Below are 288,358 nucleotides of genomic sequence, written 5' to 3'. Positions count from 1 at the left end.
CTGAGCAGGAATTTGTGCAGGCACAAGGTCTTGTTCACCCACTGATGTTGAGCAGTGTGTGGCTCCACCTGTCTAATTTTCAGTCTGAGGGATTGATTCGAAGGGGCTGACAGAGGCAGATAAGTCAGAAGGATTTCCAGCAGCTTGGATGAGGCAGGACTCTTGTCCATAACGGTTTTGCGTATGCGAGTTATGTGGTGTTAAAGTCCTTTTCTCCCTGAGAGCCATAGGATGATATCTAACATATGGGAATCATTGAGGAAATGTAAATTTAGCTTAAAATATTAAATATTGAAGAGAAAGGGCAGAAAACAAAGAACGAGTCATCATAAATAGATGGGCAGTACTGTGAGAAAGAGTGAAAAATGAGAGGGAATGCAGTTGTTCTCCCAACTCCTGAATTATTGAAAGGCTCATACACCACAAAGACAGTTCACAGCAAAAAAGTGCCAAAATGTACTATATCCAGATTATATAAAATAAAAGGCCCAAGTGAGCCATGGCTGGGGAAACGAGTAACTACATGAAGAAATAGCTGAGCAGGAAGATGGAGATGTTGGGTCCAGGAGTGCCCAGCGCTGATGGGGAGTCATGGAGCTGCAGCAGAGTCAGGGAGCTGGTGCCAGAGCCAGGGACAAGCATCTGTCTGGGTCTTATGGCAAATTTGCTTATTAGTGCATGATGGAGAGTCAGTTGGTATAAAAATATTAGGAGGAGAAACCAGAAATACTTTTTCCTCCCCGAAGGAAGGAGAGAGGTAGAAATAAGAGCATCCACAGGGTGAAAGTACTTCCATTACCTTTGGCTGAGGATGGAGGTTACTATTGGGGCTGCACAACCCAAACAAGACTGTAACCCCAGTAGATTTTTGTCACTGATTCTGCAGAGATCACTGGGAACTTCATGTGAGAATAGGTTGATCCAGTTGGGCATCCTGGGCTAAAAATCACAGTTTTCAGTGGCTTTTCTGTGGACCTACTCTTGCATTATGTAGTGATCTTTCCCCAAGCAGTAGTGTGAGTTATGACTCAGTTTGTGACCAAGCAATACAGGTGTTTAAAAATATATGTTCATTACAAATGAATAATAAAAATTCAGAGACAAAAATTAATTCAAAGACGTGCAACGGAAATTAGGTGGACATTGAATACTAATAGACTGAATAAACCACTTAGAAATTAGTGACTAAACAACTACACAGTTGAACACAGTTAACAGTAATCATCAAGAATAACTTCATTTGTAGTGTACCATATCTAGAGGCTTCTTAAACTCCTCCTGTCCTACTCCAGAGGTATTATTCCTCATCTATTCCTGCTGTAAGAAAAATTGATTACCATCAAAGGAGTGGATTTATGGCAGGTGGTGGGATCCAAGGTGTGTTTAGAGGGAAAGTCATAAGGTAGAAATAATTCAGACTGCAGGGAAGAATTACCAGAGTGAAATACTGAGACGTGTATGAAATAATCTCCTTAGGGAGAGATGGCAGCAGCATCTCCTGGAGCATTTGCAAGTGACCTGGCAAAACATGAGAGGATGTGTTATTCTGGTAGGGAGGAGGAGGTTCTGCCTCCTGGCTGGAGTGAACCTGGTGTTCAAAAACTTGTTTCTGTCAGGATTGGGCCTTTGGGGCTATTAAAGAAATTTATTTTTTTTTGCTGTAACTGCGCACTCTGCTCTTTCTTCTTCCTGTAAAGCACTGATAAGCCCACGTGTGTGATGGACCATGCTGAGCCCTGTTCCTCTTTCCACAGCCTGGAGAAGCACATGCTGTCACACAGCGAGGAGAGGGAGTACAAGTGTGACCAGTGTCCCAAAGCCTTTAACTGGAAGTCCAACTTGATACGTCACCAAATGTCTCACGACAGCGGGAAGCACTACGAGTGTGAGAACTGTGCCAAGGTACAGTGAATTTGTAGGCTGCCTGGCACTTCTTGTGCTGCTGGATACACGGGAGACCTTGGGCTGGGATGTAGGAGGGTGTAGGGTTTCTGCCATGCTCCAGGTGGTTTTTCAAGGGTTTACGCTTCTACTTTATAAATATGTTATTTTTCTACCCCTTTTGATTTGGTTATGGCTGTGGAGTCTGAAGTGAGCACTGATGCAGGATGCTGAGCAACCTCAAGCTCAGGGCTTGGTAGCCTCAGAGGATTGGTGGGGTGTAAGAACGTCACTGAGGGGCAAGAAACCCCAGTGAAACGCAAGGTGGAGAGTTCCCCAGGCTGTGTGCCAGCTGTTGGGACCAGAAACTTCAGGACACTACTGCAATATAAAAGAAAATAAGAAATAGCAATAGACCCCAGCTGCACTAAGAGAGCACAGCTCATCTCTAGAGCATCTCCCGTCACTTCCCTGTGCTGGGCTTGCTGTGTGGATTATTTGTATAGGATGTGGTGCTCTGCATTGCTTTTCATCAGATCCCCAAAGCTTGGGCCTTCTGCATGAGAACCTAGTCGGTTTTAGGTGGATTTGCTGCAATAAAAGGAATTGCTATTGACATTACAAGCCCTGGTTTCTGGGACTGTATTGTGTACAGGATTTCTTGCTGTCACACTCTCCATTGTTGTATAAAGTATTTTTATTTCAGTAATGCTTAGAGGTTTCAAGCAACCACATTTTGACACATTTTCCACAAAGTCCCTGACCTCAAATGTGTGATTCCTAATGACCAGGTCAAATGCATTTGCTGCAAAGGGGTTAATAGATCCACCCAATACTTGGCTGATCCTGGGAAACTGAGGCCCCATCCTGCAGGCACAGCTCCCACTGATGCCCATTAGTGAGGTTTATAATCTTAGGCACTCCCAAAAATAGCTCCAAGGTTTGAATTTTAAAAGACTCTTGTAATAACTGGCTTCTTCCACAGTCAAGTTTCTTGGTTAATCAGTACTCATTTCCTAGCAGGTTTTCACGGACCCCAGCAACCTTCAGAGGCACATTCGTTCCCAGCATGTTGGGGCTCGTGCTCACGCTTGTCCAGAGTGTGGCAAAACCTTTGCCACTTCTTCAGGCCTCAAACAGCATAAACACATCCACAGCAGTGTCAAACCTTTTATATGTAAGTCTTCAACTAAATGTGTTTGTTTAAGTGTTTCTTTTGCTGTAAAGCAGGGCGAGCTGGAAGCAGGAGGTTGTGTTCTGCTCCCTCTGAACTGCCCACCGGTGTCGTGTGGGTTGTGAGTAGTTAAATGAGTTCTGGGTAATTTGTGATCCAATGCAAAGAGTTATTTTCATTTGATTTTCCTTTTCAGACAGACCCTGTGTGTTGTATAAATGTACCTGTTGTCCCTGGGATGTTTTTCCATGCACAGATGCAAAGCGAGGAGTGGGATTTAGCAGGGAGGAGCCATGCCAGCCTCGTGCAGCCTCACTGCTTTGCACCGTGCTGAGCTGGCTGCTCTCCTTCCTGCTCTAGGGGTTAATTTTGCACCACAGTCTCCACAGCAGATGCCATGACTTTTGCTGGAGTTGGGAAACAAACCTCAGAGGCAGTGAGTTTGAGTCAGAGCAGTTTGCTGCCCTCCTTGAGGCTCCTTTGCATGCCCCGAGTTTTAAGTACTGAATGAGCTATTAGATCTTTCCCAGCAATAAAACTTGCCTTGGACGTGAGCCTGACTCTGTACTGGGCTTAAATCAGATCCTTAATGTCTCATGGGTTGTGTTTGCTGCTGAGCCAGACCCTGCTTGATAAGGGTGCAGGTTGCTATCTCTCCCTTTCACCAGGGAAGCACAGGCAGAAAATATTTTTAAAAATTGTTCTTAGTACTGCTACTTTCCACCACAGCCTTTTCAGGCACCTGCTGTGGCTTGAAAGGTACCTTATGACCACTTCCCCTACTTGTCCACTAGACCTCTTAGTCTTTTGCTGCTCTCAGCAATAATTTACCTAAATATTGGCACCACAGCTGGAAAAACCATTGGCCACAAGCTTATATAATTCCTCTAGAGAAGGAGTATTGTCTTAAAAAACTTTGTGCAAGATCTGTAACCTGCCATTGGGTTAATAATACTTTTGATTTGGATTCCTTCAGTGAGAAAAATACATAAATAGATCCAATGTTAAATATCACTAATAACTTTTAAAGCTGATTGCAGGTTAAGTAGTTACCCTCAGTTAGAAAACACCACCTTCTGGTTGAGTGGGGAGTCTTCAGATAGTCCTATTGCAACATCTTACATAAAAGTCTCTTAAGTGGCACCTCTCATACATGAAGTAATCTCTCAGATGCTCTTTGTTGCTATTTATTCTGATAAATCCAAACAGCAACTGGTATTCTTCACGTGTACAATGTGAGGGATGAAACCCCATTGAGCGACCTACAAGTAAGAGCAGAACAAAAGGGTTTTGGAGACCACATGTTTGGTCAGCTTTGCTGAGCAATGAGAGGGAGGTAGGGTCACCTAGAGCAGATATCTGTTTTCCACCAGAAGGCCACACACCATGATTTACTCGTACCAGTCTGTTTATGGCAACTGTCTCTTATTACAGTGCACCGCCCAAGCTTGAGTGAAAACTCACCAACACTAAGGTAATTACTCACTGCCTTAGCAAAATCTCCAGCCTCCCCAAATAGAAACCACATGCCATAATAGACTGAACATATTCAAAATAGTACTTACAGTAATTTTTTTTTAATAAGCAGAAAATATGCAAACTTAACTGCTGGCTAATTTGGGGTCCAGAGACAATGGTGGTACAGAGCGTACTTCGGCATGAGATTAGTTTTTGCAATTTGGGATCCAGATTGGGAGTTTGTGTTAAACCTGGGGTCTCTAGAGCAATAAAAGCTGCAAGAAGGGAAGCTTCCTTTACAAGTTAGTTGCTTAAAAGTATGGCACTGAGATTTAAAGAGTGTAGTAAGGTGTAATAGGTGAAATCAAACCTGGCTTATGTTGCTTTGCTACATGGAAGCAATTAAAGTTGATCCATGGAGGTGGAGGTGGCACAGTCTGTTTAGACAGAGTCTCCTCCAAAATCCATGGGCCATTGAGTGTGCCTATCACTGTGATCACCCAGGCTTCAGGTGGCAGTGCCCAGGAGTAAAACTACTCCAGGGGGCAAGGGCTTCAAGCTGGGCCCAAAATTTCTTTTCCAGCCTTTTGAGCCCATGGATTAAACAGAGTGCCTGTTAAATACAAAAGGCACCTTGAGCAAGCAGCACCTCATTAAATAGTTTCAAATAACTTCAATGCTCAGAAATGTGAAATCCTGGGTACAGTTGTTAATTGTTTGATTGAGATTGTAATGATAAATATTTACATATTTTCATGGTATTGCCATTATTGATTGAATTTAGCTTTGAAACTGATAAAATACATTTAGTCAAATGATGAATTTCATCTCCCTTAACAGTCTGTAAGGATATCTCTCAATTCTAAATGTATATTTTTGCTTTTCTCCAGAACTGAGTATTTCTTGATTCTGTTGACTTTGGAATATATTAATGGAGAATAATAATTTAATACTGTACCACTTCTCTCTAAGGTAGAACTTCCTAGACTTTAGGAAGACTAAATCTGTGCCAATACTTCCCTTTTCACCCCCTTGCCACTCCAGCCTACCTGAGCAAAGCCTTGTCTTTAATAAAGCCATGTCAATAAGAAGCAGGCCCTCAACGCAATCTGGTAGAAGATCAAAAGTTCATAAAACATTATTTATTTTTAATTCTACCTTATCCTAGGCTTAGAAATGCATGCATTTGAGATATTTTTGTCTGGAGAAATATATATGGTCTGTTCTGCTTTACACATGGAGAGGAGTTGCTCCATAATATTCAAGATGAAGCTTGTGCAAAATTATGGATGCGACACTCATGTCACCATTTGGGTCAGTTTAATTTTGGTTTCTGTGAGCAACGTGATGGGAGCAGGGGGAGCTCACTGTGTAAAACCTCAGCAGTGAAGGTAAGGGACCTGGTTCTGTACCTGAAGTTTGGAGGCGGGAGCAGAAATTTTGTGCCTGCAATTAGGCTAAAAATAGGAGAAAATAGCAGAAAAATCAGAGCTTCATACTGCAAAAAGTAAGCCATAAATAGTTCTATATTAAATAAAAAATATTTCTATGTTAAATAGGCAAATAAAAAATTAAAATATTTTTAAAAAGGGGCAGAAAGTACTTAAGAGGAAAACAGGCATTTTCAAGGAACTAGAATAATCTCTCCTCATCTTTCATGTCTCTCTTTTTTTGTTTTTGTTTCCCTTCCATATTTTTTCTTCTATATTTTTCATTATACTTTTAATTTTCTCTCTTTTCTCTCTTGTCTCTCCTTGTGAATGAAGATTTCCAGCAGGAACAGTTACTGATACACAGCACCAAACATTCTTCCTGAATTACCGCATTGCGAATTTCCTGTGTTTGGGCCCAATTCTGCACTCTCTCTGCCCCACGAATTGTCCCGGGGATGTCAGTGGGATGTGAGCAGGGAAAACGGGTGGATGGGGCAGGATCGGGCCGTGGAACAATAGGAACATTGTTGCTGAGATATGGAGCAGCCTCCTGAAGAGGTAAACAGTTAAGGGATGACAACAAGTGGTCAGGTTTCTCAAGGGCAGAGATTCGGAGGAGCAGGAAGGCTAGTGCGGCCCCGGTGAGAGTGGAAGTTAGAGGACGTGATTGCAGTTCATGGGAACCAAGAGTGCAGGATGGGATACATTCAATTCAGTTTCCTCTGCGGGCTTAAAATAGAGCCATTGTAAATTATGTCAGACTGTCTCAAATCATGAAAATGATTGTTAAAAAGCCCTGAGAATACACAATGTGTATTGTTGCACGGCTTTGATGTGTGAAAGATGAGAGTTTATGATATAACACAAATTAAATAAAAATAAAACGGCCACATGCTTTTTCCTGGCTGGGAAAAAAAAAAAAAAAAGATTTATTGCAGAGGGATAACACTGCTTGCTGATAATGCTGCTGCCTTGTTTTTAAACAACTGTTAGAAGCAAGGTAGTGCAGAGGTACAGACAAATTTTAGCATAATGAAGAGCGCAGGACTCAGACTTGCCCAATGCTCCTGCTTATCCAAAGGATGCCAAAAGGGGACATAAAAAGGCACTGGGGAGCTGAGCATCACCCTCTTCCAAACCCCACTTATAACTTAGTTGTTGCCCCAGTTTGCTCCCTAAGCTTTGTAGCAGCCAGAAAATCAGGAATGTGCAGAATCCTGTTTGGATCAGTGATGTGATGGTGATGGGCTCTTTGTAGTGTCTCACTCTGTACCACCAGGAGCACTTCCAGCCTCCTGCTACTGCTAATGGTCACTGGAAGCTGTGCTGAGTGTCACAGGCTAGATCAGGTCTGTGTTCCAAGGTAGATCTGCTCCTCTCTGTGGTCCCAAGGCTCTCTCCAAGTGCTGCTTTTGTGAGGCTGAAACTATTTCTCATCCCAAAGGAGTTTGAAAGGAAATCCACTGGGCTCTTACTGAGCATCAGACGTGCAAATAAATACAGCTTCATTCTTAAATTAAATTTTTTTCAAAATGCAGTGTATTTTGTCATGTGCAAGAGGCAAATAAGCAATGTTATGACTAGTAAAGTTATTAAGATGTGGGATTTAGAGTTACAGCATCACAGGCACCTGTAAGGACTACGCTTTACACAAATAGAAATGCTTTGGACATATCAGAGTACTAGGCTGAGGTTACTCAGGCTCTAGCCTGGACTTCCATGAGATTAAATTTTTAATTGTAAGTGGAAAAAAGTGTTGTTTATTATCAAGATTATACTTGGAAATACCTTGTTGTCTCCTCCTTCACCTCTTTCCTATCCTTGTGGTCTTACAGACTGAAAGCTCTGTGAGGCAGCTCCATCTCTGTCTGGTCCTGCAAATATTTATTTTAATGACTAATTTCCACATGGGAATAGTGACATGAATGGATGTCATTTGAAGACACCTGTGCTCTCACACAGGAGTGCTGTGGGTTCATACAGGGTCACAGCACCGTGGCTCTTGGTGGGGCTCTGGGGGCTGATGCAACATGGAATAACAGTACTGACTATGCAACACTGTGCAATGCAAAGAGCAAATGAGGAGAGTGTGTCTTTTAGTGATTCCAGACCTTTTCTGGTTTGTTGGAGTGGGTTTTGATTCTGTCTTTAGACGTTTATCTGCCTTGCTTTGGAGAGTAAAATAGCTTTTGTACATTTGTGCACCCAAACTTCTCCCTGCGGCTTCCTCGTTGACATTTGGTGGGTAAAAAAATGGTGTTATTTGCACAATTTTGGGGGTGGGGGCAATTACCATAAAGCCTGAGATGTGTTGTTGTTGTTGTTTACATACAGGTGAGGTCTGCCATAAATCCTATACTCAGTTTTCAAACCTTTGTCGTCATAAGCGCATGCATGCTGATTGCAGAACCCAAATCAAGTGCAAAGACTGTGGACAAATGTTCAGCACTACGTCTTCCTTAAATAAACACAGGAGATTTTGTGAGGGCAAGAACCATTTTGCAGCAGGAGGATTTTTTGGCCAAGGCATTTCTCTTCCTGGAACCCCAGCTATGGATAAAACGTCCATGGTTAATATGAATCATGCAAATCCGGGCCTTGCTGACTATTTTGGAGCCAATAGGCATCCTGCTGGTCTTACCTTTCCAACAGCTCCTGGATTTTCTTTTAGCTTCCCCGGTCTGTTTCCTTCAGGCTTGTACCACAGGCCACCTTTGCTACCTACTAGTTCTCCTGTTAAAGGACTTCCAAGCGCAGATCAGACAAACAAAAGCCAAAGTCCCCTCATGACAAATCCTCAGATACTGCCAGCCACCCAGGATATTTTGAAGGCACTAAATAAACAACCACCAGTAGGGGAGAATAAGCCAGTGGAGCTTCAACCAGAAGGGTCCTCTGAAGAGAGGCCGCATGAGAAACTCAGTGACCAGTCAGAGAGTAGTGACCTTGACCTTGACGATGTCAGTACCCCCAGTGGCAGTGACCTGGAAACCACCTCGGGCTCTGATCTGGAAAGTGACATTGAAAGTGAGAAAGAGAAATTTAAAGAAAATGGTAAAATGTTCAAAGACAAAGTAAGCTCTCTGCAGAGCCTGGCGTCAATAAATAATAAGAAAGACCACAGCAATCATTCCATTTTCTCACCATCCTTAGAGGAGCAGACTGCGGTGTCAGGAGCGGTGAATGATTCTATAAAGGCTATTGCTTCTATTGCTGAAAAGTACTTTGGTTCAACAGGACTTGTGGGGCTGCAAGACAAAAAAGTCGGAGCCTTACCTTACCCTTCCATGTTTCCCCTCCCGTTTTTTCCAGCATTCTCTCAATCAATGTATCCATTTCCTGATAGAGACTTGAGACCGTTACCCTTGAAAGTGGAGCCCCAATCACCCAGTGAAATAAAGAAGATCCCAAAGGGAAGCTCTGAGTCTCCCTTTGACCTCACCATAAAGCGTAAGGAGGAGAAGCCACTTACTCCCATACCCTCAAAGGCAGCAGCCCCCTGTGCAGCCAGCCAGGACCAGCCGCTGGATCTCAGCATGGGCAGCCGAAGTCGAGCCAGCAGCACAAAACAAGCCGAGCCTCGGAAGAACCACGTCTTTGGAGAGAAGAAGGGGGGAGACCTCGAGCAAAGGAAAGCTTCAGAGTCCTCTTTGCAGCACGCCAGGCCCACCCCATTCTTTATGGATCCCATTTACAGGTAACAGACTGTCTGCTGCCTTTCAGCATCCTTTGGGACAGGCAGCCAGGGCCACAACCCTGTCCCCCTCCCAGTGTCCCTGGAGGCACCATCCCACTGTGGGGGCATGGGGGGGGGTGGTCCAGGCTGCATTTTGACCTGCACATCCCACCTCACATCCCAGCTGTTCCCACCCAGCCCCAGGGCTGGTAATGCTGCAATTAACAAGTCTTTGTGACTGCCCTCATTGCCATGAGTCATTAGTTTAGCCTGCATAGCTTGATATGCAGAAGCTGAATATATTCTCTTACCCATAAATGAATTGGCATCAGTGTTGAATATTTGTATATTTGCTGTGTATTTGACATAACTGGTTTGCCTGAAATTCTTTTTTTCCCAAAATGCTACCCACTCTGGCTTCCCCTGGATTTGACAGTGCATCTCCCCAGGGTGCCTGTTGTACTCCACCTTGCCAGTTCCTCTTGAATTCAGTGGGAGTATCTCATAAGTACAACATTGGTCCTAAGGAATATTAAAAACATGGAAATTGAGAGTGATTTCTGCCCTTTTTTACCATTATTTGAGTAGTGGGTTGATTTCTTCAGGCATTTCATTCATGGAATTGAAGGCACAGTGTCCTTGTGTGTATAAAACCTCTCCAGTGGGCTACTTAATCACAGAGTTATCACAGAAAGGCTTGGGTTGGAAGGGACCTTAAAGATCATCTCCTTCCAACCCCCTGCCATGGGCAAGGACACCTTCCACTAGACCAGGTTGCTCAGAGCCCCATCCATGATCTACCTGGAATGATCTGCCATAGATCTACCTGAAGTCAGTGGGAGCCTCAGTGTTGGCTTTGACACGTGAACAAGCAGACACTGTCAGTGAGCTGAGGTTTTAAAAACCAGTGGTAAAATCCAGACCTCCTGGTGTTTCCCAGTAGAGCTAAGATGGATCTCACTGGAATCTGAATTTCACCTGCATCCTCTGTACGTCAGCCCCCTTGCCCTTTCTGTAACCAGCCAAAGTCATGCATCTAAATTAGTTTAGAGAAATATTAGCCATAAAAATATTTGTAATATAAATGACTGATTTTACAGCCTATTGTTAAAAAAAGAAGGTTATTGCCGTGTAAATTACATTAATTTATTACTTTATCTGATAAAGGAATGCTGTGGGCAAAGTTTTTGCAGAATGCTTGTGCATAAGACAGCAAGTCTGCATTATGAAGAAACAGGATATGATGCTATTTAGTGAGATGGTTTTATTTCATGCCAGATTGATATCTGTATTAGACCATAGGTTTTCTTTGCGTCATATTCATTTAAAATGCCTGAAGCAGCGGAAATAATGATCCGTCCTTTATGGCCCTGCATTACAAACTAATTAAATTGCATTACAAACTCCCCTGCCCACAGCAGGGGGGTTGGAACTAGATGATCCTTAAGGTGCCTTCCAACCCAAACCATTCAGTGATTCTAATGAAATCTGTACAAGTTCTGGCAGCGTAGCACGAGGCCAGTTGTTACTGAGCCTTCCTTTTCCGTGAGTTACATCTGCATGTGGACAAGAGGATCTGTCCCTTAAACCATACACATCAATAACAGAAAAAGCAAAAGCCCCGAATTCCCACACTGTTTCTGAATTGTTCATGCTGTGTTTTGCTGCCTGAATGCCCATGAGTGGATTGCAGTCTTTGCTGCTGGCACCTCAGATTTGGTGTGTTTCCTACAAGCCCACCTTTCTCCCTCATGCACACGAGAGGGTTCCAGGGTGATGGCTGTGATGTCCTGCATGGGCAGGCGAGAATGGCCCCATTGCTCAAGGCTCTGTTGCCTTGGTCTCCTCTGAGTTGAGACCACACTCTGTTGTCTTATTTCTTTATAAAAGTACTCAGTAACTGCTCATTGGTTCCTGTTATAATTATTACCAATCTTTTGTTCCCTGTTTATATAGGTTTATTCTGTATATAAGTGGTATCATCTCCCTTTAATGAAGATTCACAGCCCCCCACCTCAGTAATGAGCTGTACCTGGGTATTGAGACTTGACTGTCCTCCCTTATCTGGTACCATTATCTCTAAGAAAAGAATTACTTGATGCATAATTGCCTATTTTAAACATGAGTAGCTGTATGATTACTATTATCTGAGACTGATTCATCACAAGCAAATCTAATTTTAACATTTACAGAGTAGAAAAAAGAAAGTTAACTGACCCACTGGAAGCTTTAAAAGAGAAATACTTGAGACCTTCCCCGGGATTCTTGTTTCATCCACAAGTAAGTATTTTGGGAATTTTAATGTTGTAAACAAGCCTGTTGATGCTTCAAAGCAGGTGCAGAGAAATGAATGCAGTCTTAGTCATTTTTGGATTTCCTAAAACACACAGTTTTTACTGGGCCATTGTGGTGGAAAAGCGTAAGCATTGTTCTGAGCTTCTTGATGTTTTGCAGATGAAACAACATGTTTTGATTATAGAGGAAGCCAGATCCGAACTACATGTATCTTTTAGAACCGTGTTCCTCCAAAACCACAGCGTAGCTACCAACACTGGCAGCTACTCGTGTCTTCTTCAGCACTCCCGTGCTCTGGGCGAGTAGAGCCAGTATTGAGTACGAGGACTCAGTGCAGGTTCAAAGTAGGGCCAGCAAAACTGAGCATCCCAGTTGTCAAGCGATTTTATTATATTTAAGGACTCCCATAAAAGAGATAAAAACTTCCACCCAATATTTTTCCAGTTTCATAATGCAAATGCTCCATCTTTTTTAGGCAGCTGTTGTGGGCTATAGTGTGTGCGGTCACTGTGTAGGATCCCTGCTCCTCCATACCTGAAGATGTGCTACGTGAGGGCTGCTTTCTTGTTCCTAGGCCACACTCCTGAATAACAAACACGTAGGAGGGTGTCTCTAAAATGGTGTAACAAGTGCAGTGTGTATGTAGTATAGGAAGAGGATCTGTGTGCAAATTACGTTGCTTTTCTCCACCAGCACCACAACCTCATTTTGTCTTCCTCCTCCTTGCTTAAGGAGATTTTGCTAAAAATTTGGGTTAAATCTTATACCTGAAATAAAATGCTCTGTGGTATCTGCAAATTTGAACCCCTTGCTGACGGTGGGCTCTTTCATTTTAGTAATGGCAGCCTATTAACACATCTTGTATTTTAAGCACACAACCACGAGCTCCTGTCTCTGGTTCAGGTTCCTCTGAATTCTTGGGCAAAACACCCCATTAATCTGCCACCACTTGCTTTCTTTTTCCAATGAAGTCCTAAGTTGTTATGTCTTAAGTTATATGGAATATATTCTGAAGTATGGGACTTCTGGAGAACTGGGAAGAGCAGCTGATGGCATATATGGTTGCAGATGCACAAACATAATACTACTGCATGGCTGGAGAGTGCAGAAAAGCACCCTGTTCTAATTTCAGTTTCCAAAGGAAGTGTCGGATCTAAGTATTGAAGTATTTAGTAGTATTTATGTGCTATAAATATTTACAGCACTATATAAGTATTTTTAAGCATTAAATAAGTATTTAAGGTGTATTAAAATTACTGAGAATTTATGTGCAAGATTTAATAGTAGCTCAACACTTCTTGCTGAGATTACCCTAAATAAGTTAAGTTTGCTTAAGTAGGAAAACAGCAAGTGAAAATTCCCATTTCATAGCAGATAGCACTAATGGACAAACAGGAGCTCAGTCCTCTTTGTGTCCCTGGTGTAAAACCAGACTGGTTCTTCTCCTTTGAGTGACTTATTCTGTTAGAGCAGATAAGGGGCTGTAAATTATTTAAATGAGGGCATTTTAGGTACTGTGTTGATGAAAAACCCGGTATTATTTTGCTTATGCTCTCTAACTGTTCAGAAGGTGTAACTCAGTGTGGTTCAGTGAAGTTGGATTCAGGGGGCTCTGAAGGTGTCACGGGTCTGATGCCAGTGTTAGGTTGGGTGGTCAATGGGTAGGACAGAGGCTCTTGGGGGAGAGTTCACTGTTAGGAGTTTGGCTGTGGTGGACAGGGAAGGAGCTGGATACTCTTCTGTGTAGTGATGGCCAACTGAGTTCCCTGGGGAACTGGGAGTCAGGCCAGGATGCTGTGGATGTGCAGGTGAAATGGAGACTTTGGGCATTTTCCCATTAATGGGCAGGATGTCTGGATTTCACCCTTCCTGTTTTTTCACAGAGGGTTGGTTAAACCTCTTGTTGGTGCCAGAGGAAGGTGCCAGTGCTGCCACCAAGTCCCTCAGTGTGAGGAGGAGGTGTCAGATGCCACCTCCTCATGGCAGGGCCAGCCCAGGTGGGGCAGAGCCAGCACCCTGTGGCAGGAGGGAGGGCTGGCTGTGCACCTGCCTTGCTGAACCCCCTCCTCCCCATTTCCCATTGTGCAGTTGAATAAAAAAAACCCACGGCAAAGCCTGGCTTCTATTTTATCACTTACCTGAGTGAGTGGGATAACGTCTTAAACATGGTGCGAGAGGGATCCATGCAAAGGTCAGCAGTGTAACAGGCACTCTTAGTACATTGTAAAAGAAAACTAAACCACCAGCACATGTCCTGTCAAAAAAGTAAATGCCAAAAGGTGCTCTCTTGCAAACTTTAATAGAAAGGAGCCTCCTGTTTGCAAAGGCAGAATCTGGCTTGGTATTTATAGAGGACTGGGGAACGGCAGAAAAGCTGTTTTTCCTTTATAGTCCTGTTCGCCCCTATAAAAGTACAGGTGGGGAGTGCTCCAGAAGTTTTCATTTTCTGCTGGCAGGACTTATCCATGTAAAATATCTCCGGAATTACTGTTTGTGTCCTACAAGCTTGTGTTTCTGTAGGTGAATTTATTTCTGAAAATTGCCATCTCATGAAGAAGGAATTTCTTTTTTTTTAACTGGGTAATATGACAGCAAACAGATGCATCTTTTGAGTAGGTTTCTGAAGGAGAGCTTAAAGACTTAAACCCTGTAGTCCTTATCCTGTCCCTGCCTGGACAAAATGAAAATTAGAAAATTTAATGACATTTCACGATAATTTTTCATTACAAGGATTGAATTTTTAGGAAGAGGACACCCCCCTGCAACAAATAATGCAGGATAACATTTTAATTAGTGTCTTTAAATAAAGTCTTAGTAGGTAGATTGATTGCAATGAGGGTTCCAACGCAGGAATAATATGTTGTTTTTGTTTCAATTTTGCTCCCAGTTCCAATTGCCTGATCAAAGAATTTGGGTAAGTTCACTGCTTATATTTTTGATTTAATCACTGTGAGATAAATTGCATAAGAAAAATATAATATGAAAGATAACTTACCACTCAATTATGGACCATGCCACACTTTCCTACAGGGTGTTGTAGCTATAGCAGATAAATATCCTCTTATGTCAAATTGGCTTTATTTTTACATACCTGATCCTGCTGGTTTTATTTGGCAAAGGCAGTAGGAGCTTTACCTGGGTTTCAGAATGCAGTCTTTGTTTATATGTAACTGAAATTGTTCCCAGCCATTTCCTTCAGAGATTGCAGTGAAATTTTTTAGGCTGAAATCTTGTTGGATTGCAATAGTTAATAAATATTTAATCTGCATTAAAATACAGACCCTCAGAGGACTTCATGTTTCTCTCTCCTTGACTTCAGTGGGAGTTAGTCACTTTAATAGTCACTTTAATAGCTTTGAAATTTGGAGCTTAATTGCTCATTGCGGTGCTTAAAGCAGAAATAAAACACCCGTTTATTTGCGGTGTTTAGGTCAAATTTGTCCTGTGTGTATACTTACATTGGCCCCCTTACACGAACAGGAATCGTGCTTTTAGTACTGTGGGATAAATTTGAGATCGCTCTTCTATTTTTATAAAACGTTATTTTTAATAGGTCTAAATTGTTCATGAAAAAAAAAAAAGAGAGAGAGAGCTACAGCAACTGCTTTTGCAGATGCAACTCAAATAACACCGTGTTCTGCTCTTGCGTTGCTGGCTCCTCAGCTGCAGCGCTGAACCCATAAATACTCGTCCCAGATTTTTCCCAACCTTTGGGCTCGGGAGGGGAGAGCTGGAGCCAGGCGGCTGCGGGTCCTGACTCACTCGCTCATCGCTCGCAGAGCGACGTGGACTCATTTCACAAGGCAAAGCCAGAATTTTGCAAAGTGAGCTCTGGGATCTTCGCGTGCTCCTCCCCACGTGCACGGGGCTGGTGTGGGAGCCCCCAGAGGTGCTGCCCCTGCAGATGAGCACTTAGCCCCGCTCTCCATTCCATGCCATCCATGGCACACTTGAAAAGCAGTGATGGACCTTGCTTTGTGTACATGTGGCTTTTAATCCCACTGTCTTCCTGTGCAGCCATGGTTTATGCAGCTGCAAGAGATGCACTGGGACCCTGAGCTGAAAGGAGCTGAGGCACTGAAGGACTCCTGTGAGCACCCATGGGTGCTGATGGAGCTCAGCAGGCGGGAGGTAGCATTAGATGCCAGACTGGGAGAGCACAAGAGCTGGTTTCCAAACATTGTCTTTGCTGTAGAGGCAATTCAATGTAGGACATGAAGGGGCCATGGTAGAATTTGTGATTTGTCCCAGGCACCCTTAATGCTCTGCTCTCAGAATAGTGGCTCATTTTGGGGATATTTGGGAATTTGAAAAACCAAGCGCAGTCTGTTTCCTTCTGTCTGCTTTCCTTGACCTTGGCTTGGTCCTCAAATTTCCATCATCCTACTTCTTTTGTGAGTGTACAACTCCTGGCCGTGCTCGTGCTTTGAGCAGCTCCAGCAGAAATAGGTATTTAAAACATAAAGTGACTGAGCAGGATGCTGATTCATGGATGAATCTCCATCTTGGGAGATTTGAATATGTCACACAAGCCTTTCTATCTCAATTCCCAGTTGCATGTGCCATATATTTCAAGATTATTTGAGATTGTTTTTCATTATTTGGCAGGAACCCTGTAGTACAAATCTATGGCCTACACCCTCTCTTGAATGGATCAGGATTTATTTGATCTGTGGACTCTTTCATCCCCTCCTGGTCCCGTCAGGAGAAGGTTGCTATAAAGAGGTTCTGTAATGACAGGCACCCATTATCTGCAATAGCTTTATGGAAAGTCATTTAAAACAATTTTACAAATAAATGAAAAAGAATTTGGTGAGTGCATTTACAAAGTTTTTATTTTGCTGCGCTTATTTTTAGGACTTGATCCATTCTGTTAGCTCAGCTAAATCCCCACCAATTGTATTCATACAAATAAAGTTATTCTGGAACCATACTGCAGATCAGCAGGAGTTTCTCGCTACTGCATCATAAAGTTCAGCCACGTGTGATGAGTCTCTTGAACGTGAATATAGCTCAGCCAAGTTCCAGGACGGGATGTCCAAATACACCCAGTTCCAAGACAACAAATTCACAAGTTGTAGTTTTTAGAGGCAGCATTAAAATTTGAGCTGGGGAGGGAGAAATCCTGAGCTTTAGTAGCTGGATTTTGAAGATTTCTCCAAATAACAGTAGTAAAAATAGAAAGCAAACACTTGATCAGTTTTTTTTCCCATGAGTTGCAGCCATAAAGTCAGTTGTTTTTGTGATAGTAGCAATGAAGGAGTCGCGTTTGTGAAACATGAGGTCATGTAATTCATGACATTGTCTGCGAGATTATTCCATATCATCAGGTTATTCTTAAAAAGCAGCAACAGCGAACCTCTGCTTAATTTATGCCACTTTTTCTTTGGTTGGTTAATAAATTTTAAGACAAATGCTCCAGGCCCCTGCTGATGATATCTTGCCCATTGAAATGTTTATAAATACTTGTTTTAGCCGATTATGGTAATGTCTGCATTTTTGAGTCGGAGCTGGGGAATTGTGACTGCACATTAGTTTGCGTCAGTCGGAGGTTAATAGCCTCTCAGGGAGCAGGAGGGAGGTGGGGGAAAGCTGCTTCCTTTTCCAGACATCTGGACACAGATAGAATCAACAACTCTTATATATGTAAATCAAAAGTTACTGTTCTATATAAAATACTGTCATTCACTGATCTCAGATTAGGAGCAGGCACGACTTGTCCATAAGGCAAGAGCTGTATGTAAAATATGTAACAGGATCTTCTCGCTCTCTGCCTCCTCAGAGAGCTTTCTCCATGGACATGGCAATTACACTAATCCCATCCTCGGGGTCAAGCAGTGCCTCCCTCCCCATGCCCCGCTCAGGGATCGCCGCAGCCCTTGGGCACTTGGCTGGGGTGCAGACCCCCCAAAAGTGCTGACTGGTGTCTTGAGCCACATGTCTGCCTCCCTGGTGGTCCCCAGGGGCCATGCCTGGAGAGGTGAGGTGACCATGAACACCCACCTAGCCTCCCAGGACATATACTGTCGCTAACAACTCGCTGCAGGGGTTTGGAGGATTGATGACCAGAAGCATCTCCATGGCCAACACAACCCCTACGGGGGCACGTCTTGCTTTGCCATCAGCAGTAATGGTGTTTTGAAGGAGGAAGAGGTACTTCAGTTGTGTTTCAGCTGAAAGAGGGAGTTCCAATGCAGAAGCAGGAAAGTCGTCTCCTGGGTTAATATTTAGTCATTAAAAAAAAGAAGGCGAGGAAAAAGGGCAAGCATAAAGTAGTGATTTTTACAGTCATTGAAAATGATCAGTGAGTCCACCTTGGGTTGTCTTTGGGCTCTGAACTATGGCCTATGTCTGTAAATGCCATAGGAAGAAGGATGATCAGGAAAAGAGCAGAGTTTGTGACTGTTTACTGAGAATAGCCAAATCCAAAGCTGTCTGTGAAGATTTTGCAGAACAGTCAGAGAAAGCTGAGTCACCAGGATTAAAACAGCAATAAAACTCAATGTCAGTAAATACCCAGTAATACCGAGGGGAAAGTGTGACTCTTAACTCATGTCATTCAGGAAAAAGATCTTGAAGTTGATAGTTTTATGAAAATATCTTCTGAGTGCTTAGCAGAAAGAAATTGAAAACATTGTTATGTTATAATGCCTTCAGGTCTTAAATACAGCCAAAGTCCCCCTCAAAAAGGACATAGAATTAGAAAAGACACAGAAAAGTGCAACAATAGTGATCAGAGGTAGGGAACAGCTTCCATACAAAAAGAGACTAAATAGATTTTGATTTTTTCAGCTTGGAAAAAGATGCCTGAGGGAGCTGTGCCCCAGCTCCGTAGCCCATGAATGGTGAGCAGAACCTGAATGAGGAGTGGTTATTCATTAGTGTTAACAATAGCAAAAAAAAAAAAAAAGAGGTGCACACAGCTGCATTATCAGGAAAAAGCCTTGGTAGGAACAAAAACCAGTATCTTTTCATATGCACCTAATTAAATTGGTGAACTCTCTCCGACAAAAATATAAATGGGTTTGAAAAGGGCTTAGTCAAGTGAATGGGAGCAGCAGCAGCCGATGGCCATTTAACACCATAAGTGAGATGCAGCCTCCAGTTAGTGCTCATGCACCTCTTGGTGCTGGGGCATGACAGGAGACACTGGGAAGAAGGTCTGTCCCTCCTGCACATCCCCTGGGGGCACTGCTTGGAACTGGGATACTGCCTTCCAAACGTCTGTGTCACAGGTTTAGAACTCCTGCTTGGTTTTGGTGCCTGAGCTGGTCCTTGATGAGACCAACCCCCAGATTTCATACTGCTTGGTTGGTATTTTGCAAGTAGACTGATGAGCAGAGGCTGTCTGCTTGCACGTGAAGTGATGGAGAGCATGTTGTGGGTCTGTGCTGGCAAGATTTTCTGGGCTGGAAGACACCCCCACAGCCCAGGTGCTCATCTCATGATATGTATTTACAACCTGAAGGCTCTGAGCATGAACACACTCCAGGACTTGTTAAGAAAAATGCCTCAGTTTTAGTTCTAGTGAGCCCTACCTCCAGCAGATAGTACCAGTTCTGATTATCTGACAGTGCCTCGTATCAGCAAAGCTGTGAGGCCAAACTCTTCCTGTTGGTGCTGGTCCAGTTCTTCAAAAACATAAATCATTCCAGGTAACTGCACAGATCAGGCTTTAGAAAAAAACAGACCAAAACACAATAGTCATTCCTATGGTGAGAAACGTATTTTTAGAAAGCGGTAATACTTTAAAATAATTGGAAGTGCTTGTGTTTCCTCTGGATGAGGGATTTAAGATTAGGTGCAGATTTCATACGTATTTTGGGACTGATGTAATCCTGGAGGCGGTGTTGGAGGTAGCACTGGTCTGCATCGCTGTACATTAAAGGAGAATCAGTCTCAATTTCTCCTCTGCAAAATCCTGGAAATAAGAACTAAAAAAAAAAAAATCAGCATGACTAAACCATTTTAAATGTAAGGGGGAAAATAGTTGCTCTCATATATTACGGGGGGGGACCATGTGCATGAGAAATGGTGATCCAAAAATGATTTAAACCCACTAGCTAATGAAACGGACTTGAATATTAAATATACATAAATAAAACATTTATTATACTTCTCAATACCCTTATTATTCTTCACCATAAATATGTGCTTTCATAACCCATGCACTGTCTTGTCACTGCTAATCAGCCCAAAGGCCAAAGGGCATTTTTCATTCAAACCATTTCTTTTCAGCAACTGTAAAATAGACGAGTGAATTTGTGGGAGGGAACAATTAGAAGGAATTAAAGGCAGTGGAATGACTATTGTAAAAGCTTTAAGAATCAATTCTGACTAAAGGAAAAGATGGAGCCATATAAAAAGAAATATATGGTAATGTTGGGTTGTATGGGTTGATAATGACATCTCTGTGCCGAGATAGAATTACCTCCTCTCCCAGCAGCATCATCATTACATATCTCACGCCTGTGATCAGTACATGTCAAAATCCTTCATATTGACAAATGTGCTGTCCACTTGCATCTGTGGAGAATGTTTTAGCAGCTGAGTGATTATGAATCAAACCCCAGAGCTTGCAGCCCCTACTGCCTCGCAATGCTTTCACATTTGTTGCCTGACAAGTAAATGTATCTTGACTTCCCTCTGAGATCTTTTATTTTTTTCACCGTGTTTGATGAAAGACATTTGGCAAATTGGCAGTGGTACCCTGTACGTTGCAATTTGTACTCAGCATTAGGAATCTGAGCATGAAATGAGAGGGCAGGCTACAGGCTAAAGGGAAAAAAGCAACCCAGGCCAAAGGCAGAGCTAACCAGCCTGGAAATAGTCATTCCAGGAGATAAAGGTGTAATTCCACCAATTAAAATAAAATTAAATAAACCCCAACAAATGTGCAATTCTTCCAATTAAAATTTCGATTTTCCAGCAGTCAGAGCAGTCTGTTATGGATTTTAAAGAATGGTTTGTGGAGGTGTTCCAGCTGAGAAGTGTTCAGCATCTTGTCTTTCATAAAATTTCCTTCTTCTTTTCAAGCCAGATATTGTACAGGCTCATGCTGTGGTTTTTGTGCTCTGTAGGTGAGATCTTGGCATGCTTTCTTTTTGTTTGTTTGTGGTGTTATAAAGGGGTGGATGGTTACTCTCACCTGTCAGTAGGCTCAGCAGCATTCTTGAACTCTTCAAGTGGCAATATTTGAGGTTTTGGATGAATTTTTTGTGGGCTGTTCCAGACACCTTAAAGGAAATTATTCTCCAGAAATTATTTAATCCCCACTCCCTGCAAATTACAGACAGCTAATCAAGGGTGGAGACATTCCAAAGCACAGAGGATTTACAAGCAACTAAAGACAGAGCAGGAATATTAAGAGGTAGTAGAAAAATAGGGTAGACATCTAACAGGTAATGTAAATACAGAGCACCAAACTCACCAAAACTTCATTTCTTATGAGTTTATCTCTTGGTCTTTGATTGTGATGGGCAAAAAATTGGCCTGAATGGTTGGTTGGATGTGGCTGAGATATTGATGGAGCCTCTCTGGATCTGGCTTGTTACAGCCCTTGGTTGAGCTACAGTGTTCATGAAGTTTCCTTTGCAGTATTGTCTTCTGCAAGTCCTTAAAGAAAACAGATGTAGGAATTCAATTATTGTTTCTGTTGATTTGGTCAAAATGGCCAGTGCTTTCAGTAGATGGGATGCAGAGACTCATGGGCACACACCCACAGAACACGACTGCAAAAACTGGAATTTTATAGAAGCTGGGACTTAAGAAGGAATGAACACTGGCCGATTCAGATGTTGTGTGGAAGCAGCTTTCCATTATAACAATTAGGACAGCACCCACTGTAGGTGGCAGTATTCCAAGTGGGACAACATCTTGGCCACAACCTCACTTAAAGTAATTTTTGAGACTTCAGCTCTCCATTGGCTTTTTTTCCCCTGTTTCTTTTCACTTGTCAGTGTCTGCTCTCCGTATTTCAGGTTCCTGGTGAGAGCAGAAAGCCGCGGTGGTATTTGCCCTGACGGGTTCTGTGCTCCCTTCTCTTGCAGATGTCGGCTATAGAGAACATGGCCGAAAAGCTGGAGAGCTTTAGTGCCCTGAAGCCCGAGGCCAGCGAGCTGATCCAGTCGGTGCCATCCATGTTCAACTTCCGCGCGCCGCCGAGCGCCCTTCCCGAGACCCTGCTGCGCAAGGGCAAGGAGCGCTACACCTGCAGGTAAATCTGCTCCCCAAACCCCCCCGCCCAGGGGGTCTCTGACAGGGACAACGTTGAGACTTTCGGCGCTCTCTGTGCCCAACAAAACACGAAAAGCCTTTTCCTTTGCGGTTCTTATTTATTAAATTATGGGTGTTACGAAACAAAGAGTTTTCCCTGTATCATACCGGTTTGATAAATGAGGTGGAAACTATTATATAAACAATCCTTTTTTTCCAGATTTTCTCATCGCTTTCATATATGAAAGTGCGCTTTCATTATTGATTTTTTTGATCATAAACTACAGACGTGTTTTCTCTCAGGCTTCTGGTTTTAATATCCAAAGGGATCGGTGATAAAATACATGACTTATTAGGACTCATGTGTACAGACTTAAAAAAAAAAAACAACCCACAATGAAGATAGTCATTGAACGTGCACCCAAAATGAATGGGAGCTTTGTCAAGGAGAGTGGAATTGGGCTGTGTGGGTATTTTGAAGGCTTATACATCACGTTGTGGAAAAATAAATGGGATGGTAAAAGTGAGGGGATGCAATCTTCAAAGTCATCACGTGGAGCAACCACCACCCTCATTCACCTAAGAGTGTGCTGTGTGTGCTCTGTCCCCATGAAAAAATGGGCTCAATGTCCTTAACAGAATGGGCCAATTATAAACTGAATATTAATATTTTACTTGAACAAAGGGGGAGAACTCCAGGATAATTATTTTTTTTGGCCATTATTTTTCCTGTGACATATTATTGAGTTTGGAGAATGGTTTTTAAATTGCGTTATTTAGGTCTCTATATCATCTCCAGAATGTGCAGGTGTTTGACACTGGCATATCGGTTTATCTGATCTTTTTGAAAACATGTCACCTTCTTTCAAGACATGTTGTTATAGAAACATACCTTGATGGATTAGGTCTTTGAGTCTTGTCTGCTCTGATCCTATTCAATGCACAGAATGGTGTCACGTTTGCTGACACGTAGAATTGGTTGAAAGGTTTGAAATTTGCTTACATGGAGGCAGAAATCCGAGGCTTTAATAACAGATTCTCTTGATTCCAAATCTGAATGAGGCTGATAATCACCTAGTGAGCTTAGAAACTTGGGGTGATCTTTAAAATCAGTGTGTTTTCATATATCCCTCCCTTATGCACAAGCAAAGCTGGTTGGTACCAGCAGTTCCAGTCCCATTGTCATGTGTGTGTGTCAATCCCTTACTTTTGCTGAATGCTTTTATTTAGGATGTTGTTGCACCAAAGCAGCGCCAATGGTACCATATATTAATGATTCCATTTGGGCTGTGCAGCCAGTGCAGCTCAAACTGGGACAAAGCCATTGAGGGTTGTGTTCTCTTATCAAACCTTCTCTTATCACAGATACTGTGGCAAGATTTTCCCGAGATCTGCAAACCTGACACGTCACCTGAGGACGCACACTGGAGAGCAGCCCTATAGGTACCACGACCCCTCACCCCTGTCTGTGCTGTTGTCAAGTGATCTTTAAGGTCCCTTCCAACCCAAAGTATTCCAGGATTCTCTGAATAAAGCCAAGGAACGGGTGTTCAACATCCTTTCTTGGCCAACTCCAGCCATTCCTTCTTAGCATTGATGACCCACCGCTGCGTTTTGGTCTCTTTGTGCATTCTATGCTGATACTCAGTGTTGGAGCTGCATGAAGGGGGAGTTTTTTGGTCCTAGTTAGTGAAATTCTTTTGGCTGAGGCAGCTCCCCAGCACTGTCCACAAGTTCTGCCTTTGCTGGAGGGATGGCTGGCACTGCTGAAGCAGTGTGATTGAAATGATGTCCAATAGGGCTCATGGGCATATTTTCTCTTGCAAAAATGTTTTTTCTTAGAGTTCTGCGGTGTTATTTGCAGCCTGAAGTTGGGTGATTTGTCAATCATCTGATTTCTGAAAAGTCCCGGTTGCAAAGGCGTTACTGTATTTATTTGTTTCCTGCCTAATCTGGATCCTTTCTGAGGTCTGCTTAACCAAAAACCCGTGTGGGTGTACTCTCCTGTTGATAAGAATATGTGTGTGATACTGAATCCAGGACAGTCAGATGCAGAAATGTGTATAGAAGCTTCACCTTATTGAAAATGAAAGACTAATTTAAACTGGAAAGAAGCCAGTTCATGTTCCAGTAAAACAAATGCACAGATTTCTGCATTTTATGAGCTGTAAAGAGCAGAGTAAGCTCATTGTTTGTGAGGAAACAATATGTTTTTTTGCCTCTAGTCTCTTTGGGAAATGAGATTCACATCTGATTTTATTGAAGGAAAGTCTTGATGCATGTTAAACCCGTCCACTGCATAAAAGCCACAAGCAATTAGTAGCATAATGGACGATTTCAGCACTAAAAAAAATTTGACATCATTGACAAGCGTAAGAGAGGCACGGGAGAAGTAAAAGATTGAAAAAGTAAAGTGGTGAAGACTGTTGGCTACTTGCCAGCCAGAGAATTTGGAATAGTTATAGTATGACTTAGTAATGGCTTAAAGAGCAATACAGTAAAGGCTTTAGGGACTCCAAATCGCTACAGAGTATGAAAATTGATGCCTCTGGTACCAGAGTGATAGACTAAACTACTCACATTGGCACGGTATTAAAGGTTGGGATTGTTTATTGCTGGTTTTTGCAAGATAACCAAATTTCCTCTGGGATTAGCAATCGAGCAAGCTAATTCCTCAAGAAAAGATTTAATCACACAGCATAATTTAAAATAGGAAAAGAAATAGCCCTTTTTACCTTATTTGAGCATTAGAAGAGATCTGTTTCATGTTTTTTCCAAAAGTGTTTAATTGTATTGTATTGGCAGCACATGAAACAATAGAGTTATTGCTCTACTGTTTTCTAACTTCCCAACTTTGCGTGCAACAGTTTTAAAAACATGGGACTCAATTACCATAGCTAATTTGATACCATTAACTCTGAAATATTATGCTTATTCCTAAAGGCGGTATTTAAAATATGAAGTCTAATGTGAATTAAAGCTGAAAAACCAACCACAGAAATGAAGTGTCCATTCCAAGAGCACAACTCTCCAGTTATACAGCCAAAATTTGTCTTTATTTCAGGGAGGATTGTGCCTCAGTAGGGACCAAGGAACTGCTGTTGGCTACTGAGACTGAGCCCAGGAGGTGCTTCATGTCTCTTAGGACAAATTTTACATTTCCAGCTACTAACAAACCCTCTTCTACCGACTTGTTTTGTTTTGGTTTTTTTTTGCAGATGCAAATACTGTGACAGATCCTTCAGCATATCCTCTAACCTGCAGAGACATGTGCGTAACATCCACAATAAAGAGAAGCCATTCAAGTGTCACTTGTGTGACAGGTGTTTTGGTCAACAAACCAATCTTGACAGACATCTAAAGAAGCACGAGAACGGGAACATGTCTGGTATGTGTGTCTCTTCCCTCCCCAGCTTGCCCTGTGTGCCATGTCCAGGGGCTGCACGTTCACTGTCAGTGCTGCCGGGTGTCAGTAGGCACACGCGGCTCCGCGCTGCCTGCTCTGATTGAGGGGGGGGGTTGTTGGAAAATATGTAAGTGCCTAAGCTCTGCTGACATTTAAAGTGCTTTGAAAATCCCAGCATAAACTCTCCCCTTGTATAACTTAAGACCACTGGATGATGTCTTTTCTTTTGGTTTTAATTAAGCCGACCATAGCGTTTTGAGAACAGACTGGGAAAATTGGTTTAATCCCGTCGCCGCAATCACTTGGCTCTCCATGGGAGTCCTAGATTTAGAGTCTCAAGGGGCACTCTAAAAGATTTTCTTGGCACCTTCTAAAATATTCCCACTGTCAGGAGCTGAAAAGTGCTGGCTATTATGGAGGTAATGGTGCCTCTCAAGGCCCAGAGCAGGTCGGTCACCACACAGCAGCAGCAAAGGCAGCGGCAGGGAGGGGATGTCATTGCTCTGGTTTGGGTATCTGCAGAGTTTAATGAAAACCTCTCTGCAGTCCTTCCAGTCTGCATTTCCCCTCACTGGAAACAACCAGGTGCAGGCAATGAATCCAGAGCTGTCCCTTCCCCAATGCTCAGAGAAAGACGTCTGTCACTGCTCTCTCGGTGCTAATGAACCTGGGTGATTATGTCAGTGGCTGCTCCATATTATAAGCAAATCTGCATAATTAGTAGCTTAAATGATGGTCTGTTTGCTCAATTCAGCCATTGGTCTAACAAAGACAGTTACTGACAGTCCTTGAATCACAAGGGACAGGAGGGAGATGTTGAAATAGATACTTGGCAAAAGCGATTATAAACCATGGAAATGGCACCCAGAATGCAACCAGTCATTTTGGCTGGAAACCACCTCTGCCCTTGGGTAATATACTTCCCTTCTAATTGCTGGTTTTATGGCCAAAAGCTGATAGATCACTATGACCAACTCTTTCTGGCTCTCACCCATTTTAACCATAGTTTCAATTTCATTTTGATTTAAATAGTTAAATACAGAAAATATAAAAGACCAGCAACAGAAGTCATGTGTTTTGTTTTAAGGTACTGCAACATCTTCACCTCACTCAGAACTGGAAAGCACAGGGGCAATCCTTGACGACAAGGAAGACTCCTACTTCACAGAAATTAGGAATTTTATTGGAAACAGCAACCACAGCAACCAGTCCCCTCGAAACTCAGAGGAGAGGTGAGTTGTGTCTGATCTGCATTCAAAAGGTGCCACTGCTCCTTTTCCAATTTTGCATACTAAGCCTGATTTCTCACTTTTGATGATGTCTGGAGCCAGAGTTATTTTAGAATCTGGTTGCTTCAGTGGTCATATTGGTGTCTTATGGAAAGAAATGTGTCGGTTCTCTCCCCATCATGCATGAAAATATTCCAGGTGGCAGATGCTGGACGGAAGGTTCTGTCTGTGAACACATTTCTCCTTGTATCAGGAGCTCTCCGTTTCAGGTTCCCATCATTCACTTGAGTCTGTTGGAAAATTCCTTCACTTTACAATCGTGGCAGAACAGGTGAATTCTACATCCTGTGGCTAAATGTATGGAGCCTCAGGATTTAAGTGCAATATAAATGTGTAATTAATAAAGTAGACTAAGCTAAATTCTTGGGTCAAATGAAAGGTTGTTACTGAAAGTCCTTTCCCGTAAGTAACTCAATCCCAAGAAAGATGCTGACTAGCCAAAAGCCCGTGAGGCTGTGGGTAGGCGTTGGTAGTCCACAGTGCTCCAGCATGTGAGAGAATTTTTTTCTACCAAGATTTATTAAGTATATGGGTGTTTGAATTCTTCTGAACTAACAGAAGAGAGACCACCTCTAAATATTTTCAGCTAATAAAAGTACAGCTAAGCAGAAAAGGCTGTGGGATGGATACGCACATGAGCCCCACATATTTCTTTGGGATTGGTGTTGCATTATGCATTATTTGCCCTCTTGAATTGGCATTTCATTATCAACATCAAAAAATTCTTACTGTTGGTGACAAACTTCGCTGTCTCCTCAATTTCCACATGCCTTTGTGAAGGGATAAAAATGGTGGACATAACACAATTTCCACAAAAGTATTGGATTAAGTGATTACATGCATATTCAAATTTCATTCCATCTTGATTGGCAATGAGGGTTTGGGATTTTTTTCCTCGCACATCTGGTCTCAACATGTCCTCCGACAGGAAGTCAGCAAAGTGGAAAGGTTGCTGGGTTGTGCAGTGTTTCCTTTCTAAATTTGGCACTTCAGACTGCTCTTGACGGATATTTTATCCCTGGCAAATTGCTGCATTTGAAAGCATAATTAGAGAATCTGTTTTCTTAATCACATGGCTTTTGTTACTTTGGTTGTAGTCCATCTCCCTTTCATTTCTAGCAGCCTCAATTGAGCATAACAAGCAAGTTGGCAGCCCAAACTGTGCTCAACAATTTCTTATTTCTGCCTGTTTAAATAAAAGATGATAAAGAGATATTGCTCTGATGATCTTAGAGGGGGGTGGCTGCTTCAGCTCTCCCTGCTCTGCACAACCTCAGATTTTTTGATAGTGCTATAAAGACAGACCATTCCCTAGAGCCCTTTTTTAAGTGCAGTACTAAACTCATGACAATCAGTTGGAATTTGCTCGGAAAACAGATAAAACTCTGTTATGTTTAGGAAGGCGATGCTGTTGTGTAAGAAACCAACTTTGCTTGCGTACACTCCTCAGAAAGTCCGTATGTTGGAGCAGCAAGTCACACATTAAAACCCAACCAGGCTGGAAGGGCTCATCTTATCTTGCTCCAGCTTTTCGTGTATCCTATATTGTTCCACACAGTTTGAAGCACACGGAATCTGAAGCAAACTTCGTGCCGACAATAACGTTTCCATTTTTGTAACTGTATTCCTGGAAGAGTTAAGGACCTTTTGCACAATGAGAACAATAGATGAATCAAGGCCTCTGTGCTACATAATGTGGCAGAGCAGATAGACTGGTAGCATGAATTTGGGGGGCTCCACCGAGTGCAGCCTGTTCACACCACGAGTACCTCTGGATGGGCGTTTGTTGACGTGGTGGTGCCGAGTTTCTTTAGCTCCCATTTAATGTGGTGAATGCAATGCAGCTCCGGATGCTCCAGACCCTACAGGATTGTGACCATTACCAAACGAGCCCCTACTTCAGCATGGGTATTATGTCCTTGATAAAAATCCCATAGGAAGTAGTTAAGACAAGTCATTGTCTGAAAGCAAAGGACAACGTAATTACAGCGCGTAGGCCAAATGGTTTTCCGTGTGTGTATTGCTGCAATTACTCATTTAGTAAGAATAAATGCACTTAAAATGCTATATGACCTTTCTTTTCATTACTTCTTGCCCTTCAAATCAGTTCATAATCTGGTTCAGCATGGAGGAATATTGCAGACCACTCTTCAGGTCTTCAGCTCAAGTCCCTTAGGTTCCCATGTGTGAAATCCATACATTCAGTGAAACAGTATGGCTTCCAAATGGGTGGTAGCGTGCAAAATTAATTATGCATGTAATTTTGACTTTAAAACTCTGAATGTGGTATTGGATGTCATTTTTTTTAAAAATGCCGGATCTGATTTTCAGCGTTTCTTGGCCCCTACAGCTCCTGTTAAAAGGCAGTGAGTTGTTTTGTCCAGACTACATGTATGATTGGAAACATGAGATGAAATAATGCGTGAGAAAATTTGGAATGGATATCTGAACATACCTCTGCTTGAACAGTAGTTTTAGCAGGGTAACAGGAAAATCCCATGCTGATGGTGCTGTAATGTCCCACTGATTTTTGAGTGGAATTTTCTCCAATGCTGCCTGAATGTCTGAAGCCAAGCAAGATAAAAAATACAGAAATCACTTTATTCTGCTGGGACAGATCCTTTTCAGATCTGCCTCCAAGTGTCTGCTGGTGAGGAGCTTTCATATCTGATTTGTGTTGATAGCTCGGCTTTGTTTTGGTACTTTCAGAATGAATGGCAGCCACTTTAAGGATGAAAAAGCCATGGTAGCCAGCCAGAACTCAGATCTGTTGGATGATGAAGAGGCAGAAGATGAAGTAATGATGGATGAAGAGGATGAAGAGAGCGAAATGGGAGGGAAGGCAGTCAAAGAGCCCGTTACGAGTGACATGCACGAGGGGACTCCGGAGGAGGATTACGAGGAAACAAGTACTTTGGACATGAACTGCAAAGCTTCCCCTGGCAGGTTGGTTCCTTCCGAGTATTGGTGTGCCCGATACGTGGGATAAAAACAATAAACCATACAAGGATGCCAACCCCAAACTGCGCCGTGGGAACCGGTCTGGAGTAGCCGACTTCCCAGTTACAATAGCAACGTGCGTCTGTGTTTGGGTCAATACCAGCCCTGCTTCCAGCCTCTCCATGCAATCTGTAGCCCTTGTTAGGAAAATTAACTGTGCTTGGGGAGCTATTGTCAGGTTCTGGGTGAGACAGGAAACAGGGTGAGACAGTTTCATGGGAGAGACGTTATCTGCTCCATGAACCGTCCTGGATCCCTTGTAATGGTCTTGTGAAAGGCTGTGGAGACACCAGGAGAGAAACAAACTCTCCCTTCCCACTCCCACTTCCCACCCTTTCTTTAGAACAGAAAAGGGAATTCCTTTTATTTCAGGATCACCGTTCCATGAGCCAAGGGGGTTTATGAATGTGAAAAAGGGGGAAAATGCCCAGATATGTAAATCTGAGAGGACAAGGGAACACAGAGAGAGGATCATTGAATTGACATTAAAATCTCTGTGGTGTTTCTGTAGGTATAAAGAAGAGGAGTATAATAAGACTGGACTTTCGGCTTTGGACCACATAAGGCACTTCACAGATAGCCTCAAAATGAGGAAAATGGAAGAAAATCAATACAGTGAAGCTGAATTGGCAGCTTTCAATGCTTCCCAGCTGCCAGAGGACCTCAAGCAACCGTTGTACAGGAAATCCAAATCCCAGGTAAAAGCTTAACTCAGTTAAAGTGTTATTGTCACCAGATACCCACAGGATTAAGTTGTTAGTGTGTGGCAGGCAGGGTTGTTCCAGCTTAGTCAAATGGGACTGTGCTCCATGTCCACAAACCTCAGGCTGCCCCGACTCCTCCTTTGCTCCCACTGCACCCCAGAGACATGACAGGGTCCTTGGGTCCCTGAGAATGGAGGATTTCCGTACTTTTTTCTTACTTTTTTTGCTGTTTTTGTTCCTGTCTGCCACCCACTGAAATGCCATGGTAAGAACTAGCCCCACCCTGCTCTCAGACAGCCGGCGTGGTCATGCTGATGCTGTGGAGTTTAGCTGCTGCCTCCCAGGGATGTGACTTGATCTTCTGGCTGGCTTAGCTTTTTGGTATTTTTTTTGATAACCTGTTGGATGTTACCACCTTAAGGTCCTCAGTGTGTTTTACAAACAGCAATAACTAAAATTATATCCTAGTGCTATTTCTTACAATTTTTAAAAATATTTTTAAACATTTTTTTAAAATATTTTAGAGGGTCTTTTTACCCCCTCTAAAAGATTCCTGTTTTAAAAACTGCAGAATATGCATGTAGGAAAGGTCAGCAAAGGAGACCCTGGTGAAGTACAGGACCAGCCAAGGGATAATGTGATTCCTCATGCTCTTGAAAAGAGGCTCCTGTGCCAAGAATCTGAAGGCAAAGGAGACTTTGGGACCTTGTCTACTATCAAAGGTTTCTCAGAGCTTTGTGAAACCAGATGAAAGAAGAAATTATTATTACTATTAGTGAGTCGAAAGTGTCGGTGAAAGGCTTGACAGTGGTTTTACCTAATGCATTTTCATTTTGTTTTAAAATAAGTTGAGAACAGTGGCTGTAGCCTGACGGGGTGGGGGTGGCACCGGTCCAAGCTCAGATCGGCGCCGCGGGATCGTGACCTCTTTGTCCTTCTTCTGTCCCCATCCAGGCGTATGCCATGATGCTCTCTCTCTCCGACAAGGACTCCCTTCATTCTGCATCCCACAGTTCTCCCAACATGTGGCACAGTATGGCGAGAGCCGCCGCGGAATCCAGCGCCATTCAGTCCATCAGTCACGTATGACAGTGTGAAGTCTTACCGAGAATGGGACCAAGTCCAAACCAGTAGCATGGCTCTTTCATATATGACTATTTAAAAAGACTGCTGAGCAGAATGCCTTATAAATCTGCAGGGTCACTCATTTAAAGTCCGGTGACCTTAAACTGAATAATTTTAAAAAGAAAAGAAACTATTTATTCTCAATATTTTGTTTTGCACAGCAAAGGCAGCTGCTGACTTCTGGAGGATCAATGCGACTTAAAAATAAAAAAAAAGTTTCAGTGGATTATGTAAACGGGGCCGGGAAAAAGTGTCTTCCAGTTCACCCGGCTTTGAGGGGCAGGGGCAGAAGGGTTAAGACTGCATTGATACACACATGGGCACTCCTTTAAAGTAGGAACTGAATTGATTTTCTTTTTGTATAAGATAGTTTGACACAGAATTGGGAACAGTTGCTTTTATGTACAAATCTCTTCATTAAAGCTTTATGCATTTTAGCCCTTCAAAGAAAGAAAATAGTTCTATCAAATGCACACTATCCATCGTAATTGTAGAAAGAAGTAACAGGGAATATTTTGTTCTCTCCGTAATTCTTTTGCCTTCTCAACTGCATTGTTAAAAAAAAAAAGGAAAAACGAGGAGAAAAAAAAAAAAGACAGAAAAAGAAAGAACTCTGAGAAACAATACATAAGAGGCTTGTGTATATTGTAAACTATGAATGTTCACTACTCCAAGAAGCTAAATCATCCAGATAATTCCGTGAAAGCACCGCGTTCATCGACAGCACCACTAGTTCGAATCATTGTAAGGAGATTTTAATTTTCGACAATCATGTCACTATTTTGTTGTATTGTTTCCTTTCCCCCCTACCCTCTTAATTTCTTCTTTGTGTTGTGTGTACCATGTATTTATTTGTTGGCAAACGATTGTTTGTTGATTACAATAGCACTGTTCCTGTAACAAACAGCACTGCTCCAGTCCCCCACTGCGTTACGATGTAAGGCACCCATGTACTTCCAAAAAAGTGAGGTGAACTGATCTGTGTATATGGGAGTGCAAAACAGTGTTGGAAATTTTCTTACATTCCTCTTTTATTTTATTTTTTTGCCTTTTAATGAACTAAATAACTAATAGATGCGACTTAGTTTGTTTTTTTTTTTGTAATACAGTAAATTGATTCGATTGTATAAACAGTTATAATTTCTTCATGAAAGCATGATTCTTCTGATTAAAAAAACTGTACCCAATATTTTATGCTGGTTGTCTGCGAGCTTGTGTGATGTTATGTTCATGTTAATCCTATTTGTAAGATGAAGTGTTCCAAATTTATGTTTTAAAAAAAAAAAATAAATAAATAACGGAAGGTATTCAGTTATTTTTTGGGGGTTTTTTTGACCTTTAGTGAGGGACCAGATTTATTTTTCCTTTTGTTTATAATCTCATTTTGAAATAATCGGCAAGTTGAGGTACTTTCTTTAAATGCTTTGTACAATGTAACTGTTACGCATTTCAGTACATTACTATGGGAGGATCAACTTAAAAAAAATAATAAAGGACTACAAAACTGAAGGGATCTATTTCCTTATTGTCTTGGTTTTCTCTGGGTTGGGGCAGTATTGGCACTTTTTTTTTCTGCATTCTGGGCAGCAAAGATGGGTCTGTGGGGTGATGAGGATAAGGGTAATGAGAGGATGGGGCACTCTGAGGTGTCTTGGACTTGGCTGTGCAATGTAGGACCCAAGCCAGAGCCTCTCAACAGGCTGTTGAAGGGATTTAGATCTATCCTCTAAGTTTCAAAACACTACTTTGGAAAAGAAGAATATTTTAAGTGGTTTTTCAGGAGGGATTGGTGCAATGTCACCTTCAAAGACAGTTGTGGAGCCTTGAGCTTGGGTTGATGTTGCACCCACCTGCTGCTCGTGGGAACAGGGTTGGGATGCAGTGTCTTGGATGGTGTATAGTGAAATACTGACTCACCAGAATGATCAAAACCCATAGCTGAGAAGCTAAACAAGCCTCCAAGTGCATGAAGTGAGCCTTTAGAGTCTAAAAGGGGAAAAAAAAGTAATTTTTTTTGTGTTCCCTTTGAGATCAGGTCTAAACCCCTGCTTCTGGGCAGCCTGTGGAGCAGGGGAGGCAGGATGTCAGGAAAGGCAGTATTGGCCCAGGAACTGCCCATCTTAGTGCTCTGCTCATCAGAAGGACTGAGATGCTCCTCTTCCAGCCTCTGTCAGTGCACAAAGACCTCTCATAGCTCACCAGATTCCTAAGTTACATTTCAGAATGACCTGTATGTGTCCCTCTTGCCTTCTGCCCAGATGTGTAACCATCCTGTAGCAACAAGGGCATTGGCAAGGCTGAGCCCAAACCCAACAAGCACAGGTGTGGGCTGCCTTTGGTTTGCTGTCTCGGCTCCAGAGCCTCCTGCACAGGCTGATGGCAAGCTGAGACCTACAAGCTGATGGTTTCCATGCAGGAAGCCTAAACTAGAACTGAAAAAAAAATAAAATTAAAGCCTGTATGCATATTCTTGTACTCACTTCACTGGCCTGAGGCAATGGCCAGGTACATGCAGATAATTGCATAAATAGGCTATTATTTTTAGTGCAGTTAAAGTCACCGTGAAACTTGGTTTTAGGTTTCTGCCAAATAAAGAGAACAAATAGATTAATCAAGTCACTTTTTATCTGCAAACAACTTTCCAGATCATTTTCCCCTTTAATTTGATGGAATGACAGTTCTTTTCAGCTCTACCCTCACCTGCCCTAGATGAAAGGGGGTTTGGGAGGTGGAGAAAGGGTGGGACAGTCTCCCCTGGGTTTAATGTTCTGGGTTACAGTAGCACACGCATCATATACCTGTCAGGGAAAGTACTCCTTGAGCTGAGCTGCAGGGTTAGTTTAACCTGCCCATAACCAGGTCTGTTGACTATTAAGGAGCAAATGTTGCCACTCATCCAATCCCTGAGTTGTTTTTCCCATTGGGTGCCTGGAATTTGGTATTTTCTTATCAAAGTATCCCACCCAGCAGCCCTGCCGATGGGATATGATGAGCTGAGGGAATGAAATATATTTCTGTAATATCACAAAGAGTCCTCCAACTCTCTGCAGGTCCCTTACCATGACCTTGATGTTCATTGCCTTTTCTCAGTGCTAGAGTTATTCACCCAGAGGAATAGCTGAAGAGCAAACCGAGATTTAATTAGTCATCTAATCCCCCAGTAAACAAAGAAAACTGGGTAATTTTTGTGTCATACCCTTCCTGATGGACCACACATGCACTTGTCCAGTTGCAGACATTGTTGAGTGAGGACTAAGGTTTCTGTCTTTCTGCTACAGTGATTTTATTTTTTTAAGAGGGGAAAAAAAAAAAGGCCAATTTCTAAAAACCTTTCAGCTTATTTCAGCATCATCCTACTGTTCACCCCACTGTAGTAGTTCTCTGTAACTCAGCAAATCATTCCCATGTGATCCAGCAGCCTTACTACATGGAGGAGCTGCACATTACCCCCTCAATTCCTATCTGCAGAACCTAACAAAGCCCCAGCATGACAAGATGATTAATCAATATTTCACCCTGGCCCAGCTCCTCGATACCACTGTGGGTCCCAGTCGCTGTTCCCGTGTCAGCTGCTGTTTTTAATAGGTACATTTGTGGAGTAATGGGAGGGGAAGTTATTATAAAAGCATTTGTGAAGCTGCTTTTGCTCAGTGATTCAATTTGGCCCGTTGCTCCATGCGTGTCTTGAACTTTAAAACTTTCTGTCAGGTCTCTGTTACTCAGACGGAGAATCGCTGTGAGCTCCTGGATGGTTCCGCTGCATTCTCCGCCTTCAGCTATATTTAGTCTCAGTTGTGGTTTTGTTGGTCAGTCATAGACTGGTGTGGAAAAGTTAAAGATGCTTCCAGTAATGATTTAAACAAAACAAAGGTATCCGGCAGCAAACAGAACCCCCTTTCTCCATGTCAAAGCCCGTGTACCTTGCCAGGACTCCAGTTAGGGGAAAAATGTATCCTGCAGCCTGGCCAAAACCATCTTGTCTCCCATCCCATTGAATGGCTCTGTAGGTTTGTGAGTGCACCTAGTCTGAGGCTTCCAAGAGCCTGATTAATTCAACTTTTGTTTCTATAGAGTAAATGGTGCCAGCTTTAGGAAAAGCTCAGCTCTACAGTTCAGTGTCATGTAATGAAGCCTGGGGAGATGGTGAACATCAAGTAAAAAGTAAAAAATAAATACTGTATTCCTCTTCTGTTACTTATTTTTTCCCCAACTCAGACTCATTTGCTGCTAGAGGAAAACAATTTTCAGCAAAATTGTCCCAGAATTTAGATTTTAATCAGACTAACAGTTAAGTAATCCCTGGAAAGAGGCCCCACTGCCAGGATTCAGGAACTTGTGGTACATCCTGCAAGACTGAAGCCTTTATCCTGAAACTACTGCCTAGATTTTGGGACTGGTTGCCCACCTGGATGTGAACATAAACCAGACTGAACACAGATCCTTTTGCGTGTTGGAAGCAGAGCCTCTTTTTTTTTTTAACCAAGAGTGTCCACATTTTAATGACAGTTGAAGCTATTTATATCTATAAATCCATTTGGGGAAGTCTGGGGAACCTTTTATTGCAATAGGTGCTGTGAAAATATAAAAGTATTCTGACATAAGGAGCTTTAGCAGTATCTGCTCTGGCTGTCTGAGCAGGGGGTCTGAGAGAAGGCACCTCCAGGAGGCTCCCGCCTTTTCCCTGCTTTATTTTAATACTAATTAATTCCAGAAGGGCTAAAGATATTTGATGAAATGTTACACTTCTAAGAGAAAGTTTTGCCCGAGAGTCTTAGAGCAGGCCTCCCAGCTTGGGAGGGTCTGGTGGGAAAAGAGGGTTAGTGGTGATTTTGATGCTTAAATTATCAGTAATTAAGAAGTTGATTTTTGGGGATTGAAGAAAATTTTAAACAGCTGCTTCTTTGGGGCCTTTTACTCCTCATTTTCATTAGCATGTGCTAAGGCAATCTGGAAAATATATTTAGGTCTATATTATGCCGTGTCAAGACCTCAGCATCTGTACCTTGGGGCAGATACATGTGAGATAGCCGAGGGTAGATGTGCCAGCTCGCACATGTGGAAGCGTTCAATTTGTAATATGATTATAGCCCCAACACAAAGCCTGCTTGATACCTGTGGCAGATTTGTTTCATGGTAAGTGCAGAAAATTCTCAAAAAATCATGTCATGTTTCACATCACCAGCCAACTCAAACTAGAGAAGTAGCGCTTTAATTCCTGGGGAATCTCTTTCAGCAGGCGCGTGTCAGGCCCAATTAAGGCCCAGGCAGCCTTGCACTAATTGGGTTGAGTTATGCAGTGGTGTAACATGGTCCTTTTGCAAAGCAGCCCCTCTGTCCAGGCCACACCAGCCGGTCTGTCTTCCCGAAGGTGGACAGCAGAGTAACTCCTGCTAGAAAATCACCTGGAAAAAGTTAACAACTGGAGTGAGAGTTTTTAGTAGCAGTGGATAGGACAGCTCATGGTGCTCAGTTAGCTCAGCATGGGACCTACCTCCTGCATTATAGGTACCACCACAGGAAATAAAGGTGGTGAGCTGTAGCCTCCACACACGAAGTGTAAGCCTGACATCAGCATCCTCCAAGGATGCTCCCTCATCCCATCCACAAGTCTTTCTCCACTCCCAAAATAAAGAGGGCTTTTTCTGAAATCTGAAGTGTTAACACACTAGAGTAGAGAAAGAAAAATTAAGGTATGAGCTGAGATATGGAAATTAATTTAAGCTTTTAACCTCTCTTGAATCTCAGAGGCATTTGCGTGAAAATCCCCACAACAGACTCAGCTTCAGATTGTCTGTAATCCAAATGAAAGTGAAACACTGGAGGGCAGAGTCTAATGGTCTTTGATCAAGACAGATCCCTACAAGACTCTATATCTACTCTAAGTTACTCTCTTTTAGTTTAAAACCATCATCCCTTGTCCAGTTGCAACTGTCCAATTGCAACAGACTGCTACAGTCTGTCCTCTTTCTCCTGTGGCTGCAGGGTCTGTTGGGCACCAGTCTGGTGTGTCTTCTCTTGAATTCATCTCGTGTCTGAGCCTGGCCAGGGATCTTTTCTAGCACCCAGTCTCTGGCTCATGTCTTAAAGGAGGATAATCTTTGCCACCCTTGGACCAATATGAAGTCCTGGCTCGCTGACACAAGACTACCCTTCCTCAGGAGGGGACTCATAGATGTGAAGTCCAGTCAGCTGCAATCACACCATGTAATAAAGATTTAGTTCAGAAGGATCCACAGACTCTCTGCTCTGTGTAACCACAAGCCACAAAACACTTTGCAATCCACTGTAACGAAGGAAAGACCTTTATTACATTTAGACTTGATTCCCTGGTACTCTCTGGAAGCAGTTCTGCTGTTTTTATTACTTAAGAGCTATTAAAACCTTAACCACTGCATGGAGTAACTTGCTCCAGCTTTACACTTGTCCATAAAATATTTGACTGGGAAATCAAGAACTACCTTTTGGACCTAACACCCCATCAGCTGAGGAATGTCAGAGTCAGGTCTGAATTTGTCCCTGCCCTGGCTGAGTGTACAGGCCAGGCTGAGAGATGCTGAAGGGCAGGAGCATGGCTTGTAACTGGCTTTTCCCCATGGTTTTCTTTGCTGCCTGTAAGGAAGGACAGGGAGTGGGAAGCCACAGTGACCTCTCCTTCCCCCTTGTGTCGGCCATAAGCCAAGCTCTGCACATGCCAGCCTCTGTTAGCTTAGGAAGGAACAAAATTGGAAGGAAAGTCACTGCATGGAGAATGAAGGAGAGCAGGAATAGGGACCGGGTTAATCCCACCCCAAAAAAACCCAAAAGAAATCTTGAATCACCCTAAATTTGACACGGTGCTGGGGGAAAAGAAGCAGACGTGGGTAATCAGCAGGATGGCACAGAAACATCAGTCACCCCTCTGAAAAAACCTTCTGAAGCACAAGTACAAAACCAAAACAACCTGACATGGTGTAAGGGAAAAAGCACCAGCCAAAAACTTCTATAAGGCACCTCCCTATGTTGCTCTTTATGTTGCCCAGATACTGGTGGGGTGTAACACAGAAGCTCAAAGCCTCTCATTATTTTGACTTTTTTTTATTATGAAGTAGAAAAATCTGGCTTTCTCAGCTCGCTGCTGTTTCCAAATTATAACTTCCTCCTCCTCCACTCTGCCACTGAATTTTTAATATTTCCTCTTTGGAAAATGGCAGGAGTCTCAGCAGGGTGGGGGCTTCTGCTCCAATACAGCTCTGCCAGGGGTGAGCAAGGCTGGAGTGCCTTAGGACGACACTTTGCCCTTGGAAAATATATTCTAGCTACTGTCACCAGAGAACAACAAAGGAAAAAAAAAAAAAAAAAAGAAGCATTTTCCCAAAACCTGAGGAACCAGCCTCATAAATTATCCATTTATTATGTTTCTTCGTTTCAGCTGAAACAATGATCCCAGTACATTTTCTTTTAAACTCTGTCTCCCCAGTCCAAGTGGCCACCTACTTTGTTGTCCAAATTTCTCGTGCAGTTTGAATCCTACAATGTGTAATCTCAGTAGGGTTATCAGTTATGTCATGCATTATACAGCCTCCAATCAGCGTAGTGGGAAACAACATTTTCATTTAATACCAGGAGAAACAGTGGAAGTCAGCGATTGATACCAACACAATGATGGGAAAAAGTGTCCAGAGGTGCTACTCACATAATCTCACTTTACAACATCTTGAAAATTCAATAGAAAGGACTTTGCTAACAATACCAGAATGACATCCACTGATTATTGTTCCTAAAGCTCTTAACAATAAGAAAGCCCTCTAAATATATCTCAACAAAAAACATATAACAGTTTGTTTCTTCTTTTTTTTTTTTTTTTCTTTGCAAAGCACATAGTATTAGTCAACAATTGTTGTGTGGCGTGAGCCCATTAGGGCTGTTGGCTGGTAATGTTCTGGGAAATGAGCTCTTGAAAGATCTTTTTTTCTTTTTTAAACATGCCTAACAATTGTATCTTAAAACAATCCTGGATCAGCAAACTGCAAGGACCCACTCTTATTTTCTTAAGCCTGAAGAAAAAACTAACCCCCGCTTGCATTTTATTCACTCGCTTCAAAATTTGGTCGTGAGAAGTAAATTTCAGCTCAGAGCAGAAATGAGAAGCTTTCTAAGGACCAGCTGCTACTTGTTAAGCCTTTGGTCTGGGCAGGGTTGTGTTAGTTCTCCAAATTACACGTGGGTGCTTTCCTGATCAGTCTCTCCCCAGCAGCCAGTCCTCAGTGTAATATGACTTTCAGAAAGGGTTAAAATGCAATTAAATTGAACAGTTAGTAAACCATGACATTTCTTTCAGGAGAAAAGTGGAAATAGGAATATTTACTGCTAAACTCACATATTAGAGGATGAGCCAGAAGCCACTAAGCTCTCAGTGTCTACTACAGAAAAGCCCTAAAAGTGGTTCATTGCTCAGCACCCTCCAAGAGCAGCACCTCTGGGGCCATTCCTGCTGCCCCACAGCACACAAATGAAGATGAAGACAGGTATGGGAATAAAATCCTTCACTTACTTTGCAGCATCAGGCCCATTCCTATATTTCATCACCGTGTTATTGCACAACACTTTTGGGGTATATGGCCATCCAGAAACTAATTGGTGAAGATTAAATAATAATTTAAATTACTTTTATATTTTTTATATTTTGAAAACAAAATGAACACTTACATGTCTCAGAGATCTTCACTGCATTTATAGCACTGAAAGGCCCGTGAAAGATCCCTAAAAATCGTTAACTGAAGTAAACATTGAATCACGTTACAGAATCAACAACAGAGAATTTTTGAATTAAATAATTGTGTCGTGCTCAAGGATATCAAGTGAATTATCCACTGGATTTTCTTTTATTGTGTGCTCTTAATCTCTCTGTTTATTATTGAAGTGGTTAATAAGCAATTCCTAAAACAGATCCAGAAGGTGTCTTTAGCAGCCTGACTGTCAGCCCACACCATCCAATATGTTTTCCACCAGCCTTTTGCAATCCTAGCTTGATTTCACCTTAAACACTTTTTGGAATGATTATTTTTGTTCGCTGAACTTGGACATTACTTGTGTAGATTCAGTTAAGATTTGTTTGCAGTCGATATAAACAACATTTACTGAGTACAAGACATATCAGAAGGAAAAATTTTAACTTCTGCAAACATTTTAAGATGATCAAATGAAGGGAGGGAGAGAACATCGTGAAAATCTGACTCGAGCACTGGCTGCTTTCCCTGTTATTGCCTGTCAATACCCCCAAATTTATTTAGAGAAATAGACCCATTATGTACTTCACTCGGAGAATTTTTTTCACTTCCCCACCAGACACTATGGATGTCCTTCAAAGCACCTTCTTGTAAATTTTTTGGCACCTGGTTATCAAACCAACCATCTCATCTCTCTCAATTGAATATATTTACTGAAACCTTTTTATTAAGTAATAAATATTAAGTGTTTCTTAAGCAAAATTTTGTTTTCTTATAATTTCTCTGATATTTAAGTATAGACTCAATTAGTGGAATTCCTCCACAGGGTAACCTGAATGAAGCCTCAGCTGAATTAGGGGCTGACTCTCCCAAGGGCAGGGCTGGAAATACCCCTGGGTTTAATGTGGTTTCAAACATTTTTTGCTGCTCTTCACTCCTCTGTGATTTTATGTACTTAAAAAAACTCATATATCAGCATTGCATACAATAACAACTACTTAAACCTGAGTATTACATATAATTGCATATCTATTAATGCAATTTGTAGGCAGTGCTTATTGCTCACCAAAGGGACAGAGGCAACAATGGCTGTGGGAGTAAGGAGATGACTTCAAAGTACCTCTGGCTGAAAGGTGAGGGGTCCACACACCTGTGCCCAGGTGGGGTGTGTCCCCCCTGCCCCGGGGTCAGTGCAGGTCAGTGCGTGGCAGAGCTGCTGGTTGTTGTTTGGTTTTGAAGTCATAGGAAACCGCTTGAATGGCTGGAGCCAGAGCGTCTCTGAGAGGGGCTGCCAAACATGAAACAACACACGGAGCTCAATCGGTGCTTAATTACTTTGTTGTTTCTTAAATATGGGGAAGGGGGGGGGGTTATCTCTGTTGAAAGGCTCCAACTTGACAGTGCCAGGGAGTGCAGCTGGTGCTGCAGGGGTTGCTCACTGGGAGCTCAGTGCCTTTGAGGACGTGGGGTGAAGCACTAAAATCCCTTTACAAACTCTCCGGCCTTAGGCACACTATCCCTCCTCCTCCTTCTCCCAAAAGAAAGCTTTCCCAAACCCAGTGCTGGGAGAAAAGTACCTCCCTGAAGGGATGGAGCCCTGGCTCAGGGACACCCCACAGCTGAAAGCAAAGAGCCAAAGCCCTTTTACTAAGGATACTTGCTGTGCCATGCAGGGCATCACCCTTGCCCCTGCTCCGGGGAGAACACCGCCCCCAGCCTTGCTGTAGCACAGCCAGGCCACATGTCTGGAGGTGTGCAAGTCACCAGCAGCTCTGGCAGTGGGATGGGATCAAGCTTTGGACATCACAGCTCTCAGCTGGGCACGCTGCCTCGGACCTGTGCCCGGGAGCTGCTGTTACATGCCTGTGAAAATATGTATCCCAGGAACCACACCAGTAAACATGTGCCTTGTGAACTACATGATTCATATGTGATCTGAGGTTTTAGGATATTTCTGCATATTTTAAATGCTATCCATATTTGAAAGCACTGTCCAGGAACATAAAGCCTCAATGTAAATTATTTTCTATTATTTATTATATTTATGTCTCTTTTTTGACAGCTCACCCTAAACCTTACAGTAAAATCTGGCATAAACTCTATGAAAACAGAGATAAAACCTTTGAGTTTACAACCAAGATTTTAATATGCTCTGGGAGTGCTGCAATTCTTCACGGGAGCATCAGGAATGGTTGGATTTGATGATCTTGGAGGTCTTTTCCAACCAAAAATGATTCTATGGCCCAATGAAACGTGCCCTGGCGGGGCCAGCAGCAGGCGATAGACGCGCACAGACCCCCTCCCCGTGCCTGCCTGTCTGCACAACATTTCTTGATTCATATGTGATCTGAGGTTTTAGGATATTTCTGCATATTTTAAATGCTATCCATATTTGAAAGCACTGTCCAGGAACATAAAGCCTCAATGTAAATTATTTTCTATTATTTATTATATTTATGTCTCTTTTTTGACAGCTCACCCTAAACCTTACAGTAAAATCTGGCATAAACTCTATGAAAACAGAGATAAAACCTTTGAGTTTACAACCAAGATTTTAATATGCTCTGGGAGTGCTGCAGTTCTTCACGGGAGCATCAGGAATGGTTGGATTCGATGATCTTGGAGGTCTTTTCCAACCAAAAATGATTCTATGGCCCAATGAAACGTGCCCTGGCGGGGCCAGCAGCAGGCGATAGACGCGCACAGACCCCCTCCCCGTGCCTGCCTGTCTGCTCAACATTTCTTGTCTCTATTGATGTATCTAACGTGAGAAATAAAGTGTGGAAAACTTATTTCAGCTGCATTTCACGGGCAGGCTCTTTGATCAGCCAGTGCCTGAGTATTACTCAGCACACAGGAAAATGGACAACTTAACTTTCAGACTTTTAGGTACAGCGCTAGCCGCCGCGAAAGGGCTGTCGACATTGCCAGCAGTCGTTAGGCTGCCTTTGGCTTTGAACAAGAGTATCACAAGCCAGGGGACAAACTCCCCCATCCCCTGCTCCGGGGCGATGTTCGCAGCCCCCACCCCATGCACCCACCCGCGGTAAACCTCGGAGCAACTCAAAACAAGTAGCCAGGGTTTAGTTAACCCTGGCTTGCAATCCTGACTCTAATTCTGTTTAAAAGAGCGTCAGGCGAGGAGGGAACCCTGCGAAGCGTTTCTCTCAGCGTTGAGAGTGATTTATGTCCTCCCCGGCGCTGCCGGAGCCCTCCAGCCCTAATTGCCGGGTGCTCTCTCGTGGCTGCACAGGGAAGTGCTGGCGGTCCCTCCTCCGGCTCAGACCAGACTTCTTCAAAACAAATCAAAGCAAAGGGCCCGTCGCCAACTGGAAGTAACGACTGCGAAGTCCTCAGTAAGAGGACTCTTTACAGCGCTGGCCTACCAGAGCTCCTTGCTGGGCTGGCAGCGGGGAGAAAATTCAGATTTTTGCCTAATTATTGGCTGTTTGAGAAGCCGAGAAACAAACAGGAGCTAAGCCTGGGCAGAGTTACCAGTTTTGACCTCCTTGTGCTGGCAGTTTCTCTCTGTTAGCTGGTAGCTACCATAAGGATTTTGGAACTCAGCTTTACCTTTTTTTTTTTTTTTTAGTACACGTTAGTATGTGGAGCGGAACGCACGAGCCAGACCTGAGCAGTGCGGAAAGGCTGTCTTGATTCATTGCACTCATATGATTTTGGCTGCAGTAAATTCACTCTCCTGCTACAGCATGCAATTTGAGGGTTTATTGAATACTGGCACAACCAGAGGGGAATCATCAAAGTGGAGATAATTGCAGGGCTCTCGTTGCTTCTGCTGTCATTGCTTTACCAGCTATTGTCTCACTGCTCGGGTGAGCAGGGCCAAAGACCTCTCATAAGAAATAAAATAGTCAAAAAAGTCAATTTTATCCCTTCTTCTATTTCTTTTCCTTGTGGTAGGACTTACTCTTATGTGTGATTCTTTACAGTCTCCAGGAAGTTTTCGGTTTCTTCTCCTATTTCACTATCCCTTTATTCAGCGCTGTCTCTGAAAAACATTATACAAGATCCCGTCCTTTTTTTTTGTTAGCACCCAAACTCTTGGCCCCTTTCCGTTTGAGGTGGAAACCTAACGCCTCTCCTCCAGCAGCAGGAGTTTGGCCTGTGGAATCCCTGGAGAAGCTTTCTGTTCCCCTCAGTAAGCACCAGACCGACGGCCGGGAGAGCGCCTTCTCCCTCAGCCTTCCCCTGCTATTTGTCTTCCCTGCTCTCCCCACATTTCAGTTCCCCTAAAAATCACCCGGAGATCATTGGCCAGTTCAGCAAAGACAACTGCTCCATCACAGCCGAAATCTGAGCTCGCACATCTGGTTGAAGTTAAGCTAAGGTCTTCTTCCCAGAAATGCTTTGTGAAGTTCTTCTCCAGGCAAGACTTTTCCAGTAAGATAGTGTCTCCTTGCCTGCTATTTTGCTTAGTCTCGCTTTCTTTTATCTTCCTTGTCGAACTTAAATGTCGCCATTCACTGCTAGCAGATGTGGTTTGGGATTCCTACATTCTTTTATGCCTTTATTTCAGTGCTTTCATCACAGCTTCTCTTTCAGCTAGGTGAATCAAAGGCCTTTCCTTAGTCCAGTCAATGCGAGCTATACATGATGGCTTGTTTTATTTGGCAATCTTCTCCAGTATGTGATTCATTGTCTGCAGGTGATTCATAGTTAGGAAATTACTTCTGAACCCTGCCAGTGCTTGTGGTTGATTAAAGTTCAGAAGTCCCTGTAGTCTGTTCACCAGTGCTTTTTTGTCAACTCAAATATTTGTGTGCAGTAAAGAACAGTAAAAAGTGGATGTGCTATTGACATGAGCAATTTACTTGAATGTCTGCATCTTTAGAAAGTTCTACCAAAATCTCTAGAACTGGCATGAAACTGTTTCACAATGTCTGACTAAATGAATCACGTTTTACAAATAAATATCTGTCAAATCATTCAATTACTTGAGATCCAGTCATTAAGCAATAAAATAAAGCAGTAAATAGGAGACATCTGCTGCGAAGTGCTACAGAAACATAAGCATCTTTCTCAAGTTACCTTCTTTGCATTTTGGTATAATGATTCACCAAAAATATCTTACCCAAGGCAATCAAACATCAGAAAACTGTCCACTGCAAAGCAGCATTGGCATAACATGGTACCTTACCCAAAGCAAATATATCTTGGTGGAGGCTACCAGGGAACAAAGAGGAGATCGATCAGCTGACATGCTGCAGCATTACAGGATTGACCCACAAAATGGTATTTCCAAGACTACAAATTAATTCAAGTACCTTTTGGAGAGGCACTCAGATAACAGCAGATTTAGGGACTTGTAGCCTCTTCGCTTTTCTTTTGGGCAGCTTGGGCTCATTGCTTCATCTAGAGTGTCAGTTTGCAGAGCAGTGCTTGATTTGCATTTCTTTGAGAAAGAAAACATTTTTAAAACTTATCTTGATAGTTATAGAATTTCCTGTGAAAGATACATTTTTCCTGCCAAAAGATTCCTACAATGCTCGAGCAGCACTTCAAAACCGGTAGAGCTGGACTAACATTGCATATTTTACTGGTAATGGAGCATAGTAAAAACAAAAATGGAAAGAACAATCAAGCACCCAAAGCAGCATTATCACAGAAGTATCAGCTCCTTTCAGACCTTTCCCTGGATAACATTTCAGCACCAGCAGCTCTGCCTATATTTTGGCTCAGAGATTATGTTTAAAAATGGAATTGCCTGTATTAAACCCATACCTATGAAGGCTTCTGTATCTAATTCAAAAGTCTTCTCTAAACAAACCCTGTAACTTCTCTGGGCTTCAGGTTGCAACAGTTTCTCAGTATATATCTCCAAATGGAGGTGGTTTTTTGACAAAGTTGAGGTTTTAAATATCTGTTTAGTGACTTTAGTTACTTTCTACATTTCTCACAAGCCGAAGAAGTCCCAGCAAGTGCAGTGCGTGTTTCAAACCTTCTCTCAATATGCTTGTTCAGGCAAATATTTCTGCTGAGTTCAATTCCTCCCAGGGGAATATACTTTGAAGAAGAAGTGGTTAAAAAAACTCCCCCAGGATTTGACTGAGTATAACCAGCAGCAATTTAGTAAGAACATCAGGACATTGTGAAGTTTAAAATTGGATTAAAAAAAAAATCCATAAAACAGGAGGTTAAGACCTCAGTTTTCCATCTCATCCAAGAAATTGCATTTAGTATAGTTTAAATAAAGATGTTCAACAACTAGGAGCTGAACTCTTGACTTGTAGCCACCCTCTAAACCCGTCTCAGAAGACACAGAAATGCTCCATCTCAGGCAAGGTTTTCAAAAGCCATCACTTCTGCCCTGCCAGCTGCCACGTGTGTTTGCAGGTCTTGCTGGCTCAGCAACCCTCCAGGTTGGATTTGCCTGCTGAGATCAGCCCACAGCGTTCCTCTTCTATAAAAAACTGCAAGCAATGACAATGAATTTGGCATTTTATCCATTTGCAGTGCTCAGCTTTGAATTCCTGCCTCATTTAGCCGAAGATATTTGGCTTGGTCACTCCTCCTCTTTGACAGCTTAGATATTGGTGCTCTTTGCCTTCGTGCAAACATGTGCTTTTTATTTTAGGCTATGCAAAAACTATGTCATGACTCTAGGGAAAATATATCCCCCTGCAACCCCGGATAAAAAGGATGGCAGTCAATTCAAATTGGTGTCCACTCTTCTGTGCCAGGTGCATGAACATCTAACTGATAACTGTGTTTATTTCCAGTCTTCCTCTGTGGTTCTGACATCAAGAGAAGCACAAAATCCACCATGAGTGGCAGAAGGACTTCCATGAGGAGCCATGCCTCTGGCTGATCTATTTCTGGACTACCACTCTAATTAACCTGAAAATGTCAAAACCAACAAATGTGTCTTTCAAGTAGAAGTCAAAAGATGAAGAGCACATACCAATGAAACACAAAACTAGTGTGGTTTTGCTTTTTTTCCTGAACAAAAAAAACCAGTGCTATTATAAAACTCCAGTGTTCCTAGTTATGGTGTAGGGACTCAACACACAGGGCAGAGAGAGAGAGAGGAGGGAGAATGATGCCTTTCTGAATAAAACCCCATGATTGCTTGTCACACTCAACTACACACAAGGAGAAGATAAATGCTGTTGGTCTGATGTCCATGTGCATCCTGCCTGCACAGCCATCAGAAAATGGAGGGGAGGTTAACAGCATCAGGACTTGACCAGTTGGGATGTTTGTAGGACATACAAAACAAGTTTAAAACAAACAGTGAGCACAAAGGAGTAACATGGGGAGAACCCTTCCTGAAAGCCTGGAGAGGCTCCTTGGAAACAACAACTCTTTGGAATCATTTACAAATGCTACCCCATCTGTAAACACAAGAAACATCCTTAATGTAAACAGCGTCCCTCGCTCAGAAAGTGCGAGGAGAAATGAACAGGAAGCAAGGCAGCAGAAGGAGGAATAAATCAGTGACAGACTTTTATGAAACAAGACATCTTGGTCCTTATGCATATGCGCACTCACCAAAATTGCTTATTAAGTCCACATGGACCAAGTGAGCTCTTTGGAAAAGAGAGTCTAAAGAGATGAGGAACATGAAAGGAGCATCTAGAAACAGATGGGACATAACGTTTTCAATAAACCTGAACATAGATGGGAATCTCTCATAGCAGCAGCTAAACTGCCTCGTGCTGTGAGCCCATCAAAATTCACAAGCTTAACAACATTGGACCGAGTCTGTACATGTGGATGAGAATTTGCAGAGGATAAATCTAGCATGTTGTTTGAAGCTGATGAGCTGTGTGGTTCAGCAGCAAGGACGCTCCCTCCAGGATAACACAAGGTACCCGTGTAGTGCATTGCTGGAATCAGCAGCTGCTCAGTGGGATTTGCCAAAGTATCTTTCCCGGTCTATGGTTAATTAAAGGATCATACAATTCCCTTTCCTGTTCTCTAAACTGTGCCCATGCCAGAAATTCTTGTTCTAAGCCTGGATCTGGATCTTACTTTTAAATAAAATTTTTAAAGGATCCCCGGTGTCTGGTAGTATTCCATTGTTATTATTTGTGTTATAGGAAGACCAACAGATCCAAAAATAAGACAAAGGGCAACAGAAATTCTTGTTCTAAGCCTGGATCTGGATCTTACTTTTAAATAAAATTTTTAAAGGATCCCCGGTGTCTGGTAGTATTCCATTGTTATTATTTGTGTTATAGGAAGACCAACAGATCTAAAAATAAGACAAAGGGCAATATGGTCATCTCAGTACAAATATAGTGATACAGTGTAATTCTTCTTAACTTAAAGAATTTCCAAAAATAGGCAGTAATGGACAGACATTCAAACAAAGGTTGTTAGCAATGCAGAGAATAAACATCCAGTTCCTTGATACCCCACAGACAGTCCTGTCCTGTTCTAGTTGACAGGGTGGTGTATGGTCAAAGGTTGAATGTGATGATCTTAGAGGTCTTTTCCAACCTAAATGATTCTGTGATTCTGCCCATGTTGCCTGTCCATCCTAGGCTTTCTAACCCTCCTCATGACCACTGAAGGCTGTTTTTTGATCAAGAGCTGCTGTGGTACTGATGAATACAAGTATTCCCTGGGATAGAAAAGTGATCTTGACTGCAGAGACAAGATGCCCCCGGGTAAAATCAGATTTCCCGTTAAAAAGCTGTGTGTATCTTCAGATCTGACAGGACACTAATAGCCACCAGTTACACCTGACACAACAGATAACAAAAATCTGTAGTTATCTCTAATATGTAACAGTGCCTACAACTTAATTACCTGAATCACATTTATCCTTACTCTGAGGCTGCTGATTCACAGCCAATCATTCCATCAAGCATTTGGTAAAAGCACCTTGGAGGAAAAGTTGCATTTTATGAGAACACTCCATTAGGCTACGGATTAAGAAAGGAAATTAGTACTGAGGGTCAAATCCTTTTGGTACTATTTACATTGGAAACGGGTTCCCTGATTTATATCTCTGTAAATATTATCTCCTCACCTGGTGCCAGCTGCCAACACAAGGCCAGCCTGGTCTCTGTAGAGTGTAAGTCAGGACAGAATATGGTGTGTCCTCTGCATCCACCTGAAGGGCAGGTCCCTAAAGGACAGTGTGGTATGATGGGGTCATGCCCCCGGGGATGTGGGTGGAGGTGTAGGCTGTGACACAAGATCCTTCATTTTGGGCTGCAGGAAATTCAAGGCAGAAATATGGGCCCAGGAATGAGCATCACGGGCACAGAAATTGGGACACACAGGTATACACATTTACATATATTGTCTCTCCCATTTAGATCAACAGTGCTCATGAGTTAAGGGATATCCCAGAAATTCACAGGCATTCCTTTAGGCAGCAGCAGCCACCTGCCTGACTTGGGGCAGGAGTTATGTAGAGGGCAGCAAGCACACCTCACCCCGTATAAATCATATAAATCAGTCTGTGCTTGGGAAGATGGACTTTCTCCCAACTTTATCAGACATTATCAGCCCTTACCTTGAAGTCCTGACTCGCTGGATGGGTCCTGTCTTTCCATTTCTGTCTGTGCCATGAAGTCAGTCTCATTGGATGAACAAGGGATGAACATGGTGCTGGACATCTCCTTCCTTCTCCAAAAGCTCCTCAGGACCCACCTTATCCTCCCACAGCTTTCTGGGACATAATGTGATGTCAATGACTCCACCACTGCTTTTTGCCATGATTTTGTGCAGTCCTGACCCATCTGGAAGGGAAGGAGTGATGATAAAGCAAAGAGCCCCATGTGCAAACCAGAGCTGAGATACTGCCATGAGGAAATCCCAGCAGAACTGGAGACTGAGCCACCAAGCACCTTCAAGGATCCGATTTGTGAAGTGTCTTGGGTAAGTCATTCAGCAGTGCACAGCCATTTGCAGGAGGGGTTTGGGAGAATGAACATAAATTATTTTCTTTACATTTCTGAAAAAGATGTGTGCTGGTTAGACTCAAGACTATTTTTAACAAAAGATGGCACAGCAGAAATATTTCAAATAGGAATTCTGTATCACTATGTAGGGAGTTATTCTTCAAGTCCAAATGTTAGCAGGATTTATGGTAAGATTGTCTCTTCAACTATTGCTGCCACGACTGCTAGTTCTACCCAGTCATTAAATACTGGGTTTTTGCAAGAACTAAGAGTTTTTCACAGTAAATAAATCTAAGTATCCCCCATTTACTATTGGAGAAACAGAGACAGAAAGCAAAGACTTTAGATCTTCCTGAGATCGCAGTCTGTGAAATGTCCATGCTGGAAAACCACAACGTTCAGGAAAAAAATGATACAGGATCTAAGAAAGCTTCAACTGTTTTATAGAAACATTTACACACATCAAAACATTTCATCCCGGGCCACTGCCACTGCAGGTAGCTGCTAATTAAAATCTGCTGTGCTGTGGCTACTGTCTCTAAAACTCTGGCCAGCACATGTTTTATTTCTCTTCCTTTTTATGCCTTTTTTTTGTTTGTTTAGATTCTGAGCTTGTCTGATGATATTTTCAAAATTCAGTTTTATGTTTAAAGATTAAGTTTAATAAGCTTGTACGATATATAAAGAGATTATAATTTATTATTTAAAAAGTTTCCTGACAAGATGTCTACAAGAAACATGACCCAAACCACACCGCCTTGTAATAATACCTCTTAAAAATTCCTGACCTCCCACTAAACACTCCTGCAGACTTCCCTGCTTCAATCCTCGCTGAATATCTCATATGTGTCCCCTATAACATTACACAGGAGGAAATGAAACAGGAAAGTCATCAGCTCAGACTGACAAACGACAGCAATTATCTACCACTGTGTTATTTTCTCTGAGTATTGACATAAAGCACTTTTTCTGGCAGTGTAGGGCTGGGGGCTCATGAAAGCAGTTTTAGATACCCTGTGACACTTGATGCATCTGCCCTTTTCCTAAAAATGGGCCACTAAGAATAGGGAAAGGAGATACAATGCAATGAGAGAAACAATGCAAAGGGTGCAGGGTGTAACTGCCATGGGGAATACAGGCATGAGAGTGAGAAATACAGCCAGAAGAAACACAGGTGTGAGAAGTAAAGGCATAACCATGAGGAGCACAGTAGCCCTGCAGTCAGCCCTGTCTGACAGGGGTTTGGTGCTCACATACCCACACCCAAGCTCAGTCCCGGGGTGATGCTGCCTCTGCCTGCTCCAGCAGCCCTTTTCAGGGGATTCTCCATTCCCCTCCCCAGCCCTGCTCTTGCACACTCTGCTCACTACAGCAGAGGTTTTCCCACCAGCCAGGTCGTGTCTCCTCTCCCAGTAGTTTCCCAATTATCTGGCTGTCTCCCTTCCCTGCATTACACTACCTCAGGGGTGGCCACCTTTTTGCCATCACCACTGTCCCTGCATCCCCACAACTGCACGTGAAGACCACGCTGGATGCCAGGTTGGTATTGCATTGACATACCCATTTGCTAATTTGTGATTTGCATTATTACAGATTTCATATTTGCTAAAAGTAAGTTGCTTTTTCAGCTGGAGAATGCTTTTTTTTTTTTTTTTTTTTAAATTTTAAGGTTTATTTTTATTCCTTGTGATAGGGTTTGTAACTTTAGGAACATTACTGTAAGAGAGCTTTGTGTGAGCTTGGTCCACATGCCAACAGCTACTCACCATCACTAATAGGTAAAACTACTCAGGGATTTTAAAGCTTTTAACAAGACCTTGTCTAGACTGGTATTTAGTGGCAATACAATTAAATCATATTGCAGAAGAAAAAAGAAAAAGAGATTAAATTATTTTAATTACCTTTTGAAGCCACTTCTCCCCTGTAGATGTCAGACCTTGATCTGATTTAAATTGGTGCACATCAGGTGTTGCTCCACTGATGTAGCAGCAGTGTAAAGGTTAAAGGGATCACGATGTTTTTATATGACAGGCTAAAACCTGGCCTATAGCACAGCTATATTTGCAATAAATTTGTTCCTTTTTTCTTTTTTTTTTCAGTTGCTACAAACTTTGCCAAAGGAGTCCCTCAGCATGGGATGTCACTCAGGTTGTCACTCATTTCTCACGTGAAGTTCCCAGGATGCAAATACTGGGCATAAGCTTTCCTGGGATGGATTTTCCATGGATGTATTTTCCATACCTGTTCTCCATGGGCATCTCCTCGTCCTTGGTGCCACCCTGCCCTGCAGATCTGCAGTGTGGAGGGAAGACCAACCATGGTTTTGCTGAAGGCAGATGCCAATGGGCTCCCACCGGTGACAGAGGGGGTGTTTGTGGCCATTCACTGTGGCACCGACCCAGGGGTGGTTTCACCTCTGAAACAGCCTCATGCTTCCCAGCCCGGAGTGGGCAAGGGCTGGTCCATGTGTATTTCTCTCATATCATCCCATTTATTGTTTCTCCATCATACTGGGGTGGATGGCTTGACTGCCTTGCTCCTTGGGCTATTCCAATCCTCCCTCCACATCAGATGCATCTCTAATGCCTGATACTCTTTCCCTAGACAATTAAACCTTCATTTGTTGCTTCCTTGCAACTCCAGATTTTAAAACTATACTTTTTTTTTTTCCTGTTAGGTTAGGATTGCTTCCAACTTCCAATCCCCAATTTAGATTACACGCTCAGAAACTAACTCCAAACATTTACTGCGTTTGAAGGTCACAGTGCTATTGATTGATTTCCAGTTATAATGTATGTTGTCCTAACATGAGTTAAAAACATTCTGGGCTAAATCCAAAAATGCTGGGATCAAAGCATCTGGACTTGTTGCTTTCATGTTTGGCACATAAAGGGGCTGGCAGTCACCAATGTGGTCTTGGCTGGGCTATAGTTGTTTTCATTCTCTGATGTGAAACAGTTGGGAATCACAGACCCTCCAACAGTTATAGTGGACTAAATAAAAATTGGCTTAATAACCTGCCAAGCATTTGAAAGTGCCAGTCTCCAGAGTTTTTCACAACTTATTGGCTATGGCATGTTTTTCTTTTCATTTCTCTTGTGTTTTTTTCATCCTCTCTCTCTTCTTTTTTAAGAAAGAATTTTCTATAAAATTAGACTTTCAGTTGGGTATTTGAAATAGGTAAAGTCTTCATCTCATCAGACTCAATTTATCATCTTTGATCTGACTTCACTCATTCCTTTGGCTGCTCCATCTGATTTTATAATTTAAAAAAATTATAAAAACATTTTCGCTATCTAACTTATCACATAAGAAAATAAACAAAGCCCAATTCCTTGGCTAGCCTGTCTTAAAGATATCCCAGCACTGCATCTGCATGTCAGCTTTTCACTTTCAAATTCACTTTAAACAGATTATTCCTAAAGTTTTTTTATTAGTCTCCCTAAAAGTCTTCTATTTATATTTGCTGTTTATAAAATCGCATCCAGAGGCCATTGTGCAACGCGCTGCACATAGTCAAAAGCCATCAAGCTCTTGAGACAAACAATGGAAACACTTTACAGATGGGAGCTGTTGTACAGATGGAGGACGGGGGCAGGAGAGATGTGGAGGTTGGAGAGAGGAAGAATTATGGATGCTGGCCATGGTTGCGAAAGAAGCCAGTGGCAGAGCCAGGCACTTAACCCACGTTCCCATCCAATTGCTTCCCTACTAATTAATTTTCCTCTCCCATCCTTTTAGAAGGCACATTATAATTTTTACCCCCTTCTCTCATGTTTCTAAAAAAATAAAGTGCTGGCGATTGAAAAATCAGACTCCTCCTGCGCACCACACATTTTTCAGTCACTTTGGCTAATTTCTAGGAACTTTGCATTGGCTTTTTTGGATCAGACATGGGGGCTGCCCCTGGAGAGGGCAGGACCAGGAAGGTCACTGCTTCCAAAGTAAAAGAGCTACTCCTGTTGTTTCCATCCAGACAACACATCTCGTTACACATTGGGTTGAGGTTTACACCTAGACAAGGTTTTGTGTAGTCTATTGGTCAGAGGGAGCAGTGCTGCTCCTCTTGCCTCCTACTCTTGACAGGTAATCCACAGAAAAAGCAAATTTATTGTGGCCCCATCAGTGGTTCAGCCTTGCACTAGACCTCGGAGTTCAAGGTTGATGCCATCAGTGTTCTCTGCCTGTTCCCGCGTGGCTCCAGCAAACATCTCCCGAGGGACCACGCGCTGCAAAACCCTTTTCAGATCCCCAAGCTGAGCTGAGATTCCTTGGATTCATGCAACTGATATCGCAGGGAAAAATAGGAGGAGGAAAAGGACTGTATGGTCCTTAACCTCTGCATGGGGAACACGGTCTTCTCTGGCTGATTTTTAAGCAGCTCATTTTAAACATCTACATGAGGCTTCCAATCAGTTCTGGGACAGTAAAATTTGGATTGAAGAGAGACTAAAACCAGCTAAAACTAATGTTTTAGAGACAGTCAGGACATGAGGGATGAAGTGTTTAAGTAAAGAGATGATTTCAGTTCTGGCACCTTTAGCAGGGCTAAATATCTCTTTAGGACTCTTAGTAATAAAAAAATGAATGTGCCGCTAAGAAAACCAACACTCAGCACAAAAAGCACATTTACCATTAATATGTAGTCTAGAGCCATCTAAAAGCAAGATTACTTTATAGTAAAATGAATATAAATTTGGCTTGCTAAAGGATTTTGAGGACTTTTTTGTGTTCAGGTGAAACATTATCAATTGGTGCTGTGTGTGGCTGTATTTATACAGTTTGCTTTTCATATTGCCATTAGAAAAACCCGTGCACATTCTTTCCATGTAAAATAATTTTGTAAAATAACTTAGTCCAACAGTTACACCTAGTCTGAGTATCAAAGATTTTTTTTTTATTTTTAATGTTTTGATTATAAGTGAGTAAATGAGCATATGTGCAATTATATTTTGGGTGCAATAGCTTCAGCCGCCACATTTTGGCATTTTATTTTATTAGCTAAAAGCTCACATATGGTTTCCATGTTTCCAATCTGGCTTTAAGGATGCAATGGCTGAATTAAGCAATGTTTCTCCTCACTCCAATTCCCTTAGATATACTTAAAAAGTCCATTCAGATTATAAAAAAAGTAAATTAAGGTTTATAATATTCAGAAGGTGGCCCATGGTAGTGACTAATACAGTGCTATCCTGTAAGTCCCCTTGCACCCTGCAGAAACTGTTAAAAGCCATGTTTCATAGTTTAAAATATTAAATCACTCTATGATCCTGTGGGGCAGAGTCATGCCTGAATGCCAGCATATTTCTTTTATGAACAATGATACCATTGTATCAGTGTGAGAACCCACAGATAACGGGTCACCCCATGTGGCCACCGGGATTTACAGGTCCTCCAGCACCTCCTCACATTGGACCGGGGGGGATTTGGGGAGGATTTTCAGAGAGCCCCCATTCAGCACAGTCTGACAAAGCCTAAGAAAATGACCTGAGGGAAGGAGCTCAGGGTCACTTGATGCGTAGCTGGGGGGGTGATCCACAGGAGCTGAGCAGTGCATGGGACAGAGGCCTGGGAGAGGGGCACAGCTCCGGGGAGGTTGTGAAAAGGGCAGTGAACAATTCTGTGTCCCATGGGGTTTGCAGCAGAGGTGGTGTGGGTTGGGCGTGAGGCAACGCTCCCCAACTGCAGAGGTTGTGAAGCGCTAAATGAAAAGAGTGAAGTTAGTGAGTCCCTCGAGGGGAGCTTTGCAATAACTGCACAGGCAAACACGTCAGGGATGGTCTTGGCCTCAGTGCAGCAGCTTGGCTAAGTGACCTTTCAAGGTCCCAGCCAACCCCGCAGTTTGAGCTCATCAAAATGCATCTATGGCTTGTCTGGGGTCATGGAAACATGGGACTTCTTTACTGCATTGATGCAAAAGTGAATCGGATTCAAGATATCCCTCTTTTATCATAGAATCCTGGAATGATTTGATTTTGAGGGGATCCTTTAAAGATCATCTCCTTCCAACCCCCTGCCACAGGCAGGGGCACCTTCCACTAGACCAAGTTGCTCCAAGCCCTGTCCAACCTGGCCTTGGACACTTCCAGGGATGGGGCAGCCACAGCTTTTCTGGGTAACCTGTTCCAGTGCCTCACCAACCATCTTAACACAGACTTGCTTCTCCAGATCTTCAAGTTTCCATCTAAATCCATCCAAATCCAGTAAAACTTGCAAGTTTGAACATAACCCATATCCATAGGTACACTTAAGTATGGGATTAAACAGCTTGCTGAATGGGGTCCCTATGTTACTAAGGATTGGCTGTTAGTCTTGGCTCTTTTTTCAGCTAAATTAAGATGGGAAAAGGTTTCCACACTGGGATGAAGCCAAGGGGTTTTTTTTCTCCCTTTCTCTTTTTTTTTTTTTTCCTTTTTCTCTCCAAGAGAACAAGATAGATGCCTGACAACTGTTTCTATCTTGTTAATATCCTGGAATTTAGGCTTTTGGGTGTGGGAAATTCAAGACCAAACTTCTGCTCAGACACATTCAGCTGAAGGTTGTAATCCCAGTTCTCACACGTGTGAGCTATCCTGACCACTGCACTCTTTAAAACAGCAAAATTCTTGGGATTTGGGTAAATCCCAGAATAAGAAGTGGAGACAGTTCAAGGGGACGTTTTAAGTTCATCTGATCCTCCATAGGGCTTTGGTGTTGACAAATGATTTTCTAAAATTTTGTTTTAATTGAGCTGTTCTAACCAACTCTAAACATTCAAAAGATATTTTAGAGGGTGGCCATTATTTTTTCAGTTCTTTGGAGATATCAAACTCCCATAACTTTGCCTGGAGTCATGGAGAAGAAGGTGACGTCAGCTTTTCTGAAAATCAGCTGTACGTCCCATGTTTGTGAACAGAATTACTGTCTGCGATCACCTTTAAAAATGTAGACCTTGGATGCCTTCCCTTCCTAGCACCAGTGAAATGAAATAATCAAAACACTGAGAGTTGGGAGAACAAGTGAATATTGTGCTGAAAATTCCACATAGTGCCTGGACTGGTCCACACGGACACACAGTCTGCAAGATCAAGAGATGCTTCAGCCCTTCTGCCGACACATGAAAAAGGCACTACAAGGTTTTAGGAGGAAAACAAATTAATGGAAACATCCCCTTAAAAGGACCGTTTCCAATCACTGGTACTCCATTCATTACAGGCCTGAGTGGTTCCAGAGACAACAGAAAACCATGCATTGTTGCAATGCCAAGAGCAAGAGAGGCAACAGGGATGCTGTGCTGCTTCTCACTCACAGCAATCTGAGCATTTTCATGCCCTTCCCATCTCACCTGGCATGTTTGTCACCCAGAAGGTTGTGGCCACTGTCTCACCTGTGACCAAAAGGGACCCTTCCAGCCAAACACAGCTGGGTTGGGACGCTGGCACTGGAGCTGTGTTGCTTGCACAGCCCAAAGAGCAACATAAAGCAGACACTGGGCAGGATTTCTGCCTCATGCATTGTCAAGCTGAAAAGCTTTTACAGGAGGCAAAGTTTTTTTTGGGAGGTAAAAACACAGCAGTCATTTAATTAGCATTACCTCAAAGTCTTCAGAGAACCACATGGCTGAAGTTTTCCCAGGGCCGCTGTGATAACCTCGTTAAAATTTGGACAATATTATTTAATCCTTGCTCTGTAAGCCAGGCCTCTGCCATTTCCCCAGTGCCCCTGCAGTGTGACAGTGACATTACAGCATGGACTCTCCAGCTTGATGAAGATCTGAAAGTGTCACCACATGTTACAGATATCTCAAGAGCGCTTTGAAAAACTTCACCTCAAAGCCCAGGAAGACACACACAATAACATAGGGCTCTTTGAGAAACCTTTCATCAGAACTTGCTTCCAACCCATGTCTAACAGAGGGCAGGGTGCACCGTTTCTAATTAGTCCCTAAGGAACCTGTACTCAAAATACTCACTGCTTCACCAGGTAAGGCAGAAACAACCCTACAACCCTACATTGTCCCATATTACCTGCACTGAGGTCAACAGGCCATAAGCAGGAGTAGGATCAGCTGCCACAGCCCAGTGTAAAGTCTCCATCACAGGCTACTGGAGTCGTCAACTTCTGTTGAGTTTGATCAAACCAGAATGGGTTAAGAAATGGGTATGTGTGGTGAAATTGTGCAAGTTGTATTGTTTTGGCACTATATATATTCTAAACAAATGATCTTGGCTAAGACAGGCACTTTTTTTTTTAAATCTTTCCTTTTATGCCTCTTGTAATTTAATCTTACCCAAAACTTTATGGAAAGAATACGTGTTCACTTTATGCCAATTACTGAGGATTAGAACTTGCAAAGACTACTTTTTTCTTGTGCTATTTCGCATCTTGCTGCTGTTTTCTAGATCTCTTAAATGCGAAAATAAACAAACACCCATACATCTGGGAGCAGATTTCCAAGTCGAGCTCAGCGCCAGCTTTTTTTCCTTTTCTGAGCGCTCAGCACCCACGACGGGGCCAGTTCAGCTAAACCAGGGCCAGGTTTCCACAGAAACACGGCGATCTGGAGACTCCCATCGTGACAAATATGCACAGATTCATCGTTTAACTCATCCTCCCACCCAGCAATGATAAAACGACACAGTGCTGTAGCAGCAATAACATCAGCTATTGATAACAACAGCAGCGACCCTATGGTGGACACATAAACAGCTGGGAGGAATGTTGGCCACGGAGGGCGATTGCTCAAGTCCCCAGTGAAGACCTGAGTGTTTGCTTATGTTCTTGCTTGGCAAGATACGGCTCTATCAGGATGCTATTTAGTGTTTGAGTAACAGTATCATTTCTGACATGCCACTGATTCCTCGGAGTGTAAGAGAGCCATTGGGAGGGGAGATATGCTGTTGGTAACTGCTCTTCCTTCCCAGTTTACTGGGCCTAACCCTGATTTATGAAGTGCAGCTCTGGACAGGATGTTGCCAGTTGAGGCTGTATATTGCGTGTCAGCTGCAGAATTTAGGGATGACCTATGTCCTGCAGGGAAATGGCTCTACCCTGGACAGAAGATGATCTGAGCAGGTGTTTTCCATCTCCAGCTTCTATGGTGAGTCGAATCATTCAGTTTGACGACTGCCAAGTGCACATTTAATTGGATAGGAGAGAGAGTTGGGTGAGCAGAACAGGCGAGTCTTGCCCTTATTCATACAGGCTGATGAATTTCTTTCTGCTACAGTCCCCCCTGTTTTCCATTTCCTTTTCACAAACATTTCAGTGAACCAAATTCATGGAAAAGCAATCCCATGGTCTCATGTAAAAGAGTTACTGGGAGTCATTTTTGCACCTACAAATACTTGGGCTGGTAATTAGGGGACAATAATGTCATGTACCAGAGAAGCCACATGGTCAGATGTTGGGTATCTGATCCACATCTAAATATACACAGAACCATGGAATTATGAAGGTTGGAAAAGCCCTCTAAGACCACTGAGTCCAACTGTAAACCCATCACTGCCAAGTCTGCCACTAACCATGTCCCTAAGCACCACATTTACATGTTTTTTTAACAATTCCAGGGACGGTGACTCCATCATTTCCCTGGGAATCCTTTTCCAATGCCTGACCACCATCTCAGTGAAGAAACTTTTCCTAATATGCAACCCAAACCTCTCCTGGGGAGGTTTGAGGCTGTTTCCTCTTGTCCTGTCACTTGTTACCTGGGAAAAAAGATCACCCACCTACAACCTACAGTCAGACAGTTGTAGAGAGTAAGAAGGTGCCCCTGAGATTCCTTTCCTCCAGCCTAAACAACCCTCTTACAGCTAGATTTCACTATCAGACACAGGAGTGGTGAACAGTCACACCAAAAAAATGATTTTTAGAGGAATTAGTGAGAAAAAAACTAGGGAATAACAGCTACATGGATCGTCTTCCTGGTAAGAAATTATGTAGCATGTTTGAAACAACTTTCGGTGTGTGTGACTGCTCTGCATGCTATGCCTTTTTCACAGGAATTTTTTTCCAGCATTATAGAAAAAACCCTCAAACCCCCACAGTTATTTGCTCACTGTTTGTAACACTCTGCAACTTTAAAAATTCTTCCTCCCCAGTGCAAACATACTTCCTCAGAGAGGCAGCAGCAGAGCCCTGCTAAGATGCTTAAAAGGAGGTCAAGAGAAAAGCCATTTACCAGGGGAATCTCTCTCAGTCCTTAATACATTTTTATTACTACCTATGCACACAGTGTTCTCTCAGAGGCTAGACGAATAAATATGCCTCTTTTGAGCAAACATTTATAATGCTATTTGAACATGGGGGAAGAACAGTTTCAGCTTAAAAATGATACTCACACCATGTTTACATTTTTTTTTCCCAAGCTGCAGTTAAAATGAAACTATCCAGACAGACATTCAGCATGAGGCTTGGGAAAGATTGTTTCTTTTGGCCACTTCCACTACAGAATTTCACCTAAAAATGAAATACAAAAGACTGGGGTTTTGGGGAGGTGTGGGGGGGGAGAAATACAAAAGAAAGATTTGTTTGTAGATGAATTACTCTGTGCAAATCCATCCAAGAACATCAATGTAATTGCTCGTTAATAAGAGAGTTGGAAGATACTTAGAAATGTTTCTCTTCCTTTGAACTTTCTGAAGGCAAACAAAGTCCTCGAGCTGGTGATGTACTTGTGCATGGACTTCACTTGGAGTGAAGGGGTACCCCTTGCTTCCTCCTACACTGCCCAAAACCCAGCAGATGTGATTCTGATCTGCTTTGGGGCACCCTGGGCTCAGCCCTCAGTGGCAGATCTGCCCCTGGGAAAGGAACTTTCTCCCTTTTTTTCAGGTCTTCACCTTCAAATTTTAAATTCCTGAGGTTAGGGAGCAGCTCTTATTTTATCAGAAGATGGAGGAATGAGCTGGTCCTCTGGACACTATCCCAGCAGCATTCCTAATGCCAGTTTTAAGAGGACTCCTCACACACTAGAAGTCAAGGAGCACTGAAGGGCTTTCCTGGCCAGGACTGGAGGAGGGTAATTAGCCCCTGTAAGGATCCTGGTCCTCTGAGCTGGGAGAAACTTCAAATCCCACTGACTTCACTGGCACTTCAGGGCACTCAGCACCTTCCAAGATTAATTCCTCAAGCAGGGAGAGGTCTAGAAACATATATATTAGAGCACTTTACGTCTTCAGCTGCAGTAGGGGTCTTTCTGGTGAGTTTGACAAAGGACAGATTATATATTATGCCATGCCATAAACTTCAGCAATCTAAGAATTCTGAAAATACCCCGTTCTATTACTCTGCTTGCTTTGACATGAAATATTAAACACCGCTTACCAAAGTAACATTATTGAACACAGATGTCCACTATCACATTCAAATTGTTCAAGTCAATCTAGGTTTATATATTTTCTTTACTTAAGCGTTTGTATAAACCCAAGTGTGCCCTGACAGTAATGATTTCACAATATACTATATTCAATTAAGGAGACAAATATGCATTTACATTTTTACCAAACTTCTTTCACACACACACACACACACACACACAAGCTCCAGCTCCAACTTATTTTTGACATTTGGTGGAAAATAAAGGAATAGAAAGGGTGCCACCTACTGAGTCACTCAGACATTTTTGGAGGCTGAAAAATCGTGCAAATTACCAATATGTTCATTCCAGTTAAAAATAAACAAACCTTCAAGCTATATTTATAAGCCTGTGGGAAGATAGCCACAGGGAGTGTTTTCCTTATCAAATCACTCAGTGACTGGAGCTCTTACCAGGGTGTAGGAGACCCCAGCTCCAGCTCCCTGTTTGTCAGCAGGTTTGAAACCACCTATTCCTCTGGAAAACCCAAACAAAATGAGTCAGTCTGTGTCATCACAGTCCATGAATATCTTTTGCAAGCAATGGATGTCACAAGACATGAGAATCCAGCAGTGCTGCACCATAAACGTGACCCATTGCACAGGACTCGCGTCATTTAGCAGCCTGTCACTAATTGGGAAGGTATGTTGTCAAGTAGCTCACACATAAACTGTATCAAGCAGATGAGATTTAGGCAGGCATCTAAATTTACAAGGTGAAAAGGTGTATCAAGGCTCAAGAATGAAGACAGGCTCTCAGTACCACTTCAAACGCCAGTGTCCCTTTTTGACATCCATCAAGGCACAGCCTTGTATTTAAGATCCTGCAGAGTGAGGCAGAAATATAGAAGGTGACAGGCTAGTGCTGCAGTTTACTCACTTGGGGAGGATAAATTGTCAAAATAAACTTCAATGTTGCCTTGATATCAGACAGAGAAGCCACCACTCATGGCCTTTTTTCAGTGGTAAAGGTACACAGCCTTAACATTCACAAGGGAAAGTTGATAAAGAGCTCTGTAAATACACCTTGAGGCAGGAACATCACAGCTCTGATAAATCAAGAGTTTGTCTCTGATCTGAAGCCAATATGAAGCAACAGCTTCAGAAGGATGGGGCACTTACCAGCAATCCCTCCTGACTGACCACCAACACAGCTCTCCTTTGTTCCCTCTAACAAAAAAGTTAGGAGGTGCCAGCCATAAGGAGTTTGTTGCTTAACTTCCTTCCACAAAAGATGAAAATCATGTTGATTTTCTTTGGAAGAGTTGTAGTCAGGACTGACAGAGCCCCAGGTTTTTATTCTTCCTGATTACACACAGACCAGGGGAGGACACTACCTGATGTCAGGTGTGCCCCATGTCAGGGGAATGGCACAAAAAGCACAAGTCTGAGACTTTTTCATCTCTTATGAAGTGGGTCAGCCCTGGGTCTGAAAAAGGATAGATTAAAAGTCACAGGATCACAAAGCTGGGCAAACAAATAACAACAAGTAAGATTTTCAATACTATGATAAGAAGGCACTGGCATAGTTAATTTTTCATTATGGACCACCATCTCTTCCCTAGTGCTGCTTCAGAACAGATCCCAAGCGTGTGCCCAACACATCCCATTAATCCCTCCCTGCTGAGTGCAAGCTCAGCTCACTGAGCCCTCACCAGACCTGCAGATGCAGCTGTATCTTGGTCTTGGCAGATTCAGACAGACCAGAGGTTTCCACAGTTATCGTGTATTTAATATTTGCCAAAGTTTCTTGTGTTGGGAACTGGTGTAGCAATTACATACTTGGGAAAATAATTGTGAAACATTAACAAGTCCTTATTGTTAACAGGTATTTCTGGCAGAGATTCCTTCAGGGCAATTTGGACCAGACACCCCAGTCGAGCCGGTAATGGCATTTTTCCCAGAGGGATCTTCAAAGTCTCTTGTGTGGGGCTTTGTTTTGCTGGCAGTAGAAGCAGGAAGAAACCCAGTTTTCAACATTCTCCTTCGTGCCTACTCAAAATAATACATTCACTTATGGACCATGATGCTTTTCACATCTCCCATGACTTGGAACACACTTATTTCGTGAGGCTGCAGCAGGCACTGGAGCACGGATTATGTACTCGAGATAACAAGGGCTGTGGATCCATCCCTTTTCCAGCTCCTCAAGTGTTCAGGGGCTGCTTTCTGCTTGCACAAGCCCTCACTGAGATATGCATTAAAATGGATTTTTAATGCTGCCATGTGTAGTGAAATCATTCTGTCCCAAGCCCTTACAGAGCTTTTTGGATTTTTCTAAAGGGAGGCAGCCCTGGCTCTCTAGAGGACCTCGTGTAGTAGTTGGGCTGCACACCTAGGAGCAGCACTGGTTTTTTTTTACATATTTAGACAAAAAAAAGCTAAAAAACCCCAAAAAGTCAACGTTGTTTTTTTGAGTTTTTTTTTTTGTTTGTTTGTTTTTTGTGGGTTTTTTTTTTGGGTTTTTTTGGGTTTTTTTTAAAGCTAGAAGTCAGAAATAAGAGAAAATACACTGCAAATTCATCATGATGCTATACTTAGTATAGAGTAAAAAAACTGGACTTAAAGTACTGATGCACCAAGTCACATCTCACATTATCCAACCAGTGACACTGAACTACCAAATTAATCTGCGAAGCTGCCCAAGGGCAGGAAATCTCCAGCTAACACTCCACAGCAAAAAGGTTTGCAACAAGAAACCAAAGCATACCAACCCCCATCAATGCTCTTTTCAAAGACGTAAAGATTTTCCAGGTGCTTGACATTCACCTTAACTTTTTAAGTAATAAAACTTGAGGAGAGGATTCCCGTTGGATCAGAGGGGAGACTTAGCTACAACAATAGCTGTGCTGGCAAACCAACTCCTTTCAACACCTTCTTGAGTTTGTATTTTAAGTGGTTTTGCCACGTTGGCAGCCAAAAATAACTATTTTCTGATCAAATTCACTAGTTCTTGTAAAATATTTTAACAGGCTAAATATGACCATGAGCAGTTCTAATAGTCCTTCAAGCTGTCTGTTCAAACCTCTTACTTTTGAGAGGGTGAAGGGTTCCAGGAGAGGCTGGAGCAGAGCAATGCCCTGGCTAAAGTGGTCCTTGTGAGGCTGTTCCTGCAGCATTCCCATCTCTCCTTACCCAGGAATACAGACCATATTTAATCCAATGCTATTATGCTTGCTGTTTTGTACTTAAGGTTAAAGAAATAATTAAGAGCAGCCTCCCCTGTGCCTGGTAGTGCAAGGCCGAGATCCACAACAGCTACCACAGCAGAAATGTCAGAGAAAAGAGAAAAAAGCAACTGGAAATGCAGGAATTACCCCACAGCCTCTGCTTGCACTGATCCTACTCTTTGCTGGTGGCGTACAGCAAGGAATCCTAATGTGGGTCTTACAGGATAAATAAATCATTTAAAACTGCATTTCTGGTTAAAAAAAAGCCTCCAGCTGACAAAATTAGAGAATTTTCATTAAGTCACTTTGTAAGTAATTTATGGTACTCCAAGACATAACAAAGAAATGACAGGCAAGTTCCTTGTTAATGAGAACTGGAAAAACAGGACAGAATCAATGGGAACACGGAGCATTTCCACCCCAAACGTGGCTCTGTTTAACTGACCAACATACATTCAGTTAACAACGCTGCTCCTACACTGGGAAATCTCCATGGCCACCTCCAAAGTAGGAGACAGAGATGAGACAACCCTCGGATTTCACAAGAGGTTTCCTTCACATTTCTGGATGAACCAAGAAGGACTTGTAGGTAGAAAGAAAACACTGATTCAAAGTACAGAAACTCAGTTGTTGGGGACCAACGTGGTGGTTTCAGGGCAGGATCATCACCTTGATACCTTCGTGTAGCCTTTGCTCAGATGGACCATGGTCTATGACTGATGCCAGTAGGTATCAATATACTAATTAATTAGCCATGATTCAACCTCTGAGGAGCAGCAAGGCTAACTCTCCAATCTCTTACACCAAGAAATCACAGACCTTAAACTAATTAATTAGCTTAATTATCATTAGGCTCTTGGAATCACTAGAGGGAGAAGCAAGCACATGCCTCAAACCAAGATATTACATCTGGACGGGAAAAAACACCCAGTAGATGATGGCATGAAGCATTTATACATTAACTATAATATCTACACCACATGCAGCTTCTCAAGATGTTTTGCTGTCATCAGCTTACTAAAAGATAAAGATTTATTGGGCTATTACTGAAAAGGAAGCTAGATACTGCCAAATGGCACGGACAGTTAGATGACTAGTTGCTGACATCTTTATTCATATATAAAACAACACAACTGAGTTGTATTTTTTTTAACTACCATGCTTGAAGGAATCAACAAAGCAATGCCTTATCATACAGCACTTTTAAGTAATTTTTAAATCATTCATGGGCTTTGGATAGCTGTTTTTATTGTGTGCATACAGAATATTCTATTAGCACCCTGTGAACTTCTAGTGCTGACTAAAATAAGAGATAAGAAGTGCTGGCTGCAGATTGCTATAACAGCTTCTGAAGATGCTGAGGGACCATCCAATGGAGCACTGCTCCCTGGATACAGTCACAAGGTCACTCTTACTCTGCTGCCATATATCTTAGAGGTTGGGAAAAATTTCTTCCCTGTGAGGGAGGTGAGGCCCTGGCACAGATTGCCCAGAGAAGCTGTGGCTGCCCCATCCCTGGAAGTGCCCAATGCCAGGTTGGATGGAGCTCTGAACAACCTGGTCTAGTGGAAGGTGTTCCTGCTCATGGCAAGGGGTGGAACAAGATGAACTTTAAGTTCCCTTCCAACCCAAATCATTCAGTGATCTATGATTTATGAACATTTAAGTGCTGCAGAGACAGTGCTAACTCTGCATATGTTGAGAATATTATGGTTAAATGTTCCATGCCTACTTTTTGATCAGCTCTTAATAGCAATCTGAAAGGTTAGTGCAATAACATCAACAACTTATTTGAATAGTTGAAATACTGCTTCTAATAAAGAAATTACTGAATAAGTTACAAGGCTTATAGGATTATTTTTAGAACATATGTTAAAAAGATGACAAACCAAATGAACTTAATTATTCTATTCCTTGTTGAAAACTGTAGGAAAAGTGAAGTAAATCATGTAAGACAGAACCCAGCAGTATTACAAAGCTCAATTTAAAACATTTGCCCAAAAATTTAAAAAGGATGCCAAACCTGCAGAGCTGCTCTCCCAGAAGCTACCAAGCCATAGCTGTCCACTTTTGCTCTGACAGCTTGATATACTGTCCCCCCTTTGTTACACATTTTGAATTCAATTTAGCATGCTACTTCCAATTAACCAGCACACACTTACCGCATTATTTGGCATTAAACAGGCACATGTGCTCCTTTAGCTCCTGCCAATGTGAGAAGACAATACCCTGAAGGTGAACCAGGCTATTTGTTCAGCAGTATCAGGCTCTGGGAAGTGTCCAAGCAGGCTGGTGGAAGCCCACAGGTGTGTGGTTTCAAATGCCTTCAAGGTGCTTCATGCCCAAGTCTTCCAGAAATGTTACACTTCATAACCATCCTCTTCCAGCAAGATTTATGCTGTGTTTTGAGTATTTCTGATACTCTGGGGTCTGAGTACCAGAAACCTCTACTTATCAGTCTCAGTCACTGGCCAGGTTTTTCTGGTCAGGGATCATACATAAATCCATTTGTGCACAGGCCATTTTTTATTCTATACAAAATACTAAAAGCAGGTGTGATTTCAGTCTGTTTCCTCTGAAAAGGAATTACAGAATCACAGAATATGCTGAGCTGGAAGGGACACACCAGGATCACTGAGTCCAGCTCCTGGCCCTGCACAGGACCACCCAGAGTCACGTCATGTGCCCAAGAGTATTGGTTCAACAGAATAAAGATTCATCCACAACATAAACCTGCTGCTTCAAGACTATCAATAAGGAAAAAACAAGAACAAGTTTTAATGACATGTTTATATAAAAGAAATCAGCATCCTTTCACCATGATATGTCTACAACAGAAAGTACAGCACAGATGTGAGATACATCCCACATATTCCTTGAAGAGGGGTTACAAATTCACAAAAACATAATATATTGCTATGCAAGTGCTTATTAAAAGCAATAAAAAGAACAGAACAAACAATTTATGCTCTACAAGTCTGAGATTTGGTGTTTACTGCTGGAAATTGCTTTACACAGTGTCAGAATTTAAAGCTTTTACCCTGCAAAAGAATTACTGGGCACAGTTGCAGCTCATGCATGGAGCTGCTCAGTCAGCCACAGGTCAACCTGCAGGAGAAGTCCTTTTGGAACTGGGGAGTGAGAAGGCTTCTAGCCTAAATATAGCAAAATTAACACAAGGATGTGACAATGGAGATTTCTTGGTCTATCAGTTCTCTCAAAGATTATTCTTAAGCTTACTTTGCTCTGATAAGAACTTAAATTCTAACAGAGTCACTGATTGATCTACAGTATGAAGCCACGAGGGCTCCAAAATGTGTCTTTGCCTTTTCTGGGAAGGACATAAAGGTATTATTTCCATGTTTGTCCCGTTGGCAACTCCTGACACTATGCTGGTTATTACTTACACAAACAGAAATCTGCAGCCAATCAAAATAATATGGTTGGCAAAGAATCTGGGCAAACTTTAATAGCTATGGTTCTTCAACATAAAAAGGATAAAAGTGGAATAATAATTTTTGGCAGGGGAAGCGGGGAATTTTTAAAATTCTGATTGTTTTCCTATGAGAATAGTGTTAGTGAAGTCTAACTTGAAACATGTTGTTCTGGTTTCATGAATTCTCATTGAGTAAGATTCTGCTGGACCCACTGAGTTACACTCAACTTATTTCCACTCCAGCTGAAGTTATCTGGAATACACAAGGTAAGAGAGGGGGATTTGGCACAGAAACTGCATGGCTGAAATAATTCTAATGTCTTTCTGAAAGGAGTTATCTGCACATGCAAGTGTGTTGCAGAGGAATTCACAGAGCACTCTCTTCAAGAAAGTGTAATTAACTTCAGCCTCCTGGGAAACTGGGAGCCAAGAAAGGCCTTCACAAACTGGAAGGTGGACATCAGTTTAACTATAAACTCCATTTTCACTGAAGTTTTCACTTTCATTTTCCACAAGCCCCAGTGCTATGGTCAGGACAGTATCACCCTGACACTCTTTCGCTGGAACCTGATGAAGCAAATAAGCGGAGTTATATTAATTTAGTAGTAGCTACAATCACTTGCTATAAAATTAATCCGTGGATGAGGCGATTTAGTAGATTTTTCATTTAAAAAGTCCATGCTGGCTAATAAAGTCTACTTTGTAGGTAAAGAATTAGGTAAATGAGTTAATCTGTAGTAAGGGGCAGAATCAAAACATAATAATGACATCATAAGTAAACTTCCTTAATTAATAGTTAATAATGTGAAGTTGCGGCTCTTCTAGAAAACAAAAATCTGTAAACATTTTTTCTGCCTTGTGAAAAAAGTGAAGACTTCAGAAATAGAGAACCAAGACAAGACATTCCAAACTAGCCCAATCAAAATTCATATCTTAGTTTTTCTGAAATCTTTAATTCTGATTTTTACCTTTAAATGACTGTACTTTCTTTTGGAACAAAAAGTCATACTGAGCCCCAAATCAGAATGATCTGTTTGATGGCACTGAGGGGAACTTCTTTCTCCAAGGCAATATCATAAAGAAGCTAAGAAGTATTTTGAAGAAGGAATGAATAAAAAAGACTATTGCATATGAATGGCTTTGTATGAATTGGCAGTTTTTGATTTAAAAAAAGGTTTGCTGAAATATTTCCCAAGCAGATCTACTTGGTCCTCTAAATTCATTGGCACAGGCTCAGTATTTGTCTCCTAAAATATGTGTTTCATCATGTACCTAAAATTGTGACATTCTTTAAAAACACTTAATACAAAAATCTTTTATTTCCTTATACTACATATTTACAATTCTATTATCAAGGTACTGTGGAAAATGTAAACAAGTGTACACAGGCGTAAATAATATGGCTTGAGAAAAGTGTCCCCTTGGATTAGCTGCTCGAATCATGTATCAGTAAACAAAAAAAAAAAAAAGAGAAAAACAGTACATTTGATATATTTTGCTGTTTGACAGCACTGTCAGGGTTTTATGCATTAGCTGCTGAGTAACCACACCAATCTCTGGGCATCTGTCCCTGAACTGGAATATCAGATGTCCTGGAATGGGGCCAGTGGAGGGTCACCAAGGTGAGAGGGGCTGTGCAGTTGGGTTGAGGAGAACAGGGTCTGCTCAGCCTTCAGAAGAGAAGGTACCACTGCTCAGTCAACTACCCCATGGGGGCTGTAGAGGAGATGAAGACAAACACTTCTTGGAGATCCACACTGAAAGGATGAGAAGCAGTGGACCAAACCTGAAACTCAGGAAATTCTGTTTGGAAAACAGGAAAAATAAAAAAAAAAAAAAAAGCATGAAATCTTCACTAGGACAGTGGTGGTGGGATCTCCATCCTTGGAGATATTCAGAACTCAGCTGGGTGAATCTCTGAGCAACCCCATTTAACTCCGAAGGCGACCAGGCTTTGAAAGGAACCCTGGACTTCCAGAGGTCTCCTACAGCTTTACTCTCTCGATGATCCTACACAAAATCTTGAGCACAATGAGATATTTGTACTACTGTTGTAGTTTGGCTCTGCAGTAAATACATAGTTAAGATCAAAATATGTCAATTGTTCAACTTGAATTATTCTTCTCCAGTAGTTGCTTAGATTATATCTCGTTGTCTCATTTACCTTATCAGTTCCAGTACAGTGAAACTGCCCCAAATGCACGTAATTGTAGGATCAGACCCAGGCCTTCACATCTCCAAAAGAACATTTAAAATGCCACAGCCCTACTGAAAGTCATACGCTTCTGACTAGTTTTGGAACAAGAATTTTGTCACATTTACACTGAATGAACTTTCCATCAACGTTTACAGAGCTCTACAGCAGAAATGACAAGGGATCAGCATCAATCACACTGATATTTTGGCTGAAAGCACAGTTGGTTAATTAATTTTGACACATTCACAAATATCTTTACTTTCAATAGCTATGAAGTGATGAATAACAACAATAAGACTTCCACAAAGCTTGAAAAAATACCTTCCAAACCAGTATTGCTTCCAGGAGATCACAGTTTGAATTAAACTGCCCGGTGAGCAAGTGCCACTTGCTTTGTCCTGGACAGTTAATGATTGCAGATGTGTTTAAGACCTGAGAAGAACTGTTACTTCACCTACTCATCCAACCAACTGGATCCTACTTCACCAACTCACCACTTACGCAACCACAAAAACAAAAGGTCTTAAAAAATCACAAATTACCATCAATTATTGTAATTTTGTCTCTTCTAAGACAAAAATCTGCTCTTGCAGCTCGTTATTGTGGGTGGATGGAGTGTGAACACAAGACCTGGGACTGCCCATATTTCCATGTCTACTGAGCCCATGGTCCTGATGCCCTTTCCTAAGTGCACTTTTGAAAGAGTTAGACTTGAGTGGTTACTGCATAGTTTTGTAACTTCTAAACTAAAGAGGTATAAAGAGGCACTCTGAAATCTTTCAGTCTGGTTAACTCAGGGTATTAAAATATAGAACATAAGTTCTTTATAACAACATAGTCCTGTATCAAAGAACAACCTGTCTAAAGAGACAAAATAGCACCAAAATGTCTTTGTTCCATGAAGGGACCAACAGCAGCTGTCAAATGGTATCAGGACTGTTTTAAGCTGAGTTCATTAAAAAAAAATTGTGCAGTACAATCATAAACCCCACAGAGATTATCTTTAAACATCTATCATTGTTCACTATCTGGTTTCTCCATCCAAGATAAAACCTCTTCTGCATTAGCAGGTACTGTTTGAGGAGATCTGCTGCCCAGTTTGACTTGACAAACCACTGAAACTCATCTGACACGATGTGAGAACGCAGAAAGCCAGGAGAGTCTGACAGATGACACCATGCTCTTTGGAAGATGGATTCAGACATAAGCAAGATACAGATGGAAACCTTCCAATCAGTCAGTCCACACTAGAACAGCAGTAGATGTTCTTAAATTAATTAAGAACTTCTTGGGGACTATGGTGGACTCTTCTTCAGCTGCAAGTTTAAAATTAGACTGCATGTTTCTCTAGAACACACAATGTTATTCAAAGAGGAATCAGTTTGGTGAATCCCACTAGTTTCTGTGCAGTGTGATTTTGCAGTGGATCTGTACCAGCTTCATAATCTGTGAAACACTCATTAAGCGTGGTTGTCAGGAGGGTTTAGAAAGTCCCTGATACGTGGCGTGGCTCACTGAACATTGATGTGTTACACACTGCTTATCCTGATTCTCTCTGGAGTTGGTCTGATTAAAAACATGTCCAAGCTTTCAAGTGATGAATTATATTAATATCAGAAAGAATGTCCAGAGTAGATTAATGGAGGGGCAAGAGGCTAGAAATAAGTACATGAAACAGATTCAGCTTTTTAAAAGGATCCAACTACTAAATGGCCTCTGTAGTCTTCCATAAGAAGTGTGAATACTTCAGTACAATTCAAGCTGAATTGAATAACTGTTTTCATATCCAAATTCAAATACCGTCTGTGCATATAAAACAGTTCATTTATTAGTCCAAATGTTACTGTTGTAGAGCTCTTGGAAAAATACTCCCTTTTTCTTGAGTTTGTTCTTCATAAAAAGGAAGCTTTGCAGGGCCACCTAGAGAATTAAGTAGAAACACGGTTTCAGGTCTATATAACATAATACCAAAAGAGTATATAGATTATACAATTTACACTTAAATAATTCAATAAACGGTAGCCTTGAAAAGAAGGTAGGGGAAGTTACATCGTCCTCCTCACAGAGGCAGAGAGCAGGCAAAACACATCTCAGGTGGGAGGTTCCCAATGTGTTTCCTAAACTAAAGGAGGAATTGAGAGGAAACTTCCACTCAGTACTACACCTCATTAAGAGGAGATATCTAAATAATTGATCCTCTTGTCCAAACACTGACCACCACCACGGTCAACAAATGGTTTCTTCTACTAAAAAAGGCTGCACGCTCCCAGCCTGTGTTACCTTCTCTGCAGGTTGGCCCCATCCACGTGGCTGGGCAGGCGCAGTTCCCGTTGTATGGATTGCACTGGGATTTGCTGGCACATTGGCACCGCAGGGAGCAGTTGGGGCCATACCGGTCTGACCTGCATTCTGGAAGGACAGAAGTCTTTGGAAGATGTGGAACACTTCCTAGCAGTCTCCCTGTTCTCTGGGATCAGGAAGCTGCTGAGACACCTACATCTGTTAACATTAAAACATGACATTTTGGAAAGCACTGCAGCCTTCAAGTTTCGTCTGCCACATGGTCTGCCCAAACTGCAGCCCAGCTGTCCCGAAGAAGTTCCCAGAATGGAAATCATTACTGGTGTAAAAACAGGGGTTGACAGCCCAAGAGAAAACATCTTGGGATCTGCTCAGGAAAGTTACTGTCAGCATCCTGGATCCACACTATCTCCTGCCCTTCTCCTTCCTGCCCGGCTTGGCTGTCGGTGGGTGCCGGCCAAGAGCCTCCACTCACAGAATGTGTAATTGAAAATTAATCCATTTTATATACACTCTTCTGTCTTGCTCCAAATTGCACAATTCTGCTGCCTCCTGGCAAATTAAACTCACAAAAAACCCACACTTCCAAATACAAATATGTTTCACACCATACCTGGTAAATCCTCACTGCAATTTTTTATGCATCAGAGGTACAGGTGTGAAGGGAAAGTGAGCAGCAGGTCACAGGGCAGGGTGTGAAGCATTCTGCAAACAATAGCCCTCTCTCTCTCACCTCGCTGGAAAACCCTGTGAGTACCCAGGGCATTTGCTTTCTCCCATGAGCACCCTGGGGTAAATAAAGCTCTGCTGAGACCCCCATCAGCTGCAGCCTCAGCACGTGGGAGAACTTGCCCCATGTGCTCCGAGCTTGGCCTTTTCAATTAGGAAATGTTATGAGAAAAGGTCTCCTCAAACACCTCTGGACCTGATTTTAATTTATGTAATACCACATTTTCATGTTAATAACAATGTGTATTTAAGACATCTGTTTGAAAGTCTGCAATGTTAATTTACTACAAAAAAAGAACGCCCATAAAAGTCTGTTATATTCTCTCTCTCTCTTTTTTTTTTTTTTAATTAACATTTTGCCTGTTTAATGGGTGCTTTACCAGAGTTCAAATTAAAATCAGGCCTTTTATCTTTATGGCTGCTGCACAGTCACAGCTGCTCACAGTTATATCACAGATGAACTGAGCCTAATTGAAAATAAAAATGCAAATAAAACCTACCCCATAACAGCTTTTCATGGATGGGGGCTACCCTAGCTGATTGGAGAAAAATAAAAGTGACTCGCAGAGTTTGCAAGAAGCAAAACCTCAGTTCCCATTTTTGGTGCTGAGCTTCCCCCTTGCGTTCCACTTCTGCCTAAAATTTCCTTGGAAAGGCCTGTGGATGCCCAGTGCTGTGTGGCCACAAGGGTGGCTGATATTCCCCATTGGAGCAGCACTGCAGACTGGGTGGCTTCTTTCTCTGACCACAGGACAGTGTCCAGATGGAATCAAATAATTTTCCACTTTATTTTTGCAGGTTGCATTAGTGCTTAAGCTTCCAGCAATTACTTTTTGTTATTAATTGCCTGTTCAAAGCTGTTTCCTGCCCTATCCTAGGACAAAAGAAGAAATAATATTCCCCCAGTGTTTCAGGGGCTCTAGAGGGTTATGGTTCCTGGTGTGAAGCTCCATAGTAGCACATGGATGTTCACTCCTTTAATCTTGTTTGCCACAGCATCTGGATCACAAATCTCTTACACTCAATTAAACCACTGCAATTCCTTTTACTCCTGTATTATCCTAAATTTACTCTATCATAATCATAGAATCACCAAAAGGTTTAGGTTGGAAAGGATCTTAAAGCTCATCTGGTTCCAGTCCCAGCCCCTTGCCATGGGCAGGGACACCTTCCACTAAACCAGGTTGCTCCAAGCCCCATCCAAACTAGCCTTGAACAAGGCACAGCTGCTGCAGCACCACTACCCTCATCCATAGGGATTCTCCCCTACTTCCAGGGAAAGCAAATCCTGAGTTGGACATACCTTTTCATTGGTCTGAAAAGGGTCACAAATTTCGGTATGAAAAAACACACAGAAATTGAGGCTCTTGGTGTCTATCTGCATCCTCTGGAGTCCTCCCCACTACCTTTGCAACACTTTTCGGTCTATTCTTCCCCAGTCCATGTTTTCCAGAACAAATGTCCATGTTTTCCACGCAAATGACATTTTACAGCTGACCCGCAAAAAGTTTTCCTATCAGTGTATCAATTTAAATATTGATTAAATCACGAGGTACAGCCCTGCTGATAAAGGTGTTGATAACCCATAAGAACAATTTGCTACAAACAATGTGATCTTGAACACCGGCAAAAGTCCTTCTACAGTTCTTAAACCAACAGGTCATAGTGGTTTAACTATTCACAGTCCAGCCCTCAAAAACATTATCCTTACCAAGGTCACATTTGTCTCCAGTCTTCCCAGGTGGGCAAAGGCACTTCCCAGTCTCTGGATCACAAGGAGCATCTCCGCAGTCACACCGACGCTGGCACCTCTCACCAAACCAACCCCTGTCACAGGCTGATACCAAGAGAACTTTTTACATGCACATTTGAATGGCAAGATGTACATTAAAGCCAGAGGAGTTTTCCCAGGATGTCTCAGAGGAAAGCTCATAAACTCTCTGCTGAAGCCAGTGTAAATGCCAGCTTTAATGAAGAACTGAATGTAGTGGAATAGGCATAATATTTGTATGAGCTCCCCTTATGTCGGGTTTGTCTAATCTAACCTATCAAAGGTATCTGTAAATCTGTCTCAGAAATGTAACTGGCACTTATTTTCATTTTTAATTAGAACTCTCTAGAAGACTATTCCATAACACTCAACAGGTCTGACATGCACCTATTTAATAATCTTATTTGGAGCTTTAGAAGCAAATTTAGAATCAGTAAAAGGGACTTACTTTTAATAAATGACATGTGGAACTCATTGCTCCAAGACATCATGGAGACCAGGACTTTCACTGTATTAATCGGAACCAGATTAGTTAATTTCCAAGGGAACAAGAACACCCAGCTGTATAACAGGAAATCTGTCCCAATTTCAGTGTTTCAGTATATTCACAAAGAAAATATGGAAGAAGTTGTTCTTAACAAACAAATATTTGAGTAATTACATGAGGCTTTTTGAGGTCTGTTTTGGCTCTGTTTTTTTGTTTGCTTTTTTCTCTCACATCAGAGGGGTACCAGTACCTTTTTCACAGTGGACACCGTGATACCCCAAAGGACAAATGCACTGTCCTGTCACTGCATCACAGCTCGCTCCATTTTTACAGGCACAGGGGTGAAGACAGCCCAGCCCATAAAATCCAAGGGGGCACCCTGAAAAATTAAAGTGAGGAAGGTCCATGAAGAAAATCATACACCCCGTTAAAATCCTTTGTATTCTCAGCTACGTTCCCCGGGAGCCATCAAAAGTTACCCTTAACTCTAATAATGCCACGTGCTTTCAAACTTGTGCCACCCAGCATCAGAGACACGCAAGATCTGGAGGCAGCCAGCTGATCTGGGACACCCCAAAAATTTTAACTGAACCAGCAGGGTGTTTCTTGATTACTCTGAAGCCCCACCTCCCACCACAATTACGCCGGGGGCCCCACTTACTGTGCTCGCAGGAGTGCCCGTAGTAGCCCTGGGGGCACTGGCAGCACCCTGTGAACCTGTCACAGGTGCCATTGTGCTGGCACGAGCAGTCCAAGGTGCAGCCAGACCCATACTTCCCTGGGAGACATTCTGCTGGCAGGGCATGGACAGAAAAACGGACAAACAAACAAACAAAAAAATCATTGACCTCACCTCAAAAATACTCATATGGGATAGCTTGTATTGCTGAGAAACGATGCCCAGAGGATAACTTGCAGACCCCAAGAATATGTGTTATGAAGACACAGAGCTTCTGCCCAACTGTTATGCATTTTCATACTTTGATGAAAAATTGTTTATATCATATAAATGTTTGAACAATAATTTCCTCGTACTTTTAATAGTCTGCCTTTTTTAATTTGTCTCTTCACATACTTGATGTTGAACCCATACCATGGGCTGTAAAGCCGTGTAGTGAATGGCATAAATGTTATCTTCTTTTTTTTTCTTTATCTACAGCAATATTTTCTTTTAGGCACTTGGAAAGTGCGAAAGAAAACATGAAGCTTTTCCTCCTCTGTGTTATCATTGGAGTTCACGCTATTCCAATTCCTAATAAAACCAGGAGAATCTTTTTCACACATAGCAACAGCCTTTACATGTATAATGAGATATCTGCTTTCACAGTACCAAACACATCTCAAATTACTGGAAGCCAAGCCATGCAAAGGGGACTGTGCCAATATAATTAACCCCAGCATCATCTCTGAATAAGTTAACTTCCCACTGCTGTGATAATTTGAATCTGGGCAGACGAACTTAAACGAGCGTGGCTGTCCAAGTAATCAGATTCAGAACTCTGCAAATGCCAGACAAGATCTTTCAAAAACATTGTATCTAATCACTATTAAAAGGATGCCTGATTAGCTGTCTTTGATTTCCAGTCAAAACACACTCAAACCCACACTGCTGTGGAGATCAAGACTCGATTTTCCAATAATTTCACTCTCTGTCAAAAGATAAACAGTGATGCTCTTTCTAGTGACACAACACACAGTCCCTTACACAAGGTGTGCAAGTCTGCCCCCCATGCTCCACTCCAGAGATGTTTCATCTGTAAGATACACCCACGAGCCACGACTCCATGTGGTGACACCTGCATCACCCTGCTGAGCCTTGGCAACCCCAATGCAGCCTATGGGTGACTACAGGGATTTAGAGGAACAGACAGAGATGAACACAATTGGTCTGTGAAATGCCAGGTCAGCCAGCTATTGGTTAATTGCAAATTTTTTAGTGCCTGTCCACGGTGATCATTCACTGTGCACTGAATGCTCACAGTACTCACACTGTGAGTACCTCCATGTAGCATCTTTCCTTTTCTTCCTGCTTCTTCTCTGCACACACACATGCATGAATTGGGCTTCTGGGTCTTCTCAAGTGCAAAGTGAAACAATTCTATCTCAGAATGCTGCTAAAAAGTGTCATTTCTATATAATACTTTGATATAGGGACACTGCCCTGTAAAGACCAGTGCGTGGTAAAGATACTTATGGAGTTTGAGGTGGACATTCTACAGGTGTCAGGGGCAGAAAGGCTGTAAGTAAGTTCCTAAGAACACGTGGAGCTTGAACCATGGCAGTTATGTTCTAGGGATGACATTTGTCTTGAATGTGAACTCAGAACTCGTGGTTTCCTGAACATTTAAGTCTGCAAATATGCAGGTATTTCATCTACAGAGAAACATGGGAAGGTAGAAAAGCAGAATTATTTTTGAGAGACAGACAGAAGGACAGATGTGGGAAGACTCTGGACTGGCAGGAGGGTTTCTGGAGTGAAAACTGAGCTTATTCTGTTAGTGTGCTTTGCCTTGTGTAAGGGAGAGCTGTCACGGAGAAGCAAGGGTGAGAGATAGCAGGGCAATCTCAACTGCTTTGGACAGAAGTTGTCAGAACATCTGTGAAAATACATGAGATGTTCAACTGCAGTCCAGTGTCAAATGGAAAAGAAGAACATAACAAGAGAGGAGGAAGACAGGCTTCTGCTGACTGAGGAGCAGCACATGGAAGAAGGCACAAAACAACATTCCCATGAGCAAAACAATTCCAAAGTAGGACAGCAGAAGGAGTCTCTACAAAGGAATTTATGAGAGTTACAAGTAGAACTCACAAGGTTACTGTCTCTGAGAAATGACTTGAAGCTCTAACTAGGGGAAGTTTCGTGTAAGAGAAGCTACAGAGGGGAATGCAGCAGTGATGTAGCCTACTTAAGCAAAAACTGTCTGTCCCCTTTTGTGGCTGCCTGGGGACACTTCAAACCTCTTCTTGAATGTACAAGTCCACTGGCATCAAAGCAGAAAATCACCTTTCTCACAGGATCTTCCTGTCCAGCCCAGCCCGCAGGTGCAGTTGCCATCCACGTGGTCACAGATGCCACCGTTCTGACAGGTACATGTCAGGTGGCAGCTGGGGCCATACCGTCCCTGGGGACACACTACAGAGAATTAACAAAGTTTGTAAAGAAAAATAAATTAGCATTCAAAAAAAAAAAAAAAAAAGAATGAAGGTGATAGGGAATAAATACAAACACATGCTCCCCACAGAGTATCCCAAGTTACTGGTGTCTCCCGAGCGTGGCCAGACACCACTCCATGACTGTTATCAGTTTCATCCAAACACTTTGCCTTGCCATATCTCCTCAGCCCCGTGGAGATCCCAGTGCCCTGGTACTGAGGGTGGCAGAGCGAAGCGGGGAGATGTGGCAGGATAAGGAAGGGTGATGGAGCAGAGAGGGACAGAGCTGAGTACACCGGACTGCGACACTGACGTTATCGAGCAAAGGCACTGGGAATGCAGCTACAAACAATGTTTGGTGCTGGCTTTTGTTTGCTGGGTGTTTTAAGTGTGTCACCACTGACGAGGTGACCTCGGGTCCCGCTTTGTTACCTTGCTGACAGCCAGGTCCCATTTGGCCAGGGGGACAGGAGCACTTGCCAGTCCGTGGGTCACACTGACCTTTACCACAGGCACAGAACTGGGTGCAGTCCTTCCCATATCGGTTTTCAGGGCAAGCTGAAGGAAACACAGGCTTTTGTTAAACATCCTGATGCCAGTTTTCATCTTTAACATAGGTAGGATCTTATAGGTAGAGTTGGCTTCATTTTTATTCCACCTAATGTGCTTCAAAGCAACAGCTATGAAACGAAAACCCATCCAAAGACATGACTGCTTCATCCTCTGAGACTTTACCTGAAGTTATAAATATAATCTGTGGTTTCACATGGAGTATTTAAAAGATTTCCTACTAAAGTGTGAGTGTACAACTGAAATATCACTTGCTCATCCTTCCAGCTAAAAACATCTTTCCATCTTTAATATTGATGCTGTCCTATACCAGAGAACAAAGCTATAGGCTCCTAAACGTTCAAACATTGCTTTTCTGTGAATAAGTTGAAGAGAACTTCACAGAGATCAGAGTTTTGGAAACAGGACAGAAATTCAGCCACGTCATTTAGCTCTGAAACACAGAAGTAACACTAAAGTTGCCATGGAGTCTTTACCAGTTTTGCCACGACAAAACTTGATCTTTTTCCCATTTATTGAAACTAATGGCACCATAGTGTGAAGCAAAATATTGAGATAATTTCTCAACCTCGAAATTTTGGACAGGAAGAAGGAACTTGAGCAACTCATGCTGAGCTGGCTCTAGAAATACATTTGGGCAAGCAGGTTGTAATCCTGGGATGAGTGTCCTTGCTCCTACGCGTGCGGAAGAGAGGGAAAATATTTTGCAAGAGATTTTTTTACAAAGCTGGAATCCTGATTTACAATTCAAGGAAGAGGTAGCTGGGATCTGTCTGTTTTTCTACTGACAAGCTCTTATGCAAATTATTCTCTGTGCTGTGTTTTGATAGAGGCAGAACACGAATGTTGGCTTACTTTTACTGCAGTCGGCTCCAATGAACCCGGGCGCGCAATCACACGCTCCCGACGCGGGGTCGCAGTGGCCTCCGTTCATGCATTTACAGGGATTTTGGCAGTTTGAACCATAAGTACCTTTTGGACACCCTGTTTGAAAACAAAAAAAAAAAAAACAATCATCAATTAGGCTACGTTGCTACTGGGCCTGCTGCTTTTCACGCCATAAACACTTTTTTTGCTTACAACTGAAATTAGATTTTTATTTTCTAAGTCTAGTCACTTCTAGAGGGCCAGGAGCAGGCCTTGGTGAGCAGATGGCTGCCTGGGGTAGCATGGTCCTTGGGGCAGCACTGACTTAGAATGTCAAACCCCTGGAAAGCTGGACCAAGTGCTGCTGCTGAGCCTGGTCTGACTGCTCCTGGCTCTGTGCTCCTTCCATTCCCCATATGTGACTGTAGAAAGACAAGCAAGTCCAGTTCTAGAGAGGTTTTCCTCTGGGATTTATGTTCCAAATAAACCTGTTCCCTCTTTCCCTCCTACAGAGAAGGAAAGATGGGGCCCTGCTCCCCCTTCCTTTGGGCAGCAGCAGCCTGGTTTGCCAGAGATGGCAAGAAGCGGTGAGCCATCTCCGTGTCTTTTAGCAGCCATTTTATGGATACTGGGGCAGGTCATGTCTTTCAAAAATGTAAAAGTTGGGGGAAGTTTGTTTTCTCTATTATCTACTGATTCCCTGCAAAATGGAGCTGGCATTGTAAGTGGTTGCCCAGAGAAACTGTGGATTCTCTGTCCCAGGCAGTGTTCAAGGACAGGTTGGATGGGGCTCTGAGCAACCTGTTCTAGTGGAAGGTGTCCCTACCTAAGGTGGGGCATTGTCCCTTCCAACCCTATGGATGGAAGACTATGAAAACCTGCACATGACAGTAACATGGAATTTCAGAAGAGACCTTCTCAGGAGATAGACACAGGAAAAAGATGGTTTAAATGCAAAGTTAGAAAATTCCCTGAGGAAAAAACCAAAGCAGCTGTATTTCCTAAAAACCAGGGGGATCATTAGACCTGGATGGATTGTTGAGACAGCGTTACATGGCAACAAGCTGTCCATGAAGAGGTTTTCCAGGTGCTAGTGACTATTTCTGGTTTCTTTCTGGACAGCTAACGTGGAAGGAGAAATGAATAAAAGATCAGGGAGATCTGAATGCATCTGCCATGCTTAGCTTATGTCTTCAAGATGCTCTTTAGAGCAATGAAGGTTGGAACTGAGGGAAAGAGCTGGGCAGAGCTGCTGGGTACGTGCCTCTGTCTGTCACCACTGAACCTCCAGTGTGCCACCAGTGAACTCCAGCAATGCAAGTTATTCTCCTAATTTTCCAGTGTACTGGAAGAGAAAGTACCTGGTACTTTAAGAGCAGCATGATCATCATCAAACAGTTCCACTAGTGCTGCTACACCTAAATGGCATTTCTTTGCTTGCTCCTTCCTTCTCTTCCCTGGTAAAAGGAAAGTCTACGGCTACTTTGGAAATCTGGTTGAATATATATTCGCACACGTATCCAAGCAACAGATCCCTTGCAATCTGTGCATAAATAACTTCATGTATTTTCTCTTTCCTGAAGGCATGAAAACATGGCCTGAGCGGCTGGAGAAATCTCTGGATTTTCTGAACTATTCAATAGCAAGGGAGAGCTTATGGGGAAGCTTTGAAGGGGTGCCTCTTACAATAAAACTGAACATTGGCTTCTGCTCAAACCAGCATAGCAGATCATCAGGACTAAACAGATACACACTTTTATAACATGCAGATACTCTCCCCAGCCCTTCTCAACCATGAACTCTTCTCAATGAATACTTTGTCATCAGTGTTTCTGTCTGTCAGCACACAAATTCATGTGCAAACCCTGACATCAAGGAGTGAGCCCTGCAGCATCTAATTCATTCCCACCAAAACATGAAGTTAAGGACACACCCAGATTCTATGATTTAATTGGATTCCACATGAGTTTCTCTTTCCCTCTTCCCTTTCTTTTTGGTATCATTTGGCTTTCCTCTTTTTCTTTAATTCTGTTTCCCACACTCCCAAACACATTGCTTCTCCTTGGCAAAGCTTTCAGAGCTGTTCCTCAGCTCAAGGCCAGTGATAGATGCTCCATCACTGAAAGGGATGCAGTAATTCAACACTCCCCCACATCCCCTTACCAATTTATTTACTCTTGCAGCACCATCTGTATTTCAGTTCAAGAAGGAGCAGCACAAGCAGGTCAAGCTCAGCCACTGCAACGTGCACATATTTATTAACAAGGCCACCTCATCTGTTACTACTTTGCAGAAGACTTTCAGTGGGGGCAATTTGCAAACAGTGGGGGCAATTTTACACTGTGTTCTACCATTTCAGTAGGCTTTGCTCTTCTAAAGAGGGTTATCCTCTCACTGCCATATGTCTTTATGTCTTTATCTCATAGAGACATTTTCAAATTCAATGGTTTCCTGTGCTTCTGACTTATGTTCTTTTGCTAATAAAAGAGTGGCAGCCAGATTTCCACCTCATTTCCCATTTTTTTTCCTTCTGGTTTGAGTTGGTTTGCCATGACCAAGAGCTCCTAAATCTTTTCATACCAGTGACACACTCTGAGACTTTTCTGACCAATGTTATTAACTGCATTGTCAAATAATCCCTTCTGACACATCCTGTTACCTGCAGCCTAGAGGTGAAGCTGGTGAGGTCTTTCTGGCTCTGGGTGTCCCCAGCCCAGTCAATGTCACCACTTACTGCTTTTTATTCACTTCACCCAAGCAGATCTTCCCATTTACCAAGTTATGGACAAGTGATGGGAACCTTATTGCTAATTTGTCTGCTTCCTCTGGATCCTGCCAAGAGACTGTTTCAGCTCTTCACTCCAGAATTTGAGAACATGAAAGCCTCGTTGCTCTTGGCTCCTGGAAATTTGACTTCCCAGCCAACTACACCTTTTATAGATACTTTCTTCAACCTTTTTTCACAGTACTATAAATATAGCAATAGTTGCCAGAAACTGTTTCCAGCAGCATCCAACCACATGTTGACTGGACTGAAGCCCATTTCACGTGTTTGGGAGCGGCTCCCTGTGCTGGTTTTAATATTCTATTGAAAGCTTCTTCATCCTGGAGCAGCCCCAGTTCTCCCTGCAGTGAGGACAGCAGGAACATGGAGTATTCCCACCAAAGTCACGCTAGCTATCCTTGGTTTTCAGTCAGTCACTTTAGAATCAGGCCCACAATCTCTCCCTTCACTGATCACAATCTAAAAATAACTCACAATTAAATGTTTTCCTTCTATTTTTGTGTCTGTCTATGCAATGCTCAGAGTTGTACAGGGGAGAATAGGAGGTTCTCTCTTCATGAACCTCCACCATTTCATTATTTCTCCAGTAAACGTTTAACAAGTCTGTATTTAAGTGAGAATTTTCTGTGCAAGACACTGTGCAGTTTTGGAATCTCAGAGAGCACAACACCATGAAGTCTCTTGTCTCATGCTCTATAGTTTTAATCCCAGCTACATAGAAATCCATGGCTAAATTCCCTCTGAATGCAGCAAAACACAGATTTCATTTTGTAATTAATCTTTTTATGTATTTTATATCAGAACTTCCGTGTCATTGTTAATGTTTTCAATTTTAAAATTCTGAAATAAAATCTTAAGGACTAAAGCAAGTTTGAAGACATTTACCATAATTTATAATTTAGATTTAGTGCTACACAAACAGGTAATGAGTCCTGAGGGATTGCTACATAAAAGTAATAGGCAGACCATGATTAAGTCTTTTAAAATGATACCGTTAAATAGTTGATCTCCACTACTGCTCTAACATTTATTATAATCTAATGTATAATGGATCCAGATGGCTCCAGCCTCAATGTTGAAGGCCAGACTTCGATCTCACTTACAGCAAAAACTGATGTACAAAGGAAGATTGATTCAATCTTTTCTATTTTATTTATAATTTATATTTTAAAGAATAGCTTGTGATGACATGATGGTACCACAAAAGCCAACATCTAAAATGAGTCTCTTTCCTGCTTCTACTCAAGGAATAAAGAACAGGTTTAACCCTTACTAGAGCTGCACATGTTACAGCTGGCTTTTGTATACAAACTGTCACCCAAAAAAGCAATTAAACCAGGGCCACACTGAATTCCTAAGAAAGGAAAATCAGCGTTCACCAAAAAGAGGAAGGCTGAGCTCGAAAGACAACAGCTTTTTTTTCCCCTTTATTTTTTTTCCCCCTTCAAAATGAGACTATTACAAGCCATGGAGTAAAACCAAAATTAAAGTTGTAAATAAAAAGGTAATTAACTGTCTCCTTTATTGGCTACTTTGGTATGTGTTTCTTATCAGCCGCCACATTCCAGCAGAAACAACTTTACAGATGTCCTAAAATACCGGCATGAGGCGTGTGGATCTGGGAATATTTTTTATGATGGAGCACTGGGCCAGTTGGCATTTTGTCCTCTACACTAGTCACCATTTTTCAATCCAGAGTAACAGTTGGTTTAATTTGATTGTTCCTCAGAAGGCCCAACAATTGAAGGGACTTTATGAATCACTCAGATTTATTGCCAATTGCAGCTTGTTGTTTTCTCATAACCATTTGTCCTTACTTGAGCACGCAGAGATTTCGGGAAGTATTTTGGACTTGGTATTTGGAAATGAAAGAGCTACTCAATATCCAGGTGTAGCTGAAGATGGGAGGTGTAAATGCAGAAGATGTATTTATATCCTTTAGCGTGGCATGAAACTGGAAAGAATTTACCTAATAAATCTGGGGGTTTTAAACATTAATTTAAATGTTGAAATAATTACATTTTCGAATTAAAAATTTTAAAATACATATTTTTAAATTAACCCCTTTCAATAATACGGGTATTTTTATTACTGTAAATTAATATGCTTACTTCTTATACTATAACTTCTTACACTAAAATTTTTATATATAGATATCTATATAAAAACCTCTATTTCTCTCAGTCAACACTGAGGGTACTGACACAGATGAACTCAAAAGCACCAGCACATTGTCCTGCATGACTCAGTCCTCTCTCCAAAAGGCAGGTACTCACGGAGGTGGCACTGGGCACCGTGGTACCCCGGGATGCAGGAGCACTCTCCAGTCACAGGGTGACATTCCTGGTTCTTGGCAGAGCACTGGCACACTCCGTTACAGTTCCTCCCATACGTGCCCGGTGGACAAGCTTTGGGAAGAAGAAATGTAAACCAATAAATTAAATTTGTCTTGGTAAATATAGCACTCAAACAAAGAGCGAGCTCAAATTTATTAAATAAAATCCCTGCCTATGGAACAACGCTCTCCTCCGGGACTTTGGATTTATTACATTTACTTGGGGGTTACTTGACTGCTTGATTTTGTTTTGTTCAGTCAATTTGTGCCCAACTGTCAAGGGCCAGATACAATTTTCTTGTCACTAGAAAAAAATCATAGGGAAATGTCAGGTAAAATTGACTAAAATAACAGTATAATTCCCAAGGGACCAGGTGTGTGGATAAAGACATTCTACCTTTTGCGGAGAGTTTAAACTTGCAAAGCTGCTGTGGCATCAACATCTCCACAGCTCTCATTCTGCCTGTTGACAGCCACACTGCCTGCAGGTTTGGACCTTCCACATCTAAATCTTAGGTCTGACTTCCATTAAGTTGCCCTAGCTATGGGTCAGGATTTAGAGTCCTTTAGTGGGGGATACAGGACACCGATGTCAATTCTTTCAATTCTTATTTATTTCTGGTTTTCCTTTTGCTGAAGCAGGGCTCAGGCAAAGCTTTGTAAGGAGGAACAAAGTCAGGGTGCTGCAGTTGGGGTCAGAGCAGGAGCCTGCTTCCAAAGACAGCTCTGGGTGAAAAACTCCATGCTGAAGAAAAACCAGATAATGCCCTTCCCGTGAGCTCTTAGAGCAGGAATAGATGGTCTCTCATGGGGACAAGGTCAAGAGAAACCTGATCTGCTGCTTTACTGACAGCACAGCGATAGTTGCAGGCAGGAGTTGGGCTCCACTGGCACCTCCTCAGCCTATTTGGATCCAGTTCAGCCCCCAGCTGCTCTGAGAGCCGCAAACCCAGAGAGGGCAAACCCCACCATCCCAAACAGCGCCTGGCACAGAGCTCAGAGCCGGGTGAGGGACAAGCAGCCCTTGGCCATCCTCCCTGCTGTCAGGTTGTTGTCTCCTCCCTCTTCAGGCACTATATCATCAGGTTGGTACTGAAGAAATTAATTTCTTAATTAATTTACATGGGAAGCGTTTGCATTTTTATAACAACCAACTTACTTTTCTCGCAGCCGTGGCCGGTGAATCCCGGGGGACAACCGCAGGCTCCCGTCAGGTGGTGGCAGGGGCTGCCGGGGGGACAGCGGCACCGCTGGGCACAGCCCGTGCCAAACCGGCCGGGCAAACACGCTGCAGGGGTGACACCAACCCTCGTCAGGGCGCGGGGCAGGGCCCGGGCAGGATGGGGCAAAGCCACCCCGATCCAGCGGATCCGCTGCTCCCACCCCTGTGAGCGCCTCCAGACCGACCCTGTGGCACAAGGTGGGAGTGAAAACACCCTGCCACCAGCCCTGGATTTGGGAGGAACGTGTGCACCAACCTGAACTGCCTTCCTTCACTCACGTTTGTCACAGTGCCTCCCTCGCCATCCCTTCTGGCAGTGACACGCTCCGGTTTGGTGGTGGCAGGACAAGCCGTGCACGCAGTCACACCGCTCCTCGCACCGCTTCCCAAAATATCCCGGGGGGCAGGCTGAGGGGGAGGAGACAGAGCAACAGCTCTACCTGCTGCATGGACAGCATCCACTGCTGGCAACCAGCCAATATCATCCTTGACTGTGGGATGCATATTTGGCAGAGTGCATGGCCAGAAAAATCAGTGAAAGAGAAGATACTAAAAATATCAAAAGCATTTAGTGCTGGTTGTTAATGAGTCCGCACAGGAAAGCTTACGAAGACTTAGTCGTAGTCTGGAGTGTTAGTCCAGATATAGAGATGGTGATGCCATTTGATTTGACCCAACCGTGCACGAAGAAACAGCTGTTTGAACAGAGAAAACATGCCCTGTCCACAAACTGCTTCCACCTCTCAGTGCAAAGAATCAAAAAGAAGGTGAGGCCTGAAGAAAGGAAAGGGGGGCAACTACAAAGGCTTTACAGGCCATGCTGTTGGCTGAGGCTTTGAGAGCCCTCAGCACCTGAGGAGATATCAGAAAATTGCTCATGTCTTGCAAAATCACAACACCTCAGTGGCCAAGCTGAAAGCACATTTCAAGTCACCTGGTATCTACCAGACATGAGATTTCATCCCTATTTCAGGGATTCAGATGGTTCTAAACATGCCAAACAGCTTTGTCAAATCTGGATCTGGATCTCTGTCAAATGCAAGATCTGTAAATCTGAACCATCACAGTTTATTTTGCTGAGCTCCCCTCAGTGACCCACAGAGACTCAGCAGCAGGTGGCTGATCTGGCAAATTGTCCTTAAAACTCCCTCCCTTTTGTATGCTCTTCCTTGTACCCCTAAGGCAGATAAATACCTTCATTTTCTTAGCAGGCAGAGAACAGAGGTAAGAGGAGATAAAATGATTTGGACAAGGGCATGGTTGGGCAGAGAGGGCATGGTTATCACAGCCCCAGAGCCTGTGGGGCTGAGACATGGGGTGAGCAGGCATGAACCCTGACTGGCCTACAGAATATTGGAAAACTAAGACACAAAAGAGAAAAGGACTTCATACTGTGGAGGCAGAAATGGTTGGTTGTTAAAATCAAGCATCTGCAGAAGGAGCTGCCCTTACCAACATCACAGTGGTCCCCAGTCCAGCCGGCACGACAGACGCATTTCCCCGAGGGCTGGTCACACACCCCGTGGTGGCAGCTGCAGTTCTGCTCACAGCCCTCTCCATGCTGCCCATCCCCACACTCTGAAACAAGATGGGAGAGACTGACAGAGGGCCTGGCTGGAGGAGCTCCAGGAGGAACATACTTATGCCTCTGCAAGACAGTGAGCCACCTAAACTGGTCTTAAAAACCTTCAGTGAGAGAGATTTTGAAGCCTCCCTTAACAAAATTCCTTAGAAATAAATACTTTTTTTCTCTTGGAGGATTTACTACTTTTTTCTCCTCAAATGAAGGTCATTACCTATTTTCCCTGTCCCCAGGGGACAGGGAATAGCTTATTTTTCTCATCTATTAAAGAAGTTTCCAGCACCATCCTACATTCAAGTGCCAATATCTCCCTCATCTCTGACTAAACAACCCCAATTTTTTCAGCCTCTCCACACCTAGTGCTCTCCATCCCTCTGCCTTCTCTTTTTTCCGGTGTTGTCTCAAACCAGACCCCACCACAACTGAACTTCCTAGCAGAGCAACTGAGGTGCTGGAGGGATGAAGGATGTTATGAGACTCACCCAGCTCACATGCTGTCCCTGTCCAGCCCTGGGGACACTGGCACTCTCCTGTCACACTGTCACACGTGGCCTGGCCATGGCAGACACAGCGTTGGAGGCAGTTTGCACCATACCATCCAGGAGGGCAGCCTGGGAAGGGGAGGCAGCACAAAACATTCCATTAGGGAGTGCAGGAAAAAAATGCAGGTTAAACATCACCCTTTCCCAGTTCACACTCCTCGCCCTGGAAGATGCTGTGGGAGGTACAACCAAGTAGAAATGGGGACATGATTGATAAGGAATTACTCAGCGTAAAACTGGTCTGGGGACAAAATAGTGGATGAAGTGAATTAGCTGTGACCCACCAAATGACCTTGAGATTTCCTGTTTGCACCAACAAAAAATACCCCTTGGTTCCTGCCAGCTTTCTCAACACCAAGGAGGGGAGTTATTGATTCCCCTCTTTTCAGAATCTCTTTGTACACTTCTCTTAAAATCACGGCTCCTTCTCTAATTAATCCTGCCGCCCACAGCTGGCTGATGAAATTTCACAGTTTACCTGGTTTTAATTTAGCAAGTTTTTATTAATTCGCATCAGAACCAGATGGACAGACTCTAACTTTTTGGCACAAAAAACCCCAAACCTCTGTCATATGCCAGAGTGACACCTCTTTAGGATGGCAACAGGAGTGAGTTCTCACTCTGCAAAAGCACAGTCACAGCAGGATGGCTCCCCCAGCCTCACACAATTTTTCTACCTCCTTTCTTCCGAAGAGAAAAGAAATCCCCAAACATATCTTTAAAGGAAAAGGGTAATTTGACAATGTCTTCATATTTGACAACAGCTTTTTTAACTTTTGCTTTGGTTTCGTATTTGAGGCTCTCAGACAAACCAGAAAAATTTAGGTCATGTCATATACGTCATCAAGAGCTGTTTGGTACCTTCACAATTTTTTGATACTTCGTGGAAAGATCTCTTCAGATCAGGTTTTAAAGGGGGATACACTTAATTTATATATTATTCTACCCCTGCCAGCTTTCATCCCCTTTCCCTAACAGTCCTCTTGGTATGCTGAAGGCCACTGAGTGAAGGTGCTGACACCAAAGCCCAGCTCACCCAGGAGCATCCACAGCAGCATTCCCAGCTCCATGGCACTGCTGGCAGAACAGGGAAGGCACAGAACAAGGAGCCTTCTGCAACGGGGATGGACAGACTTTCCAGCGGGTGAGGTGCACAGGATTAGGTCACACAAGCTGCAGTGCAGCCTTTCTTTGCCAGCCTCTTTTCTTAAGGCTCCGTGGAGTTGGGCTTGTGTTTGAGTCACACGTATGGGTCTAATTGCCCAGGTTCAATGCCTTTCACATGTCCTGGATTTAGCCCATGTCTGGAACAGCACACGGTAACGATGAGGATCAGTCAGGTGCATGGGATGGTAAATCAGGCCATAGAAAAGAAACAGAGCTTCACTTCAGTGTCATAATTCGGAGTTTTATGGACCTTTTCTCCCTTCATCAGCCCTCAAAATCAGCTCTCTTTCCCGTTTATGGCTGTTTCAGCCCCCTCTGCCCCGTGCACACTGAGCTCCTACACCCTACAATGGTGCCGTGGATTTATTTAATGGACCGATCACGTCATTGCGGATACAGAACCAGTGACAACACAAGGCAATGAGCTGATAGCTAAAATACCAATGAACTTCCCCCAAGCAGATGTTTTATTTTTTTTCCCCTCCTATAATCCTTCTTCAGGGGGTTGAATTTCCAACTGTACCTTCTTGGCAGGTGGTTCCTTTCCAGCCCGGGCTACAAAGGCACGTCCCAGTGACGTGATGACAGAGCGCTCCGTTGTGACAGTGACAAGTGTTGCTGCAGCCCGGCCCGTAGCTATTCCCCTGGCAGGCTGTAATGAGAGAATTGCATAAAACTCCATCAGGAAGCATCAAAGGAGGCACTGCACAGAGCAAACCTGAGACACGACCCAGCACCAGGGAAATCAGGTTGGAATTGTCTTCTGATGACACACTTTTCACATCACAAGGGTGCCTAAGACCATAAAATCATTAAGGATGGAAAAGACTTCCAAGATCAAGTCCAGCCTTTGGCCTAATACCACTATGCTCATTAAACCAAATTGAAGAATGCCACATCTACTCATTTTTTTGAACACTTAAATGATGGTGACTCCACCATTCCCGGAAATATATATATACATATATATAAAACCATTTATTAACCTGACACTAGATAGAATAATAGAACTGTTTAGGTTTGAAAAGACCTTTAAGATCATTAAGTCTAACCATTAACTCAGTACTGCCAAGTCCACCACAGCATCAGCCAATATAACTGCAAAGGGTATTTTAAAACAATTCTGCAAATTAGGATCACATAAAATGAAATTGCTCTGCAACACTTACAATTTAGAGGTAATGTATCTTATGAGAGCCTAGCACAATAATGTGGCTTAAAAATATGTATCCTAGCACATTCTGAAGAGGTTTTTATGGAAGGGCTGGACCGCTGGGGTGATGGATCAGCTGTCAGCCCCGGCCCTGCAGAATGTCTTTGTGCTAAACTAATGGTCCAGCAGAACCACCAGCCCGACAGCCCGGGTATTTATTTGCATCCTGGTAAGAGAACTGACAACTTCATTGTTTTCAGTGTTCATTTTTCACAGCTGGATGCCTTCGCTCGCCCCGACTCTCATTCTTTGGTCAGAGAGGGGTGATATTTTCAATGAGTTTGGTTAAGCAGCTGGCTCCCAGGTGAAAACTTAACGCAGCCATCTCGCAAGCGTACGCTCGCCTCAGCTCTGCTTTCAGTGCTGCTGCCTGTGAAAAATGGCAGTGATAAAATTCCCGCAGTCCCCACTGCATTGGAGATTTGGATGGCTTTAAATGGTGGAAAGCAGACAGTACTGCTACCCTGTTTTCTTCAGATATCTCCCCAAAAATATACAGAGTGAGTTGATGCAGCTGGATCACCTCCTTGGACGGTTTTTGTCCCGTCTTGCAGGGGCTCTCCTGCACTTGGACAAAGCTGCCAGAGTCTCTCATCCCTGCAGCACTTCTGGCGTGCACTGGAGAAGCAAAAAAACCCCAGATCCCTAATCCAGAAGAGTGTCCTGCGCTTGCTGGATGTGACATCTCCCAGGCTCAGACCCAAACAGTGACTTTCCACCCAAACCTCAATACCTTTGAGGGGGTCAGTGAATGAGATGCAGTGTTGCAGGAGGACATGTCCCTGGGGACAGAAGGGAGGTGTGAAACCATCTTGGTCTCAGAGGTGAACTTGGTTGACAGTGTCTGATACATTCTCAGCCCTTTTCTTCCCATCTGAAGACTTCCAGCTTCCCAGCCTGTTTCTCAGACACCATTTCTCCCAGGACTTCTTTTCAGCAGTGTTCGTTTTTGTCATCACTTGGACCTCATTCACGTTGAAACCACAAGAAAGAGAAGGAGCTCAGTCCCATCACAGCTAAAAGTTTGCTCTGCAAATGAAGCTTGGTTGCCAAGTGAAAAGTTCAGCCCATCCTACAAAGCTCTGGCTCGATTTTTGGAGCAGAACTAAATATTTCCACAATACAGACCAGAACTATAGCATAACCAAGCCAAAGGAAAAACCAGCTCATCACCAGGTCCCCTGACTGGTTACCAGTGGTTTGTGTGAGGTTTTTGGAGTATGTGTGCAAAGCTCTTGTTACACTTATTGAGAAGATAAAAGAGTGTTCCAGTGAAAATTCTGGTAAGAAAGCAAAAATTTCTGGAGAAGAAAATTTTTATTATTCTATTGGGTGAATACAAATGCTTTTTGCTTCTTGGTGGGACAATCCTGATTATCAAAGTACTTTTCTGAAGATTAAGAAAATAAATTATATACTGAAGCTATTTTATGAAGTTCCACAACTGAATGTACAAAATTCCTGGGCCTTATCTTTGTTCTTCATGGTGAGTGAAAAGGGAAGACTCAATCCAAAGGTTTAAATAATTAGATTTCTCTCTCTTTCAAAATTTTCCTCTCAGTGCCTTTCCCCCATAAGAGAAGGATTTACTTGTTTGCAGTCTTTAAAATCCCATTTTTGCATGCAGAGTAAGGAATATATGAACCTGGAGAATTTCTTCCAGACTGAAAGTCAAAAGCCACCCAAAGTGCCCAGGAGCACAGGGAAATGATGGGCACTAATGTTCTACAGGGTGTCCAGAAGCTTTGTTTTCATGCAGCTCCTGTGGATCATTCTCCACAAACTGAAATACTGGATTTAAAAGAATAGGGAATTTGCAAAGTCAAGTGTTCACATGCCACGAAATGTCAAACCTCTATTATCAATGCCTCTGGCAGAACCAATCTTTCTGTACTTGTTTATTTTTCAAACTAATGTGGTTTCTCTTTTTACCACAAGTGGTAAAAAGTGAAGTTCCTGCTGAGCCCAAACAGCTTCAAAAAGAGGCATTTTTAGTACTGATAGAATTAGGGTAAAATTCAGATTTTTAATTGTGTTTAGCTTCTACAGACCATATTCAACATGAGATTCCTGTAGGTTTGGGTTGATTTTTTAAAGACTGCAAACTATGAATGAGTTTGTATAGAATCATTGAATGGTTTGGGGTGGAAGTAACCATAAAGATCATCTAGTTCCAACTCCCCTGCCATGAATAGTGATGCTACTCACTAAATCAGGTTGCTCAGGGCCCCATCCAATCTGACCTTGAACACTTCCAGGGATGGAGTATACAGAAAGGAAGGTTACACTCTGTCCTAAAGAAATGCCAAATGTCAGATCCCCACTTCTGTATCACTGAAGCATCTGGACACTCAATGAAGCAGTTTATTAAAACCCAAAAAAGAATAGGCAACAGACTTTTCCTAAATCTCTTTCTTGGAACCCTAAAATATCTTAGGTGCACACTCAAAAAAAAAAAAATCAAAAATAAAATCTCCAAACACAGACTGAAGCTAAGGCAGAGCTTGCTTGGCAGATTTCTTCCCAGTTTAACATAATTCATTTTCAAACAAACTGAAAACCACAGTCTGGTAATGGAAAGCATTAGGCAGCTTCAACAAAAGGCATCACTGTCTCTATTGCCCATAATTAGATAGCAGAGCATAAAATGCACTGCATGGCTGGCTTAAGATCAATTCAAATCCCATGATGTCAAAATTATTCCTCAATATCCTCCAGCACATTGCCTGCAATCTGATTACTTCCACACGAGTGCTGTCCTTCCAGCTGCTCGAGCTGGTCCCAGGAACCAGCAAGGTGAATATTAAACACCCGGTGCGGATGGGGAGTGGTGAGCTCTCCCCCACCCCTGGCTGCCTCACTCTGAGCAGCTCTGGAGCAGCGTGAATGAGGTGCAGTCATAAAACCGAAATGAAGATTCCTCACTTAGCCAAGAGAAAAGGAGGTTACACTCTGCACTGTTCACTGACCTCACTCTTACTTACAGGGACCTTGGAGGCTTTGGCATCTTCACCAGCCTGAGGAATAAATCAACCAACATAAAGCTCTCGTGGCTCAGGCACAAGGCAATAAACAGGGTTTTTTTCCTAATGTGAGTAGGGGAGGGGGCACAGGAGGCCATGGACAAAGAGCTGCATTTCTTAATTGACTTTAATGAAATACATAACAAAGCTTCCTGTCCTTAATGCAGGGTAAGGAGCAGGGAAGGGGCGAGGTGACACATTGCAACCCCGTGGCTCAGCAGTAAAACCAGGCTGTGACCAAGGAGCAAACATCACACCTGTTTAGCAGCACCTTTTCTGCTCTGTGGGATGGCTAAATGACTCTGGCTCTGCACTTATATTGTGGTCAATCCATTAATCTACAGACACAGGGTGTGTTACCACCAGCATCTTCAGGTGGTGGATGATGGAGGGCCAAGTGTTCCTATGGGGAGCACAGAGAAGCACAAAGGACTGCAATGGTGAGATGCTGGCAGAAATGTCTAAAATCTGGGAAGATTCAGCAGCACTGACCCACCTGTAAATCACAAGAGCAGGGGATTCTGCAGAAGATGGGTTGTGTTGCATGGTGGGGGCAAATAAGGGAAAAATATTATGAAGAGCAAGTGCTGCCCTCAAACATGGCTGATGATAAGATGGCATATGGCTGGAGAATAGAATTGCTTCAATACAAGCAACATTTCTCTCTTTTTTGTAAATTAAACCAATTCTCTATTGCAGAAAACTACTACCCATGGTTTAAAGAAGTGTTCACAGAAGTGTTCACAAACAATCAGAGTTGGCTCCTTGTGGAACTGCTCTGGAGCCCAGCTCTACACCATGGTCCTGCAGACAGCAGTTGTATTTTCAAAAGGAAGTTTAGACCATGACATCATCCTAAAGTGAAACAAGGAAGTTGAGAGGCTAAAACCTGAAAATCTTAAAAAAGCCCACATATTTGCTAAACTTTGCAAAGAGACTCAGTGTTTCCATGTGTAATGTCATGTAGCTAAAGAAAAAAATATAATTTCCCATGAAATGTAGTGAAAAGTTTCTCAGAAGAGACAATGTTATACATACACACAAACACCTTTTTAGCTTAAAGAGCGTGGGATAATCCATGTTTGTGAACATCTATGAAGTTGACATTTGTTTTAAAAGAAATAACTTTTCTAATAATTAGTTAAAAACCTATTTTGTCACACTCAAATAACAAAACAGTCCCAGCTCTGATTTTTCCACTTTGCGCATTTGTAATCTGTCACTTTATAATTGATAATTAGATGAGACACACCAGAAACAGATACACAACATTTCATCTCTTAATGCCACACAAAAAGAAAAAGCTGGGAGTTGTCATATGGCAGGAGACAGCTCTGCTATTTAAAACCTGATGCTTATCATGTTTGACGAGTGCCAACAGCGGCCAAAAAAAAAATGATGTTGACGATTTCCGCAGCTACCAAAAACTGTTCCCTTTTTTGGCATCTTTGGAAAGGAATGTGATCCAGCTAAAACTGTACCCCGGCAGGTCATCCTGCATTCCCAGGGCAAACCCACGCCAGTGCTGGGGGAGTTTGGGAGCAGGGATGTACTCACGCTGCTCGCAGGTCTCTCCCAGCCAGCCCGGGAGGCAGCGGCACGTGCCCAGGACGTGGTCACAGCCAGCAGCATTCTTGCACTTGCACACCTGGTGGCAGTCAAGCCCAAAGAATCCTTCTGGACAAGCTGCAAATGCAAAACATTAATTTTTAGCACAGTTCCTGTTTGGTTTTTCTGTATAAACTCCAGTTCATCTTTTCACAGATGCTTAACAACCAAAGTTGCTTCAAGGGGCTAAGCCTGCACAATTCTGCTAAAAGCATCTTGGAAACATGTGACCCTTTTACATAAGCAATGGATTTCTGCACAGTAAAACATGGCTTAGAGTATTGAAAAGCCATAAAGCAAGTCAGAGAATGGAGCTGGGTTCACACAAGCTGGTACTTGTGCTTCTGTAACGAACAGAGGAAAAAAGAAATATTTCAACATAACGTGAGACTCCAGGGCCATCCCTGCTGATCTCCCTCCCTTTGGAAATGCAAAACTTCTGCTCCCATTTACTGTCCTGACACTTTTCTAAAGATTTTTTACAGCGAACATAAACCACAGTGGTGCAGTTCAGTGCTGACATGAAAAACTGGCAAAGCGAATGAACAGAGAAACCAAGATGAATTAAATGTAGCAAAACAACTCCAGGGAGCCAAAGGAGTTCCATACCTACATCTGGGAGATGTAAGGAAGAGCAGCACAATGGGATCAATTTATATCTTTACCAGTCCTGAAAGCAGTGAAAATAAGCATTGGTACTTGTCAGTGGGCCACATCATAGCTAAATGTTTCACTACAAGAGTGCTAAGGCTGCTATGTACAGTTTTAAAAAAATAAAATAGCCTTATTTAACATCTCTGCATATATATATGTGTGTGTCTAGCTTATTTAAGTATCTGTATAATTATGTCTCACTAAATGATAATAAGTCTGTAGATACACAATTACGTGTCACTCGTTCCCCAGAACCCCTGAATCAGTCTCAGGAATTATGCTGCTCATGAGATAAGTTATTCAATAAAACTTATCTCTTTGTCCTCCTTGTCAATATAAACTTATATTTAAAACCAAATCCTCACACTTCTATCATGAAATCAGAACAACTGTCTTCCAATAGAGCCTTATGACAATTATTATCACATACACTACCCAACAACCCTCCACACTAATTTCACAGCCCTCAACCAGATCAGAATAACACTGGTATCATCATAGAATGATTTAGGTTGGAAAGGACCTTAAAGATCATCTCATTCCAACCCCCCTGCCATGGGCAGGGCCACATTCCATTACACCAGGTTGCTCAAAGCCCCGTCCAACCCAGCCTTGAACACTTCCAGGGAGTTATCCGTGTGCATCTTTCACTGTTGGACTCTTCTGTCATTTTTCTTGCCCTGTGTCTTCTCCATGCCCAGGTTTTTTGTCTCAGTCTGCTTATCCTGCCTCTTCCATGGATGCAGATTCTGTTCTCCAGCAGTGAGCTGTCTGCTTTGGCTACTAGTTGGGGGAATTCCACATCCATAGCCAGAGGCAAACCTGACCTTCATCCAGTGACAGCAGCAGTGTAACACACTGAGCATCTGCTTTGGCTCCTCTACTCTCAGAGCTTCTGCTCAGCTTGTGACTACAAACCACTGTTTCATCTACTCAAAATCAAAAGGCTGCTCTTCCCTTTGTCCTGTCCAGAAAGATTTCAGGTTTCCTGCCCTTCCCAAGTTTGTGCTGCCTCAGTAAAACAGGAAAGAGCTTCATACCAATGTAACACCATAATGCATCCATCAGCCTCTGCTCAAACTGCACTGGGAGAGAGCTGTTAGCAAGTTGTAAGGATGAGCCACCTGTGTGTGGTTTAATCTTTCTGTCCATATTTATTCTGCTTCAGCAGACAAGGACAGGCTTCTCCTGCTGAACCCTCAGCGACTTCAAAGCCCGACAAAGTTCTTTATTTAACAGAGGGACTACAGCCTTGTCAGCTGTTCCTTGACATGCACAGTATTTATTTTCCCTTTTTATCTTATTAAAACAGCAATCTTGCTGGGCTATCTTATGACAATGATTAACAGCTGTAATCTCAAGGGAGAAGTCCAGTCTGTCCGTCCCGTGGCAGTGCTGATCAGCAGCTAAGATGCAAATGCCAAGTGCTGTGCCCCACAAGGGCAATATGTTGCTGTTACTAATGCATCAATTAATACATATTCTGCAGGAATGGCCCAAGACTCCTGCTGCCTTCAGTTAGTGAACTAATTGTCTGGCATTTGGGGATATTTGGTCAGATGAACCAGCGAACTGGATAATTCTTGTGTTGGCCTGATCCCATAACTGGACACAGCCTTGGGTCACACAGCACATACCAGGGAGCAGCAGGGAACGGAATTAAACAAAATTACAGTGCACTGAAGGCAACCCCAACCTTCAAAGCGAGAGCAGCAGATGCTCAGCACTTCACAGAATTAAAACAATTATAACAATTGCCTCCCCAAACAGGAGCAGCCCCTGTTCAGGGCAGGGTGACTGCTCGCTCGGCACATTTCTGACAGAGCTGGGAGTGTGGCTGGTGAAGGCAGGCACACCTGGATTCCTCTGGGTTTGCTGGGCTGCCTGACATCAGGAGCCCAGGCTCAGGCTTCCTCCATGTCGGATGTTTACATTCAGTTGAAGCAAGAATTGATATATTTATCTAATTATCACAATAAAGATTGGGTTTGGAGTTGGGATTTTTTGATTTTTTTTTCCCCTTTTCCTTTTCAGCTGTAAGTGCATTAAAACCAAAGCCCCTCAGCAGAAGCATCTTTTCTGGAGAAGATGCTACTTAGGTTACCTGTGATTGAACGGGAGAGAGAAAGGAATTTACAAAGCCATCTTTGCCATGATCCTCACCTTTGCACAGTCCAGGAACTGGCATTAATTGCTACTTGTTCAAGACCAGCCAGAACTCCATGTGTGCCTCTGGTACCTCATCCCCAAGCAAGTAACATTCTCCACCCAGATAAGGAAGGTATCTAGTGGCATTGCTAGTAGCATCTACCAAAAATTATTCACTTTCCTTTGGTAATGCAAGACCTTGTGAAGAAACATATATTATTTCATCGGCGTTCTTTTTGTATCACTTACTGCTTTCAAGAAAATTCAAAGGAAGCCTTTCCTAGATTGCTCCTACAGACTGAAAACATTTCTTTGTAGATTATTTTGTTTTCAGCCTTATTTGCAAACGTTACCTATTTTGCAGCTGAAACAGTTCTGCCCATTTTGCAACTCCTTTGAAATAGATTTGAAAAGATTCACGAGGTTCATTTTCACAAAGGATTGAGTAGGGGTGAAAGATGGAGCAGGCACGTCCCACTTTCAGAAATGTCTAATTTTCTTTCAGGAAGTGTCTCAATAGCTTTATTCTTACCCATCATTATTATATGTGACCACAGCACTACTGCAGGGGCAGCAGTACCACTGAACAACACCAGATGAAGGGCAGCTGATCAAAGGTGACTCAGGGCAGAGCTGAGCTGAGATGATGGGGGACAGACAAAAGTACTTTGAAGAGTGTGAGGTCTTTTGGTAGCTTTCTGTGGCCAAGGGCACAGAAGTTCAGTCACCTCCCAAATAATTCACAGCAAGGTCTCATGAAACAGCAGCCTGGAGCAAAGGCTATGAGTGAGCTTGGAAACTGTCTTGTGCTGGCAAATGATGATGATGATGATGATGGTGGGTATTTGGCTGCTATCTGTATTACTGACAGGTGATATATGTAGGCTGAGACTTAGGAAGGACTAAAATTACATTAATTATTCTAATAAATAATAAGAAGAGATTATGGAAATTTGTGGCAAATAAAAAACTTGGAAATGGCCACTGAAGTGGTGTTTTCCAACAGGGACTGGCAGGTTAACCTATGAAGTCCTACTTCATACTGAAGGTCATAAATTAATGAAAAGGAACAGGAGTACTTTGCTCCCACCTGAAGAAATGAAAACCAATTCCAGAAAACCCAAAGGCAAATTTTGGGACTTCTGCAATTTCACCCTGAATCTTGATCCCACGCTGCCACAATGCAAAACACCAGAAGCAACGATTGCAGGTTCAAACACCCTCACTGTGCAGGGGTGATATTAATTATTAATATTAGTCAATATTAGATTTTGTAAGGGACTGCCCTCTCCTAGGGCTTTGAACTTTGAAGGCTGCAAAAGTCTCAGTCTCAACATCTCTGTGATGACGGAAAAGTCCTTCCCAGCCATGGGATGAGGCATCAGCAGGATGTGAGAAGTCTGAGGCAACACCGCAGTGCTGGGTGTCAATCCCTAAATTTGTGCCTGGGAGGCACAGAGCCTGGCCAGCGTGGGTGGATTGCCAAGAGGACGGCAAAAAGCACATCCCTGCCAGAAGGAAACCCTGCCAGTCTCCCAGTCACCAGAAACAGAAGCGCTGCAGCTCCTCACAGAAAAGGTGCCAAGAAGGTTCTACCAAGGGCAAACCACCCACACGTTTTCCTCCCTCGTCTTTCGGAAGCAGCCAAACTGTTCTGGCTGAAATGTTTTATGTTAAAAGGTAACTCAGGTCAGCCCAGACCAAGCACCCTGCCTGCTTGAGAGAAAACACATAGAAAACAGTGTTTTAGGAACGTTAAGTACTAAATTCTATTCTCCCCTCCACAATCTTCTTTCAGGAATTCAAAAAGATAAAAATGTCCAACATGACTGATTTGGAAGGTGAGAGCTGTATTTTTTTTTCCCTATAGATGTCATATTCCTCACACCTACTTTGGCAAAGGATATTTAGTTTCTTTGTCCCCATTATGATTCCTGCTGGAATGAGCAGATTTACACAACAACACAGACAAATGCTTTGTTTTTCCAATAAAAAATAATAATTAAAAAAAAACAGATTTAGGAAAACAGAGTTCAACTAAATCATAATAAAAAGGGGACATAATGGAGATACCATAAATTACAAAGCTCTATTTGCAGCAGAGCCTTGGAAAAAATATTTATTTTGTATAATAATCCCTGGTAAGAATGAGAAGGAAACAACAAGCAGTGTGTGAACACAAGCCAGTGGGTGCTTTGCTGTATTCCTGGTCAGGCTGTGGAGCATCTTCCTTCCCATGAGAGGGCAGCAGCTGCCTGCAAGTGCTGCCACTTTCCTCTACTGTGGCTCTAATGCTGCCCTTGTAAACTGGCTGATAAAGCTGCTTTCTAAGCAAAACAACTGTGGTTTAAGGATCATAATTCGTGCAATCTTCAATCCTTTACACTGAAATAAGTTTCAGAGTGCCTGACTGACTATATACTGTTTCTGTTGCATTTTTTATGATCTGCACAATGATGCAGCTCAACAGCAACCTCCTTTGGTGACGCCAAGGACTGACTTAATAATGTATTTAAAGAATCCAGTCCAGCACTTTAACCAAAGGACTAGGTGATAGGAGGTGATCTGTTGGATTTGTAAAGTTTAAAAGTATATCTGTGGTTAAAGATTTCCATTGGGATGATCCACATATCCATGTGCATCTTAATCATTTCAGGGAGGCACGAGAAACAAGCAAGTATAAGGCTGAACAAGCATCTTCCTGCTCAGAGCTCAAATAGTAGGACTCTGCTTAAGAACAGTCTCCTTAAAGATGTGATACAGCCAGGCCCTTAAGCATATATCTAATTTTAACCACGTGAAAATACATGCCCAACACCAGGCACCCAGCAAGAAGCTTTGCTGAGTTAGGATGGAAGCTCACATTTCGGTGTTGGTTTCCAAGTAAGTTCAATGTTTTATTTAAATCGGACACTGTAAATTTTAAAATCAGCTCTCTGAATTAAAAAAACAAAACAACAAACAACAAAAAAACCCCCAAAAAACAACCAAAACCCTCTGCATAAACCCAAAAGGGACCAGAGGGAACAACAGTACCTCTTTCACAGAAGGTTCCTGTCCAGCCCGCTGTGCAGGTGCAGGCTCCGCTGACGTGGTCGCAGGCAGCTCCATTCTGGCACTGACAGCTGTGCTCACAGCCTGGGCCAAAGCTTCCCTCGGGGCACCCTGCAGCACAGGAATCACAGCCACATGAAGGGTTAGTGCTGGAGCAGATCAGGGATCAACAGGGAGTTTTGAGATACATGGGAAATCTTACTATTTCCAAAAGAAGAATCAAGGCATAATGGTAAGGGCTTAAAACTGAGGAGATTAAGTGTTCTCCTTGGGGTCTAGGTAAGTTGGACTGGTTTTAAGATCTATTTTAGGAAAATACCACAGTGTTGAAAGACTAAATTCTGTGAAGAAAACTGACATCTTCTAGTTGTAAAGCCTGAGACTTCACGAGTTCTGCCTGATGACACTTTGCCCACTGGTCTGGAGTTGCTTATGTGCACATCTCCTCTGGGACTTCATCAACTGGGAGGGGAGAAGCTCCTCTGTTTTCCTGCAAATCCTCTTTCCCCAGAAAGCTGGAGAAAATATGAAATGTGGTGATTTCCTTCGGAAAGCTCCAAACTGAGTGCTGCACATTTTACTTTCATGCTCTGCTTGAAAAATTCAAATGAAAACATTACATCTGGGGGACAGATTAACAATTACATTTCCACAGCAGTTAATGTAAGGAGTTACAAAAGATTTGCATGGTACTCACTACTGGAAGAAAGAAAACATTTGAGAAAGAAAATAATTTCTTCCAGGATTATAGGAAAATCAATTAAGAACAGGGCCAGTTGCCTAATTCACATTAGATATTTTGGACAGGCTGAAACACAGAGATACACTTGGCTAAACACAATATTACAGTGCCTCCACTCATTTTTGAAGACCATTCCTCTAAATGACTTATGTAGATTATTGCCAGATCTCTTCTAGAAGCATATGATTTTAGTGTTTGCATCCAGATTTTCAGGCAATCTGGAAAGAATCACAGAGAACAGAAAGCAACGAGGGTCCTCAAAGACAATTCTATGCCTAGAATAAAGGGGTGGGTTTGGTGTTACCTATCTGGTGCCATAGGTGGGCAGTGATGGGAGCTGGCATGAATTCGGGTGCTCCTGCAGCTTAGTGACTTTCTCCTAATTGGAGCCAACCCCTGTGTCTCTTACAGAGGAGTTGGGGTGGGAGGCAGGAGAATAGCAAGCTACCTTAAGTATTTCTTTGCTTTAAAATAGTCAAAAAATGGGCCATCGTTTAAGTATGAATATGTTTGAACACATTGTTTGCACTTACAGGTGAAATTCAGTCCCCCCATTTGCATCCCCTCCTGCTCCCAAAGCTGCAGATCCCTGTGCATCCTGCCTCCCGTGCTAGTTCAACAAGTGAATACACTGAAGTGCACTTGTGCCTTAAAAGCTGGATCCTTCTCAGCGTTTTCACTTGAAATTTCAGTCAGAGTTCAGGGAATTTATGCCAGGGAAATCACACTGCAGAGCAGCCACAGGTGTGGGGCTCTCAGCAGAGCTTCCTTCAAACCCACAGTGCTTAGCCTGGAGCTGAGGCTTTCAAGGTGATGGCAAGGGGTCAGTACACTTCACAAACGATTTCACAGTCCACATCACAGAGAATCTGCCCCTGCCTGAGCAGGCACAGGCTGCTGTGATGCATGTTGAGATCCAGGCACCCCTCCAGAGAGCCTGCTCCTCAAGGGAAGGAGCCCAACCTGCAAGGAGAGGCTGGGGGTGCCTTGGGAGCAGAGGAGCTCTCCAGGGATAAAGATCTAACCTTCAAGGAAGCATAAAATGTTTAGGGAAGAATTATGGCTTTCAGAACCTTGCACACACACACACAGAGATCTATAAATATATATATGCATTTCATATATTCATGAAGCCTAGCCATGATGATGATTTTATATATATATATATATACACACACACACAAAGTGGGGTAAAAAGCAGACTTAATAAACCAAAAAAAACCCCATGGACAGAACTTTAAGGACTGCCAGATGTTTCATCAGTGGTAATGGCTTCACTGATTCGCTTGCCAGGCAAGATCAGACCCAGCTATTTGGCTACTTTCTGTCTGCAAAGCTGCTATTTTGAGAGAGATCAAGAGCGAAAGAGAAGTGGAGCTGGCAGCTCTTTCTCTGGGAGCTGGTCTTCCCAACACATTGCCCTTCCACTCCCTCTGTGCCAACAGCAACAAGGGCTGCAAGATCAACTTTCCAGGCTTTTTGTCTTAGGTCACATTTCCAGATTAATTGTTTTGACATTTCCGTGTGACACCAGCAGTTAATCCTGCCTACGCTACTGAGACTCTGGTAGCTACATCTGTGCTACTGTAAGATTGTTAAACTAATAGATAAAATGTTTATTTTATTTAACAACATCAATATAATCAATAATAATAAGAGCAGCTCAACCATGCAACTTACTGCCACAAGATGAAGTGGACTCCAAATGCTTGCACGGAATGAAAAAGAAAATAGGCACATTAATTGGAAAAGAAAAAAAAAATCAAGTTGTGTTAAATATAGAGATATTGTTTCTGTCTCAAGAAGCTCCTGAATGACAAAGTGAAGAAACCTGGGAAGACATATCAGGAATTATCTATAAGTTTGTTTTTATACACTTAAGGCCTCTGATATTGACCTCTGCCAGAGGTGAAGGTGAAGGTTATGGGCCTCTGGTAAGACCAACGTGGATTTTTGTTGTTAATAACCACAGGACCCTAAAACTTCCTGATTTTTCTTATGTTCTATACATGTGAAGCATTTCTATATGCCTGACCTTAAAAAGTGATTTATGGAGGAATAGTGCAGCCCTAAAACTGAATAAATAAAACCAATACGGAAACCCTTATGCCACAAACCAAACATACATCTGTCCTATCCCTCACACGAGGTCTTGACGTTAAAAATTACTGCAGAGCCCAGAACAAGCCTGAAAATATCTTTTCTGGAATTCAGATTAGGGAAAGGATCTGACCCCGATGAAACCCGAGAGCGCTGCGACGCGCCGGGCAGACCGGGGGCGGCACAGCCGGGGGGTCCTTCCTGCAGGGAATTAGCAGGAAAACACGGTTTCCGCCGCTCAGGTTTGTGAATTCCGTGTGTTGACAGAGCAGGCACTTACTGTGCTCGCAGTGCGTCCCGGTGAATCCCGGCTCGCAGAGGCAGGAGCCGGTGATGGGGTCGCAGGTGCCGTCGCTGTTGCTGCAGACACAGGAGTTCTCACAGCGCGGGCCCCAGCGGCCGCTGCTGCAGGCTGCAAGGGAAAGTGGGATTTGCAGGGGGAACCACCTTCAAACCCACCTCGTGGATTATTTTGCTTCTAAACGAGAGAACAGAAAACACGCGAAATGGTACAGCAGCCCTGGAGTAAACTCTCCGCTGCAGCGTGGGCACGAAGCAGTGGAAATAAAGACATCTTTTGCTGAACTATTTCAGCTGAAAGAAGGCAGATATTATCCCATACACATAAAACTAACCATTGGTAGTCAATCCATACCAATCAATCCACAGCCACAAACATGTAATTTCATGGAAATAAAATATCAGCTGTTGACTCACTAAACAAAAACCTGTCTAACCAGAATAGTTAATGGGTAAAACCAGACAGATTTGGGAGCACTCTCCATGATTTCATCAAAATACTGGGAAATGCAACACGGATATAGAGACATCTCACAATGTTTGTTAAAGCAACTTATTACTTTCATTATAAAAATCACATCTGACACAATCATGACAATGCACCGCGGCATCTCCTCTCTTTCGTGTGAGCATAAAGATGAAAGTGTCAATTAGGGCAACAAAAACCTGGGTTTGGAGGTTTTGGAGCTGGGAATCTGTCTCATGTCCAGTCTGCAACTGCTGGAAGAGGTGCCTTGCCGAGACATCTCTGCAAAACAACTTTTCTCAGATCTTATACCGAATAGAAATAAAAGCTTTTCTCTGCCATGGTCTCTCAGTTCTTTAGACAGCCTTGGGAGTCTTGAAAAGCCATCTCAGTGGCTCTACACGCTGCCAGCTGGTTTGATTTTTAAAATACCCATATTGGTGGAAACTTCAGATTTTCCCAGAGTTTTCTTCATCACAGAGACTGAGAAGTCAGGTCCAAAACTTACTGCTGTCAACACTGGCAATCAATTTAAATGATTTTATGTCTTTAAGACCACGTTTAGAGGGAGGTTTGTATTCTGTTGGTTTTTTGCAAGAGGCATCACAAGGAATCAAGCAGAATAGATGTGTCACAGGAAAAGGATGGAATCAAGCAGGATGGCTTCACATTTATATGGTGCCATCCAAAAAGGGCAAATCTACTCTCTTACACAGCCACCAATATGGAGAGTGATGCTAAAGTCAACAGAAGGATGCTCTGCTCTTCCAGAGAACAGAATTTCTCACAGCATTTATATTCCCAAGTTAAAAAGTGACCTTTAGACACATGACTCTACATGCCACTCACTTGTTGAATAAATCTCCCCCAAACAAAATGAAAAACGGAGAATTAATCTCAAAACTAATCTGCACTGAAAATGAAAAACAAAACTGTCTGTCAGTCAAAAAGCTGACGGGACAGATGGTATTGGGCAAAGGGATCCATAGTGTTGAAATAAGAGCTTATATCAATACTTTGCGCTTCATCAGCCATCTATTTCAACGCTTTGAACCTGGATAATTAAGGATTATAACCACCCAGGCTGTGCAAACCCATAAACACACAATTTCAGAAGCAATAAGATTAACAAAACTATATTAAAAAACTGTAACAGACTAAGAACAAACGGAGCTGGTTCTTCCATGTGCAGTTGAGTCCCTGAGAGGCACCGTGTGCCCTGACTTACGGTGTTTGCAGCCGGGGCCAGTCCAGCCCGGGGGACACGAGCACTCTCCAGTGACGTGGTGACACTGGGCACTGCTGCCACAGCTGCACAGCAAGTGGCACTTTGGTCCATAGGAGCCGTCGGGGCAGGCTGAGAACAGATGGGCAGACTGTGAATTCACCTACGTCAGGCACAGAGTGATCTGTCCAAACAGACAGCAACATCTCGCCCCCTAAAACGTGATTTAGCTGAATCCAGAAATCAAAATGGCAAGATGAAAGAAATAACTGTAATTCATACCCTGGGTGGGTGAGGCCAGGTCCTGTAATGTGGGAATAGCTTTTGGAGTGACTTTTGGGTACTTCTGTGTATCTGTCTTGCACAGAGGATGGAAAACTGCTGGGCAAACCTTCCCTAAAATTCACTTTGTGACTAACAAGGATTAAAATATGCCACACTGAGGTCTGGCACAAAGCAGGGCTGTCCCTGAGAACCTGTCTGTGCAGCACAACAGCCATACTCAAGCAGCCTTTTAACACCCAGAGGCTGGGTAAGCAGCACAAAACAGTTCCTTGAGTGTACTCCCATAGTCTCTAGCTGCAAGGATAGCCCTGACACTAATCCTTCATCCTCACTATTATTTAATCCTAAATTATATATGTTAAAGAATGCTGCTGAAAACATAACACACAGTGATGCCATACAGGCCAGCTGGTCAGCACCTCCTGCCAAACAGCCAGGATTACAATGCAAGTGCTGTGGCTATTAAGCACTGTATTCCTAAGTACAGTTTGCCATAAATTAGGTCTAATGATAACATCCTTTTGGGATGCAGTTTAGCTGGTCATCTGCATTTATCTGCAATCTCCCTCCCATAAATAATGTCCGGGGAATTTCTGAAGCTGAAGGGCACTTTATTTTGGATGAGCACGTTGCATCTCACAAAGCAAGAAGGTAGAAATCATTAAGTGAATTTTCAATCTGACTTTCTTTTCATGGGGAAGGCTGATGCAAGGACTTACTGTCAGAGCAGGATGCCCCAGTGTAGCCAGGGGGACAGTCACAGGCTCCAGTTTCTCTGTTGCACTGTCCCCCATTGGCACAGGGTTCACAGGAGGACTGGCAGTCTGGTCCCCACCAGCCAGCTGGGCAATCTAGGGAAAAAAATACATGAGGTTTCCCCAATGCCATTTTCTGCTACAGGACAATTACAGATTTCTGTAGAAGAATTTAAAAGTACCAGTAAAATTGAGTTGGATTGTTATATTATCTCTACAGACCTACAGCCCTGTCACAGTACACTGCAGCATGTGAGAACTCAGCTAAAGAGAGACCCAAAGGCTCTCTCCCAACTTCCATCACTGTGTGTCTGTTTATTAGTTTGGTTTCTGACACAGTAATATCAGGAGTATTTGGATGTATCTGAAAAATTAATTATTGCACTCAGCAAAGGAGATCTCCAGAGGATGGTAATCTGCAGGAGGGAAGGGCTGCTGTTGTATTTTTGCTGGGCTGGTGGGGGTCTGGCTGGTCACACAGCCCAGAGGGACTGGATGTGAGTTGGAGCCCAGGTCTCCACTGCTCCACCTCCTTTGTGCTCTGTGGAGTAGTGAGACACAACCTGGGTCCAGCAGATGCTCCTCAGGTGTGTGACAGCCAGAGCTTTGAGAGTGGCCAGGGTACATCCCACGTCTCAGTAGTTCAGTGTCTCTGAGACTTTTTACATCCCTTTACTTAATTACCCACAATAATATTGTCCTTTTTAATTACTTCCTCCATTCTAGGTTCTTGCTGGTTTAACAACAGCTGTTTTTGGCCAAGGCCCCTCCACTGAGACACCCTGTGTGCCTGTGGCAGCACAGTCCCAAGCTCTGCTCTGGGACTCCGAGCTGCTGCAATGCACCAACATCTCTGCCCAACTTGTACAAACCCAGCCCAACATACAAATCACTGCTATTAACTGGAGCAGAGACATGGGGCAGGATAACTGAGCCACACTCCCTCTTTTCCAAGCAATCCCACGCAGTGGATGTCACCTGTTCTGCACCAAGACTGATCCATTATCCATTCTGCAAATGAAGCACATTGCACTGCAGCAGTTTGGGTGGGAGACAGAGTGATTGCACATCTTATCATGTCTTCCAAAGCAGGGCACTCATCACCCTGGTGCAACACACCTTGCTCACACGTAGCACCAGTCTTCCCAGCTGGGCAAACACACTGCCCTGTCTTTGGATCACATGGTGCTCCTCCACAGTTGCACCTCTGCCTGCAGCTCACCCCAAAACTCCCAGGCTGACAAGCTAGGACGAAAGAAACCCAAAGACCCGGTTAGGAAGCATTTTGAAGACATTAGGAGGCACCACCACCACCAATTTTTAACTGAGCTGCCCTGGTAAAAGTGATCAATATTAGCATTAGTGTCTCAGCAACTGGTGGTCTGTAATTAACTGCAACAGAGCTGTGGGAAATTCTGTGCCTGAAGCTTTAAAAGCAGCTACAGTTACCTGGACAAATGTTAGTTTTAGTAACTGGTCTCAGCCTTGTTCCTCGACCTTTGCGAGCAGAGAGAGACAGCATTTGCCAGGCTCCAAATATCACTTCAGTTTCAGTGGGGAACTGCCAACTCGTATCAACAACAAATGTGCCCTTTTATTTGCAACTTCTATATCTGAACATAAGTTTCCTGAATACTCTTTCCCATCCAAAGTGCATCTCCCAGGGAAACATGCAGTGAGTACCTACATAAATGGCATTTTTCTCCATGAAACCCAGGTGGACACGGATGTTTGCAGACTCCTGTCTCAGGATCACACAAAATATCAGGAGGACAGTTGCACCTCAGCTTGCAACCAGCCCCATAAAAGCCAGGTGTGCACTCTGGAAATGGAGGTAGACAGAGAACATGTATAAGAAAAAGGAAGAGTTAAGAAAACTGAACTAAAATCAGAAAACATAATGTATGTTTTAGAGGTGGTGATAACAAAGTATAAATACTTAATAAACATTTGCGTGGACATTTCACAGAGGTTTGTGCTCATATACAAGCCAGAAACAGAGTGGTAGAATAATTAACTTGTAACTTATTGAATTAGGATACTTAAGGATATATTCAATTACAGCCATTACAGAATTCTCTTATATGTCTGTACATTCTGCTGCTCTCTGCCTTGGTGCAAAGCCAGTGCTGGGCAAGGGATGCTCCCTGCCAGAACTGAGCCCCATCACCAAGAATGCTAAAATTATTAAATATTGTCACTATTGTTCTCTACTAAACCCCCAGAACCAGTGCCATCAATCTGTCATGTTCCTGTCTGCCCAGAGAAGAAACCCTATTGCTTTACTCCACTGCTGTCTGGAAAGGGCTACTGAGACATGCAAACATGAATGTGGAATACAATTCTCTTTGAACTACCCCCCAAAAACTACAAAGAGTAAGTTTGAATTCAAAGGGCTGCAAATCTGAAGGAAAAGCAGCATTGCTGAACCCATTTACAAATCACACTGCTGCCACAAAACACGGGGTTTGCCACTTATTTACTGTCTGTGTGGAAAAAGCACAGAACAAAAGTGAAAACTCCCACAATCTTCATTATTTAGGGCTGTATTAGAATTTGGGTTCCGGATTTCTGTTGCTATTTGATCAGGCTAAAACTCCTGCATTCTTAAGCTGTATTCCCCTTGATGTCCCTGCGACCCTGTGCCATCAGGGCTAAAAAACCCACACTAAATTATGAGTAGAATAGGACTATATTAGTAACAGCAGCCAAACAAAACAGATGGGCAGAAGAATGAGAAATTACTGGGATAAAGGAATAAGCAGAGATGGGGAATCTGGCTTTCCAGGGTACCTCTCTGACACTTCTTGCCGTGATACCCAGGCTTGCAGGTGCAGGAGCCGTTCCTGGCGTCGCACTCCAGCGTGTGCTCCTTCACACACTGACAGTCCTCCGAGCAGCCCGCTCCGAAGGCCCACCTGGGACAGGCTGCAGCCAGATGAAAAGGAGCCATTAGCTCTGCAATCATGCAGGAGTTGTTTGGAATTGCACGCCGCTGCAGAACGCCACTGCTGCAAGAAGCAAAACCCTCGCTTTGCTCCCAGCAAACGCGATCCCCGTTCCTGTGGCAGCGCCTGCTCGTGTGTGGGTGGGTAAAACAGACTTCACATGACTCCTGTGTTAAGTGATTCATTTCATGTCAAGCAGCATGTGAATGCGAGAACCAGAAACGTTTCAAAGCAAACTTAACTAAGTTTCTGAATGAAAAAATATTTGGGTGCGCTCCGAGACAAAAGTTTTCATTAAAAAAAACAAACAAACATAAAACAAAACACAGAAGATTTTCAGTCTTGCACAGATTTTACAAACAAAGCCTGTAAGTACAATGAAACTTGCAATGTTTTTGGTTTACTTCTTTTTTTCCCATCTAACATTTTGCCCTCATCCTGCCTCTGCTCCTCAGCTCCCACTCCAACCACACTGGCAGTCCCTAACCAGCTCCAACCAGGCTCTAACCTCGGCAGTAACCCTAATGTTAACCTGCCCACCCCAACCCAACCCTACCTGTAGTCCTCACCTTTGTGTGTCAGTAAATCTCTGTCCTTATGGCAAAGATTAATTGCTAGAGGAAAAGATTAATGAAGTTTTTGTGGCCTCCTGACACATGTCCGAAGTCCTGCTACTCCCAGCCCATTGCAGAACCCAAAGCCTCACTCATTTTATCATAGAATGATAGAATGGTTTGGGTTGGGAGGGAACATAAAGCCCATCTAGTTCCACCCCCTGCCATGGGCAGGGACTCCTTCCACTGGGCCAGGTTGCTCCAAGCCCCGTCCAACCTGGCCTTGAACACTTCCAGGGATGGAGCAGCCACAGTTCCTTTGGGCAACCTGTGCCAGTCATCACTCTTGTAGTAAAAAATTTATTCTTAATGTCTAATGTAAATCTGCCATCCTTCAGCTTAAGACCATTTCCCCTTGTCCTATTACCTTTCCTATGTAAAAAGTCACTGTCCTCCCTTTTTGCAAGCCTCCTTTATACCATGTGGAATCTTTCAACACTATTATGTGATGCGTGCATTAAGCAGATCTGAAAAATGCTGGGGACTTACTGAGGTGGCAGAAGCGCCCGTAGAGCCCGGGGTCACACAGGCAGGCTCCATAGAGTCTGTGGCAGTAGCCCTTGTTGGCACAGTTGCACGGCTTGTTACAGTTCTTCCCAAAGAAACCTTTCGGGCAACCTTTGGAGTGCACAAACACAGCAAGGAATCAGCTGCCAAGGGTTAAAACCCCAGCTCCAAATCAGTTTGCTTTTAGCTGGCGCTACAGAAAGCCCAGGCTGGCCGGTGGCTGACCTGCAGCTCACCAGCCACTTGCTTTCTCTCACGCACTGTTTTGCTCATTATTTAAAAAAAAAGAAACAAGGGGGGAAGAAGTGGAGATGCTCCAGGCACGGATGGGGCCGTACCATCCTCGCAGAGCCGGCCGTGCACTCCGGGCAGGCAGCGGCACTGCCCCGTGCCGGGGTCACAGGAGCCTCCGTTCTGGCACTTGCAGACACCAGCACAGCCTCTGCCGTAGGTCCCGGGGGGACAAGCTGTGGAGAGAGCAGGGAAGGTGAGCAGACTAAGAAATCCTTCCACTTTGCTGTAAAAAAAGCGAAATAAGATTTCAGTCATGAAAACTGAGCAAGGAGAGAGTCCTTTTAGTCCAGCGGGCTCTAAACAGAGTCATATTCTTTCTATGTAAGGCAATGGGCATCTATCTGGTATTTACTAGAACATTGCAAAGGACACCCGAATTAATCAAGCTTTGTGAAGTACTACATCACGTATCCAACCTTCCCCTGCATGTGCTTCCCTCCCCATAATTCCAAAACCTCTGCCTGTCAAGTTCAGAGCTTAAAAATCAGAGCACAGCTTTGAATATTTGGAGATAAAAATTTTAAACATTTTTTTTCCCCTCTCCCAAATACTATTATGAAAATAACACTGTGTTTTTCCAACACAGTCTCTGAAACTGCCCAGATGATCAAGGCAGCAATGGGGCCACAAAAGCAAAACCAAACTGTGAGATGAAGCCTCGCTCCACTTTTGCAGCCTGAGCTGGCTGAGTGAATACAGTTGCTGGAGTCATCTGACTTAACTGACATTTTATCAATGCACATTAAGAAAGTTGACATTTCACATCAATTTTCATTCAGCTTCTTTGGTGTATTATTAGAGAAATTTAGTTGCAGTTTTCTCAACAGTTTTAGCCTACCCCGAACCCAGGAACTATGCTGTATATTAAAAAAGTAAGAGAAAAGACTGAAAGCAATCACTTATGGCTAATTCATTAAATATTGTATCATCACTATCAATGCCTATTTTGCTGGACTACGGGTTTGGCTCAATAACACAGGCCTATTAAAGTTCTTTAAATTCCAGAGGTGAATTCCACCAATGGATATTGACTGTAAATATACACCAAAAAAGTTATTATTTATAAAATTAACTAAAGAATTTATATTCTACCTTGAGAATTTTATAATCTATCCTGAATCATCGGAGCACCAGGAATAGAAAAATATACTAACTTGATAATTTGATATATTTGCTAATTGATAACTGTCCTAGGGAGGCTGGAAATCATCATTTTAATCCTCTCCATTCTTATTCTCTCAGCTGTCCCCAGTGTTTACAAACCAAACCCACCATCAGTCTCCCAAAATAACTATGGGCAGACTGTTGGTTTCAATCACTTGCTGGGTTTTCTATATTTCTGTCCTTGTGATGACGCCTGATAAACAATCTTGATGGCAATTAACCTGAAGATTGCTGTCTACTGATGTCAAGTAATAAATTTTCATCGACTCTTTGTCTCACCAGTGACAGCACAGACTTTCTGAGTATGATGGGCCATCATATCACACACCATGAAACAAAGGAACTCATCTCAAAAGCACAGGAAATCTGCTCAGACAAGCAACAGACAAGTTTTGCCAAACTGCAGATGAAAAACAGCGAATCAAGAAATCACCACTCTCTTTCCAGTTGGTTTTGACACATACTTCTGAATCAGAAAGATCTTCTGCCAGGAAGCAGGAATAAGAAGAGTGGAAAGCTATTATAAAGGGCACTGACTTGGCAAGAGAATTCTGAAAAACACAATTTCCAATATGAAAAAATAGTCGTCCCAAGAATATGATGCTAATAATAAAAACAATTATAAGGAAAAAAATGGAAAAAAAATGAATAAAGGCAATGTCTTGGGATGCTATGATGGCAAAACTGAAGTTTAATGTACATGTCCACCCAGATTGTCACACCAGCTGCTGGGACAGACTTCTGAAAGTCATCGAGGCAAGTTGTGGAATGAAGCATGGCCAGCAAACTTTGGCAGTTTTTATCAGCAGAGTGAATGAACAGCAACCAAATATTTAGGAGGGTTATGATGCTGTCCTGTACTGGAGGGCAAGGACCTCACTCTTTGAGGGTTTGCATTGTGTCCCACAGCACCCCTTACAATTTCTATTTACTGTGCCCCAACACAATAAAATTTTGATGTGTTCCTTAAAGAGCTTTGCAGATTAGAAGTACGACAGGTTATTCTTATTTCCTACCTGCAGTGTCCCAGCACGAGGACCAATTGCCCACTTCTCAAACCCTCTGTACTCACTCTCATTGCAGATAATTCCAGTCCAGCCAGGGGGGCAAACACAGCCGCTGTGGTCGCTGTCACACCGGCCCCCGTTCAGACAGTCCTCACACCTCAGGCTGCAGTCGTGGCCGAAAGTGTTATCAAGGCAAACTGAAATGAAAAAAAACCCATACAATGCTCAGTGAGCAGCCAGATAAAATGCTTCCACACAAGCTCTTACCTATTGTTAGGTTGCAAATGCCACCGATGCAGTGCAGAAGACAGTCCAAAACGGAGATGCCTGAATTTTCCTCTTTGAATTTTTGACTCTAAGTAAAAGGGAAGCTGGGAGTTTAGTTGAAATTTACTCCCTTAAATGCTGTAATTCCCCAGCAAAGAGCACTTCAAGCTACTTCTTAAGAGCAAATATTTTGCCTTCAGAGAAGTGAATTTGCACCTAATGCTTAATATTGAATTTATTGGGAGAGATTCTCCTTCTCTCCTTGCTAGGTTAACTCTGTTGTTCTACTGCAGTAAGTGGATGTAGTGCTATTTAAATATTGTTCATTGATATTTTTAACAGGATAGTTTGAGTGTTATTCTAGGATAACAAAACAAAATACACATTTATCACTTCCTTTTTTCTTCATGCACATGAAAAAAGCAGTTAGTTTATACAGGAAACCTTATATGAAAATGCATTCCTCCCTCCCCTTCTCCACTCTCCTTTTCTCTCTTGCACCCTCATGTTCTCTTTGTGGGGTCTATCGAGAAAAACATAGAAAATAAGTGTTGTGTTACTGTTTGATAAAATACCTCAGTGGCATTAAGATCCCATCCACATGGTCACTTTATTGCCTTTGAGGCTTTGTGGCTGTGGCTGGAGGCTTTTTGGAAGGAGACTTTGAACAGCACCTGAAAGTGAGCTGGCAGCTTATTACAGCATCCAGTAAGTCACAGGCTGGTTGCTTTTCACCAGCAATTTTCTGTGTGAAGACAGATTTCCTCTAGGTCTGAGCACCCAACTCTTAGTTCCCTTTTCTGCAGCTGAAAAAATGCCCAAGCTTTCAGAGACATTCAGAATCGCAGTGCTCCCACTTGGGACAGGTTACAAATTCGTATTTCAGCAGAAGAATACAGATTACCATTAAAAACATTATGCTTCCACATTAAAAAGTCATTCAAGCTGTAGAAAATATTTAATTACTTACACCAGCTTATTGATAAAACATGATCTTTTTGTAATACAGATAGCAGCTCAAAAAATATGTCTGAAAGTATAAGCAATAAATTACTATCTGGGAGATAAAAGAATCTACTAAACCATTTAAAGTTCTATTTCTCCATCACCTTTTCCTACAAACCACTGTGTGCTGCAAAGCCTCAGCCTTAGAAAAAGTGCAGCTTCTCAGCTATGACTGATAAGACCCAAATTTCTGTGGCTAAATATAAATAAAACATGCAAAAAGTGGTCAATAAATATTTGATTGTGGTTTCTAGGCCTGATAATTTTGCCTGTGGTTATCTCATTTATCAGTTTCCCAATTGGTTATTGGTGTCGCTGAGTCCGGCTGGATGCTGTGTGATTTGGGGGGGGTCTTAACAGTTTTGTTCATAAAAACAAGTTAATTTTTTATCAAAGTCAAGACCAGCTTCTGATTTTTGCCTGTAGGGTACAGTCCTCAGATGAGTAATTAGGGCTTATATAAAAATCACAGGACACACAGAGGAAAAACAAGAAATCTCACTCGTCCCTGGTGACCCACCAGCACTCAGCACGAAGCAAACACGGGGTTTCACCTCATAATAGTCTTTAAGTGGTGAAGTTTCCACTTTAAGGTGGCAAGACTGAAGTCATGCAAAGCCCAGGTGGGTTTGCAAAGCTGCTCTGCACCCACTCCTGTGACAGTGGGTGCTCCTGTGCTGTTCATCACCACTGGTGCCAAGCCCTTGGCCAACCTATGTGGATGGGTCTGTCCTTTTCCTGGAGAACATGTCCAAAACATCAAAAGACACCTGAGTCTTCAGAGGGTTGTTTGTTCCACAAACAAAAATGCAAATATCTTAAACAAAAGTCCTCCAGTTGTTATAAAAGGGTTTGTAAACAGGGACATATGGTGCCCCCACACTCCCTTTCCCAGCTCTAGGAGAAAGGGAGCGTTTCCCAAGGGATTTTGTACACTCAGTAACCCACACAATCCTCTCACCCTCGGGATGAAGAGATCTCTCTGGCTGTTGCCTCTGGGGCTCTGCGCAGATACCCTGTTTTCCAAGCAGCCTCCCAGTCCTTGCTTGCTGTGCTGCTCACTTTCCCCCTGCAGCCCCCTGTATCCCTCCCCACTGCATCCAGGCAGCCTCCCAGTTCCTCAAACGTGTCCCATTTGGGATGGGACACAGCCTCATCCCTGCTGGCACGGAGAGAGGCAAGAAGCAGGATTAACGCCCATCCCGACACTCAACCCCGGCCATCCCAGCACAACTCTCGCCCCAAATCCTCTTTCCGAGACCGTTCCCCCAGTTTGCTGTGGTGGCTCAGAGCACTCAGGGCACTCACCGACCCTGTGCACCAGGGTGAGCTCTCCTCGGGGGTCTTCATCCTCGTACAGGGCCCCGAGCGCGTAGTGGAGGAGCTGGGGGGGACCTCGGAACTGCAGCCCCGGAGCACCAGCGAACCCCACTGCCTCCTCTGCATCTGCCTCCTCCCCACCTAGGGCTGACACAAACACACACCATCAGCACCTCAGTCTTCCCCCACAGCGCTTTCCTCTCATTTACATCTTTTTCTTTTTACTATGACATTGGTAGGTTTTCCAGTGACACCCCTGTTCAGTTTGCCCAGCGGTCACAGCCAAGTCATTTTCTCACCTGGACTTACAGAGTTTCTGCTACTCAAAAAAAAAAAAAAAAAAGAGAGAAGAGGGGAACCTCCCCATCTTTCCCTTTTCTTTCTTCTGGAAATAAACTCTGGTCCTGGCGAATTAAAAAAAAAAAAAATTAAACGAAGAGATTAATTTTCCTCACTTGAAGTTTGAGATTATTTTTAGTTAATGAAGGTCATTACTCTTGCTCGTTTTGGAGATGACAAATAGAGAGTCAGGCTGGCTGTGCAATTTATTTTCAGAAACACTAAAATTTGAGTCTTAAAATGACGAGAAATCAGTTGGCTTTCTTTTTGGTGTTGGTTGCAGTATCAAACTCTGCCCAAGCTTTAGCAGGTGTTAAACTTGGTTATAAAACTGAGTTGCTTAGCTAAACTCTGTACTGGTTACACTGGCAGAAATCCAGCCTCACACCATTGACTAATGGAAAACTTGCTGTGGTTGATCAAAGCAGAATCTGGCTACCTTTTCTTTTCCACAGGATGTTAAACTTCATCAAACAGTGAAAGAAAACTGTCAAAACACTATTTATTTAAAAAACATGAGCATTAGGTTTTTGAGCATGTCCAGGGTATTTAAGTGTTCATCTCCCATTAATCTTTGGCAAAACCCATTACTGGAGGATGAACTTGGATCCACTCACCGCACGTAGCTCTACCCTGGCCACGTTCAGAGATGGCTCCAGTTGGGCTCCCAAAATCCCAGGATCTGTGAAAATCCCAGTTCCAAAATCACATTTTAAATACTTAATGGCCCTCAAGATATAAAAAGAACTCACCGACACAGGCCCATCTGTTATCACCGAGCCTGTACCCCTCCTTACAGGCACATTCGTACGACCCCAGGGAATTAACACAGAAATGGTCGCAGTTGCCATTATCCACACGGCATTCATCCACATCTAGGAAATCCAGATAGAAATGGTGATTAGGAGCAAGTACCACACTGTACCTGGTTGCATTGGACAAACTGTTCTGCACATAAGAAAACCTAATTTTCTTTGTACTCTGGGTCTCTGTTTCTCACTAGTATTGGAGATATGAAAACATTTTAGGGCAACGTGGAACAGATTATTTGGATGTTTTTGTTTCAAGAGCAAACAGCTGCTTTAAGCTGTTAAGCCCAGTTGATCCTTCAGTTATTTTGAGGGCTCTTCTTTTGTAGAAGGAGTCTTTAACACACATCAGTATACAGTGTCTGTGGAGAGAGGAGGAAAAGTTCCGCTCTGCTGGCTCATCTCTCCTATCCCCTCTTTGCCATGCTGAATGCTGGGTTATTCCTGTATTCCAGCCTCATAAAAAGGAAATTACACATTTGTAAAACCTTATCAGCAAAGCTGGCAGAGGGTCAGCGATTCTCTCATTAGGGCAATGCCTACAAAGCCCTGCAATGGGCTTTGACAGCATTTCTTCTGCCCTTGGTTGTGCTTAGTTAGATTTAGCCTCTGGTATCAAAGGACTTTTGACAAGGGCATGGAATGATATAGAACAAGTGAGAATGGCTTTAAATTAACAGAGGGCAGGATTAGATTGGATATTAGGAAAAAATTCTTCCCTGTGAGGGTGGTGAGGCCCTGGCATAGGTTGCCCAGAGAAACTGTGGCTGCCTCATCCCTGGAAGTCCCTGCTGCTCCCATCAAGGCCAGGCTGGACAGGGCTTGGAGCAACCTGGTCTTGTTGAAGGTGTCCCTGCCCATGGCAGGGATGTGGGAATGAGACGATCTTTAAGCCCCTTCCAACTCAAACCATTCCATGATTCCATGACTCACCGTCGCAGGCACAGCCATCGGCGTTGAGCTGGAACCCCCCTTTGCAGGCACACTCATAGCCCCCCACGTAGTTGATGCAGAACTGGGAGCAGCAGGACTCCCCAGTCTCACACTCGTCCACCTCTGCAAGGAAAGGGCAGCACATTCAGCCCTTGGACACAGTCTGAGCTGCTGCCACAGTTCTGCTCATGGCTACTGTGCTTCAGTGCACATCTTTTTATGTCTTCCTCTCCCTTCACCCACCCAAAGCACTGTTTGAATCCTGAATCCTGACAGCAGCTGTCTTCTACCTTCTCCCATAGCAGCCAACACCCTCCATGTCCAGGGAGAGGCATCTCCTCCACAAGTCTCAGCTGCCACGAGGTGACTTACAAAGCATCAGCTGGTCTTGCTGGTGACCAGCAGTAGGACCCAAGGGAACAGCTGGAACTGTGTCAGGGGAGGTTTAGGCTGGATATTAGGAAAAGGTTCTTCACCCAGAGGGTGTTTGGGCACTGGAACAGGCTCCCCAGAGCACTAAGCCTGACAGAGCTCAAAGAGTGTTTGGATGACACTTTCAGGCACTTGGGGTGTCCTGTGCAGGGCCAGGAGTTGGACTTGATCCTTGTGGGTCCCTTCCAACTCAGGGTACTCTATGATTCTATGAAAACAGACAACAGCTAGGACCCACCAGCCCTCAAATACCTGCACTTTAGCAGTAACCTACATTTAACCACTTGGACTTTACATTTAGCCTTATTCAGTGCAAACTAACAGTGAAACAATGCTCTGATCCAACAAGGCATTTTACTGGACATCAGCAGCTGGTAGGGGCAATTATAGTCTTTGTTAACTAATTGCAGTTTTGATAACTAATTGTCTGTTGCCTCGTCCTGCTCTGTGTCCACCCAGAAGTTGGTAGCATTGACTCCCCTGTTCTGGTGATTAGATACAAGAACTGAGTTGTTATCTTTGCACTGCAGGCTCCTGGCTGCTGTCAGCCCGGGCAGGCTCCTGAGCAGCTCAGTGGCCATCCAAGGGCCACCTTGTCAATGCTGAGTCTGCAAAATGCTTCTGAAGGTTGCCCAGCTGAGCAGCTGCAGATGGGAGAGGTCAGTGTCTCAATTAACCTTGGAAGGAGCACCAACTTTATGAGGAAACACGAGCAGGAGAAAGAAAATGTAATTAATCAATTGAGGTGAGGAGGCCACTGTGAAAATGATTAATGCAGGTTATTTGAATGCAGTGTTTTCCAGAAACGTCACAAGCTGAGCTCCCCTGCAGTATGTCAGGTGATGCTCTGGGGTCCACCAACAGCTCCTTGTTTGTGCAGGAATACAAAACATACATCCAACAAAAAGGAGATTTTTGCTATTAAGAGCAACTTTCCACGTCCTCAGCCTTGCCAGACCCTTCCTTTGTGCTCTCCCTTCTTTTTCTGTGCCTGGAGTAACAGCTTCCCTCTGAAACCCCCATCAGCAGGCCACTGAGCTGGGATGTGGGCAGGAGGTTGCTCTGCAAAACATGAATTTTTAAGCTCTTCTCTTGAAGTAAACCCAAAATAACTATATTGCTTTCACTTCCCAAGTGAGACTTCTCACAGCCAGAAGTGCAATCTCATCACTGAGTAAATCTCATGGAAACACAGCAACCTCCATATCACAAAGTGAGGTTTGTGCATGAAGCACTTCAGAGCAGCCGTGTCGCTGCTCCCAGCCAGAGCCAACCTCTTCCCAGCCACTGGCTGAGAAGGGAAGGAAAATCAAGTCAAGTCAGGGTTGCACACAGTGAGATATGGCCATGGCAACTGGTGATGCACCAGTGTCATCTTCCATTAGGGAGGCAGAACTCCTTCCCCTCGTTAATGAACAATCCTCGTGAACACACGGAGCAGGGCAAGCTGGAGCAGAGCCGAGGAAGCGCCAGAGGACGACACTAATTAACACTTGCAGAAGAAGGGAAGGACTGGGAAGGTATTTCCTTGAGTGACAGCAACCCTTGCAGAGCCCCCCCCCCACCTCCTGCCTCCCTGGATTACCCGTGCAGGTCTGTCCATCCATGCCCAGGCGATACCCGCTGTCGCAGGAGCAGCGGGGCCCTGCGGCCGTGTGCTCGCAGTGGTGGGAGCAGCCTCCGTTGCCCTCCTGGCAGCTATCGACGATTTCCATCTCGATGCCTTGCAGAGAAATAAATCAAAAGGATGTTAAAAAGCAAGCCCAGGGGGGGAGTCACTGGAGAATCAGCCTTCTGTAAAACAGCAGCCATGAGCCAAGTGCTGCAGCAGGGAACATAAACTCAGCTCCCTCACACGCCCCAGAAGAGCACGCTTTGGAGTCACTGAGCTCCGGGTGTTTGTCTCCATGTGTCATAACAGTGGATTCACTTGACTTCAGCAACGTGAAGCCAGCTCAGCATTCCAGCAGCCTGCCTGCTACAGGAGCCTCCACAGGTTTCCTCAGATTTATGCTTTGTTTGGACACAATCCTTGCCCCAAAGGAGGAAAAGAACCATCTGAGGAGCCCAGGTGGTCCATCTCAACCCAGCCTGCTTATGCTTTCCAAAGAGCAGCTTCTAGATTTGTATGGGAATGGCAAAGACTTGGATGCTGAAACATCCACCAAACACAAAGGCATTAAAACTTCCGTAGTAGAGTCCTGCTGGTGAAGTGGGCACCCAACCACAACACAGAACAATCTGCAGGTTTTGGCCCCTGGATGTCCTTTCCAGCAGCACGGAGCAGCTCTTCTGCTGAGACTCTGTCCCCTACAGCTAAGAGAGGCTGGTGGTACAATGTCACTGCCATCCCCCTTCACCCTGACAGATCCCCCCACCCTCCTGCACTGCTGGACAGTCCTCACAACATCCTGGTCATGTCCAGCAGGAACCCTCATAGAGAAAAGGGAATATCTGGCCACCTCATTCCCACCCAGGTACTTCATCAGATGATTTCTTCAGGATGAAAAGAAACTATGGGGTCAATTATAAAGTTTCTCTTGAAGGATTAGCTGGATTGTCTTGTTACAGAGCTATTTAGAGAGGAATTAATTTCTCATGCTATGCAGGGGAACCGAGAAACATCCTTCCTAAAGAAACCACTGTAGTTCCAGAAACGCCCCAGCTCATTTCTGGCACAGAATTTCCCCAGACACATTTGTGGGTCTGGTCTTACCCCTCTTGGTGCTCCCAGAGAGAAACCTGCTTGCCAACAAGAAATGCAAGTCTAGCTGGAAGAGAGTATAAATTAGGAGAAGAAATATTGAGGGCTACATCTCATGCATAGGATGATTATGTGCACCAGGGATAAGAAATCCTGCCTCCTGTCCAGTACGTTAAGCTGGGATTTAGGAAACCCAGCGATTAAATGCAGAATCTGACTTTATACACAGTCTTCATCCTTTACTTTGTCTCAGTTCTTCATCAGTAAAATTGGAATAACAGCTCTTCCCCAAGCCACTGGGGAAATGAAAGAATAAACAAAGATTGTAAATTGCTCAAACACTGGGATAATCCTGATCATAAATATATGCAGAATGTTTTTATTTTTATTGTTTGCTCTGCAATATTGTTCATGAGGCACAGAGAATCACCATCCCTTGAGATCTGCTGAACATCCAGAAAATATATTATCAGAAAACCACAATGAAATCTAAGTGGTCTAAACCTCTTTTTTATGCCTATAATAGAACATTTCATATCTATATATTAATCACATTTCCTCTGCCATTGTACCACTCACAGTTCCCCATCTCCTATGAAATAGCTCTCCAGGATGTCTCTCACATAATTCGGTTTTGTTTTTAATGTATGCTAATGCTTTGAAACTGAATTTCATCCTTAATAAGTATTTCTTACACACACATTCTTAAATAAAGCACTCATTCTCTGGCATGCACTGTATTTTCCTAAGGAAACACTGCTGAAAGCTCTTGCACAGTATTATTAGATTGAATGATCTTTGCCCACCTCTTTGCTAAAACAGGTCATGCTTTTGTCTGCATTCCAGTGAGCTTATGTTAGGTCCATAATAACCCCAACTCTTCCACATCACCTCCTTTATTAACCTAAATTTGCCCTCAAGGACAGCCCAGGAATCACCTATCAACTAATAGTGCTGGGAGTCAATCCCCATTTCCAGAAAAGTAGTGTTGATTAAGAAACCCCCCTGGCAAGAGGTAAGTATGTGAGAGAAGACAACAGGGATCACTTTAGTTTAGGAAATCTTAGATGTTCAGCTATTTTTTTAATCCCCAATCCTTCTTCTTTTTTCTCCTTTTTAAAAAAGCATCCTCTTAATAGAGTCAATAAACTCATGAGAAACATAAGCAAACCCAGATAGATAAAGACAAGAGCAGAACATCGTGTTCATTTTCTCTTGCATCGGCCTCAGCATAAAAGAAAATTGGGAGGAGGAGGGCAGGAAGCATTGCATTGAGCAGCAATATTCTGGTAGCTCTGCAGTAGAATTCACCAGACTCTGAAGATAAACCAACCAGGCTATTTGCTCTTTGAAATGCAGTAATTAAGGTCTGTGAACACAGGCTTAGGAACGTGTCACCCTGCAAACCCAGCAGCAGCAGAAGATAGAGAAAATACTATTAAGCTTGAGCTTTTGCATACATTTATTTTGCTGGGAATGCTAATCTCACTGAATTAAAAGCAAAGCATAGCAGTTTGGAGCTAAACCAGCCTGAAACGTGCAGCTGTACAGGTGTCACTTACGGTAGCACTGCTTTCCATCAGCCCCCAGCTCGAAGCCAGGATTGCAGGCACAGGTGAAGGATCCCAGAGTGTTCACACAACGATGAGCACACCTGGCTCTGCCTTCTGCACACTCATCAATGTCTGCAGAGCAGGGAGAAAGGCAAAGACATTCACTTGGATATTAAAATAAAGCATATTATTGCTCTACGTGGACATGGCTGTGTGTCCAAACATCTGCTGAAAATGGCATCCTGATGTGAGTCTACAAAGGGCAGCATCTGACAAATCCAGAGACACTGAAGTGACATTATTCTCCAAAACAATCTTTTTTTTCTAAACACCATTGACCTTGAACTTCTCAGAGTGAGTATCTACAACATCAAACATTATATTTACAGTATCAGCCAAAGCAACTTGTTTATTATTCCTGTAAAAGAGCAGTGGCAAAAGATGCCACATGAAGAACACAGAAGAAAGTCCTTACTCTGAAATTATCACCAGGTCCTCAATGCCATTATATTTAAATTAATGGAGCAGGAAATAGTTGATTATTTTGTGAATGTCAAATGATCTGGGTTAAATGGTGGCTGGGTTTCAGCAGGGATTATGGAGACAGAACTTCTCTGTCACATCCCTGAATCCTGCAGCTGCTCTAGCCAGAGGAGCTTCACCCCACTTGTAAGAAAAGAAAAAGGTGCAGAGCTGTTGGTGGAGAGGCTGTTCTTCCCCCAGTCCTCTGTCAAACAGTCTGTTCCTCACCTTCACATGTACTAGTCTGTGTTTTGGACTTAAACATTACCAAAGTTGTCCATCTTCCTAAAACCTCAGTGGAGCATAAAAACACTTTTAAGAAGTAATTACTGCAAAAAAAGCAAAGCAAAAACTTACACTAAGTACTGCACAGCTGCACAAAACACCAACCTCTGTGCAAAGAGTGGCATTACACATGTCAAACCCCTGACCCACCTCCTACTCCTTCTTGTTCTGACATTTTCCTTGCAAAATGCAGATTATTTATTGCACCAATCCTGGGTCAGTGTCTCGCACACAGGAGGGAACAGTCTGGTGTGCAGCTCCTCACCTTTTATCCCAGCAAACTGCTTCCCAGGAGCTTTTTTCCTCCACATGTGCTGTAAGCAGTGCTGTACTCGTGGCCCCTCGTAGTTGAACACAAGCAGCCTGATGAATGCAATCAGGCTCCTTGCAAAGAGAGGCCCCAGGCAGTGCAAACACCACACACGGGCTCATGAAAATTTCAGGACAAATGACAGCTTCTCTGAAGCAGCCCCGTGAGCAGCTGCTGCTTAGAATAAAATGGCTTATTTCTCCTTTTTCTGTAATTGTCAGCTTGCAAGTAGAGTACATTGGACAGTGCTGTAAATATTCTTTTCTCTTCTTCTTTTCGAAAATAATAATAAAAGGTTGGAAAACCCGTAAACAGCCACCATCCTGCATGTGTTTCTTCCTGTCTTGGAAATGCAGCCAAAGTATGAGACTTCAGTTGCCCTCTGTGTCCTTCCAGCTCGGCTTCCAGAGAGTCAAGTACCAGCTTGAATTTTGCAAAAGACATTGAATAACTTCTAGGAGGAAAAAACCAATAATTGTATATCCACGGCAAGACATGCTGCTTAATGATTCAAAAGATTGTTGCCATGAGGCTGGGGAGAAAATTTGTTCCAATATATAACACTGCAAGTTAACTCAGTGCTTTAGTTTATACATAAATTAACGGAATTGTCAATGTGTATCTGAGATAAAACAAGTAACATGCTGACCCTACTGTTAAATCCACTGCTGTTTCCATCTAATAATCACCAGTGAAGTGTCTACACTACTTGAAAATACTTTTTTTTCGGTAACTTCTTCATGAGCTACTCCAGTAAGAGGGCAATTGCTGAGGTGTGCCTTGCTACTCATACAAAGGCTTCCAGGCACTATAAAATACTCAGGGTAGGAAGCAAGTATTTTGCAAGGCACCCAGCACCCTTCATACAAGACAATAATTTAAATATTGGTAAAATGTTGACCAAATTCTTAAAAGGAGGAGTTTAAAATTAGTATCTGAATATGTATGTTGATCCTGGCTTGGCTGTTAAAAATCTGTGCACCATGAAGTCCACCAATGCTTTCAATCATATTGGAAGAGAAAAGCAGGTATTTTGATCTCTAATCCCCACACATTTTGGGTCAGAGATGCTATAGATCCTTTTGAGAACCCCAGACTAAATACAGGACTTTGGATTTCAACTTTTTAAGCCACTCTCTTTGGAAATCTTACACATCGGGATTTCTTCCTTCACAGTAGTTTCTCCATTAATATGGAAACAGTTCTCCAGCTAAAAAGCCCTTTGAATTCTAAATAGGTTTTCAGTGACCTGGTTCAGAGTGTTACTTGAACCAATTTTCCAGGAGCTGTATCTGGGACATTATTTTAAAGGGAACATTACAACAATAACACTACAGCATCTACAAATCCAGATGCTTGAAAGCATGACTTAGGAGATCACAGAGGAGTTTTCATTACCAAAATGGTCCTTCAAGACTGTGGGCTGATGTGAATATCACAGAGAGAGAGAGAGACGCTGATTCAAAATGCACACATATATTTGTGTAACACATTCCTCTCCACCCAGAGCTCAGTGAGCTCTGATTAATAACTTTCTTCACGATAAATAGTCCATAGTTTCTTACCTAAACAGGACTTTTTGTCTGCAGAAAGATAATGCCCTGGATGACACTCGCATTTTGCAATTCCTCCCGCGTTTTGACAGATTTGTGAGCATCCTCCGTTCCCACTTGTGCAGGGGTCTATTGCTGAAACCAATTAGAGCACACTGTCAACTGAAAGGTCACTTTTTTGCCTGAAAATGGTCTTACCTGCCATCGTTACAATGAAGTAGCTGTAAGAGATTAGACTGGGGGAAAAAAAATTGACAGACTTTGGTATATAGTAAAGCTGTTGTTTTTCTGGATGTTATTTCCTCTGTTGCTGGACAATATTTTTCACAGAGCAGCAGCAATGCTTTAAACAGCAGGAAACTGAGCTTGTATTACACATGGGAAGTAGGACAAAAAAAGTACATTTTATTCTTATTTTGTTGTACCTGAACAGATTTCAAGAGTTTGCTAAACAACAGCAATTAGCACTCCAATATGTGTGAACCCATAAACACACACAGTGGTGCAGTTCACCATGAGACAATGAATATTTAAAAGGCTCTAGAGGAAAGAAGAGCCCCCAAAGACATCCTTCAGTCTATAAACATATGCCATTCATGTTGTACATCAAGGTTTTTCCCTTTTCTTGAACAATAACATACTTTTTCAAGGATAAGCCACTCTAAGGGGTAAGTACTTAGAAACACTTTATAAAAAGTGCCTACAGAAGTCTCCAGTTCAAAGATTTCACTGTGTTTTTTGGTTTTATTTCTGGAACATGTAGCTGCTGGAAGCATACCTAGGTATCTGCCCAAGTAAAGACTTGGCACACACCAAAATAGACCTGCCAGGACTGTTTAGACAGGTCTGATTTGGGTTGAGATCTGATATTCTGCACTAGGCTGAGGTTTTGGGTTGGAGCACTCGTTACACCAACATACTGGTGAATAACACTGTAGGTAAATTTGGAGGACACCTTTAAAATGTGTGCTCTATAGTTCTGCTTAGATTCAATTGAAGCTTTCTAAAATTTATGCTTATTTCCTTACAATTCAAGCTCTAATTCAGTTTTAGCATTTTACTAATTATTGTCTGATTTGAGACATTTGACCAGTATTCCTCACTCGCCTCCAGCCCATCATCTCCTTCCCAAGCTCTGTAAAAGCCACCTTCTATCAGAGCCCCAGGGAGAAAATCAACATCAGTTCCACAGCACTGGCAGTGGAGTCAGGGTTTGAGGAACCCTGGCCTGAAAGAGCTTTGATCTAGACCTTGCTGCTTTGCTCTTCCAGTGGCTATCTATATATATATGTAGCTATGCAAGAGAAGGGAATAGGAAAGAGCTCTGCTTTCTATAGATACATTTAAACATGGGATAGGTTTTTTTCATTTCCTCCAATTTTCACTTTTCTGTACAGCCAAGTAGCATTTTGTGCCACAGTTTGGCAAAGGAGGATGTTGCCCCAGAACACCTTCAAAGTCCCTCATGTCACCGTCTCAAGAACACAACCATTCCAGTCTGCAAGGCTGAGTTTGACTTGACAGTATTTAAATAAATAAATAAATAAAAAAAAAAAAACAACAAACCAAAAACATTGTTAGGGATGTAGAACTGAAATTGGACTTCTGACACAATAGGTTGCAAATAGGTTTCCAAGGAACAGCAGCACTTCATCGTACATGACACTTTCAAGGCTGACAACTTGGCTCTGCAGCTTGACAATTTGCACTCTACAAAGGATTTAGCTTCAAGCAAGAACTCACTCCTTGCTGATATGAAATATTGAGTTATTTGCTGATTCTTTTTCTATTTGGGTAAATTAAATGAAATCACTATCAAACAGCATCTGTTAAACCTGCATATTATAGAGGTTTTCAGAGCAGCTAGAGCTTTAATTTGAGAATGATTACAGCAGAGAGTAAAACTTGTAATGCTCTGTGACATGACAACAGGCAAACAACAAATTATATGGTAGATGGTAGTAAAACATAGTAATTTGAATAAAGATAGCAGCCTTGGAAGTCCTTAGATGAGATAAAAGTTTGTAAAGGAAAGATCTTCAGGACATAAGGCAATCACTGATTGACTTGCTTTTCAGTGACATATTTGTTCCTGGTATAGGCAGGTTTCAGGAGAAGCTAAAAATGATTCATTAGTGTTCTTTTTCCTACACATTTTGCTCTTTTTTTCCACTTAATATCTTCAGTAGATAACAGACTCCATCCTACGAAGATCTAATCCAAGCTGTCAAACACTATGGTAAAAAAATTTACTGGACTGATTTGATTTCCCAGATGTCCCAGGACACAGATTCACGAAACGCTGTGGGTTGGAAGGAACTTTTAAGTTCATCTCATTCCACCCCCGAACCACGGGGAGGGACACCTTCTGCTAGACCAGGTTGCTCAAAGCCCCATCCAACCTGGCCTTGAACACTTCCAGGGATGGGGCATCCACAGTTTCTCTGGGCAACGTGTCACCAGAGAAGAGGTCTCCCAGATATCCAGGAACCTCGTGTGAGAAAGCCATGGTGATTGCACTGACGTGGGACAGCACCAAATGCTCTTGGTGCAGTGTGAGTACGAGCCCTGCGTGTCCTGTGGACCTTCCAGACCTTCACTGACTGCAAGACTGCAAAGAACAGGGTCCCCAGTCCTGCCTGCCATGACCTCTAGAGTACATAAAGAAAGAGAATTGAGCCTTATCAAATTAACTTCCTTGTTCACAGTAATCATGACTTTACACTGGGGAAAACTTAAAGTGGGTAAGATTAAAATTGCTAGGCTTGAGTGTTTCTCTATGGCTTTTCAGGGCTATGGGGTGCAGCATTAGCTCCCAAGGAGTCTGCAGGCATGAATTCACTCCTGCAGAGCAGCTACCCCTGCTGTGGTAAATACCCTCATGATGCTGAGCTTTCTCGATCCAAACCATGCCTACAGCAGCCATGCTTTGTGGCTGGAAATTACAAGCAGCCAGGCTCACCTCCTCCCACCTTTTCTAGTTAAAACACCTCTGATTGCCAACCCAAATGCGTTCATGGCCACTTCAGCCTCATTTGTTCCTGTAAAAATCTTGTCCATTGGTTCAACTAGCACTTTTCTCTCCCAGGCATTCATTCACTAAGGTATTTATGGGGGAAGAACATCCTGCTTGGTATTAATTTTGCAAGCTGAGCCCTGCTTACAGATTCTCCTTCCTCTGAGCTCAGCTGCCCTCCTGGGGAGGCTGCACTGATTTATTTTGATTTCCACACCCTGGACACAGGTAAGCAGGCACCCAGGCCAGATGCAGGCAAGGTCTCACCTGCAGAGCTGACCCTGCCCCTTCTCCACTGTTCAATAATTACTGACTGGTGACAAATTGCTGCCTTTGGTGAGGGGCTGACCCTCATCAGCCCCACGATGTGAGGGAAGGAACAGCAGTGGCAAAACTGCCCCCATCAGAGGTCCCAGCCTGCTGGTTTGGCTGCTGAGCTGAACCAGCTGCTGGCAGCTGGGATACAGCATGAGGTGGCACATGGAGGTTTGAGCTGCTCCATTGCCAACTCCATGGTTCCAAAGGGACAACTTTCACCCCTCCAGGCATTGCCACAATTAGACCCCACTGATCCAACCACTGTCCCACCACAACACCATAAAAACCACCAAAAAGCTCTATGCAGCTGTCTGCACATGGTTTGGCAAAGGACACCTGAAGTACCAGAGGCAGCGGAGGAGACACAAGAGGTTTGGAAACAGGATGGAGGACAGCAGAGCAAGGTCTCTGGTGTTCTCTCTGCACTAAAGCTCCCCTTTTCCAACTTTTCCCTTTTCAGGGACAAAACCTGGCCACTCTATGACAGAGAGGTCAGCCTGCTGTGGGTGCTCACTGAGGCACAGCCTCTGCAGAGGCAGGATTTGAGGGGGCCAAAACCGAAGGGTGTGCACCCGCTGCACATGGCGGGAGCTGGAATCAAGCTGAACAGCAGGATTTACTTACACTTCATACACAGCATATAAAATCTCTGAGCAGAAGAGGAGCCATATGGAAACGGTTTTGTGACAGGGATTTTAGTGCAATAAATCCATAAATTTGGCCCTATCTTTCTCTGGCATATTCAAGGGGATGAGTGTGTGAGCTTGTGTTGGGGAATGGGGAGGGGGCTGCCTTAAAAACTGATGAATATTTTGAGATATATGAGAAAAGAAAAGCAACAATCAAACCCAAAGGTAGCACTGCTGTTCTGCTTGTGAGAGTGCTTAGAAACGTGAAGGGGAGGATGAATGAATCAGACTGTGATAAGCCAAAAGCAGATAAAGAAAACACTTCATGTAGAATAAAACATGTTATGCAGGACAACTCTATATACAACTTGATGAGTAATAAAATGTTAGAGTTAAAACACGATTAAGTTTCTAACCTGTCTCATCATCGTCAGTGTGCAAGGAGCAGCCAGGGGTCTGCGAGGCCAAAATCTTGTTTGAAGTTGTGATTCAATGTGAACTTCACACCTCAAACATGTGTCATTTTAAAACCCTGTTAATAAGTGATTCCTAAAGCTGCTTTCGGAGAGCAGAGGGAAATAGGAATGAATACAGTGACCCAAAACACCAGTCTGGGGTCTTTTAAATTGCCTTTACTGTGTGTCTCTGGGCAGGGAGAGCAGGACTTACCTTCACAGGATTTGGCATCCCTCCTCAGTTGGTAGCCTGGCTGGCACTGGCACTTGTAGTGGTCCTCAAGTTGAACACACTCCTGCTCACAGCCCCCGTTGTTAACGCTGCAGGAATGGAGGGCTGGAGCCAAGGAAGCAAGGGAGGAATGCACGTCAACAACCCGAGAAACTTATTTCCTATTTTAAATATATAAATGACAGTAAAAACAGGCAAACCTCTCCAAACTGCTTTCATAAAGGCACCTGTCCCATCCCCTGAGTGATTACCCTCCCTTGTGTTCACGGGGCTTGTCTGACACAGTGTCCCACACCGGTGAAAGCCTAATTCCAGTGAGAGGCAGGTGAGATCTAAGGGCTGTAATGCTGACTGAAGCACAGTACCCTTTGATCTGACAGCACCAAAGCGCTGAGAATCCACTGAGGTAAGGAGGGGAGAAAAAGAGCAGCCCTGCTGGCACTTGCCCATGATTGCTTTTTTCTCTCCTTGCTTTCATTGATTAAAAATAATAATAATAATAATAAAAATTGTCTTTCAGGCTGATTTCCTCAGCCTTGCGCATAGGAAAATGCAAATGACAGGAGCCAAAAGCTCCACAGGACAGATTTACAAAGCAAACCACAGGAACAGAGGGTCTTCAGTACATCTCAAAAGACACTGCTTCTTTCACCCAAGCAAATTAATATTCTTTTTTGTTCAGCACATATCCCCGGCCTCTGGAGAAACATTTCTCCTCCTGCCAAAATATGTTCACACACACCCACACCTATTCACACACTGCATGTAAAAATAAGAGTGATGGTTTGAAGCTGCTATTGTGCTGTATGGATGGAAGTGAGACTGTGTGCATGGCTGCATTTACATATATTTTAACAGCAGGGATGTAGAATGTAGAGATTTAAACTAGATATTAGGAAGAAATTCTTGACCCTGAGGGTGGTGAGGTGCTGACACAGGTTACCCAGAGAAGTTGTGGATGCCCCATCCCTGAAAGTGTCTGAGGCCGGGTTGGATGGGGTTTGGAGCAACCTGGGATAGTGGAAGGTGTCCCTGCCCAGGGGGGTAGAATGAGATGATCTTTAAGGTCCCTTCCAACCCAAACCATTCTGTGATTCTGTGTTCTCTACAATTCCATGTTCTCCGTGAGCAAATGGAAAGACTATTTGGTCGTTCACGGAAGGCACCAAACTTTGAACCCAATGAAATTCATCAAAGAGCTTTGATATTTATTTTAGAAATATTCATATTAATCTGTAATTCATTTATCTGGACTCATTTATCTGTAATAGACATTAGCAAACGTTAGACACAAAGCCTGCTGCAGGATTTGTTTCACCCTATGCCACCAATTAGCAAATACTGAGTGTGTGCAGTCAAGTATGTGATAAAAGACGAAAAGAAAAGCAAATTTTTACATTCTCCTGGATGCACACCCAGCAGGAGGCAGGAGGCACCTCACTGCACAAGGACCTGACCTGGCTTCTGATCTCCATCTATGCCCATGAACCTTCTGCCCTGTTAGCGATGGAACTTGAAAGCAGTTCCATGTCTACACAGGAGGCAGCAGACCCCATACACTCTGAGCTTCCAGCTTCCTGCACATTTGTATCCAAAGGCCTGTTTTTCAGCAAGAATATTCAAATAAGATGAAAATATTTCAGAAGATGAAAAGCATCTTAAAACCAAGTGACAGAATATACATCTCGGTTTTTAAAAGTGCCATTTTCCTCCCTCCTTTCCTGGGCACAAGCCAATCTGGATGCAAGAGGAGATGAGCAGCAACCTGTCGTGATGAGAATTTTGGAGGCTTCAAAGGCAGAAGGGCACAGGTGTGGTGGAGTCCTGTGCCAAGAGCTTGTGCTGGCAAGGCTGTTCATCCCAGTCCGGAGTGGGCTCTGCCAGTGGCCGGGGAGCCAGAGGTTCCTCTGGAGCAGCCAAGGCAGGTTTATCACGGCTGCTGCAGAGGCATCACGCTGGATACATGAGAGGAGGTGCCAGACTGAAGTAGAAGAGCCTCTGGGGACAGAACAGGATGGATTGTGCTCATGCTGCCAAGCGCTGTCTGATCAGAAAGAGGGAGAGACTCGGCACGACATGAGTCTAATTCCACATGTCATAAAGGGGTTTGTGGCTGGAGGTCTGAGCACCTCCACAGGGTCCAGGAAAAAATACGGAATGCCCTCTGCTTTAAAGGAATTACTCCTGAAGTTTGGTGGAAAACCAGCACCTCTGTGAAGTGCCAACAGGAACGGTGGCACAGGCACGGCCATGGCTCTTTGCCATGTCTGGGAATGCCAAGAGAGGGAGGCAGCATTGCTGGGAGGGGGACAGAGGTGGGAGGCATCATGCAGGAAAGACAAGGATCATAGAATCATGGAAAGGTTTGGGTTGGAAGGGACCTTAACAATCACCTTGTTCCAACTCTCTGCCCAGGACAGGAACACCCACTAGATCAGGTTGCTCCAAGCTCTGTCCAAACTAGTCCTGAACATTTCCAGGGATGGGGCAGGCACTGCCTCTCTGGGCAACCTGTGCCTCACCACCCTCACAGCCAAGAATTTCTTCCTAATATCTAATGTAACCCTGCCCTCTGTCAGTTTGAAGCCATTTCTCCTTGTCCTGTCACTACATGTCCTTGTAAAAAGTCCCTCTCCAGCTTTTTCATAGGCCTGATCTCCTGATAGTTGAGAAATACACATTTCTCAACCCATTAGTTTTTTATAATGGTCGTATTTTGACAAAGAGCTGAGTCTGAAGCCATAGTTAGATGCATGTATAGCAACCAAGGGGTCAGAACATGAAATCTCTTCAAGACTATGTTTTCCATCACCTTAAATCCAAGCTTAGCAATGTAAGAATTGTAACTTCAGAAATACAGTGCTTTTATTTATGGGGGAAAACACAGATTATAGAGTTGTAGAGATATTTTCTTTGTTACTTCCTCTATTAAGAGCCTTAGTGTGCTAAAATCTCCATAAAAACCTGCATCTCAACATAAAGCAGACATCAAAGATAACAGCTGGCACAAGAGATGAATCAGGGTCTAACAGCCGTGCTTTGCTTTCACTTCTAGGAGTTCAAACAGGAATGAATTCCAGTGAAGACAATGACTCTACAACAATCCAAAACCACAGCCTGATACCACAATAAACATGTTCTTTCTGAGCTTTAGCTTTTCCAGATAGCAGTTAGTTAAACTCCAGTGAAGCCAAATTCATTACAATAACATAATCAAGGCATTACAAACAAAACAAACAAAAAATTGGACAGTGTTACCTCTGTTTATTCTAATTACCTAATTTGTAGTGAATATTTGGTCTGGCACATATATCCAAAAATGAATTAGATATTGAGCAAAATTTGTGGGACCTAAAAAGCTAAAGAAAGAAAAGGATCATTGGAAAAGATGGGATTCTGGCATGGCACAAAATATCAGATATTATCAAAGGATCCAAGAATGAAGTATTTTACATTCACAAACTGGTTTTCACTGAACAAGGGAATGCATTTTGGAGGTTCTTTGCCTTCGGGTACAAGCAGAAGTTTCTAATGAGAGCAGGAAGAACAACAAACAGATTTCCTCAATCCATGTACTTTGAGGATCACACTGGTAATGGAGGGATGAAGCATCAGCAACTGGTCAGGATCCCAAACACACTATGATGACATGGCAGGAGGACTAGACTCACTGGAAAGAGCTCGTGACAGAAGTTCATTAATATTCCATGAATCCCATGAGAAAGTAGCTTATCCCAAGTTTTTGAGTCTTCACATGTAGGCTGAATATCTTATAAGATGATAGATCCACTTCCTTATGTATGGGAGACATCCAAGCCATCCAGGCTGCAAAATCTGCTTCCCCTCAAATGATTTTGGCACTTTTGCTCTCAGAAACACAGGGTTGCCAAAAAAGAAAAAGAAGACGTGGAAAGAATGAACGCAACAGCAATCTGGGCTGGGCTCATCTGAAAAGCCTGTCTAAAGGGATGATTGTTTCTTATTTCTGCAGCTGAGATAATCACCTTCCATAAACAGCACAGTGCTGGAATGTAGTCCCTTCTTATTCTCAGCATGTGGGAGAGATCGTTACAGCCTCTAAAGCATCCATGGAAGAAATACTGTTGCTAATCCAAGCCCTATTTGAAATGCTACATATTCTGTTTAGCTGCATGAGGTCAAAAGAGAGGTGTGTTACTGGGTTTACTTCTTGATCAGATGAGTGGTGAAAGCTGAATGCATAACCTGGGGCAGCAGAAGAAACAAACTCTCCATCCCCAACAAGCACCTCTGCCCAAATCCCAGTTCTAGGCACTCTTGGATTACTGGTTTATAGGAAATGTTTCTCATCAATTAGTATCTGTCTTGTGCTCCAATGCATTAGAGCTTATTATATCCATTCATTTTGGTGTCTTGCCTAAGCAGCTGAAACAGAACTCAATATCCTCTGTCAGTGTTGTGAAAATCCATTATCATGATAGCAGCTCTTTCTGAAACTCACTCCTGACTCTCATTTTAGGATTTATTTCTTGTGTCTCCTTGATAATTTCTGAGATATTGAAAACAAAACTGATCACTGCATGAAGTATTTTTAATAACTTCTTGAGAATACTTACATTTGTGAACTGAAAACTTTTTCTCTGATACTGCTCCCAGCTCTGACAACTCCAAACTGAGTTTCTTGATTATTTGGACCTTGAGAAAACTTTGCTATTCTATGTCCACGGAAAGTTTTACATATTGCAAAGGCAAAGTCATTCAACTGCCATTATATCTACTTTTTGCATTTATCATTCAGTTTATCATCCTCTTTTTCCCCAAAGTCACTTTAGTCCTTTTTTTTGTGTTAAATTCCCTCTCCACCACAGCTGAAAATGAGACTATTCAGAGAAACTCAAACCTCACATTTTTCACTTCTGGGTCTTCCCTGGTCAGATCTGATCACAGAGAAAAAAAATTCTCTTTTAATTCACAGAAAAACACTATTGTTTCTAGTTAAATATGAACCACTCTGCTTTTACATTATTTTTTCTCTAACAATAGTGTTTCCTACCCATTCTTTCACTAAATAAGATAATCAAGAAAAGATTGAGACTTTACCATATTTTTAATTGCAGTTAATTACCAAAACACTGAAAAGTCTCTCTATGTGATAAACCCAACAAAAGAGTATATTTTTAACTAAAACAAAAACCCAAACCATTATTCCCACAGCTTGAGCACGGGTACCTCTTGTGTTCTAGTTGCATCAGTGAATGTCTTGCTGTGATAATACCAGGAATGAGTGATGACACCCTTGGCTGATGTTAAGCACAACCAAGGGACTTTGAGCAAGAACTGAGACAATGATCAAAGTGTGAGTAAACTTATTCTGCAGATGTGGTCTGACCACACTTGATGTTCTTCTCACATTACCTCAAATCAGGGTTAAAAATTTAAAGAAATGATGCCCTTTTCCTCTTCTCAGACAAAAGAACATTTTAATCTTTTTTTTCAGAATTCAACAACTTGACTTCTGTACTGATTTAAATGCAATACAAGGACCGTATATTTTATATTATTATTTTTAGCAACATGCAGAATTTACTCTGTTATGTCTTGTTTCAGGGCTCAGAAAGCCCAACCTAAGAAACACATGGTTTATTTCTAATGGCAGAGCTGCTAATCCTCTCCACTTAAATGGGCAGCGTGTCACGGGCTGAGCTGCTGAGCCCTGTGGTGCTGTCACTGACATGAGCACACACAGGGTAACTCCACACTGTAAATCACAGAATCATTTAGGTTGGAAAAGACCTTTAAAACCACTGAGTCCCAGGACAGGAAGATGTGCCACAAAGAAAAAAAATGCTCAGAATTCAAAAAATGCCATCATTTGACATGAAAACACTGTATTTCTCTAATGCAAAACAGAAGGAATTTTCACAAACATGGGACAGCATCACTGCTTTTTGTTCACAAAAAAATCAAACAAAAAAGCAGTAAATTTGGCAATACCTGAACTCCCACAGGCTGCTTGAAGTGGGATGGATAATGACATCTTTCGTGAATTAGTAAAAACTAAGACCGGGGAAGTCTACAAACCTTTGCACTTAGACACAGACAGGTTCAGCAGAGAAAAACAACACCTTGGAAGTAGGTGAAGTGTTTGTTAACGTCTCCTTACCGATGCAAGTGCGTCCGTCGGCGTGGAGCCGGAATCCCGCCCGGCACTGGCAGTGGAAGGAGCCGGGAGTGTTGACACAGCCCTGTTGGCAGCCACCGTTCACCACAGCACACTCATCCACGTCTGGAGAAGGAAGGGAGATGGTGAGGAAGGCTTACAAGGGAGCCCCAACACGGGCACACCCCGGTTCTCCTGGGCAGCGCGCGGCTCACACATAACGCAGCCCCTGCACTCGGCCTGGGCTGTTGTTTACTTCGCTTCGGCGCCGTAAACAGGGCAAAGAAAATCAGAATTTTATGGTATTTTTTCCCAAGTTCCCGCTGGCACTGCCTCTGTAGTCTCTACTTCTGAAGCCCTTGTTAAGTAGAGTGATTTGTGGCACGGCTGTTTCCTTGGGGCCAAGAGAAAAATACAGGGAACGAGTTAGGGTTAGATAACATCTGAGCTTGTAGGTACCACTGGTCAAACATATGGCTTCAGTAAAAATTTGCTGTGTGAAGATTTTCTTCTGCATCAGGCCTTTAATCCTATTAGCTCCTGAGGGTACAACCACATACAACTGACATAAATGCAAAAGAGCCACGCTCTCCATCACCATTATATTTTCAACCATGGAATGCACAGAGAGCTTAACAAGCAAATTTAAAAATTTTGTGCTGCATTTTCTGTGACTCTTGTCATGGAATCATAGAATCACAGAAGGGTTTGGGTTGGAAGGGACCTTAAAAGCTTATCTCATTCCAACACCCTGCATGGGCAGGGGCATCTTCCACTAGACCAGGTTGCTCCAAGCTCCATCAAGCCTGGCCTTAAACACTGTCAGGATGGGGAAGAACGTTGTCCCTTGATCTTAGTTGTGTTCACCTGAATTTCTCACAGCATCTTCTCTGATGACCTCCCAAAAAAGTGATGTGAGTTCCTGTTGATACCTTTTCTGAAGCTAAGCAGGTATCATTCCATATTTCAAATTTTGGGAGACTGCATTCAAATGAAGAGGGAAATGAGCATTAAACCAACTTGAGAACACTGCTGTAATGTTTTCTCTGAAAATGATGGACAATGACAGACAAAGACCAAGAACAGTTTAAGTAAACAGGTGAAGGTCTGAAACAGACCCATAAAACTGAATTTCCAAAAGTACCACATAAGCAGTTTCTGCATCTTTTCAGCAAAGCCGAGCTGCTGCAAATAGCAGTTGATTGGCATGTTGACACCCTTACCTTAAAAATCAGCACAGAGGTCACTGAAAATAAGGGTCAATTAGTCCATTCTCTGAAAAAAATTCACCTGGCAGGTTTTGGCCTAGAATTTGTCTGCCCTTTCCACAACAGTCCACAGGGATGGCAACTCCGCCTCCCACCATCTTACGCAGGGGCAATGCTGGTACCGAATTCTCCCAAACACCAAAGACATTCTCCTCCCAAAGCCAAACCTCTCTCCTGCAACAGACATCTAAAAGGAACCCCCCTTTCAACACTAAAGCCGCTTGTTGATTTAATTGCCCTTTACATCATGTTCTGAAATCATTTAATGAGGGGCAAATCCGCAAGTGCTCCTGTGGGGAAACGAGCCGGCAATGAAGGGGTTTCCCTCCCATATTGCACTTGAGGAACAGGGGGTCTGGCTTTCATATCTTTGCTGTGGATATATCTGCTTTGCATTTAGCTTTCATGGTTAACATATTTTTAATGCTTTTATGTTTATTCCATTTTAGAAAATCTAATCAAAATTAAATGAAAAGGGAAGTTTTAAAGATGATTTGGAAATGCACAACATCCCAGTCCTAAGGAAATGTATTTATAAAGTTATATTTTAATACTTCACATGTGAATTTCCCTCGCCTAAAATGAAGTCCTGGTGTTGACTGGTCTTTAAATTCAGACCATTTGCTAACATGAACCACTTTTTTATACTTCTGCTATATTTGCCATTTTATTAGGCTGTATACTACATACATTTCCTACTGCCCGGAGACATCTGGAATTTCTCCTTTTTCTTAAACAGAAACTTTGCTTTTTAAAATGTAAACAGTAAACAGAAAATGTTATTCAACTTGTTGAATTCCATATTGTTGAGAACCAGCATGAAAAATGCCAGGGCAAAATCAAACCCAGGAAACTATTTGTATTGAGTATCTGAGAAATAAAATTAGAAAAAAGACTCAGAAAAATAGAACAAGGAATCAGCTGAACTATATAGTACGCCACATTCTAGTATTTATACCTCAATAAACTCAAACTCTGGGAGCTTCAATATATTCATTTTATGGGCTACAATCAGCTGCAGATTTTTTCTCATACACCAAATGCAGTTTTAAGTTAGAATATTGGCACTTGCAAAGGAGAAAAAATAGTCCAGATAATAAAAACGAGCTTGGAGTTAGTGCTATTCATTAGTCTTGATCTGAAGATTTAAAAGAAGGGACTTGGTTTAAGGGGAGCTCTGAGCCCAGCAGCTCTTCCTTCAATGTTATTTCCCTCATGCTGGCACATCCCAGAGGACCATAAAGCAATGATATTGCTAAAAGGCAGTATAATTCAATGAAAAATAAAAAATCCCACAATACTTGTATAGTTGAGCTGGACCTACCCCCACCCTGAGACTCCCTGAAGCAAGTGGGGGGAAATCAGAGGCGAGACCCTCAGACCCGCAATGCAACTCCACAACACCACATGAGCAGCAAACCTGATGACAGACGATCCCTTCCAGCCTCAGTCTTCCTCTGCAAGATCAATATTTTAAGGATTACACGTTGAAAGATTCCTTCACATCCCACAGATAAAATCAAGAATGATGCGAGGCGCAGTCGCCTTTCTGTGTCTCCTCCATCTCCAGGCCAGGAAACAGCTTCGCCCACAGTTACAGCAGAAAAATTCCTTAATTATTTTGTCTGGTGAGCAGTCTGGAAAGCAGACACTGATCTAAGTGCTTGAACTGCACTTGAAAGTTTTAAAATTCCAAACTATTTGAACTTTTACGGTGGAACTGCTATGGTAGTAAAGGACACACACAGCAAGAAAATAACGGCCTATGCTGCTGTAGGCACACAAATAGCCATTTATTTTTCTACATGGGAATAGCTATAGAAAGATGAAAGTATTCTAGAATAATAAATGTATAAAACTATTTTTAAGTATTCCAGAAATATAAAGTCATTATATTATAATTCTAGAATATTATTGGATTATGGAAGATTGTGTCTATGACTAAATTTGGATTAGTTTTCACTGCAGATCAAGCTGAAACACCTACGTGTTCAACTTTCCATAGTTACAACTCAGGGTGCTTATCTGAATAACCTGAATTTCAAGCCACTCATGGCTTGCTTATCACAAGCCAGACTATGATGAAAGCAACTGAATTCCCACAAAACAGAGGGAAAGCAATCCACAGAGACAAGAGGGGAAATGAGAATTGTGTGCTGTCCCCAGGCTGCCTTGCCAAGGGCTGGGGTGACCAAAGCAAAGGTGGCACTGTGGATATTCTCCTTCTCATTCTTGGAAGATTTCAACAGAGGTGCCTTATAGTGGGATTCCCTACTGAAGGTATCTCCCTGTGTTCCTGTTTACCCACTTTTCACCGGGAACAACCTGGGAGGAATAATCTGGTACTCAAAAAACCCAATAGTCTGTGTGTTTCCAAGATGTAAAGTATTTTAGCCATCATGACATGCATCTCTCAGGTCTCTTCATGCTTCTGAGGTCTGTGCATTTGGACTGACCTTTCCTCCATCCCATCACAAGGTACATCCCAAGTTCTGAACATGGGAAAAGAGGATGTAATGTACAAATGCCCACCCTGCTGTCAGCACTGTGCCCTTTCCAAGGGCGGGTTCTGCTGAAGGAGTTACAGGTTTTTAAGTCCTCCACACCCCTGACTAAGGGACCTGCTAATCTTCACGGAGCTTTGTCCCTAATTGATTTGAGGACCCATATTGGCAATAGTCTGTTTTCTCAGCCCAATGCAGAGCTGTGTGACTGTTTGTTTGGAATTCAGGGTCGTCACATCAGTGGCTTTTTTCATATCATTACTAAAATGTTAGGAACAGCTATGATCAATCAGTTCCTAAAAAATACACCAACAGTGGTGTTAAACACTGGTAAATACTAAACCTGAAATCATGTTTTTTACAAAGGAAAAAAAAAAAAGCAAGATGCTGCAAGATCAATTCCCTAACTAATAGCTTTGCTTTTATAAGAAATGTAAACAACATACAGAACTAAATCCCAAAAGAAGGAAAAAGGCTGTTTTGATGGCAGCAGGACTGCGTTTTTGCATTATCCTCTCAATTTTTATGATATTTCCCCTCTTTTCTGACCATGCTGAGCAAGACAGAGTTGTGAGTGGGAGGACTACTTTTCAGCTCCCAGTTTTTAAGTTCTCCACTTGGAACAGCCCGGCAGCACTTGCAGGTCAAGAGCTGCAACCACAGCTCCCATAGCCTGACATTGCCAAAGGCTCTGGTGCCTACACTACAAACCAGGTACATCCTTAAAAGTGCACGTAAACACCTGAAGGATCACATTTGAGAATCCTGAATGGAAAGAGAGACGGTGTGCCAAGGGTATCCCAGGGATGGCATTCACACTGAGGACACTGCCAAGAGCACCACGTGAAGTCCAAGTGGGCACAGGGTGACAGCAAAGTTTAACTCTCAGGGAGCTTCACCGAGCCAGTGGCGTCGCTTCAGGGTGACAAATGAACAGGATTTCTCTCTTGGATATAAAAACATGCACAGATTGAGAGCTGTTCAAAGCCAGTACTTTCTGACAGACAAACAGAGACAAAATTTCCTCTTCCCAGTGCCCAGGCACTGATGGAGAAAGAAATCAGAACTGGATTGTACCGACCTTATAATTTAGATGAGATATGAGGAAAAATATTAGATTAGATATAAGGAGGAAAAAAGGGTTGTAAAGAACTGGAACAGGCTGCCTGGGGCAGTGGTGGAGTCACCATCCTGGAAGTGTGGATCTATTTATTTACTGGGTTTTTGGCGAAAATTCTACTTTAGCAAGCAAAGAACACCACAGAGAGGCAGGAACCAAGGAGTTCTGAGCATCACCCACCTCACAAACACCAGAGACTTCCTATGGATGTAAATATTTCTGTCCAGCTGGGAGCTGATGTAAGAACCCTTTCTGTGTTCTTGCTGGCACAGTCACCTGCACCCAGGGACCCAAACCACCACAGTGCCATCTGCAGATCTGGCCCAAACGACTTTCACAGAAGTATAACTACACCCTTTTTAGCAGAAATCCTGAGAAATACTACATAATATTGGAATGAATGACACACACGTTCCCATTTCCCAGCCACCACAATCCCCCAGCTCGCTGCAGAAAGGATGTGACCAGTAAAAGCAGAGAAACACAAAATCCTGCTTGTATTTTACTTAGAGGACAGTTTATTCTGGTGGTTTTAAAGTCAGATTATAATTAAAAATAATTATAGTACTTATTTATTAAAAAAAAAATCATTACCAAAAAGAGGAAGCATAGTCTAATCTTTGCAGGATTATCTCAAAATTCAGTAAAATCAGGTTTTGGTTCCTCTTTACCCAGAGAGTTCTGCAGGTTGTTGGTCCCCATATGACATTGTGGGGATCAGCCTGTTATGATGGTGATAGAGAAAGAGAGGAGATTGGATCCTAAGTAAAGAACCACAATAAGAAATCTTAAATGCCTCTATTTAAAATTGTCACAAGTGCATAAACTGTTCAACTTGAACATTCATTTGGAAGTAAGTTCCAACAATCTGTCTTATCCCTCCCTTGCCCTGACCAGCTCCCCCATCTCTTCAGCTGAAGATCTTTTAGTACATCTGACATGAAAACTCTGATTGTTTGCTATTTAACTTGCTATTTGAAATCAACAAAGATGCATGACAGTGCTTTCCCTTCTGTTATTTGTAACTACAGTGTGACTACTCTCTTCTATATATTCCAAAGGATGTTTAAACCTCACACAAGTTATGAAGTGAAAATATCATATGGTCTTTCCCCACTAATTTACATGGTGTATTTTACACATTAATTTAGTGTGTCTCTAAATTAAATAATTTATGCACTTAAGGGAAGGAAGGGAAACAGGCTTGGTTCCCAGCCATTCTTAAGTTAATCAAAAAAGTCAGAAATTATTCTATAAAAGTAAAACTGAAAATAAGACCTTGTTATTGCTATAAGTAAGTAAATTAATAATAGATTCAACTCACAGCTTCCTTTAAATCACAATCTCTCAAGTCTCAAACTTAAAAACGTCCGTAACTTGACAACCACTGTGAATCCTTTCACAAATGCACTCACTACTAAGCAGGACATAATTTGCTCTTGCATCAGAAGTTTTTTAAAGGATCTCTCCTGCTTTACTAACACTAAAGTGGTTTTCAGGGTTTGAAACTTTGATTGGATGAGGTTTGAAACTCCTGTTACTCGAAAAATATTTGTCCATCTTTTCCACCATGAAGGAAGTTTGACATTGGCACTGACTCGAGGAAGTAAAATACAAGTTTAAATTCTGGGCAAAAATAAAGTCTAAAATCAAAAAGAAAAAAAATGTTTATATTAATATAAAACATATTTCTTTTTCATTGAACCAAAGTGAGCAGCAAAGATTGAGAAAAGCAGTTTTGGGTGATTGGGAGATTTTAAATTGCAACCCCCCTAGTCTAGGGCGTTTTTATGCTTCACAAAACCCCACAAATATGCTACAAGCTTTTTTGAGTGGTCTGCTAGAACCTGGTGTTAAAACATCTCCATGAAACAGCTTTCAGCATAGATAAATGTGCTCCTGCAGAGCCAGCTGGGTCATTTTGAACTGTTAGTGCTCCCAGGCTTTTATTTTTGCTCCTCAGCTATTTGCTCTGCCCTTTCCTGGCCCCTCTGATGGATTAGATGAGCATCCCTTGTCTGCTCTGGTTCCAAGCCAGCCAGGTTACCCCATCACTGCAGCTCACTCACATTCCTGTAAGTCACAGGTGTCCAAGGCAAGGTTGCTACAGTGGAATTAATTAATGGAATGGCTTCAGCAAACTACCAAAAGGGACACATCAGGTCTGGTAAGATGCTGGTTAAAAGGCCTGGTTAGTGATTCCTTACCCATTTAGCCTCCACAGTGAAGGAGCACCCTTATTAGTGCAGTCAGATTTCTACATTTCTGCATTTCTTCACCCAGGATTAAGGACAAAGCAGCTTTAACCATAACCCCTTTTGCAGGACTGTTCAATTAGCCACGCACAGAAACAGGCTTTCCAACTTACCTGATTATTTACCTTCCCCTGAAAACAGGGAAAGTAAATAATGGCATTAAATAACCAAATTAAATAACCAAAGCTTTTTGTACTGGATTCATTGTCTTTCAGTCTGTCACCTCCCTTCAGATCTCCCTTGGAGATTTGGTCACATCTTAGAGGAGAATCTTTTACCCTGTAATTGGTACCTTGCCCTAGGCTTCAGATGTTTTCCCAGGTAGTTTCAAGGATTTCTAGCTGTGCCTAAATTGGGTTTTCCTTTCTCTTACCTCTGGTTTATTTCTCTTCATACAGAGAACACCAAAGGACAGACACCACAGTGCTGTGAGATGCTGAACATTTCATCAATGGGACCGTGTCTGCCTTAGGTAATAAGCACTTATGTCCAGATCTGAAAGGAGACACATCTCCTGATGCCTGTTTTAAAGGAGGGAAGAGGATAGAGGCATCTCTAAGCCATGGCATTTTTGGCAGATCCACGGAGCAGCTGTGGAGAAATGGCCAGGGCTGCTCCCAGCACACTGTGACCTCCCCTACAACCTGCTTTTGGGGAGGGGACTTTTACAGGCACTGAAAGGGACAATTCACCCCATCAAGTCTAAAAAAACTGGATTCCATTTCTTGATCTTGGCTGTATTGGAGAATAAACAGATGAAACTGCTGAGATGTCACACAACCCTGTCAGTGGGGCCACGGCTGATTGGAAAGAATGACACTGACTTGCCAAAGATCCTGGTAATTTGAGTTCACTGTTGGGATGGGGGAGGAATGTATCAGGGGAAAAGATGCTCTAAGAATTTTTCCTTGTTTGTTTATTTTTTGTTTGTTTGTTTTTTAATACTGCTTTCATGTGAGAATGGGCACAAGGTAACCACTGAAAGTGCTGACTTGTTCCTCACCAGTGCCTGGATCCCTCCACCACAGTTCATTTCTCAGATGTCCCCCAAGAGACCTCCTGGACAGAGTGAACTGAAAAGAGAAAACTGGCCAATATTTGTGCTGCCCATTTCTTCTCACTTTCAATGCCTGACGTGCCACTCTCTCCTGAGATATTTAACAGTGGTTTAGCTCAATAAACATCCAAGAGTTCCTCATCCACAACTCTATATGCAAACCATATGTTGCAGTTGAAACCCCTGAAGATTATAATTAGAACTGTCCATTCAATTTAAACAAAGTCAAGAATGAAAACTATTTCAAATTCAATAAACAGGCCATTTCAAAGTGTAGACACTGTGGAGGACAAGCTTAACAACTTAATTGACAGGTAAAGCTTCATTTCTAATCCTCATTTTGATATCATCTGTAGCCTCAGGAGTCAAAACACATCACTGCTCAGTCCTCAAAATATGCAGAGAAAATGAAAATGTCAGCTGAATGAAAAAAAGGAGAAGCATCTGTTTGATAGCTGTGTAAGCTTGTGATATGTAAACTGCTTTGGAGTCAAGCAGCTCTAATTAGAGTTTCAAGGCATTCTTCATTAAATATACACACACAGAAACATATATATATATATATATAAGTTTTGAGCAATTATTTAGACCAGCTAATTTGCAAGAAAATCAGGGTATAGAATTAAAGGAAGGAATATGATAATTTCACAGACCTCTGAGAATACCGTGATGTTTTCACACAGCTGTGAAGAAATACATATTTTCCACCTCTTCACAAAGCAGATCTGTACATTTTTCTCCACTCTTAGTCCTTAAAGCAAAAAAGAATGATCCATTTTGGGACCTCAGTGCAGCACACAGCATCTCAGCAAAGAAAAGCCAAAAAGGAAGAGGGGTAGGGTTACCAGCCTCCACAGTGGGGTTACACTAATAGATATTTTGGCAACTGCACACCCTTGAAGACTCCAGCTCCCATCAACATGAAACCCACACAGATGGACACAAACTCTTGGCGGAGAACTGGTGCCAGGATAAGTGAATGACCACATGAAATAACAAGGGAGCAAAAGCTGAAGAACAATAATTCAGTTAAATGCGTAACTTAGGCTCTTATGAAATGTTTATATACTGAAAAAAACAGCTTCATTAATTTCACTGTTTCCTGTAGAAAAGAAGTGAATGTACCAGCGGTAAACAGAGAAGTCAGAAGGGAATGTTTTGCCTGTGCTGAAAGAAAACAATAGAATTTTATGCAATTTTTCCTTAGGAAAAAGGCTTTGAGATCCCCAGCAGCAGCAGCAGCAGCTACTGCAATGCTCCTGCAAGATTTTGTGACGTGGGCCAGAAGAGGAGAGGGAAAATTTGTTATGGGGCCATCAATTTTTAAATACAGCTCCTCAGCATAATCCAGTTGGGCCATGCTGGGAGGCAGGAGGGTGGCAAAGGAGGAAAGGATCTCTGTGAGGACGTGTACTTAATAAGGGACAGCGTGATACAGCCCAGACTCCTTGTGTGGACTCAGATCTGAGCCGCATTAAGGAGGTTTATATGTTGGGCCATCAGCATCTTTTCTCAGCAGGACATGGCTGCTTGAAAGAGCAGTTATGGAATAAAAAGAGAGGAATGCCTGATCTGATGAGAACACCTGTTTTTTGCCAGCAGCAATATTAATGAACACTTGCTGAGCTCCGTGAGCGTCTTTACTACAACAGAACGCGGAGAAGTGTGTTTTCCACACACAGTAGGTAAAAAATGCACAAGGAAATTATAATCATGCAAACACCTTTGTAATCTGATGTTTCTACCTTGTTGGAAATATGGATGTCATTTGTGACAAGGCTGTGCAGGACTAGGAGAGCAGGGAGGGCACGCACAGCATTCAGCCACCAAGCTCCATCTCTGCCCCTCTAAACTAGAGCCCACAGCACAATCTCCTCCATCTCTGTGAGAGCTGGCTCCTGGCATTGTTCTACAGCCATTTGTTCATGGGGTGCCTCTTCAGATACCACCACAAGCGTTCATCCCCCACTGGAGCCATCCCAGCTCCAGGACAATCTGTAACACAAATTGCCAGTGAGCAAATGCCAGCATTTTACAGAGATTTTCCTGCTCTGCTTCCTTATGACACACATCGCATGAGACTCTGCAGAGATTCAGCCACAAGAAGAGAGAAGTGGCATTAACACATCCAAAACATGTCCATGCCAGCTTCCAGAGCTGGATCCTAATCACAGAATGACAGAATGGTTTGGATTGGAAGAGAGCTTGAATATCGACCAGTTTTAATTCCCCTGCCATGGGCAGGGACACCTTCCACTATCCCAGGTTGCTCCAAGACTCATCCAACCTGTCCTTGAACATTTCCAGGGATGGGGCATCCACAGCTTGTCTGGGCAATCTGTGCCAGGGCCTCACCACCCTCACAGTGAAGTATTTCTTCCCCATACCTAATCTAAACCTGCCCTCTGGCAATGGGAAGCCATTACCCTTTGTCTTATCACTCCTTGCCCTTGTCCAAATTCGCTCTCCAGCTCTTGCATCCCCTGAAAAGGGAATAAGATCTCCCTGGAGTCTTCTTTTCTCTGAGCTGAACCACCCCAACTCTCTCAGCCTGTCTTTGTAGGAACAATGACACCTGCCACAGAAGAATTTATTTTACCTGCTTTTTTTCCTCTTCCTGAGATTAAAAAATCACATCAAATTAATCACTTGATTGCTCCATTTTTATTACTTGTTTTTGAACTCCTTGGCTGACACTGAGTCTCTTTTGGGATAGGAGCTGTTAAAAGGTTCTCAGGTGGGTCTTTCACAGACCTGGTATGCAACAACAGCAGGTTTACTTCAAGTTGGTCTTCTAATATATCCCAGCTAAAGCCCTCAGGTACTCCTGTAATTGAAGTTTGAGTAATCCAATATGATGTTGATCAAACTACTGATCTTTTAATAACGCAGTGGAGCTCTCCCAGCAGTTGCTATCTCGCTGACAGCCATGTCTGGATCGCTTCCTTTGGGCCAAGGCTTTGAACAGAGAAGCTGACAGATTTCTGTTTGCTTTAGATTTTATCACAAATTGTTTTAAAGCTTTTTAAAGATATATCAGATGGCTCGTAAAATCCACAGGCATTTCAATTAAAAAGAACCCCCAAAACCAAGTTCTATTAGCTGTCCTGGTGAAGATCAGGATTAAATGCTTCTAAAGAGCAACATAAACACCACTCAGGAACTGTGCTCCTTCATGTCTTAGTCCCTGTTTGTGGAGCCTGTAGGAAAAGCTATAGAAAAAGCTGTAGTTACCCTACACAATACTCTCCACTGCAAGGCGAATGTGAACATTTTTCCTCTCGTAATTTCCATTTAAAGTACGAATTCAGGGTTTCTAAGCCTCGCCTCTCCACACAAGAATAATTTGGCTGCAATTTACATTTTTGATGTGCTCAAAATGAACACCAAGATGACTCATGTGCTGTTTATAAGATGCTTATATTTGCTGGTAAATACCTTGCTACAAACAAGCTGTAATTTAAGTATTCAAAAGTCTTGCTTCTGCATAAAATTACTACTAACCGTAATTTTGGAGACCATGACCAGAGCTTCAATTTCAGGCTTGCAAAACTCTTCCTACATAATGATTCTTAAAAGTACGAGTGGATTTTCTTCTCTGACAACGGCAATCATTGTATCTCTGTAATTGCAGAAAAGATTACCTGGCTTTTAATTCACATTAGTCAGCTCCAACAATACTGTGCTTCTTTCCTTTCCTTTAAAATAAACTAATTATCGTCAATCAGCCCAGTGGAATGTTAACATTCTCCATAACCTGCCTTTCAGAGGTAGTCATAAATGCTAGAAACTAGCTAATATAAACTAATCAGAGCCCTAGAAATATCTCAAAACATATTTGCACTGCAGTCTATCATTTTTGTCGTATTATTTCTAAATATTTTATTTTGTCTGGACAATAATAGTCTTTTCAAATAGTTATATAATGCTTTTCATGTAACTATTCAAAGCTCCTGCATTAATTAAAAGCATTAAATCCTTGAGTAATGTAGCAAATACTACAATATTTCTGAACCTTAATTGTTTTCATTGTCAAAAGCTGATCAATACAGCCTTATTCATGGAGTTGTTTGGACAAACAAAACTTTTCAGACCATTTTTTTTTTTAGCTCCTGCCCAACTTTCTGCACAAACTCACAACTGCAAGACCTGGAGTCACACTCAGAGAAACCACGGAAGGGGTGACTGCCACTGTCCCTGTCCCTGCACTTCCCACAGCCACTCCTTTCCAAAGACAATGGCAAGTTACGCTTCCCACTTTGTGCTTCCTTCCAGCTGGTAGAGCCCATGTGAGGCTTTTCAGCTCCCAGAGGACGAGAAGGGAGCTGGGAGCCTTGGGAAGCAGCCCATGTGCCGAGTCTATAATCAGCTGTGACGCACGGGGAGCTTCGAGCACCATATGGACGGGGCCAGCAGATGCTCTAGAGATGGGACTCTGCGTTTGTTGTTACCTGTGACATCTAGAAACAAAGTTTTCCCTTTCAGTCCGTGTCAGATCAGTGATCAATAATTCATCTGATAAGTGGAATGCAGGAAGAGGTGCCAGTTTTCTGTGGGGTATGAATAATACTGTGCTTTTTAAAAGGCACGCCGCCTTGGAACACAGCAGAAGATGTGCAGCAGGAAATGTATGACACGGTGACAAGCTGCACTACACCCAACCCCATGTAATCCTGACATAACCTGAACATTAAACTGCCAGTTCCATGGTTTGTTTATGCAAAAGGCTGTTATTAAAACGGTGCAGTTGAATTAAGCATTCAAAGAGAAAAATCCAGGCACCAAAAAAACAAGCTCCATGGAAAAAAGAGATTTTTTTTTTCCTCCATGAAAAAAAAGATATTTACCAGAATTATCTTGAAATAACCAAGAGTCAAGGCTGTAAATACAGGTAGGGCTCCTTCAGTTGTTGCTTTGGAGCCTTGGATTAGGATAATGCTCTTGACACCCAACTGGTGTGCATAAAATTTCTACTTAAAAAGTGACTGAAAACTGACTGTGCCTGTTCTCAGCTCCAATCGATAAAAACATGTATCCAGGATAAACGAGCTGAGCCTTCAATGGCAATACTCACTTTGGAGGGAGCTGTCATAACTGTTAGCTTGTCTACCCCGAGGGATAGCAGATGTGAGAAATTGGGTGGTTCAGCTCACAGCCGCCTTTGTTCGGTGTGTGAGAGAGGAGTGGGGAGACTTTAGCAACAGTCGAACAGGAATCAGGAAAAAAACTGAACAAGGGCAATTAAAATTCAACAATAAATCAATTATCAGAGCATCAGATGCTCTTCTTGGCCAAGACTGACATAAATGCCCTAAACCAGGTTGGAAGTGTCTGTTCTGGCCTAAGTGATGTGTCCCTCTCCTGAATGAAGAGAAACAGCTCAGACACAAAATACTGGGATTTGCTGAGTTTAGTATATGACATACTCTAATAAGATTGAAAGGTTTATGTGTCCCCAGTGTGTCACCGAGTGGATTAGGCTGGGGAGGCCTCGCGAAAAGCAAGGGGGCTGACCAGACCAAACCAAGGCATTTGCTGTGCTGACAGCCACTGCCAGCCTGGAATGAGCCCCTGGAATCCAGCTCAGGTTCCTGCCTGCTCGGGCTTGCCATGAACCAGGACTTAGGTAATCCATTTAAAAAGTCCAATAACCTACAGCCAATGTTACCTTTACCATGAATCTGCTGTCATTTTTACTACCCATTTTGAGCACATTCTTTGGTGTAGAACTGCCAGGAACAGACAAATGCAGACAGATGACACTATTTGCCCAGGAGAATGTAACAGCTTCACACAGCTATTGATCCCAACCAGATCCCAGCTGGCTCCAATGCGGCATAGGAGACTGCAAGGGAGGTCAGAGGAACCACCTCCAGCCTTCATTTCTTCTCAAAAGCCAGAAACAAACACTTAAAAAAGACAATTCTGAAAGAATTTTACTCAGGAGTAGAAATAAACTCATATTCCAAATAGTTTGCAAATATAGCTGTGAATGTCTCCAGTAGTTTCTGCCAGGAGTGTTTTCACAGCCGAGCACAAACACCCCTCAGTTCTCCTGCCTAAATCCAACAGTCTCCAGAAAACCACAGAAGTCTGAGTGCATAATGGTGTTTATAATGCACAATTAATCCTTAGTCTTAGTTAATTTAGTTCCCTTTATAAGAGAAGTAGGGGAACCTTTCTTTTTTTATTGTCAACTGGGATCTGAAATCAAAAGCAGTAATTATGCTTCTTGCTTGTGACTAAAAATACTTATTTGACAGGTAGGAGCAACCATAAATAAACAATATTTAAATGTAAAAACAGATATTGCTTCTTGTTGAATTAATTTCAAATATCAGACACTTAACAGTATTCTGGATGTGCAAACTAATGGAGAAGAAAATGTTTATTCTTAACCCCCTGGCAGTGCTCCACAGAGTTTTCTTATACTTTGAAACTTAAATACTTGGAATTTTCTGACTTAGCCCCGAAAGCTGGAGTCCCAGGATACCTGAGAGCAACTAACCACAGCATTGGAAAAATGAGAAATCAGGTTTTACCTTCTTTCCCCTCAAAAGTCTTTTTCTTTTGCCTATTCTTTTTCTTTTCCTTTTAGAATTGCTGTAAAATTCCAATACGCTGAAACACCTTACTTATCAAGATTGTTCACGCGGGGTCAGTTAAGGTCATGGATGGAGTTGTCTGTTGCCCTAACTCTCTGAGCTGGACATTGGGGGGGCAGAGTAATTCAGCTACAAATAATTGTGATAAAATTCCTGCAACTGGATTTATTTCCTTTTCTCAAGACAAGGTCTTGAAATAAGGAAAGACAAAGAAGTCGGGGTGGCTACACCTAATGTAGAAGTACCTTCACCTGACTGCCCTAAGAGCTGAGTTCGTGCAGTTTGGTATTTGTTGCAGCTGTAATAAGAACTGGTATATTTTTTCTTTTTGTAAAATGTATTTTCCTGGTTCTCCTTCTGTTGAAGTGATCCTGTGTCACAGCATGCTGACACTATGTGTTGAGTCAAATGCAACTTCCGGAGATAAAACGATGCAAAAGCATCCTGAATCCCTCCAGTGGACTAAACTCCCTTGTTCTAAGAAAAATTAAATAAATGAATCAAAAATGCCTTGGCAATTCCCTAGAGCTGCATGGTATTATGTCCTTCAGGTTTTAGCACAGGACATGGCAGAAGCCTGCAAATTGATTTGTTGGGCAGGGAAAGCAGTCCAAATGCAGAATTAACATTTGTTCTCTTTGACAAAACCAGAATTTAACAAGAATAAGTTATATCTCAAACCTTACCGACTTATAATACGCTGAGGTCACTTTAATAAACACTTCCTTGCTCTCAGATAAGTCCCTCAGTATTCGTTTTAGTCCAGTTATTAACTCTTCTGAGGCAACAGTGTTTGGAGAGTTCCCATCCATCCTGGGATCAGGCTCCAGCAGTGACACTGGTGACTCTCCCATTACTGGGGTAACCAGCAGTGGCCCTGCAAAGTCACACACTGGCCGTGGAAGCAGCTGCTCCTGAAGTCCCTCTGGCAAAGGTCAGGAAACCTGCCAGGGCTCTGAGGTTTGACCGAAACCCCCAGGGACGGGGTTACTGCGATTGCAATATCACTCTAATCAGTAAAATAGAAGCTTCTTTTCATCAACAGTTAATCACAGAACTTCACTTGCCTCTAAGTTCCTTCAGTTGCCTTGACAGATGAGAGCGCAATAGCATAAATAAGAAATGACAATTTGCCAAAGAAGGTTAACATAAGGTCATGACCTTTTTTCTAGTTGACTTCTGCAGCTTATTCATGTGTGAAAACATGCTTTTGTAGCTGTAACCTCAGCATCCCTTACAGATCTGGACTTGTGCCAACAACTGAGCTTTAAAATTACCATTTAAAATGGTATTTATGTTCAGAAAATACCAGTTCTGCCTTCTGCAATGCTTGAGTAGAACTGCTTCGCATTAGAATAAAATATTAAATGTCTATACATTTCACAGCATATCTCACTGCCATGGGTTGTCAGTGGTGCCTCTGCTTAACAAACAAGGAGGCATTGCACACACACACATTTCCACTGCCTTCCTCAGACCATGTTACAGCTTTCTGAGCAAATCCACTCACAGACCCTGACGAGAAATGTCCCTGAAACACCACACACCAGTACAGATCCACAGGGCACAGCATCAGGCCAACAGTCATACGCTAGTAAATGTCAAATCCTAATTTGTCATATTATTTGTGCAGTGATTTAAATCCAAATCCCTTCTCATCACTCATTTCCATCAGACACATGAAGAGCGGGAGGGAAGCAGGAGCTTTCTGTCACAATCTGTAATGCCTGTGCCAGTAACTGCCAGAAAATATTTCTCTGTCAGAGAAGCAAACTGAAGTTCTGAGCATGAAGGCTGGAGAGTGAAAGCTGCAGTACAAGACGGAGATAATTAGTTTTGAAAGGCTAATCAGGTCACAGCTCTGGTTGGCATTTCTCTAGAGATGCACATGCCTTCACCTCACCACAACCTGCCCCTTGGTACAAGTATCCCTCACTGAAGTGAAGTAAGACTTTACATACCACACATCTCTGAATGATGTATCCTGCCATAAGAGCCCCCAGTTATTTAGGAAAGATCCCTCAGCAGGAGCAGCATGGACCCCAAAGTGTGGGGTGTCCCAGGCTGTGTTGCTCAATCCCCTTCCCCACGTGGCTCCAAGCAGCCACAGAACCACCTGAGGAAGGGAAGGTTTAGTCAAAGCTGAGAGCAATAACTATTTTAAGATTATCTCAGTTATTATATTCTGTTGTCTTGTGCATATTCATGGAGCCTTGTGTCTTGCACACTCCTTTGACACACTAGAAGGTGGGGATGTTGAGCATCCTCAGCTCATTCTAGCTGTGAAATTAGGCTTTAGGGTCTCCAAAAAAAATTGCTCACAACCCCTCCAGCAATGATTGATCAAACCAGCAGTACACTTCTTTATGTTGTTGGATTCCCTTCCTTAGCATTAAACAGCTACAAACAGCTAAAAAATATTTTAAAAAACCCAACAGTTATTTCCTGACAACATCTTTCCCTTTTGTCAGAAGGATACTCTATTTTGTTTCTGAAAAACACGATCAATCTTTCCACTAACAATGACTTGCTGAATAAAATCTGTGCTACTTCCATGCTGCTTTTCTAACAATGCACCTTATTTGTACCTTGGTTTATAAAAACCCCTGTACACCAATCGATCATTTCAGTCACCAGTGAAATAAAACCAACCATGAGACAAATAATGGGAGCAGAACAATAGTGAACACCTATTTAACACTGGAGTTTAGACTGAGGGGTAACACAAAGCACAATGATGCTATAAAGGCAGAAAGAATGTAACAATAAGCCTTATTCCTCCAAAAACTCTGGTTAACCTGAATGAGAAACTGTTTTACTCCCATCTGCAAAATGACTCCTTTGAGCAATGCAGAGGCATCAATAAAACACCATTTCACTGGCGTGTCCTAAAAGACCTTCCAGCAGCACAGGCAGTTTTGTTTGGAAGCTCACTTTCCCCTCATGCTGTAATCAACCACTAAGTTACTCGTATTGTAACATCTGATGGTCAGAAGTTGGCCAAAGCTGGTCTTTCTGCAGGTCAGTACAGTCATGTGCTCCTTGTATTATCACCTCTGCAAAAGGTCAGGTGTATTTAGTGTCACCACTACGTTCACTTTGTTCTATGACTTGAGCCTTTCCAGTTCATTATGTTTCCATTTTAGTCTAAATATTTAAAAAAGTGGCTTCAAAACAGCTAATATCTTCTCCTGCAATTCTCGGTCAGATAAAATACAGTACAAGAATCAAATACCTTAAGCTCTGTTTGAGTTTTTAAAGCATGTCAAAATGCTAGAATTTAAAGTATATTTTAAGAATAAATGAATTATGCAGAAGGAAGAGTAATTTAATTAACTATTTTAAATCACAAAGGACTCTTGCATGCCAAGAAAATTAGGATTACAATGAGTAGGACCTCTACTTTCAAAAACTTGGGGTTTGGACAACTTTTATGCAGACTTGAAATCAGTTAAGTAGTTATCAAAATACAGATCTGTACACTGGTTCATGGGCATATTACCATTCAGTCCCCAAAAGAGGTAGGAGCAGTCTGAGGTGAAGTAGCAGGAATCTGTGAATCACACATGGTACTCCTGGGCTGAGGTCTCAAAAGGGCAAACTGAAAGCATGGAGGATCATAACAAAATGCTTCAATCAAAATAAAATAATCATCTACAGCTTGTTTACACTCTCAAGGTGGATCTCAAGTGATAGGTTGCCGTAGAAAATAATTCTATCGTCTTTTAGTGAAAAAAAGAAGTTCAGCCAAATCAATTATAAAGTTAGGATAAAGTATATGACAAGCAAGAAATACAGTGCTTTGTATCTGTATTTAATCTTAAAAAGGAGTTGGACAATGGTAAGAGGAAATCCTGGAAGAAGTGAATTTGTCAGACACTGTGCAACAGGAAAAGCCAGAGAAGACAGTTTCTTGTGAAAAGATGATAATACAATTCATGAAAACCTACCCTGAGATAATAAAAAAACCACCAATGGTGCAGTTATGGCAGCAATGAAATGCAGCAGAGGGTGGAATCCAGGCACGCAGCAGAGCTCTTGAGATCATATGGCAGCACACACTCATTACCTGTGTCAGGGGAGAGCTCAGGAGGAAGGAACTGCTCTGGCCTGCAATCCATTACACTTTGGGTACCTTACACCTCACCTGACCTCCTCTGCCTTTTGCAGCATCTGATGCTGCACAAAATGTAGTGACTGTAGGTCAACACATCAGCTGGGCTTGTTTACACCTGCTCTGTTTACCAGTCAGAAGACTGACCATAATCCATTATGTGTTCTAACACAAGCTTATGTGATGTCTTCCTTCTGCACAACGTCGAGCTTTTGCATAAGAACAAATTTTACCCTATAATGCACTAACTAGACTTATATTTCCCTTAGGAAAAAGACAAATGGGTTTACATAGCATGTGGTTTTAAATCCTTTTTTATTCGGTTAATCTCTAGCTGTGGAATTGTGATTGAAATGTGAAATGTATGTGTATTTTCTGATAAGGACCATTTTGCTTTAGAGGCAGATGAAATATTATCAAATGTATACACTTTCTTCAAGTTTTCAAATTGATGATGGAAATCCCATAATCAGAACATGGCACAGCCAATCCAGGTTAAGTGATAACGTTTTTTTCAACAAAATAAAACAAACCCCCAACCCTTTGAAGTGTTCTTACAGTTACATCTTCATAATCCAGGCATGAGAAGATCTGCACTCTCGACAACTCCAAGCACACGTTCTTCGGCTGGCGCCACATAAAAGCCAGCATTCCCTTCTCCTTACCAACATCTTGTCTGATTCCTTAATAGCAGTGAGACAGAGCACAAAACATTACCTCCACATGATTTTCCATCTTCCTCCAGTTTCTGGCCAGCTGGACACTTGCAGTGGTAGCTGCCGACGGTGTTGCAGCACTGGTCCTGACAGCCCCCGTTCTCCGCGGTGCACTCGTTGACATCTGCCAGAAGAAAGGACACAGCAGTCAGTAAGGTGTGGGCATCGACCATTTTTCCTGGGGATTTGAGGACAGTTGTGTACAATTCCAATGTGACAAAATGAGACAGTTACTGGGATGTACAGATAAGGACCTCGAAGCAACCCCAGGAGCAGCAACTCCCAGATGTGTTGCTGGGTCCCCCAGACCAACCAAGTTGTGCCAGGGGAAGTCTGGATTGGATATTAGGAAACATTTCTTCATGGAAAGGGTTGTCAAGCTCTCAGGTTGCCCAGCGAAGTGATGGAGTCACCATCCCTGGAGGGATTTAAGAGGCAAGTATCACAGAATCATTACAGTTGGAAAACACCTGTAAGATCATCGACCCCAACCATTAGTAGATGTGGCACTTGGGGACACAAGTGGGCTTAGCAGTGATGGGCTTAGCAGTGCTGGGGGAATGGCTGGACTTGATGGTCTTAATGGTCTTTTTAACCTAAACAATTTTATGATTCTAAGAGTTGCAAGGGTGGGATTTTCCTGCTCCTCTTCTGCACAGCCTGAGTGCAGAGTCCACCCGGCTCTGGCTGCAGGTTCTACCCAATTCACCAAATTCCACCTCTGTGCAGCAACATCAGGAAATACCTTTATACAGTCACTTCCAGCAGCCTCACTTGTGTATTATGTTGCTTCCAGCAGTCATAGCAGAGATGAGAAACCTCTGAAATAGGGTAGTATTTTAAATCAATTAAGGTCCTGCTTTCTGTCAGGGACTGGTATCTACACACCTTATTCACCTGATAAGTTACTGTTTGCCTGCATGCAAAATAGAACCTTACCCATTATAAATAAAGAACATTAAACAACAGCATGGAAAAAAGAAATAAGTAAATAGGCAGCCTGTGGCAGAGAAAAATCAATAGCAAAGACATATGCTTTTTAGCACTGTATTTATGTACCCTATATATGGAATTCCAAAGAAATCATCAGACCCAGGATGAGGTCGCAGGTGCCAGATCTCTCATCCACAAGGCCTTTGGCACTGGTTGGGATCACACATTGCATTCAGGTTAGAGAGAATGAAAATCAGGAGGAGGAAGATTAAGCAACAGAAGATAAGCATCAGCATGACTGTAAAAACCACAGGCAGTTACTTCATATTAGCAGCACTCCACTTTCCCAATGGGGAAATGAGGCTTTAAAAAAACCCCATTTAATTAGTTTGCGAAGACAAATCAAAAAAAAGAATTTCACATTCATGCAGGAGAGGTGAAAGCCTTTCAACTGCAAACCTTCGATGTTAAAGACTAAGATTTACCAAGGTTTGTTAGCTCTTTGATGAGCTCGAGCTTCACTTTACTGGCTCATTTCTGATCCCGGCTAAAAGCCACAGGCTAAAAGAAATTTTTGAGGAGGTTTCAGACTGTTAAAAAGCTAAAAGAAAAGTGTGTCATGAAACACAAATATTTGTTAAAGTCCAGCTGAAGAGGCACGAACTCACTAGAACCACCTTTAGACTCGGTGCAACGACTGACACAACGAAAACTTCTTTGTTCTCAGTGATACTAAAAAACACTGACAGGCTACATAAAAAAATAAAGTAAAACTCACTTATAATTCACTTATCTCAGAGCTACACAACAAACCGAGCGCTAACTCGCGTGAAGTCAACAAGGCTCTTCTCAATTTCATGGGGACGCAATTTAGACGGAAACTTTTCCGAGGAAAAACACTCTCTCCCCCCCACTCTGCTCAACTCCAAAATGCAAAACCAAATGGTACCAAAATAAGACGTGCGTCTGTTCGCTTCTCCTCGGCAAGAGACGGAGAGAACATATGACAAGCGACAGATTTTGGACATATTCCTCAAAGCACTGGAAGGAGGAACGACGCTCCCAGCGCCGCGCAGGAGAGCGACAAACAGGCGTGTTCCAAGTGATTTACCCCCCCCTCACCCCCTCCACTCGCAGACATCTTGATGTGCCTCATGGTAATAAACAGTAATGAGCCACATAATAACCCTGCTCCACAGCTTCGACTTCTATTTATACCCACAGTATTGAAAACTAATAAAGTCCCTTGCTCTTTTTATTTTCTTTAAACAAAATAAAGGGAAGAGCCTCTTTATTCTTCCACACCGTGTATAGCACCCACAAACCTACATGATCTCCCAGCATAAAACATTGACTAAATGAGATGGTCTGCGATATACAGCCCAATTTATTAACACCAGTGTCTATATTTTGAACCAAAATATTGGAAGGAAACCTTTCTAGCTGAGGAGCTAATCATTATCCTCTTGATTTCACTAGGCTATAATCCATTTGGAAGTGTATAGTGCTGTTGCATACTAATATATAGAATGTTTCTCCTTTGATTGCAGGTCTATTAGCAATCAGAAATCTTCTCCTTTCTTGTTCAGCATAAAATGCCATGGTCCAGCTATGAAACTATTGGTGCTGTATGACTCAGAACTCATTTTCTACTTCTTCCAACTCTATCTTCTTAATGCTCTGTCCAGGATTTCCTTGCCTCTGCCTTAATACTTGTTTTCATCCTCTGATGAAATGTTTTTATCCATTTCTTTGCTGCTTTATTTTTACACCAGAAACCCATTGTTTTTTCTATTATACACACAAAACCTGACTTTTAATTTTCATGTCTCTTTAAAACAAATACCTTGTTTAAAGTTAATCATGATAAAAGAAACCATAATTTAATTTCTGAATTAAGACACCAAAATAAGCTTTTTGATACAGCTTTATCCCTATTACAGAGCACTTATATTTGAAGGAATACACTCAATAGGTATAAATTACACTAGTTTATGGTTAAATTCCACAAAAATTTGCTCTCTAAGCATCCACATCCTTCACTGTCCTGTCTCTTGTACAAGACCTTCTCCATTGCCTGCACCCTGCCAAGTTGTTTTCTGCAACTCCATAATAAAAGGTCAGATGTTGCCTCAGTCCAAGAAGCACAGAAATAAATGATCTGAATGTGAAGTAATAAAGAATGTGTTTTACATCTGTAAGAGGATGGTTCATACACCTCTTACAAGCCACAGTCAGCTGTTCCATATTCCTAAAACAGAGTAGTCAGGGTTTTAAAATCCAATTACAGCTTTGCCACTGGAAAGAAAAAAAAAGACAACCAAAACCACACAAAAAATAAACCCAACAAAAACAATTCTGTCAAATGATAAATAATTTCTGTCTGCTTTCCATATTCAATGTCACTCAAGGTTGCAAATATATTTTGCCTTTTGAATAGTGAGAAAAATGACAGAAAATTTCTGACATGTAACAAGTCTGCCACGTTAGGTCTGACAAAAGTTCAATGTTATCAAGCCTATCAATCCATCTGTAATGACACACTGTAGGCACTTCAAAAAAAGAAATAAACGTGATGTTTGCTACTGCAATGTTTCACGTTTATTTATAGAGCCAATATCGCAACACAAAAATGTTATCCGTGGGACACACTGGATGTGAGCCTTCAATCCCAAGTCATGGGGAAAAATAATTGAAAACACCTTTCATCTAGATTAACCTGATATTAATTTTATTAATGATTTGTCCACAAACTGTGGGGAAAAAGTCCACAGTATATTTTAAATCCACTAGTGTGTTAAAATATGGATTGTTGATGTGTCTATGTCCCACACTACCTGCACAAGTGCCATTATAGTGTCACTACATAAAAAGATGTCTTTTCTCCAAAAATCTCATAAAATACTTGATATATAAGGTTATATGCCTTTTTTTTTTTCATGAAATGGACCATCTTTACCAAATTAACCATGCTTAGGAGCTACATGCTAAATGGAGAAGGACTCATCCCAACTCCTATTCTTGTTTAATGCTCCTCACTCCCTGTCTGAAAATATCACACATCCTCAGCTCTGGGGAAAACAACCCTTCACCAAGTTTTTTATGAAAATCTAGATGATTTCAGATTTCCCACAAATAAATAAAAACTTTACATAAAAGGAGACACTGGACAAAGTGTTTTTCATTGGTAATTCCAATTTGAAATCTAGCAGCAGCGACCTGCACTGCCACTAGCTCTCAGATGTAGAAAGCAGAGGGAGAAAAAAAAATATCAGTCTGAAAAGCAGAAATATATATTGGCATTGGAGCAGAAGTGTCCTCTACACTGAGCTAAAGGTGAGGGCTGCAGCTCTGCAGGGTCTCCACGTGCAGCTGAATTCAGCATCTTTAAAAACCAGTGGGGGATTAAGCCTGCCAAAGAGTGAAACACCACCAAATTTTGGGTTGTATGTTTAGACCCGTGGAACACACCAGTTAACCCAGTGCCTAGAAGTTAAAGTGTTTTTATTTTACCCATACAACAACTTTATGCAATATGCATTAACATAAAGACTAATTTTTAAGACAACCAAAGGAATCTCGTAGCTGCAGCCCGGTATTTCAAACCCATTTTCCAAAGTTTCTATATTTATCAGCTGCGTATGAGCAACAACTTTATTTATTTAACACAACCACAGGCAAACTTGCCATTTTGGTGCCCAGCTTTGGGGCTCTCCCACGCTCTGACCCATGAGCTGCCAGCTCCAGAGCTCCCTGAACTTGTAATAAATCACTGAAGTGGAATAAAATCTGTAAAATCATTCACATTGTTATTGCAATCCCGCATGAACAAAGCCCACCAGCATGGAGAGGGAAGGTGATTTTGATTAGTTTAAAAGCATTAGGCTAAAACACCGAGCTTCAATTAGGGGTCAAAGTAACCAGAACTCATTATTTAGTTGGAAGAGAGCATTTCACTAATAACAGTAATAGCACTTGGGACTTTCTTCTGAAGGCTGTGATGAAGCTGGTCTGACTTCAGAAATCTAAATGTTAAATATCTTTAAGAAAGCAGTTTGATTACTCTCTCTGTAAGAGGCACTGGTAGCTTATATTGACTTTTATAGCAGTTTAGAGATGTAAATTCCTAACTCAGAAAACATAACTCAAATGCTGTCAGATAAAAGAACCCTCATAATGGTTAGGATCAAAACCTAAATATAGTTTGTCATGTGCAACAATATATCTGAGTGCCTGGTACACAAAGATGTATATCTGCAACTATTTTACAATGTGCTTTTATAAGGAGGTGTTATAGGCAAGTGCCTGCAAATCACAGTGCATATTTGACAATTTTTTATTCACAGATCTAAATAATTTGATTTGATTCTTTTAAAGTGCTAAAGATCCAGGGAATAGGTACCATCTTAACTTAGGTTTTACACAGTGTGTTTTTTTTAAATTACAGCTTAGATGGTCTGCAACCAAAACCACATGTCTAAAAAAAATCCAGAAACCTGAAACAGTTGATTTGAACTTTAAAGGCTACTCAATGCTATGAGAAAACGTGGTTCACACAAGCACATACACACATAGATCACAGCAACGTTATACATAAATATAATGTAATGAGCAAACAGACTGGACAGGCTGTCGGGCACAACACTCACACCCCAAAAACTGCATTTGTCTTTCCCTTGGTTTGCTGCAAAAGCTTTGCAGCAGTTGTCTTTGAGCAGTAATTGTCTCTAAAACATAAATTACATACATCACTTCCAGCACTAACCATAAATTACCCGCCTGAATAGCAAACAAAGCTGCTCATTCTGATAGTCAGCGCAGCCCTGCATGGCTATTGATTAAGCACTCTCAATGCTTTATTAGGTTTTCTTCCTCCACAAAGTCAATAACAGGATGAATATTTCTTCTTGGGCTGTTATGAAGTATCGTAAATCTGAGTCGTTATTAACAAGCGCCTGATTAGTGCAGCAAACTTATCTGAGAGTTTGGCACAGGCTCCCGGAGCATCACCTCCCAGAAAACACCCATCACTGCCACTGTCTCCATGAGCAGCTGTGGCACCTGTGCTCTCACAACTTATCACCTCCTCTTTTTCATTTTTTTCTTATTTTTTAATTAAAGAAATTACTGCTGCACTCATTCCTCTTTATCCCCATGTCACATTCCTACATGCGGAGAAAATCAGTCACGTAATGGTTATGTGCATGGCCCATGTTCCCCAGGGATGTGGGTCTCTGCCATGTTTTGGTTTCTTTTTTTATTGGGGCACTAAAAACTTCCATTTAATGCAACTTAGATGCAAAACCAAATGCAAACAAAGCTCCTTGTTAGACACACTTAGCTGGAATTCATTTTCCTTATTAAAATCATCATCTGAAGAGAAAAAAAAAACACAAACACATTAATCAATCATTTGCACTTGCTCACATTAAGAACAACTCCTTTGAAATCAGAATAAAATTCTGTGGGGGGGAAAAAAAGCAGGCTCAAAGTTTAAATAAGTGCAACAACAAACTCTTTAAAGCCCAAGGTGCTGGTACACACTGCTGTGTTAGACTGGACCTGTAGCTCATCTTGTGCCATGGCACAGAACACTCAGTGCTGTGGGTACAGAGATGGCCCCTTCCACCACAAGCCCTCACCCTCCTGCTCTCTGCTAACTACAGACCAGATGCACTTCTGAAACCTGGCATTTAAAAGGCCTTTTAAAGTCTCTATCCCTGCTTATGGCAGCTCTCCATAACCAGACACATGGCTACTCTCCCGCTTTTTTATTCTTCTTTTCATTCCTAATGTCCTGCACATCCATGACATTTCAAAACGATTACTTCCAAACCCAAACTTTGATGTGAAAAAACACAAGCTTTGATTTCTTTTAATCCCTCTTTAAGATTCTGTATCAAGCAGGAACAACTATTTCCTAAAAGTGAAATGCAAGACCTAAATCATGTCCAAAGTTTTCTTCTCTTCACCAGCTAGAATAACTAAAGCAAGAGGTGGAGAGAAAAAGGTCTATCACACTACAATGAAAACCTGTAATAGTGCTCATTTTTAAGCTATGTTTTCCCAGACAAGGTATGAATAATGCAACTGAACACCCCAGAAGATCTGAATAAAGCAACACCAGCCTAACGGATGTTAATTGGCGGCAATTGGAGCTGATTGTGGAGTGCGGCTGGAGCTGTGATTACAAACAGAGCTGATGCAGCCAGCCCAAACCTCAAGTACTGCTGCTGCAATTAAAGATATTTTATCAAATTAGACAAGTGTTTGCCTTTGCCTGCTATGATGGTTATGAGTAAAACATAAAAGAAAGCATTGCTGGCTGTAGGGCACCTTCCCCACATCAGAGCTCTGCCGAGGTGGGTTTCTTTCTGCTTTGACTTTTGATGCCACAAAATGGAGCCTTTTTAGAAAGAATCCAGGACTCTGCAGTGACATCCTTAAAAGCCCTTGCTTTTGTCTAGAAGTGCTTTCACCCTAAAAATGCAGTCTTTTTGTGGTGTATCTAAGTTCCAGCATCGACAAGTGCTGCTTATGCACACACAAACAAGAAAGGACTTTGAACTTTGAAAGTTTGATTCCACAATATAAGCCCTTACACGTTTTTGCAGGCAGGTAAACATTCTTCAGACATCATTTCCAAAGCAGTGATTATTAGTGAGACTTCAGCAACTGGATTTCTTTTATGTTTCGAGTGTTAAATCCCAAGAACAAGCCCAGGGGTTGAGTCCAGTTGAGCCAAGTCCTAGTGCCCAAAGGAGACCAAAAAGTTCATCCTGAACCCTAGACATCTTTGTATCCTGCTGCCTTCTGCTTTCCTGACTGAGGAAGCCAGTAGAAGGCATCAGTCATGTGGTCATGAACTAAATCTGGCTCTTTCCTAGTACTTTCTATTATTCCCAACAAGATGTCCAACTTTCCTCCCTTTCTCCTGTATCTCAAGAACTTCTGTCTTTCCTTCAGGTTCCTACAAAGGTCTATAAACCAGGCTATTAGAACCGAATTAAAAATGGACACAGAAAGAAAGATTCTGGGTCATTTCTAAAAGCTTAGCATTTACAGTCATTAAGTTTTACAGAGCTCCATAAGAACTAATTGCTCCCATATTTAAAAAAATAAAAATAAAAATCAAGACTATGCAAATTTATTGAAGTTTTCAGGCCCAGACAGCTGGAGAGTGACAGCCAGTGACACGTATAAGTGTAAATAACCTGAAGGTACCCACGAGTTAGGTAGTGCCAATGTCTTCAGGACCACACACAAGACCAGATACCACAGCACTGGCATTAAAAAAGAATAGAAAGGAAGAAAAGGCAGCAGCTCAGCTGTATTTTTCAGGGACTTAAGATGCCATATCTTCTGAAGACAATAGTCCAACACATAAATAACAAAACCAGAGATAAAGATAGAGGTGCCCATTTGCTGATGCCTTTCAGACTCCCCCGGACAGAAGGCGAATGAGTGTCATGGTTTCAAACAGAAATAAATGCTTGTTCCAGGTAAAACCTGTAAGGATGGGTCAGATTCTACCAGTTCAGTGTTGGCATTCCATGTGCAACATGGGATGTTCAAAAGCTCTGCTATATATGGCAGCAACTGGAGTTTGTGACAACAGGAGTGTGAGGAGGACAAGCTCCAGCCAGCAGGGTGCAGGAATGGGAACCGAGCGCTACGGGAACGGCTTATCTGGAAATCAGCTCCCAAACTTTCATGTAAAGGGAACTCAAATCACAGCTATAGCTCCCAGCTGCAGAAAAGACAACAAAGAAAAGTCCTATTGTAAGTGTAGAATAAGGTAAGTGTTTATTCCAGCTTTTTCTCTTTCTGTCTTTGTACTCAGGAACAGAACTGATCACTCTGAGAAAGTGAACGGCTCTTTTTATCTACGCCTGTAAAATAAATGTCTCGAATCAAGGACTGTCCTTTTTTCCACTGCAACACTATGGAAAAGGGACACCTGAAGCACTCCACAGCCAATTCTGATAATTCAATTCACACCAGGGCAGGCTCTCACCTCGTACAAAACACTACCTGATGCCATGGCAGGATGTGGGTGCAAAGTGACAAGTGCTGCTGCAGGGCAGAGAGCACATCAAACCCTCTCCTGCCCACAGTCTCCACCACAGGACCAAAGCCCCAAGTCCAGAGGTTGCTGCTTAACCTACAAACAGGGTGATTATTACAATAGTACGGTCTGAGCAAGCTGACAAATTGGGCAGCTTAAATTTCAAGGCATTCCTATTGTAATAAGCCATTTCCTTACAAAATATTCTTTTTCATAATATAATTAACCCCAGGACTAAGCATGTGAGCAAATTAGTTCATTTTTCACATGAATAATGAACACCTTTTTTTTATTTTTTTCTTTTCCCAAACCATTATGAACAGAAATGAATGTAAAAAATTTCTCAGCAGAGAAAGGATGATGTGTGCCCAGCTTCCAGTTTAGAACAGGAATTCATTATTGAGATTTAAATGGAAGCTCCTCTTTTCTTTTCTTATTTTTCTTAATAGTTGTCCTTGTTAGTCAATCAAAAACTTTGCTCATCCTCAGATCTAGCCTGGAATCAAACAGCCTCTGCTACAAACTGAAACAGGTTAAATATTTCTTCCTTCCTATGTCCTCATGAATATTCTCTCCCATCTTTTTTTTCCATTTCTAGAGGATCTTTGTAACAGTTCTGTGGGCAGAATTACTCACTGCCCTGACAAAAAATCCTGCACTAACTATAGTTGTAAAGCCACCTCACTTTCTACTACAGAAAAAACCATTTCTGTAATCATTCCCTGCGTGGCTGAAACACAACCACACAACCAGGTCACTCTTTTACAAGAGACATAAATTAGAACTCCTTATTTGGTTTACACAGACAGATGTTTAAGACACAGTCATTGTGTGTTCCACTAACTGATCTTGTGTGTCAAGGGCAAAACAACCCATGGGAAAAAAAAAGATTAAATCTTCATCAGTTTAATTTGTAAAGCAACCCAAGGGAAGTCATTATTCCCAGAGATTCCATTACCTAATTTGTTTTATGAATTCTTCTAACTTATCTGACACCAATGGGTGCTTGTTAACTATTGCTAAATGTCCCTGCTGTAAGGGAGTCCCTGGGTGCTTTGGAAAGGCAGAGACGTCATTTAGTGCTGAACAGGAGCTAAATATTTCAGAGAGGTCTGAATCCTCCTCATCAGACATGGCAGTGAGGTGACCATCCTTTAACTCAAAGGGAATTCCCACTAAGCAGGACACTTAAACTTGGATACAGAGTTAGATGAAGCCTGAAAAAAAAGAGGGATGTACAAACCATTAACTTGCATGAAGATTTTACCAGTGACAAGCTTGAAGCAAAGAAGTGAAGAAACAGGGTTTTCTTTTTCCAGTTAAATTAACAATGAGCAGCAGAGCACAGCTGTGATTTCTCGGGGCCTCTCCTAGCAGAACATCACAGAGGTCTCCTTTAAAACAAATAAATCAGGCTCAGCACGATGGGGTAAGGCAGACACTCTGAAGAAAGAACAACTTGGCAGCAAGTTCCCTCTGCCTGACACCAGTATTTGAACCCAGGACCTGCCCAGCTCCTGCACACACATGTGCTCCCCACGTGTAGCTCCTGGCCTGAGCAGAGGCAGCAGGCTCAGCTTTACAGCCTGGGAGTCTTGCTTATAAAAATATGTGATCTCAAGGTTTATAAACCAACTGATGTTAAAGGTGATCGCAGGCAGAAGTTAGAGGGCTGAAATTGTTAATCCTGCATTGCTAAAATTGATTTGTACCAGAGCCAGAAAGAGTCGGTTTTATGTAACCCAAACTTTACACTCTGGTTCCCAACACAAACTAAGTTTGCCTTTCAAATCTCTCTGGATATCAGGCATCTGGTTTTGATGGAGAGCCATAACCAATTTTTTCAAGGGGTATAACCAAAGAGAAATTTGCACTTGTGTTTTCAGCAAGACATCACTGTCTTAGTGTAAATAATTTTAAACTTCCAAGTTACTGCATGAGTTGATCTTCTAATACATGATCATTTTACACCTTAAAACATGCGTTCCTCTACTTCTCTCCCTGCAAACAGATGAAATATTTTATGTTCCTCACTATTAACAAAGTGTGCACCATAGTAAAATCTTAAATAACACCACACTCCTGTAAGATTGTTGAGTTTAGGATAACCAAGACTATTTTTTGATCAGCAGTAAGGTCCAAGCATTAAATTCAATGCTGTTAAACAGAACGTGTATTAGAAATAAGCTCAAAGTTTTAAAGATCTACTGTAGACATTCAAAAAATTAAAAACAGACAGCAAAGAGCAAACACTATTGGGGTAGAAAAATCCAAGCAAGGATATGAGATTGTGTGAAAATAAATGTGCATCCAGCTGACACTTGTGTGCACATGAGCACAGGCAAAGACAAGTATATTCCACAGACACGTGGATTGTTTGGAGTCTGAGTTCTACTTTCAGAAGAGTGAGGAAATAAATCAATAAATATGTTCACCTTGATCTTTGCTCACTCTTATGGACCACTCAGAGCATCTCATTTAACCAAACCTCTTCAAACCACGTGCTGCTGGCTCTTCAGCTTTTGGAAAAACAGTTGTACAACGTACGTCAGAAGGATCCAAGGCTGAACAGCCTGGCCTGAACACATCCCAGACTGGATTGAGCACCATTTAAAACTGAGATCTTTCTTCCTGTGTGCATAAACCCCCCCTAAGCGTGAGCATCCAGGTGGGATTGCCGTGGCCGTAGGTCTGTGCCAGTTCACAGCTCAGGTTTCCGCGTTTGGAATTTCACCCTTTCAGTTGCAATCAAAAAATAAATCCCTCACATCCAGCCCAGGCTAATTACTTTTTTGCATGGAAGAGACAGTCAGATTCGTTGTGACGCACAAAAGGGAAGTGTGATCTACGAGCGGAGTACATGCAGTGTAATGTTATGGATGGTTCTGGAAATCCAGCCAGAAACACACGTCGCTCCCAACATTGCCTCTGTTGCCAACAGCTACCACCTAATGTTGTCTGAGAGACTGCAATGATTTCATGTTCAAAGGGAAAGGCAAAGCCTCTGGTATCTCAGATACCACGCTGCCGTTACTGATGGCAACGGGGAATTTTTAACAACTGGAGAATATTCCTGGAGAATATTCCTTCTCCACGATGGATGCAGTCACTGCGTACGTGTCCCTGTGCTACTCAAAAAACAACACACTACCCCAAAATCCTGAAAGTTGGCTGTGAAAGTTCCTTTCTGCTGAAGGAACAAACGCAGCAAGGCCATAACTTGTTCTTCAATTACAGGATACTTTAGTTATAAATTTTACTTTTTCTGTCTGCACTGCACCACCTCTTTGGCCTACCTAGAAGCTTAAAAGGCTTAATTTTACCAGACAATTACACCTCTTAATTCTACTAAATGCTTATACCTTTATTTTTACTAAATACTTATATTTCATATCTCCCACACTACAACCATTAACAGTGAAAAGAACAGACAACATATGGATACTTCTCTACATTTATTCTTTTAAACACAGGACATGTGTGAACAGTGGTCAATACAGGTAACACTAAAACCTGGTTATTATACCACTGGAGCAAAACACCAGAGGTTCAAAGATGGGAGAGCAGGAAGTTAATATTTACCTTAACAGGCAAAGTTCTATAGAACATCAAGCTAAGAAGGATTATTTTTGATTATTAGACAACTCAAAATCATTAATGAAAATTGTTTTAGCACAAGTTTTACCTAGAGCCAACCTCGGTGCTACTATAGCCCACAGTTCACCTTCCTGCTGCATATTGCAGGAGTTTTAGTGAGATATTCTGTGGTGACAACTCCTGAAGTCTGGAGAGCTTCAACATTGACCTCTGCCAGGTCCATGCAGGCTACACACAGTTGCAGGGAGGTTGTAGCAAGGTGGGAGTTGGTCTCTTTTCCCAGATAATACGCACTAGGACAAGAGGAAATGCCCTCAAATAGTGCTGGGGAGGTTTGGGTGGATATTGGGTAAAGTTTCTTCCCCAAAAGGATTGTTGAGCGCTGGCACAGCTGCCCAGGGCAGCGGGGAAGTCCCCACCCCTGGAGGGGTTTAAAAGGCACGTGCACACAGTACTTGGGGACATTGTTAATGGTGGGCTTGGCAGTGCTGGGGGAAGAGTTGGACTTGAAGATCTTAGAGGTCTCTTCCAACCTCATCAATTCTCTGATCACAGAATCACTCTCACTTGCTTTCCACAGCCAACCCTGGCTCCCTGTGGAGCAGGTGTCTGATGGTGCAAAGCAACAAGGGATGTTGTGCTCCATGTTAGATGATTGGACATCCAACTATGCCATACACCTAAAAAACACACGTTTTAAAACATGGTTCTTTTCCCTCTACTTTTTTGTCTTTTTAGGGACCATTTTTTGAAATTCCTCTTGTGCATTGTCAGAGTTCCCTAATCCTGAGACCCATTCCCTTGTAACACAGACCTCAGGTAGAAGTTCTTCACAAGGTGAAAAATATTTTTAAGCATTTTATTCCCTAATTCTTTCTTTTCCCCTTATTTCTTCCATTTCTCACACCTCAATTGCCACATACTTCTGATTAAATTAAAAACTGGCCAAGTGTAGTTTTGGGGGGTTTTCCCCTCCAATGTTAAAGTATAATTATAAGATGGGGGGAATAAAATTACAAATTCCACCAAGGTCATTAATGTACAAAATGCAAATTGTCTCCCATTTGTCAAAGACCCTGGGGAAGTCTAGAGATAATTGAAATGATAGATGAACAGAGGAGACTAACTGCTAATGGTCTGTATATCAATGAATCAATGTCACATTTATGAAGGGCTTTGGGAAATTATTCTAAATACTTCATCTACAACAGCTGAAGTTTAGCCTACTTTTTCTTTTTAATGCTGAAAAATTAATGATAAAGTTCAGTTTATAGTTACACAAGGGTAAACCTGTGGTAATTAAAGCTTATTAGCAAGATATTGAAAAACTAGTTATTTTTGTGCCAGAAATGACCAAAATTCTCAGTTACCAGGGATTATGGTATAATTAAGAGCAATATATATATCAGAGATAATCAAATATAGGACCAGCCCTCACCCTCAAAGCATTTAAACTCATATAATTACCTGTGCAATTCACTTCCTCCAGAATTTAAATAAACTTGAAAGGGAGTATATTTACCACTGATTCTTGTGCTTCTCTATTTTCCTGATATTTTCAATCACAAACTGAACTGCTTAGAGCAGGGGTTGTGTTCAGGTATATTTATGGGGCATTGACTAAACAGGAACAGGGAATGGAGAAAGGAAAACCAGAAACATTTCCTTTTCAAACAAAAAATAAAGCCAGTCCTGGAGGTAACTTTGGCACAGTTGCACAGAAAATTGTATTTTCACTTCAAAAGAGGAAAAACTCCAAACCAGTATGTCACCCTCCAGAGTCTTCTCCCAGCTGTGAAGGGGCCAGGGTACATTAGTAAGGGTCAGTGAGGACAAGGCATAAGTAAAAAGCAAGTTTCAAACATTAAGATGCCATTTTGGTTTAATCTGCAAATAGTTTGGGGAGGGAGGTTAGTTTAGAGGGTTTCATTACTATTACTATCATTACTATCCACATTTTTTCTGCTTTTCTTCCCACACAATAGAAAGGCTTCAGATGAAGGGAAGCCAGAAGGACACCTGTAGGCTTGTTTTATGAAAAAAACTTTTTTCTAGCAAAAAGAACTGAACCATCACACCCCACTGAAGTGGCAGACAGCAGTGCACTGGAACAGGCAGCATCACTACAAAATCACCTGAATTAAGCCCTTTTCAGTCCTGCTCTCACTGAACAAAATCACAAGGGGGGGACAGGGAGAAGAGGTGAGTTTTATGAAGGGTTTGTATGATCAAAAGAGATTTGCTTCATCTGGAAATAGCACCGGGATCGCTCGGCTGGTGGAAACAACAAACCAATCCAGAAAGACATCTGGATTGCCCCAGAACCTGAAAAAGCTGGTTCTATGGAAAACATACAGGATTCGGCACATGAAGCAAGAACGAGGCTCTCAGGAAAACATCACTGTCTGAGAGGAAACTTTGCTGCTGTCTGAGAAAAGGTAACATGTACACATTGCAGGTAAAACCATCACACCCAATTTTCCGGTCCTTACAACCACAAATATTTATATAAAGAATCAAGAAGTCCCATCAATCTGCTGAGAAAACAAGAAGGGATGTCCATGTGTTGGAACCAGCCTTCTTGATTACAAAGTATCACTGGGGATGGCCAAGATCAGGAGCAGCTTCCCTTAGGATAACAACAAACCTTGAAGGAAAACTGGTCAGAAATGAAAGATCCATGTGAAAAAGGACCCTCTCCCAAATCAGTCTGCTGAGTTCATACTGACATATACCACCACTGGCCATACTGACCGTCTTTTCTGATAAAGACCTGTGAATAAATAGTCCAAAAAATCTCCATATGAAGGGGACGGTATTATGGGGTAAAACAAAATTTGCAGTGCCTATTTTCAGGAAGGGAGGGAGGGAAGGAAAGCTAAGAGCACAAATAAATCAAGGTGTCTTACAAACTACACGATATTTTTGTGGAGAAAGTCTGTTCTGGATGATTCAGTTGGTTGCAAAGCCTGAAAACACACAAAATTAGTATCTGTTTGATGCTGGTTTGCTAATATTCCTGTCTTTTCTCCTCCCACCTCCCCTTCTCTGTCAGTCTTCCTTAGCGTGAGCTAAAATCAACCACGCTGAAACCAGTAATGTAACACCTTGCTTTCACTAAATGAACATGTATTTGTCTCCTTTTATCTGTTATTACATGTTTACTAAATGTTGAACAGGGAGGGAAGCAGGAGTGTTCCCTCTCCAAGGTTTCAGAACTGCCCTTCTCTCCCACAGATTCTGCTGTCCTCCATAAATTCTTCCCACGAGAAAGAGGCACAGAGAGGAGAGAGAAAAAGGTCCTCATCAAAGAGTAAAAGCTCCACCAAAGAAATAAAGTTGAGCTTTACAGAAATCTTTAACCTGCCAGTGAGGATGGATATCAAGGGGTTTCTCCGAGCATCTCAGTTTTGCTGCTTTCCATATGTGCTGGACTCCCACCTGAGGCTTCATGGAGACACAAAAGGAGCAAGACCCTGGCCTTTATGGGTTTTCAGGGGAGTGTTAACTCTCCATCACTGTGGACTCTGGTGCTGTGAAATTCCAAAAGAGCTGTCAATCAGGAATTTCACCTCACAGGTGTACCATGAGGTTCAGATGACGCCTCCCGGCCAAGTTCGGCCCCTCTCCATTGTTGTCACAGCCTGCTAAGCAGCCAATTAATAAAACATTCAACTCCTCCATTTGCTGAAGCACATTTGTTCTGCTAGATTTTAATTTTTTGAATGAGTGAAATACAAGTAAGATAATTTCCATGAGCTAATGATACAGAGGCAGTTAACTGATCACTCATTCTGCACAAGGAGATGGCTTTTCGCAGGGAACAATTTACACGCAGCCTTTCAGGGCCATAATTACTTGCAATACCACAGTCTCAGCACACTCTTCCCTTCTCATTTTTTGCTATTTTACAGATGTGTCACTCTCAGAGTACTAAGTGAAAACAGATTACCTGCCACTGATCACCCAACACATCCGCAGAGGAAGGTGGGGGAAGCGTCTCGCCAGTGACAAGTTTTGATTTGTGGATTAAATTCCCCTCTTAATTGAGCCATACTTCTTCTGCTAACAAAGCCTTGTGGAAACCCTGGGATAAATCTACCTCTTTGCAAAGTAAGTTTTCCTCACGTCATACCCTCCCCTTTCTTTCTTCCCATTTCATTAAGATTTTGAGTTATATATACAAACTCTTCATTTCAAACACTCATTATGGAAATACTGCAAACCCTGAAGATGTCACAGTCATTTCTTTTACAGCTTTTCTTTTTCTAGGCGACAGTCATATTGCAGAATAATTTAGACAGTAATTTAATCACAGGGTTTAGAGGTCCAGCAAATGTTACATTTACATAATGTCAGTCTTTCAGCAGATAATTTGGTCCTTTGCATGTGTTAAAAGACGACATTGCTTGTTAAGTTCATGTTAGTGCGTTTAACCCAGCAGATGAATGGCTGCTTTGTTAATCTGCCACATATTTCTGATTTTCCTTAAGGATGATTAGAAAATTCTATTTAGAGTAAATTCACGAGCACCTTCAGTCCACTGGAGTGACAAATCAAAAAGATCATTAAATCTCAGGGCATAGAAATCTCCATAAAATGGTCATAAGCCCTTGCAACTCAGTAAATACCAAATTTTTCCACGTGTAAACACTTCATTAGTCAATATTTTGCTTCTGCCTGCTTTCAGTACATGTGACTGAAGTTATTAAAAGGTGTCTCATAAGTTTTATAATTTCTCCTAAGGATGTAAGGTATTTTGTTGCTGGAAACAAAATATTATTCTCTCTCTTGTCAAATGCTGCTAAAGGGAATGAAATAGGACGTAAGAAATATGATTCAGTTTTGGCATGGTAATGCTACTACCCAGGACATCCAAAAGATAAAACAAAAGGTGGCAAATCATTATTGCTCAAGGAGAAAAAGCATGTCTGTACAAGTGATTTTCGAAAAGTACTACTGTGTATTTAAATTTAGAAGAATAATAACTTTGGTAAAAATCTCAGGAGCTTTAACACTGAATACTTACATTTAATACTGTATTTCTGCCTTTTTATTTTGAAGTTGCACATTTTATCCTCGCTGTTTACATTAAAATTGAAATCCCCCTTTTAATTTAAACTTGTACAATACCAGGATTTACAGTAGAAAAAAAAAACCTGTTGCATCATCAGGCCAGTCCATGCTGCTGCAGGATATTTCCTTATTTTCTACTCACTTGACTGCTTTTAAATGTACTGCAGCCAGCCACAGAACAAATCAATAAGCCAAAAATTACACCTGGAGCTGAGAGCACATTCTGATCATTTAGTCGTACCTTGGAACAATTTCAGCACCCTTTAAAATAGAAATCTGTTTACCTAGAGGACAAATTCATACAGTTTTCTATCAATGAAATAGGTAATAGACATCCAGGGCGAGGGTCTGGAAGCAGCTGGAGAGCAAGGCAGCAGAACAGTGTGACAGGAGACACTCATTATTCCCCTTAATCCACTCAACTGACAATTGTCACCAGTCTGACTTCTACAGCACTGAGAAACATCCACTCCCTCTCCTGGCACAAGATTTTGAAAGGGTCTCACTTCATTCCTAAAAAAAAATTATTTCTTATCATCATACACTTAAAAATCCCCTGCTTTGCAATCTGCATCCTTCATGAATTATTTTTTTCTTATTAAAGAAGTTAAATGGGGTTTTCCATTCATTATTTGTTTTTAAAATTAAATCCAAACAGCCTTTCTGTTGTGGCAAGTTTGGGCTGAGGACTCTGGAAAAATGAGGAAACGCAACTTCTTCCCAATGTATCCTCATAACAATGAAAAAACTGAATTGGCTAATTTTCATTAATACTTACATGATAAAGCTTTAAAACAATCAGAATTAAATCAGATAGAGATTTAATTACCACCACAGTTAAAAAAAGGATTAGTTGCTATTGACGCCTAACACAGCAAGTTCCAAATTTAGTTAAGACATTGCATCGACTGGTAACTCAGAGTGCACTGGTAAGTTTGTCATCCAAGTGATAAATTCCAAGCTCAAGACACTTTCTTTGTATATTCTCCAATATAGTTTGTATTATGGCACTAAGACTGGATGACCCTTCACCAAGTGTATTTCCTTACTCAGCTGTTAAGTCCTTAGGCAGTTTAAGGAAATATCCAAGGGGCCGGATTTCCTGGAGACAGAAGGTCCCACCAGTTGACCCCTTAGTCAATTAGACTGGCACAGAAATAACAATTCGTGGATTTGCACTAGGAATCCATTGGAGAAAACATGCTTGATCTCAAACTACTCCAAAAATCAATGTGTATATTGATGTACAATGAGATCTTTAATGGCAAAATCCTTAGAAGTTCTTTACCTCAAACAAATAATTAAATTAAAAAGAACTAAATGTTTCCTAATTAAACAGCATGAAGTGCCAAATACTGATCTATTTTCATCTCCAACATGTTTCTGTCATTTTTCTCCTTGCAGTCCCTGATGTTTCCCTGTTGAAAAAAAATCTCACAAAAAAGCTGTCTTACAAATCCAAACAAAACCTCCAAGTCTCATACAAGAAAGCAGTGAAAAGTTATAGAAGTCACTCCAAAATGTTCTCATTAGCACTTCTTTAGGTAAGAATGAGAATGAAAAAACGAGCTCTGTGAGGGCTGAATGTCACAGCTATTTGTTGAAGCTTTTATAATCATATCAGTGGCTTATTGAATTTCATAGCTGCAGTTCTACATCCTTCACTGACAACTATCAGTGAGCTTAACTCAAAATAAAAGTCCAAATAAGGATGAAAGCATAGACACAATATGCTCACACACTGAAGAAAATAAAATCTCAAAAGGTCAGATTTATGGTCAAATAGGGACACACATAATGCTCCATTTCCTATCTTAACCCCAGTGAAGCCATAAAAGGGTAGGATATGAAGCTCAAAAATATATATATGTATTCCCTGTTGTATAGGGACGTTGTACAATACAACTCGATAGAGAACATTTCACTGTTCTCATTTTGCAAACGAACCTCATTCAGTGCCAGGAACGAGGCACTAATTCCATTTCTGGTTCTAAACTGTTACAAACCTTACTGGGAGTCAACTCCAGCCTCTGCCAGTGTCAAACCTGGGATGGGCAACAACAATCCACCAGTACCAGGCACAGGATGTGCTTCCCTGAGAACCCACAATTATGAGTAACCAGCAGCTGGCACAAAGTAAACTTTGTATAATCCTTGCTACAACAGCTAATCTTCCTTTACTTTTACGAATGAGTCATGCAGTGCAAAGAGAAGCAGTGCCTTTATGATATAGAGGTTTTTCTTACATGCAGGTTACACATTTAATTTGCTATTTACTGAAGCCTCCAAACTTGGCAGTAGAGGGAGACTGCATGATCGCCAAAATAATCGGAGAGAATTAAGACTAGACAGTGTAGTAATGACAAAAGCCTTGGGAGAGATCACACAGATGTTTCCTGATGCTAAGCAGAAACTATCTGCAAACCCAACTAGTAAACAATAAACTAACTAATGCAAGTCCCCATCCAATATAAAAGTGGATTCAGTGACTCCATGTGTAAAACATCTCTCACCTGCTCACACTGTCCCGCACGAGGCACGTAATCCTCGGGGTTGGTGTCGTGGCAAAGCCTGGAACATGTCAGTCTCCAACGGGCAAGGAGACAAACAAGATCTGTGATTTAATTAGGCCACAACTTTATTAACCTATTTCTTCAGGGAGCTCCCAATGATCGCTCACACGGTGTAGACCATGATTCATTTTTTAATCATTTCTGTCTGGTAAAGAGCTGTGTCTGTGTTTCCCTCCCTCCTCCTCTTCATAGCCAAACTCCTCTGAGTAACCCCAAAGGGAACTAGGTGTGTAGGGGTGTCTACTGTTACCAGCTCCATGCTGTACCCCTTTTCTTTCTAAGGGCAACTTCAATCCCGCAGGGAAGTGCTTGCACGGGCAATATGAAGGTATTACACAGTCGTTCAGCTCCTTCTCCTTGACACCAGCTGAGTATGGACACAATTAACAGTTTCCTCTACAGTATTTCCCATAGGGAAGGTAGACATTAATACCTTAAAAAAAACACCCTCATATAGAATACAATATCTTTGGAAGGCAATTGTACATTCATATCATTCCTGCTGCCTTCTGGCTTTGTCACCACCTGAAAGGCAGGTCTGACAAATCCCAAAAAGTCCTCCATGCACAGTCCCTGTGTCAAACCCCAAAGGAATCCTGTTTGCATGCAGAACAAACACTTCACAGGGCTCTTTCTGGGGGGGAATTAGCCCATCTGGTCTTATGTTGGACAATCAAGAATTGTTTTACCTTCGAGGTACTGCTCCAAATTTCCAGGGGAATTGCCTGTCCATTTGAATACCCAGTGCTGAGTAGAACCAAACACTGGCTCTCATTATTATAATTTTTTATAGCAAGGCTACAGCCCCAGGCACGCTCAGATGAAGACATGACAATCAACTTTTATGGCACTTGCAACTTTTGGGCCAAGTCCTCTGCAGGCAGAGCTCCAAAGACTTCAGAGTTACACCACCAGAGAATATGTTAATTGTCTGGCCAAGACCGTAAAAAAACCCTCCTTGTTATTGTTGTTAGAAACCAAATGACAAGCAATTCATTACTGCACTGTAATTCACTGCAATTTATTGGTTGATTTGCTGTGAGGGATTTTAGATACATACTAATACACATACTATAAAAAGAATGCAAATTCAGTAATGCAAGTCTAAATGAATAAGACATAACATTTTCTCACAGTTTGCAAGGAATTAACCTTTAACGTCTTTCCTATGCTTTGGGAACAGCACTTGGCCAAAAGCTCTTACAGTAATAAAGCAGTGACCCATAGCAAAGAATAAATGTCAGAGTGAAATGATAACAGCAAGCCTATTTGCCAGAAAGTGGTAATTTATAAGATTTTAATTTGAGATCATCATGGGGGGTCAGCCTTATCAAATAATTCAAAATGTAGGTCACAATTATAGCCCTTGAAGTGTGGTTCTGCTCTGAAATGTGACTGCAAAAATGGCATGTTTATTATTTCTAAATGATTTCTTTATCAGATGCATTGAGTTTACAAGGAAAATGCTAATGGGAGAGATTTGCTTTTTGCTTTCTCCAATTTTTACATTCATGTAGCTCACTGATTTCAGCAGTTATTTCTGATTTACATTCCTCTAAAAGGAAAATTAAACCCCTCAGTTTCTCACCTTCCTGCTTAAAGTTCCACAGAGCCAAATTACGTCCTTCTTGTTCCCTGTGTCACCAAAAGCTTTCAACAAATTTGCACATTTCTAGGCCAACTAGAATGTAAAGCCCTCTAATTCTCTCAAGAATAAGGAAAAAAAAATACAATCCACCTCTCACTTCAGGTAGATTCCTTGGGTGGTGTCAGTCATTGTGGCTCCATCAAAATCGATGGAGTTCTCCACCAAAAATCAATGGAGTTCACTCACGTACAGCTCTCTCTACAGCACTGTCCTTGGATTTGTTGGCTCTTCAAGTCTAACAGCAGAAGGAGAAAAGGCATTTAACAGGTTTTTAAATCAACCTGCCCAAATCAGTAACTGTGAAATGCTAACACCTGTCTGGAGCAGATCACTGGGGATGGCTGGAATCCAGCCTTTGCTTCAAAGCCAGCCATGCATAGAAGATGGTCCAGGAAGAAAGAAAGAACCATCAAACACATTTCTTACCTTTTGTCGCAACATTTTCCAACCCTGTGATCTCCCAGTTCCAGGTGGATTTGGATATAATGCAGTATAATTGGTCATTACTCCCAGCCCTTCAGCCTATTTTCAGACATGCATTAGGGACAGTTCTCAGCCCATTTCCAGAGAAACCAAATTGATTCCAGTGAAGCAACAGAATGAAACAAGAGCACAGTGAGTGGGGCCTGGCTAAAGATGTGTGTTAGCTCCACCACTGCCTGGATGGAGACAGGGATGTTGTGTATATGGAGGAGGGACCTTGCTGTCAATAGAACACACAGGGAGTCAATATTGCTGTTGTGTCTGGAGAACTCCTGTCTTTGCTTCTTTCTCCTTTAAACAACAACGAAGGTTGAAAAAGCCTGAACTCCTCTCTGGCAAAACAAGCTGTAAACATGGACAATAAAACCCATTCAGAACAATGGGTTGATTCTCCTTTGTATTACACAGCTTGGAGTCAATTAGAGTTTGAATAAATAGGGTTTAACACAATGTGAAAAGATGACATGAAACATAATCTTAATTCAAAATAGGGCCACACTCTAATTTTGTCACATTTCCAATTTTATTTAATAATTTTATTCCATAATTACATTTCTGCAGTAATTCTGTCTTTTGACATCCTTCTTCTGTCACAACTTTCTGTAAGCCAGCATATGCATTAAACTCAATATTGACATGCAAATGGATGATCAAACATCTTCATTTGCTGTCCTAGAAATTGCCATGGACTAAAAAACAAACCCAACCATTAGAACACAGATTCCATGGGATTGCTGGACTCACAATTTGAACAAGTAAAATTCTGCTGTTAATTCAAAATACTTTAAAATCCACCTCGCCTTCTTTAAGGTATATTCCCAAGAAAGGGAATAACTGGACACTTATACAGGCTGAAGAACTGGTGACAACTGAACCCAAGGACACATAACATTAAACATAATACCTTCCATTATAAAACAAGGTAGGAGAAATGCAACAAATTATTCCTTACAGGCAATTTGTTGCTTAATGGCCTGAAGCAACACCAAGGGCTGTTAGAGTTGATAAGACAATCCTTAACCACAGTAACAATCTATACACTGGGACTAATGGCATCATAAAGTTCAGCAATGGTTTATAACTCCAAATATTGGCAGAAGCAACCAATTTTCTGTCTCTTGGAAAGCAGAATGTCTTACATTAAGTAAATCATAATTCAAAAGCAAGGAGGGTGGAGGAAAAGAAAAAAAACCCTGCCCGCCAAATGAATAGGTTTCACTTACTATATATATTGAAAATAAATAATTATGAGTCAGGAAATAGAACATGAAGTAATGCACTGAGAACACCTTTCTGCTCCTTTCTCCAGGTTGAGGCACCATTCAGGCAGCATTTTAAGGCTGACACACTTGGCTTAGCAGACACAGGAGAATAAGCTGCTTTCAGGAGGCAAATGCCTGGCAGGACATGCTCAATCACAAAACGACTGGAGATCTTCCAGAAGCAGCTGACAATTTGTCTAAGTCTACCAACAAATATAGTCCGAAAAACACATCCTCTGTAATGGTACCTAAAAGATTCAATGAACAGTCCAAAGCTCTTGAAAAGAAAGTATGAAAACCTGAAGAGTGACAGCAAGAGTCAAAACAAGCCTAAACTCAGTCCTAATAAATAGTATGTACAGTTCAAAGCTTTTAAGCTTTTAAGAATCTCAACTGAGGTGACAGATCCCGGCATATGAAGTTATCTCATGACATTTTTAACATTCAACTTCTGATCCAGACTGGAATAAACACTTAGTAATCATTTCTTTCCTCAAGTCATCCACCACATTTGAGTTACCAGATGGGTCTGGAGCAGATGCAAGTTCAGGAACAGCAAGGGCTGGATTCCTATCAGAATTTTTCTCTTAAAGGATCAAAACCAGATTAATTGATATTAAAACTATCTTTTAAGTTTTCCCATACAGTAAGAACTCTGAAATGAAAGCACAATATGTTTCAGTGGACACATCTGAGTATTTTGTATCTTTGCTTGCACTGGAGAACAGTGCAGAGGGAGTTGGCAGTGTGGTACCATTTGATTTATCCCTACTGCCTCCTTGGACAGTGCCTGCACTGGTGTCTGTACAGGACTGGGGCTTCTGTGTACTGCTGGGCTACAAAAACCAAAAACTAACTGAACAAAAAAAACAACAAACAAACAAAGCCCCCCCAGATTCTCCCCCCTTTTGCTACTGTAAGTTAAAAAAACCCCAAATAACAAACCCCACATTTTAAGCAGGGAGCTTTCAGAAAATGCACAGTTTTTTTGGCACTTCAGCACCTTGTGTATCATCTTGCCACTTTCTTCCCTTTAAGTGGCTACATTATTCTTGCAAACTAGCAGCGAGTGTGGAAATATTTATTATCATCTATATTTTCTGTACAAATCATCAAAGGACAGTGAGAAGTGTCCGTGTGCAGAGAGGGGGAAAGAGAAACGCAATTACTCCTGCTTGATCTGTTTATTCCACAAGTTGGACACAAGTCATTGCCATGACATTTTCATTTTCCTGGATACACGACTGGTTCTAATCTCATTTGTGCTGGTGTAAGTGCAGGAGGATCAGTGAGTTTTCCCCCCCATTTAGGTTTTGGGAAGTAACAGCAGGAATCAGGCCCGTAACCCTTGATCGTTAATTCTGGTTCACCTCTTGCATGTAACAGTAGCTGTCAAAAGGATTTTGGAAAACTGTCAATCTCTGGTAAGAGATAAAATCTTGATTAATAAAAATAATTTAAAGCTGAGTTTGTTCATTGGAAAGAGAGGTCATTGGCACTACAGTGTCAAGAAGCCAATATTTTTCAAACACATGGTATTCTTAGGGGAAATCAAAGCAAAGTCTGTACAGAGCCTCCTGCCAAGTGAGCTAACAACTCCATTTAACAAAACAAAATCATCCTGATGCTTAGAAGAACTCTTTCCTTAACAAACAAAAATCAAAGCAAAATGTAGACCAAAGTGAAATTACTTCCATGATCAAATCAGAACCTAAGGGCCAAGCTGTTCAGGTTGAGGGAAGGGGAGGGGGGGATGGAGTTTGGCTTTTAACAAGCAAGAAGACTAATGGAAATGATCAGCGGTGAAAATTCAGTTATCTGAGCTTCTGTTCCGCTGGTCTGGAATTTATCAAGAAGTTGCTTAACAGATTTGAGTCCACAGCTCAAACTGAGAAAGGCAAGAGACAGACTCCATAGGGGTTGAGATGATCTTAGCCAAAGATGTGGTGCAAGGGTTACAACAATCAGGTTACTTCACCTGCACGTGCAGATCTGCAAACCACTACTGGGCTTGGGCCACTTTCATTCCTCACACCTTCCAGAAACCAAGCCAACCCACAGAGAGCAATCCCATACAGGGCTGGGCTTGCCCTGTACTAAAGAGATGCTGAATCTACTTTCCCACCTCTGAGTACTCATGCTTTTATACCAGCACAATGCACGGATAAGGTGGGGAAATATCCACCAGATAGCACATACATGGATGTACAACACTCCTTGTTAGTCTTTTTAACTTGTGATAAATTAAACGGAGACGCAGAGACTTTTTCTCCAAATTTTAATTTGGAGGAACTACATCAGGGCTCCAGCAGATGCAGAGCAGATCAGTGAGGGTCACCTCCAGCTAAGCTCAGAGTGCATCTCTAGTACTCTGAATTCTCAGATCAAAACCCAAAATGTCTTTGCATCAAGTTTTCCTTACTGAAGTTACGGGAGGCTATGCCTAAGAAGGAAAAAAAAATAAAAGCCAGGCTTCATTCTGTGCTTCTCTGAACTGCGCTCCTACGGGTAGGAGGATGTGTCTATGTTGCAGATAACTAACTAGCTACATGACAATATGCATTGGAGATGAAACCAAAGCAAATGCCAGCATGATATATTGTGTCAGTAACATCAAAGGAGAAGGGGAGGGGAAGTGAGTGTGAAAATCAAACAGAGTACTTGGGAAAGAAAGCTAATTTTGAGTTTGATGTGCACGAGTGACACTCATTAAAAATTGACGAGTGCATGTGAGAGGATGCCACCTGGGATTATGCAACTGCTAATTAACATTTAACACCATTTTCTAACCTTATAAAATATTCTTAGCCTGCTGAAGGCTTGTTCATAACAAGCACAATGAAAAAAAAACCTCCACCACCCAGCACCTAGCAACAGCAAATGGAATGGGGAAACTTTATGAACTTTTTAAAGCAACACAGGAGACACAAAGGGCTTAAAGGGACACAGCCAAGGGAGCACAGTCCATGGACAGATGAACACCTGTGTCTGTGCCCTGCTCCTTCTCACTTGCAGTGCATGGGTAAGCCCAGCAAAGGGACAAAGGGGCAAAGGGACATGGCACTGGTTACAGGCACTGGTGGGTGAACGTGTGTCCTGGTGCAGACAGACCCCAGTCCTGCTGCTTTCACAGCAGCACTGACCCTCCTGCCCACAGGATTCACTGCATTTTCCTAGAATCATAGAATTGTTTAGGTCAGAAAAGACCTCTCAGATCACCAGGTCCAACTGTTAACCCAGCACTGCCAAGCCCACCACTAAACCATGTCCCTAAATGCCACAGCTACAGCTCTTTTAAATACCTTCAGCACATATTAATTTAAAATTAATATAAAATCCAACATATATTAAATATTTTCCAGCACAGCACCCAATTTCACCCTAAATGACACCCGCCTACTTACAGTAAGCCACAACTGAGGGTATTATGTGAGGTCTCTCACCCCTGAGATTTAGCATGAGCCTTGCAATAGCTGCTAATTTTCCCTCCAAAACCCACCTCCTGGATTCATGCCACAATTCAGCAGGGAAATCCTGGTTTTCAGTCCTTTTTGTAAAGGCGGTCAGAGGAAATATGGACTCCAAAGCACCAGCATCTGTTCTTGCTGTAAGTTCACATGGATTTAGAGTCCCAAAATAGTCATTTTGAGAAGCTGGGTAGGGAGTACTAGAGTAAAAATGAGAATAACTGAAAAGAACAGGAGAAAGTAAGGGAGACAGTAAAAGAAAGTGGAGTGAAAGCAGGTAAGGTGATAACAAGACCCAAACCTGGTGGAATGGACCATCCCAAGAGGTACATTTGCTGATTCAGCACAAAGTTCAAGGAGCCTGAGCACTTCAGAGTTTTAAAAAATCCTAAACCAAAAGCAGCAAAATGTATAGATTACATTTGGGTTTGGCCATTTCTGCTGTGTGTTTACATTGTGCATTTCATAGTTTAAACAAAGAAAGGAGACCAGAGGGACAAACCCAAACAGATCTTGCCTTTCCAGGGCTCAACACGAGGCATCCCAGCAGATCTCTCTGCTCTAATGACAATATGGTTCTCTGCAGTTATGAGACATTTTTATAAACCCAGGAGCCTTCCAGAGTTTTATATGTCCCAGAAAATATATCCCTTTTAAAAGATAAACACCTAATGATATATAAACTGTAACTTTACGATAAAAGATGGCCCCATAATATCTTTGATATGGCTCTAACTGCAGAATACTGACATATTTAGGTAGATTTTAATTAATACATCGGTATTCATACAGCATGCCCAGGAGGATTTTTGTGTCTTTCTTCACATGCTTCCAAATGAACTTGCTAATTGAATGGTTAAATGCTTTCCACAGAGGCAAGACAGAGATTCTCCCTCTTTTCACTGAGAAAAGAGAATGGGATCGACTCCTACAAATAATTCTTCAGCATAATCAAAATCTTTTAAAACAGGGTAATACCTCCAGCACTTTTAGATGTGTCACAGTTTAACCACGTTCCTTAAACGTCATAGATACCAACAGCTACTGATGCAATGTAATTTATCTACACCCAGAAAGACGTGACGTGGTGCCTTGCAGTTCTCTGTTATGATTAACAACTACTCTGGTCCCTCTGTCCTGGGCAATGGATAAGAAGGAATCACACATTCAGGGAAGACTAAGCACAAAGCAAACAATAAAGGAGAAGTGCAAAAGAGGGAGGGGAAAAAAGGGGCTCAATATATAAGCAGCAGAAATATTCCAGCTACAGCAGAACAAACATGAAAGCCCAAGACAAGGCAGTCGGGGGACCAGCAGCGTTAGATGCTGTCTCAGCAGACACGGTGCTGAAGCAAAGCAGGGAACTGGAAGAAGATTAATTTTTAAGTAAAAGGAGAGTTGTTCTCCCCTGCAGAATTTGAAGCAGTGCAATTCCAGATGTTCTGCCTGGGACTTCCACGCCTCCACCCGCAGTTCCCACCCTGTGGATTTTATGGGCAGTGCCAGGACTGGGGACAGCTCTGGAGTTACTGGAGCTGTACTGAGAGCAGGACACTGCTGCACATCCAAAATTAAGAGTTATAGAAGATATATGTTCTAAATGGAAAATGAAAGGCATATCAACATACAAAAGAAGAATTAAACCTCTGTAAAGAAGAATATTTTCATTTTTTATGGTCCCTCTTCACAATCAACATCCATATTGATTTCTTAGTGTGCATGTCCTCAAGTTTGGATTTTACAAATCCCTAACATTCCACTGACTTTCTCCTTATGAATGGCAAAACCTACACAAAGAAAAAGGAGAGAATGAAGTTTAGATTAGTTTTTTAAGGATGATTTTTATCATTAAACACCATTGTTTCAAAAATTATAAAAGTAGGGCCTTTTCTGAAATGGTCCCTGTTAAAATGTAAAAATATCCTTTCACATAAGGAGATACTTATTTTGCAGAAAACTCAGAAGATAAAGCTTACTGATTGCCATGAACTGTCATCTTCCAAGGAAAGAGAAAAAAGAAAGATCAAACACAGACTTTTAAAATCTGCCCAAAGCTTCTAACCCTTAAGCTAATAAAAGAAAAACAGTAAATCAGCTTTAAAAATATACTACCCAAAACACTATATTCCTAGAAAAGCATGTATCTGAAAACTATTACACCTCAAATATGAGGTAAGAAAAAAAATAAAGGCCCTATCTTACATGCCAGAAGGAAATAGAGCAATTAAAAAAGAAACAGGCTGCAAAAGCCTATTGAGAGGATGGGGGAACGGGTTATGTTGATTGCCAGTACGTAAATGAGGAAGGATGTGGATAAATGGCATGTAGGGATGTGATTTTATTTATTTATTAAAACTCTTGCTAAAGCATTGCAATACATGAACTTTGTGTTTCTATAGTAAAGTATCATTGTAGGGTTTTTCTTATTTCTTTATTTTCTAAACATTTGAGTTCAGAGAGCCCCCGACAGTGAATTTTGGAGCTTACTTAGAGCAGGCAACTAGTTTTGTTTAAGGTTATTGATCATATAACAAATGTTTGTATTTGTCCATACTTCTTTTATTTATATGTTTCTGTCTGTACCCAGAGGCAAAAACAAAACCCAAAGGCATGGAATGGATTTCTGTATTAAAGTGCTGATTCCTTGGTCCATCACGTTTGTCAGCTGCTCCAAGGGGCACCAATCCAAGAAATATTGGAATAACTAATTCAGAAATCTACACCTGTGCAGGCAAATATGAACAGATACACAACCAGGAGACCAGAAAATTCACATTCATGGGGAAAAAAAAAACCCTTTTCAATAACTCTGAACAGGCATCACAGCCTCATACTGCTTCCTGCCAGTTTTCCCTTTGCTTTTTTAGAAATTTCCATTTGATTTTGGTAAATGGGAATTTGAGTAAGTCACTAGTTGTGCTTAATGAAAGCTCATATGGATTTGTCCAGAAAACTTAAAATATGATGTTTTGGTACTGCAAGACTAAAATAAAGGTACAGTCATTACTGCAGGACACTTCTTGATGGGCTTCTTGTATAAAACCAATATTCTCTAAGGAAAACTAATTGAATTTTCTCTTCTTCAAGAACAAAATTTAGGGGAAAATAGGTACAGCATGAGCAATGTGACACCCTTCCACCTCCTAAAATTACAGTTATACTAAAATCAAGATGTGATGAATTTATAAGTATTAGGTTATGTAAAACTCTGAAGGAAACAAAGGTTTTTTCCTGTTTTTACATGGAAGCTCCAGCCAATGAATCCAAGCTGCTTTCCACAAAAATACAAACCATCTATGAGGCGTCAGGGATAAATTTCATTTTGTTTCCGGTCACTGTGCCTTAAAATCTCCCTCAAATTTACAGTTCATATAATAAAAAGGAAGGTGAGATTTTAAACCCTCCCTTCTTTCCTTCTTCACCAACAAAAGCAAAGCTTGACATCTCCTAACGCAAAATGCTCTTACTACGTACAGTTCATTCAGCTTTTCGTTGTCACAAACTTTGCTGGAAGCAGGAGAAAAGCAGAGTTGTTCTCTCCTTGCCACACACGTTGTATTTGGTGTGAGGAAACAGCCCATAGGAAGCACATTGATCCCCAGAGGCGACGAGAACCACACAGCCCCTGAAACCAAGTATGGGTCGCCTTAGAGTTTGCTTACGAGGTCTTACCCACCCTTGATTTCTGGAGCCATGGGGGAACTTTGGGAACTCTGCTGCATCCCTGTGGACCCCAGCGTGGGGTGAAGATGGTGAGTGTGACGTCTGTCTGCTCCGAGCCCTCGTGGATTGATTATAAAACAAAGGGGGTTTGGCCAAGAAACACATATGCCTGGTCTTATGACTTATATTTCCTGCACAACATTCCTCTTACATCATTTGTACTGTCTCTGTTGCACTTTACTGGGACTAATAAACATTCCACACTTACTCTGCAATGTATTTTCTCCCTGCAAGACAGCCTACTTGCTATTAGCATGTAAACTGCACACTTGCCAGTCAGGCTAACCTCATCAATCTTAGCCAAGGCAGAAGAGCTTGTACCCTCTTACAAGATTTCTGGGATTGCACTTTTAAGTTATTCATCCATTTATTGGAAGGAAAAAAAAAATCTTGAAGATTTCATCTCAAGGCTTCAAAAATAGGACATATTAATGGAAAGAAAAAAGGATCACTTGAGCTATTTTTAAACTCACATTTGAATTTTTTTCCCCCAGAGGAATCAATTTTTGCGTTTCCCAGAAGAATATAGTACAATTCCATCTCTGCTTTGAATTAAGAAGGCAGAATGAAGGAATTAAGATTTTTAAAATAACTATCAAAACCATGCCTTGGATTTCTGTGTTTGTGCTCTCGCTCAATAATGACTCGCCACTCGCCCCCTGAGGAGCAGAATAAATTAAGCGTGTACCATATTAACAAGCTTCTCATTCTGGGGCTGACTTCAATATCCCTGCGTGCCCCTGCACTGTGTGGAGATGATCTCCTCCATGCCTCAAAGAACAGGGCTCTACCCTGCCCTGCAGGACAGGCAGTCTCTGCTGGGAAGGGCTTACGGTTGAAACCAGGTGAGGAAAGAGGGTCCTTGATGTGTCCCTGAGGATCACAGCCTGACCTGGTTCAGCATCTGGCTGGTTGATGACTGGGAAATCAGCACATCAGGAGCAAAGGAAGAATCAGAAAATAGCCTGGGTTGAAAAGGACTTTAAAGACCAGCTCATTCCATGTCCCTGACAAGGGCAGGGACACCTTCCACTAGCCCAGGTTACTCCAAGCCCCATCCAACCTGGTCTTGGACACTTCCAGGGATGGGGCAGCCACAGCTTCTCTGGGCAACCTGTGCCAGGGCCTCCCCACCCTCATAGGGAAGAATTTCTTCCCAATATCCCATCTAACCCTGCTCCCTCTCAGTTTGAAGCCGTTCCCCCTTGTCCTGCCACTCCATCCCTTGTAAATAAAAACTCTCTCCATCTTCTCAGTTCCCTTCAGGTACTGGAAGGCCACAATCAGGACACTCTGAAGCTTCTCTTTTCCAGGATGAACAATCCCAGTTCTCTCGGTCTTTCCTCATAGGAGAGGTGCTCCATTCCTCTAATCTCTGTTCACACTCTTTTGGGATTTCCCAAGACAAAAATTGCATCTGGGCTACAGAATCCAAGTGCTGCAGATGGGCACAAGATTTGTCTAGTTCTTCTGAACTCATTTGTATTTTTTTGGGACTTCACATACTGTAAAACTGAGTTCCCTCATTTCATGTTGCTTGAAAAAGTAATTCACTTCAAAAAAGGCACATGGGCAGCTTTGTTTTGCAATAAGAAGAGAAAGACAGAGAAAGATTATGAGCTTCGCTCAAGACTGTACAGGAAAACCACCAAAATAATAAAAAGACCTTTTTAAATTTCACCTCTGATATTTTAGAACCAATTCCTGAACTCCTCTGGAGGATTTGTGAATGAAGAATTTCAATATGTTCCCTGTGCCTGAATTAACATGAGACTTCATTAGACAGAAGTGAACCCGAAACCTTGAAAGATTAGACCTCAAAGTGCAAAAACATTTGCCATTTCAGAGGCTCTGTTCCTCAGCAGAGCTGCTTCCTTGCAAAGCTTTTCCAGATGAAACTCCACAAACGGAGCATTGCTCAGAATGTGAACAAAAGCTTTCACTAGAAGGAAGGGGGGGGAAGCATCCACATTATTTCATTCTGAAGAGTGGTGTTGTACAGCAATTACTTTGCATAAAATCTTTCATAATGAATTAAGAACCCCGAGTTAGTGCAGCAGCCAGGCTGACAGAGCAGGCAATCCATCACAGAAATGATTCATAAATTAAACCATCCCCAACTCAGGCCCTCACATATCACTGTGTAATAGCTCCTAAGGAGTCATTATGGGTATTCTGTCAATAATGCATAAACTTCATGACCCTTTTAACTCCCACCACCCCTCAGATCCAAACAGTGATGGCCCCTCCCTCCTTCCTCCATCCCCAGTTCCTGGGGGCTGTTTTCTCACCCCACAGAAGTCAGTGAGAGTGCTGCCATTGATCTCCAGCAACACAAACTCTCCTTCCCCTCAACTTAGTTCTTACAAACAAAGAAATTGAAACTCAGCAGTGTTGCCAAAGCTGGAGCTGAATGCAGAAGACATGGAAAAACAAAGGAAATTAGGGTTTAAATATCCATCTCACTCATAGTGCCATAGCTCTGAGCAAATCACCGCTGGTCTGACACACAACATGCATCGAGGTGGGTTGGTTCAGTCAGTTTAACTGCTACCCATTTTGTTAATCCTCCTCAACTTTATGCTTTCACATCATAGTTTCACATGCAGTTTCACTGACAAGAATCGAAAAAGCCAGGAGAGAAAGTCCCATTCAAAGTGGCCTATGAGACTTTGTGTTTGTTTTTTTTTTAATATCCCACCATAGCTCCACAATTACCAGAGTGAAACAATGAACCATCAGCTAAACATCAGGTGAAAACAGCTGGAAGGCACCTCCTCAGCCTAAGGGACACAGGAAGCACTTCAGCAGTGACCACCAGGTGCTTTTCAATTGAAGTGCTTTATATCAAGAAGTCAGCAAAAGCATAATTTCAAATCTGAAACATATTGGTTGGGGAATATAATAAGTGACTGTGAAATTCTGAGTCTGATGTTTTACAGCCCTTGTTTGAAGAAAGTTGTTTTGCAGATGGTTCTTTTGGTAGAAGAAATACGGATGGACAGATTCACAAATGAACGTGTTACTACTAAACCAAAGCATTACAGGTTACACCTTCATTAGTTTGAGAACAGTTTCACAGAAGGAAACTGTTCTTCCTTTTAAAAAATTTGAATGAGTTAAGCAGCCTGTTTTGCTATATGCAAGAAACCATCCTGTAACTTGTTATGAAAACACCAAAGCAACGCTTGAAATACCACAGGGATTTTGCTTAGAAGGAAGATTTATGAAAAAAAAATACGAAAACCTTTTTAGCACAACATATGTACAAGAGAATTTGTACTTTCTATAAAATCTCCAGACTCAAACCCATCAGTTTGGGGGTCTATTTGAAAAACGTGAAAACTAGAATTCTGGGTTTATATTAGGATGCCCTTACCATGCAGCACAGTTTTAGTCCCTGCAACCTGCAGCTGTGCACCCCTAGCAGAGCAAAGCACAGCCTGCGTCATTACTGCAGCTCCTGCAAGTCATTGCTATTCATCTTACACCTTGCAGGGTTCACTCATGGATCAGTCACATCAATTACTGCTTTGCGCTACGAGGCTCTGATATCACCTCACGGAAAGCTCTGCACATCCAAATTCAAAGGCTGCCAAGGTGCAGTCGTGACTTAAACATTATCATTTACTTTTCGCACACAACTAGGAAACCTATCATTGTGAAAATGGGTAATCAGCCAAATGATCTTGCGTTCACTTCATTTAAAGATCTGCAGTTTGCAGTTCTAACAACACAGTGAAAGTGTTGGGGTGTTTTAGCCGTAAATATTATTCACAGTTTACTGGAATTTTTCAGGAAACAAAAAGAAAACAATGCAAATGAGATGATGAATACAAACTGCAAGGAAGCACACATCCTGGGTTTCTTTCCAGTATTACTCTTCAGGATGGTTCAGATATTTCTCTTTCAGGGATTTTATGCATGGTAAGCAGTAAAAGTAACCAGAAATATTTTCATTGCACCAACCTTCTGGATCCACCAGGATAAATCACTTCTTAGAATAGTCGCACCAAATACTTCATGTCAGTTTAAACCTCTGGATGCCTAAACCCATCCTTCACTTCACTAGTAATTACTTTTGTAGAAAAAAAGAAATATTACCTGCTTGACAATTTAAGCCAGCACTGACACATTAATCTTTCTCTTCAGGTAGTGTCTCAGACTGAGCACCTCTCCCAACAGCAAAGCCCTGGCTTGGGGAGACACGGGTGGGTGAGACATTCCCACACTGGGGAAGGTCACAGAAACTCCTACTTGCCTTGTTTTTAAGAGTTGTTAGATTTAGTACAGTTATTTTTATGTTCTTTTCCTAAAAAAAAAATTCAGATAGAAGTTTATTTTCATTTTTTTCTCTGTTGTTTCCATACCTGAACACCAGGAGCCCTGAACTCTCCCACAGCTGCTAATCATGTTTGTGCCAAGGCTGACCCTGAAGCTCAGCCTCTTCAGCACAAACACAAAAACATTTTTTCAGGGTATCCAACATCCTGAAAACCATGATTTCCACTTGTAAGAATTCTGAGAATTGTGAATTTTTCAACTCCTTCCATTCCCACTAAAAACAAACCAGGATTTCTGTTGCCATTCAGGTGTCAAGCAGAAGCTGCCGTCGAACTAAAGAATGCACAAAGGGGACAGTCAGGCTGACACAGTGTCAGCAGTGGGTGCAACAGGGACATGTACTTGACTGCTGCAAACAGCACTAAGTGAACCCTAAGAAATGCAGCCAGAAGGATTTATAGGAGCTGAGTTTCCTCCCCATGTTACACAGAAATGTGACGGACAGAGCACAGCGTTGCCTTCTGCTCTCCCGCACCACAGTTCAGGTGAATTTGTGTGCTCCCTAAGACCCTGATTTTACACCTGACACACCTGCACAGGCACTGAAGTCTCTTGACTGCTGCTCTTACAGCACAAAGCTGGTGTCAGAATACGTCTATAACTTTAGTAGGATAATAAGTGGTAGGAGAAGCAGACAAGCCAGGAAGGCACACATGCTGCAAGGGGAGCAAGTCTTGGGGGGAGTTTTTATTGTTCTCTGTGTTTTTTTTAATATACAACCACATGAACATGGAATCTCATTTGTATTTTATAGCCCCACAGCTCTATAATCCTGGCTGCTCTGTCACCTGCCACTCAGCAGGGACTGTTCAGGTTTTATGATGGCACTGGCATCACGTGGCCTGATACAGCAAGGCTGAACATGAAAACTGTCCCTGTGCACTGGTTTGTGTAAGGAAAAACAGCTTCATACAGTCAATATAATTTCAAGTGTATTTGGTGAAAAATTACATCCACAATTCAGCTGCACATTGAACTGAGTTTGCAGGAAACTTAGATCAGAAGGTTGTTCTATATCTGAAACACAAGGCAACCAACTGCATTGGGCTGTAACCACTTGACACACGCACCCTACTTGGGCTCCTTAGAAGGAAAAAATAAGTCACCCAGAATAAGAATTTTCCTTTCCCCAAGTTTTCTTTTTGTACCCAGATGCACAACAAACCTTACTAGATCTCTGTGTAGCGTTTGCACTGTTTCTTATTCAGATGAGAACATAAATGCAATCCACCGGCTTCACGTCTTCGCTTCTCACGGATTGACTTTTTTATACCCTTACCTGGCCTAGTTCCATTTATTAGGAACATATAAAAAATGATTGCCTTCTATAACTCTTCTTCAACAATGCCTCCAGCCTGAAGGCTTCATGAAGTTATAAGCAAAGATTTATATGTAATAAATTATTGAAAATGAAAAATATCGGTCTTTGACAAAAGTAGTATATCTCAGGCAACAATGACTTTTCTAGTGAAGGGGAAGATAAAAGTGTATTTAACAGGTATTCTGATACCATAAACTAGAATACAATATTTGCATGCTCAAATATATTACAGAAAAATATGCTAATTCAAACCTGACATTAAGAAATGACTTCCTGCTGTAAATTGGAATTCCAAATGAAACAATAAGTTGCACTAGACTTATACAGCTACACAGTCCAGTTGGCAAAGAGAACCCACTTACAGGTTTAATAAAAAACAAAAACCCAAAATATATGCATATTACTGTTAAAGGAACAAAAGAAATACTAGAATGAGATTTTTTGCCTTTGTAGCTCATACCTTCTCCCAAATATCCCCTCATAATTTTCCTCTAGGAGTCCTACATCCACATCCCACCAAGTTCAAATGGTCTCAGCTTTTGTACAGAGAAGCTACTAAGTGGATTAAAGTTTATTTTTCATGTGTAGCTTCACACTTTACTGTGTTTGGCCAAGTTTCTTCAGTCAAGACGTTTGACTGAACTTGACCTAATTCATACATGATTTTAAGATGATTTTACGTATATAAACACATTAAGAGATAATAAAGATATCCTACTTAGATTCATTATACTAGAAAACAGTTCTTGAGATTCAAACTCCAAAGATGGTTCTAAAAGCAACTATCACATGTGCTTTTTATGTTTTTATTTCAAATGAGAATAAATCCACTTTCACTGTACTGGCAGTTGACTTTGTCTCCACAGTTTAGGATCAGATTCAACCAGTTTTAAATAGTTTAAACTATTTCTGTATCTTAAGTTGCAGAACCTACAATGTCCATAAAACTGTCCAAATGGAATTTATACCCCCATTACACAAATAACACATCAAGCATGGAAGCCAAAATGAGAATGGCCCTTTCCCAACAACAGAACTGAAATAATATTGAAATAATACAATATAAAAACCTCATGAGCAGTCCCTTCTAAATTGCAGACTTAAAAACCTCTGCAATGGTTTTACTATAAAATGCTTCAATCTATTATAGTGATAGAAAAACTTTCTATAAAGTTGTTTTTATTCTCAATTCATGGAAGGAAAATGACGGCGTAAGACAAAGGTTCTAAGATGGCTACAGCAGAATAATTCCAGTATTTAATTCTCTTAAAAACAGTAAGTTATCAATCTTATTACTGCTAAAGAGAAAGTTTCCACTTCTGTACCCGTGACAAGCAGTTTTCCTCTACCATAAGGTGAGAGTGAACCATAAGGCTTGAATCTCAAACAGTGCAGGGATGTGAAACTTGCTGTGAAAGCTGATTCTTTGCCCTCTTCCCTCTGAAAAGTCCTCAGAGAACCACAAAGAAACATTTTAAAAATGCAATGTAAATAACTAATCACCACTTTATGAACACCAATAGGCACCAACCAGCAACTCACGTTAAGTCCAAGCAGGGGCTGAGGAAAGGCTGCTCCTCTGGAGGGTAACAGCAGCCACGAGCCATGTCCATGCACCTGGAGCTGATTCCAGCCATCTGGGCTACATTACTGGATTAATTTAAACAGGGAGATGGAAGTTTTGCATTGTCTGGGACATCAGCTTCATGATTCAGTCCGTTCCATGGCAAATGAGAAACACTCTCATAGTTGGGAGGCTTCTCAGTAAGCTCCTGAAGACTAGAGAAGGGAACTGTGTGGTGACCAGGCAGGGGGACTCCAAGTGTGTCTTGTACCCCTGGTCACTCATTTACAGAACAGGAAAGGGAAGAGAATGAAATGAAAAATACGATGGTAGTCTGAAAACAAAAATATGTGGCTTATGTGACATGGCTGGCCTACAGGAGCAGCGGATTTGATCTGGTTACCCAGACTGATCCAGTTGCCCTAAATTCCCCTGAAACGGGCAGTTCCACATGGTCCTAAAGAATTCCATTCTGTCCTACCTCAGCACACTTGTACAGCTCCAGGAATACATCAAAAGAACCAGTTCTTAATTCAAAGTTTAGTTTAGTTTTGTAGAAGTTTAGTTCAAGTTTAGTTTTCCCTTTCTAGCCTTCTGTACTGCTGACCAGGTTCCACACAAAATTCCCTGCAAATCAGATTTGCAGTTGCCATTTGAAAAAGAGAAATTAAAACACAAAAACTGCCACATTTTTCCCTACAAATGTACATTTTTTTCAGAAAAGATGTATACTTCCCTCCTGCCAGTACTTTTGTGAGTGCTGAAATGCTGCATCTCTTTATAAATAGAGTGCTCTAGGAGATGCCCAGGAGATTACCCTATTCCCAGGAGAGCTTTAGGTTTATCTTGATCAGTTTATTGCCTTCCTCACATTGATTTTTGACAGCATAGCAATTTCATTTTGAATCTAAAAACCCTGACAATTTTTTTTTTCATGCCGAATTTATTACTGGCCATGAAGATGCTGCTATCAGAGCTCTCCCAAAAAGGATGGGTGGATTTGCTTAGCCCTGAGAAAAGCCCCATTTCCAGGAGATAGTCAACAAACTGAGTATATTTTAGTTTCTTCCATCAGCAGGCTGGACCATAAATACATGCAGGAAGTAGATCTGCAAGTAAGGTGTCATCATTACATACTTATTCTGAAGCTAGTGCCTGGCTTTAGTATCTTCATAATCACAATTTACCATTTAGAAGTTGCCCCAAGCTATTGCCAATTTATAGCAGACACCCACACTGAGCAATAATGGCTTGTACTGTGATAAAATAGATTTATTCTCAATATAAATATACTTACCGAAGCAGCTTTTCTTAAATCTTTATTTATAAGACACATCAGATAGCCCAATAAGTGAAAAGAAATATTTCTATGTATCAGTTTTCTCTTCATTTCTTAGAAAGATTACAGAACATCATGGACACAAGGATCACACCAAAGCCTACATATTCTAATTTCAGAGAAAATAAAACACTATGAAGGAAAGTATTTCTACAGAAATCCATGCAAATATCAATCTATATGCCCAGGCTTGGCTCTAAAATGCACCTCAGACTTCAAAAGGAATGGAATTGAGTTGATGGACCCCATGAAGATATTTATCTGATCAAAGACTTTCAAATTACCCCCTCCCCCTTAAGATATTATTTTATAATGTACTTTAAAAAGCCCTGGCCCTTGGTATTCACCAAGCAGTACTGGATGGTGCTGAAATTAATAAATAATAGAGCCACTAGCAACACCCTATTGATTTTCTGCCGGATTTGTCTGTCTCCTCAGAATTTTAAGAACTGTTTAAACAGATATATCCATTATGTGTTGGAAGGAATTTTAAAACTCCCCAGTAGGGCTGTAGTTGATGACATATTGACAGTATCTCAGCCTGAAATAATTTTGGACACTCTGCTTGCATTGTCTGCAGATACAGAGCCAAAAACACCCAGTTGAAGGGCAAAGTGAAGGTCAAATGCCTAAAGCACTCAGAAAAGCAGCTATACTTGAACACTATTGCTTCAACCCTTGGACATTAGTTTGTGAAGACAGAAGCAATTCCTGTTATCAACTGTACAAATAAAATTATTAAACCATCAGACTGTTTTTCCATTGAAAAGAGTGCCCTAAGGACTGAGATTTTAACTCTGCTGCTAAAGAGCTGAGGAGTTCTTATCTTCATTTGCTAATATAAACAGAATACCTTCACTAATTCCCCAAAGCAGCTCCCAGCTCCTTTGCAAGGTGTTCCTTAAGTTCCTTCCCCCTGTTCCACTTCTATTGTGGCACAATTTAAGAGACCATTTAATGCATTAAAACGTGAAGGCTTCAGATTCTCCATCTGAAATGTAGGACACCAGAACACTGTCACCTTGCTAATAGAATGGGATGATGTGGTTTCACAGCCTTTTACCAAACCCTTGGAAACTAAGGGCATTTTTTTATATATTTTAATGCACTAGTTTAATAGAAAAACACATAAGAGTTTTGGTTCAACTTTGTCAGGAGACTAAAACAAGAACATGCTAATCAGCTGTGTAAATGCTCCTTCTTGCATTGATCTGATTTGCTGCTCCTTTGCTTGAGCAGGAATGTTTCCCTCATAATGGTCCTGATCAAGAAGTTTGATGTGCTGACCTTGAATATCAAATTAAGCTCCACGCTGCAAGCAAAGCATCCTATCTTCTCTAGTGGCTTATAAATTCATTAGACGCTTTAGACAGAGTTTTAAAATTTGCTGACACTAAATTCATTCAATATGGAACAGAACTGTTAAGATTTATGAGGCAAATCTGCAGTTAAGTGAAACATGCAATCTCCAGGTGATTTCCACCAGGAATCCCTTCCATCTAGGCCTTGCCTTGTTTTTCAAACAATGCCCTATTAAATTTCAGGCTCTTAATTATCTTCTCATTTTCCAGTCAGATGATCAATACCAAAGGACAGACAGTAGTCTGACAGCTGCTGGGACGAGCCCGAGCCAGGAAGGCGACAGTTCCGAAGACGGTGCTCTCTCGGTGCTGTATGGCTCGAGACAGTCATGGTGCACACCCCACACGAGTTCAAAAGGAATAACTTCAGTGTAAAAGTTCACTTGCAGCTCTGTAGTGAAAATAATTTATTTCAGATGCCGCGTTTTTTGAAGCTGCTGGATCAGAATTTTAAATCCTTTTGCCATCTATATTCCCCAAGGGCACAAGAAGTGAATCAAGGCTCTTTTTTTACTTTCATGAATTCTAGACTTTGACAAGAGTTCACAGAGAAAAAAAAATTCACTTCTGAACACCAGGCAAGCCCTGTGTGCCTGGTCTTCGCTTAACACTCTTTGTTTTTATTTTGGCAGGATATGTTTTGTTTGCATTTAAAAAGGGGCGTTTGTTATCAAACACAAGTCATTACCTAAAAATCAGCTCCACCACCAATGCCAGCCTCATCTAACATACAGGACAAAAGTCACAAAAGAAAGTTAATTCAGTCATTTGTAAAGATACTTAAAGGGCATATCAGGATGTAAAGCCTGCTCAAAACAGGAAGGAGGGATGAGGAGAGGGAGACATAAGGTAAAATTTATTATTGGAGTAATACTCTCACAAGACTAATTTATCCGATATAAGGAAAAGTGTGTGTCGCAAACCTTCACGCTGACAAGATTTAACTAAGCAGATACACTGCAGAGAAAGGGTCAATGTGAGGACACAGAGGCACCTAAAATACCCAGCAGCCTTCCCTAAATACTCAGCTGAAATTGTTCTCTCTCATCTTCCACATGGTGTGCGACACAACAGTCTCCAGCCGTATGGCACCGAGGATGCTGATGTGCACTTCTGCTGCCATCCTGGCCAAGAACCCAGAGCAGCAGCAGCTGCCACAGGGATGTCTCTTCTTTCACATTGATCATTTTGCTAAATACTGAGGACCAGCGCAGCTGTACAACTCACAGCTCCAGGGTGGAAGCTGCATGGCTCATCCCGAGACTTTCTTGGAAGTCTGGTGTCAGTCTGCAAGTTAGTTTGGATAACAGGATCCAAAATCCAAGTGGCAGACAGGGTGCTTAACCAGCTGATGCAACCTGGAGCACAAAAATACTTTTCTGTGTGTGTGTGTGTGTGTGTGTGGAGTTTCATTTAGAGCCAATTCTACCTCAAATAAATATATCAAAATGGAATACAAACAGAAGTAAAAATTTGATACACTGATAGAAACCACTTACAAATAATTGGGACGGAAATGTTTATCTGGAAAGTGATTCAAACTAGCCTGAGGAAAGAGTGGCATCAACAGAACTCGATATTACTGTTCAGTTGACTTCCCTGTTCTTACAGCTGTTGGAGGGGAAGCAGATATATCTGATGTCGACAGTAACTGCTGGAGCTGCAGTTCCAACCAGGATGGCAAGGTGGAAACAGGGATCATACCTTGACCTTGTAAGTAAAGAAAATAGAGAGTGTAATTACAGTCCACAAAAACCCAGCATGCAAACAGGGAAGGACAGCAAAAGGACTTTATCCCGCATTCCAGTTGACATTTCTAAGATTTATTACAGGAATGAAGGTTTGTAAGAAGTGTCTCACAGTTAATGACATCAGAGACGAGCGTGACCTTCACTAACCCGAGTTAAAGTGAACCTAAATAAAACAGCCAGTTAAAAGATGAGGTGAGAAATGTGATGAGGCCACTAGCCATTTCTGCTTCTTCTTGAACCAGAAAGTGAAAAGGAAAGAACTTCACTCCTCCCTGAATGGGGGAAAAAAAACCCATAACCTAAGGTTTCTACCATAGCTAATCTTTCCCTGGGCAAATACAATTGGCTTTAACATACAACAAAGTCTGTCTTTTGCATTTTGGCCACTGCACATTTTATGGAGTACAAAGAGTGTTTCATTAATGCCACAAATCTGCTTTCTGAAGACTAGAAATCACGTATTGTGATTTAGTTACATGTAAAAAGACAGCAAAACACACCATGAAATGTTGTACCTTGTATCCAAGCACGTTGTAAAAAAGCAACCAAGACTTTTCTCTGTGTTTTTTCAAAATATTTTGCACTTAATCTATAGCAGCATGTCTAATATTTTTGAATGAAATGTCATAGCAACCAAAAATACCATCTTCAAACATAATTTTATCCTTGTCCTCTACCACTTTTTCTTCCCTTCTGTTTAATGTTATTGTGCTCACATTCGATATTCCTGTTAACAGCCACCTGCTTTTGTTCTAAAATAACATCACAGCATTTTGCTTGATTTTGCCATGAAAGGCTGGAGCAGATGATCCTTGAGATCCCCTTCCAACCTGTTATTCTATGATTCACCTCTCCTATTGCTCCCCTTTACAGATTAGACTTTACTCCCCAGTCACTGCCTATTGGTACGAAGATGAACAAAATAGGCAGGGAAGGGAACTGGATTTTTCCCCCTCTTTTTTTTTTTTTCATATTTTTTTATGCTGAGTTCCTGGAAAAAAAAAAAAAAAAGCAGAGACTTGACACAAAAAGTCCAAGATCTATAAATATCTTGTGCTCTGAAATGTATTCTAACTAAACACATACGAAAACACAAAGTTTCCATCACAATACTGAAGGTTCAGTCTATGGTTCAAGTGAGCATTGCCTGCACAAGGGTCATAAAATAAAAGAATTAATAGTTTTTTATGCGTCTCAACTCTTCAGTTAGTTGGATTTATGTCTGGTACTAAACCAGGAACCTAAAATCCAACTGGAAAAATTGAAGAAACCCTTAGAAAAACTAGAGATCTGCGTCCACTGCCAGATGGTTTAACAGCAACAAAAAAATATTTAATGACAGTGAGATCTGAAAGAATGATACAAATACTAGAACATAAGGTTTTTAAAGCAATTGCTTAACAAGTTTATAGGGGGATTAATAAGACACATCTGCTCATGCTAGCTGGAAATCCTGTCATTGGCCCAGGAGCTTTCTCCCAATCTTAGGTCTATATTATTTCATGAGAATCTTTTAGTATTTAATGCATTTACTATCAGTGCTGCCCTGTGCAGCTGGAAACACTAATCTTCCCATTTTACCAGGCAAACAGGGAGGTTGAGGGCCCTGTCTGGGCTCACAGGGGAAGGAGAGCTCTGCTGCCCCAGTGAGAATGTTCCACGTTGTGATCTCATGTGCCCCCAGTTCAGATTTTCCCAGGCTGCTGAATGTTTCCCTGTTGAAACTCTTTATTCTTTCAGGTCCTCAAATTCCACACCTTCCCTGGCTGCTGTTAGACATCTGCATACTGTGTGCATTCAGAATTATCCATCCCCTTCCTAAGTGTTAGAAACTCCAAGAACAGTTGGAGTCCTTTCAAGTTGTCCCAGGCCCTACAACCTCATTTCTGTTACTATTTACTTTAGCAAGTACCAGCTGCTTGTTTTTCCCTTATCCAAGTTAGCACATTTTCAACCCCCTTCCAAGCTCTGAGAGGGATGTTGAGTTCCTGTATAACATGATCCCATCAATGCTGCTCTCACCCCACCAACCATCTTCCCCCATGTTGTTTAATCTTCTCTGCAATGAAATAATTACCAATTCTCCCACCTTTTCCAAGATCAGTAAATCTCAGTCAGCCCTCATTAGTGTAACTCTCTTATCATAGCACACAATATGACTATCACAATTATTTCCTGAATCCTTCATACTCTTATTAACAAGTCAGAAACAGCTTCTGGATGGAAGAGTTTCAAATACTGATATGTAACTCACAGTTTAGTGTTGCCAAATCAAATTCTTTCTCTATCCACCCAAGAATATAGATGTATATAAAATATATGGTATAAATTGGTTTTAAGTCTGTAAATGGGGGTGCTAATCAATAAGAATGTATTGCCAATAAAAAAAAAGAACCACAACTCCCAAAAAACAGAAATAAAAGAAAACCAGCAAGGACTATCTTGAAATACCGAGCTTTTAAAAGAGATTATCTTTCTATATGAATATCTGGATCTCAGGCATAAATCCTTCCCTGTGAGGGTGGTGAGGACCTGGCACAGGCTGCCCAGAGAAGCTGTGGCTGCCCCATCCCTGGGAGTGTTCAAGGCCACACTGGACAGGGCTTGGAGCAACCTGGTTTAGAGAAAAGTGTCCCTGCCCATGGAGGGGGTGAAACAAGATGGGCTTCAAAGTCCTTTCCAACCCAAACCATTCTGTGACTGTATGACCTTGTGTTCATCCATGGTCAAGTCTTATTTAGTTGCAATTTAAAGGCACAAGCACCACCAGCTGGGTTAAGGACGTACCACAGCATTGGCACACTTTTTCTTAAATAACTAACAACAACACACTGAAAGGGTTTAGTTTTCAATTCACATTGTTCCAGTGCTGCTGTCCTCACCTCCTTGCCTTCTCCAAAGGTACTCTCATGAGGGGTTTAATTGGTGGAATCAGAATAATGCTAAATGTGGCAGAGATTCCATTTTCAAGCACAAACCTCAGAACAACTTATGTGAACATACAGACACCAGAACCTGTGGTCAAATCCACTTGCTCCAAAGGAAGACAATTTGATTAAAGAAAGCAACAGAGTGGCTTAAACTAAACTTTAATTCCAAGCTCTGAGTTAATCAATCAGTCACTAAAAACCGCAGAAAAATTAGTTGCAAAATTACCTAGTCCTCCAGCTGCTACGGATTCATAACCACCGTCCTGTTGTGCAGCCTGACTCCAGCAGTGAGCTTCACATCCGAGAAATTCATGTTGTGACAGTAAGGAATGTTAAAGCAAACCAGCCCCGTTCCTTGTGCCCGGGACAGGCATCCCACAGCTCCCACCTCCAACGCCCCACAGCAGTGCTCTGACAGTGCACAAAGACAAGGGGGTTTTAAGAGCTGGCCCAGTTTCACTGCCAGGTAGACCTGACTTTGCTAGAAAGGTTAATTTCCCCATTTAGTTTAGTAGAAGTGCACTGGCTATTTTTATTTTCTTTATTAAAGAGGTCCAGTGAGGCAGCACTGTATTTCCATGATCTCCTGACTGCCCATGTCAGAGATCCTGCACAGGTTAATAAGAACCATGAATCCAACATTCCTGCATAGCACAGCCCCAGCTGCCTTCAACAGATTTGTCCAGCATAGCCAGAGCAGACCCCAAAAAGCCATCAAAATTTCCACTGCAAGTTCAGTTCTGATCAGAAATAAACTTCTGCTCATCCCTAATTCACTTTAATCCACGGACTAGATTTCAAGGCACCCAGGTACACTTTAAATGCAACAAATATGATGCTGGTTTTCTTTCTCCTGAAGGAAAGAAAAGTCTGATAAGGAGGGAAAAAAATCAATTTTTGTTATGAGGCAACTTTAAGTTAATTTAACAATATTTCAGGATGACTGCACAGGGATTATCAGGCTGTCAACCACACAAGTTACAATCCTTTACAGTCTCATGCTGTACCTTGGTATCTGGTCATTGTTTTTGTCTCCTAAAATTAGTTTGGAGCTCTTGCTTGCACATGATTATTTTTTTCTCTGTTTGTCCTGATTTTACTTGAAAAATTATCCCATAAATGCTTCTAAGCAGGATCAGGGTTTCCCATAAAATCAGAAGGTGCTTTGTGGTATGGTGGCTATTTTAATTTTCTTTTATAACCTAAACTTTCATTTCTAGGAATTAATTAATTCAGCAACAGAATTTTATAGTTCTCCTGGAGGAAGGAAGGTTCCTGGAAGCTCTCTGTCCTGCAGAAGACAGAGATGCCTACATGGCCCCTCTGTGCAGCTTCACTGCATCTCCAGCTACTCTTACCTCCAGCTCAGGAGTTTGTTTTATTTAGAATGGTGAGTCATGCAAACCTTAGCCACCATATCTGCCTTCCTCTCTTTTAGACTCATGTATGGTGCCTTTAAGAGCTGATGTACTGCAAAGAAAATGAACTTGAAAGAAGATGGTCCCATCTATGCAATAAAAGAGTTTATGTTTGAGGATATTCATTTCTTCTTACATTAGTGACAAAAAGGATAGAAAGAAAAATCTGCCAGAAATCAGCAATGAAGAGCTGGGAGAAGAGTCTAATCTGAATCCTCAAGGGAAATTTAGTCAGACAAATTAAAGATCCCAGGTTAGATCTCAGCTGGTTAAAACAGCATGAAAGGGCAGTGAGAATCAAATTTTGGGTTTAAAGGTGCCCAAAGCCTGCTACTATCCTTTTATGTCCAAGGTTTGGTTTTTGTTCAATACAGGACCAGACACAACCTCTGCTCACCACACTACATTTAAAAGCAATTTCTGCCTCATCCTGTGCTTGCCCATGTAACTGCTGATCAGCTCTGATCTAACTAAGCTTTAGAAACCAAGGCCACTGTTGGGTTATTTGTCTGCACCAAGTCTTCAAGTATATATGGTAAACTTTTGCTTTGCTTGGTTTCATTTTAGATGGTGAAATGACCACAGAATACCAGAATCATTTAGGTTGGAAAACACCTCTGAGATCATTGAGTCCAACCTTTGACCAAACACCACCTTGTCCCCCAGTCCAGATCACTGAGTCTGGTCGTTCCTTGGACACCTCTAGGGATGGGGACTCCACCACCTCCCTGGGCAGTCCCTTCCAATGTTTAACAACTGTCTCCATGAAGAAATTCCTCCTGATGTCCAACCTGACCCACCTCTGGCACAACTTGAGGCCGTTCCCTCTCCTCCTGTCCCTTGTTCCCTGGGACCAGAGCCCTACCCCTGCCCCAGCTCCCCCCTCCTGTCAGGGGGTTGCAGAGCCAGAAGGTCCCCCCTCAGCCTCCTTTTCTCCAGGCTGAGCCCCTCCAGCTCCCTCAGCTGCTCCTCACTGCACTTACTCTCCAGACCCTTCCCCAGCTCTGTTGCCTTTCTCTGGACTCGCTCCAGCACCTCAATGTCCCTCTTGAATTGAAGGGCCCAAAACTGGACACTGGACACCACTGACGAGCAGGAAGACTTGAAGACCTGGCAACAATCATGCAACAGGACAAGAGGAAAGGTACTAACATGCAACAGAAGCATCAAAAGTTATTCTGGTTAGAAGGGATTTTTTCCAGTCATGTTTAACTTCCTACTCCACAGCCCTGAGAACTTCCAAGCACTTAAAGAGTCTCTCAGAAGAGAGATTTCAGAAGGACCACTGGAATTGTACTTTATCAGGATAATACCTGTCAACAGCCCCCTGGCATACTACTTAAAGGCTAAGTTTTCTTTGGAATTTGCTCACGGATTGGTGCAAGAGGTGGCATTTGCTTGGGAGGTTTGTGGCCCATCCCCAGGAAATCTTACAGAAATTACTTCAGAACACATAAATGGATGTGAAACCAAGGAGAGAGTGCACACAAAAATGACAGTGTTTAATTTTGGGTCAGTAAAATATTAGGCTAGGTTTTAAAATGAAAGAATTCAGGTTTTAAAACCTCCTATCTTGATGAAAGAAGGGGTTTCCATCTAAGTAACTCTGGAGCAATATGAGAGTTGTTTTACATATCAGTGCCATTTTAAGCCTATTTATCATGAAATCCTCAATATTCAGGGAGCAGTTGCAAGTGCTGTTGTCCCCAAACTTTTACAGATTTTATGTCCCATAGCATTGGCTCAGTTCACTGGTATAACACCATCAAGGGCCTGAGGAAATTGCCAGGAGCCATTGCAGAGAAGTGCCCAGGAGCCAGAAGCTGGGCAGAAGGGTTAGCCACAGCCAATTGAGCTAATTGAGCATGTTTCACTTATCCTGGTACTTAAGAGCCAGAGATTCCAAGTGTGCTGGTGGAATAAAAGAACATCTGCCTGATAACATCCATTTCATGTGAGTTACAAGTTTTAGAGAGCAATTACACAGCATTTTTGTTTCAAATCCAAATCAGATGTTTAAACCATTCTGTGATTGCACAATTATCTTGTTTTATGAGGCAACCGAAACATCATTTAACAAGATTCGAGTACCACTGTGTATTTTCAATTTATTAACAAAAATACAGAAGCCAAGACCCCAAACATGGCAGGGAGAAGCAATGGAAAAGGATAACAAGGCAGTGGTGAAAACAACCTTGTTGGGAAAACACCACTCCCCCACCTTAATGGGAGCAGAGATGCTCCCAGATGTCCTGCTTTGTTATTGCAGGATTATTAAACATGCAGTAGGTGCTGATGAAGCAGAGGCACAAAGGGAAGCCAAGGCAGCTCATTCCTACCAGCTTTCCCCTAACTCTCACCTGGTGAGGACACGGGGAGGGGCAGAAGAGCCCATTCCCAGAGCATAACACAAATCCAAGCACCAGGAGAAGCTGCTGCACTAAAAGCTCCCCTTGATTTTTGGTCCTGTCTGGGCCTGTCATCTGCAAGTCTGGTCAAGCTATGCAGCAAATTACGAATGCACAAGGTTGGACTCAGTGATTTTGAATATCTTTTCCAATCTGAATGATTCTGCGATTCTGTGAATTCTTTCTCACAGAAAGTCAGAGAATTAGAGACACAAACACGTCATCCCCTTATCTGGGCACTCGGAGACTTCCCATGACCTGTTACAGCACTGAGGGGAGAGCTAGGAAAGGATTTCAGCAGGACTGGGTTCCCTGAGTTACTTGGGGAACTGCAGCACAGCCCGAAGTTTTCTCACTCGGACTTTATCCAAACGTAAAATTGGGAAGGAGAATAAGCCAGATGCTGCCTTGGAGAGGATAGAGGCGGAGTAGACATAAACATAATTCTGTTACTCAGGAATTAATTCTCACCAAAACATATTTCTGCCACACTGAAATTGCAATGTTCAGCTTCCAAACCCACAAAACCCATTCCAAGAGTACTCAGTACAATTACACCCCTAAAAAAAAAAAAGCTTTGATTTATCACGTCTCATTTATAAAACCTCCTTCTACAGTCGAAAGCTAATTCAGTGTTTTCTAACAGAACATTTCCAATATTACTGTACTGAATTAAGCAACAACACTGACAAGTCAAGGCCAGCTCTCAATCCTAAAGCAGTATTGTTGAGCAGGGCCAACAAACAAGACTTTAAATGCTCACATGAACCTTCCAGTTTTCACTCCAGGAGCACAAACATGCTCCCTGCAGGAACAACCAGTCATGACCTTCACCTGGAGAAGGAGAGGGGTTCCAGATTTCCATTTTTAAGGTGAATCTCATCATATCCCTCTAGGCTTTAGCAAGATATTTTAAGATTAGGCTTTTCCTTAGGAGGTCATGAAATACATAATCTTTGCTGTGTAACTTGCACTCTCAGCAACCAGCTGCTCAGGGTGGGTTTAAGTACCCCATCCCTGCTTGGACCTGTCTTTCCTTCTCATGATTCCCAACGACTGGCAAACCAAAACTCTGAAAAATTCCACCAAACCAGGCTCTCTTACAGTGACAGATCAGGAGAAGCCAGGAGCAGGGGGTAGCAGGTTTGACTGAAAGCTGCACTGCAAAAACCTCAGCAATGTAGAAGGATCACCACGAAATCTGGCCACAGCCTGACTAATTCCTTGAGGGCAAATGGTGGGAGCCAAGCAGGGCTGCAGCTGGAAAAATGTGGCAGAAATTGAGGACTGCAGACATAAGGCATTTAGAGAACAATGACAACCTCAAACCTCATACATAATTATAACCAAAAATAGCTGCTTACTAATTTTTCTGCCACTAATACTTTTAGTAAAGAACCATTACTCTATTCAGCTTTATGGAGGAAAGGAAATGTTTATGGAAGCGAAATAATTTAATCATTCATCCACATTCAACAGATTTGAAGTCCAAGGAACACAGAAAACAGTGAAATATGTACTGCTTTTATATTTGTTTCACCACTGAGTAATTTTCATGAGCAGAATACTCAAGCCTCATCTCCTTTCTGCAAGATTTAAAAGATGTATAGCACCGAAAATAATCCAGCATCAACATAGGGACAGACTAGAGGACTGAAAGGTCTCCCCAGAGCTTAACTTCTAACACTGATTTTCTGGATTTTCAGTAGAGGTTACATAAGTCTACATAATTTGCAAACTCATTTCCTCCTGAGTCATCTTTTATTTACCTTTTTTCTCCTCGCTGACTTACAGAACTAGCTTTGTGACTAAACAATTTTGGTAAGCCTTGCAATCAACAGGATTAAACAGTGTGTGTTGGGTGAACTACAGACAGAATTCATTTGTCAGATCCCCAGTGCCCTGACTTTAATCAGGGGTAATAAAGCCAGCAGTATTGCTAATCCAATCAGCAAGTCCAATGAAAAAATGAATTTGTTACTGCAGTTCAAAAACTGCCCTTTCACTGTGCAAAGCAAAAGTGGAATGAAAATCTCTCCCTTTTTCTCCCTCACTCCAAAGTTCCCTAATGAACAGAAAAGGGAGGAGGCAGAGGAGTTGCATATCAAAGCCCAGTTGTCCCTTGAAATCCAACTTTAATTATTAATACATGTGATGTGCTGAGCAAAGGCAACACATTTGAGGTCTTGCAAGCTTACACTGCAAAATGGGATGTTGCAAAGCTGCATCACTCAAAACCAAGGAGACTGCCTTTTCAACGAATTTCTCCTAATGAATTGTTGACCTGAATTTTTTTCTGCTCTGCTCCCAAAAAAAATTATTTCAAAACTTAAGCTATTTCCTTTTCCCAGGAAATTGTTCTCTGTGAACAGCTGCCTCTTTAATTCCGTTTGCAGAGGGGCGAGGTGCAGCTCAGAGCACCGGGAACCACGGAAGGGTTGCAAGGACTGAGCAGGTCACAGTGATTAATGGGCTCTTGCTGACTCTGCTGGCTCGGGCTGATGCCAGGAGCTTCTCCAGCTCACCTTCAGCAGACACGGATGGCAGCACTTCTTTGAAGCAAAGCAAAAGCTGAGGAGTGTGTGTGTTACAACTCCAGCTCCCCTACGCTGCTCCAGGGATTGTCATGGAATCACAGAATGGTTTGGGCTGGAAGGGACCTTAAAGCTCATCTCGTTCCAACCACCTGCCACGGGAAGGGACAGGTTGCTTCCACTAGAGCAGGTTGCTGGTTGTCACTGTTTTTGGAAGAGCCATGATAAATATTTCAGTTGCTAATGGTATCTTTGTTCCAATCACTTATTACTAGGGAATTAGCAGTTTGAGGACTAAAGTCCCCTCCTGGTGGGGACAGGCACCCAGATTTTATAAGATTCTGTGCTTTTCACAAGCACTGAAAAACACCTTGTCTTCTTAATGTACTGAAAAAATCCCTTGTCCTCTCTTTGTCTCCATCAATTTTTAAAATGGTAGACTCTAAGAATTTTCAAAGTTATAGACTCCAAGGCTGAGAACGGACAATTCTTTAAAAATTCATTATTTAGCCCATAATAAAATTTCCCTCCAAAGAAAAAGTATGTAATTTTTTTTTTAAGTATTTAATTTTTTTTTAAAGTAATTTTAAAAACAAACATGTCAAAAGTAACACAGGTTAGGAGCAAACCCCCATCTCACTACAACATTAGATTGAGACTGTCCTAAGATCCATCTTGTGGACCAGATTCTGAAAAGGTGCAGTAATTGTTCAAAATCACTAATAAGTGCAGAGCAATGGTAAGATGAGTTTGCATTAATGACAAGATGGCAATACCTTCTTGAGGGTTTTTTATTAGAAGCTACAATCTCACCTATATCATTGTTACTTTGGCTGGATAGGTTGTTCCAGACAACAAAGCAGCTGTTGTAAAATAACCAGTGCTAATACTTTAATTATAGCCACATCATCATTAACTTGTGCTCTCTCAATCTGTTGCCTCCACCTGTTATTGTTAAGTTTATATTTATCTTATTATAATACCTGGGAAATAAATTATCTTCCTGTTATGTAGCTTTATATTGCTCAGCAAAACAGGGCCCCAAGAATGATCAGGACCTTCCTACACTACCAAAAGAGGAGAATAAAATTTTTAAAATTCTCTTTCAGTTTTCCCTAATGCTCCTGGCATGTGATGTAATGACTGAGGAACTCCAGCCTGGATGTTAATGCACTTTCATAAGGAGAGAAGCAGAAAAGTTCATAAACACTTCATAAAGCCCACAGGCACTGATGAAAAGCAGAATATACATCAAATATAAAACATTATTCAGGGTGGCAACCTCTTAGCAGGTAGGCACTGCCTATTTGAACAGATATTTTTTGTACTGATGTTGGGTTAATGAAGTAACTTTTTCTAGTTGTTCAAAGAAAAATCACTGTCTCTACATTCCCTCTTACTATCAGAGCCTGTTGATCACTGAAGTGGAAGCTCTTTTGGTCCTCTGAGTCACAGCAGGAAGCCAACACACAGCCACGAGCTGATTGAAAGTCTGAGATAGTGACTTGGGATCAGCTCCCAAACAAAGGTATAGTTTTAGAAACAGTGACACACTGTCTAGAGCTGAAAAAAAAACAAGTTGTCACACATGACAACCCCAACACAAGTCCCTGACACCTCACCTATGAGCTTACTCAGAAAATCGAGGAACATCAACAAAAGTTTCTGAAATTCTCTCCAGACAACAAAATTACTTCATATTTTCCCCAGACAACAAAAAGACTTCAATTAATCTTTACTCTGATAGACTGTTTCAGGGCACATTTGTAAATGGCCTAGGGAACCATAATTAAGCAGTTAACTTGATGAACAGCTGCACTTTTTTGAAAGCAGTCATTAAAAGTAAGGACAGAGTTACCTGCCTCATTGTTTAACAAGATCTATTAGAATAAAAACATGAAATAGCAACCCTGGAGGAGAAGTCATTCTTCAGAAAATATTAGATGGTTACATTTGGTTTCCCCACAGAGTTTCTTTCTAGTCTCCAAATTTCTTTGGGAGGAAGGCAGCATCTCATTACTGCTCTTGCTCTTTTTAAAAAGAACAATGCTTGTGATTTAGAGAAGACATTTCAAGGAAGTGGGTGACCTCTAAATACTTTTTGGATATAAAAATTCAGAAAAGATATGTATGGGTTGCAGCTTCCTGGAATTCTCAATTAAAACAATATTACCTAAAGTATTAAGATGTCACACAGTCACAATAGAGGTGTGTTATTCACAAAACATTTTATCTTTAGTGTTTTTCTAATGCTAATTTATAATGACTCAGAATTTTATTCACTTATAAAAACTATACATGCATTAACACAAAAGCTTTTCATGTTGTCAGGGTTCAACAACAACAAAAAAACCCAACCTAGGATGCTTCAGTTTTGAAAAGAGTTGGCTGCAACACACAAAGATATGTTTAGTTTCTTTAAAGCCAATTGTTTTATCAAGCTGCTATAGAATAGATTAAAGAAAAGTATCTGAAGGTATAGCTCATCTTATTAAGTATCATGAAAAATTCTATTTATTTTTGTATGAACTTGGTTAGGAGTTAATGGGAAGACTACTGCCTTCCACTCACGATGGTGCCAGGATGTTCCTATAGGGCACATCAAAAGGAAATGCAAGAGAAGCATCATCATTATTTTTTTAAAATCTCAGTTCCCTTTGTATAACAGAATCAACTTCAGTGGCATCCAAAGTCTCTTTTCAGATACAAAAAGAAATTAATTCAGTAATAGAAAAATAATCAGACGAGAGGTCAACTTTCTCACTAAAGGGACATTTAGTGCCTGATCTATTCCCAAAGTAGCAGTGGAGAGACTTGAGAGTATTTGGATCAAACTGAAAACAGGAGTAAAGAAAGCCTGACCTGGTCACACATTGCAGATTTGTTTCAATATATGGTGCCAACAACCTGAAGGAGAAGGAACTGTATTTTGCCTTTGGACAGGGCTGGTTTAAGGGTCTCATTTATGCCCCACTGAACTTTACTCAAACCAAAGTGCTTGGACTAAACCCTCTAGTGTTTACCAGTGTCATACACCAGAAAAAGAAATTTTTTCTGGAACTGAGAAAAACAGTTTGCCCAGATAAATTGTGCAGTCTCCCTCACTGGAGATATTCCAGAACCATCCGGATACAATCCTGTGCCTTGTGCTCTGGGATGACCCTGCTGGAGCAGAGAGATTGGACATGATGACCCACTGTGGTCCCTTCCAACCTGACCCATCCTGTGATTCTGTGACTCAGCTTTGGAAGGCTGTGACCAACATTTTACAACCCAAAAGTCTTTTCTCAGTTGTCAAGCTCACACCCCCTCTATTTCTCAGACTGTTTAGGTAACCACTACTTCTGAAAATCCAAGCTCTAGGAGCAACTCGTCCTTCAGGAAGGTGAGCAAGATACCAGCAAAACAGATACCCCTTGATGGAAAGAGTTAAACCCCACATAAACTGGCACATGGGAGTCACAAAAGTAACTTAAGATAGGGAAATTTGGTTTAATTATTGCTATTTTCACCGAGTCATACGTCCACAAATATTGAACAATGTGCCTCAGTTTCTCTCACACATCACAAAGTTGATGTGATGGAACTCCCACGTGCTCAGAGATGAGGTGATAAGGGTGTCATTTAAAAAAAACATGAGTGTATTGATGCCTTTAACTCAGCCCTGAGAAACAAGAGGCAGACAAAGCCAATTTGGCATTGGCCCTGCAATTTCGGTGCCTCTGCGGCACTTTGGATTAACTGAGGAGCTGCAGCAGATGAAGCTGCATTCTGTACTTTCCTCACACTGCAGCTTTTAGTGGGAACAGCAAAAAATATCCTCTAAGCTCTAACCTTGTGTGAGCACGAAAGGTTAAACAGGCAAAAATCGGGCCACATAATGAGAGACTGAACGAAAGGAAGAGAAACCTTCCTGGCCAGAGTGCTTTCTGCTTCTGGAGCAGATAACCAGGCAAAGATCATACAATCTGCCCCCAGAAGATAAAGTTTCTGGTGCCTGTTCAATGCAAAGGCTTCTGCTTGTTCAGCACAGTATTTTTTTTTCTGTATTTGTTTCCCTTAGACCTCGGTGATCTTTCCTGCATTCAATTGCTCAGCTCTATTTCTCATCATGCTGTGTGTAACAAAAGCAACTATTCAGGACTTGGAGGTGCAGAAAGTCCTTATCTTGAATTTTAAGGACAGATTACAGTAACCTCACTCACAGTGGAAAGTATTTTATACAAAGTGTTTGCACCACCAAAGTCCCTGAGAACACCAATGCTACAGAATACAGCACAACAGGAGCAGAGATATCACAAAGAGTCAAAATGTTTTCTTGGCACTTCACGCTGGCTGATAAATACACCAACACAGTACAAAATTTAATTGGTACTGGAAGTCTTTGATACTTATTACCTAAGAAAATTTACATAATAAAATCCATACCTGCACCAGAAGAGTAGGGCAAGCTGCATTTGTAAAATTCTGCTTGAATTAACTATTTTTACAATATTTCTTCCTGCCTGGATTGAAAGCTCTTGCAATATTCTGACTAAACCCAAAGGGGAGGGTAGACTTTTCTTGCTTTGGAACACATTCAGATGCCAAACCACATTCAGATGCCAAACCACAGGGATTGCTTTGGCTCTAGAGAACCAAGTCTTCTAAATTTCCGTTCCTGGCAGGAATAATGAAAAGTAAATCAACCTCTAATGGGGAAAAGTAAATACAGTGTCATTTCCAAGAAAACAAAATTGTGGGAAATCATCTGTCATACATCAGAAAAGTGAAGATGAGCAGAGTTGAGCATCCATGGGCACGGGGAGACTCACAAACCTGTCCATCTCACAGATGGGGCTGAGCTGGACTGCCAGCCCCGACAAGGTCAGGCTGGCAGCAGTCCCTGTGACAACGGGACCACGGTCCGGCCAAGCGTGCCATGAACAGGCTGCCAAGCAAAACTCACATTCTGACCTACAAACTGTGCCCATCAGCGTTTTGCAGGTGAAAAACAGAATCACAGAAATTCTGCACTGACTTTGACTTGTTCGGGCTTTATTCAAGTTTGTCTACAGATTGTCTCTTCATCACTCTGCACTGAATCACAGGCTACCACAGCTTATTACGCTTAAGACAGATTTCTAAAGGCTGTGCATGTGCAGTGCACCTCACCTGCCCCTTAAATCCCACCAGCTCCCTCACAGATGCTCCTCTGAATGCCAACAGCAGCCAGGGCCCTCACCAATCCCACCCAGCAAACCAAACAAAGGCTCCAGATGAGCAGAGCGAGCCAAGAGAGCCCCAGGATTCCTGGCACCCACAACAGTGACAGAAAAGCTCTGTAGGCTACCTTTTAACTAAAAACATCTATGAAGCTTGTATTTTTTTTCACAGTATTTCTTTTCATTCCACTGGTTTTGGTTTCCAACTTCAAAAATCATCTTAAGTAAAATTACTGCATGTATGTGATCCAAGAACTTTTTTTATTCCATATCACTGAATCTCACAGAGATAGCATTGAATATAATTATTATCTCCAGAGATTAACTTTTTTGTTCAATCCTTATTAAGGAGGTTAACGTCAGCATTCCTCAAAATAACCTGAAAAAATTTATTTTATTCAAACACTGTGCTGGGATTCTGGGATTAGCTTTATCATTTACACTTCTCTGTATACTCTAAGTAGGATCGTATGTAAGTGCACAATCACAAATGTTTCATTTCTCCAGAAGTATCATTTGTTCAATAGCACATCTCATATCTTCACACATGCCATTAATTTGAATCAGTTTTTACTTCTTTGTATGACATAAGTAATGCTGAGAAGCAAGTAAAATTAGAGGACCAAAGGGCAGTACAAAAAGACACAACCTGACTGTCAGCCTGTCTGAAATCAGCACAAATATGGGATCATTCAGAGGTCTCAGCTGCAAGAACCTGTACAAAATCAAGCAAGCTGCCAACATGGCACAGCAAATTACCACTTCCATTGCTTCCTACAAGCTTTGTGTCCTGTTAGCTCAGCTCCCAAATGCAGCGTGGCTAAATTAGCTAAAAAAGAGCAACAGGTTGTGTGGGGGAAATTCCAAGCTAACCCAGCTGAGAGCACACAGCAGTGTGAAACTGTCTCCATTCCAAATTAGTTCAAACAAACCAGAAATAAGTGGTAGGAGGTGAAAAACAACAACAACACAGCAAAGCAGAAAGAAGCCACCAACTCAGCCCATGCAAAACAATCCCACAGCCATGCCAACCCGGGCCGGGCCTCCTTGGCTCCCCCCAGCTCACCCTACATATCATCCCATAACATATGGTGAAATTCTGCAAGATTGCCAGTAAGTTATAAAAATTACGATGCTTGAAGTGAACGTATTTCTGCACTTTGCAAAGGGGACTCTGTGCAAGCACCCTCTGCTGAACAGCACAAGGGATGGTAACACCCTCCACAGCTCCCCACTGCCATGGCAGTCGTTCCACAGGTGTCACACTCTGATGGAAAAGTCCTCTCCCAAGTGCCTGCTCTCTTCCCCTTTCCAAAGCACGAGAGGTTTTGGCTTGCGGGATTATCCAGCCCTCTTCCAACTGCTTGGATCCATCAGCCAGTAAACCCCTCCTGGACCTGCCCCTCTCTGCCTCCTGACTGGCAGTGTCTGGGAGCTTCAGCCCTTTTCTGAGGGGTCTGCCCACGAGACAGAAGGTTATTCTGTTCCCACTGCAAATATTATTCACTACCTGTCACCAAAGGCCAACAATATCCGGTGCTGTGTAAACATAAAGATACTTTGCTGTACAGAGAATGTAGACTCGCTGGCTCTTTATGGATAAATAGATTTACTGAATATAGATGCTACCCCAAAGTTATCAGGCATTAATATAGTGAAATAAGGGCAAAACAATACCAAGCAATGACCTATACAGTTTTTACCTATCATAAACAAGAAATGAAAGCCTTTGATATACAAGAAACACTCTTGTAGACATGAATCCATTTTAAATGGATTTTGTTTAGAGTCACTTTCAACTTCTACTGCTTTCTCACAAACCTCGGGACTTCATTTTTAAACAAGGAACCCTTTGTATTCTGTCACACATCCACAGTAGTAAAAGCCAGATGTGAACTGCAGAGCCTCATTAAAAGCATCATTGCAAAGAGGTGATGGAAGCTTAGAGGACTTATGACCAAGCAGGGAGGTCTGAGATTCCAGTAACAGTACAAGAATACATTTTCAGGGAATAAAGCTGTTTAATGTGAAACAGCCTTTGAACTTTCAAATATGTATAATAGTGCTGAGAGCACCACTGTTTGTAACGTAGTGGTAAGAAATAAGGATAACCACCATTTGTTAGGTTTACTTCATTCTAAAAATGCTGAAAATAACTATGGCTCCCAGTCAAATAAATTCTGTGCTCCCAATACTAGTTCCAAAGTTAAATGGCTTTAACCCAGATTGCAGCTAATACCTCCCCACGCTGCAAATAACCCCAATTTTCACAAATTGCCTTACTGGAAGCCTGAAGTGGGAACAAAGGCACTTTCTGCTTGAAGGGGAGGGTTTCCACCAGGGACAGCATGATTGAGGCACGGTGGTGGTCCAGTAACTTGGAAGGCAGTGTCCCTGCTCCCACTCTGGGACAGATGGAAGGATCCAGAGCTGATGTTTCACATGGTTCTGTTTCTCTTTTCACAAGAATCATGCTTACAAGGAATATTAAATAAAATGTAGGCTGGGTGGAGTTAGGGCTTTAAATATATTTGGGATTTGTACTGCGACCATTGTGCATAATGCTGATAGAGCACTTTTGTTGGTAATTAGAGGGATGGAGTCTCAACAAGGGTAGTAAAATCCTTGTGGGCACTTTCCTGGCTCAAGTGCTTAAAAAAACCTCAAGCCAGCACTCAAAACATACACAGACAAAATTAACATTGTACATTCGGTATCAGACTAGGTAAGACTTCAAATTTTGCACCTTTTAACAGTCAAGGTACATCCGCAAAATCATCTTCTCTGCTCCTACAGGACACATGAAAACTCCGATACTTCTCTTTTCCTAAATATTCATTTTGTTTTAAATAAAGTCACATCTCCCACTTTCCCTTTATCAGAAGCATAAAGAAGACATTGCACCAGAGAGTAATTGGGCAGATTTAGGAATTCAAACTTATCTCCTCTTTTAGGAATGATATAAGTGAATTTAATCCAGAAAAATCGTATCATTAATATGTGCTTACAGGCATTTCCTTGAGCTTTCAAGTTTGTAGAACAGTATGAGTTATCATATCAAAACCTTAAGCATTAGACAGAGAAAATGTGAGTTGCAAGGTCTGTGATGAAACATTAAGATAAGGGGAGAAAAAAAGTTTCATTTTCACATATGTAATTTCATTTTTCTTTAAAAAATAAGTGCTAACTTTTCCAGCCTTCTCAGCACCACTGTGTGACTCTCCTTGTATTAATTCCACTACCCATGGCCAAAAGAGATGAAGTCCAATTCTGGTTTTTGTGACAAACAGGAAAAGTTATCGGTGATGAAATATTTCCATCTGGTAAACAAAGTGAAAGAGAAATATCAGAACCACTGTCAGCAGCAGCAGCAAGGCAGAGATTTCCATTCAACCTTTAGCTTTGCTCTTGCTATCTGAAGTACTTAATATTTTCTTTCACTTCACAGTAGGCTGCTTGAAAGGGAAAATAATTCAGCATTGTCTACACAGAAAAACAACAAAACTGTATCTTAATACAGCAAAGAATTTGTCATTAAAATGACTGTTTCCTAAGTTTCATATACAAAAACTGTCCTGAAAGTACCACTATCAGAACTGACACAGAAAAAAAAAATTATAGGGATTTAACTACTGATTCACATCCAAGCAAGATAGAACATACATAAATTTTTAAATGAAAATCCTTGCCCTTAGTTTCTGTGAGATGTTATCTAGATCACCCTTTTTAAACAAAACACCCCAGTTTACTGGCAGCTGTGTATCAGACACTGCATAGTTATTGTTGTTTGTTATCTGCAGCTTGCACAGGCAAAGTATATTAATAAACATCCCCCTTGTCTACAGCATGCTACATCTTCCAGTTTGCAAGTCTTTGCATAATACTGCAATAGCTGGCTTGAAAATCCTGCACAGGGATGAGATTCCTGACCCAAATGGTTGGACAAATTCCTCCTCTGAGACTTCCCCCCACAACACCGACTAATTCTCCTAAAACAGAGACACATCCTTGGGTATGCAGAGCAAGGGAACGCTGCTGACAGAGACAAATTTCCTGCAGATAGCACATGAAAGGGAAAGCTCCCGGTGCAGGGGGGATGATCACAGGGCAGAATAACAAAACACTGAGCTCATTTCACCTGAGCCAGAGAAAAGGCACATTTGCTCCTGAATAGACGCAGTGTTAGACATGCAATCAATGCTTCTAATTAGCTGCTAATTATAGTAGCTAGGAACTAGTCATGGCATAGTCACTCAACAACTGAGATCATAATTTTAAACAAAAGTTCCTACAGAAAAAAAACTATTTCTGAAAAAAAAAAAAAAAGGAATATTGGCACTTTTTAGTGTCAAGCAACAGCAATTAAAAGCAATTACAAACAAAGGATTTGCTTTCCTCTATAATCATATTCCCTCAAATCTCTCTGCTGGCAGTGTGAGGGGAGGGTCAGGCAGGAGACAAACACAGAGAGAGCTGCACAGGTCAACTCAATTTATTTGCAAGTCTCAGTGGACTTCCAAAATAAAGAATCCTTATGAAAGGGGAATGTGTCAGCCACACAGGTCTGATGCTAAATATGTTTTAGCTTTAGAAAAGAAGATACAAAAAATATTCAATGATGAAGCACAAAAGATTTAGTTCTGGTCATGGTCAGGCATTTGATGAATTTTCTCAAACTGACAAGGTGGGAAAAGTGAAGATCAAAACAACTGATAGCAACAATAAAATATCAAAAGGAGAAATAAAATGTGAGGACAGACCCTGCTGCAGGTGACAAAGGGGAGCAAACACTTGACAGTGAGGAAAACTCTAGATTAAGATTCATCCAGTCTCTGGGGTAGCTTTTCCAAAATGAATTGCTTGAGATTTGGTTTATCAGCTTCATCAGCCTTTTTTCTAATTCTCATATGGTTTTGCTCAAAACAGGAGCTAGCTTACTGTTTGCTTTTATCTGGATTTAAAATTATAATCCTGTTTTCCCACAGAAATTCCAGGTATTCCAATTATTTCCTTGGACTCTTACATATGTACTTTTGAATGGACAAGCTGATTAACAATTTGGTTAGATGTTTTAAAGGGATCTCCAATGCCTTTGAGGACTAATTGCAGTGGGGAGAATGGGGTTGTTCTGTCTGGGTATTATTTGGAGTGAAAAAAAACTGCTGTATCTTTTGCCTACTAGGTACATCACCATTCTGTGAGGTTATCTGCTAACCTGCACATCATTTTTTTAATTTTATTGTGAGTCCAAGTGTTGCAACTTCCCTTGTTCACATCCATCCAGACCTGTGAAACCCCCAGTCTGGGTAAGTGGTATTTGCAGCCAGATCTTGGTGCTCTTCCTTCTACTGGCTCCTTCCTCTCTGAGACATCAAGCATATATTTTCCTGCCTTACCACACTTCCAAGGTCCCCAACAGCTCTGTCCCATCAATCAAGATGTCAGACTTCATCACCCATATGATAAAAATAAAAGCAAACCTCTCTCCTTGCATATTGTCTTACATTGTCTCTCACCTTGTGGGACCAGGCAGGGACACAACTCTCCCTGAACAAAACTAAATCACTGCCCACCTTCAAAAACCTCTGCAGCAACTTTGTTACTAAGAAACTCAACAATTATGTCACTGGCATGACAAAAACACAACCTAAACCAATAAGTAGTTTAAATTCTCATTAGTTTTCTACCTTCCTTTTACATTTAAGGTGTAATTCTGAGCAGTGATAAGCAAAATCCCTTTGTATTTTCACCACTCTGAGAACCTCATCCATAACTGAACTCCACAGTAATGGTGTTTAAGTGAAATATCATAAAAATTATTACATGCTTCTTATCCTATGAGTTAAACAAGAAATAAATCTACTACTTTGCATCTTTCAATAGAGATTGATAACCCTTGTATTTTTTGTCCCCATTTTTCCCCCAAATCATCAGGAACAAGCTCCTCTTTCTCCTCCTGGCCTCCACCCAACCTTTGTGATTTGGCAGGTCTGTATGTTGATATATCAAGTATTTTCCAGTGAACCATCCCAACTCCCTTCAATATCACACTGAGGGACAATGCACTTGCTTATGCTAAAAGGGTTTTATTACACTTACCAGTATTTTCTAGTCTTCTAATGTTACTAACTGTGGAGAACAGAGTATACTGGGCAGGCAGAGTGCATTAATCTTACTGCCAGAAAGAGTAAGAGTTTTGCACTGGAAGCATCTGGTAAAAGCACACTAGAGACCTTGAAATCATGACTGGTGTTCTTACTATTTGCAAAAAAAATGAGTAAAAATACACACTAATTTGATTTCCCAGACCCTGTTTGCCCAATAGGAACCATCTGCTTCTATTCATTGACTCCTATCCACCCTGATCCAAAGTTCACGAATCCAGCAGCAACCATCCACTCTTTGTCTGCAATGCCTCTGCATTAATCCAAAGCAGAACATGAAATAAAGAATGTTAAAATGAGCTTTAACAATCTACAAAATCCTTCCATTACGCACTTTATGGCAAACGATTATCACTGCACTTTGGATTCCCATAATTAGTTACTTTCTTAATAACCTCCTGAGGGCATCATAGAACAGAGTCAATGGCTGAAAATTATAGGGCAAACAAGAGACAGTTCCAGGTTGGTGTTTTATATTCAACAGCAACAGACATGCAATGGAGTGACTTGGGCTCTGCATCCCAAGATGATCTCAGTAACTTGAGTGAATGCAAGAGAAGAATTAGCAGAGCTCCTCTCAACTTCACTCAGCAATGCCTGTGTATTTCTGTCCTCTGAAAGGATATATTTGAGACATTGAAATAACAGCAGACAGAGCTGGTGCAGAGCAACAGATTTTCACAAAGAGGAGGAGCTGTAAAAATCCTGTGTTCTGGACAGCACCCCATTACTCATCAGGGACAGCCGTAATGGAAACAGGGACTCTGTGAATCATCTGAGCTGCTCTCTAGGAACACACTGGACCATTCTACATAGGCCATAATAATAACATTTCTTATTCTACAATGGACTTTTAGATTAACTGTCTTATCTGGTTTTACGATGCCGCGTTCGGTGCATTTCAACACAGCGGTGCTACAGGAGGTAAATCACTTCACCAGCTCTCCACCCAGAAAGCCATAGTATATCTTGAGAGGAAATAAATATTGATCAAACCTCTGTCATAATTACAGACTCTTCAGAACACTCCGCTTGCACCAAGGAAATTTTGCCATTACTGGGGAAGACTGTGTGTACCTGCAATGAGATCTACTGCCTCTAAAATTAAATTGGAAGAATAATTTCAACTGAAAGTCAGGTTAGTATGAGCGCTGGCCAATATTAATTACAGCCCTAAATCACGTCCTTCTGCAAATGATGACCAGTGAACAGATGCAGCATTACCAAGTCAAAGCACAAACAGGAAGATGCTGCAATATGCATAAATGCTTTGAGCATGTACCTTAACGATATTTATTTTTCCTAAAGTTTTGGGGAACTTACAGATGAGACAAATAAAATCTAGAAAACAGTTTTCTGCATGTCGTCTTTTTTTGTCTTTTTTTTTTTTTTTAAAGGATGGCAGTCACAAAGGTAAAACCTTTGAAAAACCATAATATCATTATATATGCACAAGGTTACAAGAGTTTCTAAAACTCTTTTGTGACTACACTTCCTCATTCTCGTTAGCTATGTAACAGTTGCCAAACACCTCATTACAAGATAAGCTCAGTTTTATTTCAGAAACTGAGGAACAGACAAATTATCTGACAACCCCAAGAACAAATTGGTAGTAAAAATGGGATCAGAAGCTGCTTTTTATAATCCCATGAAATACATATCTCAAAAAAGCATCATTAATGAATTTTCTCTGAAGCAACCTTTGAAAATTCATCCTAAGAGGTGAGCAACACAAAAAACCTAAAAATAAAAATAAGTGGGCATAAAAACCTGCAAGATCTTCAGTTATTTTTGAATCTCCAGATACAAGAGAAGAGGAAAAATAAGATAGGAAGAGAAAACATTGCAAAAACAGTTCAACAGATAAATATTTTTATATCTTAAGGAGTTAATAATTTACAGAATGTTAGAGATAATTACTTGTTTAAGCAAGCTACCCACTGGACAAATTTTAAAGCTATCAGGGGTTTTTTATTACAGTCTATCAGCTCAATTCTGATTCGGAAAAAAATATATTTTACTCAGAAAATAAACTGTAGACATGATGTTTTCTTTGAAATCCAGCACGAGCCCCCATTCTGCTGCAAGAAACGCTTAGGGGGAGAAGCTGTGTTTCAAATTTATTAATGATTCCTCAAGTTGTTATAGAAACGCAATTGCAGCGAGGCAATGTCTAGAGACACGAGCCCCTTTCATGTTCACTTTCAGAGGAGCTGGTTGCTGAGGTTACCTAACAATGGAGGAACTTGTACATCCAATTCCCTCTTTACAAAGGCACCACAAACCCAGGGCTTTCCACACAGCAGTGCTGGCTAAAGCAACCACTGGGCTTTATTTACAGTGGACAAATTTAGAAAACACTGCTATCTGCTTTCTTCAAATACCTGTTGGCCATTGTATCCAGAATCAGTTTTTCTAAGAAGACATCAAAAAGTTTTCGCTGGGGAAGAAGAACACTATAGTTGTAAAACAGGCTTCAACTCTACCAACTGCTTCTGAGCTTACAGCATGTCCTAATTCATTTTTATTTTCAGTAGGACAGTTGACTGCTTACTGAGACATTTAGGCTGAGATCTTAGAGACTTACATACACTCTAATACCTTCAGTCAGGACGGTAGATCCCTTCAGCAACAACTCCAGGGATGAACAGATAACCTAAGTGTGTTTTTTCAGACTTGTCAAGCATGTTCTACTTGCTGTCAGCATCAAAAACTGTTGGGCTATTTCTCCTCTTCAAAAGGCAACAGAATTTGTGAGGAAATTTGAATATGTAGGGCTAGGAAGATGGTGAAAGTCCTTGAGGGGAAGCCAAAAGAGGAGCAGCTGAGGGCATTTGGCCTATTCAGCCTGGAGGAGACTGAGGGGAAAGCCCACAGCAGCCTAAAACTTCCTCATGAGGGGAAGAGGAAAGGCAGGTACTGATCTCTTCTCTTTGGTGACCAGTGACAGGACCCCAGGGAATGGCTGGAGCTGTGCCAGGGGAGGTTTAGGCTGGATACTGGGAAAAAGTTCTTCCTCCAGAGGGTGGTGGGGCACTGAACAGGCTCCCCAGGACAGTGGTCATGGCCCCAAGGCTGCCAGAACTCAAGGAGTGTTTGGACAACGCTCTCAGGGACAGGGTGGGATTGCTGGGAATGATCCTGTGCAGGGCCAGGAGTTGGACTCAATGATCCTCGTGGGTCATGCAAAAGAAATAAAAGTTTGTTGTTGTTGCTACAAATTGCATTTGAATATGATGCAAGTGAGCAGGGCTGAAAAGTCAAGCAAGGATGGAGGAGAAGGCAAAGAGAAAAAAATAAAAAAAGGAAAGGTTTTTTTTCATAATTATAAACAGATTTCAAAAGGAAAACTCAGTTCCATTACAGTCAAGGAGTGCTTTTCCATCAATTCTAAGGAGCCATGACTTCACTCCCAGACTGTTATGAAGTGCAACCAGCTACTACATCTTTTTTTTTTTTCTTTTTCTTTCTCTTTTTTTTTTTTTTTTTTCACAAAGAGAGAAATACTAAAACGGAAAACCTTTGAGTCTGGCAAGTCCCAGAACAGCAGTTGAATACAAATGAGGAGATAAATGATGAAGTATGTTAAAGCAATTCTTCAATGGCTTGGAACAAAATAAAAGTTTGCAATCTCGCTCCACTTCCCCAACATGATTTTTGTGAAACTGTAACTAGGAAATCATGGCTGGGTATCGGGAGGTGTCTCATCAGGTGACTAAACAGCCTCCATGGATTTGAAAAGCAACTCCTACAACATGTCTTGAGGTGTACACAACCACATTTGCTAAAAAGAGACAATATTAAAAAAAAGAATGTTTCAAAACATTCAGAATTTATCATTTTTTAAGTTCTTGCAATAAGATCTCTAACTGGTATTCTTAAAAAAAAAAAATAGCTGCAACTGCACTCTGTGCTTTTCTCCTTTGGCCTCGTCACAATTTAAGTCTCGATTACTTGTGTTCTATATGGGATAGTTCCAGAGATGGGATCTGTGCCAGCCTTTAACAAGACTACAAAGTGTTTCTGCACCTTCCTGGCCTTTATATTAGGCAAGCACAGACAGCAGGGCTGCACTGCCACAGTCACTTTGCATCCAACACCCTTTCAGACACATTCAGAAAGACTTCCTTGCTGGTACAGCTTGCACTGGGTCCCAACCCAACATTTATACTGGTCTCAGTATAAAAGCAGTGGAAGAATACTGTGTACCTCTGCAGTTAAAGGAATTGGTCTTATTTACAATTCATTTATCCCAAGTGCTCAATTCTGTACAGAATGAAAGAGGTGACTGAATTTTAAAATTAAGAAAAATATGGCCAATAGAAGGTGTTCTTGGTAGATTTGGTTTAACAAAGAAAATGAGTCTTTTCTTTGTCAGCCTTTTCTCTACAGACTTTTTGCTCAGCATTTATCCAGTTCTCAACACAAGCCTTCTGCTACATGTCACAGTGCCTAAAAACTCCAATTCAACACTGAGGAATGCAATTCTCTATTCAGAGCTCTAAAAGATTATAAGAAAAGGCTATTTTTCACAGAAGTGGCCTAAAGAACATTAAATAATTCCAAATACATGAGTTGTGTATCATTTCTGTGTATGTATCATTTATATGATTAAAAAAGTAATGGCACACACGTCTAGAACCGTCAAGCTTCACTTAATGATGCTGTTAAAAAATTAAATGCCTTATTTTTATTATGCTGTTCAGAGGGTGTTGTTGCCTCTTCTCCTGGCCAAACACAGTCTGAAATCTAGATTCATTTAATAAATAACTTCCTCTTGTAAACATAAACACCTGAACCATGGACTAGAAAAGAAACTTCTCACAAGCCCTTCCCACCTGCTGTGCATTCTCCACCTCCCCAGTGAAGAGATCTCAGGCTCCAAGAACAGCCTTTTAGTTCCTTAATGGTTATGGTTCAGTAAAGCTGATATAACCCAGAATGGCTTTAAAAGAAGATATCCCCCAGATAAGATCCATGGATATTTCAGCTTTGTCCAATAAGAAAAAATTGGTTTCAGCCTTACACAACAAAATTGATGATGAACCTGTCTTGAAAACAATCCCTTACCAGAGCTGGACAGTGTGCCTGCAACAATTACAGTCTCATCCACACAGATGACTGACGATCTGAGAGTCCAGTGTGTCTTACTGAACTTTATTTAAACTCATCACAGCTACATAATTGCTCTGGAGATCTCACAATTTCTCTCGTTCCATGTCCAGATGTTTATCAATAGCTTTGAACCAGCACCGAGGCTTTCAGTGCCTTTTGCTGCTTTATGCTCCAGAAAGTGAGGGATTTTGGGAATGTAGGCCTGCCAGAGTATTAGGCAAAATGGTGCTGGACCTGTTCAACCAGAAAGCTGAGCCAGTGGGAGATATCACATCTACAGGAGATACTAAGGTATAAATTAACTGAAGACCCATCCTTGTTCCACAACATACAGGCTGCCTACTTGACATAGCACTGTCACAGGAGGACTAAAAGCTCCTTCTCTTAAGGCAACTCCTGCCACAAAACCTTTTGCAAACTAGTTTTCAAACTCTCCAGTTTCAATTACATAAAGAAATTTCAGACTGGGGCCAGTAAAGCTGCTCCTGATTTACAATGATGGAAAGAGAGGAAAATTTCACAGGAGAGTTCACAGAAAGTTAATTGGCTGAACTTACAGGCAGAGAGACTTTCTCCATTAGACCATTGCAGAAAACTTAGAATTAAGAACAAAATGATCCTCTGAACCTTTAAGCACAATTTAGTCTACAAGACAACAGAAGGGGAGAAAACAGCAAGTGTTCAGCTCCAGCACTGGCTGAGTCAATTCCCACAATGTTCATCCCCCAAACTAAATGCAAAGCTGACTGCCAGAGGACAGAGATTAATGTATATTTTATAGATGCTCCCCTGCTGCATTCTCCCTCCATCCTTCCAACATTTTGTCTTCCTTTACAGTCACCACTGGCAGGTCCTTAACGTTTCCATGACTGCTGGTGAGCCTGGAGAGGAGAAGAGGGTCTGCAGGGCAGAGGGGTGGGTGGCTCTAATATGGAACTACATTATGGAGGAAAGAAAGCCACCAACCAGACAAGGAGCTCCAGATGTCATAGAAAACTCCTGTTCTTTGTATTATGGTGCACTATTCATGATAAAGTGGCAGTGGGGCAGAAGGACAACTGAGGCAGAACCTTTAAGCATTAACTTGTCTTATACCTCCTCTTGTAATCCACAGCAGCCTAAAATTCACACCCATCCTGTTGCCATTTCCAGTGCTGGGCCCCGGAAAACTGGATAAAATTATAGCCTAAAAATTTCACACAGCACATTGAAGATAAGTGTTTGAAATTCCCACTAAAGGGAAACAGATGTTGGAGTGCAGCAGTGGAATTAAGAGTTGCATCACGGCACAGAAATTATTTTGAAGAATTATTTAAAAGTGTTTGGAAGACACTATAGTTCTAGAATTAGGCCAACTTATAATAAGATGAACATTTTAACATTAATATAGAACAGAGCTGAAGCCTCAACTCTCATTTCTATTGACTGCAACACACATTTCTCCTGAAAACGGGTGATGAGAGAAGATGTGTTTTCTTTTAGTGCCAGACATGCACATGGATCTGACACTGAGGAAAGTGTTCTACAATATTCCCCAGTGGCTGCAGCTATAGTCCAGAAACCGATCCTTTAAGAGCATTTAATCATAACACTGGTACTTTGCAAATAAATCAAATCAAAGTGGCCACAGCATTAGATGAGACATTGGATAATTTTGCTTAGGACCATCTCTACTAGCACTGGGAAGAGCCTATTCCACTCTATGATTTCTTTGACTTTTAGGAGGACTGGAGTTTAGAGGAAGGGTGGCTTTTTCTATCCTTTTTTTTTTTTCTTCTTCTTTTTAAAAAGTGATGCTGTAATTCAAATCCTGGTAACCTTGGAAACAGCCTCTCTCCTCAAATATGTTGGTGTCAATTAAAGTAATTGGGACACTCCAGCTAATGGTGCCTAGATTTCAATATCCAGGCTAGTGCTGAAGCATTAGTCCTAAAGGACTCTCAGCTGACAAACAGATCCTCTGAAAAAAGCTTGTCTTGGAAAGGTCCTGCTCTCTCTGTAAATATCTGTCAGGAGGTCAGCTGGGAAGAGCTACCTTTAAAGAATTTCTTTGTATATATTCAGAATGCAGAGGGAATATTTAGCAATAGTGAACTTGGACTTGGAGTTAGTCTGTAAACAAGCAGAGCAGAGAAACACTATTTACTTACCTTAAAGTTTCACTAAAAAACTCTGCAGATTTACATAATTAACATTTTTCTTACCTTTTGATAATATTTGCATACATACACACATACACGTGGCACACACCCCCCTCCACGTTACATATTCATTAAGAGACAATCTCTGTGCACAGCAGGGCCATGAACAAACAATATGGACTTTACTGCCCTAGGCAACCCTAAAAATTGGAATAAAACAGAATTCTCACCTTGTAACATGAGTGGTCAGGTAAAAGAAAATCAAGAAACTGTTAGGAATTTCTCACAGCATCTAAAACCAGCTCATTCCTTCTTTATTGAAACCAGAAAGACTTATTTAAAAAAAAAAAAAAAAACATTCTCTAACTTATTTTGAAAGTCACACAGACACCAATCAATCACTCAGTTCAGTGACACCCATCACAACTGCTCTGCAGATATATATATGTACTCTCTCAAAAAAAGGCTTTTGCTAAAGTATATCTTCAGATCCACTCCCCCACGCCCCAAAAGAAGGCATTAAAATAATAATTCTTCCACAGGGGATGTTCACTGCAAGAATACTGGCAGATAGCATTGCTAATTAAAAGGTATGGACATTTTAAATATATTTGTTCATTTTTTCATGTTACGTTATTGTAAGAGAGAAAGCAATTTTTAGTGGATGCTTTCGGTTGTTATGCAAATGGTGAAGTGACTAAACCACATTTAACATCTGTCCCTTCCATCCCTATCAACAGCAGGGAAACAGAGAAGGAATGAAGTAGCATTTGGGAAAAACAACCTAAATAGTGCTGGTTTGAAACTACTATTACTGGATTTTTCAATTGTCACCCATAGCACCGGCAATGGGAATAAAATAAAGTCCAAGCTCCAAGGAATCTTTTCCTATATTAAGGATTTACTTTAAGGCTTCTCTAAAGCTTAGATGATCCAGACCTTCCAGGCTGGAAGACCAAAACTGACCAGCAAATGGGGTGTGCAGACCTAGGCTGAGGCAACTAAGTGATCCTTTGATATTAATAATGGAAAAGAAGGTGGGGGGGAAAAAAAGCAGGCAGAAGAGTGCAGTAGCTGAGTCAGGACCCATACACACATCACTGCCAGCAAAGGCATAAAAGATCAGAAAAGTCACGGTGCAGAACTGTTGTTTCAGTCCCCGGGAGATTTGAAGTTATTTATATAAGAAATCTGTAATGCAATATGGAATAACTCGGTCGGCGGGATTTAAAGTGAGACGCACACAAGTCTGCAGAGGAACAGCTGCCAAACTGGACTTGGACAGCTCCACTCTAGAAGGCCATTTTTCAGTTTAAAGGCTACAATGAGCAAAATCCTGAAATATTATGCCTGTAAAACAGTTTGGAAATATGCTGTAACAGCCAGTAAAACCAGCAAAGATAATGCAAGTTTCAACTTGTTACTCGTTACAGTTTGAATGTGGAAAACACATTCTAGACACTGAAAACCCAGACAGGAAGGTTTTCTGGAGCAATTTATTCTTATAAAGAAAAAAAACTTGCAGTTTCACTCTTCAGATGGGTCCAATTCTCCTTCCACTGAAGGAAGTCGGGTTTGACATTCACATCAGCAGCAGCAGAAATGGGCTATAAAAGCTACAACTGCACATAAACAGCTGTCAGACAAGCACATTGCAGAATAAACATAAACCCAAAATTAATTCAGAGTAATTATTTATACAGGCTTAAGTGAGATCAGCATTGAGGATTTTTTAATTTGGTGAAGATAAAGATTATCTTTGTTTTATTACCGTATTTTATGTGAATAGATGCTGAATACTGTATCTTGCTTTAAAATATTTCATATTTTAGCTGAAATATTTATATTGAATTTCATTCTGAGGCAAAGTAGTTAAAATTAGTGTGCTATTTTCTAGTTTTACATTAAAATCAAAGCAGTTACATTCTCAGCAGAGGAGATTTCAATGCTGTACTAAACCCATTCTGTTGACCATCTATGAGAAGAGGCCCACTACAGTGGATGATGCCAATCAGATCTTCCAGAAACACCAGCAGACTTAAATATGCAATAAAGGCTATTGAGAACTTTCCAAGCAAAACAAGCTTGTTTAGATTTTAGATCATTCAATAAAATAAGTATCTTACAGAAAACACATGAGCTGAAATCCAGCTCTGGTGAGACAAGGAGGAGGTACATGCTCGTGCAGAGCAAAGCTGCTCAGCAGCTCGTGCAGGTGGCTGCTGGAGATCCCTAGTTTGCAGAAACCCTAAGAGCCCATCTGGTGGGGTTATGGACCACAAAACCACAGGGTTTTCCTTCAGTAACAGAATGGGATGTTCTTGGGAACAGCCAAGCTGCAAGGCTTGCACAGAACCAGGGACATGTCACGTTGCATGACTGAACATCTCTTCATTTTATTGATGAGTCTCATAGAAGTCACAATGATCATTTCAGGTTCATTCAGCACCTGCAAGATCAGGTGTCGTCTAAAGCTATATGTGTTCTCTATCTGAAGCAAAATAAGGGAGATCTTCAGGGCCATAAACACTTGAATTTTGCTGCTGTGTTCTAAATCAGAGCAAGATCAAGACAAAATATCTCTCTCATGTTGAAAATAATCTCAGAACAAATCTTGTTGCCCAGCCAGCCCTACACTATTGCACACCTTCTCTCATGCTATTTACAAAGGCACTGCAGCCTCAGCCTCCTCTGTCTCTAATATTCAGTATTTTGTTCACTTCAAACTAAGTGCAGGATGATGAAAACTCATGAAACACGGTGATGCCAAAAGAAAATCTGCACCACCATTAATTGCTACATGAGTACATCAGATCTGTCACGAACAGTGACATGCCAGGCATAACAAGCATCTCTGAAGTCAAACTCCCTGTTTCTCTCTGCCATGGAATAAAGGATGCTGATGACAGATGGGCAGAGTTAAACAAGCCAACCGGCCAAAATCCTGGAGCTGCATTTCACTGCCAAGACCAGAACCTCAGTTTGTAGCAGAAACCATGAACTTTCTGGCGTCAGTCAGAAGAAAAAAAAAATCTATAAAAAATTAATGTTATAAATAATAAGAATAAAAATGAAACAATCATCCACTCTCCTGGCTCCTATTCCTAATTTTCTGCTCTGGCTCCAGGACAATTCCCTCTGCCCCCATAGTCCCAGATCGACATAATTGCAGAACTGCCACTCCACATCACTTCACACTGTTATCTGCTCAAGTCAAAACTCTTCTTCTCCCTTCTGACTATTTTTTATCCTCTCCACCTGAACTAGCATGGACTTTTATTCTGCCATGCTCTCTGGGCACCAGCTTGGAGACACTGGACAGAAAGATTCAGTCGTGCCTCGTGTGTGTGAAGTCTCCCAGTGCTTGTAGTAGAAGGTGATCATTTCTCATTTACTCCACAGGGACAGCCCATCACTTGCCAAAACGATATTGAAGCTTCTAAACATGCTTAGGGTGTGTGCAGTCAGGAGGGACCCTGCCAGAGACAGCCACCATATACAACATGGTATTTTACTGCTTTGCTCCTGCTCTCCCAGATTCTGCTGCCACAGTTTGCTTCAGGTTCGCACATTTTAACCTGAAATCACATTGTTTCATTTAAACTTACCAGTGATTCAAGTAGGAGCTGCAAGTATCTAAGAATCAAGAAGGTCCTCTATTTCAGGGAGGTTAATGGTGCATCAAGTCTTCTGCTGCCTCATATCCCACCCTCAAAGTCAGCAGGGCTGAAAAGAGCCTAAGTCAGGGTAATTTCAGCCAAAGTCCCTTCAAGTTTTTGCAACATTCACATTTTCCTACCTTTGAATTGTAACTGCGAGTCACAAAGTACTGCCATTTATATAAACTTGTGCTTTCAGCTTAAATCTATTCTCAAGAAAATTAAGACAATGATTTACTTAAACATGACAAAGAATGAGATCATTACAAGTACACTACAGTCAAAAATGGCAAGAAAGTTTTCAAGCATTTCTTGATATTGGCAACTTGTAAAGACTTACTTCACTAGTCATTAATATCTGATCAAAGTGAAAACAATCAATAATACATTTCTAGTAAAAGAAAAGCCTAACATAGCACAATATCATATTGTGTGCATTAAATCAATAGCCCTCCTCAGTTTTAATGTAGTTGCTGCAATACTTGGAGGATTTTGACATGCATGGTTTTTTTAAACCACAGAATCTTACTTCCTTCATTGTGAACAGAACAGGTTTTTAATGAGTGTTTCTCCATACAGATGAAATTCTCTATAAGGGCTTCTAAAAGGCTTTGCAATTATTAAGGAAAAAACCCAAACCCACACTTACATGTACTTCATAGATGGGTAAGATGAGGAAAAGTCTGAGGACTGCTTGTCCCAGACATGGAACGAGCCAAGGACAGACCCAAGAAAGTAAGGTTAAATATTCATTTTCTCTAGCACAGTAAAATAAACCTGATGTAGAGTTTAAACATGGCAAAACACCCACCACACCAAAAAGAGTGTGAGAGGCCAGAAGCAATGGAAACAACTCCTGATGAACTGGGCAAGAGCAGGGATGGGGATGGTGCTCCTGAAGAATGTCTTTTGTTCTGTTGGTGGGTACACCCAAAAGCCATCACTTCCTTCACAAGGCCTGGAAACCTATAGCAAGGCCTATATAGTACTCAGTCCTTCCAGGGAAACACATATGTATTAATCCCAAAGAGCTGAGTGGTAGGAATAGGACAACCCTTTACAGCAGAGGAAAGACTCAGGGAGGAACAGGTCAGAGGACACTGTGCCATTGAACATTTCCTTTGGGGATCATTGTTGCTGGAGTAGCAACAACTTCTTCCTGGCTTGGGAAAGAGAGTAGGTGCTTCACACATGCTGTCCAGAATTCCTGTACGGACTTCACTCGTACTCCAGTGCAGTAAAACACAAGTGTGTTCTGCAGGAGATTTCAACGTGCTCTGGCCCATGTCTGAGGGACTACCAAATAAAGCCACCTAGCACTGAGCCTCACAGCTTATGCTGACATTGTGCAAGACTGAACACAGAAGGAAAGCAAGGAAAGACACTGAAAGATGACCCTGAATCACATTGGCAAAGGGACTTCAGAAAGGTGCTGGATTCTTTCTGCCAAAAGTGCTGGATAAAGGAGGGATACCTAGTCCCTCAGCTGGGATGATGACACAGCAACACTGGAGAGCAACCTCCAGTCACCCTGTTCTCATACATGAGGCTGTATCTATTTTCTCTTCCCCAAGCTGGTGTACAATATAAGACATGAACCATGTTGATGTGGTTTCTGACCGAAGATAACCACCCACCCTTTGTCCTGGTGCTTCAGTGCAGCAAAGCAACTAATTTAGCCCACAGACATGAGAGTGTCATCAGGAAGAGGCTGGCACATTTGTCATGTTGTATGTTATGTGGGCAAGAGTTCTTCACCATCACTAGTTAAAAATCTCACAGGTTTCCTGTTAGCACTGAACAAGCTTAATAATGACCACACACAAAAAACCTTTGAAATGGTGACAGAAATATGGGCCTCCCAACAGAGCAAGAAATATGACCTGTTTAAAACAACCAAGTCAGGAAATTTGATATTGGAAGGGAACAAGCCCAATAAAATAAATCAGGGGATAGTTACTAAGTACCTGTGTCAAGATAAAGGGCAAACAAAACTCAAGGCATTATATCCAGTGAATTGTATAGAGAATGAACTGCACTGCAGGTCAGTCAGAGGTGTTTGTGCAAGGTAACCAGGCTATAACTTACACTATGATGAACTATACTTCAAGCATATTCAACTTCTGAATCCCAATATACTTGGAGTATAGTTTCATATTTATAAATTAGAATGTGCTGTTGCTATACAGGCTTTCCACTTGATACATTGATATGTCTATTAAAAATAAAAGAAAGATACTGGCCTTGAATTTGCATTTTTGAAAGCTTATGTAAATGCACATTTATAAAGAGGCCCCAAGAGTAATATATCTATTAATAAGCAAAACTTGCACTGATAGAATAGGCCTGTTTCAAGAAATTCTGGTTAACCAAGACCAAGTCAGAGCAGATTTAACTTCACTCAGTTCTTCTCTCATGAGTTCTCAGAAAAGCAAGATGCAGTGGGAGAATGTTTAGGTATATCTGAAAATTCACAATTATGGGAGTCTGGATATTTTGTGGTAGTTCAAGCTTTCTTCTTTGGATAGTCTTCCTTATTTATTTTTAAGAATGTGGAAAGAAGCATTCCTGGAATGGAGTAACTGGACTCTGAAGTGCTGGAACTCACCAAGTGCCCAGTTAGAGTTTTACAAGAAAAAAATTCTTGTAACTTGTCACCTTTTTTATTTATAATAAGGACAGCAACAAATGCTTATCTCAAAATACACAAGAATTTTGAGAAAATGAAAGAAGAGTCAGGTGCTGACCAAACCTCACTTGGAACTGTTCTGGATGGATAACTACAATTTTCTCTGAGACTTTAGTAAGTTTTGTTACCCTTCATCCACTTGTCTAAATTTCTGGTTAGCTTCATCCTTCAGCTCCAATAAGCTGGCCATAATCCATGATAGAGGAGTGATGGCAGTTCAGGTTTTAGGGGATTCCTTTATCTGCCATCCCATTTTCATACAAAATTAGATGAAACCAAAAGAAAATGTTTTCAGTGAAATTGAATTAGTTGCACAACCCGAAGATCCTGGACTATTTATTCACAGATACAGTAGTTCATCAGCTCTAAAACTCTCAGCTTTATTATGTGCTTGTCAGAATGAATGATAATGCCAAGTGCTGGCAGGATAATGAACAACTGCCAGGAGAAATGGATCGTCACACAAAGCTCTGTGAAACACAAAGATGATGACGAGAGCAACACTCAAAGCTACACCTACAGTTTTTCCCTTTTTCCAATTTTTCCCCATGTACTGTGCAATTTTCTTCTGTCTCGGGTTTACTTGGCTGGAACAAAGGTGGAACACAAAACAAATTGTGGCTAAATTCTTGAGAGATGTGAAGTACAACTCTGCTGCAATCAATGTATAATTGCATAGTCATGCCACAGATGGATTTGCTCTCCATGTAAAGAATTCAGCAAGCATTGTAACATATTAACTTATTTCAGAGTTATTAGATTTGCCCTCTGATGAACGTCTATCTTATCTACTCTGTTAGCACATTCTCCCTCCTGTTGCTTCCCACACCATATAAAACTAAAGGAAGATTATTACAAGTGGAGATTGGAATTATTTTTGCACACCATATAAACAAATTCAGGTCTCAGATCTATTCATACAGTACCACCTGCCAGAGGATGAAAGCAGATTTTAACCACAAAGTAAAGGAAATGGGGAAGAGAGGATTTAACTGAACCCTCAACTTCTTTGACTGTACAAAGATCCAGAAGGGACAGAATGCAGACTCCAGCTTGGAAAACATCACTCACATAAACATCCCCTATTTGTAGCAGTAGCACAACAAGCAGACAGGGTTATTCAGTTAAACAAGTACTACACACACTTTCAAAACTATGTTCCATAGGGTGCAAAGATCCAAGATGACAAAGACATTCAGGAGGTTTAACATCACTTGGATTTTGACTTTTTTCCACCACCCCAAATAAGATCCATTTACAGTTTTTACATTATTTACAGCATAAATGCAGCACAGGGATCCAGAGGCCACAGTAGGAGTTGCAAAGAGTCAGGAGGAAGAAAAAGTCACACTGCAGATACATTTTAGATTGGACTAGATGTAGGAAGATGAGATGGATGGAAAAGTGGAAAGTCTAGCCCTAGATATGGACTATTTCCCCCCTCATTTAGCCTTTATGTTATATACTAACAGGATTTCTAGTATTCACATGTGAAGGAAGCGATGTAAGACACCCAACAGATCATATTGCCTCCCCTAACTCCTGTCAGCTTTCTGAGCTCCAAAACAGGATGAGATTACAGGGAGAGAAAACAGATTCAGGTCAGCAACCCTGAACACAAAAGCTGTCCTTGCAGTGTGGGTAAGAGTGAGAAAAGCAATTGCCCGTGAATTCTTGGCGAAGCAAAAGCAATTAGATTTTACAAAAAAGGGAAACAGCTAGAAATAAGTTTTCTTTAAAAGGATAGCACAGACACCATTTCCCTCACTTCAGTACCACCCTCAGAATCTCTCCAACATCTGAAAAGCAGGAACAGCCACTTTTATTCCAGGTGGCCATGAAATAGATTTGGCCTTTTCAACTTTTGGTGTACTCAGAAAAGGTTATTACAAAGCACCCAAAGAAGAAAAAAACAATTTTGAAATAATTGGATCCAAAGTTTAAGTCACAACTTCAGGTTTGGAAAGTAGCGAGGACAGGGAAAAAAAAAAATAAAGAGGGAAAAGAAGGAAGAATGATGAAGACACTCAATAAAAACAAAATAATTTCAAAGACTGACAGGGCCAGCACCTCCAGGGACCACCTCATCCACAGCTGCCTCTTCCTCTACAGGGGATGTGACAAAGCAGAAATGAGATATCTGCCTAGAAAAATAAAAGCTGCACTTCCTTTATGCAGAGTAATTCAGTGCTTCATTATAATTGGGGAAAAAGGAACAGGCCTAAGAAAGGCCAGTGCAAGGCTCAGCTTTGAAACAGTCAAGTCCAGAATTTGCCCTACTTGCATGGGTTTTTAAGTGCCCACCAAAACTTTCCTTAAACAGGGCCTATTTTCAGAGAACAGCAAATCTCATGGCAGGGAAAACAGAAAAGGGTTTCCAGGATTCCAAATCATTACTCACCTCAAAATTTAAGAGTATGTGGATTCATTTTAGGAAGTGACTGTGCCAATGATGCTGGAAAATGACAGCAGGAAATGTTGGACTGAGTAGAGATGAAAACCTGCTCCATATTTCCAGAGTAATTGTTGGGGTTTGCACTGTAGTTACTGTCATTGCAGAGATGCTGGAAAGCCCTTCTGAGCAGAGAAAATTAAGCAAGGGTAATTAAACTTGTTAGGACAAATCCTTGTATTGCACATGTCACCACAGTGCCTGTATCCCCACATGAAATAGTGCAGCTTTATCTTCCTGGAGAAAGCAGTCAGAGCAGCAAACACTTTTGCAGGTGTATCAGGATGTCATACTGAATGGCACCACTACAGCCAAGTTTGAAATTAGGCCTATAATCTGCATCAAACCTTGAATTTCTGCATCATTTAGACAAGTTCTTGTTCCATTCTGACTTGGAGAATATTTGAATTTGCCTGTGGAGGCTGTAGCTTCTAGTTTAAGTTTTACAAAACTCAATTTCACTTTAGAATTTTAAATTTTCCATTCTAGAAAAACTGAAATACATTGACCATGAAGATGAAAATATAATTTCTATAGCCACAGAGTATGTCAGTTGTGGTGGCCTATTACTGACATATCATTGTAAAAAATAAAGTGAAACTTTAAGGTGCCTTTAGCACATGTTTAAGCCTCCTCCCATCCTTCCCCCTGTTTCAGGCAGGGATAGTACCTATTTAAGACTGCTACAGAAATACAAAATAATCCAGTAAGTATTATTTCCTTTGTAACTTGTTTAGGTTAATCACACAACCAATGCTTCGATTAGATACTCTAAGACTTTTATTTGTGAATAGTCTCATATTTTTGGGTGAAAATAGAATAAAACACCACATGCCTGACATATCTGAGCAAGATCCAGAGAGACAAAAAACAAACCTCATCCTGCAACCTCCCTGGGGAAATCTTTATTCATTTTAATACTTGTTCAGTCAGCTGTCTCTGTGAATGACAAGGTTTTATCTCTAATGTGAATGGCTTCGAAGGCTACTTGCATTATCCATTCTTCAGCAGCTGCTGCTGAAACCACAGGGTTGCAAACTTATAATTAAATCCAGCTGCCACCACTGTGAGCTCAGTTATATCGAAGTGAGCAGCAATGCCTTGTGGTTGCTGGCAAGATTCTGTCTCTCTTTCTAGACAATGTAATTAACTCTTTTGCCCCTTTTAGATGAAATAAACATCAGCACTGAAAATGTTGTTAAACGATTGTAAAATCGTATTTACATAGAGGAATTCTGTTGCAGTCCTTACAGCTGAGAAAACAAATTTCTAGGGGGATGATGGCTGTTTCTTTAAAAGCACTGAGAGGACACCCAAGGAGACACAAGGCACAGGATGAAAAGAGTTTCCTGTAGAAAGAGAGTAGGAAAGGATGCACATTTAAAGATCTACACTTAAGCCTCTGGCATAAAGCACATATCAAGATCCAGCCTGAACAAAATGCAGGCAAGGACAGGAAAGGAACCAAGACAGGCACCACAGGCCTTCCTTTGATGCTAAAATAATTTCTTAAAGACCACTGTCCATGTCTTGAATCAGAGATACCAGACCAGAGAAGCTGTGGCTGCCCCATCCCTGGAAGTGTCCAAGACCAGGTTGGATGGGGCTTGGAGCAACCTGGGCTAGTGGAAGGTGTAGTGCAAAATGATCTTTAAGGTCCATTAAGACCCAAACCATTCTATGATTCTATATTCAATCCTGACTGAACAACTGTACACACACATTTCTAGAGGTATCCTTTTTTCTTTTACAGACAAAAATCTGTTCACCCTCATATGTCAAAGCGTTTAGGTCAGCAAAAATAATTAGCTACCTAAATTTGACTTTGTCAGTCACAGTTCTTGAGGTGCTGCTCAAGGCAACTCCACTTCCTACCTTTCATCAGAAACATTGCAATGACAATCCCCAAGAACACTTCATGGCAGTAACAGCAATCAGCGACGACATGCAAGACTAATGCACTGAAGTAGAAAGCCACAGTCAACTCAGCTTTGTTTGTACCTCTTTGGAAACCTGCATCAGTCCAAACATTTTTGAGGATGGGTGAGAAAGCACAGCAGAAGGCAGAAGTGCTTGACTTCTCACTCCAAGCACAGGGAGGTTAAAAAAAGGGAGAGCTATTTGTTGAGAGGAGAACAAGATGCATAGTGACCATCTCCAACTTCACTCTGAAAAACTCCCAAAAAACACTGGCAAAATGATTTTTAAAAACATAATGATCTGCTGGATATTCTGCCAAATCAGTCAAAACCCTACATTATCTAGATGCTTTTGTAATATAGGGGTTGCATCCAGAGCTACGTCACTTCATGAACTGGGTGTTGTCAAAGCCCAGCCATGGTTCCACAGGCTGAACTCCTCCACACTACCTGATTGTGATCCAGCCCAAATCCCTCTGCACTGCACTGAAGCAAGCTGCAAACCCAAATAAAATTTGCCCACGGTCACAGAGACCAGCAGGAGTCATGAAACAGAACCCAGATGTTCCTAGAGACTCAAGGTCTGCTCACTCACCTTTTGGTAATGGGGGGGGGGGTAAGAATGAATCTGCAACATCTCTGCACACAACATTCAGCACATTTCCTGAACCAACCACAAATAAATGCCAGCAGCTAGAAAGCAAATTTTCCCCTATTGTTTTTTACTTTGTGCTTGCTGCCAAAGGTAATCAGCTTTTTGTAGCAAAGACAATACGGGTGAATTCGCTCTTGGGTGGTTTTTCTGAGGTTCATTTACCTTTGACATCTTTGCTGTTTCCCCACTGCCTGTCTACCTGCCCTTCCATCCTAGTGGTTCTGAAGCCCAGGCACTCAAGAGCCTTTCAGCAAGATGGGCTGATTATTATATCCTGTCATATCCAGGAGAGAGCCAGTCACGATTTTTCAATCAGTGTTTTACCATTCTCATTTTAGAACGGCCAGGCTTTTATTCCTCCTGACTTTTTAGTGGCTACTTTAAAGGGTTTTTTATCTGGAGAGGTTCATATCTTACCAGCACTGAAAGGTGTTTCTATAGACAGCACTGGCAAAGAGCAGGTGGGTGTGAAGAGGGAAGCAAAGGCAGGGGGAAGGTGAAGAAAAAAGAATGGAAAGGTTGGAGAAAGCTATGCTTTCAGGTTTTTTGAATCCTTCCTAGGATCTTGCTCATAACTGGAATTAACCTCTGAATCAACTCTTATCTATCACTTAGATAACATCATTTTATCTTAATCATAACTTTTTTTCTTGAGACATTGCAGATAGCCCAAACCTCCTGCAGTGTTCTGAGCACTACATTTGTCTCTGCACCAAAGAACATTCAACTCAGCTTTCTCATGGGTTTCTCATCAGCTCCAGGCCTGTGACACTTTATATTTAGGTCCAATGATCTCTAGTCACAAATGAATATGAATATATGATGTCTAAAATTTAATATTCAAATCATAGTACATTTGAAGTTTCAGGACACCTATCAGTTGCCATCAAAGTGCAGAGTACAGGAGATAGACCAGAGAAAGGTGTGTCACCAGGAGACCAAACCCTGACAGCAGGTGACTGTTTTGACAGATCCACACTTAGGGGGTGACACCGTAGATTAAAAAGATTTTTTTTTTAAATACTTAAAATAGTTTCTTTTTCAAAACATTTTCAAATCCAATGCAAAATTTACAGCTTCATTAAGGTTTAGGGGTAAAAAAAAAAAAAAAGAAAAGAAAATCGGCCAGTGAATTTTTGTTTTTCAGATTTTTGAGGTAATTAGGTCACTGAAGTGCTAAAGGTCTCCAGCTATCTAAAAGGTTATATCAGGAGACTTTGGCTAAAATGTCATTAAACTTAGTAAACTAATTATGCACTCAAAGAGAAAGACATCAGGGTTTTTTTTCCTATTTCCCCCTTGCTTCTGGAAAGGCCAAACCTGGATTTGTAGACCTTGTGATGTTTCACAGCCCCACCCAAGGCAGCTTCCAAGGTCACCCAGAGGCAGATTGCATAAGGAGCATCCAAATGAAGGAGCATCCAAAAGCAGGACACCAATTCAGCCCTGACAACTCCGAGCTGACAGAGGCTGATGATACCCTGAGGATTACACTGAGATACAAAGCTGCTTTTGGTGTGAGCTCACCTGATGCCAGTGTGCTACAGACAACACCAAGGAAGGTGAAGAGGTGCAGACTTAGAGGACTAACACAGTAAAAACAGCAGTATCTTAGTATGAAATAAGATACCGAAAATGAGAGAGGAAATTTGAAAAGGTCACCCTTACTTTAGGCGGCATTTAGCAAGGGCAGAATTTTCAAGCCAACTGAAGTAGGAATTTAAATCCAAAGTCACCAAAAATAAGTTAAATAAGAGGTATTTTTCAAATGCATGTTGAGCAGTAGAACACTTACCACTGAATAAAAATCACCTGAAACTGCCTTTGAAGGAGTTTTAAGTGTCTGTGAAATCTTCAGTGTAGGAAAGAATCACAGCAAAGAGATAAATATTTACTGGATTCTCAGATCAATTCATCTAAATCAAGGGCTTCTGCTTTTGCAATACGACAAATTTATATTAGGGTTTAAAACCAAGACTGCCTGTTCTTTCATTGAATTAAAACCATTTGCTTTAGAACTGGCTGAGATGAGAGCGTCTGCTTCTTTAACACCACATCAAGCATTACTTGCTGGCCACAACCAACCTGCCACATGCAAAGTAAAGGCCCTTAAACACCATCCTCCCTGCTGCTCGTGCCCCCTGTGTGCTTCACACATGACAAAGAGAAAGGAGGTGCCACGTTCTGCCCTTAACTTCTGATGAGATGAAACACATCAACACACCTTGTTAGCTGTGTTTGCTGCTTAAAACACATGTTTTCAAGTTTTACTGCTTGGAAGGGTTTTGGACACTGTAGCACACAGCACTGCTATTGCTCTGACAAGTGCTAAGAAAGTGCTCATTAGCACAGTCCCTAATGCAGGCACAAGTGATGGCACAGCTCTGAGTGCTGCAGCACATACCCAGCCCACAGGATGCTCTCAAAGCTGTCAAGAGCTCTCTGGGGCTCCTTCACTGCCACAGGAAGGACTAAAAGCACCTACACCTTCATATTTGCTGTCTGCCAGCGCTTCTCAATCACCAGAAGAGTATGGTAGCCAAAAATTAGGTACAGGACTGATGGATCAGTTTTCCTGAGAGTTGAAAAGGAGCAGAGGAAGAACAGAAGAGCAGGTCCCAGTAGGAGTAGAGGATGATCACAAAGTTTCTTCCTATCAGAGGACAGGCACTTTGCAATCCTGAGCAGCCTAATCAGTCATCTCTGCTTCCCTTGCCCTGAGAGGCTCGCTGGAATTTCACTAATGAGACTGAGTCATTTGGAGCAGAATGACTGTGCTAGAACACAAAAACCTGATATCTTCAAGATATTATATGCACTAAAGTAGAGCAATCTGAGCATAAATTATCTTTGTACCTTCCTCTCCACCCTCCCTATGGGCTAATGGAGAATTTTCATGTTAAAAGTGTTACCTTTGGTAAAACTGCACAGGATTCATAACCAAAATATGGGGGGAAAAAAAAGCCAGAACCCTTGGAACAGTGAAGGTTCTGCTATCAGCAGCCCTGCATAAGCACTTTAAGAACTAATCTACCGACACAAATACTCAAACATTATCTCTTTTCACTGGGAAAGAGAGATCCATGAAAACAGAAGACATATCCATGGGCAGTAGATCCATGGGAGCTCTCACTTTCCCATTTGCTATTTTAAAGGACCTACAGAGAAGGAAAATTCATAGCACTGGCTCGTGGATGTACACTGCCCTGTAAGGCTGGTGTAGGTCTTCAGTCTCTAAGAAGAAAATCTGCATCTCTACAAGACACCAGGATGACAGACAGTGAATTAATCAGAAGTTTTATCAAATAATTCTTTGCAGGAAGAAGTATTTCCTAGAGGAAAATGGAAGAAAATTCTTTTTCACGGTGAATGAGCAAATATTTTTATTCGCAAGAAGTAACATCAAAATTCTTGTGATTTTAATCAATGGTTTAAAAAAAAAACAAACCAAAAACCAAACACAGCCATTTTTGTTTTAAGTAGTTCTGTAGTGTAAAAAACTCTGAACTACCTGGACTAGGAGGTGCTGACATTTTTGTTTACTAGGATCTTTATATAGTTCAATATCTTAATAGCGTGTGACCAGAGCTAGGGAAGAGATTGACAGCCAGTCAATGAACTGATGAATATCTATCTCATAAGCATTTCATTTAGCTACCCATGCAGTGTGCATTTTGCCTTTATACACACATTCCAATGCCATTATCTGACACTTAATTACCTGGGTCTCAAAGCGCTTTACAAAGGAACATGCTGTCATTATCAACACTTCGTGGACAAAGAAATCGAGGCATAGTGGGATAATTTGCTAAAAGTTACTGCACTAATATCCAAGGTCAGTGGCAGGTGAAAAAGAAAGCTCTTATCAGGCAAGCACTGCACTCAGCAGACCACACTGCACTCGAGATGTGGGCTTGGGAAGCTTTTCCTACAATCCCCAGTAATCTACATCAGGCACTGTAAAAGCATTTAAAATTCCACCTGTGTTACAGCAAACATTACATTGTAAAATTTAAACCTATTGGCACTTGATCTGTTAAACACTGGAATATTGTGTTCAGCTTTCTTCAAATGATTAAGTTAAGATGACAAACATCATGTCACCATGAGATGACTTTCCTGACAAGTCTGCCCTGGACATTCCTCACCTATTTTTAACCATCTTCTGATAACATCCATCATGTCAGAGAGTTGTAGTTATTCTTTCCTAATTATGAGAGCCTCTTGCAAAACCTTTGTTGCAGTCATGAAATTACAAACCCTGTAATTTTTTCAGTTCTCACTCTGTCTTTTACTATAAATAATAAAAACCATCGGGAGACATTTGGTAAAACCAGCAACAACTTGAGGTTTGATGACAAAATGTTTAAGAGCCAAAACTAACCCCTCATTTTGCACTGATCAATTTTATGTATGCGAAGAGTAAATAAATAATACTCGTTTGTAGAATTTGGGATGTTTTCACTAGCTGCATGTCCAAGTGCAAGTCCCAGGGCTGAATTAAACAAGCTAAATGAAATTAATTTACTTCCATGTCCAGCTCAGGTGGTCAGCAGGCCTTGAACAAGATTACCAGGACAACAAGTGAATAACAATGACACCAGCACTGCAGCAGATTTTATTCTCAGTGCTGGGTTTTACCTTCTCATTTTGTTACAAGTCTTCTTTCCCTTTCTCTGGGAGAAGTGGGGATCACAACTTCCAAAAAAGTTAAAAAAAAAAAATAGAAAGAAATCCAGCTTGCAAGTTCACATTGTAATTGATATAAGTCTATTATTACAAGATGAATTGCAGCAGACAATGCCAGAGACAGCTCAATCTGTTACCGAATCCCTGTAATGGCTGGATGAAGAACTCGACCATTTCACTCATAAATCTTTCTTCTGAGTTTTTATTTGCTGCTTGTGTGTGTGAAATAATAAAACTGTGGAGTGACGTGTACAAGAGATGCAGTAACACAGTTCTAAACACAATTACAGTAAGTTTGTTACAGGAACCCTGACCCTTTCAGCATCTAATCAGGAATGCGTCGTGTTCCAGGCTACAAAAAGCACCACAGGATATCTTTGAAAAGTCATTAGCTGAGATCATGCCAATTGTGAATAATCATCTCTGCTCAGATTGAAGTGAGGCACTGGGCTGTCATAAGTCATTCTGGATGATCCATCACAAACTTTCTGTAGGACAGCCCAGGACAAATCTTCATTTCCAGGATGCTGATCTACTTCCTAACTTAATGGCAAGCAAACTTCACCAGCAGGAAAAGCAAGATTTGAAGGTTCTTAAGATGTATGTTCCCATTTGCTTTTTAGAGTAACTGAATTTAATAATATTTTTATAATAATTCCTTGTCTATTGTCTGCAGATCATGGCACCCAGCAAGGAGATCATGAGAGTTACTGCAAAAGCAGAACTTTAAAATTATCTGTCACCACTGATGACAGAAACAGAAAGAAGATAAGCAAAAGGGTTGTAGAGGGGGAGATATAAATGGGATACATGCAGCAATTTTGTTCCATTGAGTGCAGGTGCAGCTATGAAATGTCCATGATTCCTCCTCTGTCAGGAGATTGACAGGAGGCCACAAAACCAAAAGTGACAGAAACCAAGATTACAACCAAGAACGTCCAAGGGGCAGATTTCTGCTGGCAGTTCATGGTCTCATATCCAGTTAGAGCCTCCCTTCCCCTGTGTAAAAGCCCTTGAAACAGCTTCCTGAACACTCCTGCCAAAGAGGCAGCTGAGGGACAGAGTCTCGAGGTACAAGGTCAGGGGCCTCTGTACCAACAGTCCCCACTGACAGCCTCACATCTCCTAGCACCAGCTTTTCCACTACCATGTTATAGCACATGTTCCAAAAACCATCTGTGGTTTTCCTGGAACTCATCTATTCCACAGAATCCTCAAAGCAAAAGATGCTGGTAGGAGAGATCCCTTTTCCTTTAGTTCAAGTGCTGGAAGGAAAACAGTCAATTTTACAGTAAGGTTGCACAGGCAAGTAGGCAAGGCAGGGTCTAGACTTAATGATTATTTAAACCCACAGTGCATTACCATTAAGTAATGCAGCTGCATTAAATCCAAGCTACTTTCACAGCAATATTCCAACATCAGCCAGAAAAACTAGAGGCTGTAGCTGCTAGTCCCACAGTACATTTCTTATCCAGTTTTGCTTGCACAAACATGATACAAACCTCCAAGCATCTGACTGGAGATGCCTGCAATGGTTAAGAGGCCTTACACTCTAAATTACCTTGCTTTTGTTAGGCAGGTGAATGGTCCATAACATTCTTCCTGAAAGGAGGTTTTTTTCCTTCAGAATTTAATTTATAAACTTACTCCTGCCAGGCTGCGATAGCAGCTGCTGTACAGACCTGAAAATGATGACGACTGGAATTCCATTCAGACCTCAGGAATCAATAGAGAGCAGACAAAACGACCAAGATAAAAAGTTCCACCCAACTGCAAAGAGCAAGAACTGCAGGATACCTCTCATTGTTTTACAGTGTCTGCAGTCACCAACCTGTGAAATAGAGACTGAACAGTCTCAGTTCAGTCTGAAAACCTGACCTGTGCTGTCCACGGGCTGCAGCCACCTAATCTGCCCACTGAGAATGCCTTAGTGCTGTAGGTATTTCCAAGCAAAAGGAGACTCAAAGGACAAGCAAGAACAGTTCATATTTTGCTAAAACTTATATTGCATTTGGTGAAAGCTTCTTAGAGAGCCTGATCTTTCTTACCTTGAAACAGCAACTCTTCTGTAAGCTAAGAACAAAGCAACCTGCATTGGTGTCACTCTGGTTCATATCAACTTATCCGTATAAACTGGTGGTTTCACTGGGCAGTAAAGAGATACACAATCACAGCCTGACTGAACTAACTCTGTGTGAAGGCAGCTGCTGGCACAGTGTGGTCTCATGTCAGCAGAACATCCATTGTAAGCAGCTCTGCATTTTATTTATTGTTACATTCCTTCTCACTTATATTTCATGACAGACAAGCCAGGTGAGGACAGGAACATATTAGAATTTAAAAGGGAAGACCCAAAGTACTTAAAAATCTGCCTTTCTTTGAACAAAACAAAATGTGCTTCAGTTGAAAAGGAAATTATCATTTGCCTGATACAAAAGAAATCCTTTGTCCCAATCACAGCCTACTCTGAAGGAATGACTTTCTTCCTTCCCTTAAGAAGCCAAATGGATGCAGTTCTGTAATTTTGGAGAGCTTTACACAGTATGTTAAATTACAAGACAAGCATTGTGGGTTTATAGATTGTGAGCCAGTGTATGAGACATAAAGGATTCTCATTGAGAGTGGGTGATAGTCTAAGTCATATAGAATTTAGTCTATCATATGCTAGAACACAGTTAGTGAAATGAAAGATCGGTGAATAAATTACTCCAAGAATACTAGGAAATATTTGGTAGTGATCTGTAAAACCAGCCTTCCTACTTTCAGATGCACCAAAAGAAATCCCATGAACAAGTACATTTGGTTCACTTGCTACATTCTTTACCCACTGCCCACCTCTTCTGACTCAGAATTTACTTTCACAAGTGTAAAAACAATGCTGAGAAATTTAGTAAGAGCACCACAAGGACGTGGAAGTTGAGAAGCCATTGAAAGATATTCCACTGGACCCCACTGCTGATATCCAATGATATTATCCTTTACAGACACTCACTCATCTGATATCAATCAAATTAAATTTTCATTGTGCTTTGTTATAAATCAGCACCAAAAAAAAAAGACAATAAGAGAATGCCCAAATAAACACTCAGAAGTGCAGCAAAGGCATCTTTAATATTAAGTCAACATTAAAAAAATATTCATGTTATTGTTGTTGAATGTGCCTTTTCCCCAAACACCAGATGCATTTGAGACAATTTACATTTGACTCACCATACTGGCAGCGAGGACCCTGAAATCCTGCAGGACACTGGCACACCTGGGATCCTTCTTCAGAACATTTGCCTCCATTGAAGCAAGTGCCAGCTGTGCAGAGCACTGGTGCACACAAACAGAATGAAACAGGGGATTTTAGTGGATTTTGTGCCGAGGATCCTCAAGAACTGCCTTTGTCATAGTCCTGTTGTAACAACACCTTCCAAACAAGAAGAAACCCAGCTTTTTATTTAAGTGGAAAGGTTAGACTTCAGTAGAACTTGTTGTCGTGGGTAAAACTACCATGTTGACATGAAGAAGTTTAATAAAAATAAGACTAAGATAATGCAGTTTAACTTGAAGATGCTTCAGAGGCAGAAGACAGTTTCTAAGGTCTCAAAGCACTGCCTGAATCCAGAATCAAAGAGCATAGGAACTGCTCCACAACAAAGCAGCAATGGTTAAGAACCGCTGGTGTGCTAAAAAATATTCTACATGTGAAAGGGAATGACAATTCTTCCCTTCCTCCAACACAGAACAGTTTTTATTTACAATAACTTGAATTCCACAGACTTGAGCCAAAGTTGCAAAGAGTATCAAATATAAAAGAGTAATTCAACCACTTCGGTGCCTTAAAGAATTCAAAGCAAGTCTGCACTGCTCTTTCAGGAAGAAAATAATTTCATATTGCCACTGGTGCTAACGTACACTAAATTCCTTTACACCAGAGATTAACATGCAGATTGTAAACATATCTTTGACTTCTTACAACTAAACAGGTGCACACTAAATATGTAGATTCAGGCTAAAACTAACAGGAATACCTCTCAGGCTTGTTTTAATTTTTTAACTACAAAGGCAATCATAAAAGCAAGATGTCTGAACGCAGCCCTTGAGTTGGTTTGAAGATTAAAAAAAATACATAAGAACAGATGCTAACTTTCATACAGAAAATACAATTACTGACAAAACAGTAACAAAACTAAACACTGAGTAGGTTGGCATCTTCTACTGATGTCTCGTTAACAGTGGCTGAAGCATTTCCTTATCATTTAAATTAAATTCAATCTTTTAGGAAAACATCCAATCATGATTAGATAGAAAGAGGGTCTCATCAGATGGAGAACCACAGGGCAAAAACACAATTGCTCCAATGGCAACAACAGCAATGAAAAAGCCAAACCCAGGCAGGCTCTGCAGTGAGTGCTACGTCCAAAAAACAAGTGCCTTACAGCAGATTTCTTTGCATAATTTGGGTGACAGCAATAAATTTGGCTGGCCTGTCAAAGCCAGACTGGCACAAAAATGCTGCAACAACTATAATCAGAGTTTAGACTGTTAATCTAAACAGTCAGATTAAAATTAGAGCTATCTGGTACTTTTACATGACTGCTTTTGTGTTTTTAAAGGACATTCCTTTCCCCATCACTAGATCACCTCTTTAGAACTGGAAATCCCAGTTATAAACAGCAAGAAACAAAATCCATCTTTCCAGGAGTAGGCATTAGTAGGAAAGCAAGGGCTAAGGGATGTCATCTCCCTTGGTTTGTCACAGTTTTGCCACCAACTTACAGTGCAAACAGCCGGGCTCGTTGTCACGCTGGACCCACCCAGGGCAGCACTTGTAGACAGTCTGGTGCTCCATCCTGTACACCTGCTTGTAAACTGTGTAGTACCCAGACCTTTGAGGAGAGGAAGTTTCAGAGAACAATCACAACTCCTATTCCACTTATTCACATCTCATCAGTAATTAACTCTACTCATCTGTCATATTTGCTAGATATTTTTTTTCAGCCTCTATCAGAAGCTCTTGTTAAAAATGAAGCAAATATAGCAAACTGCATCCTGATAACATCCAATAGCTCTTATATGTTATTATGTCCACTTTTTTTTTTTTGAAGAATTTGTATTCAGGCTAGTCAAAGGTGGGTAATTTTGTTTTGCAATCAATTTTGGCTTTAGCTGTTGGGGGAGTCAGATCTCCCATCAGTTCCAAGCATATGACAGAAACAGAAAGAAGTTTAATTTTTCAAAGTCAGTGACTTGACAGCTGGACTTCACCTGAACAAGAATGAGACAGGAGCATTTTCTGATAATGTAAAATTGTGATCTAAAGCCAGTCAAGAAGTTCATGACCAATCCAAAACACATTAAAAAAGTCACAGTTTCTACTTAGTAATAACAGATTTTAAGTAAAGTCTCAGCAGGGCACTATGTCCATAACCAAGTCACACATATTTCAGATGAAGGAAGTTTACAACTTTCTCACAAAGCAAAAGAACTTGCACAAAGGTTAGTAATGAAATCCATTTATAAAGATAGATAATATATTACCTTCTCTCATAGCTCACACACCACCTCCTCTTTGTACACCCTTGTTTCCACATCTTGACCATCCGACTAAAGGCTTGAACACAGGGCTCTTGGTGTCCCACCAGGGCCAACTCAAACACTGGGCACACATTCGGCCTTGAGGGAAAGAAAAAGACATACTTCATAATTTCCAGCATAAAATTCAGACATTTAGAGAAATATACATAAAATTATTCTATGCATAACAGTTTGAAACAGAATTTATACGGCTGTTTAAAAATATTGCAGCTCTACGCCTTAGGAAGCAGCACGTAAACATGCACTGAAATTCAGGCTCCACACAAGTCACTGAAAGATTTACCACAGATTCAAGGGCAGATAAGATTTATCTAAACTATTGCTGGGGAAATTGTGTATTCTGTAAGAGCCCTCCCTTGCTATCAGTCCCCTCAGGGAAGCACATGAAATTCATAAGGGGAAGTATCCTTGTTCTCTGTTGATTATTCCTAAAATAACAAGACCAAAATAAAAACGCTGCTTTGGAGGATGATATGTAATCTTCATCCTGCTACCTAGCCAGAGTTCAAAAATAGCAGGATTGCAGGAGCTATGGAGGGTCAAAAAAAAGGTTACATGTCGATGGTTTTGCAGAGATTGTCAGCCTTATCCCAATTCCTTTGTCCTGGTGTAAATGAGGAAATTCTCTATGACAGAAAACAACAGCATCAAACTTGCAGGGTCTAACTAAAACCACAGAAACTGAGGGAGTTTGTCATCTTTTGAAACAGGAGCTTGCTGCAACAAAATGAAATTAATTTTTTCGAGTAGTTTACAGATTGTTAACACAATAATTTAATTACCGATTCCCCAAGACAGCCTGATGAGGCTTTTCAAACTTAAGCCTCAATAACTAAAACACAGAGGGGAACAGGCACCTTGTTTACCCACTCTGACAACAACAATATTCAGCAGACAAGTCTTTCCCCAAATTTCAGTCTGAGACCTCTCCTCAAGCTAAAGAGTGATCAAGTAACACACACACTGTCACACTTGTTTCCTCTGTCAGTCGACACAGGTACGAACATGAGCCTGTGCTACAAAACCAGGAGGGGTTGCTCAAATAAGAGAGAACAGTTCCAGCCCAACAGCTGCCTGGCAGTTAGTTCTCATCAGCTACACTGGATATTGTTAATATCTCGTTCAAGATTTATGGTGCTTTTTATCTCAGAGGCTCCCTATTATGTCTGAACACCACACAAAGTAGCCTTGCTAATAATAGAGCACATCCTTCATCCACAGGTCTTCAAGTAGTTTACAAATATCATTAAATTAAGCCTGTGCAGAACAGGAAAATACTATAACCATGATCAATTTTACTGCTGAGCTAAATACATGGAAGAAACCCTGCCTAGATCAAATCCACTCCACAATATTCCCTGTACTCTACAGAGACCAGTGGTCCTGCCAAGCCCAGAGGATGGGAAATCCAGCCAGGTCTCCCAAAGGTACCACAGCTCCCAGGGAAATGCCTGGGATCTTACCTCAGGGGAAAGAAGTCCTTTGCTCAACAAGGACACTTCCGTAGAGAAACAAACGAGATTTAAAAACAGATTTTAAAGCCAACCACTCCCTCAGGAATTCAGGTAGCCAGCATAAAGGATGCCAGAAAAAAGTCCACAACTGTGTTCTCCAGCTGTCCTATCACACCATGGAAGGACAGTAAAGAGTCCATTTGTACTAGAAAACCTTGTCTGACAGAAGTTAGTTTCCTGAACTAGAATGTTTCTTGCTCCCAGGCTTTAGAGAAACTGCTCATCTCCATCATATCAAACCACACTGCCCATGGACATCCCCCCATGTTCTTCCTTCTCCAAAGCAGAGTCTAATTTCTATATTGCTCTGTATTTCCCATTCCTTGGGTCTGCCCTGCCTGCAGCTCCCAACACCCTGAAGAAGGATAGAAGACAGTTACAGCACAGTTTCAGATTGCTGTAAATTCCTCCTGAAACCAGCCTTCCTCCACATTCCCATGCCACTTCCATCACTAAGCAATCCTTCCCATGTGTTCCAGCCATCCCTTCCCTTTGGAATTACCTCCCCATTTAACAGATTCAGTTGAAGTTCAGAGCCATTGTTCCCAAGCCATTCTTAGCCCAAAGTCTGCCATTTGTTTCCCATCTGAAGAAGATCTTTGTGCACCCAAAATCTTGCCTGCCTTTTTTTTTTTTGTTCCATTACGTCAGTTGGTCTAATAAAACCCTCTCCTTACTTAGCAACCATGTCTCACTTAGCAGGCTTTTTAAAATGACTCTCCCTCCAGTGAATAGAACATCATGTTCTGATAATTCATGCATATCTCCTTTTATTAGAATTGCCTAAAATTTCCCAGATAAAGGTACATTCATATGCATCGCTCTTCCATAAATAAAAGGGAGAAGCTGACAATTGTTGTAATGACATATTGAGCCCATCCCATAAGTTCCTGCTCATGTGATACTGCCATGTTTCCAGGAATAGCAGTGTTGACTTCTAGGATATGGTTAATAGGAACAAATGGCGCTCACAGAGCAAAACAAGCCAGCAGCAGTCATATATTTATTAAGATTTATTCAAAGTAAGCCATTCCTCCTAGATGCCCTTGGGATAATTTAAAGGCAGATATCAAAGCCACTGAAACACTATAATTAAATTGCAGCAATTGCATAACATGTAATCCTCTGCTGGCAAAGCTGGGAATCAAACATGCCCTCTCTAACCATTCACCATCTTCACAGTTCCCCCCACAGAGCCAACACGACAGTTTTTAAGCCATCTGACTTATTTGATACCTTACCTATTAACTTAAGGACAGTGACTTGAACAAGGCCACAGCTATTGAAAGCTATTGAAAGCTTTTGTACTATGGGATTCTGCTAATAGAGGCCATCCAAGGCTGACCTGAAGCCTCAAGTGGATGTAATGGTGTATTTAGAGGAGAACAGCTCCATTTTTACTCCCGTGCCCTTTGCATTCAGAAAATACTTCTTAATGGGAGTTTAAGTGTTAAAACAAGCAAAACACTCAAATGCATATTATGGCCTATGATTTGATTGATACACCAGTCCCTTAAAACCTTTTTATCCTGATGCTCTCTGTTAGCCAAGGCTAACACGAAGGCTATTATTAGCTTGTCAGTCTGACTCAGGCGAGGCAGAAAGCTCTCTTAATATTTGCATTAGGAGACTGCCCTTTAAACAAAAGACACCCTACACACTTCCAGCTGAAGACTTGAGATTCTAATGAACAGATAATTAGACCAACATGAAGCAAGAGCAGCCTGGGCTAATCATGTGGCTGTGGTGCCTGTGAACCACTGCACAACAGGAAAGTTCAGGGAAAATTAAAAGCTTCTCCAGGCAGGATGTAAGTCATTCCTGTGTTTAGAATTCTAAAAAGAAAGGGAATAGCTCTACCATAGAATCACAGAATGATTTGAGTTGGAAGGGACCTTAAAGATCACCTAAGTCCAGCTCCCCTGCCATGGGCAGGGACATCTTCTACTACAGTAGGCTGCTGCAAACCCTGTCCAACCTGGCCTTGGACACTTCCTTTTCTTGTTTCTTGGTTACAAACATACATCATATCTCTGTGACAGGGATATTTTCATTTTCTGCCTAACATGAGCCTGACACTTGGCTCTCGGAATGACAATTAAATTAAATCTCTCATTCTACCAACCCACTTTCTTCCAGCTCAATACAAGAAGCTAAAGTTAGGCAGATTTAACGGTAGTGAGAGAGCAAACACACATCAACATATCCCTAAAGGCTTCTTTCTACAGTGCAAACTTTAAATCAAAACCTTAATGAACAAGAAGCAAAGACTGATTTGTCTGTCTGATTTTAGGTCTTTCCACAGAGACTAAGTGAATGACACCACCTTCTACACTAAGTCAGGTGGCTGTTAACATCTTCTTAAAAATGAGCTGTTGTAGCCTGTACTGCCTCAGCTGACAAATTTGCAGCCTGAACACTATTGATCTTCCCATAAAACAGTCAATAGATGAAACCTGTCATAAGAAGCAACTTGCTGGAATCCTGTATTTTCAAAACACTAATTGGTCGGTGCTTTTATGCCTTTATGCCGTTATTAAAAGTTTAGAAAAGCATAGTCTGCCTTCCCAGATTCAGTTTGACAACATCAAATAAGAACTCTCCTTAAGGAAACCAAGATTATAGTCAGGGCTAAATCATCCACTGCTGTGATGACAAGTGTTTTTGCTCTAGAGATGCACTGATGTTGATCAGAAAATAGTTGTACATTGGTATTATGGCTTTGGTTACAAACTTCTCAGGTCAGAAAATTGTCTGAATGCCCTCACAACTCCAACCACACGAGCAAAACATCCCCAGATCTCTAGAAAGGCGGGGTGACCCCGTGCAGAAATGTGTGGCACCATAGAGGGGAAACAGCCAGCAACATGATATATGCAAACAAGATGTCAATTGAAAGTTTTCTCTATATATATTCTCAATTGGAAAGGAGAAAAAAGCAAATTTTATTTCAACACAAAAAGGAAAGTCAAATTCAGAAATAGGCCACAGAAACAAAATGTCCAAAGAATAAGTTACATATATTTATTTATATAGATAAATTTTGTCTCTTGATGGATATTGCTTAATAGCAATATCAATTCAGAAAGCCTGGAATGACAGAAAAGGTTTTTTTTTTTAAACTGCCAAACTCCCCTTTCTACCCTTAATCTATTTTAAGGCTCATTTCCCCACATTTCCCTGATAAAATTCATCAGGACTACCAGAGACAATTAGGACATCCCTCTCTCTTGACCACTAATCAATCCCTGCTCTCTCCTGATCCTGTATCAATATTTGTGATGTTTATATGCCCTCTGGGATGGGGATTGTAAGCACCAAACTCATTTAGATTAGGTCTCATTATCACTGCTGTTCTCTGGCTCTGTGGATGAAGGTGCACCACAGAAGACTCTCCCCAGCCCACAGGTGACTAATGCACTGCTGTGTCTTACTCACATCCCCCTTGATTAGAGGGAGCAGCTAAAGAACAGGAGAGTCCCTCAGCCTTTGTGCACTGCATCCAGATGAAGAGCAGATCAATAGGAGATGATTAATTACACACTCAGCTATTATAACAACAATAAGATTTTTAGTTCTTACTGCTATCAAAGTGCAGCTCCTGTTGTTCAGCTCCTATTTAACCATCCTCCTCCCTCCCCCAAGACAGAATAATCTATTTTGGTTAGCAGGAAAAGCAGGAGATAAACATGCACATCCAGATCATTTTACTATGATTTGCCAAGTCATTTTTTCCTTTTTTTTTTTTGCATTTAAAAAAAAAAATAAAAAAACCACTCCCTGGTTTTAAGAGTGCCATGTAGTCTTAGCTCCCTGCAACATCCATTTTTACAGTTCATTCTATTTCATCCAGGAAAGAGTCAGCATCACTGCCAGTGACCAGGCCTGCAAAGCCTCAAGCAGCACCAACATACAGCTTTACAGACAATTTAAGGACCGTTGTCCCAAGGATTCATCTCTAATGTAATTAGAAAACCATCAGAGACATCACATATAACATTAAGAAATAGCTTGTATGTTCTCATTGTTAACACAAGGGAAACAAATGTCCAGAGTATAGACAAAACTAAGCATTTCAACATTACAGAGGAAAGCATTGAGTAGCAACATCCATTTCTAGCTGAAATTTCTCATTCACTACACCCATGTCCATTATCATTCCACTGCAGAAGGGTGTGTAACACAAGTTACCCCAGTAAATCTGTCAGGTACACACACCTGAGCTTCTTTTGGCAACAAGGCACAAAGGGACCTGATACTAAAACATTAAAATAAAACAAACAAACAAACAAAAAAAATCACTAAAGTGTCACACCACTTTGTCATAGGGAGAGAAAACTCATTTTGGTTCACAGCAAGTGCCCTGTTGTTTGACAATTAAATTAGTTAGAAGGTAGCAAAATCCTCAGTTTCATTTGGGCAACCAGAATCTAAGAATTGTTCACTGCTTTTCTGGTGGTTGCTGGATTTTGACAGCTTTAAGCCAAAACCTCTATTTTGAAAGCTTACTTTTAAATTAACATCTAATATATGTCAGAAAAATCCCTACATGCCAAGGTTTTACGTGTTAAAATATTCCTTGTCTTTTACTCCTCTATAAACCTTGATACCACTGATGCAAATACCCATTTGATGAGGTTTTCTGTTTGGTTTGGGTTTTGTTTGTTTGCTTGTTGTTTCTTAAACATTAAGCAATTTCAGTAAAGCTCAATATTTTATGAAGTTAAGCCACATAAACACAGCAACTAACAAGTGTGCATTACTGGATTACTGTTCAAGGGTGGTAAATGGTGGGGGGACCTCAAACATTTTGATCTTTTGGATTAGAAACTTACATTGAAGTTCTAAATAACCCACAGATTCCTGGTATTATTCTACAGACAAAGAGAAGGACAGGACTTGCCTCATGAACAATACAACTATAAGAGATAACTTTATGCAATGGTATTTTTCACCATTGATGATGCACCAGTCAGGCAGGGAGAGCCCCAGCAATGACAAACACAAGGGTAACCACTGAAGAGTCTTCTAAGGGATAAAATGTATGAAAACTCATTTCCTATATGAGAATATTCTAACCTGAAAAGACCAGGCCCAAAACATCAAAGTGTTTCATATTTTGAGTGGATTTTTTTGTTATAAAACAATACAAAGCACCTTATAACTCCTCTCCAGGCACAGCCCAAGATATTGTGATATATTTTCAATATTGAAGCAATTTGTGGACATAAAAATACGATCTGGGCATGGCATTCCCTACTCAACAACATTTCGTGCCACATTCTGCTCTGACTTCAGGGGAAAGCAAGGTGTTCCTGCTAAAGAACACAAAAAAAGAACATCAGCACTGATTTAAAATAACATTCCCCTTTTCATACTCGAGATCAAATATTCATCCACAGGTCAAAGGCACTGAAATACAGCTCAGTGTGGGCTCAGCTTGTGTACACATTAAAGCACACATCATCCTACACCAAAGGCAGAAATCTCAAGTTCACCTCAGGAACAATTAATGATTAGTTTTAAACCAAGACCAGCCTGGAATCCAAAGCATAGACCCAAGACTACATATGTTCAGTCCGTAATTTTAAAATGCTTTGATTTCGCAGTAATGAAAGGAAATTTCTTTCTCCTCGGAAATAAATTGAAAGCAATAGATTTGAGAGAGAATATAAGCAATAACAGGCTCGAATTTCAGAGGAAGGAAATCTATTAACTTTGTTCAAAGAGAAGGTATTTAATTGGTGAATAACACAAGTCTGCAACATGGGCTGTTAACTCTCTGGGAGCCAAAGCATCGCTTCCGTCACAGGAGGTTCTACTGACAAGTCATCCAAAGATGAAGTTTTGCATTACAGATGATCTCACCCCTCCTCACCAGGAGGTTTCTTCGAATTTATTAAAAATATTCCATGTTCTCTGTCATATCTAGATCATGGCATGCCTAGAACTAGGATAAATAAACAGCACCAGACAAAAAACGATGCAGAAGAAAGAAGTCAAAGCAAAAAACAGGTAATTTTCCTAGAAATCAGCAATACTGCAAACACACAGTGTATGAACATTAAACTATTGCATAAATAACTAAACTATATCAACATTTCATAATGCAGAACAATTAAACCTCAAGAAACCTGACAAGTTCTCTCCTCTTAGTGGACATTTTCAAAGGGTAACTTGAGAAGCCAAATCCCATTAAAACTGAAAAGCAGCAGGATCTTACCTACTTTAAATGTGCAGATTTAAGAATCATACAGTATATATATATATATATAAGCTACTGTGATTATGGGTAGGAAATTTCTGAGCCTTTTGGAAGTACAGTTTGTGATGTCTCTGGCATAAAAACAAATATTTATAAAACTGGAAAATATTTCCAGTCAATCATGAGATCTTTGATAAATACAACAACTTCAGGCAATCACATTTTATGGTCCTGTCTTACAGCTATTTCAGAGTTTAGGAGAAAGTCTTGATCTCATTTTTTTCCAGAAGAGCAGGAAAATGTCATAAATCAGGAAAAGTACTATAGCAAGATGACACTCATTCATTATCTTTAAGTCTCCTGACAGCAAATATACCAGGGGGGAAAAAAAGACAGAAAAAAGAGCCTTTTACCATCTGTTAAAAGACTAAATTGAAAATTAATTTTCCTTTAGGAACTGTGAAACAGAAGCTTTAAGTGCAAAGTCTTGAAAAATGGGATTCTGTGCTCTAATGCTGACCAGCATGAGCTCTATCTGGTGGCAACACTCTGTAGTGCACAGGCTAAACAGACTATTTTTGTTCAGGGTGATGTTCACATTCACAAGGATGAGAAACACCTCAGACTTCAACTGCATATTAAGGGACTGGGGGGGGGCAGGAGTGTGGAACCCAGGGGATGAAACTACCATAAACTTTGATGCTGAAGCATTTCAACCATGTTCCTCGAATCACATTACCCAAATGCCAAAGGCTGGAGTAGCTGCTACTCAGTAGTGAGGGTTTATTGCAACCTTACAGGTTCTGGGGAGGCAGAAATGGGAAGTAGTGCTTGAAGTTTCAGCTGAAAACAACTGGCAGTGACTCTGGGCTGCCAGCATCACTTTAAAGAGCTGATAAGACTCAATCTTAATGTAAGATGCAGACATAAATAAACTAGTGGCTCACTTATTACCAAGTGTTTATTTTCACTTTTAAAATTTTTTTTAAAGTGTCAAATCTCTGAACAGAAGATAACCCACTGAAAGAAATGGAAGGAGATTTTACTACATTACTGATTTCAGTAAAAAGAACCAAAAAACAAAAAAACAACACCAAACTAGAAATACTTTAAGCCCCTATTTAATGCTAGGAATACAAACTTTCCTCACACCTGCAAATTGGCATCACCACAGGTGAAAATACAGTGTATTGGCTAATACACTGAGATAATTTCTCACCAAGAAATTACTACACAACCTACTTTTCACATCATTTAGACAGTATTATGACACAACTCCAGGCTCCAAGTTCGAGCTGTATCACCATATACTTCATAGAAGCATTTGTGTTTCTTTGTTTTCTGCATTGCATTCCAACACTCAAATTGACGTGCAATTTGTTTCACTGTAGCAATCAAAACCCAGAGGCATCTCTTCGTATGGAAATGCTTTGTACAAGAGCAGCAGTTTAACCTGAAATATGTTCCAGCCCTCAAAAAAAAAGTGGACTTCACCTCTTTCTTAATTATTCCTTAAAAGAAATTTTTATTTATGTCACTTGGAAGTAGCGCCCACAGCCACATCTGTTTGCAGTGAGACCTGGGGCAAGGATAGTCCTGTATCATTCCAGCCCAACAACTGGTACAGCTGAAAGGTCAAATTTCCTGGAGTGCTGCAAGTGCAGATAAACATCTGAATGGAAGATTTTGCTTTTGGGAATGTGATTTATCTGGAGAAGCACAAGAAATCCTACAGTGCCCCATAGAATTGAAGGAAGCTGAAAACAGTTACTCAGCCAGGAATTCAGCTCTACATCCAGGTGCTCCTTGGAATGCAACCAGATTTACTTGTTTATGGATAAAGTGAAAATATGCAGCTGCAACATGTGAGCAGTAAAGAAAAACCCTAAACAAAACAGTTTTATTGCAAGATTGTGACTGGCTCCTCTAAGACCAAAGCAGCCCTTTCAGATGTCATCCTGGACCTGCAAAACCACAGAGAGAGTCAAGGGGCTCAGACAAGCCAGGAACAAAGCTTATCTCATGGCTTTTTCAAAGAAGTCCTCACTCATGTCACCTGGGAATTCATTCTTGAGCCCAGTCCTAACCATGGAAGGTAATATTTATTGCACAAAGGAGGTTCCTTGCACATACCTCATAACCACTCCTGCCTCTTGCTCTGTCCTATACCACTAACTATGAGCAGATATTTGTACTGTTCAAACTCCTAGTGGAATATTTCTCTAAAAGAGGATTTACCACTTCTGACAGCAGTTCAAGCCCTCTCCTCTTAGCTCCTATTCCTGCAACTCAAGCCCACTACTCTCACTTCCCATTTCTGAACCATCCCAGAATTCCGTGAAGCATGATGCTGAGAGTGAACCCAATGCTGGTTAACCACACTTGACATCTACACTGTCATTACATACCCCAGTTTTGGACTACAGAGCTCACTGTTAAAAATGTGCTTTTTATGATAAGAGATGGTTACTCCTCGTTTCGAGGCCCAAATATGCTTTCCAACGAAAATGGCATGTTTGTTCTCTGGTCCTTCCAGTGTTCTCCAAAGTTCTAACACCAGATCATCAAGGGCTAATTGTCTGGAAATGTAGCTGATGGAAATAACCAGTCATCCTGTAATCTGTTCTACATTAAATCTCCTCAGGGGGCTTGGAAGCAGAACATCAACATCTACACAGATCCCTCGCATTTCTAGCTAGGAGCGAGCACTCAAGTTAGCAGCAGAACAAAAACAATTATGAAGAATATCCTGTATAGCCTCAGCCACATAAGATCTCAATCAAAATAACAGCAAAGAACATACTCAGAGTGCTGTGTTCCAAGGGATACATTTGTTGTTCTTATTCCATTGACTGCAGATGACCCATGTCAAAAGAACAAACCAGAATTACTAGGAAAAGACAATTCATGAAGAGTCCTCTTGGACATTCCACTGCTTCTCGGTGAAAGCTGGCAGGTTAAGGAGTCATGACTGAGTATTTCTGTTTACATCAAACGTAAAGCCCCTAAATAGCATAAAATAAGTTTGGAGTAATACTTATTCTTGCCACAGCTCAGGGAAAGCAGTAAGAATTGCAGCAATTTCAGGAATATGCCTCTTGGGAGAAGCACTCAAGGCTCTGCCACAGGTCTGTGGGTCTGGGTGGGTGTTTGTGATTGCTGCTGGCAAACAGTGCACTGCTGCTCCCAGTGACTTCAGCCCATCCTCACACAGCACCATTTCCAGAAGGGAACATTTCCTGCATTCTTTCAGTGACACTATCTTGAAAAAGGTAAAAGCAAACAAGAATTGTTTGGAGGCAAATCACAGCTAACAGCACCTCCAGCTTCAAAAGTGCAGAATCATAGTTATTACTGATGTCAAATGCAAACAGATTAATGTAGGCCAATGCTATTCTTCCTCCTAATAGAGTAATTGCTCAGAAAGAGAGCAAGAGGACATCTGAAAGAAACACAGAGCACTTTTAACAAAGGAAAATGCTTTACCACAGAATGAACTTAACTTCTCTAAACACTGTGATGGATACTTTGTGCTCCAGCAAAATGGAGTAATATAAACCACCTTAAAAGCACTTCTGCTGAATACATATTTACATGGTATTACATAGAAAACCAATGAGCAATAGGCTTGGAAATCTCGATTTTCTGACAGAAGAATTAACTACATTGAAAGCAAATCATGAAAGGGTGGGATGAAGTTGATGAAGTAAAAAAAAAACCAAACAGGAAGAGGTTAGAAATTAGGGTATACACAGACTGAAGGCTGTTGTCAGGTTGCTTCGAGGGGGAAGCAGGGGACACGAGATTCCTTAAAAACACAAGAAGAGCCTTGTAGAGAAAAGGTACACAAAGCAGGAAACAGTTTCCAGAAACGTTCAATTTCGACGAGCACAAAGTTTAACCACAGATTTTGCGCACGCTGCCGGCTACCCTGGTTTGGAATTTGATCAGAAAATTACATCTAGACACAAATGTTACGCCGCATTTGCAACAAAGGCCATTTGTTGCTCACGCCGTGCAAAAAACACCTCACAGAAACTTCCCCCCGCTCCCGCACACATGTGGCCCCGGCTCCTTTGTGTGCGCTCACCGCTGCGGGAGGATGCTCCCCGCGCTCCCACCCCTCCCGCACCCCGTCTCTTTCCTTCCCTCCTGCATTCACATTTGTTACTCTGGTCTCCCCTCCTCGATTCACATTTGCTACTCTGATCTCCCTCCAGCTGCTCTCCCCCCGGCAGAGCTCAGCGTGCCCCTCGCAGGGCTCAGCTCTGCTCTCGCTCGTTAAACGGGAAGGCAGGAGCAGACCCGGGGATGCCAACGCGCTCCCTGGAGCTCCCTTCAGATCCCACATCAAAGGCGAGCCCGCCCGGGCAGCCTCGCGAGTGCCCACCCAAAGCAGCTCGGCGGGTCAGCGCCCTGCGCTGCGGGGACCGCGCTGAGTTGGGGCGCCCTGCGCTGCGGGGACCGCGCTGAGTTGGGGCGCTCCCACCCAAACTTTCTTTGTGGCCGCAGGACCCGCCCGCAGGGACAAAGGCGGCGTGTCCCGGTGGTGCTGTCCCCCTCCCCGAGCCCCCAGACCCCCGGCACACTCACATGGCCCCGCTGGCAGCCGCGCTCCGCGGCCCCGCCCGCTCGCCAGGAAGCCCAGCAAGAACGGCACCAGGAGCGCCGCCCGCTTTCCCATCCGCGCTGCCGGGGGTGAAACGGAGGGATGGACGGACCGCGGCAGCTCGACAGCACCGCGCAGCAGCAGCAGCCCGCCGCCCCCGGCCCCCAAATCATTTTAAAGCGGCGGCGAGACGCGCCCCACTGATTGGGGCGCCCCGGCCCGCCTCCGACCCCGCCCCCCGGCCGGGGCTGTTCCGGGGCTCCCGGCACCGCCCCGAGCTCCGAGGGCACGGGAGCCGCTTCTGCTCTGCGCTGCCCGTGTCCTCACAGCCCCCGCTGCAATGTCCCCTCATCCCCCTGCTGTAAAGGGAGTTCGCTCCCGCTCACATCCCTCCGGGCGCGGCGCAGAGGAGGGGTTTGTTTGCACCGAGTAGGACGCGAAGGGACGTGCAAACTCATGCTCGTGCCCGTCGCCAGCTCCCGGGGAGGAACGTGGGAGGAAAGGGCGTGAAGCCGTGTCAGGGGAGGGTTAGGGTGGGTGTTAGGAAGAGGTTCTTCACCCCGAGGGTGGTCGGGCACTGTAACAGGCTCCCCAGGGCAGTGGTCCCAGCACCAAGCCTGGCAGAGCTCAGTAAGTGTTCAAACAATGCTCTCGGGCACATGGTGTGAATCTTGCTATAGTCCTGGTCATGGGTAAGAGTTGGACTTCGATGATCCTTGTGGGTCCCTTCCAATTCAGGATATTCTATGTGAGAGCTGGACACCCCCAGCTCTGCCTTCAGCTCTGGTTCTATTCCTCTGCCAGAGACATATCTTGGCTTCTCCTTTTTCCTCTGGTCCTTTGTTCTGTGCGTGATGCCCATTGCAATCACATCTGAGCACTTCAAAGAGGTAACCATGAAAATAAATGCATTTAACATCTTCAGGGAGGGATGAACTGCTACGGCTGAGAGTTAGTGACAGCAAGAACATAAAACCGGGGACTGAGGAGTGGGTTTTAAATCCCAGAGCTGCCTGCCATCCTCTAGACCATCCATCCTCTCATCTTTATGTTCTCTACAGACCTTTACTGCTGTCAGAAGGAAACTCTTTCCCCTTTACTGGTGAGAGACGGGAGACCAACTGACCTGGAAAGGGAACTGCACATAGTAGCAATAAAAAATGAGAAAAACACACCTTAAGCATTTTATGATCTAATGTAGGTCCCAGGGTCCATTACACCACGGTTTTCCTCTCTCAAGAGACCTGTGACTAACCAGGCACTGGGCTGTGAACAAGCAGATGGGCCCTGAGCCAACCCACGCTAAAACCTGTGATTTCTTTCCACTCCAGTAGAATGGGCTTGGACTCAAGTTGCTCCAAGCCAGCTCCTGTACAGATTTGTGACAGAGAGAACTGGATGGATACACCAGCATCCTCACAGGTCAGGAGTCAGCCTCCGTTTTACAGTGCATTAATTTATCTTCCTTTCAGTCCTGTAACAAGATCCACCGGCTGTTCCTTTCACACACACTTTACGAGCAGTTTCCTGTATGGTTTTTATTTTCCAAGGCCTTCGCTAAAGTAAGTAAACATTTACCATTCATACCAAGAAAACTGGGTTTATATTGTTCATTTCTTTGAAGCTTGCATTGACATGATCCCTTGAGATTTTATCAACTGATTTCTTTTTCATGGCAAAGCAAAGACACAGCCCTTATCTGACCTTAGAGTAGATTAATTGTACCCTGAAATTTCCACTGAATGGCTGAGTCTTTCTTGTGTCTGGAGTAGTTCTAGCTCTGCAGGACCATGTGTTGAGCTAATCTCATTACCTCCTGCAGAGCACATAGTTTTCTAATCATTTTATTTCTTAAACCCCAGAAAATCTTTCTTCATAAAATAATGGACCTTCATTATGTCAAAACTGAGTGTTCATTATGTCCTGTGATGTCATCCCAACCTGGCTTATATTCAGGATCACATCATGGCAAAATAGCAAAGGATCTTATTGCTCAGCTGTTTAGATTTTTTTTCCAGGAGAGGTAAATTAGCCTTGAAAAAATAATTTTTTCCATCCTTAAGGACCTCAAAAATAAACAGTTCAATGTTATTTTTCAAAGCTGTGTGTGATCATTACAAATTATACACAACATTTATTACATTCAGTTGTTAAGGATAATGGAACAGCAACATGCAAATTGGGAGGTACTGAAATGCAGAGTGAAGGCCACTTAATAGATGAGACCTTTGCCTGGGGGGCCTCACAGTAAAATACAGCTGCAGCCAAATTCTGGAGATGGAGCTGTGTAAAATCTCCTGCAACCTGGGCAGAAAGCTTTGCAGGCCTGGCTTTAGCTGCTGTGACACTGGCATTGCCCTGAACTCCAGTGTAAACTCAGCCTGTGCAATGTGCCCTGCTTATTAATATTATCTAATGCTTTCTCCTCAGAATATGTTTTAATTGAGAATACTCTGCAAAGCTGTTGACTTAAATGGGATCATTCCCATGAGTGGAGTTGCAGCACTGGTGGAAGCAGTTTCAAAGCCTGCTGGGATATTTGATCTGCTGTGCCCCAAGTCAGTTAAATCTTCTGACCTGACACAGAGGTAAAAGCTGACTCCTGTATTCTAGTTCTTACTGTGGTGACAGTGGGCTGTGTCAGGACAAAAGGGCACTGGATACAGCACTAGTGACTTATTTATACTCCACATCCCTGCCATGGCCAACTAGGCACGTGCCTTCTGTCAGGAAATTAATTTGCTATAAATTGTCCATCTTTGATCTGGACACCTCCAAACCACACCAGGGCCACCACCAAACCAGTCACTGAGCATGTTGACAAGAGTTCCCTTCCTTATTGGGGAATCAAATTGCATCTTGCTCAGCTACACCAGCTTTTGAACTGAGCACCAATTCCCCTTGGTGGCTTTGTGCAGGTGAGTTATGGTGGGGTCCGATTGCCTGGAATACAAGTGGTTAGGGAAAAAGTAGCTCACACCCTCCATATATCACTGAAGGACTTTCAGTGGGATGGAAATTACATGATTCTCCTCTCTTGTTGATCAGAAAATTGTTCTGTCACATTCCAGTGCAACCCAAATTCAGCACATTGTTTACAGCACTGTCCAGATCATGAATTCTGTAGAAGAGTTGGTATCTCTCAGGACATTCCATCCTATCCTCTCCATTTTAAAGCATATTCCCCTCTTCATTAGCATTTTAATTTTGATTTATAATTTTGTCTTCCTACAAAGATGCTGTGACAGTTGCTGTGTATCCCCAAGCATGAATGAGTGTTGCCCACAACTTTGAGTCAGTAACACACCATCCTGTTGTATTTTCATTTTTCTGTCTAATTCTCAGTATCTCCATTTCCAGTCTTTTTAAATCGTAGCTAGTTACAGAATTTCACATTCCCTTCTGATATAAAGAAATTTTCGTGCAGAGATTGTAATTAGGAAGGCTGAGCTCTGTTCTGTTATTAGCAGGAATTGTGATTTTTGGAGTGGTGGGTTAATTGCTAATAACCATATGCAATGCTTCTGTCAAGATGTTTCCCATTACAGTAATTAACTTAGCAGCTGGGGTAACAGACATTTACCATTTGTCTTCACAGTATCCTTGATTTAGGATTGTTCCAAATCCCTGTTTGGATTCTGTTTGTTCAATTCCCAGGTGCAAGATGAAAAAGAGAAGTGGAGATCTGGAAAGAACAAGTTGCAGGGATAGTACCTGTTTTGGATGCAAAGTGTCTATCAGTGTGTCCTCAGGAATTCTGAATTCTTCTTCACTACTTTTAGTCTTGGACCATCATTTTCATCAGCACCTACTGAATGGAGAGCATGGCAGAGCAGCCTAAAAGAGGATGTTTTCAAAAATGTATTGATTACTCTGATGCTCCAATTAATCTGATCATTATTAAGGATATAATAAATGAAAAGTGAAGAATTTATTATTGCCTATTCATATCCTTGACCTCAAAATCCCTATGGTATGTGAATTTTTTTTTCCTTCATGTTTTGTAGTCAACTATATAAATATAAACATTTTTTGGTAATTACCTCCTTCCTATGTTGTCTCACTGGAGTTCCTTCCTTTACAGAGCTATGCCAGAATTACAGTAATATTTTTAAGTATATGGCTAACCTGAAAATTAAGAAGAAAATAAAGTTGTGCTCCAAAGCCAGGCCACATGACAGAGCAATAGCAGTTTTGTTGATTTAATTCATCCACAGAATATATTGAAGGGATTCATTTTGCTTACGAGATAATTTCAAAGACTTTTAGGACCACGATGCCTGATTTATCCTGGGGTTTAAGTTCTGGCCAGAGCAAATTCTGTGCAATACTACATTAAAGAAGGTTTGTTAATACCCTTAAAGACCTAAAGTTGCATTCCAAGGGCACTGGGAGCTTTCTCTGTTGCAGGGAATTGGCCTTGCTCCATTGCAAGGAGTGGGGGAACACTAATTTACAGCGAGTGAGGATCCAGCCCGCGTTGTTAATCATAATTATGGGCTTATTTTGGGAGGTACATTTTCTAAAGCAGTTGGGGAAGACAAGAAAATTAAGTTAAAATTATTTTCTTCCACAGGAGGTAAAAGTAGTACATAAATAAATACTTGGTGTTGCAGTAGATCTTTAAAACATATAATAAGTTTCTGGCACTGCAGCGTCCCCCGATATTTTTTCCTCCAGCACATAATAGTAAGTTTCTGATAATAGTGCTCACAGACAGCTTTGATTATAACCACTTGTCAGAGAACGGATAACTAGGAAAATAACACCATTTAACTGTAAAAAATGCTGCCTGAAATACATTAACACAGTGATAATTTCTGCTAATAGCAGCCTCCGAACCCCATCTATTACCTTTGAATTGAAATTCCTGCTTCGTTTCTGTCTTTCTGAGCATTTCTGCCCTCTGACCCTCTCTTCCATTACTTGGGAGCCACAGAGCCATCCATGGACACTCCCTGCCACCCAGAGCCAAGCCCCTGCATGGAGTGCAGTGACAAACTCGCTGTGTTTGAGCAAACTGGAGACTGGGATGCTGGTGGTGGGCCTTGTTTTGGAAGTGCCAGCACAGGGAGTGATGAGAGGCAGGGCATGTGTGTTCAATAGTTTTGCCTCCTGTGGAATTTTCTGTCAAAATCCTACTCATTCCCCATCTGCTTCCATGCTGCCCATCCCACAGTCACCAGCTGCACTTGCCCAGTGTAACAGAAATTAAAGGTTTTCATTCGTGCCTGATGTTCCTTCAGAGAAGAGAGCAGGAGGGGTTGGAAGGGAGGGAAAGTAAAAAGGGTCTGAAAAATCTGACCCCATAGCAGTAGAATCACAGAATTGTTAAGGTTGGAAAAGATCTTTAAGATCATCGAGTCCAACTGTCAACCACCACCACCACCATGTTCACCACTAACCCATGTCCTCAAGTGCCAAATCCACACGTTTTTTTGAACACTTCCAGGGATGGCGACCCCACCACTGCCCTGGGCAGCCTATTCCAATGCTTCCACGAAGCAATTTTCCCTAATATCAAATCTAAACCTCTCCTTTATCAAAACATGAAGGAAGGCATTGAGCTTGAGAATATCTCCTCTTGTCCTGTCACTGGGACACACCTGGGAGAAGGAACTGACCCCCAACTCACTACAACCTCCTTTTGGTAATTCTAGAGAGCAATAAGGTCTCCCTTCACTCCCCTCAGTCTCTCCAAAAAGGAAACAAAATGCTCAAACAAAGTCTTTCTTTTTGTCAGAATTAGTAGAAACCCATTGATATTCAAGTCAGGAGGATATTTCTGTAGGGAGCTATTACATCTGATTGGGAAAATAAAATGTTACCCACATTCACAATTACTTCTATAAAGAACACTGATCTCATTCCTGAGCTTTCCTCTTTAGCATTAGTTAACCAAAACCCTGGTAAAAACACGCTCTTGACAATATAATCCTAAAATAAGTTTTATGTTGGCAGGCAATAGCAACTGGGAGTACTTTTATCTATTTCTGGATTTGGGATAATGACACTCCAGTGAGTGGCTAATCTGGTGTGCTTGTGTACATTCAAATTAAAATCACGCTTTTGGGGGTGACTCACATCTTCTCTGACCTACACAGGTGAGAGCCAGATGTAACTCTAAATTTAATGGAGCTATTCCAGCCTCATCTCAACACAAAGGGAAGAATTAGGGTTTAGAAACCTCAGAGACATCCATTATTTGGCAGGGCTGTGCGTGTATTACAAGATATTTTCTAGGAGGAAATAATTTGTTTGGTTTTTTAACAACTTTTTCTCAGTGATTCTCTTTTGGCCATGCTCTTACCCACCTGAAAAACCTGCAAACAGCTGAACAAGCAACCCTTTCAAAAATTTAGCAGAGTACCTGTCTGCTTACGTGTTCAGAGAAATCAAACTTGGGGTGTTCATGCTCAGAGGGTTTAAAGGCTCATCAAGTGAGGAGATACAAAGAGTCCTTTGAGACTTGGACAGCCAACAAGAGGGAGACAACACACTCTGATTATCAAATATTCTTGATCTATCCAGAGGACAGGAAATTTCAAAGAGTTACTCTCTAAGAAAATTCGAACAAATAAATGCAAAAAATATTGAAATACGTGATAAAAGAGGTCTTCTTCCCCTGATGAATTTTTTAGTTAGTTCACAGCACAGTTCAGAGAGTGCCAGGGCAACACGAAAGGGATGAACCCAATCACACAAACCAGGCAATAACAACACTGGGGTAAAACTGCAGCCTAAACCAGCCCTGATACTTCAATCATTCTAATTTATCCTCCGGGGTCGGCAGCCCCCTCAAAATTTGGGTTTTAGATGTTAAAACCAGTAACTCTCATCTACATCACTGAAAATGCACTGGCAAAATATATCAAAGAAAAAAAGTGCTCAGAAGTCGAATTCTCCTCAGGGTTTCCCAATCCCTTTGGAATTGCTCATGGATTGCAGATGTGAGCTGCCATGTGAGCCTGTGTTTTCTCCTTTGTCTGACACAGTGCTGAGCACATCACTGGTACTTAAAATACTAAAATTCAAAGCAATAAATGCTTTGTTTGTTTGCTTCCAATTAGGAGCTAATGAAATCCCAGGAATACACTTTCAGGTAATTTGTCACAGAAGAACTGAAACTCAATAGTGTGTTTCTGTGTATAACTTTCCTCTCTGTCTGTTCTGCTGACACAACTAGACCACATTTCATTCTCCCAAAGACATTAGACTTTCCTGTTTTTTCCTCTAAATTACCTGCCTGGCTACTGTCACCACTGATCTTTTAAGTCCTTGACTGAGTAATCAGTCAGAGAACTAATTAATGTAGTGGCTTGGAGGGAAGGATGAAATGAAAAAGGAGACTTTTTTTTCCTTATTCTTCATGTTTCTATTGCCTTTGAAAGGTGCTTTATCCATAGCATAAAGGAGAACTAGTCTGTGCTTTTTCCTCCCGACAGTTCACCTACTATAAATCTATTTACCAACTATTAACAGAAAACAGGAGAATTTCATGGGATTGATGATACTGAAATCTAAGAGGAAACAAAATGATTTTGCATTCGTTTTTCCCCTATTAACACTCGTGGACTGCAGTATGTCTTTGGAACAAGTAGCAACTGCAAGACCTGACCCAGATTTTCAGGTTGTTTTAGAACTTAACCAGATGTTTTAAAATTAGGATAACTTTGTCATATTTTGATAGAAAAAACAAGGGTTTTTTTCTCTCCTTCCCTCCTGCTGGGTCCCCTCCCCATAGACAAGAATGATCCATGTGATCTACAACCACCAAAATTTAACCAGGTTCTTTTAACCAAAACAGGTCAAACTCAGGTGACTGAACATGTGGTTTAAACACCACCACTCAGTTTTACTTTAGTCTGAGACCAAGGACATGAGAAAAGTGAAATGTAGAAACATAGAATGGGTTGGGTTGGAAGGGATGTTAAAGCTCATCTCATTCCACCCCCTGCCATGGGCAGGGACACCTTCCACTAGCCCAGGTTGCTCCAAGCCCTGTCCAATCTGCCCTGGAACTCTTCCAGGGATGAGGCAGCCACAGCTTCCCTGGAATGCCTCATGCTGAAACATATATTCCAAAAGCACTCATCAGACATGACTAAAAGAAGTAAATAAATAAATATTCATATGTTAGTAAACAAGTTCCCTTAAAAGAATAAAAGAAGTATTAAAGAGTTACCAGCACACAGATCCTGTTTTCCTGCTTTGAGGAGCAGAGAGGATTCTTGTCACTGTAATAACCATGATACATAAAAAGGTATTTAATTTCCTTTATTCTCAAGGAATCCTACATATCCTGGAATAGCTCTGTTAATACACAGAGTTAACCTCACACTACCATGCACACATGGATAGGTATTTATATATTATACAGCAGGATTTAAACACTCTTGTCTACAGGGAGCTGATGAACTGAAAACGGTTTAATAAGCTTTCTTTTTAAATTCTTAGGGGAGACAGATTTTAGCATCAGCAGTATTTGTTGCTAAATGCAAATAAAATCATTCAGAGGATGGGAATTGCGCTGACCGTGCTCCAGGAAACAGCAAGCACAGGACTGCAGCAGGAAAGTGGCAATTAAATATTTCACACATGCCTGCATGGCTGTTTATCTGCAGCTTAACGGGTTGTGCCACCATTATATCCAACAACAACAAAATGGTGTTGGAATGGAATCCCCAGATAATAATTCTGTGCCCGTTATTAACTTGTGGAGAAACCCACGTTCCCACAAAAGGCTTGCAAGGAAAGTGTCTGAGAGACCCACATTGCTGCAAAGAGTTACACAAAAAGTGACTAAGAGTATATATAGCAGGCAAAAAGCAGTCTTTGCTCTGACGAAATCAGCATTGAGTGGGTTAAGTACTGCAAATCAAGCATATTTTATTAATTCAAATATCAAAACAATAAGAAATTAGACACCCAAACATACAGAGGGAAAAGGCAATGTCAGCAGTTAACAGGCGTTTTAGACTTGACCTCCAAATTAGTGTAAAAATCAAAAATATTTCTGAAGTTTACTGAAATTAAAGATTAATGGAAATGGCAAAAAATTGTAAAAAGTTTATGAAGCTAAACATTGTCCAACTAACCCAACATTTTTCTTTTATTATTGACTCTTTAGGTGCAAACTCTGTTCTCTAAAGACTTCAGTGAAGCATTACTTAGGTGTGCAAAATAACTTGTTTAACCTCAAGGAAAGCTAAGGAGGATGTAATGGTCAGTTGTGTCCAAAAGGGAATTGTTTAGTTATGGGAAGCTCATTAATGAAGCCTCAGTGATGAGTCTCAGGGAAAAAAATAGTACAAATGATAGGCATAACCTCATGGAGCTTCCTGGGGAAAAGGTTGAAGAGGACGAGAATCTCATGCTGGAAAAGCAAGATTATTTTGAGACTGAAGTCTATGGACAACGTGGATGAAATCTAAAGCCATGAGAAGCTAAAAGGGACATTTGGTGACTAATAATAATTGCTCCTACCAGGGGGTCTTCTGAGATACCATGTACAACTTTGACTCTTCAGGGGTGTGGAGAAGAGAATTCAGAATGATGCAGACATGGAGCAGGTCTATGAGGATGAACAAAACAGGCAGCCAGGAAAAGGGAAGGAATTTGATCTGTTTAGATGAGCAATAAGGCTTGTTTAAAGTAGTAAAATGAAGGTCGGGGCAGAAAGAGAGGTTGTTATTTGAGTGCTCTCCTAAAGCACACTGTGAAAAGGGTGGTGGGACAGGATAAATATCAGAGACTCACAAGGATGTTGGCACAGGAAAAGATATGGCATGAGAACAGGCCAGTCCAAACCAGCCACACATAGGGTTGAGCAGAGAGTGTCTGGAATAGCCTCCTAACACAAGCAATAGGAACAAAATAAAGAGCTATCTGCGTGGTGGAAATTTATAAGCTCATTCAAAGAACTCTAAAATATGTTTTTATGTGGTAACAGGGGACTGGACTTGGTCACCAGGCAGTGCCTTTCAATCCCACGTTCCTTGCTGGGTTTGAGCCTTTTAGTTATGAATTGTATCCCCACAACCAAAGTGTGTTGCTGCCCCAGGTACAAGAACAACACACTGATCTTCTTCAAGTAACTCCCCTGCTCAAATCAGTGCCATACCTAAAGTAACTGCATGAAATAGCTGTGGAGGTTGCCAATTTAACTAACTTTCAGTGACTTCCAACAACCAAGCCTTTTGCTCCTTGAAGTGGGAATAATCTTTTTGGTTTGTGTGCAAGAGAATCCTAGGGATCTTTAGCCTTGTGCTAATCGAAGTAATAACCAAAAAAATGGCAAACTAACCCTGATATTAGGGCATGCTATGATGTTTTCTCTTAGCAGAAAAATATTTTTGTCTTTTAGATCACAGAAAAACATCCAGAGGCTGAAAAAAGCAAAGACCAGCAACAATTTCAAAAGGCATATTTGCTTGCACCCATATCTTGATAGTGTGGGTAACAACACCAGTGGTGCCAAGGCAGTCCAGACCTGCAGCCTGACTTTACTTGCAATGTTATTAGCAATGTGAAATGTTATTTTTTTTTTTTATAATTTAGTTAGAATTGGAAAATAATACATGTCAACTTTCTTTTCAGTGTGACAGCACCGTCCTTTGCAGCTAAATATTTACTAATCAGCCAGCTCAGCCAAGGTCAGCACTGCAGGGCTAACAGAGGAATTAGAGTTTCCATCACGTCTTTGAACACTACCAGCAAGTTCCCTCCTAAATTTTCTTTAAAGAACCTTTATCTTCAACAATGACACATACAGGAAAAAGACCATCCATTGATCAACAATTACAAAGTTGATTTTGTGGGTCTAAACAACTGCAGAACATCCTGTGCAGCAGCATTTTCCCCACTTTTGTACTGGACTCACGGGAGGAAAATTCAACAGAAACATTTAATTTCGTTAAATTGATATGGTAGAAAACATTCACTTAACACCAATTAGCTGCATTATAGCTGATAATTTGGGCCAGGGCAATGTGTAATTGACATTCAGAACTTGGTGGGGACGTGATATGGATAAAGGGGATGCCATATGGATAAAGGGGGATGCCTCTGCAGCTGTGGTGCTCCTCCCCTGTCACTTAACTCTGTGTGTGTTGAATTAGGTATCAGCTCCCCGGGACAGCTGCTCATGTTATTAGAAATCACATCAACGTACTAAAAGCTAGTTTGAAAAGCAGTTGCTCTTTGTATACATTAGATTGTGATTTTCAGTGAAAATGGGATTTGCTTCCTGCACTGCTATGGTGTGTTTTGGCCATTGCAACATTACTCAGCTGGAATCTTCAAATTTATGGTGGTTTTTGTATTTGCTCTCTTTAAGTGTTGATTTCAGCAGTGATGTCTTTCAAATATACATTTTTTGCTGACAAACCATCCTGTCCATCTTAAGGCTTGTTTTCACTTACTTAAAAGTCAGTAAACGCAGCACAGGAACCAGAATTTAATGGCTTAGGAATTAAAAGTTTATGGGCCATTGGGTTTATTTTCATGCTCCCAAAGCTCGTAGGTGACCTGAAAAGAAGCCATGAGAAGAGCTGTAAAGTTGTAAAAAAGATAACTTCAGGCTGTTTAGCTCCTAAAGTAGAGCTGCAGCATCTAATCTTGCAGCAGAGAAGAAATGAATCCACAGCATCACCACGAGGAAGCCTATAAATTATCCTATAGAAAATACAAAGACAAAGACATGTCCTAAATCTCACCTTCCTCTGGGCATAAATACTGGCCTAGGAAAAAATAACTATATCAGTTTGGAATCTGCAGTCTGGGATTATCCTGATCTTTATGTCCAGTGATCACTGATGAATTGGCAATCTTTAGAAGAGGGATCAAGGCCAAGTCACCTCTTTCTCAGCTCAGTGCCTCCTTCTGCTCCTGCACCATGCTGAGGAGCCACAGCCTGCTCAGAGCACCTCCATCCATCTGCATCCTTGCCTCAGATTCCTCTTTCTCTCAGCGTTTCTCCAGAAATCCCCAATTTCTCATCCCTACTTCTCGTCTGTCAGGTGCTTCCATAGAGGAAGACTGGCAGAAGTATGAGAAACACAGAAGGGAAATATTTCCTTTCCAACTATTGTGCAAGAACAGAGACCTGTGTCCTTCAGCATAATTCCTAGTGAGGATAAATCCTGTTTTCATGACTTCTGGAGAGGTTATCTTGGGCAGCAGCCTGCACAGAGGGGTGTCAGCATGGGGCAGGCAGAGCTGCTGAGCCCAGCTACGACAGAGGCAGTTCTGGACACGAGCTGAAACAGATTGTTAAGCATTAGGGAAGCATCACTATCAAAACCATGGCCATTATGAGCTTTAGGCTTGCAATTCTCACTGCACTGCCAGGATTAAAGCACTTGTATTTCACCTCGATGTCTTAAGGCACTGGGGGGTTGTGCTTTAATTTCAAATTTCCCTTTAAGTTCTCCCTGCCTTGCCAAGGTGGCCTAAGGACAAATCCATTAATGTCTATGATATGCAGGTATATTTACATTATGGGGGTTATGTAAGCAGGTAGAGCTCATCAATAATTAAAGGCTTTGTGGGTAAAGTAAGATGTGACCATTTTCTTCTACCTTCTCAGGGTTTCTGTGCAAATCCCACAGTCCATGTGCTTTTCTTATGAATAATTTTGAGACAGTGTTTTAAGGGATGACAGTTCCAATCCTTCCATCTGCAGAGGGCTATGTGAGCCTCTCTCATTTCTCACAGCAGTAAGCTACAGGAATTACCAATGTAAAACAGGGATTAGTAAGGGAAGGATCAAGCTCTCTGGTTCTGTTTTGATGGCAGTCTGTAGAAGGTGTAATAAAATCAATAGTTTCTCTTGCTGAAAGGGTTCTTTCTATCTACAACAATGACAAGAGGATAGTGGGCAAAGAGCTCTATTAGCTGTTCTTTAAGAATCAATCACACTTAAAAGCAATAGTCAGTATGACAGCAACTGCACAATAGATGAATAATTTTTCACACAAATAGCCTGAATTTCAGAGAAGAGACATACTTTTAAAGAGATAGGAAATAAAATGCCTGGTTCTCTAAAAACTGAGAAAATGCTCAGCATTTATTACTGAAGACACTGACACAAAAATGCTCAAGGGGTAAAAGCCAACGCACCAGTTCAGACCACCTGAACAAGAACATGAGACAATGATCAAGATTCACTTGGTTCAGTTCAAGAAGTCGTATCAGGAAGTTCAAAATTCATGAAGCTGCACTCCTAGAAGAAAGTTACCATGGCTGTGTGACTTCTGCTGGCAGCCAGGGGCTTTCCCTCACCCACAGTAAAATAAGCCTCTGAGCCTCAGGATCTGGCATGGAGCTGAGTCACGGGGGGTTTAGGCTGGATCTCAGGAAAAGGTTCTTCTTCCAGAGGGTGGCTGGGCACTGACCAGGCTCCCCAGGGTTTGGTCACGGCCCCAAGGCTGCCAGAGCTCCAGGAGTGTTTGCTCTGAGGGACAGGGTTGGGATGTCTGTGCAGGGCCAGGAGTTGGACTGGGTGATCCTTGTGAGTCCCTTTCAGCTCAGGATATTCTATTACTTTATGGTGAGATGTGATCTGATCCAGCACAGAGCCTTTGTCTCACACGGATGAGACCCAGCTGCGTTAAACTTCCATATTTTTCGAGGTGCAGCATCAAGATGTAATTGGCAATTGCAAAGTCACATTAAACAGTGTGTAGTGAGCTATTGAAATACCTCAGAAGTGCATATAACACAAGAAAAAAAATAAAATTATGTCAGGTAAAAGCCATATTCATGCATAAATAATGAAGGGGAAATGCAGCAATCAGCTTGTTCTGTTGCATCCCACTGAAATATCCATTGAAATATCCCACTGGGGTGGAAGAGCAAATGAAAGCCAGTGCAAAGGAAGGAACTGTGCTTGGAGAATTATTCCTTGTTGACAATGGGTGAGCTTATTGTGGCTCCACAGCAAGCAGGAAAGCATATCAAGATCAAAACAAACATGGTTAACATCTCCCTCCTCCTGCCTGAGGTGCAGGGGTTGGAGATGCTGTAGTTAAGGAACACTGTCACTTACTTTGAGGAAAAAATAGGCAATATCTGTATGTTGGAGTTGCAGGCAGGATGACTTTGTAAATGTGGACAGCAGACTGTACTCTGTCTTTTCATGCTGTCGTGTTTCTTTGTTGATGTCTCTGTTTTAAGATCTTTTTTCTCCATGCATCACCAATTGTCTTTTGTTTTCTCACAGCAGGAGAGGCTCAGTTAATCCATATGTCATGACAGAAAATCCAGGCTTCTCTTTGATAGGAACCAAGCATGACAGCAATCTATTCAAAAAGGTGTTTTGGACTATCATTTCTTCCAAGCTAATTTATTGCTGGATGGCTTTCAAAAATAATAGGTCTGTTTCCCAAGATAATGTGCTGAGATGTGAGTCACGAAGTCCATGTGAGCACACAGACAGCCTAATTATGAGAAATAAACTAATAATAAACCATCAGTCTCTGGAAATCAGTATCTGTTGTGATATACAAGTCTAAACATCAGAGAACATGAATGTTTCCACCTGTTCCCTTCTGCAATGATTTTGTTTTATTACCCTTAGATATGTAAAACAAATGTCTTCCTATTAAGGCTCAGACAGATCAGGATGATAAGAAAAGAGCTGATCTTTGGACCTGGGGGGTGACAGTTTTGCTGAGCAAACTCCAGTTCTAGTATGTGGTTAGAAGGGACAAATATCAAATTGATATTTAGTCAGAATCCACAGATTGATAAATCAGAGCTGGTAAAGTGAATCACCCATGCAGATAAAAGCCCTTTAACACATGCCATTGACCACGTTTTTTCCCCCAGTATATTTCACTTTAAGGATATATATCACAGTGCAACTACATGAATGTATCTTTCCTGTGGCATTTATGGAACAATTTTAACAATTTTTAACAAATACTTTCTGTCACTCATTTCCCCATTTCTAGGACAGATGATGGACAGGACACAGGCACATTTTGCCTGTAGAAAAGGCACATTAAGGAAGTGTGGCATGCTTAGGAAACATGAATTATTCTCACTCAGTGAATCTTCTTCTAACAAACAAAATACCCATAATCTTATCTTCTTCCAGAAAAAGGGGCTATATCCAGCTAGTGCTGAAGCTGCAAGAAAGACTTGTCACTACTTAGTCCATCCAGTTTTCAAGTCCTGGACTCCAGAGGAAATTCTCATCCTGCAAAGAGCTCTTAAGGCATGTTTACAACTTACCAAAAAACGGATATTCGAAAAAACTTCCACCATCTTCTCCTCCCCTGAGGTGCAAACCCAACAGGACTTTTTATGATTACTGACTAGTGTGCTCACTCTGGAGTAATCAGCTATAAAACCAGCTGAACAGTAGAAAGTTCTGGATCTCTGTGTGTTTATCACTCTTTTAGTGCTGGCACTTTTAAGCCTGCCCTGAATCATCCTGATTTTTTAGCTGTTGAAACATCCCTGCCTCATGTTACCAAGGAAAGAAATTGCTGCCTTCAAACGTTCCTGACCTTGTTCAGCACATTCCTCGTGCCATAACTGCCTCTCTTTTAGCTGCCAACAGAGCACAGTCAACGTGCTCAGAGATGACAAACCAAAGCTGCAGAAGTTGCATTCCAGGAGCATTTATAATTTCTCCTAAGAACCAAGAGCTCCCCTCCAGCACTGTGAACTCCAGACTGCTGGGGATGCTCTGCCTTTGGCTTTACATTTCCATGAGTTATGATGTGATTTCTCCAGGCACACTTCAGCATGTTGTACTTACATCAACACTTACTAATCCTTATCAAAACTTTTGACAAATGCAGTTTGTTCTGGGGATGGACAAACAGGGCAGACAATCTGGAGCTACAAAATCATCGTTATTTTCTAACCCTGCTTTGTCTTTAAGCACAACAGATGTCCATTGAAAGGAAAAACATGTTTCCAATGCTTTTAAGATTATTAGGATTTTTCCTCCACAAACATCTCCTATAAAAGCTTTTCCTGAGAAAAATGAGTGACCAAAGGCCCCATTTGGAGCTGCCTGGTGAGCCCCCATGTACACAGATTTCCACTTTCCTCTCCTTTCAGGGGCCTGACTGAGGCCTCCAGTTTCAGCAATTCCCAGTGATGGGACTTCACAGCAGCAAAAAAATCCATTTAGTAGACATGAACAGATGCATTTTTTATTTGTGAAATAAACCCTGGACTTTAAGGGGTGAAATGCCAAGACATAAATAATCCTGTGGGACCACAGCAACTCTGTCACAGTAAGTTTTAAACCAATTTGCCATAAATATTGGTGTCCAAGCCCAAGTATACAAACTCAATACCTAGTAGGTATTTCTAACTGTGAGACAGTTCCTGTTGGTTTCAATTAAGCTTTGCAAAACCCCCCTTGTGTCAAGAAGGAAAATAATGAGGCAACATGAACCAAAGTGCTTCACTTCCAGGGCAGACTTTAGGCTGTGTGAATCAAATTTGCACTGAAAATAAGCAACTTTCCAGCACACTGAGAACAGCAGGTCAAGGAAAAGCAGGACAAGACCTGGAGTGGGGGGAAGAAGAGAATTAAAATGTTTTGTAAGCCCCCAGTTTCAGCTGGGTACAAGCACTTTATTACTTGTCTGCACTGAAACTCTATGGACTGTATAAACTGACGCTATTATCATCTCACTTGGCACTTCAGAATGTTCCTCCTGCAGATCTCAAAACAATTTATAAACCTCTGGCAAAAGCTGCCTTAAAGTTCTGGGAAAGTTTTCCTGAGTGTTATCAACAATTTTTAAACAGAAAGGGGAAAAAAAAATCAACAAAAAAAGTCACAGCAAATATTTTTCCATTGTATTAACAAACATCTAGGGGTGTCCACCGAGACAAAATCCGTTGTGAAAAAATATACAGTGAGAGGTTAAATTTTTATAGTTTAAGTAAACAACACATGGGGAGAAGTAAATGGACATCCCTAATTCATTCAGGCAGACAAAGGCTGTGTGTAACATGTCCAAGGTCGAGCAGAAGCAGGGGTAGGATGCTCAGAGCATGGTTATCTTGGAGCCTGGTCCAGTTCCCAAGCCACAACCCTAGTACAACACAATATTTTGGGTTTTTTCTAGATAGTAGAGGGCATAGAACTAACCCATGAAAGTGCATCAGCTGATGGGAATTTTAGATGAACATTAACATATAGTTACAGTGTCTTGTTTAGTGACATAATGAACATCTTTGAACTCTGTGAAGAAATTGCCACCATCTGGGGAAGGATTTTTTTTTTCTGTTTCCTTTTTTCACATTTCTTTTTTGTCTCTGAAATAAAACTGTTAAATAAAAACTGTTAAATAAAAAAACCCTCTGAAATAAAACCAGCTTTGATTTTCCTTGAACGGGGTTACTGTAAAGTGAAGAGAGTAGAATAGTGGAAGATGAGTGTCAATAGAGTATTTACTGCTTTGTGGAGGAGGAAATGCTGTTGCTCCAAGTAACAACCCCTTCAGTCAGACTACCCTGTACAATGCCAGATGCTGCCCAATGGAAGTAATAAAAAGAGCACAGTAAACAAAAAACCCTGTTTATTTACATGTGTTCCAAAGGGTCGCACTCTGGGGCAGTGCCTTGGTGTTGGCACAGTGATGAATTCATCTCTGAACCCCCAAAGCAGCTCACTCAGAAACCGAGTGTGCTCTTTAGACTAGAACTTTTCCTGAGGCTGTTTGAAGCAGAATAGAAGGACTAACTTAAAAAGAAATTCTTTATTCAGAAGGCCCTGGCACAGGTTGCCCAGAGAAGCTGTGGCTGCCCCATCCCTGAAAGTGTTCAAAGCCAGGTTGGATGGGGCTTGGAGCAGCCTGGGCTAGTGGAAGGTGTCCCTGCCCATGGCAGGGGGTGGAATGAGATGGTCTTTAAGGTCTCTTCCGACCTAAACCACTCTGTGAGTCTATGAATGTATTACAACATCTGGCAGATCCCTTCCCAACAGCTGACAAATGTTCCCCAAACACCTGGAACTGCACAGGCACCGCAGGAGTAAGGAGAGGAACAATAAACCAACAGTAGCACGTAGCTGCTACAGGGCTCATAAAATCCACCCAGTGAACAGAATCTGTTCAGCTACAGATCTGTAGGAAACAAGAGGAAAAGGAATCCAGAGTTGGGTGGATGACAACAAATGGTTTTCCACAAAGTTGTCCCGGAGTATGAAGGGTAGATGTGAATCTCTCACAAAGATCCTCTCACAAAGATCCTTCAGACCAGGAGTTAGCACTTCCTTGGATCCCCATGAAAAAAAACATGTTGGTGTAGAGAACTCTGTAACCACATTTTTTTTTCCTTTCAGGAAGTTTGAATGTTTGGGGTTTAGTTCCAATCTTCGCAGTGACCTTCTGGAGAAATTTTCATTTTATTAAATCTGAAACCTAAATCAAAAGTGGTTTGGCTTTTGCAGGACTAAAGTTTCGTCAGACAAAAAGAAGGCGGAGCCGAAGCTCACCTCCTTCAGCCCAGCATTCCCTCTCCGAGACAGACCCAGCTCTCCCCATGCTGCCTTGCCTGGTGATGATGTGGGAACACAAGGGAGATTGGATTTACAAGAAGCTGAACATGAGCCAGAGTGTGCCCAGGTGGCCAAGAAGGCCAGTGGATCCTGGCCTGGCTCAGGAACAGGGTGGCCAACAGGACCAGGGAAGTGATTCTGCCCCTGGACTCAGCGCTGGTGAGGCCACCCCTGGAGTGCTGTGTCCAGTTCTGGGCCCTCAGCTCAGGAAGGACATGGAGGGGCTGGAGCAGGTCCAGAGGAGAGCAACGAGGCTGGGGAAGGGACTGGAGCACAAGTGCTGTGAGGAGAGGCTGAGGGAGCTGGGGGGGCTCAGCCTGGAGAAGAGGAGGCTCAGGGGAGACCTCCTCACTCTCTGCAACTCCCTGACAGGAGGGGGGAGCCAGGGGGGGTTGGTCTCTTTTCCCAGGCAACCATCAGCAAGACAAGAGGGCTGGGTCTTCAGCTGTGCCAGGGGAGGTTTAGGTTGGATATTAGAAAGAATTTCTTTGCAGAGAGGGTGCTCAGCCATTGGAATGGGCTGCCCAGGGAAGTGGTGGATTCTCCATCCCTGGAGGTTTTTAAAAAGAGACTGGATGTGGCATCAGTGCCATGGTCTAGTAACCGCAGCAGTAGTGGATCAAGGGTTGGACTTGATGATCTCGGAGGTCCCTTTCAACCCAGCTGATCCTATGATTCTATGATTCTATGATTTTATGATTCTATGATTCTATGATTCCATGATTCCATGGAACGCGCGGGGGGTGCGGGAATTCCCGGGATATTCCCCAGCATCAGTGACCTGGTGCCACCTGGCGGCCGGACCCTGGAACGGCACCGAGCGGCGGCCGCGGAGCCGCCCGGGCGGAGGAATCCCGGGAAAGCTCCCGATCCCGCCTTTCCAGCGCCTCTCGGATCCGGATTTTGTGACAGAAGGACGTCTGTGATCCTCCTGTACCCCACAGGAACGACACGCCGGGTCTCTGGGCCTGCACTAAGGTCCGAAATGCCATTGTCTGAAGACCCACACAAACCGGAGTTCTCCGAGTCCCGCCTGCGGGATCCTTGGGATCACGTTCCTGACATGTGCCGGTGCTGTTGGGAATCGTAGAGCGTAAATAGAACAAAAATTAAAAAAAAAAAAATATGGTTAAACATGATTGAACATGGAGAGAAGAAAGGAGAGGAAGGATAAATCTCGAGCTGGTTCTCAGTTTGGGTGCCTGAATAGCAGAAAACAGAATTTCTGGATAAAAACCTGGGTCAGAGAGAAGCACCACGTGGGTTGGAGAAGTTTCTTCGGTAGTGACCACGAATCACAGAATCACAGAATCATTAAAGTTGGACAAGACTTTTATCATCCTCTAGTCCAATGTCACCCCAGCACCACCACCATGTTCACCACTAAACCATGTCTCCAAGTGCCACATTTTTTGAACACTTCCAGGGATGCTGACTCCACCACTGCAGCAGGCAGCCTGTTCCAATGCTTGAAGAGCTTTTCTACTAAGAAATTTTCCCTAATATCCAATCTAAACCTCCCCCTGGTGTAACTTGAGGCCATTTCCTCTCATCTTGTCACTTGTTACCTGGGAAAAGAGACCGATCCCCGCCTGGCTACAACCTCTGCATTTGCTGAGAGGTTCAGATGCCAGTGCCATCCATAGATTGTAATAAATACAACACAAAATGAACATTGGAACCACGCCTGAGTAATTTGGAGAGCAACCACCCCATCCTGAGAGTGCCCATACCTGTCTGAAGTAGAACTGTGCTGACTGAGAGCCAGAACACCTCAGCACTTTCCCACCAGGCTGTGCTTGTAAGGAATATTTCTGTCACTACATATTCTCCTTACAAGGTGTTAAATTTGGCTAACAAATATACTGCTCCTTTTTAATGTACAACACCACTGTACTTCAGTCAGCATTTCTTCTCTCATTAAAAAGTAAAACAATATCTCATCTGCACAAGTTGATTTGCATACAGAGGCTTCCCTGTCACTGCCAATGAAGTCATATTTCATTGAAAACCCCCAAAAAAGGATTATGCACTCACTTCAAAGGACTTATTATTCAGCATCTGAAATGTGACTAAGAACCCCAGAAGGATCTGTTGGATTTGTTTCTGCAAATACTGCCACAAATGTACTCAAGTCATTTACTTTTGTGGTGCTTATTGTCAGGAAAAGATGAAGTTACAGGTCATGCAGCTCTCAATCCAAATGGAGATTGCTAAAAAAGCTTGGATAAGCTTCTTGCTGACGAATATGAATAAGAAACCCACAATAATGCATAACATAGGTGGCCCTTGTCCAGAAGGAATCTGCATTCTAGAAGTAATGTAAAAAATAAGACACACCAGGGAGCTTGGGTAAGGAATTTTTAGTGTGTTTCCCTCCTTTAAAAAGGCTCCTAATGAGTTGGGGATCAACATAACTCTTCTTTTTGTCTATTCCCATCATCCTCTTTTCAGTTGTGTCAGGGTTATTGGCCATTACTAGATAGGTTCTACTGATGGAAAGACACAAGCTAAAAGCTCCTTACTGCACATTTATTATATGTGCTCATACCCTGTATTTTGTAATCCCTTTTCCAAATTCCCTGCAACAACAGGGTCCTGATCCCAGGAGTCAATATGGCCCCAAAGTAAAGTCCACATAAACTTTAAGGGATAAGGAATTTATAAGATACTGGGCAGAGAAAAAGTATGATCAAAGTACAACATAAAAAAAACCCCTAGCTTTTCCAGTCTCAGTCTTTAGGTGCAAAGGAAAATAACTTAAATTGGCAGGAGCACATTCCTGGTTGGTTGTTTCAGTAAAAGCAGCTCATTATTTGAAGAGAGAAACTCACATCAACCCAAAAAACTGGAGATTTACACTATGATCCCCATCTGCCTTGGGATGACATCAAGTCTTTTAAACATGATATCCAAACCAGTCAGAAGGCCAGGGTCTGGAATATTTTAATCATAGAATCATAGAAAAGGATCACAGAAGAGAATCACAGAATGGTTTAGTTGGAAGGGACCTTAAAGACCATCTCATTCCACTCCCTGCCATGGGCAGGGACACCTTCCACTAGACCAGGTTATTCCAAGTCCCACCTAACCTGGCCTTGAGCACTTCCAGGGATGGAGCAGCCACAGCTTCTCTGGGCAACCTATTCCCAGAAGGAGTGCAGAAGCCATGGCTGAATTCTTCATTTCCCTGATTCAGAGAAGACTGTGACATCCATGTGCCATATCTCAGGTAGGTGTTATCATATGTGTGTTATCACATCTAGCTGTTATCCATGCTCTGCCTGGCTGTGGACTCAGATAAGACTTATCCCTCCATCTCAGAGGCAGAGCTTTGACAGTGTGTCCTTTTTTTCACACAGGAGATGTTTGTGTGAAAAGCAGCTCAGATCCCAAAGGCCTGACCAGTTGTGACTGAGCACAGAGGCTCCTTCAATTTGCTGTTTTTAAAGGCAGGATCCCAGTCAATGTTTCTTGTAGTCAAGGAGAATTTGAGTTCAAAGGAATTTAAATTGTGTCCCAGCAAAACACTACGGGTAGAAAGTTTGGATGCATGTTCTGGAGCTGTTTTATAACTAGAAAGTTTGGGGCCCATGAAGGACTAAAAAGATTTCCAGTGGTTTCAAGACCGATGGCAGATCTCTTGGGTGAAGTTTCCTATTATACAGGACTGCTGTACAGAGGCTGAACTGCACAATTTCCTTTGGAAGTGAAAAAAACTCCCAAGTATGACCATTAGTCTGTGGCCTTGCAGTCTGGCAGGACCCCTGGGTAAGCACCAGCTGATGGGAACACACTCTGCAGGTTTTATAAACACGCAGGAGTTGTGAGCAGTGGTAACAGCTTTGGTACCTTGAAGAGTGTTTGTTTGTTGTTGCCAGAAGAAATCCTGCACTAACTAAACATGTTGGACATCTGCCACTCACAGATGTATCACAGCATCACAGACTGGTTTGGGTTGGAAGGGACCTCAAAGACTGTCTCGTTCCACCCCTTCCACAGGCAGGGACACCTTCCACAAGCCCAGGTTGCTCCAAGCCCTGTCCAACCTGGCCTTGGACACTTCCAGGGATGGGGCAACCACAACCCAAATGAGGCATCTGTAAAGCATCCTCTGAGGTTAATATGCCAAACATCAAGTTTAAACCAAACCCTGCTCTTCTGGAAAAACTGTGCTCCCCTAAAGTGACACTGTGGAGTGTCATCCAGCCTCTGCAAACCCTGAAGTTCTGGGCTGTGTGTTGCATCTCACACGAATATATCATATAACATGATATATGTGCATGGGCTTTGAAGTGAGCTGTAAAAAGCACATTGCTAACAGTGTGAAGCTTGTTAAAATCAGGGGTTTAGCTGTTCCCTTCAAATAAGGAAAAGAACCTGTTTTCAAGAAAAATATCCCAGATACTATAACTCTCACTAAAAAAATGGAAATTTATTTTCCATTAAAAAATACTTACTTTGCTTCAGACCAGACCATGTGCCTTTGATATTTATAGAGAAATATTGGCATATTTTGTTATAAGGGTTATGTCCAAAAAGGATGGGTAATCCTGACTGATCCCAAGGCTTCCTGTCTTCAGATAATCATATAAAACCTACTTCTTGAACTAGTTTCAAAATTTGCACTGGAACACATGAACAGAGCCCCAAAAGACAGTGGACACTGACCTGAGGGAAAAAAAAAAAACCAAATTCAGAAATTTCAGTAAGCTCCCTCTGAAACCTAATTATTTCTCCAAATACCATTGTGATAAATGCAGTAAAAATCTGGGATGAGCAAACCAAAGTGGAATATGAAGTTTACAATGTCATCTACCCTATGGTTACTATAATCTATTAACCAACTCCATTTACGTGTCCCAAAACAGAGATAACCTTCTTTCCTCAAAATACCCTGCGAAAGTGAAAAAGTGAGAGTCTGACTTCAAAAGCTCTCCAGCCCTGTAACAGTAGATCAAGTGTATTTTAATTAGAAAAAGATTCAGACAGCAGAATACAGTTCTGGCTCTGGACCTAAACTCCTCTAACACACAGCCTGGCTGTCATGTTGCAGCTGGGGCCTCTTACTTTTACTGTGGAAATAAAAATGAAAAAATTCTCCGCTGTAACATTGGTACGAGTCCAAATTGACAATAAAGTTCCTGGAGTTCCTTGGGATTTACTCTAACAGGAAGTTTTATCGCTCCATATCAGCATTAGTCATGCCTTAGGTTATAAGTCAAGTCAAAACAAAGCAATCACATATTAAATTGTGAAGGGAAAAGAAAGTAAAAGTGAAATCTTGAGTGTGCTACAGTCAATAATCTGATGCTGGCTTTAATAGAACCAGTGTGTCACCCAGAAAACTGCCTGTAGGAATTCCAGTCTTTGTTTCCTACACGTAATACACATTACAGAGTAATTCTGAGAAGTGCAGACCTTAGGTAAATATAATGCATACTTGATTTGATTAGGAATTCCACTTTTAATCCATCCTTTTTAAGTGTAAGAGGTCAGGAATTATTTTATTTAACTGTAACCTTCAGATTTCGACCTTTCTGGTCTCTGAAACTGGAGAACATCCACTTCCTAGCAGCCTGTTTCTTCTACATGTCCTGTATGAACTCAAGAGCCATGTTGCTCTGTTGCAGCAGCTGCCTCCATTCTTTGAGGCACTGTACAAATCAAGCAACTTAAATTTAAGCAACCAGGAAGTTTACCTGAGCCACTGTAGAAAGCTCAGCATAATAAAATGTTATTTTACCAAAATTTGGCAGATTCACTCTTGTCGTTGCTGGCATTTGAATGCTAAAATATCCAATAATGTAGTTTGATTTCCAATTGTTTTGGTTATTTTACCCCTTGGAATACCACAGCTCTAGTCCAGATGTATTTTAATCTTCCTTGCTGCTTCTGCCAAGTTTCTGTTTTCCATTTGCTCTCATCATGAGCAGTATGTCTGTGTCACTTCCTCCCTATATGTTCAGGCTTTTCCTTGACTCATGCACTCTGTAAGAAGAAAAGCCCAAAGGCTCTTCAGGGTTGCTATTTTTAAATAAAAGAACTTCTGTGGGGCTGTTTAGAAAGGAGATTCCCTTTGAAGATAATAAACAACATGCTGTAGATAACACACATGTAAAACTCATCTACAAAGTCTCCTGTCCCAGCCCTGTAGCAGGTCAGCATAAGTGAGACTCCAAAAAGCACAAAATATCCAAAGAGAAACCACAGAGAATCAGGTTTCCAAGTTTACCTGATGCTGTGGGGATTTGGGATATTTGCTGAAACATGTGGACTGTCCCCAGTGATCATGGATATCCCATCCCTGGAAGTGTCCAAGGCCGGGTTGGATGGAGCTGAGTGTTCTGGTGTCCCTGTCCATGGCAGGGGTTTGGAATGAAAGGATCTTTAAGGTCCCTTCCAACTGGTTCGGTGATTCTATGAACTGCATCACCAGGTTTGTGGCATCTCTTCTCTCTCCCCCTCTCCTCCTCAAGGATTGGCCTGACTTATTGCAAACACACCTTTGATCCCTACAGATGCAAGGCCTCATGAACCAAATCCTCCTCTTTTCACATCAAGGGCTGAATAAGTGGAAGGGAGAAGAGAGCTTCTTTGAGCCCAGAGACAAGAGAAGCAAAGATGTCCCAAGGGCAGCACAGAGATGGTGTGCTCAGCCCATTCCTGTGGGAATTTTCACCCCCTTTTAAACCACAGAGCACCTTCTTGAGGCACCACCAGTTCCTGTGTCTGCTGGCGTCACTCATTGCAGTTCTGAACCCTCACCTGGGCACAAAGTGATCTCACATTTAAAGTAGAATGAGTGGCAAACAGCAAGAATATGTTCAGAGTGCACCAGGCTGCTCTGTCACGAAACAGCAAGAGACATCTAGGTAAGGCACAGCCTGGGTTTGGGTTTCTGCCAGGATATAAATGTACTCCAGCAAAGATCTTTGTGGCATTGAATGGTGCCAGGGTGCCAGGGAGGTGCTGGGCTGTGAGGGTGATGACTGTGCTCTGGCAATGTGATTGCACTGCAGGGAGTGTAATCAGGAGTAAAATCCCTGATGCTGCTTAATGCCCTAATCCCGTTCACATTCCTGTTTTACTTCCGCTTTCCTGTTACTTTTGCCTCAACAGATAGTTCCAACAGAAGCTTCTCTTCAAAAATCTTGTGGGTTATAGTTTAGTATGAAAAGTAATGATAGTTTTTTTCTGTGATTCCAGTATGTATAAAGTGTTTTTCCATGTCATTACAGGCTAGTCGATGGCACAGTTCAACCTTTCCCTCCTGGCTCACTCTCCTCTACCCAGACACCTATTTGCATGAAACTTTCAGGAATGTCATATGTGACATTGCTGCCCTCTGGTAATTCTGCTTGAATCAGACAATGAATTTCAAGGTTTGAAGGAGAACAACACACAAACACAACACCCTTGGCTGATTGCAACATCATTTCCAAAGGAAACTAGTTAAAAAAAAAATCAAACAAAAAAGGCAAGCACTGAGCTGGACTTTGTGTGTCTCAGAGGCTGCTCATCATCATGGCCAGAGCACAAGAATGTCTGATAATGTAGATGAGCAGGTTTTACTCTCAAGGTTCATGATTTACTATGCAGTAACTCCACACTGAGGCTCTCATCAGCAGCCATGGCACTTCTTTATTCACAATGTAAATGTGCTCTGTAAATGCTTGTAAAACTTTATGAGCTCCAATGCCTCCAAGCACTTACAATCCAGGTATGGTTAATAAATCCTGCATGTGCAAGAGTCTCCTGTCCCTCCCCAAAATCTCAGGGCACAGTTCGTGTCACATCACAGGCAAAGAGCTCCTCTACAGTGATGAGCAGCGTCATTAGGATTTTTTGTTAACTAATTCTAAAAGACACAAGTCCCCTTGTAAGGACCTGTACCAGAGATTTAATTAACTTTATTTTTTTCATACACCAGCTGTTGCCTTCATCTCACACGCTCCCTGCCTTACTTATTGATGCTGCAGAGCATCCCCACCCTCATCAGGGATTTCTTTATTTCTCTGAGAGGTATTTTAGGGTGTACAGCAGCAGCCTGGTTGCTCTCGATCTTCTGGAGAGTTCCCACTAGGTGGCACCGATATCCAGCATTCCCTCTCCGCCCTGCGTGTGAATTCCCCTTGCTTTGCTCCAGGTCTTCTCTCCCTTTTTGCAGCATTTCCAAACTCTGAGCTCATCGGTCCTAATAACTGCAAAAACAAACAGCTCCTGGGATCTTTTTTTCCCTGTCCTTACAGTGCTGAACGGATCCAAGATCAATTCCCAGTGTAATTTCTACAGCTGGTTCAAGAATCTAATTGATATAACTATTAATTATATCTTTTAGGAACACCTTCAGACAAGGCCTTAGTGGTTCTTCACTTTGTCATCCTCACGTGCATAATAAACCTGATCTCTGCAAGAACATCCCTTATCCCAGACAGAATGAGGAGCTGGGAAATGGGGAAAGCTGTGAAGAAAACTGATGTGGCAGTGGCTGAGAGCTGCCAGCAGCCATTTATCTTCCAGTAAATAAGAGGATGGAGAGAGGGTCCTGCACAAAGGTTTTGGTAGCAAATAAAAAATATTAATTCTCTCAACAGGAAGTAGTCAAGAAAAGTTCCTCACTAATAGGTCTGAAGTAATTTTGGATATCTTTCAGGGAAAGAGATTGAGATTTTTCAGACAGGCTTTTCTCAAATTCAGCTCTTTTCTCCACTCCTCTATATTTTTATATGTTCCCAAACAAATCTGTAAAATTCCTTTGCACTGGAGCTAATTTTAGTTTGTAATGTAACAGTAAACACTTCCAAGACTAACAATTAGGACAGATAGTTGTGCTTTGGGAGAGAAGCCTGCACACGTTTTCCTGGTGAATAAGGGCAGCACAAAAGCTAGAAGTCAATAACTCCAATTAAATTAAAACCACAATTTGGGGATAATCCTGTAACTGACTGGAAAAACAGCT

At 41.8% G+C, this 288,358-nt stretch overlaps 2 protein-coding genes across 5 annotated transcripts in view; one reads left to right on the top strand and one right to left on the bottom strand.

Annotated features, from left to right (window-relative positions):
* Positions 1–33,165, top strand: part of MECOM (MDS1 and EVI1 complex locus) — a 46,370-nt gene extending 13,205 nt beyond the window's left edge. The window contains exons 4-15 of one of the 4 annotated variants that reach the window (XM_018079252.2): positions 1,755–1,902; positions 2,905–3,058; positions 8,281–9,643; positions 11,815–11,902; positions 14,805–14,831; positions 21,967–22,133; positions 23,498–23,575; positions 25,351–25,520; positions 26,626–26,770; positions 29,537–29,773; positions 30,339–30,525; positions 31,486–33,165. In XM_018079252.2, coding sequence (XP_017934741.1) covers positions 1,755–1,902; positions 2,905–3,058; positions 8,281–9,643; positions 11,815–11,902; positions 14,805–14,831; positions 21,967–22,133; positions 23,498–23,575; positions 25,351–25,520; positions 26,626–26,770; positions 29,537–29,773; positions 30,339–30,525; positions 31,486–31,620 — 2,899 coding nt within the window. In that variant the 3' untranslated portion in view covers positions 31,621–33,165. Of the gene's footprint in view, positions 1–1,754; positions 1,903–2,901; positions 3,059–8,280; positions 9,644–11,814; positions 11,903–14,804; positions 14,832–21,966; positions 22,134–23,497; positions 23,576–25,350; positions 25,521–26,625; positions 26,771–29,536; positions 29,774–30,338; positions 30,526–31,485 lie in introns of all 4 variants that reach the window. The other 3 variants (XM_018079251.2, XM_018079254.2, XM_018079253.2) reach the window with 3 other exon arrangements.
* A 38,690-nt stretch (positions 33,166–71,855) lies between these two features.
* On the bottom strand, positions 71,856–258,387 carry LOC103763290 (multiple epidermal growth factor-like domains protein 6). The gene is made up of 38 exons (XM_029962323.1): positions 258,383–258,387; positions 248,474–248,608; positions 247,712–247,821; positions 246,158–246,262; positions 156,462–156,584; positions 136,825–136,947; positions 130,665–130,787; positions 126,045–126,167; positions 123,372–123,494; positions 120,691–120,828; positions 118,674–118,796; positions 117,684–117,806; positions 116,581–116,739; positions 114,066–114,197; positions 111,874–112,002; positions 111,518–111,646; positions 110,260–110,394; positions 109,154–109,288; positions 108,586–108,711; positions 107,431–107,562; positions 106,430–106,558; positions 104,716–104,847; positions 101,576–101,704; positions 95,687–95,815; positions 90,417–90,545; positions 88,667–88,795; positions 88,055–88,180; positions 86,882–87,010; positions 86,540–86,668; positions 85,322–85,453; positions 80,249–80,377; positions 79,256–79,381; positions 78,675–78,803; positions 76,332–76,460; positions 75,921–76,049; positions 75,124–75,249; positions 72,663–72,791; positions 71,856–72,302 (listed from the first exon to the last, which is right to left on the bottom strand). The coding sequence occupies exons 1-38, from the start codon at positions 258,385–258,387 to the stop codon at positions 72,223–72,225; spliced, it is 4,701 nt and encodes a 1,566-aa protein (XP_029818183.1). The 3' UTR covers positions 71,856–72,222.
* Positions 258,388–288,358: the final 29,971 nt, after the last annotated feature.

The sequence above is a fragment of the Manacus vitellinus genome, unplaced genomic scaffold, assembly GCF_001715985.3.
Source record: "Manacus vitellinus isolate BGI_N305 unplaced genomic scaffold, ASM171598v3 scaffold_45_pilon, whole genome shotgun sequence".
Lineage (NCBI taxonomy): Eukaryota > Metazoa > Chordata > Aves > Passeriformes > Pipridae > Manacus > Manacus vitellinus.
This window is presented reverse-complemented; position numbering and strand designations above follow the sequence as displayed.

Excerpts from the sequence above, each read along its gene's own strand:
- LOC103763290 (XM_029962323.1), bottom strand. Across the intron at positions 80,378-85,321 it reads CGGTGCCCAGTGCCACCTCC|GGTGTCCAAAAGGTACTTAT; the intron begins GTGAGTACCTGC and ends GTTTTCAAACAG. Across the intron at positions 76,050-76,331 it reads CGGGCACTCCTGCGAGCACA|GGTGCCCCCTTGGATTTTAT; the intron begins GTAAGTGGGGCC and ends TTAATTTTTCAG.